Below are 255801 nucleotides of genomic sequence, written 5' to 3'. Positions count from 1 at the left end.
TCTCAATTATAACGAACGAGATCAGCAAAGTTCTTTTGCTTCAAAATCTATTTTCTAAAAATGTGTTCATAAAAAAATTTCGCTTAAAATGAACACAGTACCAGTATTCCATATTTCAGTTTGGAATGAAAACGGGGGTACACATTGTACGCATTGGAGATTAATTTCGACGTCATTGAATAAATATCCAATGTTTTCACGTTTTTTCACCACATAATAATTTTATTTGTACATAAAATCGCTTAGTTTTGATAAATGCAAATTTATCATTCAACAAGTGTGGCAGATTGGTCAAACAAATGTATCGTTTTTTTTTCACCATGTGTTTGCGTGCGAAATTGACTAGAGCTGCGTACGCGGCTTAAAGTAGAAATTTGTTTAAAATATTATGTCACCTTGTGTAGATATCATCTATGTTACCATCGACCGTATCTGTGCTGCGCTTTGGTGCGAAGTTCATTTATGGCTTCCACACTATCCTGCCCTTCAGTTTCAAAATAGAAATGTGAAAGGATTGTTTTACGAAAAACAGTTCTGAGGTGTGTGTGGTATAAAAAATTAAAGGTATTTATCTCCCCTTTAATTTGGTGCATGAACTTTTTTGAACGAAGTCCATTTATGGCTTCCAGAGTGGATTTATTGTCCTGCGCTCCAGTTTTGAAACAAAACTTGAAGGTTTGTTCTACGAAAAACAGTTCTGGGTTAAGTGTGGTATACCAAATTAAAGGTATGTATCTCCCCTTCAATTTGGCATGCACACTTTTTAAACCAAGTCCATTAACGTCCTCCATAATGGAATTAGTTTATTCACAGCTTAATATTCTGGCGGCAGTAATAGAAAACGGTTGATAATTTTTTTGAGTTAGTGTCACCCTGTATTACTGCCATCTTGCGAGTTACCGTTGGTAACTTCGTTGGTACTTAATGAAGCGTTTAAATAGGTTTATTTGAGAGTTCTATAAACGAAATCTGTCAAATCTATATTAAGTCTTTTGAATACAGGCGTAAATAAGTAGCAATTATTAGCAAATATAGCTCTTCCACCTTTATTTTTTGTAAAAACTGCACGCAAGCAACACCAAAATAGAGCTGGTGGTAAAATTTGTGATAGGAGAGCTGCCTATTAGACTTTTTATTGCAAAAACGCCTTTTTGGGAATTTCTACAACTGCATTCGCAGCGAAAATGCCTAATAAATAATTGCGAAATTCTATTCTTCTTCAGAATTCTATTCTTCGGCAGAAAACATTTCGTGAGCATTTGATTACATTGCAATTAATTGAAGCGAAATTTTATTTATTATTTATTAGTTTCATAGTTGTTATTGCTTTTCGGCTTTTGGGGTATTGCTAAACGGCACTTCACTTGAAGATTTTCGGTTGTAACCTCGTAATCACGCTCACCTCTCGCAGCTTCGACGTCTCAGAAGGAATATAATACCGGCCTTTAGTTGTAAGAAAACTATTGCATTTATCTTTTATGGGCCACGTAGTGATTTAGTTATACAAAGTAAAGACTACTTTACCAAAAAGTGTGGTAAATTGGCGAAACGAAAACTAATGTAGCTTTTTGTCACCATGTGTTTGCAACCGAAAATTTCGCTTGAGATGCATACAGGGCCAAATAATTTGATTTTTTTATTTGTGTTACACTGCATTTTCAACTATCGATATTTATCGCAGGTATGGTTGTAAGTAAACATATGAAAAAACGCGCGAATTTATGTAGTGGTGTTAGTATGTTTTATTGTCAGAAGTGCAGTCGCGGGTGGAGGGTTAATTGAATAAAGTTAAATTCGTTAGTTAGATTGCCTGCAACACACGATAGTAATACAATTGAATTCACCAGATTGATTTGGTAAAAAGAGTGTTGGAAAATATGATGGTTTGTGAAAATTTAGCTGCAATGTCTATGGAAAAAAATGAAGCCGCTAAAAACAGCCATTCATGGGCGGATGAAGTTGATTCTCAAGTACGTTTGCACTAAGGCATTTTTAGAAAATATAATTGTTCTTGCTAAATGTTATTGTTATTTGCAGCCTGTTGGTTCATTCAACAATAGTTCGTCGGATATTAGCTTGTCGCGTCGAGATATCTCGTTGGAATTCATCGACGATGTAAACGAGCAAAAATTCGAGCGTCTCCTTAAGGAAGAAAAACTGAAGACGCCATTTAAACGACGTCATTCGGAAACACCAAGCATTGAGACACGATCTAATAGTCCAAATAGTAGTTGCGACAGCAATGAAGTTGTAACCAAGCGATATTTCAACATACATAAGAAAGAAAAACGAGCTAGACAAAACAGTTTTACTTCGTCGTCATCTTCTTCTTCCTCGTACACTGAAACTGATGCAGCAATACTTTCCCGTCGCCAAAAGCAAATAGATTACGGAAAAAACACTGTTGCTTATGAGCGTTATGCTGAATTGATCCCAAAAACAGAACGATCCCGTGATCACCCCCGAACTCCAAACAAATATGGAAAATACAGCCGCCGTGCTTTCGACGGGCTTATAAAAATCTGGCGTAAACAGTTGCATTACTACGACCCCCCAAATGAGAGAACTAACACACAAGATAAAAGAGTTCCGAATGATTCCAGTAGTGAGTCTGAGAGCGATTAAACTTAACACATCTCACACAGGATTTCAAAATGCAAATGCATGCCTATGTTGATGCCAATCAGGCAGTTACCATTCATTTTGGCTATATGTAGCAGAGAACTGCATAAGACCCAATATTTGACACACAATAGGCACTTATGAAAAACACTCAATCCTATGGCCGCCGGTTGTACGCACCGGATTGACTGGATGGAGTCTTTCATAGGCAAGGGCTGTCGCCTCAGTGTCTATTGTGCAGCATATATTGGGTCTTATGCAGTTCTCTGATATGTAGATAATTATTTCCTTAAGTTTTAAAATGTTACTGTTTTACTCTACGGTAATACGTTACAATACAAGTGTTATACCATATTATTTATAATGAAAATGAATTGAATACTTTTGTTCTTAGTTAAGCATACATACTGGTAGATTAAAAGCGAATGTAACCGAATGATTTTCTGAACTAATAAAAATCTGCTTTGCCAAATATCATTCTATTTGACTATGTCACGAGCAAAATCAACAAAGCATATGCGTAAATTCATGGTTCTGTTCTTTTCAAAAAATCTCTTGCGTTTGAAATTCCATGTCCTAAATATTACAAATAGCTAGCCGGATGTGCTTCACTGTACCAGATAGGTGATTTTTGAAAGTAAAAATCTATTTGCCATTATTAAATTCCTTTCTTATTATGATTTTCAAGGCCCCCATATATAACTAACAATACGTCATAAAGTGGCATAAAAAATTACTTTAATAAAACCGCAGAGCGACACGTTACGTTTTTAAGTGTCTTACTACAATCCCATGGCAGCCGGTTGTATGTACCGGATTGACCCGATGAATTCCTTCATCGGCAAGGGCTGCCGCCTCAGTGTACCACACCCTGCTACTACAACAACAACAAGTGTCTTACTACCTTTCAAATTTTACCAACATTAAGAGAGAATAACCTCCTATCATTATGTTCTTTCCAAGATTCGAATCTAGGCATTTGGTGTCACTGACGGGGAGGGATACAAACTTTAATGACGGGCAGGGATACCAGTCTTAAATGTCGCCACCATTAACATATCAACTGAACATGTTTTCCGAGGGCCACTCAGTAATTGAACCTCGGCGTTCTGATGGGTCAATCAAATCATTAACATTCAATGGGAACGCCCCTAGATATATAAACCAGGGTTAACTAAAGAACGTCAAATGATTGGTTTAGATTTAAAAATTTTTTTTCACATTTTGTTTTAATATTTAGTCATAATTCTTTCTATTGTAGCTGCTACACATGATAATGCAAATAAAAATAGAATGTCAATTAGGAAGAGTCAAGAGATTTGACAGCCTATTGGGAATTTGCGCCATCTCCGCAAGGGTGTATCATTGTTATTGGGCAAGTGACCCAACCCAGCCCAACGATATGCAGCGGTGTTACATTGCGATCCACCGTAAAAAATCGACGACACCTGTTTTTTGTTTCGTTACGCCAAATTCGATAATTCATATTCAAATTAAATTAAATATTGTAGTATGTATAAAGATGTATTCATGTATTTAAAGTGTATAATGCTGTTTGAAAATGAGAAAGAATAAAAACGATAAAATAGTAATGTTGTGTTGTGTTTATTGATTAAATGTTGCAATATTGCGAATATAAGAAATGTTTTATAAATAATTAATCTTCAATATATTCAAATGGCTCTGGGGGCTCAGGTTCTTTCACATCGTCGTTCTTAGGGCCATAGGCTGCTACTGGCTCTACCAGTTTCTGTTCCTTTGTTTTGCCTGTGTGCTGCATAACAATAATGCCGCCAATGGTAACATCTTTCAGAGGAACATATGACTGATTTTCAGCCACACTTAAAACTTTTAATTGTTGGCGCATTACACGAGCCGGATTTTCCAAAATCTCGAATTTAGGCTCTTTTTCCATTTTGTCTTTATCATCTTTCTTCTCTTTGTCCTTTTCTGTAGAAGATAAGTCCTTTTCTTTGTCATCATCCTTCTTTAGGGTTTCCGATTTTTTCTTCTTATCGTCCGATTTATTTGCTTTATCATCAGACTTCTGCTCTTCTTCTTTCTTCGATGTTGATGGTATTTCTTTGTTTTCCTCTGGGTCAACGTCCATTTTATCGTCTTCCTTTTTGTCGGCAGTTTCGCGTCTTTTCTGGCGAGCAGCAATAGATAACACGGCTGTGGCGACTTTTTCACGTTCCTCGGACTTCTTTTCTTCCAATGGGGCCGGATATGCATAAATCGAGGGTCTAGCAGCTGACTTGAATTTCATCTGTGGCATCTTTAAATCAGAGTTCAAACCAATAACACAAGTTGGAGTAAAAGCCAATGAGAGCGCATGTGCCAGGGGAAACCAATACCAATATTGTGTAAAAACTAAAGTACCAACTACAGCTTGCAAATTAGTATGGCCGGTGCGGGACTGCAATGATATTGTGCAATTGCGGCCGCCAGCGTCAATAATACCCTGTGCTAAAATTGCACCGAATTTTGCCATGACATCTTCATGTTTATTGCAAATAACTTCATCGTACAATGAACGGAAGAAAGTAGTCTTAGGACATGTCTGGTCGGTGTGTTGAATTAGTATCATTGCTGATGCTATAAGTGCACCTTGCCTTACAAAGTTAACTGGATCCAATCTAGCCATGGGTTCCAATAGTGCTATGGCGTCTCTTAGACCAGTACCGGCACATGCAATTCCTAATGCCATAGCGGCTCCGTAACGGACATGCGGATTATACGATTCTGCTAAAAGGCTTACTACAGAGGGGCATTGTTCTGGGGTGCGGAATAAAATAAAACCAATTGCGGTTACAGCCGCACGCCGGACATCGTCATTTACATCTGACACAGCCACGTGTAACAGCTTTCTTATAGCCTTATTGCTTCCAGTACCATTGTACGCCATGGCTATTGTGTACATACCAGAGCGCCTCAAAACAGGGTCTTTGTCGGTTGATAGACTGGTTATTAAAGGATCGGCTTCTTCCAGGCGGGAAAACATTGTTAAAGAAATTCCAACAGCTAAGCCACGTAAAATTTTTTCATGTTGTGTCTCCTGTGCATATGAAACCATATCTTCTATAGCTTGGGAATTTTTAGAACCCAACATTACCATACCCATTGCGATACCGGCGGCTTCACCGGTCACTGCATCGTCCTGGTATAAATTAAATTTTAACTGCTCATATAAATCCTGACGATGTGTGCCCATAGCAGCAAGACCGAGTCCTAAACAACCTCCATGTCGCACATTTTCATTTTGAGCGTCCTTCAACTGCTGCAGCAAATAATCAATTATATTTGCTCCATGGTTGGCGTGAATCAACCCCAAGGCATAAAGGCCACCTCCTTCTGAGTATCCGGAACTAGGACCTGCTTCTTTTGGCAAATAACTTTGCATCAAGGCCAAAGAATCCTTTTCGTGACCACGATGAATAACGCCCAAAGAAGCTGTCGCTGTTAGTTTAGCCCAGTTCGTCGCCCTTGCTAACCAATCGAGATTATCTCTTAAAAATTGATCTGAGGTAGTTCCTCCGTGCATAAATCCATTGGCAATAACAGTGGCCGTGTGACAAATCGATACTCGCACTGCCTCTTTAGTAGCTCGTAGAATTTGCAAATCAGCATGATTGCTTCGTATTAAAAATTGTAATTGCAAATCAATAGTCACCTCACCCGATAGTATAGAAATTAACTTTTCAATATTTTTTTGGTGAGCCTTTTCGGAGTCATTTAATGAGTCTACTGTACGTTCAACCTTTCCATCTATAAAATACATATAATTATTTCGTCATAATTTAACAATCTTTCTAATAATTACCTGTTGACTCCTCAACTTTAGCCGGCTCCTCTTTTATCTTGTCCTCATCACTTTTTGAAGCGGATGAACTGGTACCCTGTGGTTTAAATATGCTCGGCAATGCTGTGGGTATAGGAGCAGTCTCCTTTAGAGCCTGCAAAACATTTCCTAGGAATTCCTGCGTTGCAGATTCATATAAATCAAATGCTATTTGATAGGCCATCAAGTTATTGGCTTCTTTCGAGGACCTGGTTAATTTATCCAGGACTTCAGCTACAGCTAAAGGGTCTTCAAGGAATATCAAGCACTGACACATATTGACATAGTCGGGTACACCCAAGTCACGATATAGTCCAACCAAGCATCGCAACACCTCATGCCGAAATCCTCGGTTTTGTATTAAAGACATTGTGACATTGTAAGCGTACGCCAGCATACCACTAACATCGTCGGACTTCATTATAGACGACTCAAATATATCCATACGTCTCGTTTCCAAAGCTATTCCCAAGGCCTGGCGGTACTGCCCATCATCCAAGCAACGCTGTATCATCCTGTTTACTATAGCCTCGAGCCGAGCATCTACAGCCTTGGCTTCCTTGGGATTTTCAATGAACGCTACTCGTTGGGCTATGTAAAAATCGATGCATTTTGCAATAATAGTCTCCGTGTACTCGTTTCGTGAATTCACATCAAACAAGTCACCTGCTCCCAATGCGTACGTTAGGGCATCTTCAAAGGAACCCAAATGGTAAAAAACCTTAGAGGCAACCATACCAGCCAATTTATTTTCAGAAAAATTTTTATCTTCGTGAAGCATTTCAATCTTCTCAATTGATTCAGAAATTTCTGGCCAGAACTCATCAACAATGTGGTCAAGCTTTTTTAAAGCGAAGACCTTTAAGTCCGACATCGGCTCATCGAGCAAAGAAATTATTCCAGCGGCCGAAGTTATGCTCATTTTAGGTCGTCTTTCTATACGATTAAATAAGAAATTCACCTGATCAAAAAATATTATATTTGACAGAAACCGACAACTTTAAAATTTGTTATACATATACTAGCAAAACTATAGACAAAATTTCACGCCGTTTGAAAAGTTAAAATCACAGATTCTTATATATTGTGGAAAATCCAATAACCGACCGTTAAAAAAAAGGATTCACTGATTCTGTTTGTTGGTGCGGGGTTTCAATTTTTAGTTGACCGAAAATGAAACGAAATTTGGCTTCATAAAGATACTAGAAACTGCAAATCATGCCTGTCATGTCGACTAATCGACTTTTGTCAAAAAAAAATCGAATAATCACCTTAAAAAAGAGCTGGCGAACTATCGATAATCGCATCGATATAAAGGTGGGTATTAAGCTCCTGTTTCACATTGAAAAACATATTTTTTCACGACAAATTTTTTTTGATTTAAATAAATAAAATACATGTAATTTGAAGCCATCATATGGCCCATATAAATATAAATTGCAAGATTATCTATCAATTCCATGGCAGCCGGTTGTACGCACCGGATTGACCCAACGGAATCCTTCATCAGCAAAGGCTGCCGCGTCAGTGTACGTGTTCGTCCTTTTTTTCGGCATAGGAAAGGGACATCCCGGAGTGCCTTCTGTGCACGCTTCTGGTCCCCCGGACCCTGGTTCAGTTCGGTTTGGCAGAACCGCCTCCATCATCGGTGGGTGTCAGTGAGGTGTAATCGGTGCATAGAGTGGGTACATTTCCAATCTTGCTCTGACCTTACTTCACTACGGGAGTATAGTCATACTGAATATGTTGCAAGGTGCTATGCGATCATAGACAGCAGTGGGTCACGATCGTCGTCGCCTTCTGCGCCCTTGTCGTCGAACTATGTGAAACAGCAGCATCTATGCCGAGATAGAGCTATACAACGTATATATACCGCCGGTTGGTAGCTGTGTCCCAATTAATGGGCAAGCTTACCGTGGGCGAAGTTACGAATGTCATCCATGGCGCCAAATCTTCTAAGGCGTTCTAAGGTCCCGACGGAATCTCTACACTAATGCTAAAGAGTCTGGATCTACGTGGAGGTGAGTACCTTACTACTGTCCTCAAACTGTCTTTGAACACTTTTACAGTTCCCGATGTCTGGAAAGTGAGCCGAGTGATCCCGCTACTGAAGCATGGAAAGGACCAGAGTTTGGGAGAGTCGTACAGACGGATCTCCCTTCTCTCACCAGTAGCAAAAACGCTTGAGGCATTACTCCTCCTCGTAGAAGAATTTCCATTCGCCGAGCATCAACATGGATTTCGAAGACTGCACAGCACAACAAATGCTTTGCATGCCAGCCCAGGCCATGTGATAGGACGCTCTCGTCGCACTGGACCTATCGAAGGCATTCGAGACGGTTAGCCATGGCAAACTATTTTAGAACATCGCCAACACGTCCCTCCAGCCAGGCCTGAAACACTGGGTAGCGAATTATCTGTGTGGTCGCCAATCATTTGTGGAATTTAGGGATAAGAAGTCGAAGCACCGTAGAGTGAAACAGGAAGTTTCCCAAGGCGGGGTGATATCTCCGGCACTGTTTAACCTCTACCTATCCTCCATTCCACCCCCTCCAGACGGCATAGAGATCGTATCATATGATTGTACGTTCATGGCATCAGGCCACCCAGCCATTGTTGACATATGCGATCGGTTGAACGTCTACTTAAACGAACTTGCCTCATATTTCGCTGAAAGAAATCTGAAGATATCTGCCACCAAATCTTCAGCTACATTGTTTACTACAAATTCGCGTAAGGTGAATGCCGAGCTGACTGTGATGGTCGATGGAGAAATGTTTCCGACCATCATTTGACTGCTCTTACATATTCTCCCCACATGCCACAGCAATTTGCGATAAATTCAAAAGTAGAAACAAGGTCCTCAAGTCACTTGCTGGCAGGACTTGAGGTACAGACAAAAAAAATTGTTGACCACGTGCAAAGCAATTGTGACACGTAGTGGGGTAATATTCAAATATGTCAGAATGCGACGGGCTGTCTCCTCAGTTCTCATGTGGAACACACAAAGATCCTACCAGTGCGAAGACGTAACTACATGTTGTCTAAGCAATACCTTTTGTGCTGTTATCGCAGAGACCATACAAATCATCGTCTTGCGGATAGATATCCACCGCCCAGAAGCCTTAAGGTAGATCTACATGATCTAGAGCGTGAGGTTTAGCGCTAAGAGAGAATCTCTAGGTCAAGTGGGTCTAGACAATATTCATGCAGACACGGTAGCAGGTGCGATAAATAACTACCGGGGAACGACCGCCTCCCATTGCACCCGGGTGACCTCCCCCGGCAAACCAGAGTAGTTCTGACTTAATTACGTTCCGGCAGATGCAGCCGGATCAACTTATACAGAGCAAAGATTGATGGCGACGTTGATGTCCCGATTGTGACCAGGGACCACACAATATACGTCACCCTTTTACTGTCCAGCCAGAACCACTCGACTCGACTATATTTGCATTGAAATAATACACTAACAATAATTTTCTAGCTCACTATTGTCTACTAATAGGAGAAAATTCACCGAACTAGTTAAAATAATAAGTTCATACAGAGAAACAAGACTATGTATAATATGACACTGCGTCATTTTTCGCAAATTTCATCGAGGAATGGCAGCTTTAAAGAAGATTAAGCTGAAATTCTCTACCTTAAGCTACCTCTCTGAATTATTATCTATCGAAGAATGTTTTTTTTTGGTAAGTATGCGAGGATGTGTTAAATACTCTAAGATTATTTGGAAGAGTTGAATAGCCTAGACGTTCTTACTAAAAACGAATCTGCGATGTAGGGGTCGACCCTTAAAAGAAAAAGCAAAAGAATCCGCCAGAAAAAATGGTGTGCGATGTCTGTAAGATTTGTAAAACAGGAATAAAGGCCGAAAGCTTACAAAATTGGAAAAACAGCATCCCAAAAATCTTCTGACGGAATGAGATACGTGTTCATAAATGAGAGTAAAGATACCGTACTACTCTATTAATTACCAATTTAATTCTGACCATATTCGAAGTGTATGTACCGGAGTAAACCTCAAGGCAGTACAATATGTGCGGCACTTCTAATAAATGAACTAACTTTATTTAAATCTCTCTCGGCAATACCATATCAGTATTATACAGCTAGCGGAGTACCAGTGCGAAAAACTACTCTATTAATACGGCCTTCTAAAATTAGTCTGTCGTTAATAATCACACACAAGCATTCCATAGTATTAACAAATGCTATGCCATTGCCGCAGTATATCACCCGAAGAGTAGCATCCCGAGTGGAAAAAAACATTACCTTTGTCTTTGCCGGATTGATGCTCAATCGTTACACTTCATCCAGATTTCCACAGAACGCATTACGTAATCAATCTTTGTCTGCATGACGGCCTTAAACTGGTATATCAAAAGATGTCCCATCCACTCGCACAAACTGTCCTATCTGGAAAAACGAAAAAAGAAGCTTGCAGAGACTTCTACCAAATCCATAAATATTCGACAACTTTCGGATGAGCACAAAATAGTCTATTCTATCAAAAGCTTTTTCCAGATCTAACGATAGTAGACATGGTTGATGGTTTGCGAGGCTATTCGTAATGGAATCTGTCAGTCCCAGTAGGAGGATAGAAGTGCTTCTGTTCTCTCGAAAGCCGCATTGACAGTCGTTTAGAAGTGATTCGCCAATAATGGCTGGTACTATGTTAGTTTTTCACCGTTAAAAACCCCGTTTTCCCGCGACTATTTTTTTTGAAATATTACGAAAATAACAATGATAAAAAATAGCACTTTTATTAAAATTTTGCCATAAATATTAAGGGAATGTCCTATTGAATGAAATCAGCAATTTTTTTCTTTAAAATCTATTATCTCAGCCTTAAGGTGAGAAAGATTTTTTGGCTTTAGTACGTGCTTCGTTACTTTTGACAGTATTCGAGAAACCTTCCAATCCTGTGGAAAAGTCGAATTCATTATAATCGTATTAACCAAATGCAAGATGAGGTCTATGAGGAAAGGAAATACTATTCCCAAGGATTTGTAAGTGAAGTTGTCGACCCCCGCAACATTGGAATTAATTGCAGCAAAAGAGGAGCAGAAGTGCTCGCAAGAAATACAGCTAAATTACTCACAGACAAAAAATGGTCATTTGCTTCTGAAACGTCCATTTGGTTGTCCAAAAACGACTGGTTCATGATATTCACAATGTTTACACTGTCCGAACGTAGGTGGAGAAAATAAGAAACCTCACTGCCAACTAGACCGTTATTCCTTATCAATTACCATAGTGCATTCGAGCTTTCACAGCGGTTAAATAGATCAAAGCGGGCAACCCTCTTCTCTCTTTTTTTTTAACAGATTTAACCTTGTCCCGGTGTCTGCAGTAAATCCTCGAATTACTCTCGGACCTGTCGTCAAAATAGGCCCTATACGCCAAATCAGACATGAATTGATGATACCGAACATTAGGACTATTTATCCAATTGGAGCCCCTATAGGTAATATTCCTTATTCTACTAAACGCCCTGTGCATGTGATTTAACCCACATACAAGAATATCTAAGTAACTCGACGTACTGTAAATATCCCCAAGATTCGCGGTAAAGCCCTTTGCATGCAGCTCATTGACATCAATCTGAACAAATGGTTCTTACGTTTTTGTAGGTAGGAAGGCAGACCTGAATTTTTGGTAGGTTTATCCAACATATAAGTACAGAATTAATTACAGAAAAAATCGACGGGGATGACTCAAAATTTATGCACTTCTTGTGGTTTCAGTATATTCATTAAGGGTGCAAAATAAAACCGTGGATGTCGACGGGCAATATACTGTTTCAAGAATTCTGATATTGACTGTAACTGGTACGAGTGCTAAGGGATCTCTTTCAAATTTAGTAAATTTTGGTCAAGAAATGCGGCTTATTTGTTGGATGCATTCAACCAATTACACAGGGCTTTGTTGCAGCTGTTGTATCTGGTCCATCTCAGATATTGAGGGACCCAAGCAACTCACTGTAACGGTGAAAATTTCTCGCATTTCTTGGCTCAACACTTAAATCGGAAGATCGCTTTAACAAAACTCGGCGCGGTTGTTCATTGAAATCGTGGCAAAAATACGACATTATGAAATCGGGAGATCGGTTTTAAAGGTGCTATATTAAGATATAGGCCATCTTTGAATTTTAGGCTGTAGAGTGATTTCAACACACAGACGGACGAACATGCCTAGATCATCTATATAACGACGATCTAGTAGCGTTGAAAATGTGTACTTTGATATGTTGCCAATGGAATGGCAAAATGGCGAACTCTTCGGTAATGGGTATAAAACATTTAAAGCATTTTTGGCTAATAGAACATTTGATAGGTTTTGAACAGTTTTGGTAGGATTTTTCTTAAATTTGTTAGAAATTAATTTTCTTGAGTGGGAACACTGATCTAGTCACACGACTCGTAGTGTACTAGCTGAAAAATGAGGAATAAATCAATGTTGGACGTCTTAAAAAAACACTCATTGTTCATGAAAGAAATTACTCGACCATACAAAAGAGCTATAACCCATCGTATGGGGCATAAAATACTTCAGGCCTTACCTTTATGGAAAAGAGATTGACATCGAAAGCGATCATCAACCAATTAAATGGCTCCTAGCGAAGTATACCGGGAAAAATATTAGTCCGCGGCTTCAGAGATGGCTGATCGACCTAGGTGTATAATTTTAAGATTGAATATATAAAAGGGAAAAGTAACTATATAGCTGACTTTCTCAGCAGAACTGGAAAGATAAACGTAATTGACGCAAATAGCGTACCGAATTGCAGACAGTCATTGGATGGCAATACCTGTCACTCCCAGGTAGACAATTTAACGATAAAAATAATGTGACGGCAATAATTAAAAATCACTTAAAGAAAGGAAAGATTGGTATACACAGAAAGATAGGTGATCATTTCTACAGCAAGCATCAAAATGCTCTAATTGAGGAATTTGCTCATAGCGCTGATATAAAATTTGTAAAATGTTCATACTTTGCAACTGGCTGTTGACGAGGATGAACTCAAAACGCAAATTGCTCATATTCATAAAATTGAAACAGGGCACTCGGGTAGCCTACCCATTTACAAAGGAATTAAATTTCGGTTATACAATCCGACACTAAAGGACGTTATTTATAATGTGATAACAAATTGTCATATCTGTTCATCAGCAAAATATAACAGACACCCATTAAAACCGAAATTTCGATTTACGGAAACCCCTAACGGAATTAACAAATACAAATAATTAATTTATTTTTTTACTGACCAATTTTCTAAACATGTGATCAGTTTTCATCTACCTGACAGAAATAAACGGACAATTGTCCAAAGGTTGAAGGAATCCATGGCCATAAAAGGTAAAATAAGAAAAATTGTTTTTGATAATGAATTTAAATCTAACGCTGTTATTGAGTACTTAACCGCAGAAGGTATTGAATATCACGTTACAAAAGCAAATAGCCATACTGGAAATTCAGATATAGAAAGACTGAATTAGATTATAATCAAAAGAATTCGAGCTCTCAATTTAGAAGAAAAGTCGCCAACAACCAATCAAATGGTTAAAGCAATATCATATTATAACAATACCTTTCATAACACCATTAAATGCACAATATGGAAAAGTCGATGCAGAAGCTATATGCCATAGAACAAAGAAAATGAAAACAAAACAAAATAGAGAAAGTAAGCAAAAACAGAGAAAATTATGAAGAAACGAGGAAAATCGGGTTCATAAAAAATTATAAGAGTGTACGACACAAAGAAGAACCTAAGAAAAGAACTTGACAATATTCACCTAGTGAGTATTAAAAGACTGCTAAAACATGAAAATTCAGAAAGTTTCTCGGAAACTGACGATAGGAATGAGGTCATTGATAATGGAAATCTAAATCATGAATCTCAATAGGAACCACAGACAACCAATTAAATTAAACATTAAATTTAGCCCCAATATTATTAAACTTCCATTAACATTTTCAGATACTGATAATTTGAGCGATATTTGCCATCATTGCACCAATAACATCATCCATGTTGATAGACCCAATAATGAATAACAACGTATTTGCCTATGTCCTTATGAAAGATGCACAAGTCATAAATGGAACCGCTATTGTACTCCATATTGTTAATCCGAACGATTTGAATGATTTAGCTGACAATATAGAAAATAATTTGAAATCAACAAAACAAAGTAGTAACCAACTAAATATTGAAATTGAGACATTAAGATCAAAAGATCACTCACTATCCCTTTCCTATAGGAAAAAACTTGGTCTGTATAGAAATGGCTGATTGGAGTTATGGATGATGGAGATAGGCAAGACATTCTTAGGAATTTACAAGATAACCATAAAAATAACCACCAATTTATACAATCAGTATAAATCAATGATGACATATCCAAGTCAATAAACATATTGAAATAAAATAGAAGATGACAGGATCATAACAACAAATATGGTATAGATTTTTACAAGCTTAAATCAATTCGAACTGGTGTTATGTTCGAAAACAATATTTTAATTTTCGCAATTAAAATTCCGGTTAGTTATAGTTAGTACCTTTAACTAATAAAGGTATGTTAAGATTGATGATAAAAATGAAAAAATCGTAATAATAAACAATGTTACATAAATAGTACACTTAATATTGAGAACGAAATATTTATAAATACTAATCATGTATATATACAAAAATTTATTAAGGAAGATTTTAACAAAACATACAACTTTTCAAACCAACTATCGTTTAAGCAAATAGTATTAAGGTAATTTGAAAAAGAAATACAAGAATCAGAGACAAACTTAAGATAAGATTCAGCAGAATCGCTAACAAAATGGGGGAGGAGTTACGTACCTCCACCCTAGTAATTATGTTGAATTGGACGAAATCAGCATAATCATGCAAAAATACTTAAAATAGTAATTTGAACCATAAGCAATGAAAAGCAAACAGCGACCTAAGCATCAAGGTCGTAACCGTCGCTTTTGCTGATTCAACAATTTACAAAATATTGGGTTGCCCAAAAAGTAATTGCGGGTTTTTTAAAAGAAAGTAAATGCATTTTTAATAAAACTTAGAATGAACTTTAATCAAATATACTTTTTTTACACTTTTTTCTAAAGCAAGCTAAAAGTAAAAGCTGATAACTGACAGAAGAAAGAATGCAATTACAGAGTCACAAGCTGTGAAAAAATTTGTCAACGCCGACTATATGAAAAATCCGCAATTACTTTTTGGGCAACCCAATATTTTAAGTAACAAACCAATTGTTGGAAAATAAAAAAATTCAATCTGAAGATAAAAGTAAAGAAATAAAGAAGGTACCAACTGAAGTTTCGGTGGTTTTATTCAAGTTTGTAAGTTGTGCGCTATGCAGAATTTTCGCCTCTGCCTTTGTTCTGGATTCTCTTTGAGTTCAAAATAGAAAAAAAAATCTTTTTTGCCACAAAGAAAAGTTGGCCGATGTCGGCTGCTGCAGGCAAATGTGCACATCAAAGAGAGCCCTCCTGCAGGTTTTACGAGACTATCCTTGCCAAATGATAAATTAGTAGAAAACCATGAATGCAAGAAATAAAGAAGGTACCAACTGAAGTTTCGGTGGTTTTATTCAAGTTTGTAAGTTGTGCGCTGTGCAGAATTTTCGCCTCTGCCTTTGTTCTGGATTCTCTTTGAGTTCAAAATAGAAAAAAAGAATCTTTATTGCTACAAAGAAAAGTTGGCCGATGTCGTCTGCTGCAGGCAAATGTGCACATCAAAGAGAGCCCTTCTGCAGGTTTTACGAGACTATCCTTGCCAAATGATAAATTAGTAGAAAACCATGACTTCTACTGTCTAGAGCACAAAAGCATAACTATACTGCTCATCCGCAAAAATCTTTGCTTACCAATTATCTATAGGTACGGAAATTAAAAAAAAAACCGTTCCCAACGGTACGAATAATGGAATGAACGTTGATATTGCGAATTTGCAGAAACGTCAATTCTGCCGTTCCATGTATGCACTGTCCTCACACTCGAGATATGTATATCGCACTCTGTCTTCACTACCATCCGCCACAACCATGTCATACCATACATTGTCGCCACATTGTGAAATCGTGACCATGCGCCAAAAATTTCGATCATGAATTATGCCCAAAAAATTTACATAACACTATAAAGGAAATCTGTCAAATAAGCCTACTTTAAGATTTATGAATATAGGCAAAAAGCTTTAAAGAAAAAAATAAATTATATTAAATAAATGAATTTCGAAGTGATCACAGAAAAAATATTTACCTAAATTTTATCGATTAAACATGGTATCGACTCATAAAAATCTTTTCAAACAAGGTTTTAATTGCTCGAATTATTTAAATAAGGCATACATTAAACATATTTTAAATATACGAATTAAATTTTTATTTAATAGTATAAATTGTGTATTTATCAAGATTATATTGTGTTCCCTTTCAGGCATATGTAATGCGAAAGAAGAGCAAAAGAGTCAAATATATGACTAACTTCTATCACATACTGACACAAAGTGGCGTGGCTGGACAAAAAAAAGTAGAATTGTGGTTTTTATCTCAACATTAAATGTATTTTTTTCTTATAATTTTAAAATTAAACAAATTTATTGTAAAGAATTTTGCGCTGTGTTATGCAGAAAAATGCAGTATGTGAACAAATAGAATGGATAAATGCAAACGAAACCAATTGGGTGGAGGACATTGTATTTATAAACATATATTATTATTATTATCTTATTTTAAAATTTTGTTATCCACATTTAGATTATATTGACTTGGGCGCCGAGGATGGAAGATAACACATGTGGATCAAGATTGCGTGGTATCCCGCGCAAAATGCTAAGATTGGTATTTATCAAGATGTCGCTGACAACGAAGAAAGACTCAAAATGGAATCAACATATTTCTTTTATTAGAAGCCTGCGACCATTAAGAAAAAATATAAATATGTTTTAGTAACATTTTCCATGTTTAATACGCAATTTATTCCAATGAAATAAAAAGTTTTTTATTAATGTGAAAACAGCAATTATTTTTATATTTTTATAAAACAGGTAAAACATTTAAAAGAAATGGCCAATTTCAAGTGAACGGTTTATTGAGTTAATAACCACTTTAATTTGATTTTTGAGCTTAACATAAATCCAAACTGCAAAATGGTTTATCAATAATCAAAAATACAAATTTCCTTATTGAACATAGTTTTTATTTTTTTTTTTCAGATAAACACACAATGTGCAAATGAATGGAATAAATTCGGCAAATAAAACTTTTGTTGTCCGCACAGCAAGCAACAAAAAAAGAGTACGCGGAAATTGATAAAAAATTATAAAACGCAAGAAATGAATTCGCTATAAAATGCGAATACACAATGTTGTATTCCAATATTGAATATGTAGTTTTAGTAGAAGGGAAACTTCTAAAGAAATTTTGTGTTTTAAGAAATTATCATAAAAAAATGAATGTTGGTTTGGACGAAAGCCTTCAGTACAAAAGTATATTTGGTTGTGACGTATATTTGGTTGTGACGTAGTGACCCTAGACAAACAGCCAGGCAAATCGCCAGGTTACTACCTAAAGGAGAAAGGCTTACATTCATTGGGTATGCTCATCAAACAAAAGGCTAACGTTTGTATAACAAAGTGCACCAAACAATTACGATCACCCGTGACGTCAAGTTTTTCGAAGACATTTTCTACAAACAAACAATAAATACCCCAACTGTTTTGAATGATGATTGGTTTACCGTTGATGTTTCTGTGGACAAAGAAAAAGGGGAATGTGCCAGAACAGAAGAACAAAACGGAGATAATGTGGATTCTGAATCGGATAAATAAATTGAAGAAAGGGACGAAGTAGTGCTCGGTGAGAAACGAAGAAGAGGAAGACCAAAAACTCTGAGGACAGGTCGAAAGGGACGTCCGAGAAAAGTTCGTGTGGTGGAATCAACGAATGCTCTGGTAAATACTTTTGTAGAAGACGAAGAAGACCCCAAAACAGTGGCAGTGGCCTTAAAAAGTACAAATACCGAAATAAGGTAGGAGGTTATGAGGTTATACAAAGGTAAACGATGAGCTCGTCTTACTCGCTGTCTACGTCGACGAAATTTTGGGGTCATGCTCATCGGAAACCATCATGAAGGGCGTTGTTCAAGATTTTAATCGGCATGTTGACGCAATTGATCGAGGATCAGCTAAGTACTACTTGGGGCTAGAAGTCGGAAGAGAGGGATTAAGAGGCAAAATAGCTCTTCATCAAGAGAGATATATAAGAGAGTTCCTGGCCAAGTGGAACATAACAGATTGCAAGCTTGCTAGTACACCTTTTGCTAATGGTGTGGTGCTCGAGAAGTACATAAAGGCAAATTAGAGTGGTTATGACATCACGAAATACCAGTCGTTGATTGGTGCACTGAATTATTTGTCTGTTTACTCTCGCCCCGATATATTTCATGTTGTATCAGAGTTAGCACAATTTAGCAGCCATACCGAGAAAGAACATTTTACTGCAGCGAAACATGTTCTCCGATATCTCAAGCTGCCTTTGGTTTCAGCTTGAGATATCGGAGAACATGTATGAAAACTTATTCTAAAAGTACTTATGATTTAGTTTCATACGCAGATGTCGACTGGGAATCAGATGTTAACGATCGCAGATCTTACAGTGGATTTGTGTTTTGATGCTTGGTGGACCCATAGCATGGGAGTCCAAATAGCAGAATCAGGTGTTCAGTTCTATGGAAGATGAGTAGGTGGCTATGTATGTCGTGTACCTTAGAAGTTTGCTGCAAGAAATTGGCTTAGATGCTTATTTTCAAGCACCAACTGCCCTGAAGTGTGACAACCGAAGTGCCCAGTTCATTGTCCAAAATCCAGTGGCTCATAAGAGAAGCAAACACATCGATATTAGGTACCATTATATACGGGAAAAATTCGATGCTAAAGAGATTCAAATTGTATATGTATGTTTTTATGGCTGAGAATATAACCGATTTGTTTAGTCTTTGAGTAAAAGTAAAAGAAGAATATTTTTGTAAATGTTGTTTGATAATTTTTGTTGTCAAATAGTATTTCACAATTTATGCTTTTTTAATTTATGCAGTGAATCCTGGAAGAGAACAGAGTTTATTTGAGAAAAAAAAAATACGTGGCATTTCAAATTTTGTCACTATAATGGTTTCGTTCAGATGTCAATTTAAAATTGTGCAGGTTACTTAGTTCTCTCTTAAGCCTAATACTGACTACGACTTTTCATACGAACAACTGTCAAAACGCACTATAATCAAAAGGTGACGAAAATAATACGAACATACAGTGGATATGGCCTGAAATTTTGGTAAGCATTTGAAATTAAAAAAACTAAAAATTTTCTAGTTTTTATTTAACTTTGTTTCCAGGAACTTTTAAAATTGAAATGTGAATTACAATTCATGCAGCGATTGTATTTTTAACGCAGATGATTTCGCAAAAGATTTTTACTGCTAACTACTGACAGACGCGCACCTTTTTTGGTGAGTATTAGACTGAAAATAAAATTATGTATCTGTACATAGCACTTTTATTCCTATAAAATAATGAGGATATATCGCTTACTCCTATGCGACTTATTTTAAACATTTTGAATATTTTATTCCGTTAATTGTATTGAGTTCAGTTAAAATTATCTTTCACGATTTTCATCATATAATCATGAATAAAGAATAATTCAGTTCCATATATTTAATGTTGAACCATAACGAACAAGGCGGATTTGAAAATGTGGTGTTGACGGTATTAAGATGTCAGATTTTTGTTTGCATTCTTTTTGTTGTTATCTTCTTTCTCGCATATTCTCTGATCATGTACGCACACGTATACACACAGGCACACAGGTGTGTTGGCAAAACGTCGATCCGCATGATGACAAGATGGCGAATTGGTCCATATGATTTGTGGTTGTTGTACAAATGAGACCATTTTGTTTGCATTTTGTTTTGCCAATTCTATTCAACAGTGTAGCATTTATCACCAATTTCCAAATGGCAATATGAAAATATAATGTTTTTAACAAAATCATCAATAAATCATAAACAAATAAATTTGTGCGGATCGTATCGCCGTCCGCAAATTGAATTAGACCTGCGTATCTATTCACAATATAATGTTTTTAACAAAATCATCAATAAATCATAAACAAATAAATTTGTGCGGATCGTAATCGCCGTCCGCAAATTAATTTGGCCTGCGTATCTATTCACAACATGGAACTCTGCTTTATAAACTTCAAAAACCTTGCTAGCCCCTGGGCTACTCAAAAATGATTCGCCACACAAAACGTCATATTTTTACAAACCCTACAACTTTGCTAACGATTGGCACAAAACCGATTATAGTACCAGCGTTATTAAAGGAAATAAAATACATATCTCAAAAACAAAGCCAAATCGTAAAAGGATTCAAAGCAAAACCCAAAATCTAGGCAAACAATTTTTTCCGCTGTTTTGGCACAGAAAATGTTTTTCTCAAAAGCAGAAGAAAATATCTTCCAGAGCATTCTTGCATCTCAGTATTGCAAATTGTTACTATTTGCCACAGCTATAGGTAAAAAATTACCAACTTTTACAAACAACGAGCAACGTACGTTTCACATCATATTAAAAGAAACCACCAACCCAGCTCTGGAAACGTGGCAACTCTTCATTTGAATTGCTTTCAATTGCGAAATTGTTTTTATCGCGATTCCAATGTTCCTATGCTTCGCAGAGGGAGATTCATGTTATAAAGTATTAAAGTATTTTGATATTTTCTCCATTACTTCCAAATTGATAGTGAGGTAGCGTTGTGTAGCTATTTGAATAAGTTGGTAGAAAAAACGCCATTATTACTAAAATAACAACATAGATGTCTAACACATGTAAATAACTACATATGTATACAGTTGTAAAGTTAGTACAAACTGAATAGAACAAAGTGTCGGAGTAATCAGTCGGATGTTTCGTGCACATTACATCAAATGTGAGGGGAAGAAACAAATCGGGAGTCGATTTTACGCTTAAATTGCTTTAAGGCGGCATAAAGATATTCTTCATTTGCTTTAAATAAAAACAATAGTACATGTACATCGGTAAAAATATTAGCCAGCTTATAAAATATTGCAGTATTCGTGAGTGATCTACAAACGGTTGTGTCCTTAAAGATTAACTGTAAATATAGTTAATAAAGAAAAATATGAATCGGACTCGCAAAAAAATTATTCGACCAAAGAACCCATATTCTAGCGCAAATTTCTTCTCCCGTTGGAGTTTTTGGTAAGTAACACACACAAAACTTTCTCTAGCCTTGAATTTGTTCTGTACGACAGTTTCGAATACTTTAACGTGATCGTGTCAAACTATTGCCAGCTTATCTGCCGTTCAATACCGTTTCAAAAATTTAACCCATTCGAAGCCGTATGATATACCATCGTGAAGTAGGGGCAAAGTGCAGTTTACGGGGGAAAATGAAAATTTTTGCACGTGGGTGAGAGCAATTTACGGCGATTTTTATACCCCCTAAAAATAACTCGAATATGAAGACTGTTTTTGGGGCTAGGGCCTGAGGGCCCCAAATGGGCTTTTCCCCCATCAAGCAAAATAACGCCGAATATAGGTAATATTGTACTGCACGAGCCGAATTGAATGAACCAATGACAGCATGCCATCGTCCTGTTAGTTTATGCCATACAAGTAGAATAACAGACAGCCCATCACAACTGCATGCACCCAAGTCCAAGAGCGGCATGGCGTGCAATAACAGCGGCATTTAGCTGACGATCGTCTCAGGCAGATAAAAAAAAAATAGCACACCATGAAAGAAACGACTGCATTGAAGTGAGAAATATGAAGTACATATATCAAAAATTCAACAAGAATGGTTTTGAAAAATTTGGTATGCGAAATTTCTGTAAACCCATTCAAAGATCTGTAGCACTTCCATCTGTCTTTTTTAAAAAAATATTTGTATGACGACAAGCCGTATCATGAGCACTAAAATCCAATTTTCTTTTGTAGCGCTCTTATTGAAAAACCCTATATTACCATTTATACAGGGGTTTTCAATAAGAGCGCTAAATTTTTTTTTTTAATAAAACACGGTTTGGTTTAACCACTGAAATTCTTTATTCCTGTTATTCCATTATGTATGGAACTCGATTTCCTTCTTTTTTTTTATTATTGCAGCAATTTCAAGTTCGATATTCGTACGAACTTCATCAACCGTCGCTAGTTGTTGGCATAGCCCATAGACATGACATAGCTGCAACGGCAGTCGCGGACAATCAGCGGTATCGAACGGAGAGTCTTATTGAGAGGTCGGATGGCGCCGGCTCTTTCACAAATACTTAGTTATGATGGTCGATTTGACAAGGCTTGCTCTCCTACAGGAGCTTGACGAGGATCGCGTCGAATATGGTCAATATCGGACCTTTTTTGGATATATCTTAAATATGATCTATCTCTCGATTGAACTTCTTGGCCTCTAAATGGTTTTTTTTTAACCAATTTCCCTGAAATTTTGATAAATGGGTAGTATTGACTTTTCTAAATCCTTTTCCAATACGGTACACACCGAATCTTAGTTGAATATAGCAATTGTATATACCGATCTCCAGATGAGAAACATATCTATGGTTGTGGGTATCTAATTTTTGACTCGGTTGAGCTTATGAATTTATTTTTTGATGTTCCTTGTTTTTTGGTATGTTAGATATGTGAGTTAATAATGTAAAAGCATGTTTTAAAGTAAGTGCACCTGTAATTTTCTTTAATAATTAATATTTTCTTCACCAAAATACTATATGCCGACTTAAGGAAAATATCTTGCCGAACATTGGAAAATAGTGCTGACAACCGGAGAAAAAACACTATTTTTAAAAAATTTAAAATTTCACAATATTAATAAAACAAGTTGAAATTTTTGGTTAATATATCTAAAACGAAACCAATTTTTGAAGTGTAAAAACCAAATTTTAATTGATTTAAATATTTGTACCCGGAAGGCAAAATCCTTAAACTGCCGACTTCTGGTACACTAACCCTATCTGCATGTATCTTTATAAGAAACTAGTTTCTTTTGTGCAATTATTCTGTTTAGGAAAACAACGCATGTTTAAAGAAATAGATAAAAAAGATACACCGTTTTTTAAATAAATGGCTAGCTGCAATAGATGAAAAACTCGCACACATTCTACTTCAATATGGATCATAATGAAGTACCATAAATGCCGCAAAATCTGTAATTGTTTTTTAACAGCTATTTCAAGTACCATAAAAATCCTTAATTACAAAATAGGGATAAAGGACTTATGATGCCTTCACCCAGTTAGTCAAATCATAGATATGAATATAGATAATCTAAGAACATGTCGCAAGCAGAATTCTGCTCCCAATGGCATGCAGTTAACGTCGTTTGCATTTTCTAAATATGCATTATTTCTTTTCCCGTGAAGCAAACTATGGCGTAAAGCACGTATATTGGGTTTCGGCAGTCGTAGCTTCCAATGTGCGTATCTTTATTTCTTTTCTTTTTACTGTTAATTAGAGTTTTTTTAATTTTCGGCGGAAGAAAAATAAAATAATTACCGACACTTACATATAACCATGGCACTAGTTGTCAAATTTTGAGAGCACAATCATTTCTCTGTTATTTCAATCCTTATTGTGATGCATTGCAAGTTTGCCGAGTTGATGACAGTCAATGTCATTGTGGTTGTTTCGGCATTGCTACTTATGGCAAAGGATAGTCGCGCAGCTCTCATAGAATGATGTTGGGTTGATGATCCCATATTGTATCAATGCATTTGTTTAACAGATGGCATTAATAGAGAAAAACGTGACATTTGCAAGCCTTTAACTGAAATTAAAGGAAATTTTGCGTAGAATAGAAATATGAAAAAAAGAGTTTAAGAAAGTTGGCTTAGCCAGGGATTACCGCTAAGAGGTGACAGTCAAATTACCCACCTTCACAATGCAATGCTCGACAAAGGATATTCTTCGGGCAATATCTGTGCCGCACTTCGTATTGATTTGCCCACTGTCTGGTTCGCCCACCGTCACCAATAGCTGGAGACTTCTCTTTTCCCTAGGCAAAGCAAAATAATAATAAAAAGTATATTCTCAATGTGACCCGAAATGAAAGATTTAAAAATATAACTTAATAAAATCTATAAAATGAGACAGAATCAAAAAATAAGGAAAAATTTTATAACATGTTAAACTTAAATGTAGTCCATTAGGCAAATAAGGTTGTTTTTGTTGTTGTTGTTGTTGTTGTTGTAGCAGTGTGTGGTACACTGAGGCGGCAGCCCTTGCCGATGAAGGAATTCATCGGGTCAATCCGGTACATACAACCGGCTGCCATAGGATTGATGTTGTTTGTTGTTTTTGTAGCAGTGTGTTGTACAGTGAGGCGGCAGCTCTTGCCAATGAAGGAATCCATCGGGTCAATCCGGTACGTACAACCTGCTGCCATAGGATTGTCAAATAAGGTCTTACGGCTTGGCTAATATTTGAACAAATAATATAAAATACAGTAACTCTAGCTCAGAAGTGGACACATACTTTAGATATGCATGCGTCAAATTACACGCGAAATAAACTAGCAATACAACCAAAAAATCCCATGGCTGCCGGTTGTACGCACCGGATTGACCCGATGGAATCCTCATCGGCAAGGGCTGCCGCCTCAGTGTACGTGTTCGTCTTTTTTCGTCATGTGAGAGGCACATCCCGGAGTGCCTTCTTCGCACGCTTCTGGTCCGTGTCGGGATTGAAAAGAACGCCGGACCCTGGTTCTGTTCGGTTTGCCAGAACCGCCTTCATCATCGGTCGGTGTCGGTAAGGTGTAACCGGTGCATGGAGTGGGTACATTTCCGTTCTTGCTCCTTCCTAACTTCACTACGGGAGTATAGTCATACTGGCTATGTCGCACGGTAGACGGGATGACAGGACCTCAGTCACTTTTGGCGATATAACCGTGACTGATCCGAAGAGATGCGCCAGGTTGTTCAACCGTTTATTTATTGTGCATCCCGAGAGAGACAGGGCAAGGAGGAGAGCCATTCGCCGTATTCGTGGTCTCCGAGCCGATGAACAGCCATCACAATTTACCGTGGGCGAAGTTACGAATGTCATCCGTGGCGCCAAATCTTCCAAGGCGTTGGGCCCCGACGGAATCTCTACATTGATGTTGAAGAATCTGGATTCACCTGGAGTTGAGTACCTTACCACTGTCCTCAACCTGTCATTGAACACTCTTATAGTTCCCGATGTCTGGAAAATGGGCAGAGTGATCCCGCTACTGAAACCTGGAAAAGACCCGAATTTGGGGGAGTCTTACAGACCGATCTCCCTTCTTTCACCAGTGGCAAAGACGCTTGAGGCATTACTCCTCCCGAGCCTCGTAGGAGAATTTCCATTCGCCGAGCATCAGCATGGATTTCGGAGACTGCACAGCACAGCAACAGCTTTGCATGCCATCACCACACACATTTGCCATGGCTTCAATCAACCCAGGCCATGTGATAGGACGGTCCTCGTGGCACTGGACCTATCGAAGGCGTTCGATACGGTCAGCCATGCCAAATTATTTGAGGACATCGCCAACACGTCCCTCCAGCCAGGCCTGAACGATGGGTCGCGAATTATCTGTGTGGTCGCCAGTCATTTGTGGAATTTAGGGATAAGAAGTCGAAACACCGTAGAGTGAAACAGGGAGTTCCCCAAGGTGGGGTGATATCTTCGGCATTGTTTAACCTCTACCTATCCTCTATTCCACCCCCTCCAGACGGCATAGAGATCGTATCATATGCGGACGATTGTACGATCATGGCATCAGGCCCCCCACCCATGATGACATCTGCGATAGATTGAACGTCTACCTCAACGAGGTTACCTTATATTTCGCTGCAAGAAGTCTGAAGATATCCGCCACCAAATCCTCATCTACTCTGTTCACTTCATATACGCGTGAGGTGAATACTGAGCTGACTGTGATGGTCGATGGAGAAATACAGCTCTTACACATTCTCCTCACATGCCACAGCAATCTGCAATAAAGTCAAAAGTAGAAACAAGGTCCTCAAGTCACTCGCTGGCAGCACTTGGGGTGCAGACAAAAAAAGCTTGTTGACCACGTACAAAGCAATTGGCCGGTCTGTTGTAAGTTATGCAGCGCCAGTGTGGTCTCGTCAACTTTGTGACACGCAGTGGAATAATATTCAGATCTGTCAGAATGCCGCCCTCCGAACTGCGACGGGCTGTCTCCTCAGTTCTCATGTGGACCACCTCCATCAGAAGACAAAGATCCTACCAGTACGAAGACATAACTACATGCTGTCTAAGCAATACCTTTTGGGCTGTTATCGACAGAAACCATCCAAATCATCATCTTATGGATAGATACCCACCGCCCAGAAGCCTTAAGGTAGATCTACACGATCTAGAGCGTGAGGTTCAGCGCTACAAGAGAGTACCTCTAGATCAAGCGGCATATCAAGCGGGTCTGAACAACATTCATGCAGACACGGCATCAGAGGCGGTAATTGGCTACCGGGTGAATGTAGTCCTTGGAGAATGACCGCCACCCATTGCACCCGAATAAATCGACCTCCCTCGGCAAACCAGAGTGAATCTGGCTCAATTACGTTCCGGCAGATGCAGCCGCCTCAATTCCCACAGAGCTACTCTGATGGGAAGATGTATGTCCCGATTGTAACCAGGGACCGCACGATACACGTCACCTGTTTAACTGCCCGGCCAGACCCACTCGACTCAGACCCAGATCCCTGTGGACGCACCCCATCTTAGTCGTAGAGTTCCTGGGTCTTGACACTCAACAGAATCAAGCAGACGAAAGATAGAACACAATATGGCTTCTGGGCGGTGGATATCTATCCACAAGATGATGCACAAGGTATTGTTTATGCATCTTGTAGTTATGTCTTCGCACTGGTAGGATCTTTGTCTTCTGATGGAGGTGAGGAGACAGCCCGTCGCAGTTCGGAGGGCGGCCTTCTGACAGATCCGAAAGCTGACGAGACTACACTGGCGCTGCATAACTTATCACAGACTGGCCAATTGCTTTGTACATGGTCAACAAGGTCCTCAAGTCACTTGGGGTGCAGACTTGAGGACCTTGTGTAAGAGCTGTCAAATGTGACGCCAAGTATTTTGAGACACTTGATGGTCGGAATCATTTCTCCATCGACCATCACAGTCAGCTCAATATTCACCTCACGCTTAGTTGTAGTGAACAATGTATTGTTTATGCATCTTGTAGTTATGTCTTCGCACTGGTAGGATCTTTGTCTTCTGATGGAGGTGAGGAGACAGCCCGTCGCAGTTCGGAGGGCGGCCTTCTGACAGATCTGAAAGCTGACGAGACTACACTGGCGCTGCATAACTTATCACAGACTGGCCAATTGCTTTGTACATGGTCAACAAGGTCCTCAAGTCACTTGGGGTGCAGACTTGAGGACCTTGTGTAAGAGCTGTCAAATGTGACGCCAAGTATTTTGAGACACTTGATGGTCGGAATCATTTCTCCATCGACCATCACAGTCAGCTCAGTATTCACCTCACGCTTAGTTGTAGTGAACAATGTGGCTGAAGATTTGGTGGCAGATCAGCGAAATATAAGGAAAGTTCGTTGAGGTAGACGTTCAACCTATAGCAGATGTCAACAATGGGTGGGGATCTGATGCCATGATATACAATCGTCCGCATATGATACCATCTCTATGCCGTCTGGAGGGGGTGGAATGGAGGATAAGTGGAAATTAAACAGTGCACGAGATATCACCCCACCTTGGGGAACTCCCTCTTTCACTCTACGGTGTTTCGACTTCTTATCCCTAAATTCCACACAGATAATTCCCGACCCACCGTTTCAGGCCTGGCTGGAGGGACGTGTTGGCGATGTCCTTCGAATGCCTTCGATAAGTCCAGTGCCACGAGGACCAATCTATCACATGGCCTGGGCTGATTGAAGCCACGCCAAATGTGAGCGGTGATGGCATGCAAAGCAGTTAATGTGCTATGCTGTTTTCGAAATCCCTGTTGATGCTCCGCGATTGGAAATTCTGCTACGAGGCTCGGGAGAAGTATTGCCTCAAGCGTCTTTGCTACTGGGGAGAGAAGGGAGATCGGTCTGTACGACCCCCCAAACTCGGGTCCTTTACAGGCTTCAGTAGCGGGACCACTCTGCCCATTTTTCAGACTTCGGGGACTATAAGAGTGTTCAAAGAACAGAAGAAACTCCAGGTAAATTCAGATCCTTCAACATTAATGTGGAGATTCCGTCGGGGCATAACGCCTTGGATGATTTGGCGCCACGGATGACATGCCACGCTGGTCGTTACTTAGGGAGCCATGAAATGTGATGCGTATTAAAGTCCCCTAGAACCAGACGATTATGACCAGATAGTAACCCACTTATGTCGGGGTTGTAAGCTTGGCCATTAATTTGGACACAGCTACCAACCGGCGGTATGTACACGTTGTATAGCTCTATCTCGGGAGTACCGAACCTGACTGCACTCCATGTAGAGTCACTAGCGCCAGACGCAGGCGAGAGGTCGGGAGGGTCACATAGTCCGACAACGACGACGCATCTTGCAACATATCCAGAATGACTATACTCCCGTAGTGAAGTTAGGCCAGAGCAAGAACGGAAATGTACCCACTCCATGCACCGGTTACACCTTACCGACACCGACCGATGATGAAGGCGGTTCTGGCAAACCGAACAGAACCAGGGTCTGGGATTCTTTTCAATCCCGACACGGACCAGAAGCGTGCTCAGAAGGCAATGAAAACCTTTTATCAAACAAAGAATTGAAAAAAAGAGGAAAAACGCAACATATTTATTAAACTTTCTGATGTGCAAAATTGCTTAGGATTATAATAACATCACATTTATAATTTAAAATAATTTATTTTTGTTGTTGTTATTTAGTTATTTCAGATGTGGTGTCAGTGCTGCTAATGTTAAAGTATAAAGCGTTTGTACGAAAGCGGGAAGACCGTTTTATTTATGAGGGAATATCCTACTGAATGAAATCAGCAAGTTTTTTTGCTTTAAAGTCTATTATCTTAAAAAAGTAATCGGCGAAAAATGACGCGAAAAGCGAATATAGTACCAGCCTTAAGCTAGCGAATCCGCTAGATTGAAAAATAAAACACTCCAGTTGCGAATATGTCATTTTCAATTAGCCTTGCAAATAGTGGGACCAATTTCAAATCAATTAAATGTCTCATAGAAACTGCTTCAAGCACGGAAACGATAATATCAAACACCTTTTTTGAAAAAATGTCAATTAAACGATTGCGTATTCAATTAAAAAATTTATTGAAATTTTGAATTAATTTCTTAATTGGACCAATTAAAAATTAATTTTTCAATTAAATTTTTAATTGATCTAATTAAAAAATGATTAAACTTATTTGAAAATTCCAATTAATTTGTATATTTGATACACAGAGGGAACATGAACTTGAGGTGCTTGAGTTCAACCGTCAAAGTTGACAATCTTTGACTTTTAAATTTCTTTTTTTATGGGATTTGTTTGCCGAGATGCATTTTTTTGCGTGCGTAATGCTCCACCTTAACATAATAATATGAGCGCGCATTAAATACCCCTTTAAAATACAACTCTTCAAACAAAACCGATAAAAGCAATGTACATTTGTAAGGCGCGCGCATAGTATGTAACTCCAGCTTCAAACAAAGGTCCTTACATAGAAAATAATATGACGAACAAAAAAAAAAATTAATTGATTCTATCATTTTTTTAATTGAATCAGAAATTCTTTTCAATTACGAGCGTGATTGAAATTTTTGCCATTTTTAGTTAAGAATTGATTCAGTCATTTTTTTAATTGAAACTAATTTTTTTAATTGTCATTGTTTCTATTTTGATTAAAAAATTTATTTATTCAATATTTTTTTTAATTGAATCTAAACCTTTTTCAATACGATCGTGATTGAAATTTTTTGTAATTTTCAATAAAAAAACTATTGATTCAATTATTAAAGCACTCTGAAAAACTTGTTAATAAATAATGTGATAGAAAATATTATCTATTTCAATTAAATAATAATTTCTTTTAATAATATTTAAATTGAATCGGAAATTTTTTAAAACTTCAGAGAAGATCTTGACTTAATTAACTTTCTATTATTTTTGTCCTATCAATTTAGCAGTGTTATGTATATGTTTATTATGTGCTATGTTTATTATGTGCTATAGATTTGCTATTACTATATCCGTTTACTCTGTTTGCAGGTGGATGAAAGATCTCTTTCGTCGTGGCTTCCAAGGACCATTGGAGGATGAGGAACTATATCAACATCACAAAGAGTTTGACAGCGCTCGTTTGACCGAAAAGTTTAGTCATTTGTGGGATAAGGAATGTACGAGGAAGGATCCCAGTGTTGTGCGCTTGATTGTTAAGGCATATGGGGCTGTGTTTCTACCATTAGGTTTATTATATTCAATATGTGAATCTACAACCAAGTAAGTTGGGCAGGTAGGTTGAGTAAAAGCCAATATAGTCTAACATTTGGTTTATATTACAGAGCTTTGCAACCACTCTTTTTGGGCGGTCTTGTGGCGTACTTTGCCAGTGGTCAAACTTCTATAACTAAGGATAACGCCTACCTTTTTGCAGGAGGCATTGTTCTGTGCTCCATCATTCCAGTGCTAACATTCCATCCTTTTATTTTCTACATTTTTCAAGTTGGCACAAAAATTCGTTTGGCCTTATCCGGTCTTGTGTATCGTAAATGCCAACAAATCTCAAAAAGTGCATCCAATGACGGACTACGTGCGCGTGCCATAAATATACTTTCCAACGATTTGGGAAGATTTGATGTGGCTTTGTGCTTCTTGCATGACCTTTGGAAGGGCCCTACTGAATCTCTGCTAATAGGATATTTGATGTATCGAGAAATTGGAATATCGGCTGTAATTGGTGTCGCGTTTATGTTAAGCTTTATACCACTTCAGGCGTGGGCCGGAAAGAAGGCCGCTTACTATAGACAAAAGACAGCGGAGCGAACTGATTTGAGAGTGAAATTGATGAACGAAATAATCCAAGGAATACAAGTTATAAAAATGTACGCCTGGGAGAGATCTTTTGCCAAAGTTATTGCTGATGTTCGATTAAAAGAGGTGAAAGCAATTCGTGGAACTTCCTACATCCATGCCGCTCTCAGCTGCACATCAATGATTTCGCCATTATCCGTCTTTCTGGCATTAGTCTCATACGTTTACCTTGGAGACGCGCTAACGGCCAAACGTGTTTATACAGTGTCATCGTATTTCAATATGTTAAATGACTCCATGGTTCACTTTTGGCCTTTAGCCATAACATTCATTGCTGAGGCGTACGTGTCGGCTCGAAGATGTAAGGAATTTTTATTGGATGGCGATCAAGCTGAAGCTCCACTAAAGCTGGAAAAAAAATCGAAAAAAAAATATGAAAACGACGACCTGAACAAAAACAAACTGGATAAAAACGAGTCAATTGGCAAATATGATAGCAATCCTTTGCCAGAATCGAGCCCTATTAAAAAAGTAAGAACACTTAATGTCGGCGCCCCAAGTAAATGTATCATTCTTCGCGACACCTGTGCAACGTGGGAGACAAATGCACTGCCCGGCTTTCGGAATAGTGCGGTTGAAAAACTTAATGCGCAAATAATGAATAAAACACTAGCAGCTATTGTGGGGCCAGTGGGTTCCGGGAAGACGACATTTTTAAATGTTCTCTTGGGAGAGGTTGAAATAGATTCGGGAGAAGTTCTGGTAAATGGCAAGGTTTCATATTGCTCGCAAGAGCCATGGATATTCGAGGGTACTGTTCGTGATAATGTAGTGTTTGTGGAAGATTTTAATGAGCGTCGCTACAAACGAGTTCTGAAAGTATGTGCGCTAGAACGGGATCTCGAATTGCTACCCCGGGGTGATCTCACAATAGTCGGGGAACGTGGCGTCAGTTTAAGTGGAGGACAAAAAGCGCGTATAAATCTTGCCAGAGCTGTATATCGCAAAGCTGACATTTACTTATTAGATGATCCCCTTTCCGCCGTCGACACACACGTTGGAAAACATATATTTGAAAGATGCATCAATGATTTCCTATCAAATAAAATACGAGTTTTAGTTACACATCAACTCCAGTACCTCTTTGACGTGGAACATCTTATTCTAATGGGATCCGGTTGTATTGTTGCTCAGGGCAGTTATCAGGAATTGCAGAAGTCAAAACAATTTCAGTTCTTGGCAAGTTCTTCTAGTGTTACACCGAACGGAGAAACACTAGACGAGATAAGTGTTAGTAGTCACGTTTCCCGAAGCGATTCCGATAAGAGCGGCGAAAATTACCACCCAGTCCTGCGACCTGGTGAAAAGCCGGTAGAGGATGTAAATCGGGAAGCCCAAGCAGTAGGTTCTGTAAAGCTTGACGTCTATTTGTCGTACTTCAAAGCTTTAGAAAGTACATTCATTTTGATCCTGATAGTTGGTCTTTTTATATGTACACGAGTTATGTTAAATGGTGTGGACTATTTCCTTTCGAGATGGTATGAATACTACGATTGTAATAGAGGTTTGACCAATAAAAACGTTTAATTTTTTTGCAGGGTTATTTGGGAAGAAAACATCGGCCAGTCTATCGAAGAGTCTCCTGCAAATGCTCTTAATTCTACAGCTATTGCCGATAACAATTGGGAGGAGCAGGAACGTCAGAAACGTGTGATAATTTATTCTATCATGTTGGGTTCAACTTTAATTGTCTACTTATTTAGAACTTTTGGATTTTATAGCATGTGCTTGCGCATCTCTTTGAAATTACATGATCGTTTATTCCGTGGAATAACTCGAACAAGCATGTACTTCTTCAATACCAACTCTTCAGGACGCATCTTAAACCGTTTTTCAAAAGATATCCGAACTGTCGATGCCGATCTACCGCAAACCTTAATGGATTGTCTATCAGTAAGAAAAATATGTAATATAAATCCGTTTTACAAAAATGTCTGCTAAATATATTTTGCTCCTTTTTTGGACTTTTTCTAATTTTAATTTGTACATCTATAAAAAATGTTTGTTTTGGTGTTTTTTAGTTCGCTATTGATATCTCTGGAGTAATGATTATAGTCGCCGTTGCAAACTACTGGTTATTAGTACCTGCTGTTGTGATTATTATTTGTCTAGTGCTCATACGTTTTGTTTACATCAAGACAAGTCGCAGTGTGAAACGTTTGGAGTCAATCTGTAAGTTTGTATATAATAATTTGTAATAGAAGTTAGTAGTTTACAATTTGTTTAAATTTCCTACGTCACACCAAAAATTTCTTCAGTTAAACTGTCAGCATATACAGTTATGTAAATTGTAAATGTACACGAGTTGCCTTAGTTGACTTGTCGAGCCTCTAGAAGAATTAACAACTATCGGAATTTCGATTAAATTGTTCTCTTAAAGTAGTCTTATAGCAGTAATCTAGAAGTAGTAAAGTACTCTTAGGGCGGGTTTCTCGTAGAAAAATTGAGTTGGTGTTAGGTAACCGGAACATTAATTTATCGTGGAAATAAGCCTCCTGTTAACAAATTTGGTGTTCTCGTACACTGGTTAGGTAATTTAGAAGATATGGCAACATTACGCAGCAATCAGCAATAAAAATACTCGCGTACAAAAAATTTGCTCAAACTTTTACGGAAAGTCGTTCGTTTTTCGGTAAGAGAGAGTGTGAGAGCGAAAAACATTTGGAGAGTTTATTAAAAGACGGGTTGCAAATTTCTGCTGGAGATTTTTTTTACCAGCAGAAGTTTCTTACTCTCTTGCAAATTTTTACTGGCAAATTATTACTGGATTAGTAAGTAAAAGCATTCTTTTATCACGCAGCAGTCGGTAAACAAAAAAAAAAAAAAAACAGTTACATTTATCGGGACGATAAGTCACTAACCGGCTCCCATCTGCCGTTAGGATAAACAATAACCAAATATAGACACGATATGTTGTAACCGGAGAATGAGAAAACGACCATCGACTATGTAATTTATAATTTGGGGGTTAAATTATATCGCATTTGAGGTGAAGATATATAGCAAATAATCGGCAAAGCAGAATTATTTTTGATTTCTGCACTCAAATACTGATGACCACCGTAGCTCAGAGGTAAGCATGTCTGCCTCTGAAGCTAAACGTCTGGATTCAAATCCCAGTGAGTACAACAACAAATTTTCAGTAGTAGTATTAATCTGCCTGTAAACTTTACATTAGTGCCATGTTAAAACTTCTCTATCAAGTGGTGTCGCTATGCGGCACGCAGGTCTGCCATACGTGACGATTTTACGTAACAAATAGCTTCAATTTTTTGTTGTGTTTTGTTAAAAAATTGTAACGTCGATAAAAATTCTCTAAATTATGAATTTATAAAAATTCAACAAAATCAAACAATGGAATTTTTTCTATAGAACAAATTTGAGGAAAATTTTGTTTGAGACAGATAAGCATAATAAAAAGGTTTAACAAATGTTTATGCAAAATGTGTCACAAAATGTAAAATTTTGGCTTCAAAAAATAATCTAGAAGTTAGGTTTAGGCTTTTTTATAAAAATTTTATTAATTTTTCAAGTTTTTTTTTGCTTGTTAGGGCAAGATAATTAAATTTTTACAATTTTCGAAAGAGAAACAAATAAAAATTTTATCTTAAGAAAAAATTTGATAAAAATGTTGTCTTTAGAAAATTTTCAAAGAAATTTTGTCTTTAAAAAGTATGTTCGATGGGTGTCCAATTATTACAATTTTGTCCTTAAGAAAAATAATTTTAAGCCGGCCCTGGCTTCAGCAAAATGTTGTCTTTGTAAAGGGTGATTTTTTTGAGGTTAGGATTTTCATGCATTAGTATTTGACAGATCACGTGGGATTTCAGACATGGTGTCAAAGAGAAAGATGCTCAGTATGCTTTGACATTTCATCATGAATAGACTTACTAACGAGCAACGCTTGCAAATCATTGAATTTTATTACCAAAATCAGTGTTCGGTTCGAAATGTGTTCATTAACCGTAACGTTGCGTCCAACAGCATCTTTGAAAAAATACGGTCCAATGATTCCACCAGCGTACAAACCACACCAAACAGTGCATTTTTCGGGATGCATGGGCAGTTCTTGAACGGCTTCTGGTTGCTCTTCACTCCAAATGCGGCAATTTTGCTTATTTACGTAGCCATTCAACCAGAAATGAGCCTCATCGCTGAACAAAATTTGTCAAAATTTGAACACATTTCGAACCGAACACTGATTTTGGTAAATTCAATGATTTGCAAGGGTTGCTCGTTAGTAAGTCTATTCATGATGAAATGTCAAAGCATACTGAGCATCTTTCTCTTTGACACCATGTCTGAAATCCCACGTGATCTGTCAAATACTAATGCATGAAAATCCTAACCTCAAAAAAATCACCCTTTAGAATATCAAAATATAAAATTTTGTCATTTTAAAAAATGTTACTAAATTTTTTATTTAGAATAAATTTAATTAAAAGAGAAAATCATTTTGGGGGGTTCGACCCGAGGCTAATAACTCTAATAACTCAAGTTGATCATTAACATCGGTAGTTGTTGTAGCCACATGTCTATACTTGGAGGTGGCGATCCTAGTATAGCTCCTAAAGGCAAGCAAGCTTGTCGTGCCCTGTCGTATCGAGCTTCATAGGCACTCAGTATTTATGAAAGAGCCGGTGCCGCCCGGTATCTTACTGAGACTCTCCGCGCGAGACATTCCACTATCCGCAACCTGGAAGCGCGCCCGGTAGCTCGCAGCTAAGCTTCTCGTGATAACAATTAACACAACACAGATTGGAGTTCAAAGTTCCATCTCGTGTGGTGCTCATTGTTATCCCGTACCGGGAACATCTGTTCAAGGCCAACTGAAGCCACCTCCTCACGCAATGTTGGTTCGCTTAATCTATTGTAATCAAACTCACTCATAAAATTCATCAGTTTTTGCAACGGTAACGCTGGGAGCCATGCTTGGAAATAATGGAGAAAATAACCTGGTTGTGACAGTAAAAAGAAATCAGAGGTAGATTAATGGAAAACATCAAAATGAATCGAGCAACTATTATGGGAAACAGATACTCCCATTCTGTTGCAGGAATGACTTATGGCAGCAGCGATGGGTAGATCAGAAATATTTCTTTTGAAATCACCCATTACTAAAATAACCCTATATCGAACAAGAAGGCTGGATATTTCATGTTCGAAAGAATCGAAATTGCCGTTTGGTACTAAATTTTTTCCTAAAGCAATAATTACCGCAATAAATAAACTTTCCACCACTCAATAATATGACACTGAGTAAACGACCTTATATTTAAATTTTTTGAAATAAGAAAGGCCACACCCCGACCTCTTCTGCCAGGGCTATCGTTTTTGCAAACCACAAACCAAGAAATATTCACGGATCCAGAAGGGATATACGGCATTGGCAATGTTTCAGATATACAAACGATATCTTAATAAAAAACTCGTCAATAATAAATCTGGTTTCAGAAATTTTGGTGGACGTAGGATTTAAGCTTTGGGAATTAAAATGCATGACAATTAAATTACATAATTCGGAGCGAAGGAACTGATTATCGTGAACAATGTAACCAAGATAATCAGGATTCACTAATTGAAGGTTAGGTGACATGCGAAAACGTAAAGCGGATAGGCCCCATGAACATCATTAAGGCTGTTAAATCTGCCGATTGAAAATGTTATCATATTAGGGAAAGCGTAAACAAAGAAAGAATATAAAAAAAATCGCTTGGCTTAGCCTTATTCAGTGAATCCTGCAAGATTATCAAGAAGCACAATGAAAAATCGCAGGAATTTACAATAAAATCTAGCAAGGTAATATATATAATGATTAACGGCCTTATTCACAAAAAAAATGTATGGGTTAAAAATCTCTTAACTATTACTCACTTTTTGCTAAATACATACACTGATTTTTAAATTTCGTATTCACAAAGACACATAATCACAGTCAAATAACTTTTGAACGTTTTTCGATTTTTTATGTTTAATCTGGCAATTCCGGTTATTCGACAAAAACAATTTTTTTATAAAAATAGAAAAGAAATTATTTTGTACAAACTATTGGTGCATGTTTTAATATTTTTGTCAAGGACATATATCTATACCAGTCACCGGCTTCTTTGCGCTGTAAATCATGCAAAGTTAATCTATACAATCGTATTCTAAAATACGGCGCACACTCCCCTTAACTTGGACTGCCTTGAAAGGCTTCACATTTGATAGCAGTCCTGTAGCTCTTACAGTCAAGACGTCTTGACTTTCATTACTTTTTATTCCACTATGGCCCAGCACGAAATCCCATGGCAGCCGGTTGTACGCCCCGGATTGACCCGATGGAATCTTCATCGGCAAGGGCTGCCGCCTCAGTGTACGTGTTCGTCTTTTTTCGTCATGGGAGAGGCACATCCCGGAGTGCCTTCTCCGTATGCTTCTGGTCCGTGCCGGGATTGAAAAGAACCCCGGGCCCTGGTTCTGTTCCGTTTGCCAGAACCGCCTTCATCATCGGTCAGTGCCGGTGAGGTGTAACCGGTGCTTGGAGTGGGTACATTTCCGTTCTTGCTCTGGCCTAACTTCGCTACGGGAGTATAGTCATACTGGCTATGTCGCTAGGTGCTGTGCGAACATAGCCAGCAGTGGATCACAAGCGTCGCCGTCGTCGCCTTCGGCATCCTCGTCGTCTGACTATGTGACCCCCCCGACCTCTCCCGTACGGCAATTTATGCAACGACAGCACCCTAGCCCTACTATTGCCAGGCCAGTGCCGGGAAGTGTATCGTTCTCGCAGTTAAACTGCAATGGACTGCGAGGCAAGATCGGAAGAGCATAACGGTCGCAACGATCCAGGAGACAAAGCTGACTAACACCTGCAGCTTGCACAGTTGTCACGGCTACAATGTGCTACGTAAGGATCGCTCAAGGAATGGAGGTGGGGGATTGGACTTCGTTATACACCATTCCGTGCAGTATAGACCTATCTCGCCTGCGCTTGACGCTAGTGACCCATACATGGAATGTATGGGGGTAGCAGTCAGGTCTGGTACTGCCGAGATAATAATGGCCAGGCCTACAGCCCCGACATAAGTGGGTTGCTATCTGGCCATAGTCGTCTGGTTCTGGGGGATTTTAATGCTCCCCTAGGTAACGACCAGCGTGGCATAGCTTTGGCAGAGCAGATAGATAGCTCCACGTTTTGCACGGTGAATGAGGATGCCCCCACTAGGATTACGAGGAGGTGCAGCAGCTCGCCAGACATCTCAATCGCATCCCCTGATCTCCTGAGTGACGTATCTTGGCAAGCCGTCATCTCTTTGGGGTCAGACCACCTCCCCATAATCCTCACCATCGACCGACCACCCGACTTCATAACCTCTGAGTACCGGACGTTCATCAATTACAAGAAGGCCAATTGGACTGGCTTCAGAGAGTATACCAATCGCCGCTTCAATGAACTGCCACCCCCCTCTGATGTGCTTGTGGCCGAGACGAAATTCCGAGACATCATCAACGCAGCAGCCGCTCGCTTTATACCAGCCGGTCGAATACCGCAAGTGCGACCCAATTTCCCGGCGCAAGCAGTGGTACTCGCAGAGGAGCGTGATGGGATTCGTGCTATGGACCCCGCTAACCCCAGAATCAGCGAGCTGAATCTGGAAATAAACAGGGTAGTCAACGAACATAAGCGGAATTTGTGGCTGGAACACTTGGAGCAATGTAACTTAGGCACCGGTGCAGGCAAACTGTGGGCCACTGTTAAGTCTCTCTCGAACCCCGGTAGACGGGACGACAGGACCTTAGTCACTTTTGGCGAGTTAACCGTGACTGATCCGAAGAGATGCGCCAGGTTGTTCAACCGTCAATTTATTGTGCATCCCGAGAGAGACAGGGCAAGGAGGAGAGCCATTCGCCGTATTCGTGGTCTCCGAGCCGATGAACAGCCATCACAATTTACCGTGGGCGAAGTTACGAATGTCATCCGTGGCGCCAAATCTTCCAAGGCGTTGGGCCCCGACGGAATCTCTACATTGATGCTGAAGAATCTGGATTTACCTGGAGTTGAGTACCTTACCACTGTCCTTAACCTGTCATTGAACACTCTTATAGTTCCCGATGTCTGGAAAATGGGCAGAGTGATCCCGCTACTGAAGCCTGGTAAAGACCCGAGTTTGGGGGAGTTGTACAGACCGATCTCCCTTCTCTCACCAGTGGCTAAGACGCTTGAGGCGTTACTCCTCCCGAGCCTCGTAGGAGAATTTCCATTCGCCGAGCATCAACACGGATTTCGGAGACTGCACAGCACAACAACAGAAGATAATAATGGCCAGGCCTACAGCCCCGACATAAGTGGGTTGCTATCTGGCCATAGTCGTCTGGTTCTGGGGGATTTTAATGCTCCCCTAGGTAACGACCAGCGTGGCATAGCTTTGGCAGAGCAGATAGATAGCTCCACGTTTTGCACGGTGAATGAGGATGCCCCCACTAGGATTACGAGGAGGTGCAGCAGCTCGCCAGACATCTCAATCGCATCCCCTGATCTCCTGAGTGACGTATCTTGGCAAGCCGTCATCTCTTTGGGGTCAGACCACCTCCCCATAATCCTCACCATCGACCGACCACCCGACTTCATAACCTCTGAGTACCGGACGTTCATCAATTACAAGAAGGCCAATTGGACTGGCTTCAGAGAGTATACCAATCGCCGCTTCAATGAACTGCCACCCCCCTCTGATGTGCTTGTGGCCGAGACGAAATTCCGAGACATCATCAACGCAGCAGCCGCTCGCTTTATACCAGCCGGTCGAATACCGCAAGTGCGACCCAATTTCCCGGCGCAAGCAGTGGTACTCGCAGAGGAGCGTGATGGGATTCGTGCTATGGACCCCGCTAACCCCAGAATCAGCGAGCTGAATCTGGAAATAAACAGGGTAGTCAACGAACATAAGCGGAATTTGTGGCTGGAACACTTGGAGCAATGTAACTTAGGCACCGGTGCAGGCAAACTGTGGGCCACTGTTAAGTCTCTCTCGAACCCCGGTAGACGGGACGACAGGACCTTAGTCACTTTTGGCGAGTTAACCGTGACTGATCCGAAGAGATGCGCCAGGTTGTTCAACCGTCAATTTATTGTGCATCCCGAGAGAGACAGGGCAAGGAGGAGAGCCATTCGCCGTATTCGTGGTCTCCGAGCCGATGAACAGCCATCACAATTTACCGTGGGCGAAGTTACGAATGTCATCCGTGGCGCCAAATCTTCCAAGGCGTTGGGCCCCGACGGAATCTCTACATTGATGCTGAAGAATCTGGATTTACCTGGAGTTGAGTACCTTACCACTGTCCTTAACCTGTCATTGAACACTCTTATAGTTCCCGATGTCTGGAAAATGGGCAGAGTGATCCCGCTACTGAAGCCTGGTAAAGACCCGAGTTTGGGGGAGTTGTACAGACCGATCTCCCTTCTCTCACCAGTGGCTAAGACGCTTGAGGCGTTACTCCTCCCGAGCCTCGTAGGAGAATTTCCATTCGCCGAGCATCAACACGGATTTCGGAGACTGCACAGCACAACAACAGCTTTGCATGCCATCACCACACACATTTGACGTGGCTTCAATCAACCCAGGCCATGTGATAGGACGGTCCTCGTGGCACTGGACCTATCGAAGGCATTCGACACGGTCAGCCATGCCAAATTATTTGAGGACATCGCCAACACGTCCCTCCAGCCAGGCCTGAAACGTTGGGTCGCGAATTATCTGTGCGGCCGTCAGTCATTTGTGGAATTTAGGGATAAGAAGTCAAAACACCGTAGAGTGAAACAGGGAGTTCCCCAAGGTGGGGTGATATCTCCGGCTCTGTTTAACCTCTACCTATCCTCCATCCCACCTCCTCCAGACGGCATACCTTGTTGACCACGTACAAAGCAATTGGCCGGTCTGTGGTAAGTTATGCAGCGCCAGTGTGGTCACGTCAACTTTGTGACACGCAGTGGAATAATATTCAGATCTGTCAGAATGCCGCCCTCCGAGCTGCGACGGGCTGTCTCCTTAGTTCTCATGTGGACCACCTCCATCAGGATACAAAGATCCTACCAGTGCGAAGACATGACTACATGCTGTCTAAGCAATACCTTTGGGCTGTTATCGCAGAAATCATCCAAATCATCATCTTGTGGATAGATACCCACCGCCCAGCAGCCTTAAGGTAGATCTACACGATCTAGAGCGTGAGGTCCAGCGCTACAAGAGAGAACCTCTAGATCAAGCGGCATATCAAGCGGGTCTGAACAACATTCATGCAGACACGGTAGCAGACGCGTTAATTGGCTACCGGGTGAATGTAGTCCTTGGAGAACGACCGCCACCCATTGCACCCGAAGAAATCGACCTCCCCCGGCAAACCAGAGTGGTTCTGGCTCAATTACGTTCCGGCAGATGCAGCCGCCTCAATTCCCACAGAGCTAGGATTGATGCCGACGTGCAAGATGTATGTCCCGATTGTAACCAGGGACCGCACGATACACGTCACCTGTTTAACTGCCCGGCCAGACCCACTCGACTCAGACCCAGATCCCTGTGGACGCATCCCATCTTAGTCGCGGAGTTCCTGGGTCTTGACACTCAACAGAATCAAGCACACGAAAGATAGTACACAATAAACTGCTACAACAACAACGAAATCAATGCGGATTTTGTCATACATAGGGAAGGCAAGAACAGTGAAATTGTTGTTGTTATTGTCGCTACATTTGTTTGTGGTCCTCGTCAAACTCCATAGGTGAGCAAGCTTATTCCAGTCCATACCAATGCAATACCATTTCGACTATCACAGGCAATCCATATTTAGGCAAGAGTCGGTACCGGCCGGTATAACTTTTAAATTTTTTTAAAGGAAATATAGGTTTTATGTGTTTGTGAATACAAAAACAGCACATTTTAACTATTTTAAGTTAATAGAGTCCTTTTAAATGTTTGTGAATAAGGCTGTAAAAATATCATAAATATTACAAATCTACTTACAAAAAATTTTATATACATTTTCGCTCTAAATACTAACGGCTTTATTTACAAAACCTAATGTAGATATCAAATAGTTTTATTTATTTTATTTACTTACTTTAATTGGCTATGACAGAATATTTCGAACGTAGAATAGCGTTCCAAGCGCCTCGATCTTCTGCGCTCATTCTAAAATCTCTGACACCAAGTTTCGAGGTTTCTCCCACAACTTGATCTTTCCATCGGGCTTTTTGTCTTCCCGGTTTGCATGTACCACCGTGTTTGCCTTCAAAATACTTCTTTGCTGGAGCTTCTTCATCCATTCTGACAACATGACCAACAGAGCCAACGCAGCCGTTGTATTTTGATGTGTGTAACTACGCTATCGTCGTCATACAGCTCGTGGTTCATACGTCGCCTATATTCTCCGTTAACGCAAACTGGTCCATATATTTTACGAAGAATCTTTCTCTCAAATACTCCAAGCACTGCCTCATCTACTTTCACAAGTACCCATGCTTCAGAACCATATAACAGCACGGGTAGTATCAGTGTCTTGTTAAGTGTAGTCTTCGTCTGTCGAGAGGTGGCTTTGTTTCTAAACTGCTTTCTTAGTCCAAAGTAGCATCTGTTTGCCAGTATTATTCTTCGCTTTATCTCAAAACTGGTGTCATTCGTTTCGGTTACGGCGGTGCCGAGGTAGATAAAGTTACTGACTATCTCAAAGTTGTGGTTCCCAACTTTCTCCATGTTCTTTATCTGCTCGGTTGTGCAAAGCTTTTTGGAAGTTGAAACCATCCATTTCGTATTATCTCCATTTACTGCCAGACCCATTTTCACTGATTCTCTGTCGATTCTTTCAAAGGCTGCAGTTACTACTTCCGGTGACCGACCTATGATATCGATATCGTCGGCATAGGCGAGTAGCATGTGCTCTCTTGTAATGCATTAAATGCATTTTTAATAAAACTTAGAATGAACTTTAATCAAATATACTTTTTTTACACTTTTTTCTAAAGCAAGCTAAAAGTAACAGCTGATAACTAACAGAAGAAATAATGCAATTACAGAGTCACAAGCTGTGAAAAAATTTGTAAACGCCGACTGTGAAAAATCCGCAATTACTTTTTGGGCAACCCAATAGAACGGGGTCAATCCTTTTCGTTAAAGTACCCCAATTTTATTTGCCTTTAAAGCAATCCTCTTCTATTCCGAACTACCACTCATTTGTGTTCCACGTTGTTCAATCGTGGGGTTTTGGTCAGTCACTTGATATCCGGTTGGTATTTCAGTTTTTTTTTTTATATAAATCTAAGTCCACTATATAACCCTTGGCTGCTTAGCCAATTTGTTTATTTTGTTGGCTAATGATGATAGGAGTTGTTATGCTATGAAAAATATATTTTATTGTTCTTATGTTCTTCTAGCTCGCAGTCCGGTTTATTCATTAACAAACCAAACGTTTCAAGGACTTACAACGATACGCGCTCTAGAAGGGGAAGCAGCCTTGGAAGTAGAATTCCATGACTACCAAAACGCCAACACCTCTGCGTGGTTCCTTTTTCTTTCGTGTACTCGAGCTTTTGCCATGTGGACAGATATAATTTGTGTTATTTACATAACGATGGTCACATTCAGTTTCCTTGTGTTGGGTTCTGAGTTTAATAGTGGTGATGTTGGTTTAGCTATTCTGCATTCTATTACAATGATTGGTATGTGCCAATGGGGCATGCGACAAACCGCAGAACTAGAAAACCAAATGACGAGCGTAGAGCGCATTTTGGAATATACTGAGCAACCCCCCGAGGCAGCAATGGAAACAGAGCCAAAATACAAACCCAAATGTGAATGGCCCAATGAAGGACGCATAGAGTTTATTAACTTCAAGTTCAAATACAGTCCCAAGGATGCATATGTTTTAAAAGATATAAATTTTGTCACACGACCAAATGAAAAACTTGGTATTGTTGGAAGGACTGGCGCAGGAAAGTCATCAATCATTCAATCACTCTTTCGCCTGGCATATAATGAGGGCATTATATATATCGATGGCATCGATATAGAAAACTTAGGCTTGTATGACTTGAGGAGTAACATCTCAATAATACCCCAAGATCCTGTCTTATTTTCGGGAACATTGCGTTATAATTTGGATCCATTAGAGGAATGCCGAGACGATGATATGTGGAAGGCTCTGCAGGATGTTGAGCTAAAAAGTCACGTGTCTACATTAATTGGTGGTCTTAATTGCCGTATGTACGACGGCGGATCTAACTTTAGCGTTGGCCAGAGACAACTGGTTTGTTTGGCAAGAGCAATTTTGAGAAAAAACAAAATATTAATTTTGGATGAAGCAACCGCTAATGTTGACCCCGAGTAAGTGACAAATTTAGCATTGATAAAGGCTTTTTTTTGTTTGTTGTAACATAGCTAAACATCATAGTAATAATATTTGGTTCCCTTCGCTTTTGTCTTTTCTAACAGGACCGATAAACTCATCCAAAAGACCATACGATCAAAATTCTCAGCATGCACTGTGCTAACCATAGCCCATCGTCTGCACACTGTTATGGATTGTGATCGAATCTTAGTAATGGATGCTGGACAACTCGTTGAGTTGGGTCATCCATTTGAACTACTCCAAAAACCCGGCGGCTTCTTGCGCACTTTGGTCGACCACACTGGCCTCGCGACGGCATCTGCTTTGTTTCTGGCAGCAGAAGAGAATTACAAACGTCGAAATCACGACTCTCAAGGGGAACACAAGAAGTTAACATGAAATGTGATTACAAGTATTATAATCAAAATTAAACTAAAGAATTTATGAAAGTATACCTACTTAATTTTACAAGTAGAAAATTTTTAATAATTTTGTACTGCCACTTAATGTATGTATATCTGTGTACTTAATTGGTAAGTTTTCACAATAGATAATTGTGTTTGTGTTAATAACTACGGTGCTTATTAGTCAATTGATTGTAACAAACTTTTATACTATTGTATACATTATTAGAAGAAATTGCAGCCGTATATAGTAAAATTTCTTACAAATTGTTTTGTGTTCATTGTACTTTAAGATTAGTACTTAAGATATACCTTTAAAACTGAATATGTACTTGTATTATAGCACAATGGGTGATTAAAATCAACATTTACCATGCCACAACGTCTAAGTTTTCTGGTTTTCACGAATATCGTTGTTGTTGTTGCAGTGCGTTGTGTTCTATCTTTCGTCTGCTTGAACTGGGGAGACAGTCCGTCGCAGTTCGAAGAGTGGCATTCTGACAGATCTGAATATTATTCCACTGCGTGTTACAGAGCTGACGAGATCACACTAGCGCTGCATAACTTGCCACAGGCTGGCCTATTGCCATGGACGTGGTCAACAAGGTATTTTTGCCACCACCGCAATGCTCCCGGAAAGTGATAAATAATAATAGTAGTAATAATAATAAAGTTTAAAAAGTTTAAAAATTATCCAAATTTTCAACATGAGGTTTCTTAGATAAAACCAAGAAAGGATCTTACGCTAATAATAAATTTGGACTTTTTGTTTGAGAGATAATAATAAACTGAATTGAGGGGAAAAGTGAAAGTGAATCACAGTGAAATTACGCACGCAAGAGAACTTACGAACTGCACTAGGACAGTAATCAATTCCACTAATCAGTCACCCTCTGAAGTGCACAAAGTTCAATCTGCTTCTAAATATGAGATGAGGAAGACGGAAAAATAAAGAGAGGATGCAGGGCAGACAATTCAGAAACTTTTCGGGTCGTTAATTAGATTGTAAAGGGCGTTTGCCTGTCACTGTAAAAATTGGATATACTACGCACAGATTTAACTTACATGTTGTTAAGGGGGACCGCGACACGCCTATGGATAGAGAGTGGATATCAAAGTTTGCAAATGAAACAGACTTTGTGACACTTCACAGACAAAAATTAAATTATAGTGAATCCGTCAATAATTGTCGATGAGCATCCGGTACCCAGGACCTGTTGAATAAAATGACAGGTTCCTATATTTTTACTCAACTCCATATAGCAAATGGTGGTCAAATTCTGTACACAGAAGTTATTCATTTCTGCTAACTTGGATAGAAAATAGTAATCGCTCTTTATGGCAACTATATCCAACTGTGATCGAATGTGGACCGTATTTAGCACAAATGTCAAAGGTTTCAGTCCAATTCATGATTAAAAATTTTAGAACATCGGGATATTGCTCTATTTGAGACTATATCAATGTACATTTTTAACATATGGAGCCCAACTTTGAACTTAAACTGCCAATGGGTATAAGATAATCTAAACCAACTTTCTGTTCGATTGCTTCATTGACATCCTCGAACGCATTTTTATCAAAAAAAATTTTGTTTTAAACAAAATAAATAACAAACGAGAGTAAGGGTTCTTACTCGCCTGCAATTTTACTGGAAAATATGACAAACACACCCGCTGCCCATCTACAAACATTCCCCGATTTTTCAAGGGTTAGTGGTTTTGGTTCATCATAAACAATCGGCCCCTACCATCCAGCAACAATATATATATATATATATAGAAATATGCATTGATATAGTCTCAAATAGAGCAATATTCCGATGTTCTAAAATTTTTAATCATGAATTGGACTGAAACCTTCGACTTTTGTGCTAAATACGGTCCACATTCGATAACAGTTAGATATAGTTGCCATAAAGACCGATTTCCCGAATAAACTTTATAAGCTCATAAAATGACTATTTTCCACCCAAGTTAGCAGAAATGAATAACGGGTAGGCAGAGAATAGCGTCCAGACTGTTAAAGGCAATGGGATCAACTTTGTCATCGAAGCAAAGAGATCTAAACAAATTCTTAAAACTTTACAAAAATGCACCCCACGGTACAACAGGTTAAGCTCCAGCTATTCCCTTTCATGAAAGACTTTCTCTCGCGATTAGACTTGGTTCGTCCAGAAGGCATTGGAACTAAAATAATGGAAAAACTATTTATGAAAATCAGTCCAACTTTTCGATCGTTTCATTAAAGCCAACACGTATATTTTTCAATAAATTTGGTTAACCAGAAGCTTTTCGAGTCGACGCGGTCCGAGTTAAGAGCGTGAGCGACAAATACTCTTGCAACCCTATGGGACATAGAAAACGGACGGTAGGACGGCGTCGCGTCTAACAGATACCGGTAGATTTTCTTTTTTAGTATTTAGAACGCACAACAAGTCGACTACTGGCTTAGGTGTATGCCCATTGTGGCATGGGGCGGATTAATATCCGCACCCTGTTTTCAATCTAACCTAAACCATCAAATCCAACCGCATTAAATTTAATTCTTGCTAAAGCATCAATTATTTCATTACTACTAACATTACAAAACGAAAAACCTTCATGCACATCAGAAGAACACTCTGAACATCTAAATCACAGCTCAATTGATTAGCCAAAGAAACATGTTCAATTTTGGGGCCAAGTGTTTGGGGGACGCCTTATCCTTTAAACTCTACTTAAACCAAAGGCCATATGGGGTTGAAATAAATGGTATTTGAGACAAGAGCACGATGCTGATATTTTTTCAGGGCCAATTGTCTAGGGGACCACCTCACCCCAGAAAAAACTCCTAAATCGGACATCATCGGGCGGAAATAGTCTTTTTAGAACGACAATAAACCCTCCGGGCGAATTCGTGGTCCAATAAAGATCGTATGGAATTCAGATAAAGGCACTTATATTGTTATACTGTTAGTCAAACGATATGCATATACTATTTTCGTAACATGGTATTTTACTAAAAGCTCTTTAATTATTGAAAATAATTATTCAAAGGATAATTTTTTCCATATAAAGTAAAAGAAGGCGCAGCGGAGCGGGCCCGGTTCAGCGAGTATTTTATAAAAGTGTATTTATACATTGAGACGATAATGTGTCCTTTTTTTTCACTAGACACCAACTAAAAATTTGTATATCTAATAAGCTCTTAAAACTTGACGAAATTTATACTGAAAAGCTCTGAAAATCAATAATTTTCTTTATTGAGTCGGATATCGGTAGGCTTAGACAACTCTACTAACAACTCATTGTTTCAAATTTCAGTGAAATCGGTACTAAATAAGCGTTGGGCTTTAGACCCTTAATCGGCAGATTGGTCAATACGACAGCTATATTCAAATATTGTCCGATCCGAAGTCATTTTTGTATCAGATGTCGGGAGGCTTAAAATAACGCACTATTTCAAATTTCAGCGAAATCGGATAATAATGTCGTGAGGCTTAAAACAACTCATTGTTTCAAATTTCTGTAGAGTGATTACAACAGACGGACAGACTCACGGACATCGTTAAATCGCCTTAGAATTTTACGACAATCCGAAATATTCATACTTTGTAGGGTCGGAAATAGAAATTTCGATGTGTGGCAAACAGAATAACTGAATGAATATACCCCCGTATCCGCTGGGTATACAAATTATTGATATTTTTTGAAATTTTAATCAATTTTTTAATTTATCCAATAAAAAAATGGTTGAGATATTTTGAAACTTTTTTTTTTGAGTACCGGTTCCTTCCAGTTATATTGTAAGGACGATATGTTATATGGTGCTTAAGTAAAATTAATTAAAGGCTGCAGAGCAGATAGACTGGGTATGGGGTTTAAGGCCAATTTGTAATGAAACATGTTTCGATTTATTGAATATACAACTTTTTTCAATGTGGGGAAATCTACTTATTTGAGGAAATTTGCAGTAAATCTCTTTCCAAATTCAAATGCAACACTGATTTTACATTGAATACGGGTTATTATTGGGATTTTTGGACAGCACTTTTTCTTAACATTTGACAATTTCTTATTGAAATTATAAAATTTAGTAGTAACTTAATAAAATCGTTTCACTAACTTAATTGCTGACCGCAATGTATATGCTGAAAACAATAAAAATGCCAGTCACAATAAAAACACTGTCGAAAACGTCACTATTGACAACAAAAACCGCATAAATCGTAGTGGAAACGGGTTTTGGAGATTATTTCAAATCAAGTGGATTTGGGCTCAAGCGGAAACATTATTTAAAGTTCATGCACATAAATAACTAAAGCTCCACTAGAGCCCAATTCCACTCGATTGAGATAATCTCCAAAACCCGTTTCCACTAGGATTTAGGCGGTTTTTATTTGTCAACAGTGACGTTTTTGACAACATTTTTATTGTGATTACCATTTTTATTGTGTTCAGCATATACATTGCGGTCAGCAATTAAGTTTGTAAAACGATTTTATCAAATTCCTACTAAATTTTATAATTTCAATAAGAAATTGTCAGATGTTAAGAAAAAGTGCTGTCAAAAAATCCCATTAATGACCGGTATTCAATGCAAGCGCAGTTTTGCATTGGAATTTGGAAGATTTGCTGCAAATCTCCTCAAATAAGTAGATTTGTTCACATTGAAAATGTATGGGAAACCTCGTTGCAAAACACAAGATTTCCGAAATCTCGTCGCAAATCTAGATATGCTCCAAGTGGCAACATGGTATAACACCGGTATTCACAAAACTTAATGTAGAATTGAAAAAGGTTTGTTTTGCAGATTTCCTTTATACATACAAGAAAAGCTCATTATGCTCTTTCGATTTTCTTGATTTAATCCAGACGATGCACAAATTCTTGGCCGAATTTCCGTATCGAATGGATGTGTACCGCACTCGAAAGATGTCGTGTCGAAAATGTTCAAATGTTTATCGATTAATTAGCATTAGATTTGATTTCAACATATGTATGTACATATGTTTTTAGCAAACCAAAAAAAAATCAAATACTCAAATGACAATTAACGTATACCCGGCTTTTTAAAAAACGTGAATTTATTGAAATTTTTATGAATGATCTCTATGAGTGTTTTGATACATTTTGTTTGCCCCTTATGCCGATGATGTGGAATTTCTGTTCCGGGGCGATATTCATAACTTTGGTGTTTTACAAGTCAAGATTGATTTCGTAACAAACTCGTTACATAATTGGATGAGTTCCAACCGCTTATCTGTTAATGTTTCTAAGACTAAGGCTTTACTTTTCTCTACTCATCACGGCATCCAACTGAATTTGTTTTATAATGGTGAGGACATTGTTTTTGTACATAATCTGAAATGCTTGGGTGTCACCATTGATGATAAACTCTCATTTGATGTGCATATTGATAACATAGTTAGTCGAACTAATGTAGCACTTCGCCAGCTATACAATTGTGATCTAATGTTACCACTTCCATTGAAGGAGAGACTTATACATACTTTAATAGTGCCACATATCCTTTATTGTATTAAGGTTTATTGTGCAACTACGGCTTAAAATCTTAGAAGGCTTAAACTTGCAGTAAATCGAGTAGTCCGTTAACTGTATTCAGTTTGTCGCTATACCCATATTTCTCCTTGAATCTCTTGAGCGATTTTTGCGATGTTCCTTTGTAAAGTTAATTGATTTTAGATGTCTGATATTTTTCCACAAAATATTCAAAGCGCAATCATTCCGTTTCCTTGTAGACTCGTTGAGTTTTGGTCGTACGCGACGAAATCAGATTATCATTCCTAGTGCTAGAGGTTATATGAAGAAATCATTTCTAGCTATAATTGCCAGTTTATACAACTGTCTTCCTAATAACTTAAAAGATTTCTCGATACCAGATAACACCTACCGAAAAAGATTACACCGTTATTTGATAACACCTACAAATCGATAATCCTTTTTTTAGTAGTTTGGCTGTGTTGATAATTTCGAACCGAACACTGATTTTGGTAATAAAATTCAATGATTTGCAAGGGTTGCTCGTTAGTAAGTCTATTCATGATGAAATGTCAAAGCATACTGAGCATCTTCCTCTTTGACACCATGTCTGAAATCCCACGTGATCTGTCAAATACTAATGCATGAAAATCCTAACCTCAAAAAAATCACCCTTTATATACATTTACATACATTAAAATATTTTTACGTTTTTTTTTTCATTTCACCCTCTTTTTTATTGTCTCGTTGGGAACTTAATATTTTGTCAAATTACAATTTTTTTTTTATCAAATTACATTATTTATTTTTTATTTGATTGTATTCAAATATAAAGAGCAGTTAATTTTTGCGATCTTAGTCTTAAAGTTATTATTATAACATACTAGCCGAACCGGGCCCGCTCCGCTGCGCCTTCTATAACTCTCTAATATCTTTTTAGGCTGGGCCTATGACGGTGAGCGCGTTTGAATCAGAACATTGGACAAAATGCTGCTTATCCCATGCATGGTCATTAAAAAAATTTTCCCCGAAGAGGTGTCGCACTGCGGGACGCCGTTCGGACTCGTCTATAAAAAAAGGTCCCATATTATTGAGTTTAATCTTGAATCGGAGAGCACTCATTGATGTGTGAGTCCGCCTCCACCCGATATCTAAAAATTGTATAGCCTATGTTTCCTTCTAGACAAACGTACACAATCTATGAAAATTTTAATATTGGTTCAGCCAATTATCATATAGTCATAATGGGTCTAAAGGGGTTTTTTAAAGTTGGCGGGACCCCCTATCCTTCGATCTAATTTTTTATGCCAGATTCGAAATCTACTCCCGAACATCTTTCATTTGAGCCCCATATTGAAATGAACGTCCAATATGTCTGTTTGGGGGAGTTTTGGGGTTGGGGCGGCCAGATGGGTACTTAGACTCAAATTTTACTACCATATTCGTATTTTACTCTCCAATACCTTTCATTTGATACCCATATTGTCCTTATCGGTCCACTTTTGATTTTGGGTGGTGTTTTTGGGGTAACGGTTATAAAGCCTATTTCTACTTCCTGGCCATATTCGTAATCTACTCCCCAATACTTTTCATTGGAGTCCCATATTATCATGATCGTCAAATAAACCTATATAAGTTGTTTTGGGGCTGGGGCGGTCCCCCAGTTACTTGGACCAACTTTTATTATGAAATTCGTACTCAACTCTTAAATACCTTTCATTTGAATCCCATATTGTCCCGATCGGCCCACTTTTATTTTTGGGTAGTACTTTGGGGCTATGGGGGAGGGTCCGCCCCCTCTCGATATCAAAAAATTATAAAGCCCATATTGCTTCCAGTCCAACCTACACAATATGTGAAAATTTCAGGGAAATCGGTTCAGCCGTTTTTGAGTCTATACGGAACAAACAAACAAACACAAATTGATTTTGTATATTAAACATAAGGAGCAGTTCATTGCAATTTGTTTAAATTGGACACTGCGTGGCTTCAAGTTGCATTATCTGAATAAAATGAAAATGAAATTTTTGGAAACAAACGTTAATGTGTAAATAAAACAACCTTGCTAGATTCCTTTTTTGTCATGAAGAGGACAATAACTTTGTGCGTGTCCGCAGAGAAATAAAAGATTAAGGGTAGGTGACAGGAAGGAAATTTCTGAATGAATTCACTTTTGCTCGATATGACATTACTGATATATTGCCTTAACTTTTGAGTCGTTAAAAAAAAGAATTGGAATCTGCCGGTTTTTTGACCAAATCCTGTATAATTGATTTCCTTGGCGCAAACATGGGTAAATAGAAGAGTCAATCGGATTGCCATTGGACTAATTGGACAGTCAAATGAAGTGCGGAACATTGTTTTAAAGCATTATTGACACATGCTTTATGTGACGGTGCCCAGTCTTGTTGATACGGCTTGGTCTTCGACCGAATGTTTGTATGTCCATGGCTCCAAAGCAGTTTCCAAAGTGTTTTCCCGATAAAAATTTGCATTTACTTAGACTGATTTGAGCTAAACTTCAAATGCCTATCTACCGCGGTACCAATTGGCGTTTTCTTACATTATTCCTAGATTTGGCATCATTTTGCTGCAAATTGGCAACATATTTGTTTGTCAAATTGAAATGGTCATGAAATGAGCCATTTCATCAACTTTTTATCAGCCAGTTTCTTGTGCACGGTAGTGGTTATACCCTCCCAATGCTGGCAACATTTGTGAGGTACTATGCCGTGTAAATCTTTTCCTCAAAGAGGTGTCGCAATGCGGCTCGCCGTTCGGACTCGGCTATAAAAAGCAGGTCCGTTATCATTGAGTTTAAACTTGAATCAAACAGCAGTAGTAGAATTCTGTAAAAATGTTTTAACGAAAATCGTTACGTTTAAAAGCGATAACAGAAAATGTAACGAATTTGGTATTCAGTGGCCACTTTTAGGAACTGTACATGATGGTCAAAATGCTTGGTCTTCTTTTCTGATAAACCGCACCATTTAGGTTCAAACATTTGTGAAACTGCTATTTTTTGCTTGCAGTATTATGTTCAAATTTTGTAATTCTTTCTTTAAAAAAAATATTTGTTTAATCTTGTTACGAACGGTGCCATAAGATAAAGAAAATTTTGATTGGTCAATTTTACAAACTTTTTAATCCAATTGAGCGAAGGAACAAAAAGAGGAATTGGTTAAAATGCTGCATTCGACATGTCAACATGCATGTATCTGAACTGGGTTACTTTTACGATATTAGGAAGACCAAGCAGAACGTATGTCTTGGTTTTTCTAAGGTCTTCTTAAGAAAGAAGACCAAGCAATTTGACCATCTTGTACAGTTCCTAAAATCTTTGTAACAAATAGAAAATTGCCAACTAATCGACGCACAACTATTTATGGTGATTTAGATTGCACAAAAAATGTTAGCATTTTTCAACATATTGCACTGAAATCGAAATTTTGTGTTCGTTTGTCCAAAAAAAATGTAACCCCACCCAAGATATATTAATTTAGTTAGTTAGTTAGTTAATTTAGGTAATTATGTCATGACCCCACCGTCGGGTGTAGTGTTCGTTTGTAATGGTGTAACGGAAAAAGTTGCAATGCTAGATTTTTTAGATTCGAAATGACTACATATAGACATTTGAACAAGTTCGATTGAAAATGCAAAAAGTGTAACACTTGAGAGGGTTGGGGCGACATTTGCAAAATGTTGTCCGCTATAAGTGTAACATTTTTTGTCAGTATCGAAATTACCATTAGATTTTACTTTAACGACGAGAAAAAAAATCATTACTTGCAGTGGCTTTAGAGTATTTTGCCCTTATTTTTTCTGAAAACATTTCGGATACCTTTACATAATCAATTAATAAGCGCGGTAGCGTGCTTTTCGAAATATGAAAAAAATGTCCGCAAAAGTTTTATACGAAGTGGTATTGATAGATTTGTGATGTTTTAAAGTTAAAATAAGAAGAATTTCGGGCTATGGGGAGAAATACCTATTTATTATTTTTGCCTATTCCTGTTTGTTATGGTCGTCTTTGGTTAGAGTTGTCAAAGAGAAAATATAGATAACGATTTCTGTTAACTAGGATTTAGAGAATAACATAATCGTTAGTGCTAAGGATTTTTTGTCGACAAATTTAACTAAACCATGTTCGTTATAAGTTACAGAATTGCGTTACAGAAGTCGTTATTTACAATATTCAGCCTTTCAGCATGTTTTCCGATCAAACGGGTGACTTGTCATAAAGGACACAATGACTGCAAGCTTAAACTTGAATAAAACAGAAGAAGTAGTTATTTGCAACATTCAGTTCGTCAGCAAGTTTTTCGATGAGACGGGTGCAATGTCATGTCCTGTCACAATGGACACAATGACTGAAACGACTGTTTTAGCCAGTATGTGTAAGGTAGTTACTAGTCTCGAAAGCTCGTCTGCTCTGCGATTCCCTGGGATATCTCTGTGGTCCAGCACCCAGAACAGATGAATTTCAAACTGTTTTACCATCTTTTTGAGTTATCTGCGACAGTCGAGTGCGGTTTTTGAATGCAGAAATAAGTTCTCTAGTAGTGGAATTATGTAAAGTGTTTTAACGAAATTAGTTGATTTATAAACGATAACAGAAAAATTAACGAATTTGGTATGCAGTAGCCATTTTAAATAATAATCGACATCAATAAAATCAGTTGTTTTCGCTAAAGCCTAGTACTGACTTCAACTTTTCACACGAAAAACTGTCAAAACACACTATAAAATGAAATAGTGACGAAGATAACAAAGAAAAGAGTCGGTCGGATTTCGCAATAATTTAATAGGCATTTTCGCTGTGAATGAGGTCAGTACTAGGCTTTATTCGGTATTAACTTTAACGACGAGAAATAAAAATTATTTAGTATCATCAGTGGCTTTAGGGATTTGTTTCTTGTTTTTTTCCTAAAACACTTCGGATACGTCTGTACAATCAATTGATAGAGGCGCTGTAGCGTGCTTTTCGTAATATGAAAAAGAATTCCCGCAAACGTTTTATGTGAATAAATTAGTATTGATAACACTTTTCTTAAATAGTTGTGTACGTTTTATTTAGATTTGTGATGTTTTTTTAAGTTAAAATTAGAATTTCAGGCAGCAAGAAAGTTTTTTTTTTATTATTTTTGTCATTTCCTCTTTGTACTTTTCGTGTTTTAGCCTAGTACTGACTTCGACTATTCGCCCGAACAACTGTCAAAACGCATTATAAAAAAATGCGAACGCATAAATTGGATCGGATTTCGCAATAGTTTTGTAGATTGCGTTTGAGAAGACTTTTCAACAACTATATAGGTTCAAGGGCCGTGCGTTGGTATGTTGTATTTGAATCGTATTTATTGCGAAAACGCTTCTATGATACAATTACCACATTAACCACTGTTCTGTGTGCCCAGGTTCGAATCCCAGTCGGGCTCTGCCGAATTTTTTCATTTTCTAGATTTTTGCCTGTTAGCGAAGATAATAAAATTTCACATTTTTTGTTTGTTTTTCTTTCGAGACCAGCTCAATGAATGGAGATTTTCTTTGCAAATGGAAAAGGAAAGCCAGAGATAGATCTTCACCCTATCTGGCTAAATAACTTGAAAATGATAACGATTTTTGTTTACGAGGAATTAGAGAACAGCATAGTCGTTAGTACAAACGTTTTTATGTCGATATATTTAACTAAACTATTTTCGTTATAAAGGGTAGTACTATGTTCGCTTTTAACGAAATTTTTTCATGTTAATTTTTTTTGGATAATATTTATGGCAAGGCAATTGTCGTTATGAAATTATATCTTCTTTAATTGCAAGGATCTGCACTTAATACATACTACAGTGTTCGGAAAACCTTCTGGTTATGACCAGTCCTAGTTTTTTAGGTGATAAGCACCCCCAACATTTTCGTTAGTATTAATTAATGTTCACTTTTAACTGTATTTTATAGTAGAATTTTAATTTTCAGATTCTTAAAATAAAAAGTTACGATAGTTGTATCATATTTAACCAATACATTCTTATAATAAATACTCCTGCATAATTCCATATTCCAATAACTCTTTTAAAAAATCTTCCGAAAAAATTTTTAAAAAGAAAAACCAAATCTCGACCTAGTTACAGAAAAAAATCCCATTACACTTAATATTCTTATTTAAAAAACAAAACTATGGTTTATCGATGGAAACCATAATTCTATATATGACAGCAATATCTAAATCTGAACCGATTTCTTATAATTTCGTTTCTAAGCCTCAAATTTCACTTGTGCCAAATTTTGAAGATATATATACAACAACAATAATTTTAGATTTAAGTTTAAGGAATTATAAATCAACTCAGATGCTTCAACTCCGTACTAGCAAACGAGGTAATAAGGCGTAGTGCGTTGTAAAGCTGGAGTCGTACCATGACCCTCTAGTCAAGATTCAAATTACTGGGTTGGTAACATCTCATATTAAAACTACCCTTCCGTCAGCAATTACTGAGCCAAATCTAAAGACTGTCTTCGATCATTTGACCGATTTGGTCGACCCTCAATTCTATCAACCTCTGAATGTGGAAATTGTTGTAGCAAATGACCAGCTACCCAAAATACTTAGTGCCGGGCTTATACAAACATCATCCAATATGCCACTTGTTCAGAGCACCATCTTCGGCTGGGCGATTTCTGGGGCATGCCATTATTATTGCAATAATGCAAGGCGGCCAGCATGTGAACTCAGTTCAAAAACAAGAATAATTTTAGATTTAATTTTAAGGAATTTAATAATTAACTGCAACATTTTGAAATTTCCATGAACTGTAATACGTTAATAATATACGCATAGATAAATTATATATAGATTCAGAATTAAACTTCCCACATAGACTGGTTGGGGGCACTTGTGACTATAGATAAATGCATTATTTCCTTTTCCGTGAAGAAAACTATGGCGTAATACATGTGTGTAGGGTTTCGGCTGCCGTAGCTTCCAATATGTGCATCTTTCTTTCTTTTATTTCTTTTCTTTTTGCTGCAGAGCTACTTGCTTAATTTTTTCGGCAGAGCTACTTGCTTTGAAGAAATCCAAAAGGATTACTGACACCTATAAATTTGACATTTGTTGTCAAATTTTGTAAAGCACAAACATTTCTTTGTTTTTTCAGTTCTCTTTGTGAGAGGCGTTGCTTCACAGTACCAAAACTGAACACTGGTATTTGTTATTCTTCTTCTTTTCTTTGACTGGCACCTCATTACGATTCTGGAAGCAATATTACAGTCCATTCATCGAGACTCCAACCGGAATTTTACAGCCATAAATTTATTTTTTATAACCACCACCGAAGGGCGGGAGCATGTTCATTTTGTCATTCTGTTTGCAACACATCGTTCATTTCCATCTCTAAAAAGTATATATATATTGATGGTCTTCTCTAAAATCGAAGACAAACTACCCATGTCCGTTCATCTGTTGAAATCACACTACAGTTTTCAAAATGAAGATATTGAGCTGAAACTTTGCACAGATTCTGTTTTTGTCCATAGGCATGTTAAGTTAGAAGATGAACTATACCTTGATATAGTCCATATAGACCAATCTCCCAATTTAAAGTCGTAGTCCCATAAAATCCGCATTCACAACTCCATTTTGCTGAAATGAAGATCCCCGATATCTGTGCCAAATATCGTCTAAATCGGTCTTTATCATTATATGTCCCCCATATAGACCGATCTCCCGATTTTGGAACTTAAGCCTATAAAAGTCGCATTTATTGACCGATTTCACTAAAATTAAACACAGTGCTGAATATGTTAAAATTCGTGCCGACTATGGAATAGATCTTATACTATATTGGTATGGGCTTATCCCTATACTCATATTCTAAGGCCCATAAAAGCCACATTTTTTGCCGATTTCGCTAAGATTTGATAAATTTAACTGTGTTTAGTCGTTTGACGTCCGTACCAAGTATCGTTTAAGTATATACCCCTGTTGAACGCAGCGTTCAACTAGGTTAATAGCCTGTTTGTCGACGCCGAACGCAGATGTTCTTTCGTCCAGCAAACGAAAAAAAAAACTGATTTCGGTTTGTGTAACTCATTTTAAACGAAGAATTTATCGATCGACAAGCCGAAACGACTCGTTTTTCCTTTACAATTTATAATGGCCAAACGACTCTTTTGCACACAACATTTTTTTGCCACATTATTATTTTTATGATTTTATAAAATATGAAATCAAATCAAATCTCCCGAAATACATTAAATAATTTTTTTCTGCATTTAGTAAAAATTTACATCTATTATTAAGGATTTTAAATACCATTATGACTTTGGATAAATTTGCTTTTTTAGGAGGCAAGAAATTAATAGAGAGATCGGTATGAAATTATCCCTTTATTCTTAAAGATATCCTATTAAATATCGATCCTATAACGAGTTATAAATAATAAATATATATTCCAAATTGCAATACCTTCGCCATTTTCCCACTGTGAATCTATATTTCAATTGCTCTGAATTCAATTGGAATTCGATTTGTAGTTTTCCTTTCCACTTGGAATCTTTGCTAAAATAACTAAATCACTTTGCTAAAAATAACCCTTTGGTTTACGACCAGACCCAACATATGGTCCCCTTGATATGTCCGCTCTGCGCAACGGTTACTTCTGATTAAAATCAAAGAAGTAAAAGTGATTGCCAGAACATGGCCAGTACACTTTTTAGCATTGATCTCCTGAGCGATTAAGATCATACACATTCACATTATTTGAACGACTTTGGCGGTTGCGTATTATTGTGATAATAATAAAGTTCTTAGACTATCTAAAAATAGTATGCAATTTATGTTTTGTATTTATTTTGATGATAAGGCAAAGAAATGTTCAGGTCGCGAAAAGTCGTACATTTTATTTATCGTACCAACAAAAACATTCCGTCAATATTAAATCCGCTAAAACTTGACGCTCTCGTCCCTCATGTGCATGTGTTTTCAAACAACGACATCTCCAAAACACAAACATCTTTCGAATGAAGTCCAGCACAGCTGTCATAAAGGGTTTAGATAAGTACATCAAGTAGGTGACAAGTTAATTTCATCACAGTCAGTTGTCCATATTGTTGCTGTGATCGAATGTCGTAAATTATAGGTGTGTCGGGCGAGCAAAAAATCGAACTTTTGGAAATCAAATTTTTGGTAGTGGTGTTTTGATTAAAAGCAAGGTTCTGAATGGGGACCATTACGCGTGAGAATTTCGAAGTTGTCGGTCGGAGTTGTCTAATGTTTATATAAAAAAAGGCAATATTTTTTTTCTGTTTGTCAACGTGAGCTCTTGACTTGGTTAGGAGTTATCTTTTCACAAGTGGTGTAATAAAATAAAGTGAAAACCAAGCAAAAAAAAAGTAAAAATAACGGTGAAATATGAACAGAGCGAAAGAGAGAAACGAGCGCAAGCCTAATCCAATGCTGGAAGCCAATTTTTTTTCCAAATGGTTCTTTTGGTAAGAGGAGAAGAATAATAGATTTTGAAGTAAATAAGCACTGTGTTCCAAATCGAAAAATTCTCAAAATCTTCTGTTACTGTGAAATGGATAAAATTACTTCCAATTTTTTCATGGAAAAATTTAGTTGATATTGAGTCTAGGAATGAACCCATCGGCATGACATTTGATCATAAAAAAGATTAATATGCATTGGACATCTTATGGGTGGATTATGGATAGCAATCTTAGTTCCTGATGGCATCTTTCAACTGAAGTTGTTGATGCAAGTTGCTAAAAATAGGATTTTTGACAACCAATTTTTTGCGGTTGCTCTGTGGTTTTTATTAGTAACTAAACAGTGAATTTAAAAGGAAATAATTTTTTTTTGTGTATAAATTGTTTATTTGTTTCTATATTACAAATGTGTTGGTATTTGTAAGCTTCACTATGGTGAAAATTGCTACAAGTCAATGATTAATTGACGCAAATCCAAACGGAGACTAGTTGATAGTGTGAAAAGAATTTAAAGCCAAGATAAAAATAAAACAAACTTTAACATTACATGTTGGGCCATCGGCAGGTGTGTCTATTACCATAGGACCAAATCGGAATACATTTCGCCTAATTACAAGTCTTAATTTTTTTGCAGTGCGTTACCACATTCATTTCATTGTGTCGGTCATGACAGGTCACTGTCTTATCGGAAATCATGCTGACAGACTGAAGTTTGCCAGCAACGACTTTTGCAGAAGCTTGAGGATGGAGATCCAATGGATTTTCACGTTCCTAGGTATCACACCTTCTCACTTTTTATATCTCATAGTGGTCTTGTGGTATATGTATATGGAACAATGTAATGTTCCAAAGACAATAACACCTGGATTCACAGGATCCAGAATTTTACTCCCTATAGGCTAAAATCAGGATCCGATCACACAGGCTACATTACGGATTTTTATTTGCACCTCTCAGAAATTTTAGTCATTGCATTATTTCATTTGAAATTTATCAAACTTTTTAATTATATTTGTAATTGATCTTATTTAAAAAAAAATATTGTTATTTTTTTAAAATTCCAATTAATTTCAATAATATTTGGTACACAGATGTTAACCTTTTGGAACATGAAATTTTTTCAATTAAAAATGTAATTGAAACCTTTTCAAATAAAAATTACTTGAATCAATAATTTTTTAATTAAATCCTAATTTTTTTCAATTACCATTGTGATAGAAACTATACCATTTTCAATTAGAAATCTAATTGATTCAATAATTTTTTAATAGAATCTAAACTTTTTTTCAATATGTTGTTACATAGACAACTCCTGGATTCACAGGATCCAGAATTTTATTCCCTATGGGCTAGAATCAGGATCCGATCACACATCCTACATTACGGATTTTTATATAGTCCATCCCGAAAAGTACGATGTATTTGCACCTCTTGGAAATTTCGACCATTGCATTATTTCATATATTCCCATTGCAAAGCTGTCATATATACCGCTTCCGATTTTAGTCCTTGAACCCATAAAAGCAGTGTTTATTTCCCCGATTTCGTTGAAATGTGACAAAGTTAGGTGTGTTAGGCCCTACGACATCCGCATTCAATATGGCCCCCATCGGTCTATATTTGGATATAGCTGCCATATTACGGGATCTCCCGTTTTAAGATCTTGGGCCCATAAAAGGCGAACTTATTATTTGATTTCGCTGAAATTTGGCATAGTGACCATGGTCATTAGGCTTCGTCCGTGCTAAGCTTGGTCAAAATTGTGTCATATTTAAATATAGCTGCAGTGGGTTCATAGATGATGTATTTTTCTCCGGATTATGACGAAAGGTGGTTAACATATATACCAGAGGAGGTGGGAATCCAAAGTTCGGCCTGGGCGAACTTAATGCCTTTTTTAATTGTTTTAGTTGAGTCGGATATATTTTTAGACCCAACAACACTGTTATGGCTTACCGTTCTTAAAGGTCTAGCTGCCCGAAATTTTGATAAATACTTTCTGTATAGAAGATAAAACTTCCCCAAAAACAGTTCTGCGACTACCTTACAAAATTTTTAGACGCAAATCTAAACTTATTTATAATCAAAATTATGGCGTAACGGCTTCTTAAGCATCGATCTAATTATAACATATTGTATATTAATTTTTTTCTGTTGAGGTTACTCCCCCAATTTATAAATTTACTGTTATAAAAATATATTAATTACTGTTAGTATATGTCAGTAGCTAGACCTTAACCTGCCTCGCCGCTCTTTATAATTCGGGAAACAATATTTTCTGTTGCATTTCAGTAATGTAGCCTGTATTTATTTTAGCATCATACAACAAAGGAAGAGTGTATTTTAAGGACCCATAAGTTCCACACTTCGGCAAATCTGTGTCCACACCGTAGACATTCGCAAATTTTTGGAAAAACTATCCTTACGGGTTTTGTGTCTAAGGAGTGATCATGCACCCATCATAAACCTTAAATTCGTGAAAATTGTTTCAATTATTTTTTAAAAAATTTCAATCTCGACTGTAAATGAAAAAATGCATGTTAAATTAAAAAAAATTGCATCTATTAATTTGGGAATTGAAAACGATTTTATTTTCAATTGAATTTTAAATTGAAATTTTTTTCATGTTAAATAATTTTGGTTAAATCAGAGGACAAAAGCTGGTTTAACCAGACGTGCAGGAATGCCGTCGGATGAATAGAGGAGGCATTAAGAAATTGGTGTTTAAGTAAGAATGCCAGTAATGAATTGCTGCGCAAACAGACAATAACGCCACAGTAGTTAGACACGAAAAGCTTCTGCACGTCTTCGTGCCAAAGTTCTTGCTTCTCCAAGGGGAAGTAAGAGATTTTTATCATTTATGAGAAGAGTGAAGGGCAATTAATCGGCTATCCCTACTCTCATTTGAGACTACCAGATATTCACTGACCTGCTGTCTAATGTGTGGAAATTCTTCCCTGCCGGAAAACGAACAGAGTGGATTTTAATGGACGCCAGACGCAGTGCTGTTTGTTGTCCTACAAACGGATTCGCAGACACTTCACAATCGACATTAGCTATTGACGGTGAGCTATCGAGCAGTCAGAGGCTGCAGATACAGTGTGATGTCCGTTGGTCAAAATATATATACGACGTGTCGAAGGAAGCATTTAAGCGCTTGGGCTTTCTTAAGCGGTGTAAGAAATATTTCACTTCCACTGATCTTTTTAATATCTATGCTGCCTACATCAGGCCGAAGATGGAATATAACTCGCATATGCGGGCGTTGGTGTTGATTGCATACGGTTGGGTATCGAACTCTATTGTTTTCCTTAAGCATCGATGAAATGTGGGATGTGTGGCGCTGTTCTATCGATATTTCCACGGTGTGTGTTCTTCGGAAATTAGTCTTCTGATTCCTGACTTGAGGTTGTTTGTCAGAAATACAAGACTTTATAGAAGTTCACACCGGTTTGTAATCAATAGGCCAGCTGATCGAGAAAATTATATTTTCGCAAGGACGGTTTGTATTTGGAATCGACTTCCAGCAGATATATTTCCCGCTACCTACGACATATAGAAATTCAAAACAAATGTCAATAAACACTACTCCCTCTTCTTCCTCTCCAACGCCATGCACTGCATATATAGGGGACAACCCCTGCGTGTTGGTTGATTTAAAAAATAAATATAAAAATAATAGTTCAACAGTTTTTAGCCTTATTTGTGTTAATTTTAACATTTGTTCACAATTTTTCTTGCTGCCGAAATACCAAAGCATTTTTATAGGCGTCGATGACAAAAGTTTTCAATATTCACTGAATATTTTGTTTTGAAATACTCGTGTGGTGTAAATTGGCGTATGGAACAAGATAGCATTACACCGGCGAAATGTTAAAAATTTTGGTTTTTGTAGGGTGATCTTCTTTGGGCTGAAAAAAGTTATGAGTGTCTTAAAAATTGCCACCTTTCGGGTTTTGAATAAATCGGTTGCTTGTAAAATTGTTTTCTTAGATGTTCCCATACAAATGGTTAATTTCTAAACATATGCATATCTATTATTTGTCAGTTTCATAACATTGCAATTTTGCAATTTTGGAGGCCACCGTAGCGCAGAGGTTAGCATGTCCGCCTATGACGCTGAACGCCTGGGTTCGAATCCTGGCGAGACTATCAGAAAAAATTTTCAACGGTGGTTTTCTCCTCCTAATGCTGGCAACATTTGTGAGGTACTATGCCATGTAAACTTCTCTCGAAAGAGGTGTCGCACTGCGGCACGCCGTTCGGGCTCGGTTATAAAAAGGAGGCCCCTTATCATTGAGCTTAAAACTTGAATCGGACTGCACTCATTGATATGTGAGAAGTTTGCCCCTGTTCCTTAGTGGAATGTTCATGGGCAAAATTAGCATTTTGCATTTTTGCAATTTTGCCTTTTCACAGTATCGAAATTCTCTCTTTGTAGAAAATTCTATTAAAATCTTTTATTTAAGGAAAGTTTGCCCGAATTATTGTCTTTAAAGAAAATTTAATTAAAAAATATATAAAAATATCCAGATATTAAATTTTGCATTTTTGTGAATTGAAAAGATTTCGAAGACTTTAGTTTTTGGTAAAATGCGTCTCAAGAGAAAATTTGTTTTTTACAAAATTAAAAATTTTGTCTTTCCAGAAAATTTCATAAAAATTTTTTCTTATGAACAATTTAAGCGAACTTTTTTCTTTCGAGTATATTTTATTGAAAGTTTATATTTTGTTGTAATTTATAGAATTGCGTGGTAGTAAATAGTTTGTAGTAGCTTTCTTTATCAAACACATACTAAAAGTGACGTAAAATTCGAACAAAAATTATTAACGAAAAGTTTAGTCTTGTCTTTGTGCACCGCTCCACATTTTTCCTTTAGGTTTCTTAATAAGTAGAATATAATAATGGTGCATGATAATCCATATCACGAATAGACGTATAATCTAATTTGAAGTGACGTATAATCTAAATTGAAAGTAGAGTTTACTTATGCTTTTGTATACCGCACCACATATTTGGACAAGAAGCCCTATTCGGCCATATTGAAAGCCAAGTTAGATTTTGTTTACAATTTGCAGTTTGTCTTGATTTTGCCAGAATTCTAAAGAAGAGATGTGTACGTGAGTGATTTCGAGATTGCAAATGTATTCACGTTTTTCAATTACTCACGCACGATGCATGAAAAACTTACGCCATAGGCTGGGTACTAAGCCCAGGGTCCTAATTCCCTCATACGAATGAGTTTTTGTTCGAAAATAAATTACGAATCGAGAACTCCGTATGCGAAAAATAATAGCTTTTCTAGGTGGTAGACTAAAATATTGTATGCGAAATTTTATCCAAATCAGATAACCATCCTTAATAAATATGGGCATAATTTTCCCGACGGACAATGGAATGAGAAAAGAATTAGTGAACAAATGTCTGCCATATGTGGACGGTCATAGCTGAGGTCTTATCTGTACTATATAGAGTATATTTCGTAAAATTTTTTTATATATTGGGTTGCCCAAAAAGTAATTGCGGATTTTTTAAAATAAAGTAAATGCATTTTTAATAAAACTTAGAATGAACTTTGATCAAATATACTTTTTTTACACTTTTTTTCTAAAGCAAGCTAAAAGTAACAGCTGATAACTGACAGAAGAAAGAATGCAATTACAGAGTCATAAGCTGTGAAAAAGTTTGTCAACGCCGACTATATGAAAAATCCGCAATTACTTTTTGGGCAACCCAATATTTGTTGTTATTCATAGAATGGCATGAACTGCAAATAATTGGTAGGTGCGATTACAATATCCCCATAAGTGGAAGTGAATGATTTGTAGTAGCAATCCCTATCAAAAACATACTAAAAGTGACGTATAATTAGAACTAAAAATAATTTACGAAGAGTTTAGTCATGTCTTTGTGCACCGCTCCACATTTTTCCTTTGGGTTCCTTAAATATGTAGAATATAATAATAGTGCATGATAATCCTTATCACGAATAGACGAGAAGTGACGTATAATCTAAATTGAAAATATATTATCTAGAGTTTACTTGTGCTTTTGTACACCGCACCACATCTTATACTTGGACGAGAAGTCCAATTCGGCCATATTGAAAGCCAAGTTAGATTTTGTTTATAATTTGCAGTTTGTTTTGATTTTGTCAGAACTCTAAAGAAAAGATGTGTATGTGAGTGTTTTTACCTTGCGCACGCTAACGAGATTGCAATTGTATTGACGTTTGGTAGTTACTCACGCACGATGCATTAAAAAATCCCCCAATAGTCTGGGTATTAAGCACAGGGTCCTAATTACCGCGTACGAATGAGTTTTTGTTCGAAAATAAATAACGAATCGAGAACTCCGTATGCGGGAATAATAGCGTTGCTAGGTGCTAGAGCAACATGTCCAAGAAATTGGACTAACAATTTTTATACCCTACACCATAGGATGGGGGTATACTAATTTCGTCATTCCGTTTGTAACACCTCGAAATATTTGTCTAAGATCCCATAAAGTATATATTTTGTTAAATCGTTATCACATTTTAAGTCGATCTAGCCATGTCGGTTGGGATTGGAAAAGGGCCATATCCATCCATGTTTTGATATAGCTACCATATCAACCGATCTTGGATCTTGACTTAGTGAGCCTCTAGAGGGCGCAATTCTTATCCGATTAGGTTAAAATTCTTATCCGATTAGGCTGAACTTTTTTTGAAGTTTTTTGTTATGACTTTCAAAAACTGTGCTAAGTATGGTTTAGATCGGTACAATACCTAATAAAGCTGCCATATAAACCGATCTTGACTTCTTAAGCCTCAGGAGAGCGCAATTCTTATCCGATTTGGCTTAAATTTTGTACAACGGCTTCTCACATGACCTTCAATATCCGTGTCCAATATGGTCCAAATCGACCTATAGCCTGATACTCAGAAAAAAATAAAAATCGGTTTCAATCACGAAATTAATTGATACATGAATTTTTTCATTGGAACTGCTTTAATCACGAGAATGATAAAACCAATCACAGTTTCGAAAAAGAAGATTGAACAAATTTTCAATAAACAAATTGCATATTCAGTTAAAAAATTTATTGAAAATTTTTGAAACAAACAAACAAAATATTGACTTTTTCTATATTTCTATTAATTTTTTAATTAATCAAATTATTTTTTGATTGAAATTTCCGATAAATCCTTTAAGTTTTTAATTGGATAAATTAAAAATTTAATTGAAAAAATTAAAGTTTTATTTTAAAATTTTTGTTTGTTTCTCTTTCGAGACGAGCTCAATGATCGGAGATCAACCACTATGGGAAGCGTTTCGTCTTTGGTTAGAAGACTTTTCAACCATATTAGGTGCGATGGCTTCAAGGGCCGTGCGTTGGTATGTTGTATTTGAATCGTATTAATGGCGAAAACGCATCTATGATACAACCACCACATTACCACATTTGCGAAAAGCGAGCTATATAGGGCGCACCCTCGATTTCGATGCAACGTAGTTCACATATGTAAAACTCCGAAGAAACAAACATATCCAAAAATGAAGCGGAAAATATTGTTTCCCGAATTATAAAAGAGTAGCGAGGCGTATTTAGATTAAGCTACCGACAGTTAATAATATTTTTTTATAGTAGTTGAATGAATTTCTTGCATTGGGGAAGTAAACCCAATAAAAAAATATTTATCTAGAATATGTTCCAATTAGATCGATGCTAAAGAAGCCATTATGCTAATATGCTTATTTGACCATTAATAATATTATTATTGCGTCTAGATATTTAAAAAGGTAGTCGAAAGCGTGTTTGTGGGGATGTTTTATCTTCTATATACAAAAAGTATTTATACAAACTGACAGTCATAACAGAGCTGTTGGGTCTAAAAATTTTTCGATTCCATTAAAAAATTATTGAAAGAACTTACTGCCCGACCCAAAGATGGAACCATTGCCGACTTTATAAAGATTCGGAAGACTAGGATAGGCAAAGAACCTAATACGATGACATCAGGCAGTGTAGTGACAGGATAGTCAATGCAGTCTAAAGAACAGGGAGCAAACGATGAGATCATGATCCCAAGATGCCCATCCACTGGAGGACCAATGATTAAGGTGATCAAGATAAACCTCCACCGGAGCGAGACTGCTACACATGCTCTGATGGAGAAAATCAGTAAGGGCAAGATTCATATTGACTTATTTCAGGAGCCATGCACCACCAGGAACAAAATTTCTGGACTGAACCATATCAACCTCCAATTATTCTATGCTAACACTGGTACTTGTCCGAGGACCTGCGTTATTTGTCATAACAATTTTAGTTATGTATTTTCCCCCTGAGTTGTCAACGTCGGATGCAACAGTGGTGAGACAGGGAGATGGTGGAGCATACCTGGCATCACTTTATCTGTCTTTCGACTCTCCGACACCGCCATCCACGTCGGAGCTGCAACGGCTTGTGAGGAAAGCAAAACAGACAGGAAACGAGGTATTAATAGGGTGCGATGTAAACTCTCACCATTTTTCGTGGGGTAGTACCAACAGTCATAAGCGGGGTCAAGTCCTGACAGAGTTCTTGAATACTAACGACCTAATAACACTTAATATTGGTAACAACGTTACCTTTGTTAATAGGATTTGGGAGGAGGTATTAGAAGTGCCGATATATTCTGAAAGTCCAATTGATGAGGTTCAGGATTAGAGGGCCACTCTTTCTATGACCATCGCTACATTAGGTTTAGAAAAGCTCGGCCAACGCCAGCAAAACGTGCCTTCTGGAAGCTTTTGGTGTCGATAGCAATAATAACACCTCCGAGATAAAAAAGTTTCTCTCAAAAACCCATGTCCAAACTGAAACTTTAGTAGACGACATGGGTGTGACAGCAGAGATAACGGAGGACATGTTGAGGCTTTTGATGAAAATCCATTTTCCAGAGGATACGACAGGACTCACGGAGATAATGATGTTGATCGAAGGTTTATTATTACGGATTTTATGGTGAAGGAATCCTTGAGGAGCTTCAAACCAAAGTCACTCCGGGTGACTTGGACCTGATGGAATATTTCCGGCGTTACTACAGAAGGAGGCAGACTATCAGGCGCTCCATCTGGTCTATATTTAAACAGCGCGCCTGGGACTTGCATATACTTTGAAAGCCTGGCAGGAGGGAAGTGTGGTATTTATACCCAAGCCCGGCAAAGCAAGTTATGCGACACCAAAGGCCTACGACCTATAAGCCTTACGTCCTTTCTACTCAAAACCATGGAACTTATTGTGGACACTATGATAAAGAGAAGGGCATCCAGCGAACTGCTCAAATACAAACAGCAAGCCTATGTCAAGGGAAGGTCGGTGTAGACTGCCCTGCACGTGGTTGTGCATAAAATAGAAAAATCCTTCGATGCCAAAACGTACACTCTGGCGGCATGCATTGACATCGAGGAGGCTTTTAACAATGTAAGGACCGAAACACGGATCCAATCCTTTGACCAGTACTGGGTGGACCCGGTCCTTGGAGACTGAATAAACCATATGCTAAGGAACAGGTGGATAAACTGTGTGTCCCACGTCATAAATATAAGGGAGAAAGTGGCACAAGGCACGCAACAGTGGGGCATTTTATCGCCACTCCTATGGTTGACCACCATAAATGACCTATTACGGATGCTGACCGTCTGATACGCGGACGATGTTATAATACTTCTTGAGGGTAAGGATCTGGACCAGCTATTCAGTAGGGCCGATAGGGTCTTGCATATGGCATTTGACTGGGCTAGACCCCGAGGTCTCGAATGTTAGAGAAAACTGAAATATGCCTGTTCACGAGGAAGACGAGATGGGCCAATTTCACGCACCACGTTTCCTCAATAAAACGATTTCGATATCTGACAAGGTCAAATACTTTGGTGTCATCTTGGACAGGACATTGAGTTGGAAGTGTCACATTCAGGAGCGTATCAAGAAGGCTCACAGAAGGAAGTAAGAAGGAGGTCAGTATAGCTATTGGCATCATGATGGGACACATAAGACTGCGAGCTCACTTATGTAAAATCGGTGCGGCAAGTGATAGCATGTGTAGGGCATGCGGGGAAGGCGATGAGACGTTGGAGTATTTCTTTTTTCATTGCCCATCTTTCGCGTCTAAGAGATACCGGCACTTAGGTGGGGACACTATAACAGATTTGAACCAACTTAGGGGAGTGGCATGGAATACAATTAAGGATTTTGTAAGTAGCACGGAATTCCTAACTTAGAATTTCTATTTCGATGTTACTTTTTGTATTGTATTTAGAGCGCGCAACAACACTTTACGGAGTCACCGGTGAATATTTCGAGGTGTTACAAACGGTGGGTATAAAAATGGATATACGAATAAATATGCAACTCTTTTGATTAAAACGAGGTCTTATTTCATCGAAAATACATGTAGACACGATATGTGTGATAGCAACTTAGGTTAAGTTAAAAAGAGGGGGCGGATTAATATCCTCTCTCTCTTTATAAGATATATGAGAGGTTCTTCGAAATATTGTTCGATTCGTCCATGGTTTGGAATATATTTTGCCATGGCTACAATTTCGAATACCAAATTTTGGAGAAATTGGAATACAAATTTTGGTTATAGAGCAAAAATACCATAAGTCCGAAGATCGTTTGTATGGGGCCTATACTTATGGATGAACCATATTCCGCATGGTTGTATATACGTCTAATAAAACTCCCCGTTCCATATTGGATAAAAAACGAATTTCAAGAACTTTTTGTACAGCTTAAATCAACAGGTAAAAAGTTGTAGACTTATTCCAAAATTTTCGTAGTTATGACCACTGTGCAACAACTGGTATGCAAGGAATATTTATACATAAATGTATTTTTCTTTGTTTGCAGGTGGTCCCGCGAGACTTTCAGGAGGGGCTACAGAGAGCAGTTACAGCCAGATGATTTGTACGCACACCTTCCCTCCTTGGACAGCAGAATTGTGTCACAAGCTCTTATCAAACACTGGGAGAAAGAAGTCCGGCGAAAGCATCCAAATCTCTTGCACATGATTTTTCGCGCGTATGGATGGAAGTTTGTTCCAATTTGCATTTTATATTCGCTCTTGGAAATTTCTATACAGTAGGTATTAATGTTTTTTATCGAATTTATTCTGCAGAGCTTTTCATTTCGATGAATACACGCTGTAATCAAGTCCGTCTGTTTAAATGAAGAAGAGTTCGGACGAATTATCCGCTTGAAATTTCGCGTAGTGACTTGGACTACTAGCACCAAATACCGCTCAGATAGTTCTGTTGACAAATTTGTTGTTTATAATTAACAATGGTAAAAGATGGGATTTTACCGGGTAAACTCCCAGTGCGTGGGTATTTACCATATAAAAACCTTTTTTGGGTATTCATTTGGATATTCGCAATGCTCCAGATATTTTGGTAATTGAATACACTTTGTAAACATTTTTCATCCGATTTCGCTGAATGTTTTCGACAGTGGAAGGGAGCATAACTAAAAATAACATTTAGCAATAAAACGTATAGAAACCTTTGTGGCACAGAACATGTGATTCTGCTTCCCAATACAAAGGTCCCGAGTTCGAGTCTCGAACCAGCAAAATGATTTGAAATTCTTTCATATTTTAAAATTATGTTCCGCGCGTTTTTACCCATGATTGGCAAATTGGTTGTTAATTCTAAAGAAATTAGTTAAAGTAAAATTACTAAAACCACCTGAGTTTTACATTTTTTCATCTATACTTTTGAAAAGTTAGTTTTATTTGTACAAAGTTAATTTTCTAATGCCTTACGAATTTTTAATTAAACGTGAGTAAAGGGCATGATCTAACATGTATTTTGTAATCAACTCATATTTACGATAAGCACTACTCTGCTATGTTTTGTATTTTTTTATATTAATTATGTTTATTTTTATAGTCCACTGTACATCCTTTTGCCTTCTTATGATGATTTCTGAAAATTTCATTGGTCATTGATGATTCTTATATTCTACAATTTAGCTTAGAACAAAATTTAAACATTGGATTCCTAAATTCTCAGTCCTTAAAACTTGGACAATCATCAAATAAATTTGATGAGATTAATAACTTAATAAGTAGTGGTCAACTTAATATGTACCATTTTAGTCTATAAATAAAGGATGATTTTTTAAGAGCTATAGGAAATTTGGCATGAAATCTTTATTTGAATCGATAGTACAGTCCATATAATTTGATGTTCATCCGCTTAGTCCAATTTTGGCATACTCTTTCCAACATTTCGGCCGGTATCTCACGAATAAATGCTTCAATGTTGTCTTCCAATGCGTCAATTGAAGCTGGCTTATCTGTATAGACATTATTTACGAACCCATTGAGCCAAAAATGAGCTTCGTCACTAAAGAAGAAGCGCGCGATGAACTTTCTTAACAGAGCACGCATTTTGATAATAAAATTCAATAATTTGGAAGCGTTGTTCGCTTTCAAGACGATTCCTGGTTAAAGTATAGACTAAATTTAAGATGTTTGATGGTGAAACAGAACATGAAACGTTCATGAGCTGTTTAAACTTGTATTTGAAGCTGTTTAAACTTGTATTTGAATTATGAGTTACTAGTTTTAAAGTCATGCACTCGTAGTCTTAAAACACATATGAATTGTATAAAGGTTGAAAAGACACAAATGAACTAAAAAAGATACAAATGCCGATACTCGAAGGCTTCATGGGGGACTCAAAAAGCTAAGCTCAACCACTTCGTCAGCAGCAGCATTCGAGTCAGAAATAAATTTGGTAACATCTCCCACATTTTTATTCAGCAACATTGCGCTCTTGAATCAGATATTGGTGATATTATTACCAGATTCTCAAGAATTATTTTAATTGGTGATTTCAATTGTGATATTTTAAACCCCAGGAAACACTCAGCCCTTAAACAAATGTTGATTCGATGCAATTTATATGGTCTACACAGTTATATTTCCTCACACTATAACCTTTCAGGGAAGTCATTTTGTTTAATTGCAATAATCATTATAAATTATTATTGTACTTCGGAAATTATTGTTGTAATGTGATTTAGAACTTAATTATTGGAAATTTTGACCATGAACATGCCACTAAGGAACTGAGGCTAACTTCTCAGTTATTAATGAGTACAGTCCGATTCAAGTTTAAGCTCAATGATAAGGGGCCTCCTTTTTATAGCCGAGTCCGAACGGCGTGCCGCAGTGCGACACCTGTTTGGAGGGAAGTTTTACATGACATAGTACCTCACAAATGTTGCCATCATTAGGAGGGGAAAGTATCTGTACATGACAGACAAAACCAAATCTGGCAATTCTTAATAATAGAACACCCGGTATCCAATAACACTTTAAGAAGTTTAGTGAAAAGCTCCGCCTTGGATTTATTTGCGTTAATGACAATTGAGTGTTGACTGTCAAATGTGATTGTCTTACAGAATGCAAAAGCTCTTTTAAACTGATTTTATTAACAAATATCGTATACTAATCACTTACAATTACAATTTTAAACTCGCGCCTAAAAGTGTACAACATTTTTTGTTTGTTTTTATAACAATACTTATTTTGAAAACTCTGTTCGTATAAACTTACAATGTCTGAGCAAATGAAAGCTGACAAAACTCAAATAAATCTGGCATTGGAAACTTTTCAAAAACACCTCGTTGGTCAGACTCACCCCTTCGTAGTATTCAAATGCTAGATGACCGTTTCACTAAACTTACCGATCGTCTTATGGACGAGTTTAAATCAGAGAAACTGAAAACCGCATTTTAACCGAGTTAGATAGGAGATTATGTGAGATGAGAACTGAATTAAATGAAGTCAATGATCATGTCTCACATCTCGAGAAGGCTGTTGATGATGTTGAACTAATGAAATCCGACTTAATCGATCATAGAATACAACATGTCGCAAGTCCGCATCAACGGCATTCCTCATTATGAAGAAAAGAACTTAGAACTTCAATTCTATTATTACATCCAGCACCTATGCCACCCTTTGGAAATATTCTACGGTTATTCCAGTCCTAAAATCTAACAAGGACTTTCGTCCCGTATCCATTCTGTGCTATCTATCTAAGGTATTTGAAAAGTCATATACGGAGAAATGTTTGAGTATTTAAAACGCAAATCGTTGTTGAGTAACAAACAGTCTGGGTTCAGGGCTAATCATAGCTGTACTACGGCATTATTGGAGGTCACTGAGTCAATCAGGAGCGAAATTGATAACAACCAGGTCTGCTTTCTTGTCCTCTTTGGCCACTCAAAGGTCTTTGGGCACCGCAACATGACTTTTAAACTCAGACGGTTTTTCAATTTATCAACTACCTCCACAGGCCTAGTAGTTTCCTATTTGTTTCAGTTTAAAAACTTGATGGGGATAACATTGCTAAACGCAGTAAATAAAGTGTCTCTCTCTGCAACGTATTTCGCCTTCACTTGACAGTATTTTGAAGAAGAAACAGACAGGTTTTCGGCCAGGACGCTCTTGTGCCTTTACTCCCTGCGTATAATCATTGTACAGTCTGCAGAACTTAATAAATACACGAGATCGTGACACTAATTAGGGAGCTGTATATGACTGTTGAAGTTTCAGTCCGCTTCAATGGAAAAGAGAGCCGACCATTCGGGATCGATAAAGGAGTGAATTAGGGTTGCATCCTATCGCCGACGCTATTTTTATTTTTTTTTGGACTTCGTGTTAAAAGCAGCTAATGCTGAGGCACCACATGGCTTACGCTGGGGCATAAACGACGTCCTTGGAGACATCAACTACGGGGATGAAATTTACCTCTTTACGCATCGCTTTGAGCACAGAAAGCAGAAGTTGGAACGATTGAATGAAAATGCTGCCAAGTAGGCCTGAAAATAAATATAGCAAAGACGAAATTGATGAGGAACTTCAAATTTGACACCGCTCATTATAAACGACCATGTTCCTAAATGACGTTGAGAACTTCTCCTATGTTACGCACATATCAATAAGGTTAGAAACGTCTTTCTTAAACTAAGCAAAATTTGGAGATGCAGTGAAATCTCAGATAGTATAAAAGCCAGAATCTTCAACAAAAGTGTGAAATGTATTTCATCATATGGATGTACCTTGGAGCGTGCCACATAAATATATATATGTATATATACATATAAACACCCTACCGAAAATGCGGTCCTACGGTCCTGGGACAGTTCGAAAAGAATGAGTATAGTTTGCAAGTCTTTTTAAGGGAGATATCATTAGTAAACAAATATATTTAACAACAATTAAGGGACTTTTTAGATAATATTTAAGAATCAAGAGACAATTGAATTTTTCCATTCCCTCTAGGATATGTCCTGTGACAGGTAACTAATTCTCCACTTTAGGATCGGTATATTTGGGGCAATTGACTAAACATTTCCCGTAGGGTATATATCTGCAGAATGTTGAGGTAAATCGCGAAAAAGTGGCTTTGGTTTCCAGTGCAAGAAATCTTGGTGTTGTTTGCAACAGTTCGCTAAGCTGGTTAGACCATATCAAATCAGGCATATGCCAAGCTGCGGTTATGGTTGACTCATAGCTACAAATCTCTGAATATACGTTGTCTTCTGGCGAAGTCTCTCTTGGTGCCAGGTCTATTGTACGGATGTGAGGTTTTTGTGCATTGTAATGCGGGAAGCCGGCGAAAACTTACCGTAGCATATAATAGCATACTACGTTATGTTTGTGGGTTAAGAAGGACTGAACATATAAAACAATTTGCCAATTCTCTTCTCAACCTGAGAGCTCTGCAGTTCTTGCACAAGATAATTGTCAGACATGCACCAAAGTTTCCATTTCAGAGGATAGAATTCGCAAGATCTAGCGGTAGGAGAATTATACACTTAAGGGTCGGTATTCTATTCTGCTTTCGGAATAGGCGCTGAAATTTTTAATTGCTTCGCGAGAGGAATTTGACAGCAATCAAATGTTTTTATTCCCATACCAAAACATGTTTCTTTATCTGCACCTATTGTTTTCTCTATTTAATGTATTTTTTCTCAAATATATAAAGAAAAACGAACCATTGAAACCAATAAAACAAACTAAAATGATGCCGGCAATAGTTTCAAGTGTTGCCACTATAATAGTTTTTTGCCATTTTCATAACTATAGACAGAGTACTACTTTTCCGCTGATTTCCTGCCAACGTTTCACCGACGTTTTTTTTATATGGAGCGGAATGCTGTCATTCCATTAATTTCCTTTCTTTCTTAACCTTTTATCTTACAATTAATAATTAATTTTTTCTATTTGATTTGTTATAAAAAATATAATTTAACCAAAATGTAGTAATAACCAACGTCAAACTGTAATTGATTCTAAAATGTATTGTTTTTTATATGTATTCCTTTTTTATTAACATATTTCGGACTTGTAACTATAATTATAAAACTACACTATAATGTATAAGATTGTTGTGCAGAAATTAAAAAATAAATAAAATACCGTTATGGAAGAAAATAGCCTTTATTTCCGTAGTATTGATTTCTTTGATCTGCATAGTCCGTTTCATTACCTCCTCTTTAATTCCAGTATAATGACATGTAAATTTCCTTTGGCAAACTAGCACGGATTATACAGCTAAGGAAGAAGAATACTTTTGGCTTTAACCTCTCGGACTATGTGCCAATTTCCATTCTTCTCACGATGTCTAAGATCTTTGAGTTGCCTCCTTCAGGAAATCTCATAGCACCATGGCACGTATGATTAAATTACTTGATTACTTGATTTAAGCAAGGCGTTTGGTTCTGTCGCTCATAATATTCTTTGCCACAAACTAAAACATGAATTTAATGTTTCGTATTCTTCGTGTAAACGTATGTATGTCATCTTTTCTTTCTGACCGTAAGCAGTTTGTTGTTTTCTCAATTGTTCCCCACGGATCTATTTTGGTTTCGTCTTATTCATGTTGTATGTAAACGATGTTCTTCATTGTATACAAAATGTTCATCGTATACAAAATGTTAGCACCAGCGCAAATAGTTCTATAGAACGTTATGTATCGAATTTAGATTTTGATATTGGCCGTATCTGCAAATGGGACCTTTGCATAGGCTTACTATTAACATTGGGAATAGTAAATGTATTGCTTTTTATCGTTCTCGAATTGTTCATGCAGAAAATAGAAGCATTATCCAGAATAATGCGGTTTGTTCATCTTCTTCTGTAAACTCACTTGGCTTTGAACTTCATAGTGATCTTTCGTTTACATCTCGAAACTGAATTTAATTCTTAGAAGACTTTACAGTCGAAATGTTATACTAAGTGTAATTAAACACCGCCAGCCCTTCTTGTTTTCTTGTAGGTTAATTTTTAAAAGTACTCAACGGCGTGTGTAGCATTTAACATATATTTTTTTACCAAAATTTTCGAAAGATCTTTCGTACATCACATCGCAAGTCTCTGGAATAACCCGTTTGCTGATGTTAAATATTTGTCAGTATGTTCTAGCACATTTAAAGAAAAGACTGCTTTCAAATTTTCGAAATAACTACATATTCAATAATTGTCCTGATTAGAGAATGTGTTTTTATGCATTCTTTTTTTAGTAGTAGTAAACTTCTTTATTGAATATTTTCATAAAAATACATTTCTTTTTTTTACAATTCTAAGAAGTAATTTTATAACTTAGCGACAATGTAAAATACGTCTGTCGCATTATATAAGCATTTGCTTATTTAATTGAATTCATTTATTAAAAGTTGCCTATATTTATAGCTCATTTCGAGATAATTTATTAATTTGTGCCAATTTTCTTCTTCTGTACCATCAAGAATGTTGATTATTTCCTCATCGTTCAATATCGGCTTTCCGAATGATATCATTCTAAATTCCCGAAGTATAGGACAGATGCCCAGAAAATGTTGCATTGTTTCAATTTCATGCATGTTACACAATTTACATTCTTTATTTAAGACATCGGGATCAAAACTGTTACACCCTAGAGGGATCATTCCACTGCGCGCTTTAAATATCCACACGATTTCCGCTTGAGAGTACTTTCTGTTTAGGTAAAGATGGGATCTGCTTGGGTTTAAATATCTATATATCCGCCAGCTCTGGCTGAATTGTTTTCTATACAGTCTTTCTTCATGCAATCGTTGTTTCATACCACTTAATAAATCATTGCAGAAAGTGTTCCAATTGCCTTGTGAAGACATCGTTTGTGGCCATTGAACGTGTAGGCTTCGAGATAAGTCTTTTAATTCTGTTACCCAAAATATATTTTTTTGGTATATAATCTCCGATAGTTGATTTGGGAGCCTGTTTTGTGTATAGTAATACAAAATTCGCCCCAAATAGTTTAAATGTTTTCCCAGCGTGTATATTTGTGAGTCTTCCACTTCCGTTTCCAGCATTAGTACATAATTTGGTGTAAAACTTGGTGCCCTAAGTATTCGCTTCAGAAAATATCTTTGGAGTGCATTAATCTCTTCGAAGTGTGAAAAACCCCAAATTTCGGCAGCATATGTTTGTATAGATCTACAAACGGCTAAAAATAATTTCCATTTAGAATTCATATCTATATCTGCTCTTCCAATGAATTGGTTCCATGTGGCATTAATAGCGTTTTTTGCTTCATTGTTTCTGGTTTGTACATGTTTGTTGAACTTCATTTTCGGAGTAATCTATCATTTTCTGATTATCTATCATTTTCTGTAGTACTTTTATGTCATCTGCTAGGAAAACGATATCATCTGCATACAAGAGAAGTCGGATGTTATTATTTTCCACAAACAAACCACCTTCGATGAACTCGTGCAGGTCATTTACATAGAGGGCAAATAATAACGGCGATAAAAGACATCCTTGTTTTACGCCTTTGGTTGTTTCGAAGTATTCAGATAGCTCCCTGCCGTTCCATACTGCTGACTGCGCGTTGCTGTATATTTTCTCTATTATTGAGACCATTTTATATGATACACCCATTCTAAATAGTTTATATATAAGGGCTTGCCTTGATATATTGTCAAAAGCTGCCTTGAAATCGATAAAAAAAAACAATATACTTTTTTCCTCTCTGCCAATTTCAAGTGGACGATCGAGGCCAGATTGTATATATTATCAACCGTTGAATAATTTTTCCGGAATCCAGCTTGGTATTCTGTAAGAATTTGATAGTTTTCAACCCAATTATATAGTCTTTCATTTATAAGACCCATAAATAACTTCGCCACACAATTCATAAATGAAATGCCCCTGTAGTTTGACGGCTCGTTTAGATCACCTTTCTTATGAATTGGGTAAATAATAGTTTTTGTGAATACAGGATCAATTTCCCCACTCGAATAAATGGTATTGTATATTCTTAACAGCAGACTATTAAACTCTTCGGTGCCGTTTATGAAGAACTCATATGGTATCCTATCCTCGCCGGGTGCCTTATTTCTTTTAACTTTCACTAGCATTTTCTGCAGTTCCGACATCGTAAAGTGCCTATCGAGATCCATATCATTTTTATAAGGGGGAGCATAGTGAATAAGAGTGGTCTCTTGAGATTTATTTAATAAGTTTTCATAGTAGGATTTAAAGGCATCTGGGGTAATATTTGAGCCCACGAGGTTACATTGGTTACGAATTTCTTTCGCCATTTTCCACCATTCTTTGGAGTTTTTGATGTTATTTAATTTGTTGGCTATTGTATTGTAATACACGGATTTATTGGTACTGCATACAGTTTTGTACTCTTTTTGTGCGACTATATATCGTCTCTTGTCTTCCAAATTCCTTGTTGTCCTGTACACCTTTAAGAGCTTAAAACTTTTCATTCTTGCATTATTACAGTTTTTGTTGTACCATTTATTTTTCATTCATTGGTAATTACTATATCACCTTTACGTTTTATAAACATATATTTTGCTATTGTTGGAGGCCGCCGTAGCGCAGAGGTTAGCATGTCCGCCTATGACGCTGAACGCCTAGGTTCGAATCCTGGCGAGACTATCAGAACAAAATTTTCAGCGGTGGTTTTCCCCTCTTAATACTGGCAACATTTGTGAGGTACTATGCCATGTAAAACTTCTCTCCAAAGAGATGTCGCACTGCGGCACGCCGTTCGGACTCGGCTATAAAAAGGAGGCCCCCTATCATTGAGCTTAAACTTGAATCGGACTGCACTCATTGATATGTGAGAAGTTTGCCCCTGTTCCTTAGTGGAATGTTCTTGGGCAAAATTAGCAAATTAGCAATCATTGTTGAAAGGATGTGCGTTAGGGTCATACGGTCTTAAAAACTTAGAGCTGTCAAATAAACATATTTTAACGCTTCATAAAAATTCGTGAATAAGGCCATTAGGGGTTTAGTTTCAATTAACTTTGTTGTCTTTTTACTTCACTTGTTTAAGACTTAATTTTTCTTTTATTGATATTATTTTGATTTTTTTAAAGTTGTATATCATACATTTTGTTTGTATTTTTAAATTTCATATTTTTAATTACTTGTCAAAATGTATTAATGCCTTATGTTGAAAATCTGACTTAACCATGTTAAAATCAATCAACATATGTAGACATATGTAGAATGAGGTAGTGGCCTTCATTGGACGTATTTACATCGTTATCGTATAACCATTATAATTGTTCTTATTACTTTTGTTTTCTTTCAACTCCTTAGCTCTTCGCAGCCCTTATTTTTGGGCGGCCTGGTATCCTATTTTGCGGAGGGGCAAACAAATATCACAAAACACGAGGCGTACCTATATGCAATGGGCATAGTTTTGTGTTCACTTGTTGCTACATTGTGCTTCCACCCGTTCATGTTCTATCTGTTTGAGGTGGGGACCCGTATACGGTTGGCGTGCTCGGGCTTGGTATATCGAAAATGCCTCCGGTCGTCAGTGACGGCTGAGAACAGTGGTATGAGTGGATTCGCCATTTCCGTACTGTCTGCAGATTTACCTCAATTTGATATGACGTTCTACTTCTTTCATGATCTCTGGAAGGGTCCATTGGAGGCTTGTGTCATGGGCTATCTCATGTACTTGCAAATCGGATGGCCTGCCCTAGTGGGTTTGGGTGCCATCATACTGTTTATACCCCTGCAGGCATGGGCAGCCAAGGCATCGGCCATCTTCCGATACAAATCGGCTGAATACGGAGACGATAGAGTCAAGTTGATGAACGAGATCATCACTGCCATGCAGGTGATTAAAATGTACGCGTGGGAAAAGTCATTTGCCAAACTAATTGCATTGATACGTCAAAAGGAGATAAAAGCTATTCGTGGATCTATGAATATTTATGCCGCTTTGCAGTGCACCAGTATGATATCGAAACTGGCTCTATTCTTGAGTCTTGTGGCCTACGTGTTCACAGGAGAAATAGTGACGGCTAAGAAAGTGTTCATAGTGTCTTCCTATTACGAAGCACTTAACGAGTCACTGCTGCATTTCTGGCCATTGGCTGTTACCACCTGGGCTGAAACGGTGGTCTGTGCACGTCGTGTAGTCATGTTCCTCATGCAGAGCGAGGATCCCGCCGACGGTGGCATTGAAAATTTCGGAATGGACAACGACGACGGGAAGGGAAATTTCAGTGGACGTATACACAATCCGAGAGCCATAAAGAAAGGTGTGATGCTTCACAATTTGACAGCAAGCTGGGACAAGGTGGAGTCCGATAAACGACGCAGGCACATCGACAACGTAAGCGCTACCATAACCGAGAGACAGTTTGTGGGAATTGTCGGCGGTGTGGGATCCGGTAAGACCACCCTTCTGAATGCGATACTTGGTGAATTAGAGATTATAATCGGAAATGTCGAAGTCAACGGTCTGATTAGCTATGCACCCCAGGAAGCGTGGATATTCGAGGGCTCGATTCGGGACAACATAATATTTGTGGAGAAGTACGATGAATCGCGGTACAACGCCGTCATACATGCATGTGAGTTGGAAAGGGACATGGCGCTTTTCCAGTTTGGCGACTCAACGATCGTTGGGGAACGTGGTATAAGCTTGAGCGGAGGTCAAAAAGCCCGAATAAGTTTAGCCCGTGCGGTTTACAGGCAAGCAGATATTTACGTATTCGATGATCCTCTGTCAGCTGTGGACTCCCAGGTGGGCAAACGGCTCTTCCGGAAGTGCTTCAATCGTTTCTTGGGAGATAAAATACGGATACTGGTTACCCATCACATCCAACACTTGAAGAATATCGACCATTTGATATTGATGGAAAATGGATCCGCCACCGAGCAGGGCTCTTTTGAGGCTTTGAAGAAAAACCTTCGATTCCGTGCGCTGTTGGAACAGGAAGAAGAAGAAAACAAAAGCAACCCCACACATACCGATAGCATAGTGGAGAGGTGCAAAGAAGACGAGACCGAGAAAACCGACCCAAATGCAAGTGAGACCTTGAAAGTTGACAAAGGGGAGGATCGAAAGGAGAACCAAATGCAAGGGTCTGTAAAAATCCATACCTATATGGCATACTTCCAGGCTCTTGGTATGCCCTGGATCATTATCTTGGTTTTCATGCTTTTCGTAATGGCCAGAGGTTGTCAGGCTGCTATGGATATTTTTATTTCACGATGGTAAGTGTCGAATTATTAACTGTCCAAATGTGAACGACTTTTTATACATAAAGTTTTCTATACACTAGGGCCACCTTTGAAGAGTCATTACCGACAAAACATGACACCTACCCGGAGTATATGGCTAAGCGCAAGCATCTCATTGTCATCTATACGATATTCATTGTCTGCACACTGGTACTCTACATCATGCGTACTTTCGGGTTCTTCATGATCTGCTTGAAGATTTCATTACGCCTGCATGATCGTCTATTCAATGGGATAATCCGAGCTTATATGTATTTTTTTAACACCAATCCCTCGGGACGGATTCTTAATAGATTTTCCAGTGATATAACAAATATCGATATAGCATTGCCCCAGGCCATGTTGGACTCAATTCAGGTGAGAACATTACTCAATTCAATAAGTCCACGTACTGTTACATCGTCCAAAAAAATTGCCATTTAATTGGAGGCAAGATGTTTAAATCATGTTTACACTAGAGCCCAAAACCACTTGATTTGAAATAATCTCCCAAACCCGTTTACGCAACGATTCAAGTGGTTTGCATTTGTCAGCTGGGATGTTTTTGACAGCTTTTTTTATTTATTATGATCTCCATTTTTATTGTGTTCTGCACATATATTGTGGTCAGCAATTAAATTGGTGAAACGATTTTTATACTTTCCACCATAGGATAGGGGTATACTACTTTCGCCATTCTGTTTTTAACACCTCGAAATATGTGTCTAAGACCACATAAAGTCTGTAAGATAATTTAGATTGTTCATGCATAGAAGACATTGATGATAATATCAATATATATATGCTCTATGTGTTCTTAGTTTGTTTGCTTTCGACAAACGGACGGACGGACAAGGTCAACTTAAAATGTCATGACGAATAAGAAAATATATAAAAATTATGGGGTCTTAGACGCATATTTGGAGGTGTTACAAACGGAATGACTGAATAAATACGAGGGTTGTCTTTTATATTGGACAACCCTTGTGTTGCAATCCGGCAACTGACAGTAAAGCTTGACATTTTTGAGGTTATATGTACTCAGAACGTTGTGACATACGATCGCTATTTGTGTTGTTTCCAATAAAAGATTCATCTCGCCCAAAAAATGGAATAAAATCGTGAACCTTTTCGTGCGATTATTTTTTACAACTTTCGACGTGGAAAGTAAACAGGAGTCGACTGTATGGGTGTTTCAAGATGAGCCAAATCCAACAAAAGTTGTTCACGCACGAAGCTCTTTTAAGCAAATGATCGCCTGTTTTTTGGAAAAACTGGGCATGTACCAATTGTACCACTAGAACAACGCAGAACAGTCAATTCTGAGGGGTACACAATCATTTGTTTGCCAGTCGTCTTTGTCATAGAAATCAGGAAAACCAACCCCTGAAGACGGATCACTCTATTTTGAAAAACAATAAAGCAATTTTTGATGATTAATATTTTTTTTTCTCTAAAAAAATACAAAATATAAAAGGCAACCCTCGTATACCCCGCATCATATGGCGGGGTAAAAAAACTTTTAAAATACATAGAAAACAATATTGATAAAGAATAGAAAAAGTTAGAGAAGAAAACAAAAAGTCCATAACAATAATTTGTTAAAAAGATACTAGCATAAATTATTCATAGGTTAAGCAGAAAATATCTTCACCAAGAGTTCTGCTCATTTTGATATATTTTTCCTCCCAGAAACATATGCTGAAGTAAAAATCAATGTAAATATGAGAACAATTTTTTAAACCTATTGGAAAGCAGCCACAAAAGACAATAATTGAGGATGAGTTATAGGAGGTCAAGTCTGCGGGATCTAACAAGTAATGGACAAAAGCTTCAATTAGTTAATATAAATAACTTTGATTTAATATACTGCGAAACAAATGAATGAGATTTGAAATCATACCTGTGTACCTGAGGCGTTTAGACATATGATTTCATCGGAGACCACAACGCGCTTAACGGCGAATACCAATTAATTGAAGAGCAACTTTTAGAAGATCTAACAACCATCAATGTTGCAAGGATATCTAACGATATATTTATAAATGTAAACGGGAGAGATTATTTAGAATTGTGCAATATAAACATATATAAATATACTATTCTAAATGACAGGACTACAAATTTCACGTTTGCCAACAAAAATGGCAGCTTGGTTATCGATTTTTGCGCAATGTCGTATGATATTTTAAATACAGTACAAAGTTTTAAGATTGACAATCAGATAGGGTCAGACCAATTTCCATTATTTTTGTACTGGCCAAAAAAAATTTATCTAGAAAAACTAAACAATAACTTAAATGTCATAGTTCCTTACGCATCTTTCAATAATTATATAAAGTGGTTGAGGCAGTTAGCAGGCAAAACTAAACTGGACCAAAGAACCAAATATATATAAATGGTTTGACATGGATTACATAAAGCTTTGGAACAACAGTGAAAAGCCTCGAAAAGAGAGAAATATGCAGATTAAAGGAAGATTTTCCACAAGTTATGCAAACAAAAGCGGAAGGATTACTATCAAATATTGAGCGCAAATTAAATTACATATCTGAAAGCAAGTCATGGCGGGTTTTGGCGAAAGAAATAATGCAAAAGAAGAACCATAGTAGTTCCAACATAAATGCGGAGCAACTGAAAGATTATTTCGATACACTTCTGAATTCGAATGTTAAGTCATCAGTCATTTATTTTGGAGTAAAGAAGTGAAATAGAAAAATAATGGACAGCGACTTTATGCTGATGTTTCGATAGATAGAAAGTTTTGATACAATGACGTTTTAATTTGTGTACAATTTTTTTTGAAAATCGCTCCAGTTGTGGAACCCATAGCATCCAAAATATTACAGAAATCGGTCAAGATTTAGATATATCTCCCAAATACATCTATATATATATATATATATATATATATATATATATATATATACATATATGTATACATATATATATATATATATATATATATATATATATATATATATATACATATATATATATATACATATATATATACATATATATATACATATATATATATATATATATATATATATATATATATATATATACATATATATATACATATATATATATATATATATATATATATATATATATATATATATATATATATATATATATATATATATATATGTAAATATCTATATCTTATTTGTGAACTAAATAAACCGTGTCGACATTAATTACCCCCGTTACGCGTTACGCACTTTGTGCTTTTGTACAGTCCGTGCTCAAAAAAACACGATTCCCAATTCTTTTTAATTTAATTTTGCAAAGGAAAATGAATTGCGTTAATTTTCTTTTGTTAAATTATATTTGTTTTGACTAAATATTTATTTTCTGCCCTTTTACAATCGCGAAAATATATTTTCATTTGAAAGCATTTAATTCCCGCGTTGTGCACTTCATTTGTTGTGTGCAATTGTGGTGGTTTCTCTTGTCTTTGGTTAACAATTCTCTTCGATTTATACAACAACAAAACACAGCGACTCCTCGCCGTTCACTTGATCCAACAACACTCAAAAAAAAGTGACCCAATGGTTGAATTAAAATAAACTAGTTTCGAATAAAGTTGAACTTTATATAGCGCTAAAGACAATTTCATCCGTTTTTAGTTAATGCATTTCAAAAACTATAATTACATCAGATGAGCTTCGCTATGGTTCCACGTAAAACAAATGGAACTAATTTATTCTTGATTCAGTGTATATGATGAACAATCGTGAAAGATACTGAGCTCAATACAATTGATGGAATAAAATGTTCGAAACTTTGTACTGTGTGTTAATACATCTGAAGAAGCGTTTTGCAAATCTCTGATTCTATTTCGTTCAGTTTTAATTAATACGCATGAAATAATTATTTTAATTGTTGATGTACTATTTGTTCTCATATAATTGCTTTGTTTTATTTTATTAATATATTTCGAATTTACGCTTTGCTAATAATATATATTTACTATTAAAATAAAAATATTCACACTTTAACTAAAAAAATTCAAACTTTCAATTGCTTCGGAAAAATTACCAATTGTTTGTTGAAAAAGAAATGAAAGTATAGATACATATATAGTTTTATTTTCAATCTAATAGTTACCATGATAGGCGTACGTCCGTATGTAATTAGCAGTATAAATCCTTTGTGAAATCGTTTGCGTTAAAATATTTCATTACTGCATAAATTGTATTTCGCATTTTAATTTTAAAAGTTCCTGCAAACAAAGTTAAATAAAGACCAGAATAGTTTGTAGTTCTTTTAATTTCTAATGCTTACCAAAACTTCATGTCACGCTGCACGTTTGGGTTATTGTGCGTAGTAGCGATGAAAACTAATTTCCGCTATACAATTGCAGCATATTAAATTTCTACCTGTAATTGTGTTGTAAGACGAGAAAGAAAAACATTATTTCAACATTTCCGATGTTGTATTGTTTTATATCTGTTTTTTGTGTTTTTTGGAATTTCAAGTGAAATATAATTGAGATTCCCGAATTACGTTCGTAAAGGTGATCGATTAATCTGAATTATTTTAAGGAAATTCGAATTTTTTGGTTTTTTATTATTTTTGACATTTGCACCTACCTTTTGTCATTATACTTTGGTTGAAATCCAAATTTTTTTTTTATTCTGAATTTCGTGTATTTTTTTGTTTGAGCCCTCTTTCATGTCGGTCACTCCATTGTCTCTATTTGTTCGGGCTTCTGATACGCTCATTAAGTTCGATGCAATGTTTGATTTGCAGAAGTCTAAGGAACATTCTATTAACTCTTCAGTGCTCGGAGTTGCGCGAGATTTGGGACAAAGTTAAGATAGCTTATGACAAGTGTTTGTCTTATCTATCGGCATTGGAGGACGGAAATTAGTGACATCGACTCCACTGATGAGTAGTACCAGTCGACGTATCGAGCGTTTGTATATTGTCTTTCGGCAATTCAAGCGGGACTGGATTGTTTGAAGTCTTCCTCATAGACTTCGCCTGTTAAATCGCGGAAAACTTCGGTGCAGGACCAAGTTGTTCCCTGAATCCTACACTGCGTTCAGGGTGGGTGGCTTCTATGAGATCGTATTTCCCCCTTAATTCCTCGGTTCGTTCAAGTGTATCTCGCGTTTCTCACAGGAATGACGATGATAAGGTACACCACCTACCGTTACCACCATGCGATACCGACGTTTTCGATGGTGATTTCTTTTCTTTGATGGTGATTTCTTTTCTCCCTTTTTGTTTTCGTCGGTATACATTAATAACGTACGGTTATTCGATATTGAGAGGCTTTGTCATTTGGTACGGAAGACTAGTGGTGAGAATAAAGTAATCGTCTCGCGATTCTCCCTTACGAACGGTAGTTGCGCATTGGCCTGGTATGCCTTACGGGAAAATTACGATAATCCGTTAATGTTGGTTAACGACCATTTGAGGAAAGTTTTGCTTATTTTGGAGCAGGAGACTACCTTAGGACTGAAAAATTTGTAACGCGGTATTAAAAGCTGTTGATCTGCTATATTGGTTTATCGGGTTGATATGAGTGGTTGGTCCATCCGTCACACTTTGGGTACAAAGTGTACGTAATAAGTCCGCTTTATCGACCTGGAAAGAAATGGATCTTTTTCTCACGGAAAGAGTTCAGATCTTGCCGTGTCATCACAATGTACGCGGGAGAAATGTTAACTCGAAATCAACGGATAAGCAAAATAGAACGCATTTTAAGAATGCCTAACAGGCGGATAATTCGGAACCTTCGACATCCTCAAATAAATCGTCGAAGACATTGTTTTTGTTTATGTTCCGGACAAAAGGATTACGACCATTAAACCTAATCGAGTATGCATAAATTGTATATCGCGTTTTCACGAGGCTAAGGACTGCAAGAGTTCGTTTAACTGTTCGGGTAGTCACAAACGGTATTACACGTTGTTACATCGTCCGACGAACCCCGTTCCGGTTTCTCAATCCTCCCTCATAGGTCCGTTTGCTTCTGAAACCAGTCGATAAACTTTGTGAGGATAATTTCCGTCGTATACGCGTCGCGATGTGGACGGCAGATATGTTGTTACCCTTCCTATTCGATCGGAATTCCCTTTGTCTATTCAATTGGGAGCGTCTAGACGTGGCTTGGACAAGATCACATTCACGATACTTCAGTGGACACCGATTTGGAGATGCATGCGATTAAGGCTCACTTTTCTTACTTCGTGGATTAAGACGGGTACTAGCGCATGTCTTTAGATTTTTTTGAAGAACTCATCCCTCATCGAGATTGGTTTGCACATGTATTTTCAGTGATTAGTGCTGGGGATAAAAAGGCGGTTAAGGTCCGATTGGCTATCATATAGTAGAGATTCCACTTTGCTGAGGAATGCAAATGTCTGACTGACAAGATACCATTACCTACAAAAAGTTCACTGTTGCCGTTAAACCCCTTTTTAGATGAAGAGGATCTTATGTGTCTTAAAGGGCGTCGATTTACTAAGTTGTTAGTGGAGTTTGTTCATAGAATATTTGAGCATGGCGTAATCAATTAATGTTGCGAATATTTCCTACTGAATATTGGGTGCCTAGGAAAAAACTCTCATTTTGAACAACAATAAATCGCATATCGTGTGTTATTGAGCGTAAAAGGGTTTGTTAACAAATAACGACTACACTTCCTCCGAAAGAACCGTGCAGTATAACTAAAGGATAGGTTTGCGTATTTGTTTGCTCTCTATGTGAGCAATTCATCTTGAACCTACGTCCGATTTATCGACTCAAATGCTTCTGTCCGCTTTTGTACGATTTATAGCGCGTCACGGCCGTCCTTTGGAGATGTTTTCTGATAATGGTACCAACTTCGTAGGTACTTTGCGTGATATAGAGAAGAACTTTAAAGCTTTCATTCGAGAAACTCGTGAACGCGTTAGTTCTTCGTTCGGTGTAACGGGACTTATGTTGAGTTTCGTTCCCTCCGGAGCTCCTCATAAGGTCTATGAGAAGCCGCGGTAAAGAGTTTTAAACTGCACTTTCGTCAGCAGACTCCCTGGTTGAAATATACATTTGAAGAACTCGCGACGCTTCTTAGCTGAGTAGAAGCATGTCGACATTTGTGTCCGGTAAATGAAAATCCTGAAGAGCTCGTGGCTCTCACTCCTGGAAATTTTTTAGTTGGCGCTCCGCTATTATGTCACTGAGTCTCGTAAATCGGAATCGGAATATGAAGGCATTAACTCACCATTTCTGCTTACGGTGGAAGGAGGAGTACCTGAAAAGCCTCCATCAACGTTATAAATGGAATTACCCACAACGCGATTTTCAGTTGGGTGATTTGGTCGTTATTTTTAATGAACAACTGCCTCCCACGGTGGTTGGCGGGAAAAAATTACAGTATTTGCACCAGTGGATGACCACAACATATCTAATCATCGTGATATTGGTTTCAGCCTTTACTTGAACACTGCAGAAGTAGTCCCTTGAGTAAACAGAAGAAAGGTGGATTGGGACTATCCCTTCTACTATCTCTTCTACACCAGAAAACGAAGTGGAAACTGCGGAGGACATAGATATAATGGTCAAGCAGATTACGAAGACCTAGAATGACTCCTTTGTGCCTGCATGTCCTAGTGTCAAGCCAAGGGCCAACATGTCCTAGTGCCAAGCCATGGTGGATCCCAGTATTGGGATCCGTGCAGGATACATCTGAGGCCTATATTCTAAGGAAGATCCTATCCTCGATCTATTACAGTGGAATGTTTCCAGAAGTCAGAGAATGTATGGGCAATGTCTAGTGAATAAACACTAGAACTACGCGTTGATACAACGGATAAAGTTGCGCCAGAAGATGTTGTCACTGGTAAAGATTCGTAGGAGTTTATTGGGGAAATGGTGTCTGAGTCCAAAGTCTTTTGGCGATAAAAAGTTTCGACTCCTATAAGTCGCCAGGCCCTGATGATCTTGAATTAAAAGCTGTGTCCGGCAGATTGGCTCTTACCACATGATAAATACAACCTACCAACGTACGACTTTTGAAGCCCCCACGCCTAAAGATTTCCGATGATGATGCCTTCTCTTACCAAAGGGGCGAAACGCTTAGGTAGTGTATCTCCTGTGACCTTAATTTTTCCATTGTATAAAATTTGAGATCATTAAAAATATCTCATCTCGAAAGAGAAATTATCTTACAACATGAAGGCGAAAGATATTCTTCCTTCTAGTCTGTCATCCTTAATGTTGAAGATTCTACAAAGGTTGATAGAAATATATCTTAGGGCAAGATCCCCTAGATCGCCTGTCTCGGCAACAGTATGTATGTTGTAAGTGCAAGCCCACTGAAACAGCTATTATCGCTTACATTGAGTGTTATCTCGGGTAGGGGAAAGTTTCTAAGCACTCTTAGCGATATTCTTCAGGAATGTATAATGAAGAGTATGTTCCATTTACGAAAACGTCTAAATAAGTCTGATGGCAGACTACCACTTAAACTTAACCCAAGCTAAAGTACACCACTCCGTTGGAGCAGCCGGAAATGTAAAAGTGGGCCCCGTCACTGGAAAAAAAACTACGACGTCTTCAGGCAGGTTGTCAATCAGCAATCAGTTAATTCTTGCAATTCGTCGTACAGTGGTGTCCGAAGCGAACGCCGGGGAGAATGACTACCTCACTCTTTTCGGTATATTCCGGAGTTCTGATGTTAAGCGACATTTCGAATCGAATTACTGCCAAGCATGTGTCGGTGAGGAGAAATTTCAAAGCGAGCGTGGAAGGCACATTACGTAGCAATAGATGCGTTCTACCGCAATCCCCTCCCCGCCCAACTCACCGCTCGGGATTTTTTTTTAAATAAGTATGTTTCTCTGCAACTTAGGCGAAGCAGAAACAGTAATACATTTCATAGAACGTTGACCAATTTTTAGAAGAGAATGAATAAAAAAACACAACTATTAAATAATTAAACAAGTAAAAAGGCATTAAGATCGGCCGGGCCGAACTTTGGAAACCCACCAACTCGGGTATATATGAATACCCCCTTTCGTCACAATTCGATGAAAATTGGATAACTTATTCAGCGAAATTCAACACGGATATTGAGTGAATAACTCAACATCCGTGAAAAATAAACTAAAATTGAAATTGAATTGAGTATTGAATTAATGCAAGCTATGGTTGCCTTTCAGTTTTTTGTGAATGCCCTTGCTGTGCTAGTTGTTGTGGCCCTCGCTAACTATTGGCTGCTCATACCTGCATTCATTGTGATGGTTCTGCTTTATTTTTGCCGCAATCTTTATATTGGAGCCAGTCGCAGCCTTAAGAGGATCGAAGTAATGGGTAAGTATCGTAAATGTGCATTTCGATTTATCGTTGGGGCTAAAGAAAAATGTCTATGTTTAATTGTATCCTTGTGTGCTCTTGTTGCAGCTCGAAGTCCTGTCTACTCACACACAAATCAGACATTCCAAGGGCTAACTACAATACGGGCACTCAATGCCACCAGACAGTTGGAAGCGGAGTTCCATAGCCACCAAAATAACAATACGTCGGCTTTATATCTATATGTGACTACGAACAGGGCATTTGCCTTTTGGACAGATTTGATTTGTATCCTGTATATCTTCGCAGTCACATTCTCCTTCCTGCTGATTAACCATGAGTTTTACAGTGGGGATGTGGGCTTGGCTATTACACAATCCATGTCGCTGGTGATAATGTGTCAATGGGGCATGCGGCAAACCGCCGAGATGGAAAATAACATGACTAGTGTTGAACGAGTAATCGAGTATATTGAACTTCCTGCAGAGCCGAGTTTGGAAAGCGATCTCTCTGTTAAATTACCTGAGTCTTGGCCTGAAATGGGTCGCATACACTTTAATGACTTGAAGCTCAAGTACTCCATGGACGGTGACTATATCTTGAAAGGGTTGAACTTCTCCATCCGTCCCATGGAAAAAATTGGGATAGTGGGCAGGACGGGTGCCGGCAAGTCATCGATTATACAGGCGATTTTTAGGTTGGCCCACAACGAGGGTCTGCTCGACATTGACAGTTTTGATATTGGGACTTTGGGCCTGCACGATCTTCGAAGTCGAATTTCGATTATTCCTCAAGACCCCATATTGTTTTCGGGCACATTGCGCTTCAATCTCGATCCCTTTGACGAAAGAACTGATGAAGAGATTTGGCAAGCCCTCGAGGATGTTAAGTTAAAGAGCCACATCAAATCTCTCGAAGGAGGTTTAGCCAGCCGCATGTATGACGGGGGCTCAAATTTTAGCATGGGCCAACGACAGTTGGTCTGCATGGCAAGAGCTATATTAAGACAAAACAAAATTCTCATAATGGACGAAGCAACGGCTAATGTGGATCCTGAGTAAGTCTACACACAACTCGTCCTCTGCATCCTTTTTATTGTTACATTTAACTCATTTCAGAACTGACAAATTCATTCAAGAAGCTATTCATACAAAATTTGAAAAATGCACAGTGCTCACCATAGCCCATCGCCTACACACGGTAATGGACAACGATAGAGTATTGGTCATGGATGCCGGTCGGGTCGTTGAGTTAGGTCACCCCTTCCAATTGCTAGACAACACCGATGGATATTTACATAAATTTGTTGAAAAAACTGGACCCGGCACCGCTAATCATTTACGCAACATTGCAGAGCGAAGTTATCGAAAGCGCGTCACAACCAAACAATCCGAAAACCAAATCTAACCAAATATATTTCAAAAGAGAGAAGCTCCATTTGACCCCCCCCCTTCCCACGAGGCGTAATTAGTGTAATGAGGCACTTACGTGATAATTTTAGTTACTTAAGAGACTGTTTTACCACGAATCTATTGAACATTATTTTATTTGACTGCACGACTATGACTACGAAGGAGTCCCTGAGAATAAATAAAAATAAGTTTTTATTCAAAAATAAGACCTGCGTTCAACTTTCAATGTTATTCTTAGCTTTGACGAAGAAGGCGAGGTATCTAAATGTACTCAATCAATTACTGAACTCAAAAAAAGTGACCCCCAAATTAAAGAAAAATGAACTAAATCAAGGTAAAATTGGATATTATTTATCACTAGCAATTTTTTTCTCTCATTTAGTTACTCAAATCATTCGCATTTAAATTTTCTAAGTTCCTGCAAACAAAGTTAAATAAAGATCAGTAAAACAATAGAATAGTTTTTGGCTTTTTTAATTGCTAGGCTTACCCAAATTTTAAGCGGTGTCACGCTGTATGTTCGGCCCATTCTGAGCAGTAATACACCAAATTTACCTTTGTAATTTTATTTCACATTTTTGCACTTTTCAATTTTTTCTTGCTACTGTTCACGTGTTTTCTTGGTAATGCGTACATCAGACTGAGCGTTGAAATAATGTTTGTGCGACACGGGAATGGCTTGCGTGGTTTTCAGTTGCTACCTGTGTGTGTTGCTGACGCCTTTTCGTCGGCGGCACATGCTCTGATTGGTTTGGGACCATGTGCATGATGCTTAACTGCACAGGCCCGGTAAATAAGAGTTAATGTTGGTAATTAACCCTTAAAGGTTTCTAAAGGCATTTTATTCAGGGTTTCTGAAATGGATCTATTCATCCTATACCAAATGAAGCCACAAATCAAACGTTCTTGTATTATGCTATTCTAAGCTTTTATTCATGTGATTATTGTATGACTGACAAACAACGTGTTTAAATAGCACCTTTATAATTGCATTAAAGGTGTGTTTGGTATTACTGAAAATGTAATGAATTTAAATCTCTCTGTTACAAAATCTGTCAACCTAAGTTTATTTTAAACAAAATTTTAAGTTAAAACCTGTATTTGAATCAAATTTATTCAATAATACTCAACTTTGGGAAATTTATAAACTATTTTGGACGAATATTTATTCAAATTGAAAAATATAGGTTTGTAGCATGCGTTAAACTCAACATAACAACGTGTTTATATTGGTTAAATAAAAAGGTTGTTTGCTATAGGAATATTTAACTTGTTGAGAAGAAACTTGGTTAAGTAAAATGGCTTCTCAAAACCAAGTTTATGAACTATTTGCGACCTATTTCAGATACGTAAAACTTACTAAAAATTTGAATTTTTTCCTTGTTTTAATCAAAATTTTACCAAATTAGATAAAATGTTGCTAACTTATTTGGAATAAGTATTTTACTTTATTTTATGCGCACCATTTTTCAAAGTGAACATGCGCTGTTGGGAGAAGGGTATGTTAACTTAGATAATATAGATAAATAATGTAGCACTTACAAAAGCATTCGTTGTACTTTTGTATTTCATGAATTAAACGTTGAATCTTGAAAAAAGTTTGATGTTGCATAGAAAACGATATTAAAAAACAAAACACTTAAAGTATAAATATAAATAAATGAATACAATATTTATGCATCACTTAGCTTAATTCACGTTTTTAAAATCGAAGCAGATTTCCACAACGAAATATATGTTTTTTCCATTAATATTTCCTTGACATCTCCACTGAACTTGACTATTTTCTAATTCCTTTTCTGCTTGCAGCCGTATTTTTCCCTTCGTTCTAACGATGCGCACCGACTTCGTAATAAATCAATCTGGCTAAACCACACCTACGCGATATGGAGTAAGATATATTCATTTACAGGTAGTGGCAGTTGCCCAACAACAAAATATCAGTGATTAGTGCAACTCTGATTTTGTGTATGTTACTGGTTCGCGCCATTTTTCGTTTTGTGTGTATTATCGTTCTTAACTATAATACACACACACAACCAAAACTCGTTGACAGATAGTGACTTCGCGAGAAAAATTTTACTCAGCTGTTTACGGTACACTACCCGGTAATTATGTCATGCATGTATGCAACCATATTTATCCGCCAATTCATACACAGCCATTCGTTTTTCAGCATGCACAAGCTTGCCATAAAACGAAAAGATAACAGCTTCTAACAAATTCCGACCGTAAAGGGGTATATGTTTTACTGGCAACCACGAAAAATATCTTAACAGTGCACTTACATATTTTAAGGAACATATATACCTCTTTTTTATCTACACTAACTAAAAATGGTTGTAGTAAATATTTTTTACTTGCTTCTACAACATGATGAACTTGAAATGAGCAGGTCTCAGAAAAATTTCCTACATAATTTTTTATTTCATGGAAAATTTTTTAGTATGCCTCTATCACTTTTTAGGATGCTGCTTTTCATGCCGGTAGTATTTTTAAAGTTAAGTCAACGGTTTTTTAATTGGTTCTAGGGAAAAATTTAGAAAATTTATATATTGGGTTGCCCAAAAAGTAATTGCGGTTTTTTCATATAGTCGGCGTTGACAAAATTTTTTCACAGCTTGTGACTCTGTAATTGCATTCTTTCTTCTGTCAGTTATCACCTGTTACTTTGCTTGCTTTAGAAAAAAAGTGTAAAAAAAGTATATTTGATTAAAGTTCATTTTAAGTTTTATTAAAAATGCATTTACTTTCTTTTAAAAAATCCGCAATTACTTTTTGGGCAATCCAATACTTCTTCCAATTGCATGAAATAGATGCGATTTTTTTGGTAATAGGATATGTTTTCCGTATTTTAGCAAATCAGAAATAATTTTTTTTTACCATATTGGGGTAAATTTTTACAAGAAAATAAGACACACCTTTGTCTACATTGTAACTTCGTAAGTCTTAAATTAGGACCATGCATTACCATAATTTTTATTTCGCTCAGCAAGAATTTTCTGCAAAGACTGATACTACGTTCTTTTTTGCGGAAAAATTTCCGAAAATTGGTTATTCGGTGGTTTGACAAGGTTACTGTACGATTTTTTTGGTTTCTTTGGCCAAAATATGGCATCAAATGCATGTATGTTCTTGTAATTTAAACCAAAAACCCACCAATCGTAATTAATTAATAATTAAACACAAAACAATTTAACAAGAAACAAATGCAGCATTTATTTGTAATAGTTATTAGATTTTTTTAGTATTTTCACTGGTATAAGTTAAATCAGCTCAACTTTCCATTGTTGTTGTGATTGCAAGACCAAAAGCACAACACATTCTTTCACAAACCTTATTATTTCGTACAGACTGATCGAGTTGCTTGTTGTGAAAGAAGTATTTATTCTTCTTTCGAGTATATTTATTTATAATTAAAAAATACCATCTTATTTATGCTTCCACAAACACTATTTTTTCCACCCAGAGTAAATACATGTGAGAAACATCACTGAAACTAACAAACACTCAGTTACAATAAAAAGTTTGGCGATCGCGTTTATTGTGCCTAAGAAAATGACTTGTTGCACAGCGACTGTGGTTGTGCTCTCAATGGGCGTCCCGAAATGTAAATTTTCCCTGGAAATTATGACGAATCGAACACATTTCGGCAAATTTTTCCGTTTGTTTTTATACCCTCCACTATAGGATGGGGGTATACTGATTTCATCATTCTATTTGCAACACCTCGAGATACCATAAAGTATATATATTCTTGATCGTCATGTCATTTTAAGTCGATCTAGCCATGTCTGTCCGTCCGTCCGTCTATTTGCCGAAGGAGTGGAGCTAGCCGCTTGAAATTTTGCACAAAACCTTTTTTAAGTGTAGGTCGGTTGGGATAGTGAATGGGCCAAATCGGTCAATGTTTTGATATAGCTGCCATATAAACCGATCTTGGGTCTTGACTTCTTGAGGCTCTAGTGGGCGCAATTCTCGTCCGATTTGACTTAAATTTTGTACTTGGTGTTTTGGTATCACTTTCAACAACTGCGCTAAGTATGGTTCAAATCGATCCATGTTTTGATATAGCTGCCTATAAACCGATTTTGGGTCTTGACTTCTTGAGCCTCTGGAGGGTGCAATTCTCATCTGATTTGATTGAAATTTTGTACGTGGTGTTTTGGTATCACTTCCAACAATTGTGTTAAGTATGATTCAAATCGGTTCATAATCTGTTATAGCTGTCATATAAACCGATCTTGGATCTTGACTTCTTGAGCCAATAGAGCGCGCAATTCTCATCCGATTTGACTGGAATTTTGCATGAGGTGTTTTGTTATGACTTCCAATAACTGTGCTAGATATGGCGCAAATCGGTACATAACCTGATATAGCTGCCATATAAATCGATCTGGGATCTTGACTTCTTGAGCCTCTAGAGGGCGCAATTCTCATCCTTATGAACTGAAATATTACACAATGACTTCTACAATGTTTAGCATTCATTTATGGTCCGAATCGGACTATAACTTGATATAGCTCCAATAGCATAACAGTTCTTATTCAATATTCTTTGTTTGGCAAAAAAGAGATACCGCGCATAGAACTCGACAACTGCGATCCATGGTGGATGGTAAATCGGTCCCATAAAGGAATTTGTATTGTTGATTAACAATATTGCAATTTGAATTTATAATAAGCTCATATATCCAATTAAACTGATAAATAACTCCATAAACCAATTTGAAAGTAGTCCTTTGTTTTAAGCAACTTTTTACCTGTTTTAATAAAAATAGATAATAGATCATTTTTCACATTAAAAACAATCTGTTTATTTCGTTGAATTAAATTGAGGGTCAAATATATTGCTTTATATTATATTAAATAAATATACATATATTTTTGGTTGGCATTTACCGGTTTACCTTTCGACCAAATTTTTAAAAAACATTTTGATCGAAAAAAATGGAGATTTTATTAATAAATAAAATTAAAAACGTTTGCAAAGTAATACATGCCATTGGTTTATTAATACATACCATTGGTTTAGGACTTATCCCTGTGGTCAATGCCAACCGAAAACAAAAACAGATCATCTTGAACGCACATCCAGAACAATGACAACTATGAAAAAACAGATAAGCGAAAAAACCGCGAAAACAAAAATAATTTCTTTTGTATTTGTACTAACAACATGCCATTGTCAAATAACCGGAATTGCCAGATAAAACATCAAAAAATTCGAAAAACGTTCAAAGTTATTTAACTGTTATTATGTGTTTGTGAATACGACATTTTTAAATCAGTTTATTAAGCAAAAAGTGAGTAATAGTAAAAAAAGATTTAAAGCCCATAATATTTTTTTTTTGTGAATAAGGCCGTTAGTCTTTAGGAGGAGTTTTATTGAATGAAATGCTACGTACATGATCCCATGTCAGATTTCGGCTAATATTATAACAACATCGGCATCGAGACTCAACTCGACATTGCTCGTGAATTAGATTGAAATCAGTTGTAATTTTGTTATAGCTCCCTTAGACGTGTACCGTCCGATTTGCACTTCTAGAGCTTTTACAAGCCCGTTTATTAACCAATCTTCTTAATATTTTGTCCAAAGCTTTTTTCTCCAACTGCCGAAATACGCCACATTTTGGAAATCTGATGATATTTAGATACAGTTCTCATATATATGTTCGTCCCATTTGGACTAATATTTAAATGATATAGTTATATGGCCGATTCTCACGAAATTTGGCCCAGAAGACTCCCTTATGGCTCCTGCAATCGCATTTGAATTTCATATACACATAGTATATGTATTATCCAATTTATGGGCCCTTGTCAGATTATTTTGATCTGACTTTCTCCTAATTTTGGGCAATGTCTTCTTTATTGACTTTCATTATGTGCTTCGATTTTGGTTGAAATGGGTTAAGATTTAGATATAGCTCCCATATATATTTTCGTCCGACTTTGTTTATACTGAAATTATATGGTCATTTGTTAACTGACCCTCAAGGGATTTCACACGAAGTTTTCTCCTATAGCTAATACGAGTATTTCGTTTACAGCGAAAGATGCTTTATAACACGGAAAGAGATAAACAAAGCAAAGTCGTGATAATTTTCGCAAATCCGACTCAGGAAAAAAGCAATAAAAAGTGTTAAAAAAAATTCTAGAATTTGTTGTTATTATTAGTATGCTAGAAAGTTGTATTCAATTTTACTATTTTAAAAATCAAGTTCGAGGTCTTTTTGTTATTAAATTTAGATTTTAGAGCGATACTTCGTGTAAGAAAATTTCGTTTTGTTTCTCATTTGCATACATTATATTGCTAAATAAATTAAATAAAACAAGATAAAACCGAGCTAACTTCTGCCGGACCGTAACTTATATAACCTATTGATGCTATCTCAGCTAATAGACCGAATCAGGCCATACTTGGCTTGGATGTTGGAGACCATAGGATAAGTCATTGTGCAAAATTTAGCCCAATAGGGGCTAAAAAAATAAAATCGCGAGGTCGGTTTATGTGGGAGCTATATTAGGTTTTGGAACAATTCAGGCCATACTTAACACGTATATTGGATGTCATAGGGGAATTCAGCAAAATTGAAAAAGAATTGCTCCTTCTAGAAGCTCAAGAGCATAATCGGGAGATCGGTTTATATGGAATATCCTATAAACGGCAGCTGGATAATACCGATTGTTAAAATTTGTCTTAAAAAACGATTTAACTGAAAATTTCTTTAGAAGAAAATTGCATGAAAATTTTATTAAAAAAAATTTATTAAAATTTTTGTGGTTGGAAAAAATTTAATTAATATTTTATATTTTAGAAAAAAATTTATTAAAATTTAGAAAAAATTTCATTGAAATATTGTTTTAAAAAATTGCATTAAAATTTTGTTTTTGGAAAAATTTTATTAGAATCTGCATAGAATTTCGGCCAAAACCCGTACATTTTTAGGAGTCATGGAGAAAATAGTTTTGCAAAATTTAAAGAAGATCGGACGCTATATTAAAAAAATCTGAATCAATTTCTATAAAATTCACTACTAATCAGAAGAGTCATAAGAACAATATTAGTCCAAATCGGACGAACGTTTATATGGGAACTATTTATATTCAAATCTGAACCGATTTGTTTAATTTCCAATCAGTTTGAAAGTTTGTAATCAGAAACGTAGAACTAAAATCAATTTGGACTAAATGACCCAATAAGAAGGAAAATTATAATATTTTTAAATTCCAAGGTAAATACATTTGTAAATATATTGTTTTTAGACTGTAAGAGTATTTATTATCTATAGATTTAATTAAAAAAAAAAGTTGACGAGAATGCCAAGCATCCACGAACTGTTGCCTGAGCTGCATTACATAATGTCCGAATTTTTTGTTGTTATTGAAGTAGGCACATAATTGCTTGTGGAGGTAGCGAATTCACACAGAAAAAAATTAAAAACTAAAATATATAAGTGATATTTTTCACAAAATATAAATATATATTGTATTGTACGACTCCAGGCTTCGGAAAAAAAGAAACATTAATTTTTCATTATGAACCTCTCTTCATTGACGGGGACATGGTCTGTAAAGAGTATTATAAATAAACTAATTTATTTACGTATTAAAAAAGTAAAAGCGTGCTAAGTTCGGCCGGGCCGAATCTTATATACCCTCCACCATGGATCGCATTTGTCGAGTTCTTTTCCCGGCATCTCTTCTTAGGCAAAAAAAAGGATATAAGAAAAGATTTGCTCTGCTATTAGAGCGATATCAAGATATGGTCCAGTTTGGACCACAATTAAATTATATATTGGATACCTGTGTAAAATGTCAGCCAATTCGAATAAGAATTGCGCCCTTTGTGGGCTCAAGAAGTAAAATAGAGAGATCGATTTATATGGGAGCTGTATCGGGCTATAGACCGATTCAGACCATAATAAACAGACATGTTAATGGTCATGAGAGAATCCGTCGTACAAAATTTCAGGCATATCGGATAATAATTGCGACCTCTAGAGGCTCAAGAAGTCAGGATCCCAGCTCGGTTTATATGGCAGCTATATCAGGTTATGAACCGACTTGTACTTTATTTGACATAGTTGTTGAAAGTAACAATAAAAAACGTCTTGCGAAATTTCAGCCAAATCGGAGAGAAATTGCGCCCTCTAGAAGCTCAAGAAGTCAAGTCCCCAGATCTGTTTATATGACAGCTATATCAGGTTATGAACCGATTTGAACCATATTTGGCACAGTTGTTGGATATCATAACAAAATACTACGTGCCAAAATTCATTCAAATTGGATAAGAATTCCGCCTTTAGAGGCTCAAGATCGGTTTATATGGCAGCTATATCAGGTTACGGACCGATTTGAACCATACTTGGCACAGTTGTTGGATATCATAACAAAACACGTCGTGCAAAATTTCATCCCAATCGGATAAGAATTGCGCACTCTAGAGGCTCAAGAAATCAAGACCCAAGATCGGTTTATATGGCAGCTATATCAAAACATGGACCGATATGACCCATTTACAATACCAACCGACCTACACTAATAAGAAGTATTTGTGCAAAATTTCAAGCGGCTAGCTTTACTCCTTCGGAATTTAGCGTGCTTTCGACAGACAGACGGACGGACATGGCTAGATCGACATAAAATTTCACGACGATCAAGAATATATACACTTTATGGGGTCTCAGACGAATATTTCGAGTAGTTACAATCAGAATGACGAAATTAGTATACCCCCCATCTTATGGTGGAGGGTATAAAAAAAAGTTTTAAATACCAATGTTAGCATTTTGCGTACAGTACCAAGAAATCTAGATCCACATGTGTTAATTCCCGTCATCAGCCCCGTTTTCCAGGGCAATACATCTCCATATGGCTAATAGACTAGAATATTTTAAATAATTAATAATTTTTGGCATGGAAACTCGATTTTCTCTTGTATCGCGGCAAGTAATTCGTAAGTAAGGCATTGATCAAAATTTTAATTGTGTTCCCTTTCACTAATTCCATTGCGAAAAGAAGTGAGAATGTATCAAATATATATGCCTCCCTTCTATAATATACAGACACAAAGTGGTGTGGCAGACAAAACACATCAAGAAAACAGAAAGGGTAGATTTTTTCTCTCCATAAAATATTTTTTATTTATTTATAATTGTCAAGTTAGAAAAACAATTAATTCCAAACGCAACAAATTGGTGGATATTGTAGAATGCAAACGGAGACTATTGAGCACTTCCTTTATTCCTCCCCAGCACTGATGAAACGCAGACTTAGAACTCCAAGTCGTCTATTCTTTCGTCAACTTGTTGAGATATGGACCTAAGATAGCAGCCATCAGACGCGTGGTGTTGTTTTCAAAACGGTATTTTTAACATACTAATTGGAGGCTATAAAAAAAAGTTTTAAATACCAATGTTAGCATTTTGCGTACAGTACCAAGAAATCTAGATCCACATGTGTTAATTCCCGTCATCAGCCCCGTTTTCCAGGGCAATACATCTCCATATGGCTAATAGACTAGAATATTTTAAATAATTAATAATTTTTGGCATGGAAACTCGATTTTCTCTTGTATCGCGGCAAGTAATTCGTAAGTAAGGCATTGATCAAAATTTTAATTGTGTTCCCTTTCACTAATTCCATTGCGAAAAGAAGTGAGAATGTATCAAATATATATGCCTCCCTTCTATAATATACAGACACAAAGTGGTGTGGCAGACAAAACACATCAAGAAAACAGAAAGGGTAGATTTTTTCTCTCCATAAAATATTTTTTATTTATTTATAATTGTCAAGTTAGAAAAACAATTAATTCCAAACGCAACAAATTGGTGGATATTGTAGAATGCAAACGGAGACTATTGAGCACTTCCTTTATTCCTCCCCAGCACTGATGAAACGCAGACTTAGAACTCCAAGTCGTCTATTCTTTCGTCAACTTGTTGAGATATGGACCTAAGATAGCAGCCATCAGACGCGTGGTGTTGTTTTCAAAACGGTATTTTTAACATACTAATTGGAGGCTATGTTGGGTTAATACATGAATAAAACTACTTGTGGATTTGGTTTTGTTGTAAGTAAGGTATGGTATAGTAGTTTATTATAATAAAATGAGTTCTTAATTTAGATTAGTTTGCTGTTTCTGTCGGTTTCACTTAATATAAATGGCATCATTTTATATTTTCACGAACGGTTTGCTTTTGGGGTTTTTTTTTTTTATTTTTTTATTATCATTAATTTATATATTGTTCATATTTTTGTAAGTATATAAATTTGCTAGTTTGCCATAAGTATTTGTTGTTTTTGTGTGTTTGTTAATTATATTTCGCTTTTTGTAAACGATAAGAAACAAGATACAAATTAAAAAGTGTATAACTAACCCATGCAACGGAACAAGGCCGCCTTCTGCTAGTAACGTTTCTATAATTGTGGATGCTGTATTGTAGTGATTAATGTTCAATTTAAAATATAAATTTTATTTTGGAGATTTCGTTAGAAAATTTATTAGAAGACAATGATTTGGTGTTGGGTTTGCAATGAAAAAGGGAACATTTAAGGAGAAACAAACAGAGATGTGTGGGAAATGTTTGTAAACGAACACCGTATGGAATTGCTTTGTTGCCTCGGTGTTCTCTTGCCAGTGGTTAACGCAGTTTGGTTAAGCCAAAATAAGGTAGGTGAGCTTGACAAATTCTTAATTTTGTGTATGACGTTGTTTTTTCTTTGCTTGTTATTATATTTATTATTACTTTAAATTGAAAGGATACTACAAGCTAATTTTTTATTTTTATTAGGTATATTGTTTGCTTTGTTTGTAAGTATGTATGTAGTAATATATTTAAGACTATTCATAAATGTTTTATAGTTGTTGTTATTCTTCCTTTTAATTGTGTTAAGCTAAGTTGTTATATTCATAGATGTCAATATAATGTTTTTATGCATATAAAATTTATTAGTTTTATAGGCTTTTATATTAATGTTTGTTTTGTCTTTTGACTTTCTTTATATCGAAAACGAAATAGTTTTGAAATTCTTCCCCAAACTTCAAAACCAATTTCGTTTTCATAAAAATTTATATAGCAAAGCATTTCCTAAAAATTCGTTGAAAGTTAACTAAATCACAAGGTATGTTGTTGTTGTTGTTGTTGTTATCATGGGAGAGGATTTCTAAAATATCCATAGAATTTAAGAGTAAATATATCGATTATTGCATCGTACTTTATTGTACTTGTTTGTTATCCCATGGGGATTTCCTATGTATAATTCAAGTACGCACTAATATTTTCCGAAGCTATAGACGCACACGTGATCTGTCACAGTTGGAATTTGGTTGATTATTCAAATTTGGAAAGAAGAAGAGTTGTTTTGCCAAATTCTTTCAATGGCTATCTTCTGTTGATGCTTTTTCCTTGTTATTCAAAACTATGTCACAGTTAGGCTTTTCATTTGAGCTTTTGGTTTAATTCTATGTCTGTCTGTTACGAGCACCATTTACAACAGCGACAGGAACTAAAGAAACCCAAACAGGGGTTGGCTTTTAATTCGATGGAAACATTAACGCTGCAGGCTTTCAGTAGCATGAAGGCTCTCTGCAACCATGGATAAGTTAAATTGTGAACACTGGTCATTTATCCTGGATAGAGCGAAGGTAAAAAATGATCTTTGTCTGGCTTGAGAAAGAGAGCGACTAAAAACAGACTCTCACTATTCCAGGAAGCAAAAGTGATGCCTTTATTCCATCGAGCGAACGATGCGATAAACGGAAACAACCAAACTTCAATTCGTATGCCTGTATGTTTGTATGTGAGTTAAAACAGCCAAAAATAATTAAATGGTTTAATGTTGACAACGCTGGATGACATTATTGTTTGTAAACGAATTTTAAACTAATGATAGTTCTCTATTCGATAATGTTCCATTCGATTGCCCAAAAGATACTTAGAACATTGATCACATTGTAAACAACGGAGAAATATTGCAGTTTCGGAGACTAAAAATTGGGCATAGAGAATAACGTCTGCTTTGGTTGCTTGTAAAAAATATCGGGTAACGGAGGTGAAAGGTGCGGTAGATGACCTCCGACTTAGGACAGAATCGGTGTCCTAATGGCTAAAATTGCCCCTTACGATCCTATTTGTGAATTCTTTTCTAAGAACATCTGAAGATGGTGAACACTACGTCCTGTGGGTTAGGCATTGAATGGAGGTGGTGGGGTTGGGGTAGTGATATTGATGCCAGTAGCGAGTAGTTGCTTTGTACAAATGCTTGCTTGTGTGTTGTAAATGCGTTTGGAAATTCTCAGATGTTGACCAATATATATCTTCCCCGTTGTTAATACAATTGGTCAACTCTTTAGAACTCACAACCGTTGTGCGCCATTTGAGTACATATTCGTAAGAAAACTATACTAAGTTGTCGGAATAAATCGCTACAACATTTTTTACTGATTGTGATCTGTTTGTCATGATAAGTCATTATTGTTAAACAAGAAATTTATGTTTGTATTTATATGTATATTGTTTATTGTTATTCCATGTCATTCAGATCCTCTTCGATATACTTAGTTGTATCGATTGTGGATCAAATGGTATGTTATTGGCTTCACTCTCCATATCGCCGTTAGGGTTTATGCAAACAAATTGCCAACATTTTAGCTTGGGGTAAATAGCTCCATAGATTTCATTCATAGCCCTTATGATGAAAAACTATGAAATTTAGACAAACGATTAGTGTGAACTCGAGATAATATCGAGTTGTTTCAAGGGGGCGTAAAAACAAAAACACCCAAAAATAAGTTTGTCTACCATAATGTTTGCGGTATTGCCTGGTAACTTTTTACGCCCATAACTTGATGAATTCAAGTTGAAATTTCGCAATTGTTTAGTACGTATGGCTGAAGGCTGGTACCAACGTCAGCCTGTTCTTGAATGCAACTAAATGCTTTCAATTCCATTTCAGATTGGCACAATTTGACATTAAAATCCAATTCTGTTGATATGTTATATAATGCTTGTATGGCCGAAAGTTTCGTTACATATTCGAATTGCATAAATACGAAACATGGGCTTGAAAATACGATTTGAACAATCGCATTCTATAATCAGCACCTAGCAATAAGAAGGAAAGAAGTTCTTTCTTTTTCTTCTGCTAAGTGTCTGTTGGTTCTTCCGTGTGTTTTTCCACAAAAAAAAAAAAAAAAAAAAAAAAACAACAACAAAGCTGCCAGATTCTAACTCGAGGCATTTGAGAGTTGTATTCAAGAAATTTTTTACTTAATTACATGTTTTTGGATTTTTAAAATCGGTTTTCAACGCAGGATTGTTTTCAAAAATTTGCTAAAGTTTTAGCGTTTATAGCTTCATTCGAATCGTGGAAAAGAGAGAAGGAGAGTGGGTCGGTGACATTTGCGCTAATATCGACTCTCGGCACTCATCCACACTTTTTTTTGTAATTCAAACAATCTATATAGGAATTATTTGGAAATATCATGACGGAATTCGTGGTTTAATTTATTTCTCTCGTCCCATACTCGTATGTGTATTAATTGAAATGTGGAAAATGTGTGTTTGTGGCATGGCTTTGTATTTATGTATGTATGTACGAGTGTTAATTCAAGGTATTTAGCATACTGCTGGCATAGTTAGCAGTGCGCTTACACAACGCTTTTATCTTCCATGAAATGTCTTTGTTTTCCGATTGATTTTGATTTTCCCTAATGTCATGTTGGTTTCAATCTTGTGTATGTGTGTGTTTGCGTTGAGTAATAAAATAAATTGGTTTCATGCTGTTATTGAGAGAGTTCGCTTATGCATTTTTTCCCTTTAAAATTGCTAATTAAAAAATAGTTTTTCATATATATATACTTTTTGTTTTAATTCTTTTTATATAACTATTATAAGAATGTATATATATATATGTTTGTATGTATATAAGTATATATATATATATATATATAAGAAGTATATAATAATGTATAGAGTTCATGTATAGAGAGTTGAATGTAAATATTTTTTGTTACCTTTGAAAGTGTTTAGAGAGCTTTTGGGCGTTTTTTTTCTTTTTTTCATTATATGTATATATATTTTGTTTTGATTTATTAATATAACAATGTATCAAATAATGATTGAGTTCCTTAAGATGTATGGTTGTTCACGACAAACGAAAATTGTGAAACTGAAAACTAAAAACAAAATCGTTTGAAACGCATATTTTGATTCGAAAATATGGTCCCGAAGTTCATGGTTTTATGTTTTTGTTCTTCTAAATTCTACTAAGACCTTCGTAGTGCCTATGATGAGGCAATATTTGTGGAGCGAACAGCTAATGTGGATATGGCTACAATGGGGATAGTGGTGGTGCGGATGTTAATTTAGAATATCCATGGGTTTTCCATGTAGTGTGACAAGATGACTTGAAATATTTCATTTTGCAGCTGCACTACTATTTGCTATAAGTCTATGTAACTAGGTTTGTCATTGTAAAAAGTTATGCTAATGTAACGCCTACCCAGAAGTGAGAGCCTATGAAGGCCTATGATTCTCTTTTGCTGCATCTCCCATTTCCGGATTTCCTCTTCAATGTTTTAAGCTTCTAACTGGGGTGTAAATCTAGTCCTAGAGCTATTCTGTTTTTTTGTTTGTTTTTGGTTTAACTTTAGAAAAAGAGAAAAAAGGAATGATCAAGACTGTAGGGAATTTCGAATACATGTGAGGAGGAGTGTCTCCGATTAAATCACTGCTTAATAATATTTGAATAAACCGAAGTTATGTAGCGTTTAATGTTTTCTTTTGTTTTTTTTTTTTGTTTTTGTTTTCGTTATAATGAATTTGTTATGCAAGGTTTTTTATAGACTTTTTTTGTTTGATTGTAATAATAAATCAGCGTTGTCAAAGTTCTTTTTGGTTTGGTGTATTAAAGGCAATAATTTGTTTTTGTGGTTGTTGTTGTTGTTTTTTAAAATGTCTTTTTGTATTGTTCTAAAAAGATGCTTGAATTAAAATTTAAAATTTTTTTTAAATTTGTATTTGTTTAAGTCCTATACGTGTTTTAGATAAGGTTGGGACTCTCTGGAGCGAGTCCGTCATTTCATTTGCTGTAATGGCTAATTTGATCGATTTTCCTCTTTCAGCTTCTTGGTTTTTATCTAAAAAAGTGCATTTGTTATTTGTTAAATTGTTGTGGGTTTTTTTAATATTCCAAAAAAATAGAAATAAAGGATTCGTTTCATTAATTATTCTCTAAGTTTAAAGCATATTCCATTGTTGTGTTTGGTTTGGTTTTATTTTTCTGTTTTGATTTGTTAAAGAACGCTGCGTAGACCCGTACACGGACGAACGAGATCTACTGAAGCTTAATGTTATGGACTGGCTTTTACAGCCAAGCGATGCACTTATTTTTCAGGCTCAATGATGTCCACGGCCACACTTTCGGCCACTGGGTTTGCGATGATATTGGGCTGTTGTTGTTGGACCATTGCCTCAGGCAGCGGAAGATGTTGCGTATGATGTTGTTGTTGTGGTGGATGCTGCTGAAGATGATGTGGATGGTAGGTGGATCCCTTCCTCTCGTGATGGGCTGAGTTGTTAACGGCCGGCGATACTGAATTGCTGCGAGTAGATCTCAACGAAGTGGCCGAGGCATTGCTGCCATGAGAATTAGAACGTGAACCTGAAAGTAGACGAGTATGCCGCCCAAAGGCAGGTATTTTGTAAATGTTGCGTTTTCCATATTAATATCAAGTAGAGATACTGAATGGTATACATTGGCCAATGCTCAAGAGCCAGAAGATCACCTTACAAAGCTATTGATGGGTGGAAATGTTTAAAACATTGTCCTCTTGGGATGAGCATTGTCCTCCTTATTAAATCATGAGCGGGCGGTTTGCAGCTAAAGAAGTGTGTATGTGCATACAATGCGCTTAAAACAAATGAAAAAAATGATGGTAGTGAAACAAAGAAAAAAAAACGCCAACTAAACAAAATGTACAAAAAACCAAAAGCACTTCAACATAAAATGTTTGCGGCTACATTACGGTGCATATAAAAAGTGCAACTTGTTCAACGCTTGCCAACACATACAAACATCTACTCTAGTAGGTACTAAATACATATAGCGGCAGCAAGCACCAAAAAAGTGTTAAAAGGCATATATGCTGTATAACAGTTCATCCGTACCATTCGCCATGAGTTATTTCCTATAAAGGTACACTTCTAAGAAATAAAATCGCAAAATTGGGGAAACATCCAAATGTCAGCCAACTACACAATGCAAAATAACAGTTTTATTGAAAATTAACATCAAAAATTGTGGTTAAAGTTATTCTTTTTAAGAATTTCATTGTATTGTTCTACCCATCGCCTTCTAGTCGTTCCATTGTAACATGCACTTTCCATTCCGTTCTACTGTTACAGCAATACCTTAATTTGAGATTTTGAGCTTGAATTTGGTTGACATCTATAGGGATATTTTATTCCCAGCACCAAAGGTTTGAAAATATTCCTTTTGTAAAGTCGACATTCAAAATATATTATTGTTTTGAATGTGAGCAAATTGGAAGCGCGAAAACGAAAAAATTATTTTGCAGCAATTAAATCAGCTATTGATTGAGGGTACGCGTTATTAAGGGGCAAATATTTTTATTACCTATCTGTATGGGACTCGTTGTGAGTATTGGAAGATAAAAGTCTACTTCACCTACCCACCTACCATTTCGGTCAAATGGGCTATATCATGACGGCTATATCACTTTTTAGACTGATTCGGATCATACTTGGCACGGACATTGAAAGTCATAACAGTCGCCCCTCTGTTCTTGAAACCCCGCTACTGAGTTTTTGAAAAGGAAGATATTGAATTGAAATTGCAGTTCCTTTCTTCCAACAATAGAGTATCCCATTAACGCCTGGCCCCTCGATTCCCCTGTCCGATTTTGATGAAACTGCCTGTATTTATTATTTAGAGCATTTATTTTATTTAGATTTAAAAAAATGTATTATTGCAAAAAATAAAAAAAAATGTATTTCTTAGGTTATTATGTTTTTATTAAAAAAAATTCTTTATGACCATTAAGCGAAGAAAAGTGGATTTCATTTCAATAAATCTATTTTTTTATATAGAAAGCATCAAATGCAATAAGACGCTAAAACGGTTTCCAGAAATCTTACTCCTAAGAATTGATAGAAAACTGTTTGTTTCATTTTTTTTGGATATAATATATTTGCGGTATAAGGGCGTAGTCACTACGATTTTTAACCGATTTGAACGAAATTCGTTATGAAATGTATTGTCTTTGGTCTCCCGCAAAAAACGGATAACAAAAGGCGAAGAAAGCAGGGCCAGATGATAAATGAAAGCATATTGTGGTATAATTTTTAACATATTTTACAATAATGTTAGCCATGATTTTTACATATATAGATAAAAGAAAACGGAAGAACAATTAGTTGTACGGAGTTTGCTCTTTATCGCACATGTGAATTAAGTTCATAGTTTGTTTTGTTTGGGTATTTATGCATGTGTACGAAATTTAAATAAAATTGTATTTGTATTGATTCTTTTTGGAAATTAGTCAAGTGGACATTTTTTTAGATGTTTCTCATAGTCTTCAGTCAGGCTCACACAGATAATTTCTTCTAAAATTGAATTGAAGGACTTTTAAGTGAAATCTATCAAAGGGTGCTTTTACACGACATGTATATATTTTTCATAAGATATGTCGAATGTGGCATATATGAACATTGTACACGTCATTTGATACGTATGACACATTTAAATTGAAAAAAGAATTTTGGAATATATGTTCATATCCTAGTTTTTCGATTGAAACGAGAAACATGTGTATGAACCAATTGCAATACATATGACAATACATGATGGTTAGCGCTCTATAATTATTAGTGTAAGTTGCTCGTATAAGTGCGATCAATATTCCACATTTAACTACGAGCTAAAGAAGTTCATGCGAAAGATCGGTCCTTTATACAGGCTTACTACAGCAACATACATTCCGCTCTGTTAGATTAATTAGCTAAATCTGCCTACAAATATACTGAACACTTATTATTGCTGAAACTAGAAGCCACATTTTCAACGATAACATTCAATTTGTTCTGCTATTACAACATACATAATTTGTTGTTCAAACGAATACACTTTATACTTAAAAAACAGTGGTGGTCACACTTGCACATACGCACCCTATTACCAAGTGCGTGAATTTATATACACAATAATCTGCAATAGCATGTGTGTATTTGGCCACTACCACTTTAAAAAGTAGTTGCATTTACTTCAATTGCCTGTTTCAGTTGTTGTTTGTTTATAACTCCTATAAGCCTGATATCCTAAAATTTGGAAGAATTTTCCTCTAAAGGTAGGTGTGAAGTTCGTTGAAGTTGAAGTTTTCACAAAACATTGTTTTCCTTATGTTAGAAATCCACAAAAAAGCGTTTTTGCAATAAAATAAGTACTGCAAATGAAAAAGTTGTTTATAGATTTGTTCACTCTTTTCTTATGTGGAGTTTCACTGTTAACTTAATATAATACCCAACTTAACACGAACGAACTACGAACCGTTAGCAGACAGTGGAACTACTCTATCAGAACACATTATTCTGTGAGTATTTACTGTACAAAAGTAATGTAAAGTGTATAACTCAGCTGTTTATGTTATATACACTTTCGGAAGCCACCGTGGCGCAGAGGTTAGCATGTACGCCTATGGCGCCGCCCCGACGTAAACATCAGGAAAACAATTTCAGCGGTTAAACTTAAAATTTTAATCGGACTGCACTCATTGATATGAGATAAATAACCACTGTTCCTGAATGAAATGTTCATGGGAAATTTTAAATTTTACCTGGACTTTCTTTGACATTGTTGCTCTTCAACGATTGTAAATAATATGATCCTTGTGAATTTATACACAAAGATCTACCTACACAGGCCGAAAAATCAAAACAATATGTACATATCTGATTGTAATTACTGTTACAAAAAGTTACTTCAACTTATGAGGAGAAGCCTTGTCCTAGGTAGAACGATGGATTCTTGTTGCCTTCAAATACTCATGATTCATGAACATATAGGTGTTTTGTTTCACACAATTATCAAAGATTCTTCTATTGAGATGACTTAAACCATTTCCTTAACCTTAATAACCAGCAGAAAGTTTAAGCTAACAAATGAATTTTCAGCATCAGCCTGTTGCTATGGAATTACATAAGATAGCTCCTGTGATCGCAGCAACATGTACTTCTAACAGTCAGCATACATTTTTCTATGAGGGAACTCAAGAACGGGCGCAATCCGATCTTTTGATATCAGACACATTTTTGGAACAATAACAATTACAAATATGTTTGAAATTTTTAAGGACTAGTATTAATTGTTTTTAGGTTATATTTCTAAGTCCTTAGCGTAAAAAAGCGTTATTTTTTCAAACATTTTTAATTTATAATTTTTTTTTATATGAAGTTTGGCAGCTGTTCATGTGAAAAGACGAAATGATAGTGGTTGCCATTTAATTGAGTGACTCCCATCCTTTCGATTGGTTGTCGCACAACTTACTGGTCGTAGAAAAAAATCGCATTGTATGTTAGTCAACGAACATTTCAAAAATTTTGTGTGAAGATTTCTTTGTTTCTGTTCCACAAAGCGGTTGAAGCAATATACATATGCCAATTGCATATTTACCAATCAACATTTTATTAAGGAACAGGGCTAAACTTCTCACATATCAATTAGAGCTTTCTGATTCAAGTTTAGGCTCTATGATAAGAGGCCTCCTTTTTATAGCCGTGTCCTGCGAGCCGCAGTGCGACACCTCTTTGGGGAGAAGTGGCATAGTATTTTTTCAAACATTTTTAATTTATAATTTTTTTTTATATGAAGTTTGGCAGCTGTTCATGTGAAAAGACGAAATGAGTGCCAACTCATAGTGGTTGCCATTTAATTGAGTGACTCCCATCCTTTCGATTGGTTGTCGCACAACTTACTGGTCGTAGAAAAAAATCGCATTGTATGTTAGTCAACGAACATTTCAAAAATTTTGTGTGAAGATTTCTTTGTTTCTGTTCCACAAAGCGGTTGAAGCAATATACATATGCCAATTGCATATTTACCAATCAACATTTTATTAAGGAACAGGGCTAAACTTCTCACATATCAATTAGAGCTTTCTGATTCAAGTTTAGGCTCTATGATAAGAGGCCTCCTTTTTATAGCCGTGTCCTGCGAGCCGCAGTGCGACACCTCTTTGGGGAGAAGTGGCATAGTACCTCACAACTTTCGCCAGCATTACGAGGGGATAGTCACCGATAAAAAACAATTCTGATGTTCTTGCCAGGCGGTGGCCTCCAGATATATGTAAAAATCAAAATAAATAGCAGAAAATATTACACATTTAAGAGAATTTCACTTCACCAAATGGTCAATATCGATTTAGTTGCTGCTAAGATCAACAAACTGAGAAAAAATGTTAATACGAAAACAGAAAGTTCACAACTTACTAATAAAATTGAATTGTGGTATTTAGGCAAAAGAAGGTAGAACCTAAGCTCTTTGAACATTCATACCTTAAATATAAGATACACTGTAAATATTATGAGACTAACAAATGAATTGAAAATTGAATTAAGGGAATTTCTAAGACTAAAATACAATATGTAGTGTAGGTGAAAAATTATTTTTTTTTACATTTAATATGAAAAAGCGTATTTTTTAAATAGATTGTGTTTTGTTATAAATGCTACAACAGAAATGTAATAGCATATTTTAGGGTTCTTTGTTGCCGAGCTCAAATAATTTCTAAATCACGTTGTAAATGTCACATGAATTATACACATGTTGTATGATTATACACATGCGACATCAACGTATGCTGTGGTGGTTGTATCTTCACAACTCCCGTTTACAAACCGTTTTCTTTGCTTCGCATGGTTGACGACGGCATCGCAGAGCGCTTATTTTTTTGGCTTTGGCATCAATGGGCAAAACTGTGATATTGTAGGCCTTCCGTGTACATGTTTAATGTGGTTATTGGACTATTGGATAAAGTATGTGTAGGTGTGTGTGTGTGTGTGGACATTTTCTTAATTTCTATTGTTATCAGTGTTAGGTTAGTAGCCTGGATTGGCATAGGGTGGAGTGTAGTGGAGCCGAAATAGTTGAGTACATATAACGAATATTGAGAGCTACAGGAACATAAAAATAAAGGACAAACACACTACGTACATGCATACTCACATGAACTTTTTATGCGAACATGTGAGCACGCACATACATATGTAAACAAACGACCACTACGTAAGCGTTTCGAGAAAGTACTAACTACACATTAAGTACATAAGGCTACAGGAGACAAGTTTAGAAGAAGGAAAGACTGAAGTGTTTGTTCTAAGGTCGCCACTGTATAAGAGGGCAGGCGAAAGGGGTAGAGGAAGAGAGCAGAGCGATATAGGACTAATGGAGAAATTCTAGAGGAGACAGTTTTTCTAGTAGCACCATACCTCGTATCGGAGGCCATACACCGGTTTGAATTGTCTAGAACTTGTTTGGTTTTATGGCAACAATCGGCGGCAGCGTTGGCTTTATATTCGTGCTACAAGTTGTACTTGTCGCGTGACTGTGAATGGCGTAGTTCATAGCGGCAGTCGGTGTTGGTGACACATTGGCGCTGTGTATCCCACCGGAATGGGACGCAATTGTATTGCTTGTCGCATTGCCCGTACTTGCGGCGTTCGCTTGTGGGTGCTGGGCATGGTGGTGTGCGTTCACTGAGTGGCTGTGCTCAAGCAAACGTGAGCAGTTCGAAGCATCACTTACGCGCGAATCACTCGATCGGGTATTGCTCTTAGAACGGGTCATTCTTCCTGCAAACATTAACCGATAGCATAAAAAAGAACCAACAAAATATTGCGAATATAAAATAATAACCAATGAACATAAAATGAATAGAACACAACAGAAATATCTGCATTACGTTATCGCACAGTAGGACAAACGGCGGCAAAATTGGGAATGAGTCGACAGCTTTTATTTGTTTATCTGGACGTTTGTAGAAGAGGACATATCTGTCAGGAAAATAGCCTTGTTGGTCAATACTTCTCCTACCTTCGAGAGGCTAAACATTTTGGTCCACCGAACCGATTTGCATGATTTAGGATTGTAGGGAAAGAAATTGACGAGATCATGCATATGCTAACATGTCATAGGGCAGTGTTTCCCTAATGACTCTGTCAATGTTTAAGCTATATACTGGACATTTCACACCAATTGACAAAATTGAATATGTGTAAATACGAATATGTATGAACAATATAAAAAAGAATCGTATCAATATCTTAAGCAGCTGAAAAATGAAATATGCTAAGTTTTCCCCAAAAAGATGCTCCCATTTCCTTTAAGTTTTCATAAACTTTGGCCATCAAAGCATTATCATTTCTTTTCATTTTCATAAAGCGAACGTTTTGGGGAAAGTTAATTTGACTAATTTCGATATCAAACCACCCCATTATCCAATTAGCCAAATATGGCCAATTTTAATAAATGTTAAAAGTTTCACCCGGGCAAAAAGTTCTGTCCGATTTTATGTAACCGACAACATAAAAGTCAATTTTTCAAAAAAGTTGAATTTTCCTGGAAGCTTCATGGGTTGGAATATACTTTTGCCAAATTTTAGAAAAATTGAATTCAAATTGTGGGTTCCAGAGCAAAAATACTTTTGTTCGGAACCTACACCTAAATATGGACCGATCTAGACCATATTCGGCACAGTTGTAGATAGGTTAAATAAAACTCCCTGATGCTGATGAGTATGAAGTTACAGTTTTTTTATTAACAAATGTCAAAATTTTCTCTCGGGCAAAAAGTTTTGTCCGGTTTTATGTAACCGACAACATTAAAGTCAATTTTTCAAAAAAGTAGCATTTTCCTGCAAGCTTCAAAATTTTGATAGATTTGTCCATGGGTTGGAATATACTTCTGCCAAATTTATATTGGAATATACTTTTGCCAAATTTAATTGGATTCAAATTGTGGGTTCCAGAGCAAAAATACTTTTGTATGGAACCTACACCGATCTGGACCATATTCGGCACAGTTGTAGATAGGTTAAATAAAACTCCCTGATGCTGATGAGTATGATGTTACAGTTTTTTTTTCCAAATTTCAGCAAAATAGGAAATTATATACGACTTAAAACTATATTCTATAGCAAAAATATTGTCCAACCCAAATCGGGCGAATCGGTCAATATTTTGATGAAACTCCCACATAACGAAACATTTCGCAAATAGGGGTTTTTTACACCGCGTGTTGTGAAGTCTAAATGGAATTTAGAGTACATATAATCCTATTTGGAGGCCTTCGTGGCGCAGAGGTTAGCATGTCCGCCTGTGACGCTGAACGCCTAAATTTAAATCCTGGCGAGAACATCACAAACAATTTTCAGCGGTAGTTATCCCCTTCTAAAGTTGGCGACATTTGTGAGGTACTGTACCATCTAGTATGGCAGCCATGTTAAAACTTCTCCACAAAGAGGTGTCACACTGCGGCACGCCGTTCGGACTCGGCTATGAAAAGGAGGCCCTTTATCATAGAGCTTAAACTTGAATCGGACAGCACTCATTGATTTGTGAGAAGTTTGCCATTGCTTGTTAATGCGATGTTCATGGGCAAATTTGCAATTCACATTTGCAGAATCCTGGCTGGGAAATGTTGTATTCATCGATGGAAAGGTATGAACATTTCCTTTTAAATAAGGTATATTGCATAAATAAGGCGATCGGTTTTTATGCAAAGTAATAACGACAGCAAAAAATTTTGAAAAATTATTTTTTTTTTAATTAATTTTTATGTCAGTATTTTGGCTGCTAGGATATAGCGACATATACCTTACATTGGTGGAAACATGGCATTTAGTTTAAATTAAAAAAAAGTAAAAAGTTACCGTGAAACCTTTTTTCGAATCGAATTCAGCATAAACTGAATATATTTGCCTTGAAAACGAATCATTTTGGACTATTTATTTAATTCTGCTATATCCGATTTATAGCCCACACTGGATATTGCAGAATTAAAGATATTGTCCAAAATGATACTGTAGTCCAAAAACCTTGTCTAAATCCATATTGCGATGCATTTAGAAAACATTTCTTATCGATATAGCCCAGCATAGACCTTTGAAGAACATGCTTCTCCATTTTCGAAGTAGCAGGCAAAATGGTTATTGATCGCAAATTGCTAATTTCAAAAGAACCGCGAGCTTTCGGTATAGAAGCCAATTTGTCGACTTTTATTTAGATGACTTTATCAATTTAAAATCACTCCGAACACAACATATTCATAAACACAATAAAAAAATGGTTATTACCCCTGTTTATCCCAAAATCGGGAACAGCTATCTAAGCTACGCTAGCTGGTCAACAGTCTATAAAATAGTCACTAACATTAACCTGTTGAATTTCCTGGCTAACAACCTGTCGAATTTCCTGGCTTACAACAAAACTGCCAGTCAATCGTAGCTTTCTCCATGCATCCGAATTGTCCATGGTTCTAAATATTTAATAATAACAATATAATAAAACAACAATAATATATAACAATAACAATACTTTCTCCTTTCAATTCTCAGTACAGACTTGACTCTGTTCCTATGAGTACAATAGCTTCTCCCATAAGCATCAGTTCTATTATTTAAATACACTTTATAAGGTAGGTCTCTCAGAGACCTTGCATGTAAAAGGGCGCCAGAAAACATTCGCGGTTCTTTTGATTCTACTTTCTTTTGACGCACTAGTGGAACAAAAGAGAATAGATCGCATATGAATAAAGTAGCGAAAAAATCCATTCCAATCTATACTAATATATTCACGATATACAATATACTCCTTCCACGTACTCCAATATACGCGTTCCACTGCCAATTCAAGTAGAGGTATATATAAGCGAATAACGTGAGATCGAAGGGCACTGAAGTTCAGAAGAGATTTGCAACCAAGATGGATTACTCATCATACAATAAAAAATTCAAGAAGTGTACCATGGCCAATATCAATGCTAAGATCCAAACGATTTACAATGTTTGTAGCCATTGCAGTCTTAGTTTCATTAAAGAGGTTAAAGTTTAAGTCACCCACAACAAAAACATTTGAATAATTTCCAAAATTTCAGCGTATAACTCATCGAATAAATTAATTTTGCCATCACGTAGATAAGCAACACCAACGAGAATTTTTAAGGAAACTGATGAAATTTCTTTAAAAAAGCTTTATACTTAAATCTCTAAGATACATTAATACCCACTCCATCGCCCCTACTATTAGGTCGATCACTTCGAACAAATGAATATTCAGGAATGGATACTGATTTAGTTGAGACGTATGGCTTGGGCCATGTCTCTGCGGCACCAATTAAATCAAAGCTACTTTTGAATAACAAACCTTTTATGTTCATCTCTCTTAGTGCTGTAGTTAGAGGGCCTTATTCTTCACGTGGCCAAATGTTAATTTGTTATAATATCTATCAAAAGCTCTTATAATACGAAGCAGTGGCGACAACGGGACCAAGGTTGAAAGTAACCACCATTATGAAAAGCTGAATTACCTATGAGGAACCAAAACCCGTAATTAAATGAGAACATCTTTAAATTCATTTGGTTCAGAAAATAACTTAAAAATTTCACTAACAATAAATTAAGAATTTAAGTGAATACATAAATAATAATAATAGTCCACATGTGAGATCTTTAATTTTCATATGGAATAAAAAGTTAAGAAGCACCATCAACATCATTATTAAACAAAACATTCTTCAGTTATTTAAACATATCATCGAATTGCCGAGAGTCAACAAATTTTACTACAGCATTAGGAAGTTCAAATCTCACTTTGGGTATATCATCCTTAATCAAACAATATTTTTAATTTTGTTCGTTCCTACGCACACTACGACACCTGTAGACCAAGTCTTCTGCAGCCGATGTTAGGTGATCATTAAGACAAATCCTAGATTGAATATTAGCATGAATCACGTCGGGTGACCAAATGGCATCACATTTAGCATACTTTGCTATAACTGTGTCACGTACATGCGCTGAATTAAATGTTGCTCCTCGAAAAGAGCAACAATGCTGTATATGTGCCGCGCACAGTCAAACATGGCCCAAACTTCTCTCATTTGTAATATTTTGTGAACATCTACTAACGTCAGACTTAATCTCATTAACAGTTTGTAGAAACTCCTTCCGGAAAGTGTTTTCTAAATCATGTTTTTTTTTTGTCTCAAATTTCTTCATACATTTATCAAGCTGCTCCTTTAGCTGCATTTTGATTGATCTGGTAATGTCACTTAATCGTTTCTGTAAACCATCAAATCCACTTTAAGCATCAGAACTGATTTTACAACAAGTGTACCTTAACAATTTATTAGTATGTGCTTCTTCTCCACTTCCGCCAACACAATTTAGATGGAAAATTCCCGGACAGCCCTTGCAACCGATTTTGAATGCAGTCTTGTTAATGTGCTCCTTACATACTGGACATGTATAAAAGTTACGGCCACCCCAATGCTCACAAATATAAAGAACATATATTAATATATATGTGTATGGATGTATGTTCTCTCAAGTTACGGCCACCCCAAAGTTCACAAATATAAAGAACATAGGTACACATATTGATATATGTGTATGGATGTATGTTCTCTTGCATAGCGGCATGTTCAACCCTTCCGCCACATCCCAAGTCAATCTACCAATAATTCTCTGGAATCATATCGGATCACCGTAGCGCAGAGGTTAGCATGTCCGCCTATGACGCTGAACGCCTGGGTTCGAATCCTGGCGAGACCATCAGAAAACATTTTCAGCGATGGTTTTCCCCTCCTTATGCTGGCAACATTTATGAGGTTCTATGCCATGTAAAACTTCTCTCCAAAGAGGTGTCGCACTGCGGCACGCCGTTCGGACTCGGCTATAAAAACGAGGCCCCTTATCATTGAGCTTAAACTTGAATCGGACTGCACTCATTGATAAATGAGAAGTTAGCCCCTGTTCCTTTGTGGAATTTTCCTGGGCAAAATTTGCATATCGGACCACCCATTTTAAGTGTCATTGTACGAACGATACAATTGTAATGTGCAATCATAGCATTTTTTGCAACAACCTAAATTGACCAAATTAATTTTTTGGATTTATATCAATTCACTTCCATTACCCATTACAATAAATCTTCTAAATTTGCACAATCCAAATTGACCTATTGATAATTCATTTGAATTATATGGAATCACTTTAATCGTGCCAATGTAAAAATTGAAAGATCAGCTTTTTCATTGGATCAAGTCAATCAATAACTTATTCCCGAACTGAAATAATCCAATTTCTCTTGTTAGTATAAATAAGACAGATCGAAAGCATTGTAAACAGTTATCATTTTAAGCCATAATTGTGCATTACCACAATTAAATATAAAACAATACCAAGAGGGAATCATCAAAGACAGCCATAAAATAAAGGAAAAGCGCAAGAAATCATCGATTTTTATTACGAAATTAAGGACAAAGACCGAAGACCTATAACGTATTCCTTACATATAAAATAAGGAACCTATGGCTGGTCGGAATGGCGACCGACGCAAAGATACGAAAAATTGGGTAAAAATCCAGCTGTTGGAGAAAAACTTTTATCGGATTCGGAAATAAACGAGCCATGACATAGAAACACTAAAAAACTCTAAAGGAACAGTCAACTTTTTTAGTTTTGTTGACAAGTATTATTATGTGTGAAAGAACTTGCGTTGAAAATGAGCAATGATGAGTCACACTCTTTAAAAGTCAGAGATGATTAGAAATGAAATGACCACATATGTTTTGCAAACTTTTATTAGTGACGCCATTTTGTTGAATATCAGATAGTTTTCCATCGAAATGGCTTGCTCATTGCGTCCAGGGATTTCCCGTCTATGTTGTAATCGCGCAATCCCGACTCGTATCCCGGATATTCCCCAAAAAAAAAAAAACTCTTTTACAAACAAGTTAAAAACAAACTGGTTAAGAAAAACAACAGATGGGGCCTATGGGATGGGATACTTAGGCCTCAAAAGTACCACGGTATCTCCGCAAGGCACCTTTTTGAGAAAATAAAATTGTTTTTGTGTTTGCCTTAGAAGACTTAGTATTAACTAGACATGTTCACAAAAATCTATTTCTTAGTCGTTAAATATGTCCTTAATATTGTTGTTATACATAGCAATAAAAATGCAATTTAAATATATGTATGTATGCATCAGTGTGGGTCAATTTGTGTAACCTATCGGAAACAACGATCACCGTTTTTGAAAACGTAATTGAAAACATTTTCAAATAAAAAATTGGAAGTTCAAATTTTAAATTAAATTTTTTAATTTGTCCAATTAAAAGAGTGATTGAAAATTTTAATTAATTTCTATAACATGTGGTACTCAAATGTTCTGGTAAACGAAAGTCCGTGTCCTTAATATTAATGCTATAAATAGCAATTCAATTTGGATACAATTTGTCTAAACCTATCTGAAATAATGCCCTCCAGTGTGGATTTTTAGCAATAAAAAGTTTATTTTAGACTAACATTGTGTGCCTTTTCTAAACTTATTTGTCATTACCGATTTGCGGTGCAACCAATAAATACTTGTCTTTTCGACAGGGGCCTTTAGGAAAAAGTTTTTATATGGCCTAGTACCACCACTGAAAGTCTTTTTCTGATGTTCTCGCCGGGATTTTAAATTAAATTTTTTAATTTGTCCAATTAAAAGAGTGATTGAAAATTTTAATTAATTTCTATAACATGTGGTACTCAAATGTTCTGGTAAACGAAAGTCCGTGTCCTTAATATTAATGCTATAAATAGCAATTCAATTTGGATACAATTTGTCTAACCTATCTGAAATAATGCCCTCCAGTGTGGATTTTTAGAAATAAAAAGTTTATTTTAGACTAACATTGTGTGCCTTTTTTAAACTTATTTGTCATTACCGTTTTGGGGTGCAACCAATAAATACTTGTCTTTTCGACAGGGGCCTTTAGGAAAAAGTTTTTATATGGCCTAGTACCTCGACCGATAGCTATTCTACCAGTCGTTGAAAAGGTATTAGAGGAAATCATTGTAAGAAGACTAAACAGTTTTTTAAAGAAATACAACATCATAAACAAACAGCAGTATGGGTTCCAAAAAGGAAAAAATATAAACCAACTCCTGGGTTACTTCTCTAATCACATCAATGAATCACTGGACCAAAACAACAATTGCTTAGCGTTATTCATCGACTTTAGCAAGGCCTTTGACACATTGCCTCATGATAAATTGATAGAAATGCTCGAAAGGAGCGGTATCAGAGGACTCACATTAAGGTGGTTTGCAGACTACCTCTCATCCAGATCGTTTTGTGTTAAAATAAGTAACACAAGCAGTAGTATGTTGAATGCTCCATTCGGTGTACCACAAGGTTCGAAACTTGGTCCAATCCTGTACATCATCTACTCAAATGAGATGGTACGTCAACTTAAAAACAGCACCGCGTTCACATACGCAGACGATACAGCCATTGTAGTATGCAACAAGTCATTGAATACTGCAATAAAAACGCTGCAAAACGAGCTGGATATAATCACTAAATGGTGTCACGATAGCGGCTTAATCATAAATTCATCTAACACCAAAGTAATGCACATCAGACCAAAAAGTATACCAAAATCAAATATTCATATCATATATCACGACACAGAATGTCTACATAAAAATTGCAATGCAGTTAGCTTACATGACAAGTGCAATGGCAAATGCAGTACAGAACTCGAGCTAGTGGAAACCTATAAATACCTTGGAGTTCATTTGGACGACGGTTTTAAATGGAAAGTACATACATATACAGCATCTGCAAAAGAAACTACGACAATCAGCCTACGCACTATATCATCTCGGTAACTGTGCTCCATATCATGTGATAAAACAGGCCTATTTTTCATTAGTCGAATCACATCTTCGTCATGGGGTCACAGCATGGGGGAATGCGAGATGTTGCAGGCTCATTCAAACAGCGCAAACCCGGATAGTGAAACTCATAAACAAAAAAATGCAAAACAAAACACAACAAATCAATACAAACTCAATAAAGCCAATCTTTCAAAATCTGGGAATACTAAATATAAAGGAAATCTATTGCATCACTGTAGTTAGAGAAGTCATGGATGATGGCAGTTTAGCGAAGAAAATAAATCACAACCAAAATACACGAAGAAAAATCGAAGGCAAATATATGGTGCCGAAATTCAAGAACGATTATGGCAAATACTCACTATCTGTGACACTACCTACTATCATCAACGAAATTCCAACAAATATAACCAAGGAAAGAAATTACAATATTAGAACCAAATTAATCAAAGAATATTACTTAAATAATTAACCAAAAACAATGAAGTATACAGGCAATTTGGCCAACCTATGTAATAACATCACAGATCTTAACTTATTCTCACAAACAAGCTATTTAATGCTTCGTGGGACGTAATTTATAATGAAATGTAAAATTTGTTTATCTAATATCAATTTGTTTATCTAAAATGAAATAAATAAATAAAACCTGCAAAAAAAAAAAAAAAAAAAAAAAAAAAAAAAAAAAAGTCGCCAGCATTGGGAGGGGATAACCACCACTGAAAGTCTTTTTCTGATGTTTTCGGCGGGATTCGTTCAGTCGTCCAGCTTCAAAGATGTCCACCTTTGAATCTGGACGACTGGCTAATCTCTGCGCTACGGTGGCCTAAAACTTTGGGGCGTACGCCCCACCCCAAAACCTACCCAAAGTATACAAATTGAGACCATATGGGTACCAAATGAAAGCTATTTAAAAGAGTACGAACTTGATATAACAAGTTGACCCCAAGTGTCGGGGGGGCGTGCCCTATCCCCAAAAACCGATTGGGGCAATATGGGTATCAAATGAAAGGTAATTGGAAGAAGAATACGAAACTTATAAAAAAATTTGGGGTCAAGTCCCAGCGTCGCTGTTATTGTACTTTAGAAAGACAGAAACGAATGACTTTAGAGAACAAATATTTTCGATATTAAAATTCGATTCTCAAAATAGGTTTCTTTTTTGTTTGACAAATCTCTATGTATATGGTTTTATAGCCTAAAATTTACGAAGTTATTGGGAAAACACTAGTTATTGGGAAACCTTGGCCAAGTCTTCTCCTAAGTAGTCTTCCAAATTTTGGCCAGTTGGTTTTCAACTTATTACGGAAGCTTATCGGATTCTGCGCTGTCCGTACTTTTCTAAACCTAATGTAGCGATGGTCGGAGAAGGAGTGCTCCCTCCAATCCTGAATCTCATTCATCAGATTTTCTGAACATATTGTCACATCTAAAACCTCCTCCCTAATCCTACTAACAAAGATGGCGGTGTTACCAATATTTATTTTTTAAGACCGCAGCGTGATTTCGACAGACAGACGGATGGAAGGACATGGCTAGATCGTCTTATATTTATACGACGATCAAACGGAATGACAAAACGAATATATCGCCATCCTTCGGTGGTGGAAATAAAAATTGATATGGTCAGATCCAATTACATATCAGATATAATAACATTGAAATACAGATAATATTTGATTTAAAATTTGTCCCCAATTTAAAATCTTTTTGTTACGGTAAGTATTTTTTGATATTTTAAAACTAAACTTAACCGCACACCGGTATAGGTATGTAAGCATATTATTTTAGAACTTGTCGAGCACTTTCTTCCGAAAAATAATTATATAAGTCGGTGCAATATAGCAAGGAGTTGTAAAGGTGGAAAATGGGCCAACATCAAGAGTCTCCCAAAAACCTAGGTGCTCGTTTACTTACTACTCTGACTCATTTTGTTCTACACAGATCAATAAATCATAAGTCGTCGATTTATTTTAGCTTTTGCCCTATGGATCGCTTTACGCCATATTTTCCGGATTCTGGCAATATTTTACATAGGCATGAGAAAAGGGAACAGTGTGATCAGCATTACCACCTCACCGATATCTTGTCAAATCGAAAATAAAGCGAATGTCAGGCTACAGGATTGCGTCCCTCAGTTCAGTGATGGAACAACCCAATGCCGCTGTTGTCTTCGGTTCTTAAAAAGTGAGATAAGTTTTAATCATGCGAGGGTTGTTTGCTAATTGCGGTTTATTGCACGAGCAGAAGTAAATCTTAAAAAAATGCAATTTGTGATCGCTTAATACAAAGGAGACTTCAGCGGTATCGGGAAAAAATGGTGCAGTTTGGGTGCATTGAATACGAACCTGTCTTACCTAGCGATGGATTGGGCGAGTGCGGGCGCAACGATGCCATGCTGGGTTGTCGCGAAGGCGCCCTCACAGACATGCGCGAACCTCGTCGCTCCTGGCCATGTAACAGCTTACTCTCACGCAACAGGGAGACGTTCATTAGGCGCGGATTTGGTGTATTAAAAATTGTTCGATTTTCACGCCAACGAGCCCTGCGTCGGAAAAAGTACAGTTAAAAATCTTTATTTATAATGAAACAGAAACAAACTTACTGGCTGAATAATCTTAAGACCACACATATTATAATGAACATCAGCGCCATGCCAATCAATACTCCAATCATAGCTGGATCGATGTAGGTTTCAGGCCCCTTCTTATCCTGGCGTCCTTCAAGATAAAGAAATATAACTTGCTTTGCTAATAATATCTTTTTTATTATCGTTTAGTTTGACTTCAGCATTTTTCAGTTGAAAGTACAACTATGATATTTAAAGTCAATGATTTATTTACTTATTACTTAAGAGAAAAAAAATTAGTTCATGGTAGCCGACCTACATTGGGATAGAATCGACAAAAAAAAACTAGTAAACATATATGCCATTTAAGGACAGATAAAGAAAAGTCTTTGTAATTAGAAATGATAAGAGCTGAGGTATTATTGAGATCATCGTTTCGAGATGACATCGTTTGAAACTTTGAGTGGAGCGGGCGGAAGAATATTCTGTAAATAGTGTTGGTAGTTATTTTTTGGAAAAATTTAAGTCAATCAAGGACAAGGCCGAACCTATTTTACCTTCGCATGTCCATAATTTGCCTAGGCCATCGGCCTTCTTTGGCAAATCAGTACTCTCTTTAAGAGGTTGGAATAATAATAGGCGCATAGCTCTCAGGTTTATTGAGAGGCTAGGTGCGAAAGGTCCTAAAACTCTTACCGATAAGGAGAGAGGCTCCCTTAATTGGGTTCGGATCTTTGCTGCACAGGCTACCCCAAAGGCTACACGCCTAGATTCGGAAACGGCACCGCAGACAGCCAAAAGGCTGCGATCACCTAGATGCCATCCCATTCCCAGAATATATAATAACAATAAAGTTCCAAGAACCTTTGGTAATGTCGTTAGGGACAACTTGATGATGGTAGTTAGGAACAATTGGTAGCCTAGGAACAATTGGAGTAGGATAGTCAACTGTATACTCCGGTTACCTATTTACTCCGATATCCTTGCGGAAATGCCTGGTCCTCCTCTAGTTTGTGACGATGAAGGCTGATATTGGGGCTGTTACAAGGGGGTGGGGAAGGCGTCGAAACGAGATCCAACAAGCCCTATGGGGTGGGTCATTCAGATGGATTGGGCTCAAGGTGTGCACCAGTAATTTGATTCGACGATTCCTCCATAGATGCTTCATTAACTGCTGCTGGTTAATGTAGCATCTATGGAGGAATCGTCCACACCGAAGTGTCCTTTGTCCTGACAAAGAGTGCTTTCTCAACTGCCCCTGGATGCGCAAACCAACTCATCTCGACAAGATCGAACGAATCTAGTAACGATGAACTCCTAACGGACTCAGAAGACGATGCTAACGCAACAGTGGTGGAAATTCTGAATCATGACGATGGTCCGGATTCTGAAGATAAGTCTCGCGGAAAACGTAAAACAGCGGCAAAAAGACAAATATTTCAAATGTTCAAATTGAAGTTGCTCAGAACACATGGAGAGTAAAAATCACATGTTAATATAAAATTTGGCAACCCTGATTATTAGCAAACAGCTGCTAATATTTACAAAATTTAAACAACCGGTAACCAACAAACAGGTTTGAAATTTCAAGTATTGCGTTAGTTGTATATTCTTTTCAGGAAATTGAATTGCATGGTAGACGTGAGTTCTTTAAAAATGTGGCAAACATTCTCAATATATTTTTGTTTTTATATTTGTGTTTGGGCTTTAAACAGCGATGTTTGTTTGTGAAAATTTCAACACTTTTCTCATTGATTGGGAGTAGAACTAGAGTTGTTACCAAGTGTTATTGAAAATTTAGATTGTTTATTGTTCGTGTAAGTGCCTAGTTTCATGTGTGCAAATACCTTAACATTCTTAAGATACTTAATGTTATTTAATGGCCAAAAATGGCATATTGGAGGAACTGTATAAATGGGAGCTTTATCTAAATATGTACCGATTTTGATACGTAAAATTTGGGACGTCAAACAAACATCTCTTGCAAAATTTTTCAAAGATCGGACGAAAATTATGGCTAATATAGTCATAGTAGTACATATCGGACAAAATATATATATGGGAACTATATATATATTTTGTCCGATTTGGTGGCATTAAATATCCTTCTGATGGCAGGAGGAACTATGTGCATTCCTCCTTGGATTTAAACTGCTCAAGGGTACGAGTAATGGGAGACATAGAGCCTGTATTCTTGTAAAGAAGAGTCTGCATGTTTTTCTTCTTCCGTCGCTAAGCACTGAAGACTCAGTAGCAGTGTTGCCGTGTTGTAGGTTCCAAACAAAATTGGTAGGTTTTTATCCTCTTGGTAGGTTGGTAGGCTGATATCAATTTTTGGTAGTTTTTTCTAGCATACGTATACGTAAATACCAAATTAATTACTGAAAAAATCGCCGGGAATAACTCAAAACTAATTCACTTCACTTTCTGTGTAACGGCGAAAATGGGTAGTAAAAGCACCTTTCTGGGCCCAACCACTTAAATTGAGAGAGATTGCTTTATCCAAACTCGGCACGATTATTCATTGAAATTGGGGCAGAAATACGACTATGAACTCAAGATATTTTATCGGGAGATCAGTATCAGATCATTTTTTACTGAAGGCTGAGAGTGATTGCAACAACCAAACGAACGGGTAGGTCTAGATCCTCTATTAATATCGACGATCTAGTACTTTGATTACCACTAAAACTACATTCTATACCACATTTTTGACTTGTAGAATATTTGGTAGGTTTTGATCTGGTTTGGAAGGATTTTTCTTAAATTTAGGTAGGAAATAAATTTCTTGAGTGGCAACACTGCTCAGTAGTAGTAGCCAGCTTTGAAATTAATAAGTCTCATTACTGGCTGGCTTCACTATGTATGTCACACGATACTAATCCAATCACCAGATATGGGGAAGTTCGGATGTCAATGAAAGGGGTGAGCTGCCAAACACCTTTTGGGCTCAACCACTTAAATTGAGAGAGATTGCTTTATCCAAACTCGGCACGATTATTCATTGAAATTGGGGCAGAAATACGACTTTATGAACTCAAGATATTTTATCGGGAGATCAGTATCAGATCATTTTTAACTGAAGGCTGAGAGTGATTGCAACAACCAGACGAACGGGTAGGTGTAGATCCTCTATTAATATCGACGATCTAGTACTTTGATTACGACTAAAACTACATTCTATACCACATTTTTGACTTGTAGAATATTTGGTAGGTTTTAATCTGGTTTGGAAGGATTTTTCTTAAATTTAGGTAGGAAATAAATTTCTTGAGTGGCAACACTACTCAGTAGTAGTAGCCAGCTTTGAAATTAATAAGTCTCATTACTGGCTGGCTTCACTATGTATGTCACACGATACTAATCCAATCACCAGATATGGGGAAGTTCGGATGTCAACGAAAGGGGTGAGCTGCCAAACACTTCCACTATATATTGTCCCGTATACGTGGAACATTTTTTTCATAATCGAAATCACCCTAAGTCAAAAATCCTTTGGGCGATAAAAAGTTTTAACTCCTTTAAGACACCAGACCTTGATGGTGTATCACCGGTTGAATAGCGAGTTGTGTCCGACAGACTGGCTCCTTGGCTTAGGGAGATACACTCTGCTTGTATCAGCATGTCGTATATACCTGTGGGATAAAGGGACACAATGGCAATTTTCATTCCAAAAGCAGGAAAACCTTACTAGATTTTCATCCTATTGGTGTGTCATCCTGTCATCCTTTCTCCTAGGGCAAAGTTTGCTGGAAATGGCTTGTCTCGGCGACAGCATGCATATAGTAAGGGTAAGCCCACTGAAGTAGCCCTTCATGGCCTAATCACCTACATAGAGGGTTCTCTCGCTGTCAATGTACATACAATCGGCTACCGAAAGTGGTTTAGGCGTAAATCCGTGCAAGACAGAAGTTGTTCTTTACTGCAGGAGATATAAGTTACCTACAGCGGCACCTGTCTCCTTGAGAGAAGGGAATGGTCCATTTACTGAAAGCGCAAAAATTTAACTTAGAAGGGGCAAGAAAGGCAACACCATCTAATGCACTGAATTTAATTCTACACCTAATGCCCCTGGACATAGTGGCTAGACAAATTGCTGCGACCACTTCTGTGAGAATAAGGGCACCTATCGAAACTGTGTTATCCGTCATACAATGCCCGAGTGTAAATTACACATTGCCTGAGCCGCTTTTTGATAAAACTTACTGTAATAAATTATAATAAGTACAAGATCAATTGTGGTTCAATATGAGTCTTTTTGGCAGCTATATGCAAATATAGACCGATCTGAACATTCCTGAAAATTCCTAAAATAAGTGACGGTATAAAATTTCAGCGAAATCGGTTAATAAATTTGCCTTTTATGGGGCCAACAACTTAAATAAAGAGATCGGTCTATATGACAGCTTTATCCAAATCTGGACCTATCTGAGCCATCTTCAAGTAGGATATCGTGGGACCTAACACAACTCACTGTCCTAAATCGCAGCGAAATTGGGCCCGAAACCCTAAATCAAGAGATCGGTCTTTATGGCAGTTATATCCAAATCTGGACCGATCTGGACCAAACTGAAGAAGGACGTCGATTGGCCTAACACAACTCACTGTCTCAAATGTCAGCAAAATCGATAATATATGTAAGGTCTTTAATTGGCAGATCGATCTATATGGGGAATATAGATAAACAGTCCGATATAGCCTTTGAATTTAACCTGCCTATGGACAAATAAAGGACCTGTGCAAAGTTTTAGCTCAATATCTCTATTTTTAAAGACTGTATCGTGATTTCAGCAGACAGACGGACAGACGGATGGACATGGCTAGATTGTCTTAAATTTTACGACGATGAAGAATATGTATACTTTATAGGGTCGGAAATGGATATTTCGATGTATTGGAAACGGAATTACAAATTGAATATATCCCCATCCTTCGGTGGTAGGTGGTTAAATGTTAAAACTGTGGTCAGCCATTACATGCATTGTGGCAATGGCATGGCAATTAGATTTTTATGCTTTTTTCACTGCAGTTCCATTTTCATATCTAAAGGTTGGTACTATATTCGCTTTTCGTGATATTTTTCGTCGAATACTTTTTTTGACAGATAGACTTGCTGATTTCATTGAGAAGGACATTCCCTCATTGCTTATTGTAAAATTTGAATAAAATTTTTATTTTCCATCGTTATTTGTGTAGGGTTTCAAAAAAGTAATTGCGAAAAAATGGAGTTTCAACAGTGAAAAACATACATAGTACCAGCCGTAAAATCAAATGAAATAGAACATTCCTGAACGGGGGGGATACGTGCAGATGTTGGGACGAATGGATGCGTTTACTTACCTTTGCACTCAACTGAACCATCTTTTAGCCATATGGGATTCATATCAAATCGGCACACACATCGTCCATCACGACACTCGGTTTGAAAATATTTGGCTTCACATTGCTCATTGAAAAAGCACGATTCATTTACAGCTGCCTCTGCAGAAAAAAAATATACCGATGTAGATGGTAGGAAGTGCAAACGTTTCAACCTACCTTTGCCACATTTGTCAATGTGATTGGTCACGGGCAAATCCTCTGTACATTGGCATGACTTCTTTTTGGTATCACAGATAGAACCAGGGAAACCGCATTCCAGAGTGTTATCACATTTGTCGCCAAATTTCTTTTGGCCGCGACTAGCATAATCTGAAAAGATTGCTCATGGTTAAATGTATATTGAACTTCAGTTGAAGACCATACTAACTAGATGTAACATAAGAGAACACAAAGCATAAGCCTGTCACAACTTTAAAAATTTAAGCCAAGATCAAAAACTTAAACAATTTTTTAAGGAAACGTTTATTTTATGGTGATGCTTTAATTTATATTAAGGAATTTTTATCGTAAGTAAGATTTCATGTGCTTAATCCAGAATCCACATTTATTTTTGTTTCCCAAGGATATTATTTTGCCAATCGGCAATTACACATTGGGTCGGCAATCATCTGAGAAGAGCCATTTCATGCAGTTTACGTACGGTGGTTTCCAACTATACCGATCTCTCTGCTAGAGGGTCCGGAGACCTCTATGTGGGCTCTCATATTATATTTGGACTAGAAAGTTTCTACTGCCAATTATGGCAGTATGAAATATGGCCATTTAAGCCCCAAATGGTAAATGAAACAACGCCCAAAAAAAAACCCCGTTTTTGGGTCTTTATTATTGCATTGGGGCCTTATTTCTTACCGCCTAGTAATTAATGGCGGTATGAAATTAGACCCCAATCCAAACGGGGAAATGAAATAAAGACCCAAAAAAAATCGTCTCTATTTAATAATGAAATAAGACCCTAAAATTGAATAACGCCGCAACGAAGTGAAAAACAACATAAACTAAAATGAAATAAGGCCCCAAAATTTAAGGCATTATTTAGTATCAAATAAAGCCCCAATAAACGGTAACAATAATCACAGGCGACTTCAACTCGAACATACTCATCGAGCCCACTTTGGCGAACAATATGTTACCGTTAGGATTATATGCCGCGAATAGTACTAGTCCATTCATTTCTTTTCGACTGCTAACACACTTCTAGATTTATTCTTCAATGATATTCTCACCAATATTGAGCTTTACGAACAGATTTCGGCAGCATGCTTCCCTGAACATGAACTCATATTTCTCACGAATAAGTTTGATACAGTATCCTCTAAACAGATTTACTCATATCGGGATTATAACAGGCTAGACTACAGTGTTTTGAAGGATAGTTTTCGTCAGATCAACTGGAGTTGGAGGAGCCATTTACAATTTAACTTCCGTAGACCTTCAAGCACAATATTCAACAAAACGTCCATCAACTTTATAATACATTGAGAGCTTAACTTGTTACTGCAACTAATTAGCCCTGGTTTGACTCAACTATCAAAGATTATATTGCCGATAGAGATAGAGCTTGTAACAGACGCCGGAGTTCTACAATGAATTTCGCTACGCTCGGAGACGAGTACACTGAAAAAAGGATGTCACATAATGTTGTAAAAACCGTACCAGAAATGGGTTTAAAATTGTATTACGCTTTATGCAAATTTGTTTCATATGTTAAAAACCTAGGTGTAGTATTTAACCCATCACTTAGTTGGTCAAACCACCTTAATGAGTTACGTGCTTTATGTCTTACACGCTCCTTTTCCTCTCTAATATACGACGACTCTTTGGCTAAAACTTATCTGGTACCCGGCTTGATCTATGGCTGTGAACTTTATGCAAATTGCGATTACCTGAGAAGACAAAAATTAAATGTGACATATTATAGCACTGAACGTTATGTTTTTGGGTTTAAATTCTCTAGGTCTAATATAGGTAAGAAAATTATTCCTCTAAGATGTAGAATTTGGCTATCTGACTGGAATTCCTTTATTTGGTCCGTTCGTCTATGGAATACCCTATCAATTGATCTACAAAACATCACTCTGCTGATGTTTGAAAGAAAAGGCTTCAAATTTTTCTTTAAAATTTGGGCAAAACTTCACACATATCAATGAGTGCAGTCCGATTCAAGTTTAAGCTCAATGATAAGGGGCTTCCTTTTTAAAGGAGAGTCTGATCGGGGTGCCGCATTGCGACACCTCTTTGGAGAGAAGTTTTACATGGCATAGTACCTCACAAATGTTGCCAGCATTAGGAGGGGAAAACTACTGCTGAAAATTTTTTCTGATGGTCTCGCCAGGATTCGAACCTAGGCAATTAGCGTCATAGGCGGGCATGCTAACCTCTGCCCTACGATGGCCTCCTCCTTTGTTCATTTACTCAACGTTAATATCTCAAGTATACTGAATCAAATTATTTGATTTTATATACATATCTTGTTCGCAATCTTTATTAAAAATAATTTTTTTTGTATTAGGTTAAGTTGGATATTTTCTTGATACTTGTGGTTCTGCACTATAATTTATAACACCTTTATCTTGTTGTGCAGGAAGAAATAAATATTCTTTGCTCCCTTTAGGAAACTCCTCAATTTTGGCAACACGAAATAAAGATCCAAAAAGTAGGTTTGGGGCTTTGTTTCACATCCACTTCCAGATTTAGAGTTTTAGTTCATATGAAATGAGATAAATCCCCAAAAAAATAAATGAAGCCCCAATTATTGTTGTTCTTTTTTTTTCGGTTTGGACACTTATTGGGGCCTTATTTCATCACATCGTATCAAATTGCTGCAGAAAAAATGTAAATTCACTCGAACATACTGGCGGGAAGACTCCTCTCTACCCAGCAAAAACTCTCAATACTAAATAACCAGATTGGTAAGCTTATTCAAAATCTAATAACATTTCTAAGCGTCGCTCTCAACTACTTTAGCATGGCTATATCCTAGGAGGAAAGTCCTACTACATAATCATACCAATATTTCAAAAATAAGTATTTATGCCAAGGCATACAAGTTATCAAAAAATAATGAGATATTTTCTTATTTCAATGTAGCTAAAAAAGAACTACTTAGACTGAAACGCCCTTCCCTACCACCACGCTCCCAATCGCTCAGTCGCTGTGAAGAGGACCAATTGTTAATATGACTAATTTCGATTATAAATTAAATTAAAACATTACCATTCTTTGCAGCCGAGAGTTGAACCGTTTACAAAGCAGACGCTCTTAACATTCCTCCACATTACTATTGTTTGAATGAGACACTATTTTCTCCTTTCAATATTTGCTAACAAAACAAAAGCAAATTTTAATTATTTGTGGGGGAAAAAATAGTAAATGTTTTTGAAACTAATAGTGCCACAGTCTTCATACTCCATTTTTCTTAGGATAGGTTAGGTTGAAAAGCGGATGCAGATATTAATTCGCCCCCTGTCACTTTGGACATACACCTAAGCTAGTAATTGGCTTATTGTGCGCTCTAAAAACTTTAAAGTAAAATCTAAAAAGAAAATTTAAAATTAGGAATTCCGTGCTACTTACAAAATCAATTTTCCTTAAAGCCTAGTACTCACTTCGATTGTGCGGAAAATGTTGCTTAACATCAATTAAATTTTGTGAAATCTCACAATGTCTCAAACAGTGTTGCTAATTTGTTAAGTTGTAATTAACATTTTTTATTTGGCGTTCAAAGCGTTCTTTTGGTAGTAAACAGTTGAATGTTGACATCATTGTTATCATACGACTGTCCCACAAACAGAAACAAATTGACTTAAAAAAATGGATTTAGAAACAGAAGCTGCTGTTTGTTTGGCAGCACAACATGAAATTAACAACATTCATGACGACACGGTGGCAGTTGCGGTGCACAGCTGGGTGAATGTAGTCCTTGGAAAAAGACCGCCGCCCATTGCACCTAAAGAAATATAACCCGATCTCCTGATTATAGTTCTTGAGCTTCTAGAGGGCGCAATCCTATATGGCTGAAATTTTGTACGTAGAAGCCAAATATGGTCTGAATCGGTCCATTAGCTCATATAGCTCCCATATAAACCGATATCCCGATTTTACTTTTCGAGCCTCTATAGGGGGCAATTTTTATCCAATTTGGCTCAAATTTTGAATAGTGACTTCTTGTATTGTCTTCAACAAAACGAGGTAGGTCCTGAATCGTTTCATAACCTGATATAGCTCCAATAGCATAGCAATTCATATCCATTGTCCTCCGTTCGCCTATAAATCGCCTCTATACCCTCCACAGTATATAAGAAATGGCCCGGCCGAATTTAGCAAGTTTTTACTTGTTTTTTGTTTTGCCTCCGACTTCAGGCCGGAGTTTGGAGTCAGGGCAAGCATGCTCAACTCCTAACCAAACTATGACGTCGGCCTGAAAACCCTGACTCCGCCCTTTCCATGGTTCAGCTCTTTGCATCTTCTAACCAGTTTCGACTTTACATAGTTCATCTCCAATGCTTTCAGATCCGCATAAATGCGGGACCGATCCAAAAGCCTCTATGGTTCTCTAATTCACGGAATTCAATGAAGACTCCTGCTCTGGAGTCCCCATTTGTGTACACCGAAGCTCTCAGGAAGGGCGATCATCTCCGAAACATCCACAACGTCAATAAGGATGGACTACCATGATATGTAATCAGTTGTGCTGCATACAGCATGGCGCCACGCCTCATTTTCATTCCCCAGGAGAAAATAAGAATGTCCAAAGTGTCCGTGTATCATGAAGGGAACTATCAATACACCGACTGCAACCCTCATACGTTCCAAGTATGAGTCACAAACGTCAAACTCAGGCGTGGTAGGTCAATGGATTTGGCATAAAGCTCAGAAAGTCAGAACTGATGTTGTTCACCGGAAAGAAGACGTATGATGAATTCAGGGTCCTGGATTCTACACTCAATCCTGACCCTGGGTGTTATTCTTGACCATAAATAGAACGAAAGAATGAACGTTGAGGAGAGAGTTAAACGGATGCTGAGTGCGCTCTATTCATGGCGCAACTCAATAGACAGAAGTTGGGAACATAGACCGGGGGCGGTGCGCTAGATGTACACTGCAGTGGTTTGGCTGATTCTCACCTATGAGCGTGTGTGACACCGGGTCCCGGAGACAGTGAGTCTACTCGGTATGGTGAAAAACGTATAGGGTATTGCGGCAGTGCTGATATTGGGAGCAAGGAGGAGTGCTCTAGGAGCAGCACTGAGATCTTTGGACTTGCACGTGGAGGGCGTGGCGTTGAGGTCTACCTTCTGACTGATATAGTCAGGGACAAGACACTCTTCGGATTTCTGGCATCTGTTTGTTCTGCGGAGGGCCGATGGCGTGGCATTGGCGACGCGACGTACTATGTGCCTGGCGGATATTTCTTCGATGGCGAATTGGAGTTTGTCTTCCGGAAGAAGTAGCTTTGGGTTGGGGGTGTCCCGAACTTCTCCGGTCCCTCTTTTTACGGGGCTTCGTCCAAGTTGAAGGACGGCACTGAACCAGAGGTTTTTGTTGAATTCCTAGGGATTAGGAAGTTACAAAGAATTCTGGACAGGTATAGTGTCTTTCAATATCAAGAATATCTCTACCAATAAAAATACTACATAAAATAAAATGACATTTCTTAAAAAATTTTAACTACCAATTTTTGTAAACAGCTGATTGTCGTTGTTTGCTGGAATTAATATACATTAATACACACATTTAAAATCTACAAAATTTGACAAAAATTTTGAATTCATTTCGTAAAAAGAATTTAGTACTGCTTATTTTAAAAAGTTTATTTGCCATTTCGCAAAAAAAATTTTATAGGGCGTTTTGAAAGTTGTTCAAACGAAAACTCGAAGTCTACTAGAACTCGAACTCGAGGTCTCTACAAATTGATTAAAAGACTTTTTTAACACATTTCACTCCGCTGAATTAGAAAACCGCTAAATTGAAAAAATCGCTTAATTACAAATTTATTCCAAAAATTCACAATACAAAGACATCAACTTCGCTTAATTGAATATATTAATTATTAAATTTTTGCGTTTGGTCAATGTTACGATTAAACTTATTGTACAAGTTTCAGACAGAATCTATTCTTCATAATATTTATAATGCCAGTTCCGCAATTCTGTAACTTATAACGAAAATCGTTTATTTAAAATGTCGACAAAAAAATTGTTTGTACTAACGATTATGTTATTCGTTATCTATTTTTTTCCCTCAGGCAACTTTACCTAAAAAAATGAAAAATACACAGAGGAATCGACAAAAATAATAAATAATTTCTCTCATAGCATGGAATCTTTTTTACAAAAAAAACATCACAAATCTAAATAAAATGTACACAATTAGTTAGGAAAAGTTCTATCAATACGAATTTATTCGTATAAAGCTTTTGCGGACATGTTTTTTCATATTAAGAAACACACGCTATCACGCTTATTTATTGATTGTACACACGCATCCGAAATTTTTTAAGAAAAAACCATACTCTAAAGCCATCGTAAATATTTATTTATTTCGTTAAAGTAAGTAACTGAAGTTCGTTAGCGAAAACAGCTGATTTTAACGATATCAATTATTGTTAAAAGTGGCTACCAAATACGAAATCCGTTAACTTTTCTGTAATCGCTTTCTAACTAAACGATTTTCGTCGAAAAACACTTTACTGAATTCCACTACATATCTCTTAACTACAAAGCTTTTAACTTACTGAAGTTCTGCTAATGGCAATTATTCTTAATTCTACAAACTTCGGTTAACTGAAACGTATTTCAATTTTGCTGTCTTCAATAAGCGGATTCGAATATATTAGATTATTTTCGATGTGTGTCAGAGCTCCAACGCACTATGGCGCAGATTGGGGAAACAGGTGGCAAACACCAACATTTTCATCTGCGCCTACGACATTTTGAAAGAACCTATTTTATGTAAAACATTTCAAAGATTTCAAAAATACTACCCACAAAAATTTTAGATATTTTGTTTAGGAGATACGGCAGTTCAAAGTTGACCTTTTGTCGATTTAAAAAACACACACACACAATTTTAAGGTATTTTGGTCCGATTTCAAGTGTTATATCTCGAAAACTACTCAAGGGATTGAATTTTTTTATTTGTGTATCGAATGATATACTTAATAAGTGTAGAATTATCGAAACAAAAATAATAATGAATTCTTTCACTATTTTTCAACTTACGATCCATATTTTCAAAATACGATCTTCGAATGCCTCTTAACATTATTCAACAAGTAAATAGGCGTTAAGTTCGTCCCGGCCGAACTTTGGATGCCCACCACCTCGGATATATATACAAACCAGCTTTCGTCATACTCCAGTGAAAATGCATAATTTATGCCCCTATAGGACCGGACCGATCCAAATTAAGGAAGATTGTCGAAGGTCCTAACACAACTCACTGTCTGAAATTTCGACAAAATCAAGCAATAAATGCACCTTTTATGGGCCGAAAACCTTAAATCGAGAGATCGATCTATATGGCAGTTATATCCAAGTCTGGACCGACCGGGGCCAAATTGAAGAAGGTAGTCGAGTGGCCTAACACAACTCACTGTCCCAAACTTCAGCAAAATCGGATAATAAATGTGGCTTTTATGGGCCTAAGACCTTAAATCGGCGGATCGTTCTATATGGGGGCTATATCAAAATATAGTTCGATATAGCCCATCTTCGAACTTAACCTGCATATGAACAAAACAAGAATCTGTGCAAAGTTTTAGCTCAGACGGACGGACATGGCTAGGGTCGAAAATTGACATTTCGATGTGTGCAAACGGAATGACAAAATGAATATATCCCCATCATTGGTGGTGGGTATCAAAAAGTTGGCTGTCCCAGTTGCCCCAATTTTTTACTTAAATCTGTTATTTACCTGTAAACCTATGCCGAAATTTGATCCCAATGCCATCCTACAGACTTAAGATGGACAAAAAGCTACCTAACAAGTTACAAGTACTTCTTAAAAAGTACTTCATTCACAGATCAATACAAAAATGTACCTGTTACTGAATACTATATACAAACAAATAAACATAATCCATGGAAGAGTTTAGGAGTGAAAGTCGGCGCTACAAGTGCTGAAAACTCAGAGTTGAACAATTCAAAATGATTGGACCTGTGTAGAAAGTCTTCGCATTGATCAGTAAATGGGGTTGCGATGGATCATCAATACAAAGCATTTATAAGCAAAGGGTATCTTGCAATGAAACAATAATGGACGCAAAATGTATATGGCATCTGGTGTTCCTTTGCTGCTAGTATCTGACGTTTCCCTTCCCTGGAAAAATCCACGTCCTTCATCAGTGCATTATTGCCGACCAATTATGTTTCAAATTGCAAAGGAATCTGGAAAACTCATAAGTGAAGGATATTGAATAACAAATAAGCAAGATTAAGCCCACAGTGTTGAACATTGGAGAAGGGAATATATTGAACTGACAGGAACAACCTCAACATTGTCATGTCCAATTTGTAAAAAGAGTCAGAAGAACTTCGGTAATTTGAACTATTCTACAAACAAGGAGAACTACGAATATGGAATGCCAACTTTACATGCGAGGATACTGTGCATGGAGTTCTTGCTCAAATTGGCGTATACCCTACCACTAAACGAAGAAAACTTCGATGAGAATACATCAACTAAGGATAAGGAAAATATTAGAAAGAAGCAAATACAGCATGATTATTTTTAAACCACTTGGACTAAAAGTAGACTATCCCATGCACGGATGCGGAAACGCAAACTATGGAAACACTTCTAGGAGATTTTTTGAAAATGATGACCCAGTAACTGGAGACACTGGAATTGACAATCAAATCGTGAAAAGGTTAGAAACTATTTTAAATGTCTTAAACTGCAAGGAAAGTATCAATCCTCAAAAAATATGGAGAATATTCATCAAAAAGTGCAACACTGTTAGCGAAAAAATATCCACAGAAGAAATTGACCCAAACAGTCCATAAAATATTGGCAAATGGCAAAGATGTATTTGACTATCAGTCGTTGCCAATTGGAGAGAGAGAAATTATTAGTCTTTTCGACATAGATTAATACACGAATTCTAATGAAAATTTAACAAAAAGTTGAAAAACATTAAAAAAAATTTTTGTTTTTTTTTTTTTAAGTTCGTAATTTTAAAACAATAAAAGGGGGAAAATATGAAATTTACAAAAATATTTTTTTTAATTCACTTATTTAGCATTTTTCCACAAATTGACGAGCTAATCTTTCATATGCCGTTTAAATCATTCAGTTAATTCGTTCGAAATATATAATTTTTGCCACGAAAACACTTACATTGCGCCACTGTGCAACGGTGAACTTTAAGGCATTAAGCGGGAAGAGCGTTTTATTTATCTAAACGCTAGCGAATTCGCTAGATTGGTAAATAAAACAACCCAGTTGCTGCTTAGGTTTAGTTAGCAAACACACATACTTATGTATAGGAACGAAAACCAATATTTCCATGCTTTGCAAACGGCACAAAAAATGACTACAATATATGCCAAATAAATGTTAAGTTTTTCATCAGGCAAGTGCCACTTTCAGGCTGCGCCTAATGCGAACGAATTGTGAAAATTCCGTAATTGTATTTAATTTAATCAATTAGAAATTATTTGATTAAATTATATCTGATGGCAAACATAATTGGGTCTGATCACATCAAGTTTTTTAGTCGGGTAGCGAATTCGCCAGCTTGTCAAATGTGTAAAGGGCGATTTTTTATGAGTTTTGTCCAAACTTCATCTTTGAGAGTGAAAAGTGCTCAGTACACTATGACATTTCATGATGGAGAAATTAACAAACGAGCAACGATGGAAATTCGTGCTGTTTTGTTAGTAATGCATCCTGAAAAACGACAGTTGGGTGTGTTTTGTGGCTGACTGTAATATTGTTAAAAATTAAATGGCAAAGACAAATTGCATCGATGTCAATAAAAATTTTGGATATGTATGATGTGATTTGGGATCGCGGTAGTAGTGCCGCCATTTTTTTGTTATGGCATGCTTACATACTCACCAAATTCTGTGGTTGTTTCCCCAATGACTATGCCGTTGGGCGAAAAGAAATTATCGCCCTCATCTGCCAACACCGGCTGCGGATGCAACATCGTTGCCACTGCACCATAAACCAGTAGACATACGGCAATAGAGCTGGTGCTGGTGGCGGTGGTGACAGCTGGTGTGTTGGTGTTACTTCTGGTGGCTGGCGTTGAGCTTGAGTTAGACGCATTTTTAAAACAAATGCGATCCAATGAGGCCACAAATGATTGTGAGGCACGCATGATGTTCGCTAAGCAATTGTATTGGGCGACAAGCAGGCAGCTGCGCTCTCCGTTTTTGCCACGACTGAAACTACAGTCCGTGTCCCTTGGGCTGCTGCCACCACTGCCACCTCCTTCAACCTCACTTCCGATAGAAATCATAACAGATGTCAAGGAGAAAATAAACGACCAGAAAGATTTAAATAATCGGAAAATTGGGGCTGACAGAGACGGCAGTGCACACCAGAAGTTCACTTCATAAATTGTCGTCACCAGCAACAACTTGTTGTTGACCTCCTTCCAGCCACGCGAACGAGGCCTTCTATGGGTATTGGTGGCGTTTGTGTTTCGATTCGCACTTCTGGGAGGATCTAAGTTGCTTCCTCGGGGTGGTAGCTGTGCTCCGAGACCTCTTGGTTTTTTGTTGTTATTGGTCTTTGTTTTCTGACGTGTTGTGATGTAAAGTTGTTGCTGTTGTTTCAGTGTATTGGCGGTATATTTGCTGTAGCTTTCCTTTCCTCTCATGGGTTCTTCGCTTACTGCCTTGGCTGACGCAGTCGTGAGCTGACCACTCCCGTGGCTGATACTATCGATGCTTGTTCGTACTGATTTGATCCACTTCTGGCTTGTGTTGGTGTTGGTAATATCCATGAACAGAATGCCCTCCTCTTCGCTTTTTGAAGGCCATGCACCTTGGCAATTGTTGTGAGTAGTCTCGTCCCTTTCTAGCTGTGGAAACGTTTGGTGTTCCTGCCGTCCACAGTGTTGCTCGACTTGATGTTCTCTTAATTGTGGATGTGCGTACCAAATGTAGTTATCGCTGTTGCTGCTGTTGTCAGTAGTGATGCATGTGTTGCTGCTCACTTGGCATGCACTGAGGTGCTGGTCTCGCTGTTGCGGACGCTCAAACTGGCACGGTGGCAAACAACCATTGAGGGCATAAGTACACGTATCTTGGGGATATCGTTTATCGCCATTTTTTCGCAATTGTCCAGCACCAGGGGAGCTTCCTTGAATGGAGGCTCCGTGGCGGGGCTTTAAAGCCCCATTTAATTTCATATTCTTTCGTCGTCGTGTTCCTCATCCATTCTGTTGGTATTTCGTTCGTGTTATTTTCAGATACTCTTTGTCCTGAGTTCCTTCTTGATGCCGTGGGTCCACTTCTTCCTCTTCTTTGAGAGATGCAAGGTGACTGTGACGACGTTGACGCTTCAGTTTGGAGTATTTCTTTGCGGGCTGTTTATTGTCTCTTCAACGATGTGTTCCCACAATCTCTTTTGGGATATGAGCACTGCAATATAAAAAACAAACAAAAGAGTCTCAATGACAGGATTACAACAAAGGAGGATATTAACATAATAACCATAAGCGTAGAAAGGCCTCTGGGGCGTAGGCTTAGCACCCCCAAGAAAATATATATTTCTTTACTAAAGCTTCTATCACGCGATATGTATTCGTCAGTGTTCTGTGTTTTTACACATCGTGTGATGCGTACGAAAATTCCATATGAAAGATGCATTTTGGAATAAACATGCAATTCTTTCGATTAAAGTGAGGTCTAATTCCATCGAAGATACATGTAAAAAAAGTACAATGCATATGAGTATACACGCTGACTAGAAGGCGCTCTATTCGTTTTTTCTTAAAGACAAAATTTTAAAAATTCAGCTTAACATTCTCTTCACCCGGGCCGGATCCCCCTCGAAATTATACTTTTAAAGACAAAATTTCATTACAAAATTTCCTAAAGATATAATTTAAATAAAAATTTTTCTAAAGACCACATTTTATTATTTTTTTTTTAAAGACTATATTTCAGTGAAAAATGTTCTAAGGACAAACTTTTGCTAAACATAAATCAAAATTGTTTTATAAACCCAAAATCTCAATAAAATTTTTTGTTGTTGTAGCAGTGTGTTCCACACTGAGGCGGCAGCCCTTGTCGATGAAGGAGTTCATTGGGTCAATCCGGTACGTACAACCGGCTGCCAAGGGATTGAATTTTTTGTGCCTGCTCAATCCCACATTACATTTTGCTAAAGCATTTTTAAAGTTATTTTATTATGCGTTTCTATCCCAAATAGAAACAAAAACAAAATGAGAAATCACAAAATGAAATGTTTTCTATGTAACGATAAAACTTGAAAGACATTTTTTTCTAAAGTCAAAATTTCAATGAAATAATGCCTAAAGGCAAAATGTTGTTCAGACTTGGGCATCCTTGAATTTTTTTTCTAAAAGAAAAAACCGAAAACATTTCCAAACGAAAACATTTCCTAGATTTTTTCTATAGACAATTTTCAAAAAATAAAGTCAAAATTTTAACCCATTACGCTCCCTTGTCCAATTGGAATGGATTTTCATATATTCATAATTTGGAGCATTTATATTGACGTAGTATTTTTTTTTTTTTAATTTTTATACCCTACATCACCACTGTGGTACAGGGTATTGTAAATTTGTGCCTTCGTTTGCAATGCTAAGAAGGTAGCTAGACCCATTGATAAGAATACCAATCGACTCAGAATCACTTTCTAATTCGATTTAGCCATGTCCGTATGTGAGTCCATGTACAGGTCGTATTTGTTGCTCAATCGTCACGAAATTTTGCACATGTCACTTTTTGGCCCCAGGACAAACGCTATTAATTTTGGAAAAAGTCGTTTCAGATATATCTATATATAGCTATATCTAAGCTCCCATATACATATTTCGCCCGATTTGCACTTAATGGCCGTAGTAACTACAATTGTCAACCGACCTGCACAAAATTTGGCAAGGATCGTTTCCTGACTGATCGTAATATATCTGCAAGATGTTATCAAAATCGACTCAGATTTAGATATAGCTCCCATATACATATTACGCCCGATTTGCACTTAATGGCCGTAGTAACTACAATTTTCAAGCGATCTGTACAAAATTTAAATTACATGATCTGCAAGTTTCATAAAAATCGTTTCAGATGTATATGTTTCGCCTGATTTGTACTTATATAGCCGTGTTAACAACAACTTTCGACCGATCTGCATAAAATTTGGCACGCATTGTTTTGTTATTTATCAAAATTTCAATAAATTGGCTCAGATTTGGATATAGCTCCTATGCATATTTCGCCAAACTAACACTTTTAAGACCGTAATAAACACAATTTGGCCGGATTGTTTTGTTACTGATTTTAACATATCTGCAAGATTTCATCAAAATCGGTTGGGATTTGAATATAGCTCCCCCATATATTTGTCGGCGGATTTGTATTTATATGGCCATAGTAACAACAGTTTTCAAACGATCTGTTCGAAAAAAGTCGGTTCATATTTAGATATAGCTCTCATATTTAGATATAGCCCGAGTTTATAATTGTTGGAAAGGTGTAGGTTATTATATAGTCGGCTCCACCCGACTTTAGCCTTTCATTACTGGTTTTAACTTTTTTTGAAAAAATAAAAAAATAGTTTTACTTCCTAATGCTATGTATACAATGACTCTTTTTGTTTATGTTTGAAAAACATCTCAAACGCTCACACTAGTTGAGACGTTTTGGAAATTTAATTTTTTTTGACACTCCAACATATATGTTATGATGCACTATTGTTAAGATTTATTTGTTCTTGCTTTATCTGTATTTTTGAATGTAACAAATTGCCGACTTTCGACAAGCCAATTTCCACTAAAACTTGATTTTATATAACGGGAAAAACTGTTTTTAACATGTTTTAGTCGTCCACTTCACGCCAATCCAAATTTCGTTAGGAAAGCTCTTTTGTAGCTCGAGCTGGAATTTTTCTAAGACAGCTTCATTCTTGGATTTTCTCTACCCATTCGTTTTTAATGGGTTATTGACATTTTCTTGAAAGACCGAATCACCCAGATTCATTCACATTTTCAATTAACTATTTCAAATGAAACCATTTCGTTTTTTAGATTGCAAAATTTTATTGATAAAGAAACCAATGAGATGAAAAGAACAGGAACTAAATACCCACCTTTATATATAAATATGAATTTGTCTGTGATCAACTCGGTCTCTTTCATCAACGTCAGACGATGAAACGGTATCTTACAAAATGAAGGTGAAAATGAAATTCTCGCCTCAAAATATTACTGGGACTTCTATTTTGTCTCTTCCTTCTCTAGGTCAAAGACAATCAATTCTTACATTGTTAGTTAGAATTTGTAGAAGATTTTTACTCCCTGAAATGAACGTGCCCCGCCGCTTTCTGCCAGGTAAAGTTTTATTTAGATAGAAAGTTTCTACTCAACATTCTTCAGTCTACTTTCCCATTATCAGCTGACTAAACTGTTTTAGCTAACCTGTTTGCTATTTTTAGTAGCAAATACTCTTGGATCTAAATAAAAACAGTTTGATCCCAATAACATTTTTTTGAGTTTTGAGCGCGGAAGTGAACAGATATAATTGTCTTCAGTGAAACTACAAGTAAATAGTTGGAAAAAATTTTAATCACTTTTGAGTAAAAAGAGTAAACAGGATATATGTAAATAACGTTTTGGGTTAAGTTCCGTGAGTGAAGACTTTCTTTCCATTTAAACAATTTTTTCTTTCCAAGAACAGAATTGGAAGAATTTGAAAATAATAGGTTTCACTATTTCTCAGTTCATTCAGTTGGTCCAATAAGCAAAACTAACAATACGAAGTATTTGCAGTAATTTTATTTGATTTTATTTAAATGTCTTTAAATTTTTTTTAGAATAATATACTGAAAGTATAATGATGCCTTCCCTAAATGATTTTCTATTAGTAATAAAATTGAATATACAACTATTTTGTCGATTAGTATTAAACTGAAAATATACAATAATAAAAAAAATAACAAAAAAAAAAATTGTGAAAAAAATCTATGGAAACGTTTTCATTGCGTAGAAATATGACATTTATTGCAAATTGAGCCAACATGATAAAAAATGATTTTTTTTCGCATTTTCCTTCATTGTCTTTTCAATAAATAACAATTGTTACCAAATATATCTCATGAAATTTGCTTGTAAAAACGAGCACTGTAAAGGACAGTAGACTTCACAGAACTTCTACAATTTGTGAAATAACGTTTTGTAAAAAATTCCACAGGTGAACGAACTTAATACCCACCTTTATCTACAAATTGCAGTATTTGTCTAAATCCAATGAGAATTAAAGGTGGAGTTACATACCTCGCGCAGCGCTTGTGCTTACACGAGCATGTCAGAAAAAAATTTAAATAGGTTAGTTTGTTTTGTGTGAGCTACACAACAAACGCACGCACGCACCTGACAAAACAAGTTAACCAACTCTCAACTTTAAACGCATTTCGGGGCGCAAAAGATATGATTTGAATATGCTTACTGTTATGATCGTTTTTCAGTCCGTAAATTAGAAAAAGTCTTTTATTAAAATCATATTAAACCACATCATTGGTTTTTAGAAGTTCGTGCGCAGCAAAAGACGCTTGGTATGTAACTTAGCCCAAAGAACGCATGAGTGCGCTTAAGCACCCATATGTACTTCGTGTGGTTTGTAACTCCAGCTTTAAGGGCAAACTACATTTTAAGCATCGTATATTTGAATGTCAATATACCAATAAAGTTATAATTGAAACTTAGTAATTTTATGTTTTTTTAAGCGCAGATTTTGCATTACGTTTGTTTAGATTTATTTAGAGTAAAAATGTAAAACATTTTGTTCCAACAACGAACTTCAAATGACTTAAAATTTTCTTACGCGATTGTTTGTCACATGTTGGAAATGACGAATTATTACTTGTGGCTTAGTTAAAATTGACCCAAATGGAAAACCAGATTTTGCAAAATCTGTGTGTGTTTTATTTAATTAACTTGAAGTAAAAATTTCAAAAATATTAAAATTTTTAACACATGTGCAGAACGACGAAAAACTAATTTGATCAATTTATCGCTAAACTAACCAGAAGTTCAAATGATTTTTCTATTTTCAACAACAACATAAACAAAAATCGAATAAAAATGTCTTTAGCGCTATATAAGTTTAAATCTTATTGGGGACCATGGGACAGTGTTTAAATTGCTTGACTTTTTGAATGCTTTACTGTGTTCAAGCAAATGCTTTGAACATGGAATATCACAGTCGTTGATATTCCGCGGATAATAATTATGTCCCTAGAACGTACATGAAGGGCACTTTGGCCATTATCCACAGGACATAGTGTATGTTAAGTACATACGGTTGTCTTAGGTAGGTCTCTGTTATCAGTGCCTTGTGTGTCTTTGTGTTTCATGATCTTCTTTCCTAAGTAGACCCTAATAAAACGCAGCGGTATATGTTTACTTAGGATCGCAATAGAATATTACCCTAAATGCTTGTGCGTGTGGCAACCATATGTGTGCGTAAGTGCATTTAGGTTAGTCATAAAATTAGAAGATAAGGACGAACGAGATAACACCGCGTTGGTATCTCGTTCTAGACTAGTTTAAGATTTTCATTTGCTGTACTTATAGAAAATGTTTTACAATAAAATTAGTATGAAAAAATTACTCAAGCAGTTCATTATTAGTGAACAACAAATGTCACTAATAATGAACTGCTTTACACTTTAATATGCCCAATCCGTATGGCGTTTTTTAGTAGTATCCCGATGCTGGGAAATAATATTTTCTTTATTTTTGCTAAACCATGATAGGGTTTATTATTAATATTAGAATTAAATAATGTATTTATTAATTTATATTGTGATTGTTAATCCGCCACTTGGGGCTTATAATTGCGTAATAAACAAATAAATAAAATTCAAGCAAAGTTAATTTTTTGTGCTTTTACTATTTTGAAGTCAGCAATTCCAACACTGCCATAGGGTAACTTTTTTCTAAGTTTACCACATTAGGTAGCACTGGTTACGAACGTGGTTGTTTACCGCTACTTGTGTCTCTCGCTTGGTTGTTGGCAAAAACATAAGTTAGCCATTTGTGCTGCTTTCGAATATATCAAAAGAAATAAGAAGAGCATTTATTGTCCTGGTTTACGGCACTTCTAACGGAATTACTTTATTTTTTCCTTTAATGTGATGCGCTCTTAAGATACCTTCTTCGATTCGCTTGCTCTTCCTTTTATCTGCTTGGCATTTGGCCAAGAGGCGTAAATCGCATTTTCTTTTCTTACATACGTCATTATATACTCGTTGTTTAGATTCATGCGAGTAGGTTACCTATTCACACCATGAGCACTTCCAACATTTCACTATGAATGCACCTGGGGACGAGCGTACAAAAAGATTGTATGCGGCGTTGCTGTTGTATGTAATTGTATGCTACACAAGCTGGAGCCCTCTTTAAATGAGAATGAACATGAACATGCCATCTCACTATGAATGCACCTGGGGACGAGCGTACAAAAAGATTGTATGCGGCGTTGCTGTTGTATGTAATTGTATGCGGCGTTGCTGTTGTATGTAATTGTATGCTACACAAGCTGGAGCCCTCTTTAAATGAGAATGAACATGAACATGCCATCTCATACGTCACAGCTTACGGTATACTCAAAACCGTAGCTGAAACCCTAATTTATCCGAAGTGATTATGTGTTTTTTGTGATTGATGCTCTGCATGAGTACATATAATAAAAACACACAGTTGAACCCATGTTTAATATGCTCAAAAACGGACTGTATACATATATGTAGCTTGCATTATCCTGATTTGACTCTCATCCCATCTATTACATGAGAACATTGATTTTTTCCCAATATATGTTTATATATGGCAAAGACACACACTCCCAAACAGAATCGGTTTATACCCTTGTATAAGGTAAACCGATCTTTTAATTTGACCTCTTACATATTGAATGTGAACCTACGTGTCGACTTTCAGCACCCACTTAAATATTAGTTTATAAGTCTCACTAGGCAGTGCAGTCCGATTCAAGTTAAATCTCAATGAAAAAACCCTCTTCTTGTAGCTGAATCCGAAAGGCGTTCCGCAGTGCGAAGTTTTACATGGCTGTCATTTTTATTCAAATAGGACTGCTACTTAAAAATGTTGTCAGCATTCGGAGGGGATAACCACAATAGAAAATATTTTTCGGTTGTTCTCACCAGGATGCCACATATATACATATATGTATATATCAATTAGTTTAAAAAGTCAAAGTATTTGTTTGGCATTTTGTTTCTAGCGTATAAGTAAGTCAAAAACGGCTAAACCAATTTTCTTGAAATTTTAACAGGTTTTGTTTGTAATTTTCTGATATCGGAAGGAAAACCGAAAAGTGGCGCTAACATTAACTTCAGAGCCATCTCTTGGGTTCGAACATTTGGATCAACCGATTGGAAACCTCAACACAAACAGAGAGAGGGTGTAGAGTGGTAAAAGTTGATCATTTGGTATTAATCTTTTTCATGCCAAACTGTCAGTGCTTTGAGTAAATAAAAATAACAGAAGATTTCCGGTTGTTTTGCAGTTTTATTTGACTTTCAACCCAATTATTGTATATCTTTCAAACATTTAGGAGTTGAAATTTTATGATACCCTCATGTGTGTTCTTATGAATGAAATTGTGAAATAATTTCCTACTAGATTAGACCTGTTGGCGAATCGAAGGTAATTTTGGGACATACACGATAAGAAATCGAATCGCGTAGAGTGAAATAGGGAGTTCCCCAAGATGGGGTGATGTTATCTCCGGCACTGTTTAATCTCTATCTATCCTCCATTCCACCCCCTGCAGACGGTATAGGGATCTTATTTGTTTATAACACCGATTATACTTCTTGAGCCTCCAGAGAACGCAATTCTTATCCGATGACGTTTTCTATGACATTTCAAGATGTGCTAAGTATGGTCCGAATCGGAAAAAACCCAATAAAGCTCCCATATAAACCGATCTCCCGAGTATACTTCTTGAGTCTTCAATTCTGCCAAAATTTTGCACAATGACTTCCCCTATGAACATACCTGTCAAGTACGGTCTGAGACCTTATATAGCTCCTACGAGTATATAAACCGATCTCCCAATTGCAATTATTGAGGCCCTAAATGGCGCAGTTCTTCGCAATTATTACTGAATTTTAGCATGAAGTGACTTAAAACAACTGTGCCAAGTATGATCTAAATCGGTTCATAAGCTGACGAATTCTTATCCGATAACGTTTTCTATGACATTCCAAGATGTGCTAAGTATGGTCCGAATCGAAAAAAAACCAATAAAGCTCCCATATAAACCGATCTCCCGAGTATACTTCTTGAGTCTTCAATTCTGCCAAAATTTTGCACAATGACTTCTCCTATGAACATACCTGTCAAGTACGGTCTGAGACCTTATATAGCTCCTACGAGTATATAAACCGATCTCCCAATTGCAATTATTGAGGCCCTAAATGGCGCAGTTCTTCGCAATTATTACTGAATTTTAGCATGAAGTGACTTAAAACAACTGTGCCAAGTATGATCTAAATCGGTTCATAAGCTGACGTATTCTTATACGATGACGTTTTCTATGACATTCCAAGATGTGCTAAGTATGGTCCGAATCGGAAAAAAAACCCAATAAAGCTCCCATATAAACCGATCTCCCGAGTATACTTCTTGAGTCTTCAATTCTGCCAAAATTTTGCACAATGACTTCTCCTATGAACATACCTAAATGGCGCAGTTCTTCGCAATTATTACTGAATTTTAGCATGAAGTGACTTAAAACAACTGTGTCAAGTATGATCTAAATCGGTTCATAAGCTGACGTTGCTCCCATATAAACCGATCTCCCGATTATACTTCTTGATCCTTTACAGGGGCGCAATTATTACCCGGGTTGACTGAAATTTTGCACACTGAATTCCACTTTGGTCTCCAACAGCCAAACCAAGTATGGCCGTAATCGGTTCATAAGTGGGTATAGGTCCAATAGCATAGCAATTCTTTTTGCCCATATAAAGTAAAATCGGACAAAGAACTTGACAAATGCGATCTAGCGTGGAGAATATATAAGATTCGGCCCGGCCGGACTTAGCACGCTTTTACTTGTTATACCCTCCACCATAGGATGGGGGGTATACTAATTTAGTCATTCTGTTTGCAACTACTCGAAATATTCGTCTGAGACCCTATAAAGTATATATATTCTTGATCGTCGCGACATTTTATGTCGATCTAGCCATGTCCGTCCGTCCGTCCGTTAGCGTGCTTTCGACAGACAGACGGAAAGCACGCTAACTTCCGAAGAAGTAAAGCTAGCCGCTTGAAATTTTGCACAAATACTTCTTTTTAGTGTAGGTCGCTTGGAATTGTAAATGGGCCATATCGGTCCATGTTTTGATATATCTGCCATATAAACCGATCTTGAGTCTTGACTTCTTGAGCCTCTAGAGTGCGCAATTCTTATCCCATTGGAATGAAATTTTGCATGACATGTTTTGTTATGATATCCAACAACTGTGCCAAATATGGTTCAAATCGGTTCATAACCTGATATAGCTGTCATATAAACAGATCTGGGGACTTGACTTCTTGAGCTTCTAGAGGGCGCAATTACTATCCGATTTGGCTGAAATTGTGCATGACGTATTTCATTCTTACTTTCAACTACTGTGTCAAATAAGGTTTAACTCGGTTCATAACCTGATATAGCTGTCATATAAACCGATCTGGGATCTTGACTTCTTGAGCCTCTAGAGGTCAAAATGATTATACGATTTGCCTGAAATTTTGTACGACAGATCCTCTCATGACTGTCAACATGCGTGTTTATTATGGTCTGAATCGTTCTATTGCCCGATACAGCTCCCATATAAATTGATCTCTCTTTTTTACTTTTTGAGCCCCCAAAGGGCGCAATTCTTATTCGAATTGGCTGACATTTTGCACAGGTCTCCAATATATAATTTAATTGTGGTCCAAACCGGACCATATCTTGATATCGGTCTAATAGCAGAGCAAATCTTTTCTTATATCCTTTTTTGCCTAAGAAGAGATGCCGGAAAAAGAACTCGACAAATGCGATCCATGGTGGAGCGTATATAAGATTCGGCCCGGCCGAACTTAGCACGCTTTAACTTGTTAATTATAACTTTTTAAATTTAGAGGTAAACTGTTCCACACTTTAAGTGAAACGGTTGTCTACTACTATTGTTTTTATACCCACCACCATAGGGTGGGGGTATACTAATCTAGTCATTCCGTTTGTAACACCTCGAAATATTCGTCTTAGACCATATAAAGTATATACATTCTTGATCGTCTAAACGTTCTGAGTCGATATAACCAAGTCGGTCCGTCTGTCGAAATCACGATAGAGGTCGAACGCGTAAAGCTAGCCGCTTGAAATTTCGCACTGAAACTTAATATTGATAAAAGTCGTTGGGGATTGCAAATGGGCCATATCGGTTCAGATTTAGATATAGCTCCCATATAAACCGATCTCCCGATTTGACTTCTTGAGTCGTTACAAGCCGCAATTTTTGTCGGATTTGGCTTAAATTTGCATGCGGTGTTCTGTTAAGACTTCCAATAACTGTGCCAAATTAGTCTATAACCTGATATTGCTTAATATAAACCGGCCTCTCGATTATCTTTGTTCGGTTTCTAAAGGGTGATTTTTTTGAGGTTAGGATTTTCATGCATTAGTATTTGACAGATCACGTGGGATTTCAGACATGGTGTCAAAGAGAAAGATGCTCAGTATGCTTTGACATTTCATCATGAATAGACTTACTAACGAGCAACGCTTGCAAATCATTGAATTTTATTACCAAAATCAGTGTTCGGTTCGAAATGTGTTCAAATTTTGACAAATTTTGTTCAGCGATGAGGCTCATTTCTGGTTGAATGGCTACGTAAATAAGCAAAATTGCCGCATTTGGAGTGAAGAGCAACCAGAAGCCGTTCAAGAACTGCCCATGCATCCCGAAAAATGCACTGTTTGGTGTGGTTTGTACGCTGGTGGAATCATTGGACCGTATTTTTTCAAAGATGCTGTTGGACGCAACGTTACGGTGAATGAACACATTTCGAACCGAACACTGATTTTGGTAATAAAATTCAATGATTTGCAAGCGTTGCTCGTTAGTAAGTCTATTCATGATGAAATGTCAAAGCATACTGAGCATCTTTCTCTTTGACACCATGTCTGAAATCCCACGTGATCTGTCAAATACTAATGCATGAAAATCCTAACCTCCAAAAAATCACCCTTTAGAAGCTTTAATTTTTGTTGGTTTGACAGAAGTTTGGTATGTGGAATAAAATTATGCCCTTCAACATGGTGGTTGGTTCCCAAGATTCGGCCCGGCCGAACTTAGCACGCTTTTGCTTGTTTTTAACCTTTTTAATTACAATTAGTTCACTCAATAACAATTAACCAATGTAGGTAAATTTGTGGAGGATGAATAGTTTCAGCTCAACCCAATTGCAGTGACGCTAGGTCTTTTTTATTGAAAAATCGCCAAAACTAAGATAAAAGAAATCGTCGCTTTTTTTTTCAGAAAATATTTTGTAAATTGTTCACATATCGTATAAAATTTGGGCAATACATTGACATTTCCGATTGGCAGAGGACGAATGTTTCATAACCGGGATTGCCATATCTTGTTTAAGATTGTTATCAATTAGAGACTATAAATATATCAATATTTAATATTAAAATTTCAATGAAACTTTCTCTAAAATCAAACTCCAGCCTATTTTAAGGAAATGTTGTACTAAGAGGAAATTGTTATTATCTCTAAACAAAAAGACAAAATAACATTAAAAAAATTCTTTTAAAGCAAAATTTCAATAAAAAATTTCTAAAGAATTTCTAAAATATTAAATAAAATTTTGATTATTAGTTTATTGGAAATTACCTTTAAAGACCTAATTCTAATGGAATTTTCTCTAAAGAAAAAACTTCAATGAAATTTCTCTTGATACAAAACATCAATGACATATTTAAAATAAGAAAAAAAAATACCAAAGACAAAACTTCAATGAATTTTCCCCCCATTTAATATGTTTCAATACAAATTTTTCGAAAGCTAGGGTAACAAAACGCTTAAGACAAAATTTATTCTAATTTTCTCTTCAGACCTTATTTTATTGTATTCTTCGATTGTTATTAAAAGATGTTGATTGAATTTTAACTCAGAAGAGAATTTTATTGAAGTTGTTAAAAAAAAAACAAATTTTTCGCTGTAAATAAATAAAGGCCAAAATTTGGGCAACAAATTATCAGAATGAAACCATCTTCGATGTAAAACATTCCTATGTGGCAGCCCTGGTGTTGAAACATTTATGTATATCTTTGTACATATATAAGATTTTTTCACAAGGGATCATCTGATTCTTAGCACAACTTGAAAGACATTTCCTAAAGGGGACTCAAACCCGGGTTTCATTCACACCGTTACATTGATTTATATTGATTTCTGTCTAATGGAAATATTCATCAACGAAACCTTAAAATTTTTTTTTTCACAAGGAATCATCTGATTCTTAGCACAAGTTAAAAGAAATTTCCTAAAGGAAACTCAAACCCGGGTTTTCATTCACACCGTTACATTGATTTACATTGATTGCTGTCTAATGGAACCATTCATCAACGAAACATCCAACAAAGACACAAGAAAATGTACAAGAATATCTAAAGGCGCTATTACACGGCATGTCACTTTTTGTATTCACATGTAATCACAAGTGTTTGTCAAAATTGTCAATTTACATACGATTCATCATTTTTGCTATCACACCTGAACGTTATTTTCGTAAGAAAATTGAAAAAGTGATTTTCATATGTTAGTTTCGTTGGTACCACAAGACTTGTACAACTCAAGAAGTGTTAAATTTGACATGTCATAAGACAACTACATGCCGTGCAATAGATCCTTAAATAAACAAGTCCGTGATACACAAAACAGCGAAGCATCGAAAAAGCCATGCAGGTTGTATGCAGGTATATATATACGTATGTGTATACATACGTGTTTTGTTATTTGTCTGTCTCTGCTTAAAAAGCGTCTGCGTCTGTTCTGGCCTGGTCAATACTACCGTTGACCTGTAATTCTTTACATTCACAACCAATTCACTAGGGTATGAATTGTTGATAACACCTTAAGGCTGGTACTATATTTGCTTTTCGCTATATTTTCGTCGATTACTTTTGTTAGATAATAGGTTTTAAAGCAGAACAACTTGCTGATTTCAATCAGAAGGACATTCCCCCATTACTTATGGTCAAATTTTAATTTTATCATTGTTGTTTGTGTAGTTTTTCAAAAAAGTAATCACGGTCAAATGGGTTGTCAATGGTGAAAAACAAACATAGTACCAGCCATTGAGGACGATAATGAGAATAGAGTGGGCTAATAATAAAGTGAAGCAAAAGCGAAATATAGACTGATACAATGAGTCTTTATTTCATATAGATAAGTCTAACACAGAAAAGATGTGCACACGCCGATGATTAATATTGCAAAAAGAGAATCCTCTGCTTGCTTGTATGCCTTCTTTTAAATTACCTTGCGTCGTTGCGGGACCGCTTTGACCGTGGTCACCTCCAACAACAAAAGAGTTGATGCTCAACAATTTTGGTATGTAATTGAATTAATGATTTTAGTTGTTGAAGTGTGTCTATTGATACTTGACTGAGAACGTTTTGAAATTTTAATGATATACAACATATTTGTTTTTGAGTTATGGCAGGTACGGGATCTATGTTAGTTTTTCACCTGTGAAACTCCATGTTTTTGTTTTAGTTGTTGGTACTCAAGGAAGATTTTTCCAACAAACAACATACCAATTTTGTTGTTAAAAAACAAACATGTATACATATTCGTTAAAAAGCAAATCCACGATCTACCAACAAATTCATATCTTGTATTGTTTTAGTATTTCCCTTTCAAAGGCTGGTACTATGTTCGCTTTTCGCGTTGAAATTAAATATATTTTTTCACGATTACTTTTTGAAACACAACAGAAATTTCAATGATAACACAATACGTTTATTAAAATTTTATCATGCTTTTGTTCAAAAAAATGTCGCCGGTCTTTAGTCCCGAACGTTCCACCTTTTCGCCTAAACGTTCATACATTTCTGTTTGCACATAACAGCTAAGGTACGCCTTGCCCTTTTGCCAGTTCAGAGCATCCTTAGTGTGAAACGTACATTGCCAAAAACGAAAGCTATCATATGACCAAGTATAGGTAAGTATGCTATTGCCATTTGGGAATGTCTTTATCGTCTGAAGTCCATAAAATCGTTGCGATTCCTTGTTTGCCTTCTTGTCAGGCATAATGCCGAAAATAATTGAAGGCCAATGCCATAAAGCGAATGACGTGTTAAGGGAGGGACCCCATAGTTCAAGGAACCAAGGGACGAATGAATGACGGCGCTGGAGTGAGTGGCAACATTAACAAGGGCCAAAAATTGTGGCTGGCATGTTCCCTACTTTCATGGCATTTCTTTCCAAATTTCACCTCTGTTACATTGGGGGTTGGCTGCTCCGAAGATTGCGGTTTGGAATTTATGCACGGCAACATTTAAATACCACTCAGGCGCCCGCTTCCTGGGGGCTGTTTGGTTACCACCATTTACCATCAGCCAAAATATTTTCGCTGTGATTTATTTCTTTGCAAGCAATAACTTCCAACTTATCGTCGAAAGCGAGCAAACAGAAAAGGGCATTGAATGCCATCGCCTCGTTGGCAGTTGGCGGGTAATTGTATCCCGATTACTCGACTCCTGGATACAGTTGGCAACAGTAAGGTATCGCGGGAATAAAATGCTGGAAATATTCGAGTCAAACATTATTCCAAAAAACACCAGCGTGATTGATTGATCGTTGAGAAGACCATGCATTAGCATGAGTTTTATTCTTTTAGGCTGTGATTAAATTGAGGCTGTTAGTCACCATAACCGCTTATCACGCAAACACAAAGGTTCAATTGCCGCCAAGAACGTCTTAAAAATGTTATTCTCTCACCAATAATGATGACATTTGGGTGTACGACTCATGTGGGTACTCTGCAAATCTATCAATTGACGTATCCTGAGCATGAGAAAAAAAGTTAAAGAAGCTGAACGGGTAGAGCAATAAATACAGAAATGACCACAGACCATTGTGTTCTGAAATAAATAATGCTTTTATAATATAATCCACTGCTTCAAATTTCGACCAATGAGATGCAGGAAAGCCTTCAGTAGTTCCGAATAGTATTTATCAGGACCTTCCTTATCGTACGTTAGGCGCGATGTTGAATTTCAAAAACATTTACTTTCAATTGAATGTGGAACTGAATTTTTCTGAAATTTCGAGCAGTGAGTTCAGTTAGCCCTTTCAGCACCCACGCTCGATTATCGGTGTCACCGCTTTGGGAAGCCTCTTCATCACTATACAAAAAAATGTTGACTTGAATTTAACTAAATTGATTAATACAAATATTTTGAACAAAGTGACAATTTGACAATTTTTGACATTGAAATTCTATGGATATTCTTTTTTCCATGACATATGACATATGATTGGTGCAAAGGGCGTATGTTTAACAAGTTTTTGTTATTGCACGAATTAAAATTGTTATTAAATTTGATAAATAAAAATAAATTTATAGTGTGAGTTTGAGGAGTGCAAAATAGAAAAAACCAGAATATGAAATTATATATAAACGAATTGTGAAGGGTGAATTTTTAGCTATTATCTTTTGTTTGTTGATATTCTATTGCATTCCAATTTTGCCGCACTGATTTAAGCAACCCACGCACGTTTCGTGTTTTTTTCACTGTCAAACATTTTTAGTTTGGTCTATAAGGTAACCATGAAACGTTTTACAAACAAACAACGAACAGCAAATTATTGAATTTTATTATCAAAATGCGTGCTCTGTAAAGAAAGTTCATCGCGTGTTCAGCGACGAATATCATTTTTGCCTCAATGGGTACGATTTTGGTGTAAAGATCTGCCAGAAGTTTGCAAGAGCTACCAATGCATCTAGAAAAACTCACAGTTTGGTGCGGTTTATGGGCTGGTGGCATCATTGGATCGTACTTCTTCAAAAATGATGCGAATCGTAACGTTACTGTGAATGGCGAGCGCTATCGTGAGATAATATCCAAAATTGTTTTCCCCAAAATGCAAGAGCTTGACTTGCATGACGTGTGGTTTCAAGAAGACGGTGCCACACAGCACGCGTTACAATGGACACATTGAGAGGCGAGTTCGTTGAACATTTTATTTTTACGTTCGGGACCGATCAATTGGCCGCCCAGATAGTGCGATTTAACGCCTTTAGACTATTTTTTTTGTGGGGCTATGTTAAAGCTCATGTTTTAATGTTATCCTATTGTGTTGGAATCTATAATTACGAATATTTCGTGATATTTTATAAGAAATAAGGTTGGTATTAATTTCTTTTCTTTTCCCGGAAAATCGGGAAATGTTTTTCAATCTCAAGTTTTCAAAATGAAAAATTTTCTTCGCATAATATTTTGCAAAGCTTATCATATCGATGCGGGAATGCAAGTTGTAATCGAATTTTAGCATAGTAAGTGGAACGTCAAGCAATTTATATAAAATCTTCCTATATTAAATATCATAAATTGCTTCAGATTACAATAGCCACTCCTCTAAGCTTTCAATTGAGGCATAATTTGTAGTTTGAAGGAAATAGCCAAGATAATTTTAAGCAAAGCTCTCTTTGCCTTCTCAATATGGACAAATTAGCCGGGCTTTCGGCCGGGTTTCAGATTATCTATTCCTCCATATGTCCAACTGTAGGAAATAGCCCATCCCCTTTCCAATCTAAAGTGGGGCAAATTTGACGGCCTTTGGTCGGGTTTAAGATTTTCTCCTCCTCCATATGTCCAACAGTACACTGAAACAATGGATGTCATGTCCAAAGCGAAATTTTCGGAAGAAAACTAAGGTTTGAAAATTTTTTGCACCGCGTAACGAAATTTATTTGTAAATAATGAGGCTTAATTTTGATAAATGCGTGTATTATCAGCGATAAAGTGAGGCAGATGGCCAAATGTGTGTATAGTTTTTTGTCACCATGTGTTTGTTACGAAAAATTTCGGTTGAAGAGCATTCCGGGACTTTATTGAACTGATGTTGTCCGACTTCACTTGCACATTATTGGAATATGTATCTCTGTTTTGTTGTGTGTACTCGGTGAAAACCATATGCACTTCGCTTTCGTCTGACTATTTTTTGCATGAAACGATACGATTTTTAACCAACCGTTTGGAAAGCCTTACACTTGATCTTAATCCCTTTATTCTTGACATCACCGTTGTACTTGATATCTCATTGCTACAATAAGACCCTACCACGAATGCCTCAAACTTTTCCTCAATGTCACATTCTCTACCAACCCAGCAAACCAAACCAGAGTCGGCAAATACATGCAAAGACTGACCGAAGTCGTAACAAAAAAATATATGGAGCAGGGATGATAAAAGAGGTTGACGAAATGGTATTAATGTCACTTCATGCGTTTATAAAGTAAACTGCTTACAGGGCTGGCAGACGTAACGATTTTGTGCCATTTTGACGATTTTTTCACCAAAATTTGGCCTTGTGACGATTGACGCTTGAACGGAAAAGTATTTTTAATTAATTTGTCTATAAGTGAAGAAATTTGAATTTGAAGCTGACATTATAAATAGGATGAGATTGATTTTGTAAAACAAACACAAATAGGATTATAATTGTGCCCTCTAGAGGCTCAAGAAGTCAAATCTGAATATAGGTTTATATGGCAACTATATCAGGAGATGAACCAATTTAACCATTCTTGGCACAGTTGTTGAAAGTCAAAACAAAACACCTCAGTCAAATCTGATAAGAATTGCGGCCTCTACAGGTTTGTGGAGTCAACATACGTGATCGGATTACGCACAAAAAATATAGAACTTAATTTGACCGATTAACACACATGTTATGTGTAAAGAAGTGAGAATGTGTCAACTATACATCTCGCTTCTATCATTAACAAACAAATCGTGCCTAGACCAAAAAAATCAAAAAAAAGCACTTACCGTTCCAAATTATATTATTCGGAACGGTGAGTGACAATATCTGAGTTGAAGATGCTTCATATCGGACAGAATTTAGATATAGCTACCATATAAATCGATCTCCCGATTTAACCTTTTGGGTCTCTAGAAGGCGCAATTTGTATACAATTTGCCGGAATTTTTGGACACAGTGTTTTGTTATGTTATATCTCTCAAATATATGGAAAGTATGATCTACAATAAAAGGAGGCCACCATCGCGCAGAGGTTAGCATGTCCGCCTATGACGCTGAACGCCTGGGCGAGAACATCAGAAAAAAAATGTCAGCGGTGGTTATCCCCTCCTAATGCTGGCGACATTTGTAAGGTACTATGCCGTGTTTAATCTTCTCCCCAAAGAGGTGTCGCACTGCGGCACGCCGTTCGGTCTCGTCTATAAAAAGGAGGTCCCTTTTCATTGAGCTTGAAATTTGAATCGGACAGCACTCAGTGATATTTGAGAAGCTTGGCCCAGTTCCTTAGTGGAATGTTCATGAGCAAACTTGCATGATCTAAAACGGCCTTTAAATTGATATGTCTCCCATATAACCAATCTGCGGATTTAACTTCTTAAGTGTTCCGCCTTAAAAAACACCCCAAAACAAAAGTTATTTACGGACGATTACAATATAGGAGTAAATAAAAGATATAAGAGAGTGAAGGAAAGCGCGGCTGCGCGTGCCTGGTTTAGGCACAATCGAAAATTTACAAAAAGGGATAAAGGTAGCTTTAGTCTTTTAAGTCATAACTTCGCAGGTTGCAAACAGTTGCAGCTGAAATATTACATGCATCTTGAGACCATCTTGAGACTTGGTGTAAAATACGGGGAGTTCAAGGGGAACATAACTAGAAACTTATTCGAAGCTCAATTATACTGGCGAGATAACATTACAAGCATGCAAATAAAACACTAACTTTAAATAACCTACACAACAGTTTAACATACACAAAATTACGTAAAACTAAAGTTAATACCTTTGTCAATACGAGAATAAGTTTGATGTTGTTTATACTTCACTTTTGCACTGAACTCACTCTCTCTTTTGGTGCTATTCTTTAAGAGTACCGTTAGAATGCATTAATCACATGTATACTTTTGATATGCTTAACCTCTAAGGAGTTAATGAATACATATTTGGTACCAAATATAAGACTTTAATTTTTTCAATTTTGGCCAATGGTAGCGACCACAGTGCACTGTGGAACAGCGAAACGGTCGGTAAGACGGCGAAAATGCCATGGAGATATTCGGAACGTGAGAAGGCGACGCTATTACTAAAAGGAAGTAAGAAGGAAGTCAGTATGGCTTTCGGTATCGTAACGGGACACATAGTACTACGAGCTCACTTAGGCAAAATCGGTGCAGCAAGTGATAGCACTTGTTGGACATGTGGGGACGGCTAACAGACACCGGCACGTAGGTGGAGACACATTACTAGACGTGAACTAACTTAGGGGCGTAGTATGGAAAACAATGATTTTGTAAGTAGCACGGAACTCATTACTTAGGTTTTCTTTTTCGTGGTTACTTTTTAGTATTTAGAGCGCACAACAAGCCGATTACTGGCTAAGGTGGCTGTTCATAGTGGCGGATTAATATCCGCACCCTCTTTTCAACTTAACCTAACATAATGAAATTTTGTCTTTTAAAATAATTTCATTGATATTTTTATTTACCCAAAAATGAATTGAAATATTGTCTCTGGATATAAAAAAATATTAATACATTATTGTATTATTGGTATTAGTGGTTTTAACAATCGTTGTCATCGTTGTGCAGAGCTCAGCATGTCCGAGCGCCTGGGTTCAAAATGCCGGCGCAAACATCAGAAAACGTTTCAGCGGTGGTTATCCCCCTACTAATAGGAGGCCCCTTGTCATTGAGCTTAAATATTAATCGGACTTCACCCATTGATATGAGAGAAGTATCCCCATACCCTGTTCCTTAATGGAATGTTCATGGCAAAATTTAGTTAGTTTAGTAGTAGTTTTAACAAAATCATTTATCCCTCATTATTGAAGCTTCTAGAGGTTTTCTTTCTATTGAAAATTGCGAAAATGAAATGAAAAATTCAAATTTTAAACATGTTCTCCAAAAATCTATATTTCGATATTAATAAGTTAGATAATCCCGTCCTGCGCATATTTTAAGTATTTTTTACATGGGTCCACGTTTTGGTATAAAAAGGACATAAAAGGAACATAACAAATACAAAAACAACTAAATTGTTCATAATTTGCGTGAATTTCCAGCGGTACAACAAATATACAGTCTGTTCTCCGATATAAGCAAACACAAAACAAACAAATTCCTGTGGAATGGTGCCCGAACATCATTCATAATTCCTTCCTATCGGAAAATTTCGAACGGTCCAACAAATATTGCACATCATTAGAAAAACAAACGTAAGCACAACAAGTAAAAAGGCGTTAAGTTCGACCGGGCCAAACTTTGGATACCCACCACCTTGGATATATATCTAACCCACCTGTCATCAAAATCCTGTGAAAATTGCATACCTTATGTCCCATAGCAGTTATATCGAAATATGATCCGATTTGGACCAAATACTAATAAGTACAAGTCATTTTGTGTATAACAAAATAAACCGATCTGAACCATATACAACATGGATGTCGAAAAGCCTACATAAGTCAATGTGTAAAATTTCAGTTAAATCGGATTATAAATGCGCTTTTTTGGGGCCAAGACTTTAAATCGAGATATCGGTCTATATGACAGCTATATGCAAATCTTGATCGATCTACACCAAATTGCTAAAATATGTGGAGGGAGGAGGCAACATCGGACAATAAATGCGCCTTTTATGGGCACAAAACAAAAAATCGAGAGATCGGTCTATATGGCAGCTATATCCAAATTTGGACCGATCTAAGTGATATTGAAGAAAAATATCGAAGGGCCTAACACAACTTAATGTCCCAAATTGCGGCGACATCGGACAACAAATGCGCTTTTTATGGCCCAAAAACCTAAAACCGAAAGATCGGTATGGCAGCTATAGCCAAATCTGGACCGATCTATGCCATAATACAGAAGTATGTCAAGGGGCTTAACTTAACTCACTGTCCTAAATTTCAGCAAAATCAGATAATAAATGTGGCTTTTATTGGCCTAAGACCCTAAATGGGCGGATCGGTCTATATATAGCCCATCTTCGAACTTAACCTGCTCATGGACAAAAAAAAGAATCTGTGCAAACTTTCAGCCCAATATCTCTATTTTTGAAGACTGTAGCGTGATTTCAACAGACAGACGGACGGACATGTCTAGATCGTCTTAGATTTTTACGCTGATCAAGAATATACAATATATACTTTATAGGGTAGGAAATAGAAATTTCGATATGTTGCAAACGGAATGACAAAATAAATATACCCCCATCTTTCGGTGGTGGGTAAAAAAAAGAGAAAACAACCGACACGCAGTTCAGAAATCTTTGATAATTATTTTTAGAAATGTCGGAACAAAAAGTACTTCAGACAAGTAGTCCAGAAATCGTTCAGAATTTGCTCTCAACTATCGGAAAAAAAATTCCCCCAAAAAGTCAAACAGAATTTGGAAAGCGACAAGATCTTGTCGTAAGACTTCAGAGTAATTTCAGATTTGTCTGACATCCGACATTTGGTTTGCTGGGAACTAGAGGAGGATGAATCTGTATGTATGTGTGTTGTTATATGACTAGGCCAAATAAGAAAATATTTATTGGTTGGCAGCAAACGGGAGTAACGGTAAAACAAACCAAGCAAATGCCATACGAAGGTTTCCTCCACATTTGTCCATGTTTTTCACGTCTCTGCTTTTCTATGTCCCATTTTTACCTGTCGAACCTAAAACCACTCGGCCACCCATCAGCTACTAAATTTGGCCGGCAGAGCTGAAATCAGTAAAACTGAATGGAATAATTTCCACCGTGGCACGATACATAGCGTGGCTGGGTACGATTCGGTAAACAAGCTTCGAAACAATAAAACAAACACAGAATGACAAATATCAATTTCATCCTAGCGTTTGACCGAATGCTTCGACTATGGCACAGTGAAAATGCAAGGAGGAAATCATCCCTAGACCACTGACATTCTAATTGGTCGTTACGAGGCACAGGCCTTCTTGCATTTCCAAATAAGCTGTTTATTGACATTTGTGAATTTGAAGCCGCAGCCTTAGTTACAGTGAAACATTTTGTTTTCATACCCTCCACTATAGGATGAGGGTACACTAATTTTCTCATTCCGCTTGTAACACATCGAAATAATGATCTGAGACGGAATAACGTACATATATTCTTATCCGATTTGGCTGAAATCTTGGATTATGGTATCTCCTTTGACATCGAACATCCATACTCAGTTTGATCTGAATCGGTCTCTATACCTTTTATATTTTTACCATATGAACCGATCATCCGCTTTTACTTCTTAAGCATATGTCGGAAGCAATTCCTAAATAAATTAAAAAAAAAAAAAAACACGTAAAAGCTTGCCAAGTTCGGTCGGTCGAAACCAAATAACCATTGCGGCTTCCAGGGGCTCAAGATGTCAAATCGGGATATCGGTTGAAATGAGAGCATCCTAAGACAAAACACCGATTTGGACCACACTGATCACGGGAGAACAACCCCCCCAAAAAGTTTTAGCTCACACAGATTTTTAAAAATTTTCTTTGTTTTCGCATTTGCTAATTTTTTTAGTATTCAAAGGGTTTTAGCACCATATTTCGCCCCAATATTTCGAAGTGTTACAAACGGAATGACAACTTGACAAATGCTATCCATGGTGGAGGGTATACAAGATTCGACCAAAATTTAGTTCGTAAAACAAAAAACTAAATTTTTTTAAAGCTTTTTATTTTGTCGGAATGGAGCGTATTTTGAAATTGGAAACCGCTGCGGATTCTAAAAATTACGCTTTCGCTCCGGCAAAAAAAGCTAAACAAGTAAAAAGGCATTAAGTTCGGCCTGGCCGAACTTTGGATATCCACCTACTCGGGTATATATAAACAACATTTCGTTAAAACCCGGTGAAAAATTCTGACCCCATGGCAGTATTCTGCCATCTGGACGAAACTCGCCAAAATTTTAGCAAAATCTGGTAATAAAAGAGTCTTATATGGGTTCAAGACCATTAAGCGGCCAATCGATATATATATTTATCACAGCTATATCCAAAAATGATACGATCTGCACCATATTCGGGGATGATATGAAGGGGTTTAACATTGTTCACTCTACTTAATTTAAAAATAGGGGAATAAATTCGCTATTTATGGGTGAAAAACCTTTAATAGGAAGATTGGCCAATATGGGGGCTATATCCAATTACAGATCGATCTAAACCATACTTGACACTGTCGTCGAAGGGCCGAAAACAGCTCATTGTGTTATATTTCAGGGAAATGGTGTTATATTTCAATAAATGCGGCTAATATTGGTCTGAGACCTTAAATCGGGAAATTGGTCTAAATGGGGACCATATTAATATAAAGACCGATTTGTGCAAATTCTAGTCCAATCGGGTAATAAGGGCAGCTTTTATGAACATAAGACTCTTAGTCAGGAGATCGGTCTATATGGGGGCTATTATATATAGACTTAAAATGACCAAGCACGGATGTCAGGGATCTTATTAGAAGTCATTGTGCCAAATTTTAGGGAAATTGGGCAATAAATGTGGCTTTAATGGGCCTAGGTCTTTAAATCGGGTGATCGCTATATATGGGGCTATACTAATATACAAACCGATCTGGATTATATTTGGCACAGATGTCGGGGATCTTAGCACACATCATTGTGCCACAATTTTAGCCAAATGGCATTATAAATACAGCTTTTATGAGCCTAAGACCCTAAATTGGGAAATCGGTGTATAATATAAGGGCTATATTAAAAAATATGTAGTCCAATATAGCCCATTTCCGAACTTAAGCTGCCTTAAGCTGGACAAAAAAAGAATCTGTGCAATGTTTCAGCTCAATATCTCCGTTTTTAAAGACTACAGCGTGATTTCAACAGACAGACGGATAGGACTAGATGGTCTCAGATTTTTACGAGGACCAAGAATATACTTATATACTTCATAGGGCCGGAAATGATTATTTCGATGTGTTGCAAACGGAATGACAAAATGAATACACCCCTATCCTTCGGTGGTGGGTATAAAAATCAATTTGGAGTCATGCGCCAACCATTCAATCTGAATGGCAATGGCTAAAAGAGGAAAAACCCACCATATTAATTTGATTTAAAGTTCTGGGATGCAAATATTGCTATGAATTTCAATAAAATCTAAATTAATAAAAGGTTTATTTCTTGAAATTTGATTTTTTCTTAGGCGTGTTTCTGTAGGCCAACGGCAAATACAAAGCATTTTGCAGGAAGCTCGCTTTATTTATCCATAAGCTAGTGAATCCGCTAGATTGCCAAATAAAAGAGGCAAAATATAACAAGTAAAAATCAGGTTGAAAACCGATTTGGACTGTACTTGACACAGTTGTTGGAAGTCGTAATAGAACACCTCGTGAAAATTTTTAGCCAAATCGGACAAACATTTGCAGGGGATCCAGATCCAATTACGGCTTCTAGGAGCTAAATATGTCAAATCGGGAGATAGGTTTATATGTGAGCTATATCTAAATTTGAATCGATATGGCCCATTTGCAATCTCTAACGACCTACATCAATAATATGTATCGGTGCGAAATTTCAAGCGACTAGCTTTATGAGTTCGACCGCTATCGTGATTTCGACAGACGAACGCACGGGTATGGCTAGAACGACTCAAAATGTCTGGACGATCTATATTTCGAGGATATTTGGTAGTTCAATATTTCGATGTGTTACAAACGGAATGATTTTTCCGATTTTTAGTTTTATTTGCTTATATCACGAATTAATATTTATACTTATTAAGACAATGTTTTGACAAAGTAAATCAAGATATTTCTCTATATACAAAGTTGACGAAAGGCATTGGATAGCCTGACACAAGCACCACCCTTAATGTACACATCTGCTAGGCGCTGGTGTTCAGAAACCACAATGGACTCACCCATGTCATCGTGAATGGGCCCTTAGACCATATTTGGTTGGGTTGTTGGCTGCACCCAGTGATAGTGTATTACGTTCATCATCAGTTAGGAAATGGCAATGCCAAACTGAATTGTTTGGTTGATGCCTGCGAATATACTGACCGTTGGGAATTTACATCCCAAGACACAGAACGAGAGAACAGCTGCGTTGGAAGCGGTTTTACATTTAGTCTTGTTATTAATATGCGCGCTCATTCTGTTAATTAATTATAATCTTGGCAACAGAAGCCTCATGAAGTCCCGTTTTTGGGGAAAATGAAGCGTAGTTCCCAGACATATTAGCAATTCATTTGGGATGCGAAATATGAACAAAGGTGGAGGATAATTACTTTTTAATTAATTCCAAGAGCAGACTATCATGACACGGACACAAGTGTAATTTGTGCGTGCGCTGAATTTGGAATGGACTCCAACATGGTTTGGGAGATTGAAGAGGAGTTGCAAAAGTGAACTATTGAGCACACTGTGGTTAGACCCTCAAAAACCCAACCCTGCCGCAAGAAAGAATGAATTTTTGTTAGCACCCAAGTTAATTAGGCAGCTGGATGGACAGGCTCAGTTGCAACAATTTATTTTAAATACTCCAAGGAATGGCTAGGCAAACAACATAGCTGTGTGGCGTCCTCGTTCGCGTTTATTAGCTTCGACTTTCTTATTTCAGTAAGCAACGGTTTGTTGGCACAAACAATGAAAACAATTGTCACATGTCGTAACTGACACTTCATCAAATACATGGGGCAAATTCAACTTGTCCGCACCTCTGACCAAACAAAAGTTAATGAAAGAAGTGAATGTGAGACTATCACGTTGTGCGTTTGTTTTTCCACTGTTTGTTGTGCTGTTGCCATATAATCTTGCACATGTCACTTTATTGGCCCAAGGACAAACGCTACCTAATTTGAAAGAAAAATAAATGCTGCAGATTAAGATATAGCTCCCATTTCTACATTTCTGTTATCCGATATGCTTTTTTATGATTGTAGTAGCCACGATTTAAGCGAATTTTTTGTTCAGATATTTAGTGTAACCTGAATGTAATATGCATATGTGGACAATGCTTGGCTGAATTGTTGGAAGTTACAGCAAGACACCTTATACTCATGAGCCAAATCAGGTTGCTTAAAAATTGCGCCCCTCTCGAGGCTCAGGAAGTCAAGATCCTAAATCGGTTTATATGACAGCTACATCAAAACATGGACTGACTTGGCCCATTTACACTTCCAACTGACCTACACTAATTAGACAACAGACCAAACTAACGGCCAGACGGACGGACATGGCTAAATCGACTCAGAATGTTAAGACGATCGACAATATATATACTTTATAGGGTCTCAGATCAATATTTCGATGTGTTTAAAACAGAATGACATAATTAGTATACCCCATCTTATGGTGGAGGGTATAAAAACAGAAAGACCCCAAGCTTGAAATGAAACAAGTAAAAGCGTGCTAAGTTCGCCCGGGGCGGATCTTATATACCCTCCACCATGGATCGCATTTTCAAGTTCTTTGAATAACTTTTTCAAATATATATGAGCTATATCAAATCGAGTAATAATTGCGCCTTCAAGAGGCTCAGAAACTCAAATTGGAGGATCGGTTTATATGGCAGCTATTTCAGGTTATGAACCGATTTAGACTATCTTGGCACAGTTGTTGGAAGTCATACGAAAACGATATAAGAAAAGTTCAATAAGAATTGCGCCGTCTAGGCATGTGAAAATTTTCAGCCAAATTGGATAGCAATAGCGCTCTATAGGCGCAAGGAATCTAATCGGGACTGATTTAGATCATACTTTAGACACAGTGGTTGTAAGTCATAACAAAACGATATGTGCACAATTTCAGCCAAATCGGATAAGAATTGCGCCTCTAGAAGCTCAAGAAATCAAGAGCCAAGATCGGTTTATATGGCAGCTATATCAGGTTATAGACTGGTTTAGACCAAACATGGCACAGTTTTTGAATGTCATACCAAAACGATATGTGCAAAATTTCAGCAAAATCGGTTAAGAATTGCGTACTCTAGAAGCTCAAGAAGTCAAGATCCAAGATCGCTTTATATGGCAGCTATGTCGAAACATAAACCGATATGACCTATAATAAGAAGTATTTGTTCAAAACTTCAAGTGCCTAGCTTTACTGCTTCGAAAGTTATCGTGTTTTCGACAGACGGATTGACGGACGGACGGACATGGCTAAATCGAATTAAAATGTCATGACGATCAATAATATATTTACTTTATGGGGCCTTAGGCGAATATTTCGAGGTGTTACTTATGGAATGACGAAATTATAACAATTTTATGAATAATTTTGTGTTTAAAAATTGTTTTATTTAAAATGTGTGAAAAATTTAGAAAAATTGCATTGCAGTTTCGTTAAAAAACTTTCATAAGATTTTGTGTTTGGAAAGAATTTCATAAAACTGGTATGCTAGAAAAATTTTAATTCAAATTTTGTCTTAAGAAAAATTGCATTGAAATTTTGTTTTTGAAAAAATTGCATTGAAATTTTGTTTTTGAAAAATTTTTATTAAAAATAAATAAAATGTCGTCTTTAAAATTTTTTGGAAATATTAGCATTGAAATTTTGTTTTTGGGAAAATTTTATTAAAATCTTGTCTCTATGTAGATTTTCAACCAAAATCCGTACATATTTTGTGCAAAATTTTGACAAGATCGGTTGAGAAATGCAAACGCTCTAGAATCGGTCGACACATAAATCTGAACCGATTCCTATGACGGACGGTCTATAGGGTGTAAAAATATAAAACTCAATTTTCGAACAGTTTCGAAGTCGAATCTCACAAACGTAGTTACTTTAGTATTTTAAACTGAATACTGAATAAGAAGTATTTATGAAAAATGTCATGCAGGTAGCCTCATTTATTAGAACGCCATCGTGTTTTCGGATATCCGTTGAACGGACGAACGAATATGGGTAGACTAACTTAGCCCATTAATGAAGACTGGGTAAAAATATACCTAAGAATAGAACTGTCTTAGGAAAATTATAGCTTGAGTTAGAAAAGAGGTATACTAATTAAATTTGTATTGGCGTAAAGTGAAAGAATGAAACTGTTAAAAAAAAATTCCCGTCATATAAGATCTTGTCGAAAATCGGCAATTTTCTTAGGAGTCAGATTTCTCAAAATCCGTTTCAGAGTCTTGTTGCATTTGATGACTTCTGTATTAAAAAAAATAATGGCGATAAACCTTCTTCTTTTGATAGCAGGTGTGGTCTTATGTCAATGCCATTAATATCCACTGTTCTTCGCTAAATAGTCATAAAATATTAATACATTTATTGTTTTTTATTATAAAAGCAAAGTGGCTTACAGATTTCTTTTAAAATTTTTAAAAATTAAGAAAAAAATTGAAAAGCTTGAGTAATCGAGTTTGACTCCGGAGTTGGAGTCTAAAGTCAAAAAATTTGTGGAAAATTGTTTAAAATAGCAAATTTTCGTGTGCAGCGAACTGCGACAGCCAAAATTAAATAATTTGGTAAACATGCTCGTAGTCTTTAAAAAATACGATAAGTTGTACCAAATACGAAATTTTGTAAAGAGTAGTCTAAATATTTTTTCTTCTTCCGTAGCTTAGCGCTGAAAATTCCGTAGTAGCCAGCCTTGAAAATAATCAATCTGATTACAGGCTGGCATCCCTTGGCAGCCTTTAAGTTGCTTGTTGAAGTCGGTTTTGAAGGGAAGAAGGTCATCATTGTTGGAGGACAGAAGAAAGACGGATTGGGCTAAATTTCCTCACAAATTATGCACGCATATCCCTTCCAGACCACAAAAGGAAGAGGAAACTGCGGACGACATATACATATAGGCGGATCACGAAGGCCCCTGGAGAAATTGTATCTGAGTCGAAATCCTTTGGGAGGAAAAAAGATTCGACTGCATTAAATCGCCAGTCCCTGATGAAGTATCACCGGTTGAATTCCAAGCTGTGTCCGACAGACTGACTCCTTGGCTTAGGGAGATATACTCTACTTCTATAAGCTTGTCGCATATACCTGTCGGATGAAGGGACACAAAGGTAATTTTCATTCCAAAAGCAGGAAAACCTTACCAGATTTGCTTCCGATTAGAAACATATCTAAGGGGAAAGATCCGTAGAGATCGCCAGTCTCCAGGGACCTCCTCTACTTTAGACAATGTATTATTGCTCTGGAAGAAAAAGGTTAAACCTGGTCTGATGACATGGCTATTGCGGGTCTCTTAGTGATATACTTCAGGAAGCTCTAAGTGCGACAGCGAAGTAGGCTACCGAAAGTGGTCTACGCGTCAATCCGTGCAAGACGGAAGTAGTTCTTTAGCAGGAGACACAAGTAACCCACAGTGGTACCTGTCTCCTTGGGAGGAGCGAATGTTCCATATCATTTACTGAAAGCGCAAAATACCTGGGTGTTGATGTTGATGTTGCGAAATAATGGGTTTAGATAGATAAATATATGAAAACTACGAACGGATTCATGTAAAATTAAATAATTTGGTAAAAATTGTCGTAGTTTTGCCAAAAATACGTTGAAGTGCATCAAATACGAAATGTAGAAGAAAACGTACCTAAGCGCTGTAATTGGTACTATTGCGTACTTTTTTTTTGCAGACGAGCTTCAGCTCTAAAATTTGGTATACAGGAACACCCTGGCAGTATATATTGGGAAATTGGAAACATTTTTTTTTTTTTAAATTCGTACATTTGAGTACTAAAACGTACAAATGGTACTTTACAGACTGAGGTACAGCTATTTAAATTGGGATACAATTACACATTGACAGTAAATAACGGGCGACAAGAAGATTTTTTTTTGAAATTCGTACATTTAGGTACTAAACCGTACAAAGTGGTACTTTCCTTACAGACTGAGCTACAGCTCTTAAAATTGGAAAACAAAAGAAACACAAGAACGAAAAAGTTATTTCGTGACGAATTGGGCTAAGGTTCTAAAAATTAGGATACAATTACACCTTGCGGTGTACATCGGTTGACTAGAAGATTTGTTTGAAATTCGTTCATTTAGGTGCTCAAAACTGGGATATAGTTTCACCTTTCTTTTCTTTACCGATTGTGTGAAAGCTGTCAAAAATGGACATTAAAACATTTTGGAAATGTGGAAAAAATGGCGGCCTCTAATAAAGCCCAACTATTATAAGGCCCAAAATGAAATTGGGCTTAAGACCGCCCATATAGCGGACATCAGGCCCTAGGTTGTTATGACTATTTTCTAATGATAAAGGGTGATTTTTAAGAGCTATTGGAATTTTTTTTTTAAGAAAAACACATAAAATTCCTTGGAAGACATGAAATCTTGAATCCATAGTACGGTCCACATAATTTAATGTTTGAAAATTATTTCGCGCAAATGTTGGACGTGGCTGTGCCTCAATGGTCTGTTAACGGGTTGTGAGTTGTTTTTAAATATCAAAATTTTGACTTGGTTTTTTCAGTGACTTGTTTTTTTAATAAATCCGTCAACCTTTAAGCTATAAACTTCAAATTTCACACAATTTGTGCCAGTATAGGTATGCACAAAATAAAAAAATAATCATGTCCGCATAATTAGCGGTTTAAAAACCGCATCGTTTTCAATATGAAAAATACTTTTTTTGTCAAATATTTGCAAAATTTTTCAAAAAATATACTCCCATTTCCTTCAAGTTTTTGCAAACTTTGGCCATGAAAACATTATCATTTCTTTCCATTTTCACAAAGTGGAGGTATTCAGAAAAATTAAGTGCTAATTTGACTCATTTCGTTATAAAACCACCCTGTTATCTTAAGACCAATACGGCCAAATTTGTTCACTAAATTTCAAAAGTTTCACTCTGACAAACAAGTTCCACGGATAGTTTTTTGTTTTGTTTTTGAGCTTGAATTAATGTTTGAAATGTTTCCAACAGATCTTAGGTCTATTTTCAAGAAGTGCTATATTCACTGTTAAAAAACAAGTACTTCGTCACATTTTATTGCACATGTGTGTGAGAAACTTTTCACTTCTACTACAAAACACATAAAGAATCATGAAAATATATATTCACATATGTTAGGTAGCCATTTAGTTCTGATGCTGCATAGTACCGGATCAAACGATAACGATAAATAATAAATCAAATTATAGTTTTGGTTAAATTTGCTGCTCTTTTGGGTATTGAAAAGACGGAAAAACTCTATATCGTGATTTCTGAGCTTCTTCTGTAAGTTCTTCTAACGGAAGTATGTCGTATTGCACAATTTTCTTACAGTGACTTTATGTACTGTCGGTGTAAAAGCTTTCCACGAATATAAAACAGGTAAAATGCTGTTTGTATCAATACTATATACTTGAAATTGGTTGAATTTATCATCTTCTTGCTATTGATCACAGCCAAAATCACTTTGAATCGTCTAAGCAAGAGTTCATCAAGTCCGGTTATTTTAGATGTCGATACGGGGTCCTCAAAAAAGCGCCTTGCCGTGTTGCCATCATTTGTACTTCCGTATCCGTATAAAGGCTTATCTATTATAAGTCCCTTTTGCTTAAACTCCAACTGGATTCGATTCTTCCCTTCTTGCCTCATTTTGTGGAGATTTTGTTTGTTTCTAGCAGAGACATCACGGTTTCCAGGGCTAGTCCAATTTTTAAGGTCATATTATAACTGCCAACAATCCATGAATCGAATTCTACAGTGCAGGAGCGAAATACCGAAATTGGGAGCATTTTCGCTTACTACATTTTCGTCAGACTTTTCATCGAATTGCCCATTTTTCTTGCCATAAATATTACATGTCCATAACGCCAGTCAACTTCCTTTCAACTACCTTTCCATTTATCATAGTGAGTTGTAGTTGAAACGAAACTTTTATATTTCTTCCTGATTGGTTTATAACAATCATGGGTATTGCAGCAATTTTTTCCTTTATCTCGTCCACCAAAGCTTGTATTTTGTTCCGGGCTTCCTTCGTATGCTCGAACCGAATTGGGCGACAACTCTGGCGTTCTATTTAACCATATATCTTCAAATTCATTTTCTTTCGATGATGAAGATTGGTCCTTGTACAATCTCATTCTCAATGGTATTAATGATGTCACAAAAATTGATGTAAAGTTGGCATCTATTTCTGTTTGTTGTTTATATTATACAATATATTTATACTATTTTATTATTATATTTATATCATTAAATTATTATTTTGTAGAGAATAATATAAAATAATACAAAACTAAAATGCTTTTTTATTTCGGAAGTAACTAATTTACATGCCGATGCGAAGTGTTTTCGCTATCAAAAAACTCCCCGTGGAACTTTTTTGCCAGAGTGAAACTTTCGAAATTTAGTACAAAAATTGGCTGTATTACTCTTTGATGTATTACTGGTTTGATACCGAAATGATTCAAATTAGCACGTACAATTTTTCTTAACACCTCCACTTTGTCAAAATGGAAAGAAATGAAATTATTAAAGCAATTAACACCTTGTTTGAAATGTTTTTTATAAGTCAATACCATATTTAATCGGTCAAATTTAGGTCTATATTTTTCCTGTGTAACTGCAGAATAACTGAATGGGGGAATGGATACCAATTTTTAAACGAGTTCAGGAGGGCTTCAGAAAAAGCTATCCTACCGTCGATAATATACTTAACTTCGCAGCAATAGTCAGTCTCAAATTAGATGACAACAAAAAGCATACGAGTACTTTGTAGATTTTAAGGCAGCTTGCGATAGAGTGCAAAGGAAACTCCTTATATACAAACTTCATGAGATAGACCATAGAAACACAGAATCTGCAATTTGGCCAGGCACCCAAATCTCGGATCATTTTGTTACTTATACTGGTGTAAAACAAGGTTGTTTATTGTCTCCCATACTGTTTTGCAACGGATGATAGAAAATCTAGAATCGTACTGTGACAGATGGGGGATGAAATCCGGAATAAAGATTTCTAAGAAAGAAGGTAAACTCTCGGTAGATGAAAAATGGGCATTTAAAGGAGAAAGTATAAGAATATAAATACTTAGGAATGATATTAACACCCAAATTATCGTTTACTGAACACCTTTTAAAATAAATAAGAATCAACGAAAATGTTCATAAATTCAACGTGGTCAAGAGGGGAAGCTAGACGGAAACTACTCTGGTTGAGTTTTAATAAATACACCAAAGCAGTTGACCACAGACATTCTCTTTGTAACCTGGGAGAAGCAGAGACTTTAAATATTTCATAGGCTGCTGTCCAGTAGTGAAAAGTATGCGTGTCACATATTTCGAATGAATTATATTATCCCGAAATGAAATTATTACCATTCTAAATGGTGTGGATGGTTTTTGTTGGCTGCACTTATACAAATAGTTGAAAGAAGCACTAAAATATAGAACGATGTTAATCGATGAGCTTAACTACTAATTATATAAAATAATAATTTAAACTATGCTGTGTGATTCTTTATTGCATGTAAGTTACAAAACGTTTGCACAAGTTGTACACCTTCTTTTATAACGTTAAACGAAACAATTGAATTGAAGTTGAGTATAACGTCACACAGTGATGCAAACCGAAAAAACTGGGAAAAGGTATGCAATATTTTATCTATTAGCCGTGGCCTTTAAAATGTTTTAGGCATTTTTGGAGGAGAACATACGATTTCAGAATCACAGAATTAGATTGACTAGATATAAATAGGTTAATTAGAGGGCGTCAAAGTTGACGATTTTACAAATTTAAGGGGGTATGATATGAGTGCGTCATTTCATACCGTAAAAAATTAAAAAAAGAGACTGGTCTAAGAGTTCCACTGAGTTCTCTTTTGAGCAACTACGATTTTAGACGTGCTAACAGTGGAATATCGTGCCTTCAAATGTAGTGAAATCATTAGAGTAGGCATTTTGGAAACAAAAAGGCCACAATACTTTAAATTGAAATTGTAGAGTTGAATAGAAAACTTGAATTAAATTAATTAATTTATTATTTTTTTCCCTTTTTTTATAAATTTTTTCAAAAATGCCTCGCCGCATAATTCACAATCTAATCTAAATTTCATTTTAGATGAGTACCATATCGCCTATTACAGTATACTGTTATGAATGAAGCTCTTAAATTGTAATCTATAACCAAAAACTCATGGCAAATTTTTATACTTAAACGCCAGATTGCATGCATAAATACGAATGTAGTCAGCATTGATTCTTACGAATGTGTTTGCAATCTTACGCCGTCTATGTCACAGTTTACAGTTTACTGTTCGTAAAGATGTTCACACTCGACGTCCTCGCGTTAATACCACACCACCTCACATATTTCGTGATCGCTTGGATCTCCTCCTGCAGGACCGTATTATGGTCAGGCAGTCGAAAACAGATCTCAGTGCGCCCATCGCTATACCAATATTTTTAAAAAGACAGCATAAACATTTTGTGTTGAGTTTTTAGAATTATATATATATTTTTTAAATAACTGACTTTTGACAATCCAATTTTTTCCCAGAACGTGACATATAGTTGGCTTTATTGAAGAATTAACACACTTTATTCTTCACTTTGAAATTCTCCTAAATGTATAAAATGCATTTCTTAACCATATATTTAGTTTTTGGAAAATATACACCATATTTCTCTTTGCGGGCTCACTCGCGTATGAAATAGCCCATGGCAACAAAACACGCTCACGGCATGATTTGTTGCCTGCGATGATCCTCAACTAAAAGTCGCTGTTACTGCACGCCATGCCGCTCTTGAGTATGACATTTGTGAGTGTCATATTCAGTTGTGGTTGTTGTATCCACATTTTATGTGGAGGTGGCGATCCTCATCAAGCTCCTGTAGATGAGCAAGCTCGTTCCGGTCCAAGGGACCGATCGCCGCGGGAACAGTGTAGCCATTGGTTATTTGAAGGTGCCAATAACCCGCCTTACATCATAGGCACTCAGAATTAGTACAAGAACCGGTGCGGTCTGGCCTCTCATTGAGACTCTCTGCTCGATACCGCTAATTGTCCGCGACTGCAGTTGCAGCTACTCCGTATGGAGCAACCTGTGAACGCGTCCGGTAGCTAGAAGCCAAGCTTCTCTTGACAACGAACGAACTGAACGCCACACAGATGGGACCTCAATATTTCAGCCTGTGTGGTGCTCAGTTGTAGTGGCCCGTGATTGCGACCCAATTTTTATAACATAACTCAACCGGACAATGGCATTCAATTCAGCTTTTGCAGCCCTTTATTCCACAATAACACATTTTTGCCAGTATTTTCCACCCTTTGTCCCCAAATTTCGATTCTTTTGTCCCAAATTACAAGTTAATCTCAACAAAAAAATATCCAAAAAAAAAACTTTTATAGGTTTTAAAAAAGGACTAAATAGTTTTTATTTGTATATCGGAATTAATTTCTTCGACAAAAATATGCGACATATTATTTTTTACTAACGACCAAACGCACTTAGGATTTGTGTCACGTGATGGATATACAATTGTTGAACTTTTAAAAAATTTATTTTTCATTCAATGCAAGTTGTGTGAACTAAAAAAATGCCCAGTGCCAAGTTATACTGGATAGATAGCTTTCGATATCTTGCAAAAATAGTCGATAACAAATGGTTTGCGCTGTATTACTCAAAAATAGCCGTAATACAGAAATGTGTAATCATTACTTCCCAGATAAAGAAAACATTAAATAAAATTAAAGAATCCATGTACGTGTTTGGCAAAAGCTCTGATCAACGCGTATACACGATCAGTACGATCATGATGTGCCACATAAAAAACCTATTATAGTTTGATCTTCATGATTCTTTTCGCAAAAGATAGAGCTCGTAAAATTCTACAAAAAACATAGCTTTATGTCTGGAATATCTCGAACGGTTAATGAGATATTGGGTTTACATTTTTTAAGATTTCAATCAAGTTATCGTTGGTATTTTTGAAATTGTGGGACTATTTCAAAACCGGTTGTAAATCTCATAAAAAAAATATATATAAATTGTACATTCCTACTAAGTAATACGCTTCACAACTTACAACTTCCGAAAATACTAAATTACTGTCAAAGAAATATTTTCTTTTATGTTTTGGTTGATAATTTTTATACCCACCACCATAGGATAGAGGGTATATTCATTTAGTCATTCCGTTTGCAACATATCGAAATATCCATTTCAACCATAAAAAGTATATATATTTCGGATCGTCTTAAAATTGATTTACTATCCGATTTCGTTGAAATTTGAGTTGTTCTAAGCTTCCCGACATCCGACTCAAATATGGCTTAGATCGGACTTTATTTTAATATAGCTGCCATATGGACCGGACAGGTCAGATCGTATTTAGATATAGGTACCATATAGACCGATCCTCCAATTTAGGGTCTTATTCCCATGAAAAGCGGATTCATTGCTTGATTTCGCTGATTTCTCGGGATCTGAATCAAATACGAAAGAGACTAGCACCTATTTTGATTAAAACCTTTGACAAGCCAAAAAATCTAATATTAAAAAAATTTTCAATTATTACCACTTTTCTAAAAATTTTGACTGTGATAGTGTGAGTGTTTGGTGGTATAAAAAAGTACTCCGTATTTTCTTGTTTATAAAATTTTTGGTAGGTTTTGATAGGATTTTTCAAAAATGTAGATGGGAAATAATTTTCTTTAGCGGCAACACTGATACATAGTAGTATGTTTCATTTTGGTAGGTGATGCCTTTCATTGATATTCTCTGACTGCCGTGTTTCATGGAACATGTCTTATTGTTGTTACTTTATGTTACTCATGGGCATTATTTAATGAACAACAATTTCCACTCAACCGTATGTTGAATGACTCGTCTTATTTGACAATGCGATGCCGACAACAACAAATGAAAATGCGTATACATTGCTGATACTTCATGGTGGCAGTTGTTCCTGGGGACGCGCTGGGCAATGTTGCTTAAACAACATTTGGCCATACCTTTTCGTTTATTTTTTGAAGCTATAGTATTTTTGGAACCCCCATATTTAACAAGCGACGGGCCTGACGGGCCTGATATGATGGACCGATAGACAAACAACGAAAAATTGCGCGAACTAATAACATACACAAAATCAGAGTTGCACTAATCTCTGGTTTTGACAGATAGTGCACTTAATATTTTGTTGTTGAGCAACTGCCACTACCTACCTGTAAATTAATATATCTTAATTGGAACCACTACTGCGGTAATGCGGTATTATAACTTAGCGTATTGCTTTGAAGAGAAATATGAACTCCCATTGATAAGTATTTGGATCGACTCAGAGCCACATTCTGATTAGATTTAGCTTACTACAGCTCGCAATTTTCATCTAATCATCTTAAAATGTGACACAGGCATTTTTATACCCTTCACCATAGGATGGGCGAATACTAATTTCGTCATTCTGTTTTTAACACCTCGAAATATGCGTCTAAGACCCCATAAACTAAATATATTTTTGATTGTCGTGAGATTTTAAGTAGAACTTGCAATGTCCGTCCGTCTGTCTGTCAAAAGCACGCTAACTTTTGAAGAGTAAATGCTAGCCGTTTGAAATGTTGCACAAATAATTCTTATTAGTGTAGGTCGGTTGGGATTGTAAATGGAATAAAACGGTCCATGTTGTGATAAAAAAAAGCTGCCATATAAACCGATCTTGGGTCTTGAATTCTTGAGCCACTAGAGGGCGCAATCACATATCACATCCAACATTTGTGCGAAGTATGGTCCAAATCGGTCCATAAACTGGTAAAGGTGCCATATAGACCGATCTTGGATCTTGAATTCTTAAGCCGCTGGAGGGCGCAATTCTCTCCCAACAAATGTGAAGAGTATGGCGCAAATCGCTACATAACCTGATATAGCTGCCATATAAACCGATCTGGGATCTTGACTTCTTGAGCCTCTAGAGAGAGCAATTATTGGGTTGCCCAAAAGGTAATTGCGGATTTTTTAAAAGAAAGTAAATGCATTTTTAATAAAACTTGGAATGAACTTTAATCAAATATATAATTGCCATTTTGTTCGATAACCTTTTGCCATCTTCCTGGCAAATTTAGTATTCCACGCTCATAGAACTTCTGGCCTTTATCTGCAAAAAACTGAACCAAGTGCGATTTTATAGCCTCATCATTGCCGAAAGTTTTACCATTTAAGGAGTTCTGCAAAGATTGAAATAAATGGTAGTCTGATGGTGCAAGGTCAGGGCTATATGGTGGATGCATCAAAAGTTCCCAGCAAAGCTCACTCAGTTTTTGGCGAGTGACCAAAGATGTGTGCGGTCTAGCGTTGTCCTGGTGGAATATGACACCTTTACGATTGACCGATTCTGGTCGCTTCTCCTTGATGGCTGTATTCAATTTGTCCAATTGTTGACTGAAAACATCCGAATTAATCGTTTGGTTCCTTGGAAGCAGCTCAAAATCTACTGGTTCACCATGCTTGGACCATGATCGTTTTCGACTAACGTTGTTGTAAACAATCCATTTTTCATCTCCAGTTATGATTCGTTTTAAAAACGGATCGAATTCATTGCGTTTAAGGTGCATATCACAAGCGTTGATTCGGTTTGTTAAATGAATTTCTTTCAATACATGTGGTACCCAAATATCAAGCTTTTTCACCAGTCCAAGACTTTTTATGTGATAATGAACGGTTGATTTTGCTATATTTAACTCTCTTCTATCTCACGCTCAGTTGCATGACGATCCAATTCGATTAATGCTTTGATTTGGTCATCATCAACTTCATTTGGCCGACCTGAACGTGGCTCTTCTTTAAGTGAAAAATCTCCAGAACGGAATTTGCGAAACCAATTTTGACACTGTCTTCCTTTTAAGGCTTTATCACCATACACATCTCGTAACTTTTTAGCAACCTGCTCCGCGTTTTTTCCTTTACGGAAATAATAAAGTAATATGACGAAAATGCTCCTTTGTGGACTCCATATTAAAATTGACGCCAAACAAACAAATTTAAACAAAATTTCGCGCACTTTTTTTCTAAAGCAAGCTAAAGGTAACAGCTGATAACTGACAGAAGAAAGAATGCAATTACAGAATCACAAGCCGTTGAAAAAATTTGTCAACATACGTGTGCAATATGGTCTTAATCGATCTATAGCTTCATACAACTCCCATATAAACCGATCTCCCGATGTTACTCCTTGAGCCGCGAATCGGATTATAACTTGATATGGCTCCTCCTCATCCTCGTCCTCCTCCCCCTCCTTCCTTATTCATTATTCTTTGTTGGGCTAAAAAGAGATACTGCGCAAAGATGCTATCCATGGTGGAGGGTATATAAGATTCGGCCCGGCCCAACTTAGCACGCTCTTACTTGTTTTTTTTTTTGGTCTCGAAGCCAATTGTAAAAAATGGTTTCAGGTTCGTCCGATTTCGAGCAAAATTGCAGTTATGTGGCAATTTTTTTAACGATCCTCACGAAATTTGGTACATAGAATTGTCTTGTGACTGTTGTTTGGGGTTTCGCATGTTCCTTCCCCGGGTTGCCGGAAATTTTAGTTTAAAAATTTCCACAAACATTCAAATTAAATGGAAGAGAAAATAATCACATCTACGTATATGTCAATCTTTTTTTTACCTAAAATATCACCCTTGAATATTCCAATGAATTTGTTTTGGACTCCGGATATTGTATGATGTTAAAAACGATAAACAAACACTTGGTACAAGTATGCAATTCGAATGTATCATAAACATGTAGCTTCATACCACTGTGGCAACTTCACAGTTATAAAACTAAAAGGTAAAGCGGAAATTGTTCAAATGTTATGCTGATATCAGCAGACAAATTTCTGTGGGTGTATCTTGATTTAAATGAATTCTCTGATTTGCGATCAGCACCAGCACAACAAGAAAATATAAAATAAATCCTATGAAATATTATACAATAAAACGAGCTTTGTCTAATAAACGGCACAAAACCAATTAAATCGGTTCAGTAGTTGCAAAGTTAGAGCCTCAAGAATGTTAGGTAGATCAGGGTAGTCAACTTAGTCAACAAAGATAGGGGCGAACAGTAACTTGCTATCGAATCAGTTGTAAACTTTCTCATGGACTTTACATCAAATTTGATGTAAATGTCGTCTAATTCAGTCATCAAATGAATTAATAAACACCAACTTACCCTTAAATGGGCTTCTCCTCGGCACATTGGTAGCTTGTCGATTGTAGGCTAACTTCCCGGTTGGTTTTTGTCTTTTCACGAGGTGTAAGGGGAGCTACACTTGTCATTTAATTGAATCGTGGGTCCTTTGAATTAGTTCCGGTATTCCTGTGAAATAACAAATTCATAGATCTAACATCGAGTTGACATCTAAGACATAAGAAAAAAAAAAACACAATCGATAATATATGGTATATGGTATAATGCAACATGACACACAGACACACAAATAAATAAATTAGTTAGCTGATATTAAATAATTTAAAAATTTTTGAAGAAAACCATTTCTCTACACAAGTTCTCTAACTGCTACTCTAAACGAAACTCGTTAATCAAATGGCAAAATAGAAACCCTGAACAAAAAGGGCTTCGTATAATCTAGTACAAAATTTACTCAAAGCTGGCATACAAATTTTAATACGCCTTATGAAAATTTTCTCTTATTATCTGAAATTTTGCAAAAACTACGGAAACATATCCCATTACCAAATAAACTGAAAATAGTTCATATACTGCAAGTGGTTATGGAAATTTCATAAAAATTTTTCCTTGCCACCAGTTAAAAAAATTTAACTCAGGTTCAAAAATACCAGCGGTAAAGAAAATTATATCGTGAATTGTTATCCATGACAGACCAAAAAAATGTTATATGAAAAAAAAATTATTTAGCAAACTTTTACTTAAGCTTATTAACATTGATTTTGAGGCCTTGTCAATATGAATTCAATCACATTGTAAGAGCTAGTTGGTGTGGAGTGAGAAAAGTTCTACATGATCCTCTAAATGTGTAAATGCTCTCTCGCAACATTTTTCATAGCAGCTTGTAAAAGATATACTGCTTTACAAAACGGTCAGCATTTCTTGTTAAATTTGTTATGTTTAATATGTCAATAATCCCATTTAAAATTTTATAATAAGATCTGCGCCAAGTAGACAACAACGTCTTGCCAAAAATCGATTGATTAAATTGTGTTTGTTGGTTGAAGGTGTAAATTTATATCTATTTTGTCCAGCATTGCATATGTGTGAGTTTATTTTGAGCATGTTTTGTGGTTGGAATCAACATAACACAACATAAAGGGTTGCACACCGCAGGTCTGGTATGTCAATATTGTACATACAAACATACATATTTCTTTGTGTTTTGGTTTCGTGCAGGGTAAAGAATTATGGCTTCAATTGTGATCAGTTTGCTTTTTTATTTTGTGAGGGGGGCACTTGGTAAGAGCGCAAAGGTAAACAACTAATGGCCCTATTGTGACAATATCAAAAATTTGAGATGGGAAGAAATATGAATAAATCGTTGTAGCAATCTTTGCTTTGATTTTTAATGGTTAATAAATCGACAAAAAATTAATTATTTTACTAAATAGGATTTACTTTTTCAACTAACTACAGAGACATCACTAGTCAATCTAGACATGCCCACCTTGTCCGTCTGTCGAAATCACGATAGCGGTCGAGCGCGTAAAGGTAGCCGCTTGAAATTTTGCACAGATACTTAATATTGATGTAGGTCTTTGGGGATTGCAAATGGGCAATATCAGCACAGATTTGGATATAGCTCCCATATAAACCGATCTCCCGATTTGACTTTTTGAGCCCTCAATTTTTCAATTGAGCCCTGGAAGCCTCAATTTTCATCTGATATGACTTCTAACCAAAGAAGAAACGCGTCCCATTGTGGTTGGCGAGTTGCGATCTCTGGCTTTCTTTTTCCATTTGCAAAGAAGATCTCCGATCATTAAGCTCGTCTCGAAGGAGAAACAAACAAACATTGTGAAATTTAATGATCTTCGCCCCAAGAGGCAAAAAACTTGAAGTATCAAATTTCATCGAAAACGGATTACAAATATAGGGTTTATTGGATCAAATCCTTAAATCGAAAGATCGGTGTAAAGGTTCATTACTAAAAACTGTTCACTTTGGAAAACTAATTTCATTTATTTCCATGTGAAATAAATTGATTTTACTGATAATCGTAGACAAATTTTATACATTTCTTACTGGGCCATGGCAATAATCTAGCTAGATATGTGCGGTAAGATTAAATTCGAACAAATTGGGGCAAGACTACGACATTCGAAAAGTATCGCGATAAAGCGTCGCGTTGACATTGCTCAGGAGACGTGGAACTCAGTCCAAGACGACTGGACTCAGCTACATAGGATCATAACTGACGACGAATCATGAATTTATGGTTATGACTTGGAAACCAAAGCTCAATTATCCCAATGGAAGCTGTCGCGTGCGCTATGACTAGAAAATGAGCACTAAGCTCGCTCAGACGTGAAAGTATTACAAACATATTGAACAAAATCGAATTTTGTCCTCGAAATTTGAAGTCGTTATAGCTGACATGTTTAGTAGATTAGGCGCTTTTCAGTTTTTCGTAAAAAATATTAATTTTGTACTTCACATATCTACTAGGGTCAACACACAAAATGATACGCAAAAAATTTTACTTTCTTTACAGACTGAGCTACAGCTCTGTAATTTTGGATACAGGAACACCTTACAAGTATAAATTTGGCGACTAGATTTTTTTTTAAATCCGTACATTTTGAAAAGTAGAACCAAAGTGGAAAAAAGAGTTGTTATTTTTGGTACTATTTGGTACATTCGCCCTCAAAAAGATTAAAAAAGCACATAGATAAAATTTACGTCAGTACAACGTCAGACATTAGAATGATGAAGGAGCCAACATGCATGAAATAACGGCAGCCAGGCGGGCTGGAGAATTCCTTCCAATCTGCCTGAAGATAATTTAGACATAAAAAGGATGTTCGTTTAGCCATAATCCTGCAAATAATCCCGGATTTTCGGGGCAGTACCACAATGGGTGCTTAACCGTCTAAAACTTCTCCTCATCCCCACAAATCAAACGTAAGTCCAACACGACGTCAAAGTCTTGACATTGCAATGAGAGCGATAGCTCCACACCATCTAGAAGAGATCCCCTGTGGACACACCAAGTTACCTCATATTGGTGAATAGCACAAACTTTATTTTTCGGGGGATACATGAAGCCCATTGGCCAATCTTGGCACACGGCCACACACCATAATGACAACGTCATCCTCGTAGCCAAGAAACTTTAACTGTTCTCTTCAAATGACCTGATCGAGTTCTAGTCACAATGATCCTATTTGAGCCTTTTGATAGTAGTACGCGTATTATTCTGCAGCATCCAACATCATCTTCACTTGGTAGCTATCTACCTTATATTTCTGTCCTCTTTGTAGGGGTATGACAAAAAACAAAAACCTTATTTCAAAATTCATAGTTGAAAATCGTTGAAGCACTTTGGCCCATTCCTAGTAAAAATATCAACATTCCGTCACAAAAACAAAGTGAGATAACAGCAACACAACATATATGTGCACTTTGGCCCCTGCTAAGCAAAAATATCAGCACTAAGCCACAAAAATTTGCTCTACAAAAGTATGATAACACCAAACCTGACTTTTGCGTGCTCTTTCTGGTGCAAATCTGCTAAACATCATATAATTCGAAATAAATGTCTAAAAATTATAAATAAGAATCGTTGGGAATATTCAACGGAGGCATCCTGAATGAAATATTATCACATTGAGAATGTCTATGAATATATATTATTTTTTTAAATGATACTCTCATTAACATATCTGTTTTCACATCCTATTTGTAGATTTCGATTATATAAAAGGTTTCCTATTTTTCGGATTTGGTTAAACTTTACAAAAGGGAATTCACTCCTCTCAGTGAAGGGACGGAGTTTTACCATTTTTGAAGGCTGCTTTCAATTCATCATAATTGCTCAGCAATTCCTGCACAATTTTTCGATTCCGATTTTTGGTGATCTATTCGATCCATAGAGCTTATCGTTCATGACAATGCGAATAACGCGAATCAGTTGCCAGCACCACATGATGCTGGCAACCCACAGGTTGAACTCATTTAACACGTTCTGCAGTCCTTCTGCGATTGTTTGAGCTTTCCCATCTTTTAGTTTTAGCGCAGTCAACTTAATATCTTTGGATTCATTCTCGAGGACCACGGTTTGATATTCAACGCTCTCAAGGAGTTTGCCGTCAAAGTGCATGCTTCACTTCCCCAGATAAAGCGTGCTCACCCAGTAGTCCTCCTGAACGTTCTACTCTCATTATTGCAGTACTCAGTTATCATCTCACGTGTCGACATCCTGGAAAAGTTGGATTCAACAATACAAATGGTTTGCGACCGCGGCACAAATGGACAAAAAATCACCCAAAACTCAAGTGACTACGTTTATGTCATCGATTGGAGCAGATGCCGTTAATATTTTCAATTCTTTTTCGCTGAACTCCAATGAACGAAAAAAATAGATATATAAGAAAAAATTTAAGAGGAATACTTCACTCCTAAGGTCAGTGTAACGTTTGAGAGATATTCCTTTAACACACTCTACCAAAATGAAGGTAAAACATTTGAAGAATTTTTTACAAAAATAAAAAATCAAGCAAAAAAGTGTGACTTTGGTAAAATAGAAGATTCTCTGCTGCGCGATAAAATAGTTGTTGGTGTTGAAAATGATGCAGTCAAAAAGAAACTGTTATCTGAAGACGATATAAATTTGGAAAGAGCTATTAAGATCTGCAGAGCAAGTGATATGGCCACACGGGAACAAAAAGAGTTTGCAAGACAACTACCAACAAAGAGGGCAGTTCTGTTTTCGAAGTTAACATAGTAACAAAAAGTGAATCAATCCTCTGCAGCAGAATCTAAGCGCCGAGACTGACGCTGACAGCGATCTGTTTATGCTAACTGTCAGAATGTCAGAAACAAATAAAGATGAAAAAAACAATTGGTATGAAGAAACAATACTGGATGGAAAGAAAATCAAATTCAAACTGGACACCGCAGCACAATGCAATGTCATTCCATTGAGTGTTGTAAACAAAAACAAGTAAGAGCGTGTTAAGTTCGGCTGGGCCGAATCTTATATACCCTCCACCATGGATCGCATTTGTCGAGATCTATGCGCGGTATCTCTTTTTATGCAAACAGAGAATATTGAATAAGATCTGTTATGCCATTGGAGCTATATCAAGTTATAGTCCGATTCGGACCATAAATGAATGCTGAACATTGTAGAAGTCATTGTGTAATATTTCAGTTCATTCGGATAAGAATTGCGCTTTGTAGGGGCTCATTGATGAAATAACTGCAAATATAAGTATCCTATTAGATTGCAAAAAGGGATTTTGGCAGATTGTGGTCAGTGAGGGGACACGGAAATACCTAACAATGGCAACACCATGGGGTCGTTATTCATACAAACGTTTATCATTCAGACTGGCGTCAGGTCCGGAGAAGATATTATCAAATGTAGGTTTGAAGCTCAATAAAGACAAATGTGTATTTAACGCCACCAAAGTTAAATTTTTAAGACACAACTTCAGAAAAAAATAGCTGCTGATCCCAATAAAATATCGGCAACTAATCATCTCAAAACGTCGGAAAATCGCGCTCAGCTACAGAGAATACTGGGTATGGCTACATATCTTTGCAAATTCATCACAAACTTTTCAGAAATAACAGCTTCCCCCGAGACCTTCTAAAAAGACGTGGAATGGTACTGGTTACCACATTACGAAGTATTATTTAAAAAACTTGTAATTAAAACCGATCAAAAACCACTGGAAATTTTAAAAAAAGCCTCTCTACTCTATTGAAAAATGCCCCGTTTGTCAATCGTATCAATTCTTTGCACATCCATTCGCTTCTTACCTTGGCTATGTCAAACAATTCCTTCAATAAACCAAAGTTTGTTTTTTTTCTGCAGCCGTCGTTGTCTTTTAGAAGTTTTGATAATTTTACACAAATGTCTTAATCAGATATGCAGTTCAGCATAAATTTAAGAGAGTTTATTGGTTTTCTAACACAAGCATAAAAATTACATTACCTTTTGTCGTCATAAAGTCGTCAACGTTTTTTCCAAAAATTATTCCAAATGGGGTACCTTCACTTAACTATTTATAAAATACGAAGTATATAAATCGATGTTCACGACCAATATCTCGATTTGTTCATAGGTTATGTGTCTTTTCGTGAAATCTATAAGACTTGACACATTTTTGGATTTGTATGATTTAAAAAACAAAATATTTTTTTTTTTCATAAAAAATATAATTTCAAAGTGATTGGTGCGTGACTGTCCTAAATATCTAAATTAAATAATAAAAACTACGCCTTTTATGAGCATTGGGAGACTTGTCTATGTGAGGACTGCATCAATTTATCAGCCTATAGTAAACTAGAGCAAAATTTCAGCACAATTAATTAATCTTCACAGACTGAAGCGTGATTTCGACGGAGTGACGGTGGGGCGGACAAACATGGCAATATCGTCTTAAAATTACGGGTCGGAAGTGGACATTGCGATATGTTGCAACTAAAATGACCAAGTTAATTGAAACCTCCCACTCCCATGGAAACAACAATAAACCTTTGAATTTTAAAATTTAAAACTGTAATATATTTCAGTTGGCACCACACCGATTAAATCGATTAAAATCGATGGAATTGTCTTTCATGCTTATGACTTAATGTCACTTAAGGGGTTATTCGAGAGGGGAAACAATCTTTAATGCTACAGACCATTTAATGTATGACCCAAGAGAACGAAAGTAAATGCGCAAGTACCAAACAGAACCCCGAGCAAAAACGAGTACACTGACAAACGGAACTACGAAATTAAATGTGGAGGCATTGGCAAGTGTGGCTAGATGCTTGCTTAACTGTTCTGGTGCAATAAGGACCTGAATAATTTAAATCATTATTTAATCCATAGCAATAAGGGACAATGTTCCTACAAATGCATATACGCACACACACATACACAAGTCGCCACATTGCTTAGGGCAGAGGGACAAACCATACCGGAAAAGGAAATACTGCTGAAGGTACGCATTATTAACAAGTGGCTCACATGGAGAGCATTACCTAAAGCTTGACCCATCAATGCTTTTTCCTGAGCCAAAGGGCATTATAGTAAGAACAGTATCAGTTTAAGAGATTATGTTCCAACGCTTAACCTTTGTCCACACAACAACAAACGGCAACTATATGAGGAAGCCGACTCATTGTGATCAAATTGCCCTTTTATATAATGAGTTTTTCAATTGATCTATTGTAGTTTCATGATATACATTCTCATATTATCCAAACTTTTCCCTCTTTGAAGTGGGCTTTCAAAATCCAGCATGCAGAAATTTTCCAGCATGCAAGTCAATTTCGCTGGCTGTGCGGAATATGTATCAACAGTCTGACGGCTCTTCTAACTTAGCCACATAAAGACATTATGTCCAATGGACATTGTCCATTGTAAAGTAGAACTTGATAAAGGCGCTATCCCACTACATGTACTTGTCTCATGCACCGCCACTTTCTGCATTTACAACTGTAATTTTCAGGTGGGAAATAACCATGAGAAATTATGTTGAAAGGGAAGATTTTAATTTGTGGAAAGAACAATACCTGAACAATACAGATTCCTTGTACACATGCCATCGCATTAATTGGTCATCATTTTATTGATCTTTTAATGTGTACATTTGAGTCGGATGTACTTAATCGGATACTTTAATCAACTCACTATTTAAAATTTCAGCGAAATCGGACAGTAATTGCGGTTTTTATGGGCTTAAGGCCCTAAATCGGCAGATCGGTCTATATGGCAGCTATATCTATATATAGTTCAATCGGATGTCGGGAGGCTTAAAACAACTCTCTTTTTTAATTTCATCTAAATCGGACAATAAATGCGCCTGTTACGGGCTTAAGACTCTAAACCGGCATATCGGTCTATATGGCAGCTATATGTAAATGTGGTTCGATATGGCCCATACGAGTCTGTGCAAAATATAAAATCAATATCTAAATTTTTAAAGACTGTAGAGTGATTGGAACTGTCGGACACACGGACGAACAGACACACGGACGTTGTTAAATCGTCCGATCAGAAATATATATACTTTGTAGCGTCAGAAATGGATATGTCGATGTGTGGCAAACGGAATGACTAAATGAATGCACTCACTATCCTATGGTGATGGGTATAAAAAGAATATGAACTTTAAATTTCAACTGAGCCACATATTACAGTTTGCCTAATGGGCAACATCGCAGTCACGAAACCTGCTTAGAGGTAGATTTATTTTTTATAATTTTGTTGGACTATGTTCCATTGACTACAACTTTCACTGGATAAAATAATACATATGTCAACATTTATTCCATGTATGCATGAGTAATACATTGACTACCACAACACCACTGCCTATTTATTATCCATTGGTGATAGAAAGCACAGCAACAAAACAGTATGACATCAATTATATGCAATGCAACAACAATGTTCTGCCCCTTTCTATCTGTCCCCGGCTTTTGGATGTTGTTGTTGTCTTTTATTTTAATACCCTTTTCTGGAGCTATTTTTCATTGAAACACAACAACCACAGCAACACCTGAATGTTATTTTGTGTCGCAGACCTCGCGAGATCTGTGGAATGTTATGCCATTATTTGTATCCGCTTGTAACTGCCGGTCATGTGTTTTGATTATTTTAGGTATTTTTTCTGGCTGGGATCAGACCTTTCTTATTTTTCTTCCAGACTTTTTAGCAACCAACTTGCAATTCTAAAATTGCAAAAAAAAAAAACTATAACACCAGATCAACTGCTGTAATAGCAGCAAAGTTAACTATTGTACTAACAGACAGCGGATAAAGTTTCCCATTTTAAGCAGACTTTTATCCACAAGTGTAAGTATTTTAATTTTTTCTATACACATGTGCCAAAATGTTTGTTCGATGAAAAAAGACCTTGCTTTTATAGAAAAAATTTCATATTTATTCCAAAATTCGTTTTTCATCTTTTCATTTTTCATCATAGCTATCACATAAGCTAAAGTCTACAGTTGGAGTTGGCAAGAAACAGGGACAAACTGAATGCTGTCCGATTCAATTTTAAACTCAATGGATAAGGACCTCCGTTTTATAGCCGATTCTGAAAGTTGACATGTCTTATGACAAATACATGTCTTGCGATAGCACCCTAAGCTCGTAAAAATTCTGGGCAGAGACTGCCCAAAAACAGGCATAGGCCGTTTAGTTTCGAAAACATTCAAACAATTTCGACCATCACCGAATAAACTCGCACCACATTTGTGCATTGCATTCTTCGATAAAATTGTCATTACGCCTTAAATAATTAGTGGTCGATGGATTAAATGTCAATAAGGCAACCATTTAAATCAATTCCAAGAATGGACTCTTTATTCTCTAGAAGGACAACGAGATGTCAACATTTGGTTCGGGTAGATTCAAAAGATTGCTGTAATAACACATAATCGGATGAAAATGGGACAACATTAATTTTTTGCTAAAACAGCAAATACTTTCTTCGTTTTCAGATGGTAAAATATAAGATAAGTTTAAAAATTTTATAAATACTTCAAAGATGTGTGTATATTTTAACCTAAGGTACGTTTAAAATGGCCACCAAATCCGGACTTATGGCCTTTTTGAGATTTAAGGGCTAAATCCTGTGTTTTTTGCCGTTTTTACCATACAAAAATAAATCCCATTTTTGCAGGATTTATTTTTTAACCCTAAATAAACTCGATTTCATGGTTGAATAATCGACAACAGTACCAAATATGCAACTGTTTTCAAGAATTGAGATATGCCCATTCATGTTAATGCATGTACGCTTGTGTATGTCACGTAAATCCCCAAAAACGCAGTGTAAGTAGAAAGGATTTGTTTTTTGATTTAGTTAAAGCCAGATCATAAAAATTTCAATGTTAACGTGCTACTATATTTTAATTTTCTTTCTACAACGTTATCATTTCTAACGATTTTAATATCAGCAAGAATTGCCAAAAAAAAGAACAAAGAACATTTTATTATGTTCGGCAGAGGCGATCTTTGGATACCCATCACCATGAATAGATATAGTATACCTTATTTTTAAAACTCCACTATAACCATACTAACATCTCACTATGGACTGTTTGGATCATATTTGGTTTAGATGCCGAGAACCCTTATACAAGTCACAGTTTCAAATTTTAGCCGGTAATAAATATTATACTATCAGGGGATCGGTCTATATGGCAGCTATATGTACCTATATTTAATTCAATTGGGATCATATTTGGCATGAAGGGTCATATTTGGTCAAGGGTTCTAATGGAACTTACCGTTCCAAGTTTCAGCAAAATCAGTTAACAAATGCACCTTCAATAAGCTTTAGATCAGTCTATATGGCAGCTATATCTAAACATATCTATATCGTATGTAGACCATACTTGGTTCCGATATTGGGAGACCGTGCTGTTATAGCAGAAACATTACAGACTGACTGCTGAAAAGTGTGGTGTTTGCTAAAAACAACATGTAAAATTCTATGCATAATGTGACGAATTTTCTTTTCTCGTTTTTCTTAGCCTGTTGATGAATTTTTTTTTAACCAACCCCGCATGGTCATCGCGGCCAATTACCACGTGCGACAAGTGGCACCATTCTGTTAGTACCACACATCTTCTATGTCCATTAGGGTGGTGTACGGTTGGACAATGGATCTCTTAAAATTGTGGACTTCCATTTCATGCAATATGGCACTTTGGCAAAAGCTATTGAAGGGCTAGGTTCAGCTAGAATAAAATTAAACATTTATTACTGGACAGAACACTCAAACATATAAAAGAGCATTCTCACAAAATCTTATCTTAAATCCATCAATAAAGTGCTTAGTGCTTGATGTGCTAAAATGGCATAGCAGTATGTCAAAGATATTTGTATTTGTACTGTTTTGGAGACAAATTCAATTTAATGGAAAATGGGATATATTAGAATGTGTATTTTGCTGTAACAAACAAGCCAAGGGGTTTCTTTTCATTTTGCAAGTGTTCTTACGAGCACTCCCACACATTCATGGTGTCGCCAGTATAGCATAACGTTTGAGTGGCACTCAAGATCTCTTAAATTTTCCACCACTTTTCACCCTTTACTGTCTGCTTCTGCATTACAAGTGACACCAAAAGAAAAAAAACGCGCTCGAGCTCTTCTCTAATTAATTGTTTTTGTTATTTGAAACCAGTTTCTAGCAAGTGGGTGTATTCTGCTCAATGTCGGACTCAAATGTATAAACGTTGGGCGTATGAGCAATATTCTTGAGAATAGCGTATACGCCAAAAGTATTATGAGAATGAATTGCCCAATTTGATCACATTATATAAAGGGCTTAAGTTTCACTTTTGTTCATTTTGCAAGCACCACTTATAATTCTCTGAAAACGAGTCGTTTTTCCAAGCCCAAATAAATGCTTAAATTGTGCAATAAATAAACACAGCCCTGAATAATGTCAAAAAGTAAAAATAGAATTTTTACATAAAAAATTATAAAATCTATAAAATTTTACAGATAAAGCTAGAAAAAAAATCTTAACAATAATGCATCATAACATTTATATTATTACAAATGCCTAAATTGTGCTAAAAAAACACAGCCCTGAATAATGGCAAAAATAAAAATAAATTTTTCCCAAACAAAAAAAAATAAATCTTAAGAACAGTGCATCATAACATTTATGCTGGAGCATGATCGGTTGAGGTGTTTTTCGAAGGGACATAAGCAAAAATAAAATAAATTCTTTACACCGCAACTGTTTGTTTTTCCTCGAAATTGGTTTTTTTGGTGGTCTACTTTAAAAAAATTTCAGGGTGGTAGTCCCCTCATCAAACCTGTCGACCATGACCATGTTAAACTTTTCTACTTCGTGCTGTAGCTCATTGTCGGCTTTGAAAAGGAGCTTGTCGCAGTTCCTTTATGTTCACGCACTCGGCGAAATTTGTTAGTTAAAACAGCAAACATGTTTGCTGTTGCATCAGGAAATCTACTGGAAATGGGATAGTTGTAGTTTTTTGTTTTTAGAAAACAGAATGTTCACAAAGTGAAATGTCATAAGTATACAAAAATGTTTTTATAACATCTTACATTTTAGTTTGAAGGGCATATAATTTAAAATTTGTTCTAAGTTTCTACAATTTGACAGTTATTTGAGGATTTCAAATAAGAGGAGAGCCAACCGACATTTGTGCTTTTAGTAAATAATTTACGTCTAAAATGAGCAAAAATGAGTATTAACACATCTCGTCCTAATGCTATCTTGTTTTATACCCATTTTTGTTTTTTCATTTTAGATTCAGATAATGCAACTTGACTCTATAATAATGACTTAAAAAACTAAGATCAGAAAATTAACTATTTATTATATTCCAATACAATCAAAAGGTATTTAATATTATTATTTGAAAAGATTATAACAAAAAAAATAAAAAAATATCAATATGACAAAATATTTTGGTTCCCAACTAGATAATAAACTAGTAAAAAGGCCTAAGTTCAGCCGGGACGAACTTTGGATACCCACCACCTAGGACATATATAAAAAACCTTTCGTCACAATACAGTGAAAAATGAATCATTATGTATCCATAGCAGCTATATCTAATAGTCTGATCTCCAGCACGCAAGGCTTTGTAAGGGTCTAACACATATCATTGTACCACATTAATCGGTTAAAAACTACACCTTTCATGGTCCTAAGGACTTAAATCGGGTGATCGGTACATGTATATGACAGCTTTATCCAGATATAGACCGAAGACCGAAACACAGCCCAATGTGTCAAATTTCAGCGAAAACAGCACGTTTGTGCTTTTTTCCCAAGAACTTAATTCGAGTAATCGGTGCATATGGGAGTTATGTATGTCCAAATATAGTCCGATCTAGATGATACTCGGTACAAATATCGAGGGCTCTAACGCAACTCATTGTGCACAATTTCATCAAAATCGGTTAATAAATTCACCTTTAATAAAACCTTATATCGTTTGATCGGTATGTATGGGAGCTATATCCAAATCTGGACCGATGTGCCGTATTGAACAGAGATATCGAAGAGCCCAACACAACTTGCTACATCAAATTTCTGCGACATCGGACAATAAATGTGCCTATTATGGGCCCAAGACCCTAAATCTAGACATCGGCCTATATGACACTTACATCCAAAATTTACCTAATACCTTAAATCTGGTGCTATATCAAGATATAGTCCGATAGAGCCCAGATTCGAACTTTACCCGCCTATGAACAAACAAGAGAATTTGTGCAAAGTTTCAACTCAATATATTCATTTTTAAAGACTGCAGCGTGATTGGCAGATCGTCTTAGATTTTTACAATGATCAAAAATATATATGCTCACGGGGTGGGAAATGTATATTTCGACGTGTTGCAAACGGAGTAACAAAATTAATATAACCCCATCTGACTGTAGCATGGTTCAAAAACTGCAGCGTGATTTCAACAGACGGACGAATAGACGAACGGACGGACATGGCTAGATCGTCTTAGATTTGTACGACGATCAAGAATATATATGCTTTATGGGGCGGGATATGGATACTTCGATATGTAGCAAACGGATTGACAAAATTACTATACCCCCATCCTTCGGTGGTGGGTATAAGAACAGGATGAAAAACAAAAAAACAAACATATCTGAATGTATGTAAATGTAAAGGGAGATTTTTTAAGAGCTATATTCCGAAAAATGCATAAAATCTTTATTTGAATCGATAGTACGGTTCATGTAATTTAATGTTTGAAGATTATTTCACGCAAATGTTAACTGTGACTGCGCCCCAAATGGTCCATCCGCTTTGTCTAATTTTGGGATACTCTTTCCAACATTTCGGCCGGTATATCACGGATAAATGCTTTAATAGTCTAAAGGCGTTAAATCGCACTATCTAGGCGGCCAATTAACCGGTCCCGAACGTCAAATAAAATGTTCATCGAATTCGCCTCTCAATAAGTCCATTATTACGCGTGCTGTGTGGAATGTGGCACATCTAGTTGAAAACACATGTCATGCAAAGTCAAGCTCTTGCGTTTTGGGCGAAAAAAGTTGGATCGTCTCACCATTTACAGTTACGTTACGATTCGCATCATCTTTGAAGAAGTACGGTCCAATGATGCACCAGCCCATAAACCGCACCAAACTGTTACTTTTTCTGGATGCATTGGTAGCTTTTGCAATGCTCCTAGATGATCTTCACTCCAAAATCGATCATTTTGCCTAGTTACGTAACCATTGAGCCAAAAAAAGGTGTTGCAAAATAACTAGTAATCTTTATCGATAGATGTTATCTGATGACGAGAAATCTTTTCAGTTATAACGACTCGTGTTCCCTTTATAACGCTCTGAAAACAATTCGTTTTTCCTTTACAATTTATAAGGGCAAAACGACTCGTTTGCCACAAAAACGAGTCATTCAAATGCTCAAATTATGCAAAATATACACAGCCCTGAATAAAGTCAAAAAATATATATGGAAGAAAAATAAACATGGATTGTGAAAAAGTACAAAGTTTCCAAAGCATCTCAACTAGTGTGACCGGTTGAGATGGTTTTCAAAACGAAAAATAAAGCCTAAGTCTTAGAAGAATTAACAGATAATCGGTTGGAACTTATCCAATTATCAACCACCTTGGAAAAATAGGAAGAAGAACGATGGGTCTAAATTCGTCGGAATTCGAATTTTTAACTTATAGGATTAATCCTTGCAGATATAATACCCTGCACCACTACTGTGGAAAAAATCGGTTCAGATTTGGATATAGGTCCCATATATACGTTCGTCCGATTTGGAGTAAAATTGCAATTATATCGTCATTTGTAGACTGATTCTCACGAAGTTTTGCACGAGAGATTATCTTATAAGTTAGATATAGTTCCCATATAAATGTTCTTCCGATTAGGACTATTATTGCAATAATTTGGTCATATGTTAACCAATCCACACGAAAATTCGCACAAAGGATTCTCTTATGACTCCCAGTATAGAGTAATATCTCTCATAACTCTTCTGATGACTGATAAATTTCATAGAAATTTGTTCTGTTTTAGATATAGCTCCTATGTATAATATGCATCTTCCGATTTTCATTTTTAAGGCCTTTGCTAACGCATTTATCAATCGATCTTTCAAAAATTTCCGCAACGATTTACTCTGTGGCTCCTACAATATGTACGAATTTTTATCGAAAATCTTCATTTCAAAATTATTAATCAGTAATAAAAAATTCCTTTATAGGTCCGATTTCAGCAAATTTTTTAATTGAATGTACAAATTTCTTAATTGAACAAGTTTTTCATTTTTTCTGTGCAGCGTTGCAAACAAATGCACAAAGTTGTAATACCCTGTACCACAGTGGGGGTATAAAAAATAGAAAAGGAAAATAACATGGATTTGATTCTGGAAAGAAGTCCCACAGAATGAATGTTATTGGATTATCCGACCCGACAGTTCTTTCATTCGCAAGTTCTTGATCGTAATACAATATTCCAAAAATGGTCAAGAAATTTGGATGTGGAACAAAACAGCAATTAACTATTTTCAGAAAATGGATAATAAAGCGTCCATTATGGACGACAAAGTTTCAAACATGGTAACGTAAAAAATCCCATCCTTTTTGGTCCAGTTTTGAGTAATTGAAGGTCCAACTTAAAGTGTGTTTTTTCTCAATTGCACAAAATGGCATATGGAGCAAGATAGCAATAGGCCGACGATATTTAAAATGATTCACTTCCAAAGTACAAGCCATTTACGTTTGTTTCTCTCTCTCGAAACGAGCTCAATGATCAACGATTTTTTTGCAATGGAAAAGGAAAGCCAAAGATCACCAAACACCAACCACTATGCGACGCGTTATGTCGTTTGGTTAGAATAACTCATCAGCTATATTAGGTGTGGAGGCTTCGAAGGCCGTAAGTTGGTATGTTGTACAACTAAATTTAACATCAGCAGAGAATGGTTGCTGATATCAGCAAACTCATTTCCTTGGGTGTGGGGTGACTTGCAATTTTTGCATTGTCGTAGATGCACCTCTTCACAAGTGCCAGTTAGGGAACCGATCACTGATGCTGCTCATATTTCGAAAGCATACAATCAACGAAATTTGCAATAGACGTTGATAGATTGGTTGGTTTACTTAAATCCTTGGAAAGGTACTCTAGGCGTTAAGATTGTTGAAATCAAAATGTTTGCTAGTTCAAGATTTCTTTGTTAGCACAATCGTTCAAATATGCGTTAAAGCAGAAAATACCTGCTAGTTCTTATTTACGACAGACGTCACGTCATAAATGTCGTAAAAAGCGCGCTCTAGGAGCTTCACCACTAGACCACGCAACAGCAGATGGGCACGTTGTCATTTCGCTTTACAACCAAATAAATGGCGTAAGCTACGATAATAGGCAAATTGTTTGCAAAACCCGCCAACAATCTGGTGAAACGGTAGCAGGAGGTTGTAAGCCACTGTTTTGATGAAAAAACAGTCACATTTCTTTATTACTCACATTGACCCACAGCTGCCATAGTGGTCGAAAACTGAAATCATACTTGCGAAAACCCTTACCAATTTGAACACTGGCAGTTGAAAGTGTGGGGGATTTGTTGCTTCTGCGAGTCGGATAAAAGTGTGTTTGCAGTTTGTAAATCAACACATTTAACGTTTTATTAATATTTGATGAGTGACAGTCAAGTGGTTTGACACTGCACAATGTGGTCGAATGGAGGAGTTAATCCTTTTGGCGTCCGATACATATCCACGAGAATACAATATGTATGTGGGCTGCGAAGAGCGACGGTGTATGTATGTGCGGGTGCGTCGGCGTGGGTGGGAGTGAGTTGTGTTTAGTGATATATTTAGTTGAGTTGGTTCTTGTTTTTATTTACATTTCTCCCAATTCCCCTTCGGCTCGCCCCCTCGACGATTTGGTACACATTTCCCATGTCGTATTACTGCTGCGTTTCTCTATGAATCATACTTTGGGAAAAGACCCTCCATAAATGGAACATCAGTGGAAACAAAATAGAAAATAACAAAGGGCATTGTTTTGCGGTTGTCTTGGGGCCTGATGCCACAAGGAGCAGGAAGGCGGACGACAACGACGACCGCAAGACTACGAGAGAATTAAATTGCGAATGTTACACGACGTGCTAGTTGGTCGTGGCGTGGCATGACATGGCACAACAAATTCGTCCGCACACACGTACGCACGTACACGTTTACTCGCACACAAAAGCTTAGTAGTGGGCTCTGTGGCTGTGTGCCAGGTATATATGGCCCATTTTGAGGATGGGTACGTGCTACGCTTGGTGCATGTGTACACAACCTACCTCCTTCAAGTTAGATGGATGAAACATGAGCCCTTTTACGGCCCGTGTCAGTATGAACGTCACGTGAAATGAATCGGAGTTTTCACAACTACGCAACAACAATTACAACAAACGAACAAAACAATCGCCTTAAGCACGAAAAACAAGAATATCCTTACAAGGGAAACAGCGACAGCAACAGAAACAACCCGTTGCCAAATAACTTACTACACTTTGATGTTTTCAATTCGTTTTCGAAGGGAAAATTACGTTTTATTTTCGTGTTCGGGCCGATTTTGAATAATCCACTACTATAGTTAGTTCATATACCCTACAAATTGACTTGCACACAAACGCATGTGTGCGTGTGTGTGTGTGAACATCTACTGCTGACATGTAAGCACCAAAAACATGTACAAGAATCAGTACATTTATACACTTACACCCAAATACTCCATGGGTACACATACACCTATGCATGTGCGTATGTGTGTTCACTTTTTCTTATAGGATATATTGTGTCGGATATAAAGAAATTATATCCAGCTAAAGCTGAATTTATTCGTACCGTTCTTATTGAGAAAAATCCACTATTAAGCACTGCTCCATTTGAAAATTGCGTTACGAGGCTTTGGCTTCTATCCTCATTATCCGATTTTAAGACACTACAAAAATTAAATGTTCGACCTACAATTAGGCCACCACTCACTTTGAAGGTATTTTTTTATGTTTAAAATTCTGATTGGATGGTGTGTTACTTAAGTTTGAAGCGTTTTTTAAAACAAAACGTTTATGCGTTCGAACAGCTCACTTACGTCTGAATGGTGACGGCAGCGTGAAATGGAGATTTTCATCAAACGAAGCAGAGCAAAGAAATAGTGCGAGCGAACGTATGTACGTCTAGTTTCCGTATACGGCTCTGGCAATTCTTGGCTCTCCCATTAGCTTTTACTCTCACACTAGGATTGCCAATTGTTTGTAGCGAATATAAAAACGGAAATTATAGTTAAAGTTGTCAGTATGCAACTCGAAGGCCGTTTAACAGAGGATTCCAGTTTTGCTTGGCAAAAGTGCCACAGTTGAGTTGTTACACTTATCGACCGTCGTATGTAAAACTTTCCAACGATTTCAAACGTGGTACCCGAAAATGGTAATGACCAGAAGATATGACCGTTCAAAATTGCCCGATTTTTGGTTTTAGAAAAAACTGAAAATTTTCAGGTAATTTGGTGTAATATCTCGAAAACTAAGTACGGGTCTATTGACTGATGTACTTAATAAATGTATAGTTATTCGAATTTAAAATTTGCTTAAATTTGATATGCGGATTTCCGATCAAAATTTGTACATATTGGAAGAGCCATAGGATAAACCGTTGTGCAGATTATTGAGAAGATCGATTGATAAATGCATTAGCAAAGGCCTTAAAAGTGAAAAACGGAAAATGCATATAATATATAGGAGCTATATCTGAAACTGAACAAGAGATATAACTCTATACCGGGGGTCAAAAGGGAATCCTTTGTGCCAATTTTCGAGGATAACAAATGACCAAATTGTTGCAATACTATACGTCCTGAAACGATTTCTATGAAATTCACCAATAATGTCGAAACTTATAAGATAATCCCTCGTGCAAAACTTCGTGAGAACCAGTTTACAAATGACGATATAATTGCAATTTTAGTCCGAATCGGACGAACATGTGTATGGGAGCTTCATCTAAATCTGAAGCGAGTTTTCCAATTTCAATAGGCTTCGTCTCTAGGCCCAAGAAAATGCTTGTGCCAAATTTGAAGACCATCGGATGAAAATTGCGACCTGTACTTTGTACACAAATTAACATGCACAGACAGACAGACGGACATAGCTAAATCGAATTAGAAAGTGATTCTGAGTCGATCGGTATACTTATCAATGGGTATATCTCCCTTCCTTCTGGAATACCCTGTACCATAGTAGTGGTGTAGGGTATAAAAACACTTATAATGATTACTTTGACCTTCTCCAGGTAAGTCACTATTTAAATAGTACATTTTTTCCACTAGTTTTCAACCTTTGCCCTATTTTCAAACTATGTTCTTTGATTGCCCCTTAACATAATTCAAAGGAGTTTAGCTGCCCGTACTTGCCCCATTTGGTTCAGGAAGTTGTATGTAGGGCATATGCCAGAGTGAGACATAATGGGAACAGTTCTAGAGAACGGATAGAGATATATGCACGAAACTTACCAAAGCAAATGGGGACCTTAGTAAAATGACCAAGAGGGCGTGAAATTTGCCCGTCTCATCGTGAGTTTGGGTTATATGCCAGCAGTCCGATCTGAACCATACTCAGCAAGAATGTGTAGGGCCCTAATACAAATTACTTTTCCAAATCTAGCGAAATTATTGAAAAAATCGAAGCCACTGTACGTCACACAGTGTTTCCTCTACATATATTCGTAAGACAAAAATAGTAAGAGTAAACATAGAGCTCTAAAATTTTGTACAGACGTATTTTTGAGTATAATATAGAAAGATGTGGAGTATGGTCCAACCTGGTATAGCTCCCAAATAAGCCGATCTTCCGTTTTACCTTCTTGATCCTCTAGAGGTGCAATTATAATTTGATTTAGATGAAATTTTGCTGTGCTAAGTGTGGTGCAGTTCGGTATACATATAACCTGATAAAGCTCCCATATAAACTAATCTCTTGATTGGAGTTCCTAAGCCTATTGAAAGCGTATACTTAAACGTAGGACTTTATCCATACGTTTTACTAATTTCCGGCGTTTATATTATGTTTTGGGTTTTGGTGTATTCAGAGGACTATAGCAGAAGTTTCCGGCGAACATATTTGAAGAATATTGAAGAATACAACCGGGCAAGTTCGTGTAGCTGACATTTTAAATTCATTTATTCATTTTAATTCACCGAAAAAGAATTACGGTGGACCAAGTTGGACTTTTTTAGATCCGCACCGCTGAAAACTTCAATTTAAACAGTTATTGTTTTTTTATTTTTGTCTCTTATTTAAAAGTAATGGTACTAACCATATGTTCATGTTTATGACACCTTACGTTGACATATGTGCTGTCAATTATATCCTCCTTAAGACCTAATTCTGTTTTGGTTTACAAAAGGAAAAGTTTTAATTTGTGCAAATAAATATGTAGGATACGTTTGTTAAAAAAACCGATCAGTTTTTCTTAAATTCTTGTTGTTTGAAGTGTATTTTAAAAGATTTGTAAAAGATTTCATAATAATTTTCATTTTGGATTTTTACATTTTTGTCTACTGGGATTGCACCACGCAAAATGTTCGTGGTGCAATCCAACTCCAAAGTTGGGTTAGGTTCGGTCAGGCTCACTTAGACATGTTCGTGCATCGTGATACTATGGGAACAGGAGACTATAGCAGAAGTTTCCGGCGAACATATTTGAAGAATATTGAAGAATACAAACGGTGCAAGTTCGTGTAGCTGACATTTTAAATTCATTTATTCATTTTAATTCACCGAAAAAGAATTACGGTGGACCAAGTTGGACTTTTTTAGATCCGCACCGCTGAAAACTTCAATTTAAACAGTTATTGTTTTTTTATTTTTGTCTCTTATTTAAAAGTAATGGTACTAACCATATGTTCATGTTTATGACACCTTACGTTGACATATGTGCTGTCAATTATATCCTCCTTAAGACCTAATTCTGTTTTGGTTTACAAAAGGAAAAGTTTTAATTTGTGCAAATAAATATGTAGGATACGTTTGTTAAAAAAACCGATCAGTTTTTCTTAAATTCTTGTTGTTTGAAGTGTATTTTAAAAGATTTGTAAAAGATTTCATAATAATTTTCATTTTGGATTTTTACATTTTTGTCTACTGGGATTGCACCACGCAAAATGTTCGTGGTGCAATCCAACTCCAAAGTTGGGTTAGGTTCGGTCAGGCTCACTTAGACATGTTCGTGCATCGTGATACTATGGGAACAGGAGAAGAAAAATGTCTTCTAGTTCCTACCGTTGAACCTTGCGAATGTTTCACCACTAATTCAGAAAGTGGAACTCTTTCTGCTCGGCAGTGGAACACACAGCAGATGATGTCTTTTCTTCCTCGACATCCTCACAGCTTCTGGAGAAGTCGTTACTGGCAACTTTCAATCTATCAGCTCTTTCCATCCGATACAAGCAGTCTATGGGCACATGGCGATCAAAAGGAGTCGTAACTTTGGTATGTCCAATGACAAAAACTGTCTGACTGACTGTCAGGTACAAGAAAAAACAACAGGGAATTTTAAGGCTCATACATTGAATTGTATTATGAACACGATAAAGATATATCCATCCCAAAGTAATAGTTTAAATGTACGAAAGCTAGAACTTCCATAAGTAATTTTTTGTTGTATTTGTACGAACACAGAAGATCATAATACAGAACTTTAATGGATTTGTGCTAAAACTAAAGGCTTTTAATATAATTTTGTATCATAACCAGTGTTGCCACTCAAGAAAATTATTTCCTACCAAAATTTAAGAAAAATCGTTCCAAATCCGATCAAATCCTATCAAAACTTACCAGAAACTACCAAATGTTCTACAAGCCAAGAATACGGGTTATTTTTTTATACCCACCAGCGAAGAGTTGTCAATTTTGTGATTCCATTTGCAACACATCAAATTTGATTTCTATAGAACATCTGAGTATGGACCAGATCTGACCATATTTATATGCAGCTGCCATATATCTTTTTTTTTTTTGAATGAATGCATTGAAAGCACAAAAGCCGCATTTCTTACCCAGAATTTATGAAATTTGGAAGAGATTCCTTGACAATCGTACCAGTTACAGTCAATATCAGAACTTTCGCCCTTTTTCCTGAAAGAACTTTCGCCCTTTTTCCACAACACTGTGTCCTGGTTATTTAGTACTAAGAGATTTGGCTGGATGATGAGACATTTACAATAATTTGATCAAAGCATCATAATATTGCCTTATTTCTTCAACAACTTCAATGTCACTTTTCTACATTTAGATTTCACTCCTTTTCTTTTAAATTTAATGCTTTTTTTATAATTTTTTATGATAAATCATTCGTACTCCTATTATTTTGAACAATGTGATGCAATGCCAAAACGAGGAAACAATCAATATCGGGAATTTTATATTTATTATGAGCTTCTATGTACGCCAACGACCGTATTTACAAGACCTAATAAAGCCTTTAAAGAGGTTCATTTGACAGATCAATAAAGGAACTCTGTCAAATAAACCCATTTCAAATCTACATTAAGTTTTGTAAATACTAGTGTTAGAATATCACTATATTGTGACATACCAACAAATTTTACCTATTTTTTTAACATAGGTGTGCATGTAAACACCATACTTAATGTACATGCAAGTATATTGATACAATATATCCTTATAACGGGTTAATAAATGCAGAAGAAGGATACCTGCTCAACATGCACCTTAGCTTATTTCAGTGTACAAAGGACAGAAATATTTCAAAATAAGTAATTAATAAAAAGTAATAGGTTAACATAACTTCAATATCTAACTGTGATCTGTAACATACTCGTATGCTGAAATTCGAAAGGAACCTAGAATTTCAGCATAATCGGAAAAATACGTCTTTTATAGCATTGGGACCTACTCGATAGATCAGACTATATGGCAGCTATATCCAAAGATGGTCCTATCTCGACAATATTCAGGAGGCTATGGTCCGACTATGGTATGGAAGGATCCTTTACTGTACCACAGTACCAAATTCGGCAAATTCGGCAAAATCGGATAAAAAATAGGTTTTTATACCCTTCACCTTAGTATGGGGATATATTAATATTGTCGTTTCATTTGTGAGTCGTCAAATTGTTGAACGTCCATTGAATGACAGTCTTTCTGTTTGCACATAAAACCCATCCGCCTAACAGATTTGAGCCTCAAAGAGACGCAATTATTTCCCGATTTTTCTATGACTTTCAACAACCTTATCGTTCAAATCGGTCCTATATAATCTGATATACAATAGCTTCAAATAAATTCGATCTGACTTCTTGAGCATCTAGAGGGCACAATTACTATCCGTTTGGCTGAAATTTGAACGTAAAGTTTGTCATCAATTTATAGTTGTCATCGAGATCGAATGCAGCTCCTATTTCGGGTTATGAAAAAAAACCAGGTCCAAAAAAGAAATCCATTACAATAAACGTCAATATACATGTTAATATCATTGAAAAGCGTAAACTCTGACCCATAGACACTCTTCATAGATGGTTTACCAAATCTAGCGCTTGCGTATAATAAATGACCCATCATAACAACATGAGTTTTTAAGACGTACAGATTGACACAGTTTTTCCATTTTGTCCTTTTCCACTCTGTATTAAGTTCTCTCCGTTCCATGAGAGCACAAAAAGGGAAAATAATGTCGTGCACGGTAAGTATACTTTATCCATCCTTGGATCTGGATTCGGCCGGTTAAGGGTGAGGTAGCATTGCATTGCGACGAATGAAAATTGGAACACCTGTAGTATTTTTTTTTTTTTTTTTTCATTTGACAATTGCCTAGCATTCCTACATGGCTTGTCAGGGGCACACAGTGTTTTCATATCTCCCACAGGGTCGACAAACAAAAAAATCGCTTTAATTGTCTCGTACAATTAAAGCGATTTTTTTGCGGGTTTTATTAATTACATCAAATTACATCAAAAAAGACATGCTACATATAAGTATATACGGCCTTAGATATAATTATATCGTGGGCTATATACATGTATACCTTGTACTACAAATAACTGAATTTTGTTCTTTCAGTGCTATTTCATTTCAGATTGCATAATATTAAAAATATTTTGCATATATACATATGCATATTCTGCCAATTTAAGGTTGTTCATTATTTCTCGTCCAAAATGTTTCGTCCCTTGAGGCTTTTCGCTACATATCTATTATGAGATTCAAAAGGAAATGTTAGATGTAACAGCGCCTGACATACACATTCAAAATAAAAAGAGTGTGCTCCTCTAAAAAAATGTTTGCTTCCATAAACAAAAAAATTGTTAAAATTTATTAACGCAAGATTAATTTTTAATCCTTTATCTAAATTGTATAACAACAAATTATTTTTAGCTACAAAAATTTAAAATATTCCATAAAATAAATTTTTACCCAAAATTCACTGTTCAAAATAATAGCAGTATTGATACATAACCCAATACGTTAACGGCAAACGGCCCAAAAATTCAAAAACTATTTAATAAAAACTTAAAAATTCCATTGTAAAGAGAATTCTTCGATCACTAAGCTCGTCTCGAAAGAAATAAAAACAAGTAAAAAGGCGTTAAGTTCGGCCGGGCCGAACTATGGATACCCACCACCTAGGGTATATATGTAAACCACCTTTCGTCGAAATCCGGTGAAAAATGCATACCTTATGGCCCATAGCAGCCATATCGAAATATGTTCCGTTTTGGATTTATAAGTACAAGTCATTGTTCAATTGTGAATAACAAAATGTTGGTCTTTTAAGAAGCTATATCTAAAAATAAACCTTTTTGAACCATATACGACACGGATGTCGAAATGCCTAACATAAGTCACAAATTTCAGCGAAATCGGATTATAAATGCGCCTTTATGGGGTCAAGACTTTAAATCGACATATCGGTCTATATAGCAGCTATATTCAAATCTGGACTGATTTGAGACAAGTTTCAGAAAAATGTCGGAGAGCCTAACATAACTCACTGTCCTAAATTTCGGCGATATGGGACAATAAATACGCTTTTTATAGGCCCAAAACCTTAAATCGAGAGATCGGTCAATATGGCAACTATATCCAAATCTGGACCGATCTGAGCCAAATTTCAGAAGTATGTCGAAGGACCTAACACAACTCACTGTCCCAAATTTCGGCCACATCGGTCAATAAATGCGCCTTTTATAGGCGCAAGACCTTAAATCGAGTGATCGGTCTTTATGGCAGCTATATCCAAATCTGTACCGATCTAGGCCATATTGCAGAAGTATGTCGAAGGGCCTAACACAGCTCACTATAACAAATTTCAGCAAAATCGGATAATAAATGTGGCTTTTATGGGCCTAAGACCCTAAATCGGCGGATCGGCATATTTGGCAGCTATATCCAAATCTGGACCGATCTGGGCCAAATTGAAGAAGCATGTCGAAGGGTTTCACTTAACTCACTGTCCCAATTTTCGGCCACATCGGACAACAAATGCGCCTTTTATGGGCCGAAAACCTTAAATCTAAATCTAAACCGATCTGAGCCAATTGAAGGTTGTCGAAGGGCCTTACACAACTCACTATAACAAATTTCAGCAAAATCGGATAATAAATGTGGCTTTTATGGGCCTAAGACCCTAAATCGGCGAATTGGTCTATTTGGCAGCTATATCCAAATCTGGACCGATCTGGGCCAAATTAAAGAAGCAGGTTGAAGGGCCTAACACAACTCACTGTCCCGAATTTCAGCAAAATCGGATAATAAATGTGGTTTTTATTGTCTTAAGGCGATCCGACCCTAAATCGTCGGATCGGTCTATATGGGGGCTATATCAAGGTATACAGTCCGATATAGCCCATCTTCGAACCTAACCTGCTGAAATGGGCTTATATGGCAGCTATATCAAGTTACGAACCGATTTGACCATACTTAACACAGTTATTAGAAGCCATAACAAAACACCTCATAAAAAATGTGCCGTCTTGAGGCTCAATAAGTCAAGATCCTAGATCAGTTTATATGGCAGCTATTTGTTTGCTGAAAATAGCGAACATTGTCTGCTAAATGTAAGTAGCTAATTTTGCTGCTATTGTAGCAGTAGTTCTGCTATTACAGCAGTATTTCTGCTATTGCAGCAGAAATACCAAAATAAGCCTTAAAATGAGAAAAAAAAAAATGTTAAATACAATTATACATCATCGGCACACATGCATATTTGCAAATCGAACTTCATTTGGTAAATCATACGCATACATGGATTGAAGTAGAGGTCCAAGAATGGAACCTTGTGGGACACCTCTAAACAGTGGCAGTTAATTCGAGTTTTTAGAACCGTTGTTGCAATATTGCAATCTTTTCGATATGTATGAGTACAATAGCCTTGGGGCAGTGTTAAAAAAGTTAAAATTATTTATCGATTTCCCAGAAAATATTGAAAGGTCGTCAAAGTCAAATGCTTTCGAGCGGTCAAGTAAGACAAGAACAGCAGCCTCATTGTTGTCGAGCCCTACTCGTAAAGTTTGGACCTATGATTGGACCTAATTAAGGATTGCCGAGTGGCCAAGGGGCCATTCTCGTTCAGACTTCCCACAAAATGCTTAAATTTTTTCGGCGGAAGAGAAAATGGTCTTTGTTGAGTCATATCCTACGCCGACAGCCCGATTATATAGCAAGAAATGCCCTAGACTGGAATCCGTACGAAAAAAGAGTTGGAATCAACGCATATATCGTGGAATCAATTTGAGGCTTTGGCCAACGATAGAGTTAAATGGATGCCCTATGTCCAGTGAACATTGTTCACACTGAACTTTTTACTCTTTGTCATATCTTTTTGTAATATGTTTAATATACTGCAATTGCAAATAGAAGATTTACGTTTTGTTCATGTTGGCCCAATTTCATGTCCATCCAAGATAAGTGACAAGGTCTAGCAGGCTCCCTCTGCCTTTTTAAGATCTTTCTGCCATCATCAATCTTTATAATTGTGTTACATTAATGACATATACAAGAATTTTTTAGAATTTAATTTAAGCATAAAGTATGTAAGGCAGTCATTGTTAATTAAACACAAGCTACACCTAGACCAACTACTTTTGCAGTTAAGAGTGTACCAAGTGTATAAAGCGAGAGTCGAGAGTAAACTTTAAAATACAGCTTAGTGAGAGGAAGCTTTGCTCAAATCTCTTGCCATCTTTAACCTCGCTTGAAGCCAATACACAAACCGAAATTGAAGCTTTAACAGTTTTGTGCCTAAATGTATACTTTAAAAATGTATTTAACCAAAACTTTAAAGATCCCATTTGGTAAATCCGTCGTATTCACTATGGATAAGGAAACACCTAGAAGATATATGAAAAATACATTGCAATAACGTAACGGGTACTCCTAAAATAAACAGCTCTGAATCACCTAATCAACTGAAACTGATTACTAGAATAAATAGTAAATTGAAAACCTAAACTGCTTCTATACAATCTATTATTAATAATGATCAAAGAGAGTCCTAGATATACCCGATATTAAAATTGGTCCTATCAATGAAGATGAGAATGTTCTTAAGCAGAAAGTAAATAAAATTGAATCCATAAGCTCTTAATCATATTTTATATACACAATTATTTAACGTTCTTTACAAAAAAAGAACAAATTAAGGTATTTTAGCAAGTTTTTTCAATAAAGATTTATCAATGATAATACTTTTCTTGACCCAAAACTGTATAACTTTTAACTGAATAATCAGATGCGGACACTTTTTGCGTCAAATTGGTTTGTCATAAATCCAAATACAAAGCCAATCTCGGCCAAAAAAAATAAAAATTTTAAAATTAGTTAAAACTCATATATCCCCTAAACTTTTTGTAGAGGTTTTTAAGCACTTTCCAGCAAAAAAAAAGAGTTTTGAAAATTTTTATTAGTTTTTTTTCCATTTTCTCCAACTTTTCTCTCATTTAGTTTCAAGCGGTTTTGACGAAAACCTTCCCAGGAGGCAATATTTCACTTAATAAAACCTCGAAAAATCATCCTAGACCCATGCATGCTTATGCAAAAATTGGAAACTTTTTAGCCAGTGTAAAACTTTTGAAAATTCAGTAAAAAGAAAAAATGTGATATCGATATTAAGATAACATTGTGGTTTGATATCGAAATTAATGAACATGAAAAGAAATGATAATGCTTTGATGGTCCAAGTCTACGGAAACTTGAAGGCATTAGATGTACGTTTTTCGGAATAGTTTAAAAATTGTTGACAAAAAATAATATTTTTCCTATGAAAAAATGCAATTTTTTAACCGCAAAATATTTTGACATGATTCTTCTTTTAATGTGTGCACACATATACTGGCACGGAAAAATCGAAGCAAATTTTTGATATTTTAAAATAAAACTATTCATATTTCTTTAATGGCCCTATTTATTTATAATAGTATATGCACGTTTTCTTTAGATTTTCTCAAGTTCTTTCTCCAGAGTCCTTAATCATGCAAATTGGTTTTGTAGATATACGTTTTATTTAACGACTTGGAGCGTGCTTTTGACACAGTTTCGAGAAGGTCGAATTGGAGTACGATGCTGAATAAGGCACCCCTGGAAAGATCGTCACGCTGATTGATGAAGTTTCAGCAAGGGTACATCCTATCGCAAAGGAAAGCCATCTATGAGACAACGATGCTCAGGCACCCTTTGGCATTCGGTGGGGTGTATAAGACTTCTTTGGATACATTAACTATGCGGATGATATATGCCTCTTTGCACACCGCTTTGCCCCCATAAAGGCGAAATTGGAACGTTTCAATGAAAATGCTGCGAAATTAGGCCTGGAAATAAACATAGCTAAGACCAAGTTGATGAGGGTAGGAACAACAAGTTTGACACCGCTCACTACAAACGGCCGCGTCAATGAAGATGTTGACAACTTTTACTTTTTTAAAAATTATAAAATACGCTTCTGGCAAAAAATATTTTCAAGCTTCAGATGCTTTTTTAGAAAAATGAGATTAATTTTTGAGGACGCATAAAAAGCGCCGCAGTCGAAAAATGTTTTAAAAAATCAAGTGATTTTTAAACACATTTTTTTAATTTTTTTAGTTTTGCAGATTGCTTAGTGCAAAATATTGCTTTGTTGTCATGTAAACAGTTAGCCGTGCATTTAAGATGTCATTTCAAACTGCAAGCCATTGCCCTTGTTTGTTTAATAAGCCCCACTTTGCTGTTTTTGTAGCAAATCGAATAAATTTGAGCCTCAAAATACTCGAATAAATTTGAGTCTCAAAACAAAGCTCAATATTATTTATACCTTAAATAAAAAAATTTGGATATAGCTGAGGACAAACTTAAGGCCCAAATGGCAGCTTGGAAAAAGGCCCTATAAAGCCGCAAATAGGTACCAAAAGTTATGTTATTGTTCTCCATATACCTGTTGGGGGCATATTTTCATTTTGGGTTTGGGGTGCAATTTCGTTGGGTCAAACTTTATACTGCCGAAGTTGTCCTTCACTCAGAGACCTTTGATGGTAAAAACAGCAAAAATGTTTGCTGTAACAGGAAAAATTCTGCCGACAAGCGATAGCAGTAATTTTTCCCTCAAGCGTAGTACTGACTTCGACTTTTCGGCCGAACAACTGTCAAAACGCATTTAAAAAAAAATATGGTGACGAAGAAAATGCGAACAAATTCCGTAGAATTGGTACTGAGTTCTATATACAAAATAGTAGCGACATGTCGCTGCGCCAATACAAGAACATGTTATTCAGAGTTTGAACTAGTTTTTCTTTATTTATAAATTAACTAGCTGACCCGGGCCCGCTCCGCTGCGCCTTCTTTTACTTTATATGGAACAAAAATTTTCTTGGAATATTTATTTTCGACAATTAAAGATATTTTAGTGAAATACTATCCATTCTTAAAATACTTCATTTCAACCCGATATTCTCATGATGTCGGATTTAGTGGTGTTTTCGGGGGAGAGGTGATCCCCCAGATACATGGCGCTGACAAAATATCAGCATCGTGCTCTTCTCTCAAATACCATTTATTTAAACCCCATATTGCCATTGGCTTAAGAGGAGATTACAGGATGAGGCGTCCCCCAAACACATGGCCCCAAAATAGGTTATCAAATTCGTTTTCTAATCTTAAATACTACATATTGGCATGGCCGAAAAATTTTTACCCTATGGGGGGTGTTTTGGGGAAGGGGTGATTCCCTAAATACATGGTCCTAAATTTGGATATCAAATTCGTATTCTACTCCCAAATACCTTTATATGAGCCCCATATTGCGATGGTCACTAAAAAATTGCTGTTTGTGGGGTATTTTGGGAAAGGGGTGGACCCGAAGAAAATTGGTCTCGAAAATGGGTATCAATTCTTGCTCTACCCCCCACTACTTTTCATTTAAGCTCCACATTGACTTGGTCGGTAAATATACCCGATTTAGGGGTGTTTTGGGGATTGGGGTGGTCCACCAAACACTAAGCCCTGAAAATATATCAGCAACGTGCTCTATTCTCATATATCTATACATCATTTATTTGAACCCCATATTTCCATTGCCCTCAAAATTAGATATCAAATTCGTTTTCTAATCTCATTTAAACTCCTTTTTGCAAAAGTCAGCAAATATGTCCGGTTTGAGGTATTCCACTCTCTTTAAGACCCAAATTGTCTTGGTGAGCAAATACGTTCTATTTGGAGGTTGTTATGGTGATGGGACGTCCGCTAGACAGTTGACTCCTAATGTTGATATCAGATACGTGATCTACTCTCACATACCTTTAATTTGAGCCCCATATGACCGGCTTGGGGGGTGTTTTGGGGGATGGGCGGCCACTGAGTGAGTGGGGTGGCCCCACAGACAATTCTTTCGAACATTGATATCAAATTCGTGCTTTACTCCCAAAGACCTTTCATTTGAGCCCCATATTGCTATGGTCGTAAATTGTCCCCCTTTGGGGGATGTTTTTGGTGAGAGGCGGCCCCCCAAACACTTGGTCCCATAATTGGATAACAGATTCGTATTCTACATTCAAACACCTTTTATTGAAGCCCCATATTCCCATGGTCAGTAAATAAGTCCAGTTTGGGGGGTGTTTTGGGAAAGGGGTGGACCCTCAGGGCCACATTTGGATATCAGATTCGTATTCTACTCGCAAATACCTTTGATTTGAGTCCCATAGTGCCATGGTCGATAAATATGTCTGATTTAGGGGTGTTTTGGGGCTTGGGGTGGTCCCCCTAGCACTTGGTCCGACAATTGGATATCAGATACGTTTTCTCATCCTAAATACCTTTCATTGGATACCCATATTGTCGTGATTGGTCTAAATACCCCATCCCCCATAGATACCCCATCCGAAATTCGGATCCCAATTTTTATTTTTACGGTACTATATGAGAGCACACAAAATTTCGCTTAAATCGCACCACCCATCTCCAAGATCTGGCGTTTCTGAAAATTAAGGTAAGGGGGAGGGTCCGCCCCCCCCTCCCCCCCTTCAGATATCAAAAATGTTGTACCCTTTTTTCACCACGGGGTCATTGTGCACCATCTGTGAAAATTTCAAGAAAATCGGTTCAGCCGTTTCTGACACAGAAATACAAACAAACAAATACAAATTGATTTTTATATATAGGGTGATTTTTTTGAGGTTAGGATTTTCATGCATTAGTATTTGACAGATCACGTGGATTTCAGACATGGTGTCAAAGAGAAAGATGCTCAGTATGCTTTGACATTTCATCATGAATAGACTTACTAACAAGCAACGCTTGCAAATTATTGAATTTTATTACCAAAATCAGTGTTCGGTTCGAAATGTGTTCATTCACCGTTCAGCGATGAGGCTCATTTCTGGTTGAATGGCTACGTAAATAAGCAAAATTGCCGCATTTGGAGTGAAGAGCAACCAGAAGCCGTTCAAGAACTGCCCATGCATCCCGAAAAATGCACTGTTTGGTGTGGTTTGTACGCTGGTGGAATCATTGGACCGTATTTTTTCAAAGATGCTGTTGGACGCAACGTTACGGTGAATGAACACATTTCGAAGCGAACACTGATTTTGGTAATAAAATTCAATGATTTGCAAGCGTTGCTCGTTAGTAAGTCTATTCATGATGAAATGTCAAAGCATACTGAGCATCTTTCTCTTTGACACCATGTCTGAAATCCCACGTGATCTGTCAAATACTAATGCATGAAAATCCTAACCTCAAAAAAATCACCCTTTATAAGATTTTACGTCAAACGTTTAACATGAATTGTGCATATTGACATGTTCAATTTAACGTTGTATCATAATTCAAACTCAAATTTTACGTATTATAAGCAGATGTCAGTTGGTAATTGTTATTATATTATCAACCTTACATTTTCGCGCACCCCATTAGGGGTTTGTATTATGATCTGATGTATTCGTTATTCGCACATTGAAATACCTACTTTGTGGTGGATATTTCTTTTTAGCGTGTAAATGTTATCAAACAATGTATGTGCCTAAGAAATAGAAAAGAGAATGATTATTGGTCCAGTACACGAACAATCGTTTGCGATATCGCAGCACTTTTGCAATTAAAAGGTTTTTGGTTTTACAAGAAAAGGGCGGTCCATTTACCGCAGACGTTAGTTAGTAGACGTAAGCGTGCAGAGATGCCGAGTCCGAACGGAGTGCCGATTAGCGACACCACTGGTTGGAGTACTTTTAACACGGCTGGATACGTAACAAATATAACCAGCATTTGTAAGGAAATAACCATCGCTGACATTTTTTTCCTGATGTTTACGCCCGGATTTGAACCTAGGCGTTCAGCATCATGCTGACTTCAGATCACAATACAAAACCATGATGGAGTTGTGCGAAAATGGAAAGCTTCCAATATAATTGTGTTTTATTACATCAATATAAACGCTGAAAAAGTTTGAATTACCAACTGAGCCCTGCTGCTTATATTGTAATTGGTAAAAATTCGAGTTTGAACAATCCTTTCAATATCTAGTTTGGAATCAAATTCAAAAGAATATACATATGCATAGGCATAACGTTAAGTTTTTTTTATATGCAAAGAAAAACTAGTTGAAACCCCGAATAACATGTGTATAGATGTCGAGCATGAAAGGTATTGTCAGGGTCAAAAAGCTTTATTTTTTTTATTTCAAATTAACGCAAAAAACTATACTTTCATATCAAACAAAGTCCAACGATTTTCACAAAAAAAATTTACGTATCGCAAACTTTCTTTACGTGAAACGAATATTTTCAATATCTAGTTTGGAATCAAATTCAAAAGAATATACATATGCATAGGCATAACGTTAAGTTTTTTTTATATGCAAAGAAAAACTAGTTGAAACCCCGAATAACATGTGTATAGATGTCGAGCATGAAAGGTATTGTCAGGGTCAAAAAGCTTTATTTTTTTTTATTTCAAATTAACGCAAAAAACTATACTTTCATATCAAACAAAGTCCAACGATTTTCACAAAAAAAATTTACGTATCGCAAACTTTCTTTACGTGAAACGAATATTTTTTGAGTGCAGGCGCTCAAGGAGTCATTTTAAAATATCAGCCATAACAAGAAATAATTCAGGCCAAACTTGACAAAGATGTGGAGAGCTGAGAGATAACAAGTAAAAAGGCGTTAAGTTCGGCCGGGCCGAACTTTGGATACCCACCACCTCGGGTATATATGTAAACCACCTTTCGTCAAAATGTGGTGCAAAACTCATATCTTATGTCCCATAGCAGAAATATGTGCACAAAGAGCTAAGTTAAGCCCCTAACTTAGCTCTTTGTCCACAATTTCGGCAACATCGGACAATAAATTCGCTTTTTATGGCCCCAAAACCTAAAACCGAGAGATCGGTCTATATGGCAGCTATATCCAAATCTGGACCGATCTGTGCGATAATGCAGAAGTATGTCAAGGGGCTTAACTTAACTCACTGTCCCAAATTTCGGCGACATCGGACAATAAATGCGTGTTTTATGAGCCCAAGACCCCAAATCTAAGGATCGGTCTATATGGCAGCTATATCCAATTCTGGACCGATCTGAGCCAAGTTGACGGAGGATGTCGGAGGTCCTAAGACAGCGCACTGTCTCAAATTTCAGCAAAATCGGATAATAAATGCAGCTTTTATGAGCCTATGACCCTAAATCGGAGGATCGGTCTATATGGCAGCTATATCCAAATCTAAACCGATCTGAGCCAAATTAAAGAAGGACGTTGAAGAGCCCAACACAACTCACTGTCCCAAATTATAGCAAAATCGGATAATAAATGTGGCTTTTATGGGCCTAAGATCCTAGATTTGAGGATCGGTCTATATGGCAGCTATATCCAAATCTGAACCGATCTAAGCCATATTAACGAAGGATGTCGAAGGGCCTAACACAACCCACTGTCCCAAATTTCATAATAAATGTGGCTTATATGGGCCTAAGACCTTAAATCGGAGGATCGGTATATATGGGGGCTATATCAAGATATAGTCCGATATAGCCCATCTTCGTCCATCTGCTTATGGACAAAAAAAGAATCTGTGCAAAGTTTCAGCTCAATATCTCCATTTTTGAAGACTGTAGCGTGATTTCAACAGACAGACGGACAGACGGACGGACATGTCTAGATCGTCTTAAATTTTTACGCTGATCAAGAATATATTGTATATACTTTATAGGGTCGGAAATGGATATTTCGATGTGTTGCAAACGGAATGACAAAATGAATATACTCCAATCCGTCGGTAGTGGGTATAAAAAAAGGAAAAATAATCGAGGTTTTTACTTACCAATCATTTAAAAATACTGCATAACGTAACATACCTTATCAAAAGCACGGGAAAGATTACTTAAAATATGTTTCGGTCGTACACGAAGTCTGATTAAAAAATAACTACAATATTATTATTCTATTTGTCATTTATGTAAATGCTATTTTCTCCCTTCCGAATCGCACTTTTTGTTACACAAAACTTAAAACCCCGTTTACACTGCGCTGTAAATCCGGATTTAATGGCTCGATCATCTGTTTTACCTTCAGCTGACGAGAGCCTTAAATCCGGATTTAATGAGCAGTGTAAACGGGATTTAATCAAAAACCTAAAATACAATAAAATACGGCAATTGCAAAAGTCGATTAGGGATATTTTTGAACGCATAGATGCAGGGACGTAGACTTTTGCAATTGCAAAAGTCGATTAAGGATATTTTTGAACGCATAGATGCATGGACGTAGCAAAGATCACTACACACACCAACCACTATGAGATGCGTTTTGTCATTTGTTTAGAATAACTCATCGGCCATATAAGGTGTGAAGGTTTCAAGGGCCGTATGTTGGTATGTTATACTTATATGTTATTTATTGCGAAAACGCCTCTATGATATAAATACCACATTAACCACGCTCGTCAACCTTGTCAACAAGCTGTTGGTTTTTTGTGCCTCGCAGTTTTGTATGCCAATTTTTACCCAACCTATTAGGCACATAGCTTCTCATATATAACAAGTAAAACAGTGCTAAGTTCGACGGGGCCGAACTTTGGGAACCCACCACCTGGATTCTGCTAAAAATTTAAGCAAAATAAATTAAGTTGTAGGTCATAATTTTATTCTACATACCAAACTTCTGTCAAACCAGCAAAAATTAAAGCTTCTAGGAACCGAACAGGTATGATCGAGAGACCGGTTGACATGAGCTATATCCGGTTAAAGCTGTTGTCAACTGTAAATATGTGCTGCTTAGTTTATGATTTTTTATGATGATTTCTGGAAACTAAAATAAAATAAAATGAAAGAGAAGATTTAAATTTTTGTAAAGAAAAGAACTTGCCTGATCGCAACCAGAAAAAAATTCCTAAAATAATCAAACATAGATTATAGCCAACATTCCAAAGATCACGCGTGGTATGCGAAACAAAACAAAATTCAAGTAATGAAAAATAACAATAAAAAAGGAGTTTCAAATAAAAAAAAAACAACACCCAACAATAAAAAATAGCACTAAACAAGTGAAAGAGTGCTTAGTTCGGCCGGCCCGAATCTTATATACCCTCCCCCATGGATCGCATGAGTCATGTTTCTTCCCCAGCATCTCTTTATAGGCAAACAGAGGATAATAAGAATTGCGTCCTATATGGGCTCAAGCAGTAAAATCAGGTAATGGGGTTATATGGGAGCTATACCAGGTTGCTGAAAGTCATAACAAAACACCTCACACAAAATGTTTACCAAATCGTATAAGAATTGCGCCATCCAAAGGCTCAAGAAGTCAAAATCCGAGATCGGTTTATATGGCAGCTATATCAGGTAATGATCCTATTTGGAGCATACTTAGGACGCATGTTGAAAGTCATGGCAAACCACCTCCTACAAAATGTTAGCCAATTCGGATAAGAATCGCGCCGTCTAGAGGCGCAGGAAGTCAACATCCGAGATCGGTTTATATGGCAAGTTATGAACCGCTTTTGACCATACTAAGCACGTATGTTGAACGTTATAACAAAACACCTCATGCAAAATTTAAGCCCAATTGTATAAGAATTGCGCCCTCTAGAGGCTCAAGAAATTAATATCTAACATCGGTTTATATGGCAGCTACATCAAAACATCTACCGATATGACCTATTTACATTTTCAACCTACCTACACTAACAGGAAGTATTTGTGCAAAATTTCAAGCGCTTAGCTTTACTCCTTCGAAAGTTACCGTGCTTTCCACAGACAGACGGACGTGGCTAAATCGACTTATGCGGTCTTAAATCAATAGATTTGCAAACTGAATAGCGAAGTTAGTATACCCCCATCCTATGGAAGAAGGTATAAAAAAATTATTCCAATAACAAACAACAACATAACACAGCAGGGGATAGAAAGCTAGGGACAGAACTTTGCTGTAATTTCTATCAAGGGACAGCATGGAAAAAATGATGTTGTGTTAGGTAGCCCAAAAAATGGAAAAAATGTTGGCACATGAAAGGTAGATTTAAAGAAGTTTCATGACTGAAATGTTAACCAGTAGGCCGGTGGATGTTTGTAAATGCAAATTTTCGCATGAACATTCCTTTAAGGAACAGGGGCAATTTACATTCCTTATTCATTTTTCATATGAAATAGTCATAAGTAGCATCGACAGTAATGAGTACATTGACAGAGCAATAAAATTGACGAGCGACTTTAGCCACCCACCAATGGTTGCGATGTCGTGTGTACAAGGAATCTGTTGAACAGGTAATTCGTTATGAGCAATATTCCACATTCCATTGAAGTATTGAGTTCCAACATATTTTCCCATGGTCATTAGCTTGACTTGCTTTTGAAGAAAGGCATTAAATAATCAAATCACATGACAGGCCTAATAGGCAAACATGAATAATAGCATAAAAAACAAAACATGTCTTCAAACTGCACATTTATAGCACATATTTTAAGTAGCAGCCGAAAATGTGTGTTAAAACTGCTGGCCTGTAAAAGAACTGTAATGACAGCTTTACCATTTTCAGCAGACAAAAACAGTTACTTTAGCAAACATTTTCGATATTTTGAATAAACAAATTTCGTCGAATGTTGGAAGGGATCCCACCGCTGAAAAGTTTTTCCGATTTTCTCGCCGGGATTTTAACCCAGGCATACAACGTGAAAGGCGGATATGCTAGACTCTGAGCTACGGTGACTCCAATATTCAAAACGTGTAGAAAGTGAATAATTAACAATTATCCGATTCGACTACCTAACACAGAATTGGCTCTTAAGTATAATTTTCAGGCAGAAACTCAATTTTCTTCCATTCGCCACAAAAAGTTCAATGTATAAGTGTGTGTCAACTAAAGCAAGATTTTATTATTGGTGGCTGGTATATAAAAAGATTTAAGTGGATATGGCGGTATCTTTCGAAATATTGTAGGTGGTTAAATGAAATATTCACTTAAAAATAATTATTTGTATAGAGAATTGGAAGGAAATAGACTTGTTTCTTTATTTTTGGCAGATTGGCAGATAATTCAAAACTACTGTGTTTAATAATAATATATTTAAATACACTTACAAATACTTAATCCTTTTCCCTTATGCGGATGTTATTTATTCATTGTTTAGAAAAGCTCGGATCAAGCAAAATAAATCGTATTGGCTCGAAAATTAGCGATGAAGCTGAAATTATTCAAAATAGTATATTAATGGGAAGTAAAAAAAACGGTCATTAAAAGTGCTATTATTTTATTTTTTTTTTTTTTCACTTTCAAAAATAACATAGACTACATATGTATGCATAAATTGTCTATGCCTAGTTTACAACATTAAAAAGTCGATAAAAAATTCGTTGAAGTGAAACAATTTTTACGATTTAGTACCGGTTATTCGTGAATCAATTAACTGGAATTAATAACGGAAATAAATAATTTTTATTTCAATTAATTCACCGCGATTACATCAACTACCCTATATTGTAAAACATTACATTGACGAAAAGTACCTATTTTTCAGGTAGTGAAGATAAAACACAAGTAATGTAAAGAATAATTATGATTTTAATTCTGCCTGTACAAGAAAAGTCTTAATGAAAATTACAGTAGTATTCATAAATCCGAATACTGGCAGAATATCAAATACATCCACCACAGGGGGCCCTCGGGCCCGACAACGACAAAGTTTCAGCGTAACAAAACTTCAGCACGGGTCAGACCTCCCTCCAATTATTTTCAAGAGACAAAATTTTAATAAAACTTGTCCTAAAGACTAAATTTTAATGATTTTTTAAGCACTAAATTTCAGTGAAAAACTCTCCTCGAGATTATTTTTTAAGACCAAAATTTCAATAAAATGTTGCATTTCGCGACACTTCATTTTGTATAAACATTTTTAAAGTCTTTATAATTCATTTTTGAAAGACCAAATCGCAATATAATTTTTTCAAAACATTAAATTTTTGTGATTGTTTTAAAAGGAATTTTCTTGCCAAACATTTAACAAACATTTTTCTGAGACATAATTCTATATGAATTTTCTCTTAATTCTCGTTTTATTATTTTAATTGAAATTTTATCATTCTATTTTTTATTTAAAAAATGTCTTTAAATAAAATATTTGCTTGTTAGTCTGAAAAACTTTTCCAAAGAATAATTTGTAATGAATATCTTCGATCATTGAGCTCGTCTCGAGAGAAACAAACAAAAGTTGTAAATATAAATGATCTTCGCCCTAACAGACAAAAAACTTTAAAATAGAAAATTTCAGCAGAGCCCGGCCGGGATTCGAACCTGGGCATACGGAGCAACAGCGAGAGCCGTTGCCGTTGCCTAGCGTTCGAAGCCATCAATACAACTTCCAACAGATGCATAGAATCATGTGCATACCATGGGAGTAGCTTAATTTGTGCAGACAGAAATTTTGCCATTACACAAAACACATGCATTAGGAAAAGTACAGATAATGGACAGGGTTGTCGATCGTGGTTATTGTGGTATTTGTATCATCAAGGCGATTTCGCAATAAATAATATATAAGTACAACAAACCAATGTGGGGCCCTTGACGACTTCACACCTAATATGGCTGATGAGTAATTGTAACCAAATTACGAAACGTGTGCCATAGTGGTTGGTGTGTGTTGCGATCTCTGGTTTTCCTTTTCCAATTGCAAAAAAAAATCCCTGATCATTGAGCTCGTCTCAAAAGAGAAATAAACAATAATTGGTAATATTTAGGACTAATAATTTCAAATAGGACCATTAAGTTTTTATTCTTGGAATTCCATTATTCACAATACAGTATTTAAGGCATTGATGCGCAGCTAATATTCATTAAGGGACGGAAATTCGTTAGTTCTGTTGGCTTTGACCGTTGAGCACAGTGAAAAATTACTTAAAACATATTAGAATTTATTTTTGAAGTTTTGATTTTCTTCCAAGATAATCTTGTTACAATGAAAAGATTTTGCGAATAATATTTTCCTACATAACAGGAAAATCTTTAATGAATTTCGACGAGTAAAATTGCACGTTAACGAAAAGGTGGATATTAAGATCGTGGTTCGCATTGAAATAATCATGTCTTTCACGATTACTGTTTTGAAAAACTACAAAAATATCACTGATAACATAAGACTTTTATTAAAATTTTATCATAAGTAATGGAACAGCCCCAATGATTGAAATCAGAAGTCTTTTTGCTTCAAAATCTATTATCTACTAAAAGTAATCGTAAAAATATTAAATTTTACTGTGAAAATTAATAAAAATCGTGTTTCTGATTTTAGTTCTGCCACGTTTTCTTTTTTTATCTCCAATAAATAAGGGAAACTTTAAGATCATGAATCGTCTTACATACAAACAACGCTTGCAAATTGTTGAATTTTATTATGAACTTTCTGTTAAGAAAGTTCATCGCCCCCCCTCTTCCATTGAGCGACGAAGCTCATTTTTGGCTCAATGGGTACGTAAATAAGCGGAATTGTCGATTTTGGAGTGAACATAAGCCAAAAGCATTCCAAGAGCTTACAATGCATCCAGCAAAAGTCACAGTTTGGTGCGATTTATGGGCTGGTGGCTTCATTGAACCGCATTCTTCAAAGATGATGCAGATCGTAACAAGACGGTGCTACCTGCCACAAAGCTCGCGTAATAATGGACTTATTGAAATACGAGTTCGGTGAACATTTTATTCCACGTTCGTCCAACCGACCCTTACCATATTTGGCTCAGTTGTTAGGAAGCCTTAAACTACTCACTGCTTAAAATTTCACCAAAATCGGGTGAAAAATAAAGTTTTTATGGGCATAAGACCCTTTATCGGAAAATCGGTCTATATAGCAGCTATATCCAAATATGATCCGGTTTGGCCGTTCAAGAACTTTACCAGCATGCATCAAAAATACGTATCTGTGCCAAATTTCAGCTCAATATCTCAATTTTTGAAGGCTCTAGAGTGATTAGGAGAAGGAGAAGGAGGATCAGACGGACAGACACACGGACATCGTTAAATCGTCTTTGAATTTGAAGACGATCCGAAATATATATATTTTGTAGGGTCGGAAATTGATATTTCTATGTGTTGCAAACGGAATCACTAAATGAATATACGCCCTATCCTACGGTGGTGGGTATAAAAAAACTAACCGATTTGCCTGAAATTTGGTATGAAGTGTTTTGTTATGACTTATAACAAGTGTGCCAGGTTTGGTCAACTTGATGTAGCTGCCATTTAACCAATCTCAGATCTTGAAATCTTAAGCCGCTAGAGAGCGCAATTATGATGTTTTGACTTCCAACAACTATCTTAAGTATGATCGAAATCGGTTCATAACCTGATTTATCTCCCATATAACCTGATTTATATCCCCATCCTTATCCGATTTGCCTGAAATTTTGTACAACGACTTCTCCGATGACCTTTAATATGCGTGCCTAATATGGTCTGAATCGGTCTATAATCTCATATATCTCCCATATAAACCTATCTCCCGTTATTACTTCTTGAGCCCCAGTAAGGCGCAACTGTTATTCGATTTTGCTGACATTTTTCACAATGACTTCTACTATGGTCTCCAGCATACAAACCAAGTATGGTCCGAATCGGTCCATAACCTGATATGGCTCCAATAGTATGACAATGTTTATCCATTATCCTTCGTTTACCTATGAAGAGATACTGGGCGAGGAATTTGACAAATGCGATTCATGGTGGAGGGTTTATAAGATTTGGCCCGGCCGAACTTAGCACGCTTTTACTAGTTTCTTTATTTTCATTCTAGCTTGTAGGGAATAAGGTTAATTAAAATATTAACTCATCCTTAACATTCATAGCAAGATGTTTATGTCATTAAAGTAAAGTTAGGTTTAGCTCCAATATACGCTATGTTCATCCAATTTTGAGTCAAATTTCAATAAAGTGACTAAAATTTTGCAAGGATTTTCTCGAAATATTGCATTGCTCACAAATTCTTGTATGAACTTAACATAACATTTCCATCGTGTATAAAGTCCCAAGTTTTTTTACAAAAGAACTTTACTTACAACAATTTCGTCAATGGCCACTGATTTTTGTTTTTTTTGCGTGTACGCAAAAGATTACGTTCAGCCTAAAGTTCCAACGAAAAATGTGTCACATTTTGGGTTTCGTTTTCAGCCATTGTGCCATGCAGAAGAAAAACTAGCAAAAGTTAATTCCCAAAAACAGAACCGTTTCTTGGCATAACTAGATTTCTGTTACGTTTTATTGACTTTTTTGTCGTAAATAATATGTTAGCAAGTTTGGAAATTAGTGAAAAGCTTTTGAATTTTTAAACTAAAAAAGCATAGGCACGAGGTAGGTGTGGAATTTTGAGAAAATGTAAAGGCACATTCGGTGTTGTGCTTCTTCTCTTAATGAGAGAAAAAATTAACAACTGCATCTCTAAAACTGTAGATAGCACAAAGGCGTTCCTACACTCAAAAAAAAAAAACGAATAAACAGGTGATTGAAAAAAAGTTCATTAAAATAATCGCATATTCAACTAAATCAAGTAAAATCGTGCTAAGTTCAGCCGGCCGAATCTTATATACCCTCCACCATGCATAGCATTGGTCAAGTTCTTTGCCTAGCACTTTATTTTACTTTATAGGCAAACGGGCTATACTTCGCCAAATCGGATAAGAATTAAGCCCTATAGGGCTCAAGAAGTAAAATCGGAAAATCGGTGTACATGGGAGCTTTATCAGGTTATGGGCCGATTCAGACCATATCTGGCACATATGTTAGAGGTCATAGAAAAATTTCAAGTCAAAATTTTTGTCAAATCGGATAAGAGTTACTCCGTCTCACTATGGGCGAAATGACCAATCTAGCGCCTCAAAACTCAATTTTCAATTTGTTTTTAAACCGGCAAAATGGTCTCAATCGATAACAAATTTTCCACTGATCTTTGAAATCAGTTCTGCATTGACTGATTAGATTCGTAGAACTGCTGTAAGCTATCGTTATCAAACAGGCTATAAATTTGCGTTTGTGGACAAAAAATTTGTGTTTTTCATTGAGAGTGGTATGTATTAACTTGAAAAAAATATATTTGTGACCTGTGCTAATTTTATAAAAAACATATTTATGTTTAGGTAGCTTATACCAAAACTGCAAAAACAAATTATGATTTCCATGACTGCAACTGCGGGATTGAAGGGGGTTCAATCTAGTTTCGTTGTCGTAAATTACTATGTTGCCTTTTGATTATTGTGCGGTATGAATCATATGCGTCCACTTGTAGCTTTACGAGATATTGCATTTTTTATGAACAATGTCGGCGCTCAGACGAGAAATTTATATAATATTGTATATTGAAAAAATTTTCAGCGGGGGGTTTCCCCTACTAATGCTGGCGACATTTGTGAGGTACTGCGGCACGCCGCTCGGACTCGGCTGTAAAATGGAGGCCCCTTATCATTGAGCTAAAACTTGAATCGGACTGCGCTCATTGATATGTAAGAAGTTTGCCCCTGTTCCTTAGTGGAATGTTCATGGGCAAAATTTGCATTGTGCCAACTAAATTGGGAGATAGGTTTATATGGGAGCTATATCAGGTTAAGGACCGGTTCAAAAAATACTAGGTACAGAATGTCACTAGTCTTTCCATGACAACTTCTTAGAATATGGCTAAATGAATGAGATATAATACATTTGGGAGATAGGTTTATATGGGAGCTATATCAGATTAAGGACCGCTTGAGAAAATACTAAGTACAGAATGTCACTAGTCTTTCCATGACAACTCCTACATTTGTCTCCTTAGTTTGCTTTTTATACCCTAAACCACTATTTTGGGTATTATATCTTGGTGCATTTGTTTGCAACGCTCAAAAGTAGAAGAGTTAGACTCATTGATAAGCAAACCGTTCAGCTTAGAATCACTTTCTGATTTGGTTTAGCTACGACCCTGTGTCTCTCTGTCCATGTATTTCTGTAATCAACGTAAAGGTAACATATGTTGTCCGCTTGCCGTAAAATTTTGCACAAGTCACTTTTTTCTTCTAAGGATGAACGCCATTAAATCTGATCAGATTTAAACATGGTCCCGTACATAACTTTCATCCGATATGGTCTGTTAAGGCTGTTCGATCTTTACAAAATATAGCATAAGACGTTCAATTTGACGTCTTAATACGTGTGCAAAATTTCATAGATATAGCTCCCACATATATCTTTCATCTGATATGGCCTTTTAAGTGTTTAGAAGCCACAATTTTGGTCCAATCTTTACAAAGCATGAGGTGTCTTTTTAAATCTTATGAAGCCTTAAATACAGCACACATAAAATAAACAAAAACGCATAATGGTGACTTTGAGATATTGGAAACCTAGCGACGGCTCTGAATGGTTTTGACTTGGCAAAATTCAGGCTTATTTTGGTCTTCTTTCATCTCAAATGTGGACACCAACCTCCCCGCGGGGTCACTTAACATCGCTCACTACCCTTAAAAACCGTTAAGGGTAGTGAGCAAAAATGTGCCACTAGTTCACCAGTAGAACGATAAAAGGATAGGTTGAGGCGTCGGGTTAGTAGTGCATCACCCGGAAAACTTGAAAAAATTTCTATGAAAAAACGAAGAAGATTAAAACCGGATCCCCCTATTTTGACGATCCCCGCAAACGATTTGCGTATCTGCACCTGGAATACGCACTGGCGGATGTATTGAAGAAATACAGGCAGACTTTATCGCCATGCAGGAAGTGCGGGAAGGGCTACACAATAACACCGAGAATTGACGCCCTATATAATAGCTGCCATAAAACAAGGCATGCATTTTGCTGTGGATTTGTGGTTAGTCGGAGACTGAAACACCTTGTCGCCAGGTTTACTTCTGTGGATGAAAGCCTACCCACAATCAGCATAAAGGTCAAATTCTTCTTCAACGTCAGCCTTTTTTGCGCCCATGCCCCGACGGAAGACAAGGACGAACAGACCAAGGATATTTTGGTTAGCAGCACCAGATTCCAACATCGAAAAATTCACACGGTCACAAGGCTGTCACCCAATCAAAATGCGAGAAACCAAATAGATCATGATGTGATAGATGGAAGGCATTCAACCATGGTGTTAGATATACGATCTATACGAGGACCGAATATCGATTCGAATCACTACCATTCGCACTCGTTTCAGTGTGGCGAGAAACGTACAATCTGACACTGTACAAAAGCTGGACATCGGAAAGCTGTAAACACAACAGGTGGCAACGGCATACTCCACTTGCTTGAAGAAAGCACTCCCCGTCCCGATAGTACAGCAACATCCGTACTTGGGTACGAAAAACCTTCCCCAAAGAACCCATGGTACGACCAGGAGTGCCAAGAATGCGGCATACAGGACAACATTACAGTCAATAGCAACGTGCCAGGCGAAATAGAGGTATCGGGTGAAATCGGGCGTCTCTTCCGCAGGAAGAAGACGGAAATAGAAACACGTGAGAGTGAGCAAATCGAGATGTTCAGGAGCCAGAATGAAGTCCGAAAATTCTACCAAAGAAATAAACATAAAACTGACGGCTTTGATACAGACACATCCTCCTGCGGAGACAAACAAGGAAATCTGGTAACTGATACAGAGATGGTATAGAATGTGTACCACCTATTCAAAACGAGATCCGGGCTGAAAAACAATAAGGCAACAGGGGCCGATATGTGGCCGGCTAAACTGTTTAAGACCGAGGCGACACGCTCATAAGGCGTATGCATCAACTCGTCTGCGCAATTGGCTAGAAGAACACATACCCGATGATTGGAACCTCAGCATACTAAGTCCCATACACAAAAAAGGGGACATGACGGTATGTCCCAACTACAGAGGAATAAGTCTCCTCCCCATCGCATAAAAGATACTATCGAATGTACTGTGTGAAAGATCAAAGTCTAAACGAAACGAAATAATTGGGCCCTATCAATGGCCTTTAGACCTAGTAAATCCACCATATATCAGATATTTATACTGCGCCAAATCCTGGAAATGCTCGGGTCAAATCTATACTTACCATCTTTTCGTTGACAACTTCGACAGCCCTACAAGTTCAAAGGTATTTCAAGCCATGTCTGAGTTTGGTATCCCTCAAAACTGATACGACTTTGCAGGATGACGCTTGCTGATACACGCTTCTCATATAAAATAGGAAAGAACCTCTCCGAACCGATCAATATCAAACGACGTTTCAGATAGAGAGACAGCCTATCAGGTGATCTCTATAATATCCTGCTGCAGAAGATTAAACAATTATGCAGGTGTGATTAGCCATAGCACACTGCTCACAAGAGAACATATGCTACTCGCCTATGTCGACGACATCGAAATTAAGGTTCGGTAGCCGGAAGAGGCAATTGAACATGAAAAAAGTTGGAAATAACAACTTTAAAATAGTCAGCAACTTTATCAACCTCGGCACCGCCGTAACCGAAACAAATGACACCAGTTTTGAAATAAAATTAAGGATAATATTGACTAACAGATGCTAATTTCTCAACTGACGAAAAAACGAAAATTACACTATAAAAGATACTAGAACTACCCCCCTGTTGTATGGGGGGTAGTTCTAGTACCGAAGCATGGGTACTTGCGAAAAATGGAGAAAAATCCTTCGTAAAATATATGGACCAGTTTGTGTTAATGGAGAATATAGGCATCGTATGAACTACGAGCTGTATGACGACGATAGCATAGTTAAACGCATCAAAATACAACGGTTGCGTTGGCTAGGCTATTCTATTCTACGTTTGGCCAATGGGATAAATGTACATCATACTTGACTCAGGACCGGAATTGGCAAGGATGTAATTTCAGCGAAATCGGATAGTTAATACTCCTTTTATGGACTAAAGTCCCTAAATCGGTCTATATGACAGCTATATCTAAATATAGTCCACTTTGAGCAGCTCACTGTTGTAAATTTCAACCAAATCGGAAAATAAATGCGCTTTTAACGAGATTAAGACAATAAATCGTTATATTGATCTATATACCAGCTATATCCAGATGTGTCCGGATCTGGAGCATATTTGCATGGCATGACAAAAAGCTTAAAACAACTCACTGTTCAAAATGTCGGCACAATCGAATAGTAAATGCGAGACATATGGGCTTAAGCTATATATAAATATGGGCCGATCATTGCCATATTCAGGACAGACATCAAGAGTCTTAATACAACTCACTCACTGTTTCAAATTTCAGCACAATCGGATAATAAATGCAGCTTTTATGGCCTAAGACCCTAAATCGGCAAATCGGTCTATATGGCAGCTATATCGAAACATGGTCCGATCTGAAATGTCGGGTCGGATCACGGTAGGTTAAAAAAGGCCACTGATCCTAATTTCAGCAAAATCGGATAATCCATGCGCCATTTATGGGCTTAAGACCCTAAATCACAAGATCGATCTAATTGGCAGATATATCCAAATATGATTCGATTAAGCCCGTTCAAGAACTTAGCCTGTGTATTAGCACTTATTTTGGCTATGTGTGTATTTTTGGAAATGTGTGGTTCTTGAAATTTGATTTCAAATACGCATTTAATCGTTTGTTTTTTTTTAGGGCGACTTATGTCAAAATTATACAAACCATTAAAAAACAAAAATTTTCTCCAAATCAAACTCTTAGGATTCAAATTTTTAAAAACTATTTTAGTGTCTTGTTGCATTTTAAGATTTGTATAATTAAAAAAATGTATGGCGTTAGAATTTGGACTACAGCCACGAATTTATGATTAAGGCATTAAATCAAAAGGCAAAAGGCACAAAATGTTTTTTTTAGCAATAAAAACATAATAACTGAAGAAATTTATTTTATTCTTTGAATAAAACAAATTTCATTTTGAAAAAAATTAACCTCACTTTTCAACACAACTTTGGGACTAGGTCATTTCCCATTTGCATTGGTAAGTCTACATATTCATTAATTTTATATGTAAACGGCAAGCGATAACACAAACTTCTTCATCTGTTGCCTAAGCCGCACTGAATAATGTTCGTGGTTTGCTTTTATTTCTGCTGTTTAAAGAGAGCAGATTCCCCAGAGAGAAAAAGCACGAGGCACCGATTTGTTCACTATTGAAGTACAACCCAAAACACAAAGAGTGAGAGTAATCTCTTAACTACTTTCCAAGATTTCTCAAAAAATAATTAGTGTCGACGAAAGCAGAGACGATGCTGTTTGTTCTAATAACAGACAATTGTATTTGCTTTCCTTTAGCCTAAAGCAAGCTAAAAGTAACAGCTGATAACTGACAGAATAAAGAATCCAATTACAGAGTCACAAGCTGTGAAAAAAATTGTCAACGCCGACTATATGAAAATCCGCAATTACTTTTTGGGCAACCCAATAATAATAGACATTTGTATTTGCTTTCCTTTAGCCTAGTTGGTAGCACATCTGCCTAGCATTAGAAAGGACCGGCAGGTCTGTGGTAAGTTATTAAGCGGCAGTGTGGTCTCGTCAGCTCTGTGAACGCAGTGGAATAATATTCAGTTCTGTCAGAATGCCGCCCTCCGAGCTACGACGGGCTATCTCCTCAGTTCTCATATGGACCACCACCATCAGGAGACAAAGATCCTACCAGTGCGAAGACATTACTACATGCTGTCTAAGCAATACCTTTTGGACTGTTATTGCAGTGACCATCCAAATCATCATCTTGGAGATGATGATCCAAATCATCATCCAGAAGCCTTAAGGTAGATCTACTTGGTCTAGAGCGTGAGGTTCAGCGCTACAAGAAAGAACCTCTAGATCTTGCGGTAAAAAGCTACCGGGAAAATGTATTTGAGCCCCATATATCCATGGTCAGTAAATAAGTCCTGTTTGGAGGGTGGTTTGGGAAAGGGAAAGGTTGGTCCCGAAAGTGGATATCAATTTCGTGCTTTAATCCCAAATACCTATCATTTGAGTAAATAAGTAAATTAAGAAAAAAACTCATGAGAGCCATTCGGGATAGAAAAGTACATCAATGAAAGATCTGTGGTACTAGAGCACAGTTTTCGCCTTAAAATTAACAGGAAGGCCCAGAGGATCTTTGAAGTTTTTGTTTCTCATGTGGCAGCTTTGTAATATGATATTGAAAGTATATAATCAATACGATAAACAAATCAATTAATGTGGGTCTGATTGTTGATAGAAAAAGAACCCGTAGCACTGAATGTCTTGATCAACAGCCTAAAAATTATGACATATATAAAAAATGCTGTTCTTTTAAGTGACTCTTATTTATATACAATTTTTCACAAACAAACTGAAAACATTACGCAACTATAATTGTAAAATTGTTAACCAATCGATCGAAACTCAGGTTTTGACGGAAAAGATGTCCAATTAAAATTGAATCCAACTGTTGTCGTATATGTTTATAATTTCCTTCATGTCTTTATAAGTCTTTAAGTTTTCCTCATTTATTGAAGATAAAATAAGAAAAGGAGGTATAAATACAAATCACAAACACGAAAACATTTCTACGCTATTGCAGTTGTAAACTTTTTTCTTCCCTCTAATTGATGTCAAATGACCCAGCGGCTAACGTAAGTTGTTAATTGTTTATTTTCTTGTTAATTGTTTATTTTCTAGAACATTTTTTATAAAAGAAACTTTTTGGCTTAAAGAAACTGTTTGTAAATTTTCGTTTAAAACAACAATTTTATCTTTTTTTATCTTTTGAAAAAAATTACATTGTTGTTTGGTCTTTGAAAAAGTCGCATTAAACCATTAACGACGAAAAATACCCAAAAAAAGATCTGCCATAAAAAAATTCTATCTCGAATTAGGAAAGAGGTATCGTAATGAAATTTGGATTACAATTGCAACAATTTTTCGCCCTATGTTTGTCGAAAGTCGGCAATTTTTTATATCCCAAAAATCAAACAAATAAATTTCTCAAAATTCTTAAGAACCAGATTTCTGGAATCCGCTTTAATGTATTGTTGCATTTGATAGTTTCTATATTAAAAAAATAAATTTATGGCTATAACCCTACTTCTTTTGACAGACAGCAGGTGCGATTTTATGCCAAAATCATTAAATCCAGCTTTTTTCGCTAAATGGTCATAAAATATTGAGAAAATATTTTTTTGCAATTTGTTGAGGCTTACGAACTAAATAGATTTTTCTTTTCTCAAAAACTTTTTAAAAAATTGCTACGTCAATATAATTTCTCTAAATTAAGAAAATACATGATTTCATCAAAATAGGACATCGGAATCGAGGGTCAGGCAAATGGGTGAAAATTTTTTATTAAATTTTGTCAATAGAAAGAATTTTAGGAAATATTTTTTGGACAGATAAGTAAGCATAACAAAAAAACTTAAAAATTCGTTCAAAATGTAGTGTCGAAAAATGCAATTTTTGGCTTTAAAAAGATAATCTCGAAGTTAGGTTGTCTTCAGAGAGGTTTTCGCTGAAATTCGGACCCAAAAAAAAATTCATTAAAACTTAGTCTTTGCAAATTTGCAAATTTTGCCCATGAACATTCCACCAAGGAAAAGGGGCAAACTTCTCACATATCAATGAGTGCAGTCCGAACGGCGTGGTGCAATGAGACACCTCTTTGGAGAGAAGTTTTACTTGGCATAGTACCTCACAAATGTTGCCAGCATTAGGAGGGGAAAAACCACCGCTGAAAATTTTTTCTGATGGTCTCGCCAGGATTCGAACCCAGGCGTTCAGCGTCATGGGCGGACATGCTAACCTCTGCGCTACGGTGGCCTCCGACTTAGTCTTTAGAAAAAGGATTATTTCATCTTTTTGGGTGGTTATTTCGTTTGCTTAAAAATATTATTTTTATCGAGACATTACTAAATTTATTACCAGAAATATAGGTTCAATTTGTTTTCGAGTCTATAAAAAGGCATTGGAGTAATATTATTATCAATTTAAAGTTAAACCTGAAGCGATTGTGTAATTTTAAATCATTGCCGGTAGACGCAGAAGGAGCAAATTGCTGAATATTTGTATTTGTTAGATCATTATTATGAGTGCTATGTGGAAAAGTCCAAAATTCGTGTTTTTTTAAATGATTTAAGAAAATTCAATTTAAGTTAAACGAAACGAAAATGAAGCATATAAAATTAGTACAAAAAATAATATGTTATTATAATGTAGATGTACATAAGAGAAAATTTAGAATACAATATCATAAGATGATTTCGATAGAATAAATCATCTTATGATATTGTATTAGAACTTTTAATTGTAATTTATTATGACACCACACTTTATAAACAAATAAATAAAAACTTTTTTTATAATTTAATACCTGTTCCGCCACATTTTTTAGCGTTGGGTCTATCTTTCCTTATGCATATTAAAATAAGATGTGCTATATTTTGTGCTAAATTTGAAATTTGTATACATGTTGTGGACATATTTAACGATTATGTTGATCAAAATATCACATAAAAGTACACAAATTGTATTTTGAAATAGGCGACCATATTTTGTTAAAGTTCTCAACAATCTTAACGCGCTGTTTAGCTATCCACGTTGAATTTGTTAATTACTGAAACAAAAATACAAGTAAAAGTAGCTACTTTTTTAAATTCAAACTTTTATTAGTTGAAATTGCAAACTAGGTGGTTTGTCGGTTGAGCAGTGGAATGCGATCAATATTTTAGCTGTTTCATAGTTGGGTTAGGTTGAAAAGAGGGTGCGGATATTAATACATAATGGACATACACCTAAGCCAGTAACCGGCGCCAGTAACTTGTTGTGCGCTCTAAATACTACAACAGCCCTACACATTCGATCACTTGCCCTACACATTCAATCACTTGCCGCACCGATTTTGCAGTGAGCTCGTAGTCCTATGTGTCCCGTTATGATACTGAAAGCAAAACTGACCCCTTCTTACTTCCTTTCAAACAACAGATTCGTCTTTTCACGATTCGGATCTCCCCATAGGTGCGAACAGTTTGCAAAAATAACAGCTACACAGTGGCGTGGTCTGAGTTTTTTGGTTGCAAAAATCATATCCCATCATATCATTTTGAACCCAATAAGATAATTGAATTATTTAAACAGCATATAATAGATTAGTGTTCAGCCTATGAAATGAATGTTTGGAAAGGGTGCTATGCCTTGTAGGCGCTAAAATATGCTCATCAAAGTCAAAATTTGTCCAAAAAAGGTAACTAAGTGGAGAACAAATGTTTTTTCTTTCAATTGTCGATTTTTTCTTAATTTTAACATATTAAAGCGGTAAACTTTAATATGTTAAAATTATTAACCAAACATAAAAAAATCAAATATTTTTTTCAGTTTTCATCACAATTCGTAATAAAATTTTTTTTTTGAAATTTTGAGTTAAGAACTGTATAACTTTTGGTAGGAAAGGACAATCTGCATAAACGATTTTTCAATCGCGAATTCAGATTTGCAAACTGTGAAGAAATAGTCCCATAATTTCAAAAATACCGACTGAAATCTTCAAAAAAAAACTTCAAAATTCCAATATTTTATGGTAGATATTGTAGATATTCCAGACATGAATAAATTAAAGGATTTTACGAGTTCTCTCTTTTGCAAAAATTATCATGGCGATCGACCTTTAAATGATTATTTGGCAGCATATCAACATTTGAAATGCTCAAGATGTCCAACCACCGCTGTAAACTTTTTTCTGATGGTCTCGCCTGGATTCGAACCCAGGCGTTCAGCGTCATAGGCAGACATGCTAACCTCTGCCCTACGGTGGCTTTTCCCTTTTTAAGCAGTCGAAAACTAGCCGCTATTTTGAATAACAAATTTCGTCGAGTTTAAAATCTACATTGGCTTGAGTATTAATAACCCCACATTGGGAAATTGTTTTCTTCAGATCAGTTTAAAACATATCACTGTACACCGTTACTAACCTTAATCCTACTAAAAAATGTGCTGTTGCCTAATGAAAATATAAACCTCTAGTTACTTTGCATACCACCCTCGTTGCATTGGTAAGTGACTTGGCTTGGAAGTTAAAGCTCATTACTAACGTTCGATTGGTTATTTTTTGGGATTTTCTTCAATACGACAAAGCTTAAGTGCTCCAACGTTTATAGTTTATAAAAGAGCAAGCCTGAAGGTAAACTAAAAAGATTTTAAACAACAATTTCCGTCAAATCACATCGCCGAATCTTACTACCGGCAAGCTTGTATTGAGCTGAGCAACGTTCTTAGACACAAGAAAAGAGCATGTCATTTCATGGCAACCAGATTGTCTTGGCCGTGTTGTTAGTGTTCTTATTCGTGGCCACAATAGCAGCTTTTCCCGATGGGGCTCCATCAGACACATGTGTAAAGAAACGTCCCAACCAGCCCAATCATGGCCAGGCCAGATCCCAGCCACTTGAGCATAATCCCTATAACGTGGTGGCCGACACTGAAACATACCACCCAGGCCAAGAAGTATCAGGTAAGTGTTTGTCCAAGAGTAGCATGCGTGACAAAAATTCTAAATTTTGGAATCTCGCCCACAGTGGTCATATATCCCCATACTAAACAGGAGTTGTTCCGTGGTTTTTTCATACAAGCACGGGATGCCGATTCAAATGAATGGATCGGCGAATGGCTACACAGTGAGAACACCAATACCATTCCAGAATGTTCTGCTATAACACACGGCGACAATCGCGACAAACTCGCCGCCAAACTTATATGGAAAGCTCCCCAAAATAAGCGCGGTCGAGTTTACTTCACGTAAGTTCAACCCCTTACCTCTCTCTCTCTCCTTCTAAATGTTCACGCCATAGGACTGAAGCATCCCACCAATTATTTCAAATATCACTTTCAATATACATACACACATACTTATGTGGACAGGACGGACACGGACTTACCCATTGGCTGCTTATCACTTCAATTCGCTTTAATTGCCTTCCATTTTCGCAAGTCAGTTTGCCACAATACCCCGCCGTCCGCGTCAAGAGTGAAGATTTTGCAACAAGTACGTTGATGTTGGACCGGACCACTACGCCAAACTGGTTATGTCGACATTTGCGTTTTACCTGCCATTTGTGTTTTCGCTACGCAAACATTGAGTTTTCGAAAAGTAGCTGACTAGTTGAGTAACGGCCAGACGAGCGTACGCGTCAAACTCATGTGGGGTCTCTGCTAACAGAAATGGGTTACAAAGCCACTCTACACAAAGTTTGTGTGTCAAATGCTCACAAAACCTGTTCTAAAACCCCTAATAGGCTTTTCTTTATTATACTCACCTCGAAAGGATGGGGTAATACTCATCCTTTCATTTTCCATCCAAGTTGGAAAATTGTGAAAAAATAGGTACTTTATGCATAGAGAATTTAAAAGAAGTCATTATTATTTATTTTTTTTTTTTTTTTTTTTTGATAATCCTACATTTATGAAGTATACCCAATCAATAGAAAAAATAAAATATTACCTAGTTTCGAAGTATTATACTTGTTTTTTCGAAAATAGGTCAACTTTGAACGGTAATATCTTCAAAACCAAAAATCTAACATTTCTATTGGTACCATTTTTGAAATCGTTGGAAAGTTTTTCGTAAGATAGTTTTTTTTTTCAAAATTTCGTAGACGCACATAAAATGTTTGATCTTTGCCAGATTTTGATTTTTGTAAAGTAAAATTTTAATTTTTGTAAGGTAAACAGCTCAACCATAAGTTTTATTAGTAAAAATTGCAGAGTGAAAAGTTCGCAAATATAGCAATCAAATCTGCTTTTCTCTTTTTAACCAATCGAAAACCAGTACCTATTTTGAATAAAAAATTTCGTCGAGTGTTGCAAACGGAATAACGACTAAGTACTCCCCCATCCTTTGGAGATGAGGTGAGATATAATTTAAAATTATCTGAAGAAAACAAATGCCCAATTCTTGATCTTTGTAACATTATACCTTGAATTGTCCATGCCAGTCCGTCTGTCTGCTGAAATCGCGCTACAGTCGGTCCCACATTTCAACAATTGTGTTGCTATCAACAAAAGAGCCAGACAGATTGGCCATATTAACTACTCTTGTTTTGTCGTTTTGTGTTAGAAAACATCCTCCAAAGACTCAAGAAGTCAAATTTGAAGATCGGTTTTAACGGCAGCTATATCAGGTAATGGACCAATTTGAACCATACTTGGTACAGCTATTCTAGGTCATAGAAAAATTGGCAATTGGAAAATTTTTTAAGCTCAAGAAGTCTAATCGGCATATAGCTTTAAATGGTAGCTATATCTAAACATGGACCGATTTGGCCCATTTATAATCTCAACCGAAGTACATTAACAGCGAGTATTTGCAAAATTTCGCACCGCTCGCGACTTTTTTGTGTCGACTCACGTTCACGCAGGCTCACGAGACAAACATTTTAATCACGCACGACTCACGAGACACTTGCACGACTCACGAAAAACTCAAGATTGAACAAATATTTTCCCATGAAGCTAAAATTTGTTTCCATGTGTCCTAAATCATATGGTATTTTAATGTACGAAAAATTGATACTAACGGTATTGATAGTAAAGTTATCCCAATAACAATAACGTATGGTACACGCAAAAAATAATTCATTTGACATAGAGGACATTTTCACCAAGTAAACTTCTTTTCTTAAAACGTCGGACTTTGTTTACAATAAAATTACATATTTTTGCGATAAATTCTTGCAAGAATTTGTGACGAATGTACATTTTTTGCCCTGAAAGTACCTTTAATTATTGATATATAGAACATGCTATTGGGGATTTCCGGTACTTGGTCGAAGCACCTTTGCAATTAAAGAGTTTTTAGATTTACAACAAAAGGAAGGTCCTTTTACTGTAAACGAAGCTTTTAAAAGCTTTACGATGAACAAAGTTAGCTACGTTCAATAATACTACTTTTTTTGCCTTTAGTTCGATATGTTGAAACGAAACGTTACACTGTTACAATAAAAGCAAAACTTTATGATAGAAGTATTTTGTTTGTCGTAAAAATTTCCCGAACTTTACTCTTTTGAGTATTTTGACGATGTTAAGCATTATAAATACCATACAGTATTGTTTTAGCATTAATTCACGGTATTCTTTTACTTTCAGTACCATTGATACCACACGGCATCAATTTTTCTTTAGGTGTAGACAGAAATTATTTTACATCTTACAAACTTTTCAAAAAGTAACAATGTGCCTCAATTCGTACGTTAAAATACCGTAAATTTGAGACGCACAGAAAAAATTTTATTTGTTATTATTTTCGCTCTTAACGTTAGTGGTGATTTTCTCGTGAGTGTCTTGTAAATGATGAATTTCTCGGGAGTCGCGATTAGTGTCGTGAACATAATTTCGCTGCCTACACCCAGAGCAAAATTGACACCAAACGTGCTCATTTCAGTACTATACAGTATTGATAGTTAAGCAACACCAATACCGTATGGTTTGCCCGAAATATGAAATGTTTAGTACCCTTTGGTGCTATTCTTATAACCGAACTGGCGTTGGTGTTAATACCGAACTGTTTTGGTCTTAGTACCAAATCGTTATTGGTTTTAGTACCAATATTCCACGCCCTAATGAACTTCAACAAAACACCATCGAAAACAATTTCATTTTATTTCGATTATTTATGTTAATAATTACAAGTAAATAATAGCAACAAACTAATTTTACACCCACCTTGAATACAAATTAAGCCAATCCCATGGCTATGCGTACCGGATTGACCCAATGAAGTCCTTCATCGGCAAGAGCTGCCGCCTCAGTGTACAACACACTGCTACAACAACAACAACAAATTCAGCAATTAATTCCATATCCATTCCCAGAAGTGATTATCATATGAATACACCAAAACGCATCGTTTACCCGGCAAAAGAATTTTTCATGTTTTTGGTATACATAGATAACTTCCATAGTGTTTCCCTTTCGTTCGCACGTAAATCGTATTAAAATTTTTTAGTAAATTCAAACAACCTTTTTATAATGGCGTCAATATTTTATGTACAAAGCTGAATTACACTTTTGCCGCTATGACATAACCTTATAACCTCGTTCGTCTGGAATCATAGTGATACCAAATGGTGTTAAAAATACTTGCTAATAACGCGAATAAAATAATAATGCCAGCCGGTATTGTCGAAACCGTCCTTTTCTATCAGGGCGAAGAAAGTCTCTCACAAAGATGACATCCTTTGAGATTGTGCTATTTTAATTTTTAATGATGTCCAATATTTAAACACGTTTTTACGCACACAAATCGTGTTAAAACATTTTATTAAATTAAAACAAATGTTTTATAACTACAAGGCTGAACAACACTTTTGAGGCGATGAAAAGAGTACAAATGTCACATCCGTCAGTCTGTTAAATTGATACCAAATGGTATTAAAAATATTTTTCAATAACGCAAATGAAATAATACCAGGAGGTATTGACAAAGAATCGTACAAATTTCTATCTGTGTAAAGTGCTTTTTTTCCGTGAACATTCCATTATGGAACAGGGACAAACTTCTCACATATTAATGATTAATGTGTGATTAAAGTTTAAGCTCAATGATAAGGAGCCTACTTCTTATAGCCGAGTCCGAACGGCGTGGCGCAGTGCGACACCTCTTTGGGCTGAAGTTTTTACATGGCTGCCATACTACTGAGACTTTTGTAGGGTTTCAACCTTTGAGCGAAGTGGATTCGATGTCAGACGGCGGGGTTCAGCCGTCGACGTTTTCATCGGCTCGGCTTAGTTTGAGCCGCCGATCTCAGCAAAAAAAAATCGATTGAGCCGAAATAATAATACTAAAATCAAAACAGCGATAAATCATCAAAAATGCTAATTTATACAGCCGCCGAGTTTATCGGCTCTGCCCCAGCCGCCGACGAGAATCTTTGGCTTCGTTTACTGGCTTAAACAACTATGAACCAAGCACATAGTTTTTACATGGCTGCCATACCACTGAGATTTTTGTAGGGTTTCAACCTTTGAACGAAGTGAATTCGACATCAGACGGCGGGGTTCAGCCGTCGACGTTTTCATCGGCTCGACTTAGTTTGAGCCACCGATCTCAGCAAAAAAAATCGATTGAGCCGAAATAATAATACTAAAATCAAAACAGCGATAAATCATCAAAAATGCTAATTTATACAGCCGCCGAGTTTATCGGCTCTGCCCCAGCCGCCGACGAGAATCCTTGGCTTCGTTTACTGGCTTAAACAACTGTGAGCCACGCACATAGTTTTTACATGGCTGCCATACCACTGAGATTTTTGTAGGGTTTCAACCTTTGAACGAAGTGAATTCGATATCAGACGGCGGGGTTCAGCCGTCGATGTTTTCATCGTCTCGGCTTAGTTTGAGCCGCCGATCTCAGCAAAAAAAATCGATTGAGCCGAAATAATAATACTAAAATCAAAACAGCGATAAATCATCAAAAATGCTAATTTATACAGCCGCCGAGTTTATCGGCTCTGCCCCAGCCGCCGACGAGAATCCTTGGCTTCGTTTACTGGCTTAAACAACTGTGAACCACGCACATAGTTTTTACATGGTTGCCATACCACTGAGATTTTTGTAGGGTTTCAACCTTTGAACGAAGTGGATTCGATGTCAGACGGCGGAGTTCAGCCGTCGACGTTTTCATCGGCTCGGCTTAGTTTGAGCCGCCGATCTCAGCAAAAAAATCGATTGAGCCGAAATAATAATACAAAAATCAAAACAGCGATAAATCATCAAAAATGCTAATTTATACAGACGGCGAGTTTATCGGCTCTGCCCCAGCCGCCGACGAGAATCCTTGGCTTCGTTTACTGGCTTAAACAACTGTGAACCACGCACATAGTACCAGTCTTAACCCATTAACACCTAACCCTCAATTCCCTTGTCCGAATTTGATGAAATCAGCAATATAGGACGAAACAGATTGAGCGCGTTGAGCTTTGTTTTTGAGAGTGCAGCATTGCAAAAATGCAACTCTGCACACAAATCCCACAAATTTTCAACTTTGATGCTTAAAAGCGAGCGTAATTCTATGCTGTCACACGTGAAGTAATGCTTTTAGTCGTCAAGGTTAAAAATTTTTTAACTTTTGCTAGTTGCTTTTTTTACTTTTATTTACAGACGCTTATCAACGCACTAATTTTGTTTAGGCCTTAGGAATGTTCGTACTCAAAAATTTTGCACAAACTCTGAAATTCGTCTTACGCCTGACCCTCAATTCCCTTGTCCAAATTTGATGCAATCAACAATCGTGTACTCAAAAATTTGCAAAAATTTTTACTGAAAGTCGTTCAAGAGAGCGAAAAACATTTGGAGGATTTTATAAATGAGAGATTGGAAATTTCTGCAGGAGGTTTTCCCAGCAGTAATTTCTTACTCACTCTCTTACGCGAACCCACCTAATATAATGCAGCAATCGGTAAACAAAAAACAGCTGATCTGTTTTAATTTATCGGTTCGATAAGTCTCTAACAGGCAGCCATTTAGCGGGAGAGGTTTATCGATAGGATAAGCAATATGCATTTATGCTAATACATTTATATATGTTTATAAAGAAAAACAAATTCTGGTTAACGAATTTTTTTTTCTGAATAAAAATATCGAACCGATAAAATATAACCGGAGAATGAGAAACCGCCTCTTTCAATATTTCTAATATATTTTTCATTGAGACAATATCTGATTTATTTCTGTAATGACAACCACGTTAGATACATATAGCTCCCATATAAATATATAGTAAAAATACACCAAGCGGTGAAAAACCTTGCCCTTCTTAAAAACTAATGAAAGTTGTCCTTACAAGTGAGAGAGCTTATACACATAAACACTTAACTTCTTGCATTATAGAAGGGCTAAAAGTCAGCATTTTGTCAGCCAAAGAAAATGTCACGGCCCGGCCGAACTTAGAACGTTTTTGCTTGTTTCATTTTCTTTTGTAAATAGGATATGATTAGGTGTGTTTTAAGTGAAATTTGAACAATATACATCAACATAAACGGGTGCTAATGAACTTCATGACAGGTATTTTTTTTAGAAGGCGTTATTTAAACACTTTTTCAGTAGGGCTTATATAAGTGCTAATTGTGGAAGAAGGTGTTGCCCTGTTCGCCAATGACACGCCGAGTAAAGATGAAAGCGAGCGCGTATGGCTTTGAAATGCCTCCAGACTTCTTTGCAGGCATTTTAAAAAGCCTGGTGCACACCTCTTTCTGCCGCGGGGATAATATATCGGGCATGAGTTTATATGACATCTATAAACACATGCCTCCCTTGTACTCATATAGACATATCAGGATTCACTAATAGAAGGTTAGGTCACATGCAAAAACACAAAGTGGATAGGCCCCATAAACATCATTAAGGATGTCAAATCTGACGATTGAAAATGTCATCATATAGGAGAAAACGTAAACAAAGAATGAATGTAAAAAGAGAACAAGTTGACATCCTCAATGCCAAGTACTGCCAAATATTAAAAAAAAAGTATATCGGCTGATCGATTGGCTTAACCTTATTCAGTGAATCCTGTAGCCATATAAGGCATATTTATTTTTTCAATCTTTGACGTATAATTTTCCTTTTTGGAGTCCTCCGTAGCTCAGAGGTTAGCATGTCCGCCTATGACGCTGAACAGCTGGGTTCGAATCCTGACGAGGTCAGCGGAAAAAAAATTCCTCCTGCTGGCAACATTTGGGAGGTACTATGCCATGTCAAACTTTTCTCCAAAGAGGTGTCGCACTGCAGCACGCCGTTCGGACTTGGCTATAAAAAGGAGGCCCCTTATCATTGAGCTTTAACTGGAATCGGACTGCACTCATTGATATGGGAAAAGTTTGCCCCTGATTGTTACAGGAATGTGAATGAGCGAAACTTTTAATTTGCGTAATTTCCCTTAGTAATGAATATTGAAATTAATGATAAATTGATATAATCAAATTGATTGAAATTGAAATTGATATTACCATTTTTTGCATTATTACTGCAAATCGGATGAACATATATATGGAAGCTATATCTAAATCTGAACCGATTATTTCCAACTTCGATAGGCTTCGTCTCTGGCCCGAAAAACATGCCTGTGCCAAATTTGAAGACGATCGGATGAAAACTGCGACCTGTAGTTTGTACACAAATTAACATCGACAGACGGGCATAGCTAAATCGAATCAGAAAGTCATTCTGGGTTAGTATATAGGAAGGAAGTGTTTGACAATTCCAACCCCTATAGCGAAGGTAAAACAAGAGAAATTACTTGTGAGCATGTGTATCACATAAGCCAGATCCCAAAAAATGATCCATACTCAAGTGTACTGCGAAGAAGAGAAATGTAAAAGGTCTTAGTAACTTTAGCATCAATAAATTCTTTACTCCATCCTTCCATGACTCCAAGAGAGCTTAATGGTTTATTTACCACCATGGATATACATATATTGCCTAAGAGTCTACTAGAGTACCAGCGTCAAGAAAAGATCCTACAGCATCAAGATCATCTAGATAATAACTTCTTGACAAATGTACTGCTCTCTAAAAAGACGTTACTTTACATTTTAAAATGTTAAGTTGCATTAGATATTTAAGTAGAAAACGAGTAAAATCGTTCGAAACCTCTGTATTGTGAATAATGTACCTCCTGATTGAAAGAGAATTTTTGAAATTCAAGATAACAGACATTAAAAATTTTAAAGGGTGATTTTTTTGAGGTTAGGATTTTCATGCATTAGTATTTGACAGATCACGTGGGATTTCAGACATGGTGTCAAAGAGAAAGATGCTCAGTATGCTTTGACATTTCATCATGAATAGACTTACTAACGAGCAACGCTTGCAAATCATTGAATTTTATTACCAAAACCAGTGTTCGGTTCGAAATGTGTTCATTCACCGTAACGTTGCGTCCAACAGCATCTTTGAAAAAATACGGTCCAATGATTCCACCAGCGTACAAACCACACCAAACAGTGCATTTTTCGGGATGCATGGGCAGTTCTTGAACGGCTTCTGGTTGCTCTTCACTCCAAATGCGGCAATTTTGCTTATTTACGTAGCCATTCAACCAGAAATGAGCCTCATCGCTGAACGGTGAATGAACACATTTCGAACCGAACACTGATTTTGGTAATAAAATTCAATGATTTGCAAGCGTTGCTCGTTAGTAAGTCTATTCATGATGAAATGTCAAAGCATACTGAGCATCTTTCTCTTTGACACCATGTCTGAAATCCCACGTGATCTGTCAAATACTAATGCATGAAAATCCTAACCTCAAAAAAATCACCCTTTATAAACGTGGTATAATATTCATTTAATACGTGATGAAGCTTCATTCGATACGTAAGCGCACTCGATCACGTATGCGGAACCAGATTTCACAAAAATTGGCTTAGTATCAACAAATTGTACGTTCTCAATAAACATAGATAAATAGGATTTAACTTAATTTATTAAGATAGGTAAAGCCTCAACCTTATATAAGTGTAGACAGCGATTGAATTTACCAAAAACATTGCTCAGGCCGGTACATAAATCATCAGTCTGCCTCCCCTGCCCGAAGACATCATTAATAGGAGGAAAACAAATTAAATTTAAAGTATAAAACTTTTTCGGTTAAGCGATATTTCAATAAAGCGATTTTAATCACACCAAAAACTAACGGTTCTTTACACCAAGTTTCACTGTTCTTTACAAGCGACATTTTTCACTAAAGCGTATTTGATATTATGAGGTTCCGAATAACTGGGCAGGAATTTTTTAACTGGAGTAAAGTTGTCTTTTGGAATTTCTATTATAGGCAACAACACTAATGCTAATATTAAGTTTTTAGTTTTAGCAGTTTCTTGAGGGCGTTCATGGATCATATAGAAACTCAACCCCAAACCAAGTTTATTTGTCTTAAATTTCGTATATGGAAAAAAGTTGTTATTTTTTAACTTACAATGACGTTGTTTTTGGTTGTCTATATGTGTTTATATTACTCCATTTCAGGGGGACTGTTCTGCAGAGCTATGGCACTTTTTGGAGCGACATTATCGGAAAGGTACAACGTAGCCAATAGAACAATGATGCAGACCCCACGTTTTCCTGCTATCAATCACGTCCGATTTTAAAATTAAATCGAGCAATATTCACATCGAAAAAGCCTTTCCTATTGGTGCTCAAATAGAAAACTAATGGACGATAAATCGAAGATATTACCTGTTCAACGCACTTTTTAATAAACAATGTCATGATTTCCAACTAAAAACCAAAGTAAAAAAATAAAACTGAAATTTATACAATCTACGGATCGTCTTTTACACCTGATATATTGGAAAATATCTGTATTGAAAATAAAAAAATATCTTGGACATATTGCTTACCAGAGTCGATGCATCTCAAGACCCAACTAATAATTTTATGTAAAATTTTTAGAATATGAACTATTTTCAATAAAGTTATACAAAATTTCAATGAATGCTATTTAAATATAATATTTCAATGAAATTTTTTTTCTAAAGACAAAATTCAATGATTTTTTTTAAACAAAAATTGAATGACACTTTTTCTTAATACAATTTTTAATAAAAACTTTTTAAAATATAAATTATTTTCAATGAAGTTATACAAAATTTCAATAATTTTTTTCTAAATAAAAATTTCAATGAAACTTTTTCTAAAGACAATGTTTCATGAAATTTGTTTTAAAAACAATAATTAAAAAAAAAAATTTCTGCAAACAAAATTTCAATGAAATTTTTTCTAAAACAAAATTGCAATGAAATTTTTTCGAAAGGCAAAATTGCAATAAAATTTTTAATTTCTATTATAGGCAACAACACTAATGCTAATATTAAGTTTTTAGTTTTAGCAGTTTCTTGAGGGCGTTTATGGATCACATAGAAACTCAACCCCAAACCAAGTTTATTTGTCTTAAATTTCGTATATGGAAAAAAGTTGTTATTTTTTAACTTACAATGACATTGTTTTTGGTTGTCTATATGTATGTGTTTATATTACTCCATTTCAGGGGGACTGTTCTGCAGAGCTATGGCACTTTTTGGAGCGACATTATCGGAAAGGTACAACGTAGCCAATAGAACAATGATGCAGACCCCACGTTTTCCTGCTATCAATCATGTCCGATTTTAAAATTAAATCGAGCAATATTCACATCGAAAAAGCCTTTCCTATTGGTGCTCAAATAGAAAACTAATGGACGATAAATCGAAGATATTACCTGTTCAACGCACTTTTTAATAAACAATGTCATGATTTCCAACTAAAAACCAAAGTAAAAAAAATAAAATTGAAATTTATACAATCTACGGATTGTCTTTTACACCTGATATATAGGAAAATATCCGTATTGAAAATAAAAAAATATCTTGGACATATTGCTTACCAGAGTCGATGCATCTCATGAGCCAACTAATAATTTTATGTAAAATTTTTAGAATATGAACTATTTTCAATAAAGTTATACAAAATTTCAATGAATGCTATTTAAACATAATATTTCAATGAAATTTTTTTTCTAAAGACAAAATTCAATGATTTTTTTTAAACAAAAATTGAATGATACTTTTTCTTAATACAATTTTTAATAAAAACTTTTTAAAATATAAATTATTTTCAATGAAGTTATACAAAATTTCAATAATTTTTTTTCTAAATAAAAATTTCAATGAAATTTTTTCTAAAGACAATGTTTCATGAAATTTGTTTTAAAAACAATAATTAAAAAAAAAAAATCTGCAAACAAAATTTCAATGAAATTTTTTCTAAAACAAAATTGCAATGAAATTTTTTCGAAAGGCAAAATTGCAATAAAACTTTTAATAACTACTGATGATATTACTTGGTTAAAATTGAAATCGCGATAAGGGAAACCAATCAAATGCTTCTAATAACACACTTTTGCTGACTTTAAATAGAAAGCATTAAACAGTGGTCTAATTCCGGACAATATCCTGCAATGGAATCTCAATTTTTTATAACGACGAAATTGCGACAAATTTTTTCAAGGACAAAATGTCAATGTTTTTTTTTCAATACAGACAAGGTCATTCTTTTAAGGCAAAATTTCAATGACATTTTTACTTAAAACAAAATTTTAAATATAAATTTTTAATCAAAACAAAATTTTTACTAAAAACAGAAAACGGCAATGAAATTGTTTCTAAAAGCAAAATTTCGATAAAATTTTAATGAAATTATTCTACATCTAAATGAGAAACAAGACACGATTTCCATATACGAAATATCAATAAATAATTTAAACAAAAAACAGAAAGGCCTCCTGGATGAATTAAAACACCGCAAAATTGAAGTGCAATATAATCAACATTTATTTAAATATTTTTTTACTTAAATTTAAATATTTTTTGAAACTTTTTCTTTTTACACACGTTTTGCGCTAGATTTATTCGGTCTCTAAATAATTCATAAATCGGCGATTGTTTAGAATAGCAAGTTGGTTTTGTGATAGTGGTGGAGTAATTTGTTTCTTGCTGCGCTACAAAAGGAAAATACTCCTAGGGGTTGCCTTTTATATTTCGGGATTAGAGAAGAAATACAAATATTAATCATTGAAAATCGCTTTATTGTTTTTCAAAATATTCCCCATTATGATCTATACACTTTTGCATGCGTTTGAACCAATTGCCGAAGCACTTTTGCAACTCTGATTAAGGTATTCTGAACGCATCAACCGCTTCTTCAGGTGTCGAAAAACGTTGACTTCTCATTTTATATTTAACGTAAGGGAAAAAAAAGAAATCATTCGGTGCCAAGTCAGGACTATACGACGGATGACTCATCAAATCGATGTTTTTAATGCTCAAAAATGCAGTTGTTTGAGCCGATGTGTGAGAGCGTTATCGTGGTGAAGAGTGATCCGTCTTCGGCGGTTGGTTTGTGGTTGTGTACCACTCCGAATTGACTGTTCTGCGTTGTTCTAGAGGTACGATTACGACAGTCCAGTTTTTTCGAAAAAACAGGTAATCATTTGCTTGGAAGTGCTTCGTGCGCGAGCAACTTTTGTTGGATTTGGCTCATTTGGAAACACCCATACAATCGACTGCTGCTTACTTTCGGACTCATACACGTAGATCCACGATTCATCACCTGTCACAATGTCAGAGATCGACCAATCGACACGAGCCTTTTTTTGATCGATTGACAAATTGTGTGACATCCAACGCGAACAAATTTTTTTGATGGTCAAATGTTCATGCTATATTGAATGTATGCTGGTTCCACTAATGCCAAAAATTTAATTAAATTCATCGATGCACTGTTGTTGAGTCGTCGAAAGTTGTAAAAAATAATCACAAGAAAATGTTAACGATTTAATTCCATTTTTTGGGCGAGATGAATCTTTTAAGTTACGCTCATATGTCAAAACGTTCTGAAAACGTATAACATCGAAAATGTCAAGCTTCACGATGGAGCTGTCAGGGTTATCCAATCCCGAAATATAAAAGGCAACCCTCGTACTGGTGAATTTAATTTAATTTATTTCATAATCTGTTAGCCAAATTAAAATTGTCCAATTCGATTATATAGTCCAACAATATGAGCCATTATCACAACAATAGTTATTATTAATATTTCAGGAATAAATTTTAATTATTAAATACTTTATAAATAATTAAAGGTAAAAATTTTAACACGAACATGGAGTAGAAAAAACTAGCTTAGCAGCGCGATACAAACAAAACAAAAATTCTTATAAATCTGGTGATACTAATTCCTTTAATTTGATACATGACGAAGAAAATTGTCTGAATTCATAATCTATTCGGTTGTTCAAAACTTTATTTATCGAATTTGAACGTTGCATAATTAGAGTACGAAATGTGGGTAAATGTAACGAACAAGTTCTCTGAGAGACGCCAAATTCGAGTTTCGAAAAGAGGTATATCGGTTTCCTGTATTTTATAATTTTATAAAATAGCATAATAACTTTAAGGTCAACAAAATTATCGAAGGAGTTGCCTAAGAACTCAACCGTCAGTGGTGAAATATGGTCAGAAGATCTCAACTTTTAGACGTATCTAACGGTGCGGTTGACACATGTTTTAAGACGGTTTATGCTACCTATTCCAGTGCCGGAGTACACTTCTATACTATAAGTAATATGAGGCAACAGTAATGACTTCGCTATGTGCCTTTAAATGCCCAAGGGCAGAAAGTATGCCGTATTATACAGGAACGTAGCCAGGAGGTGAGAGATATAAATTTTTCCTAAAAAAATATTTCTAAAAATTGCATTATAATGTTTTTTTTTTCTAACGACAAATTTTTCAGTGATAAATTTTCGAAAGACAAACTTTTGCCCCGCCTACCCCGAAATTATTTTATAAAGCCAAAATTTCAATAAAATTTATTGAGCCTGATCAATGCATTTTACGACACTACATGTTAAAATTTTTTATGCTTTTATGTCCCTAATAAAAACAACAACAAAATGAAAAATCACTAGAGAAATAAAAGTATTGGTTGAAATCTCTAATGAAAAGTACTAAATTATTTGAAAGTATCTTAAACCTGTTCTTAAATAATGATGTTTTAAACCCAATTGTAATGGGAGACTTAAATGCCAGAATTGGAGAGTTTATAAAGGAGATTGGTGATATATTTATTTTAACATTTCAATCGGGTCTTGAAAGTAGAAATTCTGAAGACAAAATAATCAACCGCCAAGGAAGAAAAGTTATTGAATTCATGACTGATAATAATATATTAATTCTAAACAGAAGAACTAACGGAGATGAATCTGGAAACTTTACTTTTATAAGTACAATTGGAGAGTCGGTTATAGATACATATATGCGGAGTAAGTAATGAACTTTTAAATAATGTGGAACTTTTTAAGGTTAACAAGGCTTGGTCGGATCATATGCCCATAATAATAAATCTAAGAGGCAAAGGGGTTACCCCCAAAACAAAACCATGAATCTTTTACCAAAAATTCGATACATGGATAACCGGAAAAGGGGATATCGTAATAAATTGTCGATTGAGACAAATAAAATAAAAAAAAAAACATGGGATGTTTAAAATTAAGCGATTTTACGAAAGTGATAAAGCCGTCAGTAGCGAAAGTTAATGTTCCTATGAAGAATTTTGTCTCGAAAACGTATCTTATATCCAATTGTCGGACCAAGTGTTAGGGGGACCACCCCACGGGGGTGGGGGAAGTCGAATACGAATTTCATATCCAAATGTAGGGCCATGTATTTAGGGCATCACCCCTTTCCCAAAAGGATAAAAATTTGTAGACCATGCCAATATGTGTCTCAAATGAAAGGTATTTGAGATTAGAAAACGAATTTGATAACGTAATCGTGTAAACTCCCCTAAACCAATGGCAATATGTCGTTTAAATAAATGGTATTTGAAAGGAGAGAACGATGCAGATATTTTTTCAGGGCCAAGTGTCTGGGGGACCACCTCACCCCCAAAAACACCCCTAAATCAGACAACATGAGACTATCGGGCTGAAATATAGTACTTTAAGAATGGAGTACACCTTACATTCAAACTTAAATTCGTGGACCAATAAAGATCATATGGGGTTTAGATAAAAGCACTTATATTGTTAAACTGTTAGTCAAGCAATATACTATTTTCGTAGCATGGTATTTCACTAAAAGCTCTTTAATTGTCGAAAAAAAAAATATTCCAAGCTACCTTTTGTTCCATATAAAGTAAAAGAAGGGGCAGCGGAGCGGGCCCGGGTCAGCTAGTAATACTTATATAGTCGAATTTTGATTAATGAAGATAATCTATCTAATCTATTTATCTCTAGAAAAAATCACAAAATTACAGATCTATGTAAAGGTAAAACTTGAAAAACGTGAACCAATTTACATCAGCAGAAGAAGATGAGGATCACTAGATGAGATCCCTCCTTCCCCGCTGGTGCACTCCTTGAGCCCAATCCAACCGGATGACTCACCCACACAGGGTGTGTCGGGTCCCGTCCCGACACCTTCTCCTCCTGTTCTGATCGTGACAGGGAGATTTTCAATCTCCTGCCATCCGTCAGACTTCAAATATGTGGTGGATAGTACCTCAGACAAGTGTTCAGCAACAACTGCTAACTCATCTCCTGATTCCCCAACCCCACCGCTTCTATACACCTTCAGTCTCTACTTCTTGAATCTGTTGTTTGAATTCGTAGGATACAACTCCTTCAGCCGGAGTTTAGTGCGAATACTGTACGTCTCCGGTCGCCGTAAACCCCATCTAATCTACCTATCTTCCAGCTGGTTGTTGAAAAATTGGGGTTACAGTCACTTAGTCTCCCAAGTATGGATTAGGAATCTAAGAGAATCATTGGTTTCCAATCGTTTTCCATTGATCTAGAAGGAATGTATTTCTTCCTGACTAAATCCAGTGCTGCGCTTAGCCATATACCGCATCGATACATTTCAGTTGAGCGTTGATCCCCGAAAGCTATATGTTTGTACGGTTCCGATACCAGCGAGCATCGTCACAAACAGGAGAAGGACCAGGCATTTCCGCAAGGACATTGGAGTATACATATGAAAGTCCAGACGCCACTCCACTCCAATTGTTCCTAAGTTTGCAGCCCTGTTCTTCCCAGTTCACCCTTGTCGAAATGGGCTGTCCATCACCAAGGTTCTTGGATCCATATAACTATTGTTCGCCTTAGTTCTTTTGGGCATGATAAACCATTCAGATGACCGCAAGTTTTTGGCTGAATGCGGTGCCGTTTCCGAATCTAGCCTTTGGGATTGACTTTGCAGCGCGATGCACTTGTTATTATTCCAACCGATTTTTTCCAAAAATAAATTACTGAATATTCTTAAAATCGAATCAGAAAATGATTTTGAGTCGATCCGTATGCTCATCAAGGATCTATATCTCTTCTTTTTGGGTGTTACAAACAAATGCACTAAGTTGAAATATCCTCGGTTTAATGGTTTACTGTGATGAAGTGAACAGTTTGGATAGTCCTTGGGGAGAATGTTTTTAGTACACAGACAGTAATTTTTACCTCACAGTGAGTTCGCAGAAAAGAAAGCAAAAAATAAAAAACACAAAATATGGCCAAGAAAATCCAGTTGCATTTAACAAACTGTTTCTAACGCGAATAATTAAAGTCCAATCATAAATTTATAACCTTGTCTACTGTCTATCCGACCCGACTGATAATTTCTTGTACCCGTGTGTGTTCACTAGATTTCATACTACTTTTCACAGATAAGCTGACACCAATTGTAAATAATATGCATTTATTATTTGCAGCACAATAAGTTGAGAGCCACTGTAAAAAATTGCACTTTCCCATTTTAAGTATGTCTGGAGATTTCCTATATCCACTGTAAATGCAAAAGAGCACAATTACATTTTAAAATTTAGTTATCAAGTCAAAATCGAAAACGAACGAGTAAGGCAAAGCAAAAATAGAACACCATCCTATTAAATAGGACGTTATAAGTTTTAATTGGGCCGTACCATTAAATAGACCCTTTGGGGAATTAAGAAAAACGCAATAAACCTTAGACTCTCAATAACTTAAAACTGCGGCAAAAAAATTATTGTTTTTATACCCTATGATGGGATATGGGGTTCTGTTTGTAACACCTCAAAATATTGGTCTAAAAGACCCAATTAAGTATTGTCATGACATTTTAAGTCAGTCTAGCCATGTCCGTCCGTCCGTCTGTAGAATGCACGTTAGCTTTCCAAGTAAACTCCTCTTCTGAAAAACGTCATGCCTATGTTTATTCTTCTTAATTTTAAAATAGATTGTGCACATTTTAAAGGATGCCACGCTCAATTTTATGTTGTAATATATTTCTAACTCATATTTGTACCAATTATAAACAGATCTTTGTGGTAATTCGATGTTATCATGCACATTTGTGTTAAAAGCATTTCACGTTGCTCTAATGAGTTTTGTCATTGGAAGTCTTTGGCGAAACTTAAAAAATTGTAAATTTCCGAGTTTACCATCCGCCCTAACCAAGAGCTTATTTTTTAAAGCCAAAATTTCAATAAAAATTTATATTTTGCATAAACATTTTTCACTTTTTTATACCCTCCACCATAAGATGGGGGGTATACTAATTTCGTCATTCTGTTTGTAACTACTCGAAATATTCGTCTGAGACCCCATAAAGTATATATATTCTTGATCGTCGTGAAATTTTATGTCGATCTAGCCATGTCCGTCCGTCTGTCTGTCGAAAGCACGCTAACTTCCGAAGGAGTAAAGCTAGCCGCTTGAAATTTTGCACAAATACTTCTTGTTAGTGTAGGTCGGTTGGTATTGTAAATGGGCCATATCGGTCCATGTTTTGATATAGCTGCCATATAAACCGATCTTGGGTCTTGACTTCTTGAGCCTCTAGCGTGCGCAATTCTTATCCGATTGGAATGAAATTTTGCACGACGTGTTTTGTTTTTATATCCAACAACTGTGCCAAGTATGGTTCAAATCGGTCCATAACCTGATATAGCTGCCATATAAACCGATCATGGGTCTTGACTTCTTGAGCCTCTAGCGTGCGCAATTCTTATCCGATCAGAATGAAATTTTGCACGACGTGTTTTGTTATGATATCCAACAACTGTGTTAAGTATGGTTCAAATCGGTCCATGACCTGATATAGCTGCCATATAAACCGATCTTGGGTCTTGACTTCTTGAGCCTCTAGAGTGCGCAATTCTTATCCGATTGGAATGAAATTTTGCACGACGTGTTTTGTTATTATATCCAACAACTGTGCCAAGTATAGTTCAAATAGGCCCATAACCTGATATAGCTGCCATATAAACCGATCTTGGGTCTTGACTTCTTGAGCCTTTAGAGGGCACAATTCTTATCCAATTTGAATGAATTTTTGCACGAAGTATTTCGTTATGATATCCAACAACAGTGCCAAGTATGGTTCAAATCGGTCCATAACCTGATATAGCTGTCATATAAACAGATCTGGGGATTTGACTTCTTGAGCTTTTAGAGGGCGCAATTCCTATCCGATTTGGCTGAAATTTTGCATGACGTATTTTATTTTTACTTTCAACAACTGTGTCAAATAAGGTTCAAATCGGTTCATAACCTGATATAGCTGCCATATAAACCGATCTGGTATCTTGACTTCTTGACCCCTAGAGGTCGCAATTATTATACGATATGCCTGAAATTTTGTACGTCGGATCCTTTCATGACCATCAACAAACGTGTTTATTATGGTCTGAATCGGTCTATAGCCCGATACAGATCCCATATAAATCGTTCTCTCTATTTTACTTCGTGAGCCCCAATGGGCGCAATTCTTATACGAATTGGCTAAAATTTTACACAGGTCTCCAACATATAATTTAATTGTGGTCCGAACCGGACCATATCTTGATATCGTTTTAATAGCAGAGCAACTCTTTTCTTATATCCTTTTTTGCCTAAGAAGAGATGCCGGGAAAAGAACTCGACAAATGCGATCCATGGTGGAGGGTATATAAGATTCGGCCCGGCCGAACTTAGCACGCTTTTACTTGTTTTTTATTATGCCTATCTGTCTCAAACAACATTTTCCTAAACATTTTTCTATATTGACTTAGCAATTTGTTTAAATATTTTGAATTTTAAATATTAAAAACAAAAAATCTTTTTATTACCTAAGCCCCTACAATAACAAAATAATTTTCTTTGACCATTTAAGGAAGAAAGATGGATTTAATTATTTTGGCATAAAATCGCACCAATTGTCGAAAGAAGTAGGATTGTTGCCACAAATTTGTTTTATATCGAAACCATCAAATGCAACAGGACATTAAAACGGATTCCAGAAAT

At 36.5% G+C, this 255801-nt stretch overlaps 6 protein-coding genes and 5 long non-coding RNA genes across 24 annotated transcripts; 6 read left to right on the top strand and 5 right to left on the bottom strand.

Moving 5' to 3' along the window:
• The first annotated feature begins 1727 nt into the window (after positions 1–1727).
• Positions 1728–3099, top strand: LOC106087327 (histone RNA hairpin-binding protein). Its single transcript, XM_013252337.2, has 2 exons — positions 1728–1970; positions 2038–3099. The coding sequence occupies exons 1-2, from the start codon at positions 1878–1880 to the stop codon at positions 2623–2625; spliced, it is 681 nt and encodes a 226-aa protein (XP_013107791.1). The 5' UTR covers positions 1728–1877; the 3' UTR covers positions 2626–3099.
• A 1112-nt stretch (positions 3100–4211) lies between these two features.
• Positions 4212–7686, bottom strand: LOC106087326 (26S proteasome non-ATPase regulatory subunit 1). Its single transcript, XM_013252335.2, has 3 exons — positions 7571–7686; positions 6446–7399; positions 4212–6390 (listed from the first exon to the last, which is right to left on the bottom strand). Exons 2-3 carry the CDS (start codon positions 7383–7385, stop codon positions 4280–4282), a joined length of 3051 nt encoding a protein of 1016 aa, XP_013107789.1. The 5' UTR covers positions 7386–7399; positions 7571–7686; the 3' UTR covers positions 4212–4279.
• A 13519-nt stretch (positions 7687–21205) lies between these two features.
• On the top strand, positions 21206–46070 carry LOC106087324 (probable multidrug resistance-associated protein lethal(2)03659). Of its 2 annotated transcripts, none has more exons than XM_059362183.1 (7): positions 21206–21306; positions 30796–31026; positions 31089–33095; positions 33156–33510; positions 33639–33789; positions 44021–44969; positions 45078–46070. In XM_059362183.1, the coding sequence occupies exons 1-7, from the start codon at positions 21218–21220 to the stop codon at positions 45370–45372; spliced, it is 4077 nt and encodes a 1358-aa protein (XP_059218166.1). In that variant the 5' UTR covers positions 21206–21217; the 3' UTR covers positions 45373–46070. The 2 variants fall into 2 exon arrangements, with proteins under 2 accessions (XP_059218166.1, XP_013107786.2); XM_013252332.2 differs by lacking the exon at positions 21206–21306 and adding an exon at positions 21313–21781.
• Positions 23618–24671, bottom strand: LOC106087328 (uncharacterized). The gene is made up of 3 exons (XR_001221259.2): positions 24470–24671; positions 24102–24362; positions 23618–24039 (listed from the first exon to the last, which is right to left on the bottom strand). It is a non-coding gene; the product is annotated as an uncharacterized LOC106087328 (long non-coding RNA).
• A 13874-nt stretch (positions 46071–59944) lies between the features above and the next one.
• On the top strand, positions 59945–93609 carry LOC106087325 (probable multidrug resistance-associated protein lethal(2)03659). The gene is made up of 7 exons (XM_013252333.2): positions 59945–60343; positions 71223–71453; positions 80980–82896; positions 82965–83280; positions 92070–92220; positions 92311–93259; positions 93321–93609. Exons 1-7 carry the CDS (start codon positions 60264–60266, stop codon positions 93607–93609), a joined length of 3933 nt encoding a protein of 1310 aa, XP_013107787.1. The 5' UTR covers positions 59945–60263.
• A 10077-nt stretch (positions 93610–103686) lies between these two features.
• LOC106087333 (uncharacterized) lies at positions 103687–236985 on the bottom strand. 11 transcript variants are annotated; one of them, XM_059362627.1, is made up of 10 exons: positions 236894–236985; positions 218712–218865; positions 183069–183257; positions 141605–143139; positions 131699–131851; positions 131501–131641; positions 126197–126311; positions 125940–126136; positions 115133–115495; positions 109203–109292 (listed from the first exon to the last, which is right to left on the bottom strand). In XM_059362627.1, the coding sequence occupies exons 4-9, from the start codon at positions 142905–142907 to the stop codon at positions 115167–115169; spliced, it is 2238 nt and encodes a 745-aa protein (XP_059218610.1). In that variant the 5' UTR covers positions 142908–143139; positions 183069–183257; positions 218712–218865; positions 236894–236985; the 3' UTR covers positions 109203–109292; positions 115133–115166. The 11 variants fall into 11 exon arrangements, with proteins under 11 accessions (XP_013107804.2, XP_013107805.2, XP_059218610.1 ...); XM_059362629.1 differs by having other exon boundaries at positions 183069–183215; XM_013252344.2 differs by lacking the exons at positions 218712–218865; positions 236894–236985 and adding exons at positions 189034–189100; positions 200931–201171 and having other exon boundaries at positions 183069–183215.
• On the bottom strand, positions 109856–110607 carry LOC106087338 (uncharacterized). The gene is made up of 2 exons (XR_001221267.2): positions 110268–110607; positions 109856–110123 (listed from the first exon to the last, which is right to left on the bottom strand). It is a non-coding gene; the product is annotated as an uncharacterized LOC106087338 (long non-coding RNA).
• LOC106087336 (uncharacterized) lies at positions 134022–135300 on the bottom strand. Of its 2 annotated transcripts, XR_009397088.1 has the most exons (4): positions 135148–135300; positions 134948–135074; positions 134756–134861; positions 134022–134693 (listed from the first exon to the last, which is right to left on the bottom strand). It is a non-coding gene; the product is annotated as an uncharacterized LOC106087336 (long non-coding RNA). The 2 variants fall into 2 exon arrangements; XR_001221264.2 differs by having other exon boundaries at positions 134756–135074.
• On the top strand, positions 192259–211493 carry LOC106087337 (uncharacterized). Of its 2 annotated transcripts, none has more exons than XR_001221265.2 (3): positions 192259–192545; positions 192613–192876; positions 211043–211493. It is a non-coding gene; the product is annotated as an uncharacterized LOC106087337 (long non-coding RNA). The 2 variants fall into 2 exon arrangements; XR_001221266.2 differs by lacking the exon at positions 211043–211493 and adding an exon at positions 193002–193176.
• On the top strand, positions 235983–246440 carry LOC106087317 (putative defense protein 3). Its single transcript, XM_059362630.1, has 4 exons — positions 235983–236011; positions 236094–236469; positions 236534–236753; positions 245976–246440. Exons 2-4 carry the CDS (start codon positions 236250–236252, stop codon positions 246043–246045), a joined length of 510 nt encoding a protein of 169 aa, XP_059218613.1. The 5' UTR covers positions 235983–236011; positions 236094–236249; the 3' UTR covers positions 246046–246440.
• A 3270-nt stretch (positions 246441–249710) lies between these two features.
• Positions 249711–250450, top strand: LOC106087318 (uncharacterized). Its single transcript, XR_001221254.2, has 3 exons — positions 249711–249888; positions 249943–250197; positions 250281–250450. It is a non-coding gene; the product is annotated as an uncharacterized LOC106087318 (long non-coding RNA).
• The last annotated feature ends 5351 nt before the right edge of the window (positions 250451–255801 follow it).

Source organism: Stomoxys calcitrans, chromosome 2 (assembly GCF_963082655.1).
Source record: "Stomoxys calcitrans chromosome 2, idStoCalc2.1, whole genome shotgun sequence".
Classification (NCBI taxonomy): Eukaryota; Metazoa; Arthropoda; class Insecta; order Diptera; family Muscidae; genus Stomoxys; species Stomoxys calcitrans.
Note: the sequence above shows the minus strand (reverse complement) of the source record. Positions and strands in the feature narration are given on the sequence as shown.

Bases quoted from the DNA above. Each gene is read 5' to 3' on its own strand.
- LOC106087327 (XM_013252337.2), top strand. From the start codon at position 1,878: ATGATGGTTTGTGAAAATTTAGCTGCAATGTCTATGGAAAAAAATGAA. The intron at 1,971-2,037 runs GTACGTTTGCAC...TGTTATTTGCAG, and splicing joins CGGATGAAGTTGATTCTCAA to CCTGTTGGTTCATTCAACAA.
- LOC106087326 (XM_013252335.2), bottom strand. From the start codon at position 7,385: ATGAGCATAACTTCGGCCGCTGGAATAATTTCTTTGCTCGATGAGCCG. The intron at 6,391-6,445 runs GTAATTATTAGA...TGTATTTTATAG, and splicing joins TAAAGTTGAGGAGTCAACAG to ATGGAAAGGTTGAACGTACA.
- LOC106087324 (XM_059362183.1), top strand. From the start codon at position 21,218: ATGTTCCTATGCTTCGCAGAGGGAGATTCATGTTATAAAGTATTAAAG. The intron at 33,511-33,638 runs GTAAGAAAAATA...GGTGTTTTTTAG, and splicing joins CCTTAATGGATTGTCTATCA to TTCGCTATTGATATCTCTGG. The intron at 33,790-44,020 runs GTAAGTTTGTAT...ATGTTCTTCTAG, and splicing joins GAAACGTTTGGAGTCAATCT to CTCGCAGTCCGGTTTATTCA.
- LOC106087325 (XM_013252333.2), top strand. From the start codon at position 60,264: ATGAACAGAGCGAAAGAGAGAAACGAGCGCAAGCCTAATCCAATGCTG. The intron at 82,897-82,964 runs GTAAGTGTCGAA...TCTATACACTAG, and splicing joins GATATTTTTATTTCACGATG to GGCCACCTTTGAAGAGTCAT. The intron at 92,221-92,310 runs GTAAGTATCGTA...CTCTTGTTGCAG, and splicing joins TAAGAGGATCGAAGTAATGG to CTCGAAGTCCTGTCTACTCA.
- LOC106087333 (XM_059362627.1), bottom strand. From the start codon at position 142,907: ATGAAATTAAATGGGGCTTTAAAGCCCCGCCACGGAGCCTCCATTCAA. The intron at 131,852-141,604 runs GTGAGTATGTAA...CAATCTTTTCAG, and splicing joins GGAAACAACCACAGAATTTG to ATTATGCTAGTCGCGGCCAA. The intron at 126,312-131,500 runs GTAAGTAAACGC...TTTATCTTGAAG, and splicing joins TGGTTCAGTTGAGTGCAAAG to GACGCCAGGATAAGAAGGGG.
- LOC106087317 (XM_059362630.1), top strand. From the start codon at position 236,250: ATGTCATTTCATGGCAACCAGATTGTCTTGGCCGTGTTGTTAGTGTTC. The intron at 236,470-236,533 runs GTAAGTGTTTGT...TCTCGCCCACAG, and splicing joins CCCAGGCCAAGAAGTATCAG to TGGTCATATATCCCCATACT. The intron at 236,754-245,975 runs GTAAGTTCAACC...ACTCCATTTCAG, and splicing joins CGCGGTCGAGTTTACTTCAC to GGGGACTGTTCTGCAGAGCT.